The sequence below is a fragment of the Camelus dromedarius genome, chromosome 12 (genome assembly GCF_036321535.1).
Source record: "Camelus dromedarius isolate mCamDro1 chromosome 12, mCamDro1.pat, whole genome shotgun sequence".
NCBI lineage: Eukaryota > Metazoa > Chordata > Mammalia > Artiodactyla > Camelidae > Camelus > Camelus dromedarius.
In genome coordinates, this window is record NC_087447.1 from 7,163,323 (window position 1) to 7,443,660 (window position 280,338).

The 280,338-nt window shown below is 52.2% G+C and overlaps 6 protein-coding genes and 1 long non-coding RNA gene across 52 annotated transcripts; 5 read left to right on the forward strand and 2 right to left on the reverse strand.

The window, feature by feature from the left end:
* The first annotated feature begins 5,181 nt into the window (after positions 1–5,181).
* SF1 (splicing factor 1) lies at positions 5,182–19,087 on the forward strand. Of its 11 annotated transcripts, none has more exons than XM_064492160.1 (14): positions 5,182–5,969; positions 7,314–7,442; positions 10,165–10,240; positions 13,241–13,393; positions 13,599–13,688; positions 14,047–14,230; positions 14,326–14,441; positions 14,542–14,649; positions 15,378–15,558; positions 15,822–16,095; positions 16,428–16,487; positions 16,608–16,787; positions 17,535–17,739; positions 18,171–19,087. In XM_064492160.1, the coding sequence occupies exons 1-14, from the start codon at positions 5,567–5,569 to the stop codon at positions 18,298–18,300; spliced, it is 2,289 nt and encodes a 762-aa protein (XP_064348230.1). In that variant the 5' UTR covers positions 5,182–5,566; the 3' UTR covers positions 18,301–19,087. The 11 variants fall into 11 exon arrangements, with proteins under 11 accessions (XP_064348230.1, XP_064348231.1, XP_031304409.2 ...); XM_031448557.2 differs by having other exon boundaries at positions 5,184–5,597; XM_064492161.1 differs by lacking the exon at positions 17,535–17,739.
* A 4,597-nt stretch (positions 19,088–23,684) lies between these two features.
* Positions 23,685–34,867, forward strand: PYGM (glycogen phosphorylase, muscle associated). Its single transcript, XM_010994764.3, has 20 exons — positions 23,685–24,004; positions 25,017–25,118; positions 25,211–25,289; positions 25,402–25,505; positions 25,887–26,018; positions 27,290–27,401; positions 27,509–27,591; positions 27,999–28,142; positions 28,474–28,566; positions 28,803–28,949; positions 29,081–29,244; positions 29,540–29,654; positions 30,197–30,298; positions 30,642–30,789; positions 31,101–31,159; positions 31,289–31,430; positions 31,882–32,089; positions 33,917–34,051; positions 34,254–34,320; positions 34,434–34,867. Exons 1-20 carry the CDS (start codon positions 23,762–23,764, stop codon positions 34,581–34,583), a joined length of 2,529 nt encoding a protein of 842 aa, XP_010993066.2. The 5' UTR covers positions 23,685–23,761; the 3' UTR covers positions 34,584–34,867.
* Positions 34,868–35,263: 396 nt separating this feature from the next.
* On the forward strand, positions 35,264–50,379 carry RASGRP2 (RAS guanyl releasing protein 2). Of its 6 annotated transcripts, none has more exons than XM_031448200.2 (17): positions 35,264–35,340; positions 38,373–38,514; positions 39,151–39,253; positions 39,763–39,825; positions 40,152–40,283; positions 41,035–41,185; positions 41,385–41,558; positions 41,716–41,832; positions 43,056–43,337; positions 44,141–44,218; positions 44,418–44,540; positions 44,866–44,981; positions 48,114–48,255; positions 48,524–48,560; positions 48,931–49,107; positions 49,941–50,005; positions 50,166–50,379. In XM_031448200.2, exons 2-16 carry the CDS (start codon positions 38,442–38,444, stop codon positions 49,997–49,999), a joined length of 1,827 nt encoding a protein of 608 aa, XP_031304060.1. In that variant the 5' UTR covers positions 35,264–35,340; positions 38,373–38,441; the 3' UTR covers positions 50,000–50,005; positions 50,166–50,379. The 6 variants fall into 6 exon arrangements, with proteins under 6 accessions (XP_031304060.1, XP_064348234.1, XP_031304059.1 ...); XM_064492164.1 differs by lacking the exon at positions 35,264–35,340 and adding an exon at positions 36,173–36,310; XM_031448199.2 differs by lacking the exon at positions 35,264–35,340 and adding an exon at positions 36,390–36,506.
* Positions 50,380–54,028: 3,649 nt separating this feature from the next.
* On the forward strand, positions 54,029–160,515 carry NRXN2 (neurexin 2). 28 transcript variants are annotated; one of them, XM_064492165.1, is made up of 23 exons: positions 54,029–54,269; positions 63,675–64,637; positions 75,501–75,518; positions 80,313–80,342; positions 82,532–82,603; positions 86,889–87,190; positions 94,647–94,691; positions 102,267–102,428; positions 103,140–103,578; positions 106,729–107,115; positions 107,297–107,500; positions 113,517–113,543; positions 115,011–115,139; positions 115,517–115,898; positions 116,527–116,717; positions 118,399–118,572; positions 118,946–119,065; positions 132,118–132,299; positions 136,995–137,166; positions 141,469–141,558; positions 144,932–145,257; positions 147,529–147,607; positions 159,424–160,515. In XM_064492165.1, the coding sequence occupies exons 2-23, from the start codon at positions 63,911–63,913 to the stop codon at positions 160,308–160,310; spliced, it is 5,145 nt and encodes a 1,714-aa protein (XP_064348235.1). In that variant the 5' UTR covers positions 54,029–54,269; positions 63,675–63,910; the 3' UTR covers positions 160,311–160,515. The 28 variants fall into 28 exon arrangements, with proteins under 28 accessions (XP_064348235.1, XP_064348250.1, XP_064348237.1 ...); XM_064492180.1 differs by having other exon boundaries at positions 160,006–160,515; XM_064492167.1 differs by having other exon boundaries at positions 115,020–115,139.
* Positions 160,516–162,875: 2,360 nt separating this feature from the next.
* SLC22A12 (solute carrier family 22 member 12) lies at positions 162,876–173,550 on the reverse strand. Its single transcript, XM_064492195.1, is given in 12 exon segments — positions 162,876–165,561; positions 166,112–166,288; positions 166,525–166,633; positions 167,121–167,180; positions 167,183–167,334; positions 167,989–168,048; positions 168,050–168,147; positions 168,300–168,387; positions 171,972–172,032; positions 172,035–172,074; positions 172,781–172,978; positions 172,981–173,550. Coding segments are annotated over 12 exon segments (1,317 nt in total). The 5' UTR covers positions 173,191–173,550; the 3' UTR covers positions 162,876–165,497.
* Positions 173,551–191,126: 17,576 nt separating this feature from the next.
* SLC22A11 (solute carrier family 22 member 11) lies at positions 191,127–206,505 on the reverse strand. Of its 3 annotated transcripts, XM_010994757.3 has the most exons (10): positions 205,804–206,505; positions 204,327–204,430; positions 201,942–202,096; positions 201,675–201,843; positions 200,163–200,286; positions 198,906–199,021; positions 196,465–196,679; positions 195,228–195,336; positions 194,045–194,248; positions 191,127–192,856 (listed from the first exon to the last, which is right to left on the reverse strand). In XM_010994757.3, exons 1-10 carry the CDS (start codon positions 206,194–206,196, stop codon positions 192,793–192,795), a joined length of 1,653 nt encoding a protein of 550 aa, XP_010993059.1. In that variant the 5' UTR covers positions 206,197–206,505; the 3' UTR covers positions 191,127–192,792. The 3 variants fall into 3 exon arrangements, with proteins under 3 accessions (XP_010993059.1, XP_010993061.1, XP_010993060.1); XM_010994759.3 differs by lacking the exon at positions 204,327–204,430 and having other exon boundaries at positions 196,465–196,603; XM_010994758.3 differs by lacking the exon at positions 196,465–196,679.
* Positions 206,506–206,518: 13 nt separating this feature from the next.
* On the forward strand, positions 206,519–211,135 carry LOC105101552 (uncharacterized). 2 transcript variants are annotated; one of them, XR_010383312.1, is made up of 4 exons: positions 206,519–206,867; positions 207,016–207,096; positions 208,353–209,063; positions 209,225–211,135. It is a non-coding gene; the product is annotated as an uncharacterized LOC105101552 (long non-coding RNA). The 2 variants fall into 2 exon arrangements; XR_004135695.2 differs by lacking the exon at positions 207,016–207,096.
* The last annotated feature ends 69,203 nt before the right edge of the window (positions 211,136–280,338 follow it).

Here is a 280,338-nt window from a genome sequence, read left to right on the forward strand (position 1 = left end):
GAAAACCAGGATGTGCACTTTAGGATAGCAGGGGATTGGCTGTGCCCACTGTGGCATGTCCAGCACCTGGTCACTGCCTGGTGCACAGAAAGCCCTCAGTCATGGTTTCTAGGTGAAGGAATGAGCGTGTTATGATGGAGCAGAGGAGGCCCTAGAGTTGGGCCCCTGGACTGAGTGAGCTTGCTGAGCTGTGTTCTCCCCAGGTACACCATATCCTAAGTCTAACTGGAGGGTGTTAGGAGGACTGGAAATAGAATACACACGATGCAACAACAGAGATGAATCAGATGTAATGCTGAATGAAAACACCAAATTGCAAAAAATGACATGCAGTATGATCAAAACAAAGCAAAAACAAGCAAAACAAAGCCATCAATTGGTGATTTATGCACATGTGATAAAAATTCTATTAGGAGATCAGGGGAAGAAAAAGCACAAAATTCAAAATGATGGTTCCTGTGAGGGGAGTGGGAATGGGGTAAGGAAGGACTGCAGGAATTTGCAAAGGTATTGGTAATATCTTGGTTCTCATGGGTGTTCAATTTATAGCTCAGTTCCTAACTCACATGAAGTTCCACACATCCTTTTGTGTGTATCAAATACTAAATTTGTAGGTTTAGCTATGTTAAAATAATCACTCAAAAACCCCTATAATGGCTTAAAAACAAACAGAAAAGCCAAGATAATCCTTTCCTGGATGATGAAATCAGATGGAGATAAAGAAATCCATGTTTGGTGCCAAACTATGGGCAGAACCCTCTCCGTAGTTGCTTTCTTCTGTTGCTTTTAAAAATACAACTTTATTGAGGTGTACCAGCATCCAATAAACTGCATACATTAAAAATGTACTACTTGAAAACTTTCACACATATACATACCCATGAGACCATTATCACAATCAAGATAACGAAATCTCCATCACCCTAAAAGCTTCCTCTTTGTAACCACGCCCTCTTGCTCCTCCTTGCTGCCTTATCCCCAAGTAACCACTGATCTGCTTTCTGTCCTATAGATGAATTTGCATTTTTCAGAATTTATATAAATAGAATCCTACGGTATGTACTCCTTTTTTATCTGGCTTCTTTCACTAAGCATCATTACTTTGAGATTCAGCCATGTTGTTGCATGTATTAAGTCATTCCTTTTATTGCCAAGTAGTATTCCATCATATGGATGTACCACAGTTTGTTTAGCTGTCACCTGTTGGTACACATTTGGGCTACTTCCAGCTTTGGACTATTACAAATAAAGTTGCTATGAACATTCATGTACATGTTTTTTGTGGATGTATACTTTCACTTCTTTTGGGTAAACGCTCTGGAGTGGAAGGGCTGGGTCATATGGTAGGTGTATGGTTATTTGAAGTACTTGGTGCATCACTTTGCTCACTCCATGGTAGATATTATCATTCCTAATTCGGACAATGGAATCATGTGTGGGGCTCTCCAAAGGCTGGACATGTGGGCAAACAGCCATGGATTTGCTCCCTCCAGGCTCAGGCTCAGCTAACTCCATGATACTACCTCTCAATTCTGCCAGGAGCTTGGGGTTTCTGAACCACCAGACTAGAGCTAAGAGACAGAAAATGCCAAGGATTAGTAGTAAGGGACCAAAACTTCTTACTTTTTACAGTCCAATACCAATTCTCTGACACCAACTGGATGTTACACAATTCAATTCAATTTTGACATGAACTACCCTGAGTTGGCGAAGACCCCACAGGTTAAGGAATTCAACCGCAAGTCCTGGGTCTCCAGACTACCCATACCTCTGTTCAACTTGGCTACAAATTTGGGGGTCCCCACCGCCACCTTCAGGTTCAATAATTCACCTGAATGACACATGGAACTCAAGAAAGCACTATATTTATAATTACCGTTTTTATTTTAAAGGCTACAAATGAACAGTTAGATGAAGAGATGCACCGGGGAGCAAGGTCCGGAAGAGTCCTGAGCCCAGGAGCTGTGCCCTGACCCATGGAGTCAGGGTGCATCACCCTTCCAGTCACGTTAATATGTTTACCAACTGGAAGCTCTCCAAACCTCATTCAGAGTTCTTTATTGAGGCTCTATTACACAGGCATGGGTGAATCAGTCATTGGTCATGTGACTGAACGCACTCTCTAGCCCCTCACCCGTACCCAGAGGTGGGGGGGTGGGGCTGAAAATTGGTTGGTTTTTCTGGTGACCAGCCACCATTTTGCAGCCCTCTCAAGGCCCCAGAGCTGGCAACGAGTCACCCTATTAGCTTAGACAGGTATGGTCCAAAGGGGCTCATTATGAATAATGAAAGACACTCCTATCACTCAGGAAATCCCAAGAGTTTTTGAAGCTCTGCGAAAGGATCTGGGGACAAAGGCCAGATAACATACTTTTTATTATAGTGCACCCTGGTATAAATTCAGGAGGTATCTGTGTGAAATTTTTGACCCCACAGTTCAGGAGATAGCCCATTAAAACCAACTGTGCCCTCTGATCTGACTGAATCAGCACAGCACCCTGTAGGGTGGCAGTAATGTCTGCATGGCCACCCAGACAAAGAGGCTGAGGCCCAGAGAGATTAAATGACTTCTCCAATGGCTAGCTGGTGGGTGGCTGGCCTGGGTCTGGAGAATTCCCAAGTTGCCTCAAACCTGGGAAGAATTTGCTCAATGGTCCTCAGCCACAAAATGGCATTGCCTATATTTCAATCCTGTTCTGCCCAAGTTGGAGTCTTGGAACAGTAGACCATACTGGTAGATTGTGTGTCCTTGGAATAGTTACTTAATCTCTCTGTGCCTGGGTTTTCTCATCTATAAATTAGAGATAATATCCTCTCTGAAGTTGGTTGTGAAGATGAAATGAGCTACTACGTGTAAAAGAACTCAGAGCCTGGAGTAGCAAACATCCAAACTCTTAGCTATTCATTTGTCCTTGGAACACTTAACAAAAACTGATTATATAGTTGAGTACATGGGAAATTGTACTTTTTTTTTTAAGAGTAGAGATTTTTAAGGCCATATTCTGCAAAATCTAACAACAATGGAAATCAATAAAAGACAACCAAAATATTTTAACTTGGTAATTTAAAACTCTCATAGAAATCCTGGATAAAAGGAAAAGACTAGAAAGCAGTGAAAATGACTGTCCCATGAGACAGTCACAGCTGCAGCCTTTACCATTATTAGTATGATGGTATGATTAGCATTAATAGCACATTTTTATTTGTGCATTAGTCTGTGTCCTTTGCTAGACTATGATTTTCTGGAAAGCAGGAGCTGAATTTTATTTACTATGGTATCCACCAAGCTGTTTTGCACTCAGCTTCTCAGACATTGAATGCTGCTTTTCTCTCCTCCTCCATAGAATTTGTTGTACTTACTGAATAAATTAATTTTTCCTTCTTTTCCAGATGACTTTAACATTTTATATTTTTGTTTTCTTGTCCACAATATTAACTTTTTACTATATAATTATACTTTCTTAGTATAAAAAGTTAAAAATAATATATAGAAATGGGGGGGAAAGTAAAAACTACCTGAGGTCCCACCACCATTGGAAATTTGGTGATTGTCCTGTCAGTGCATTTCTTTGTATGTTATATAATGTTATATAAATGCGATCACCTCACACATTTTTATAAAATATGAAAAACATTTTAAAATATATTTTCTTAACATGTATTGGATAACTTCCAAGTACCTGTTTCCCTCTCCAGTGTCTTTACTGATGACTTGTTGTACATCCTCCAAAGCTTTCTCTATGTTCATATAATCACATGCAAACATGCACACACATATAGAGACTGTTCATTTTACAAAAACAAGATCGTGTAATGCATATTTCTCTACTTTGTTTCTTATTAACAGCAATACAGCACAGAGGTCCTTCTAGGTCGTAGGTATGGATTAACTGCTTTTCAAGGCTGCCTACTAATTCAGGTTATGGATAATGTAGTTTATTCACCCATTCACGTATTGATGGTAATTCACTTTGTTTCCAGGTTTTTGCCATTACAAACAATGCTGTGGTAAGTGCAGTAGGAGACTTTGAACATACATTACATAATCACGTGCCTTTCTTTGGGACAGATTCCCAGGAGTGGGGCTGCTACATTGAAAGGTTTTTTAAATTTTTCTTGAAAGGGATACCATAGATAACAATGCTTTTCCAAAAAAGAACTCACAGTAGGTGTTAGCACTATTTATTTATTGCAATTTGATGGTTACTTAAAGATTATCACCTTAATTTGCAGTTCCCTGTTTGGGATGTTGGTACCCTTTGATGTTTTCTGGCTATTTGGAATTGCTCTTCTTAGACTTGCCTATTCATAGTCTTTGCTCATTTTCTATTATTTTTGTGGTATTTCTACCTATATATGGGGAATCTATTTCCGGACGCTATTTTGTTGCACTGAGCTGTCTTTCCTACAACAATATCACATTGTTTCACTGTTGTGTCTTTTATACTGTGTGTATTATCTGTAAAGGCAAGCTCCTCCTCAACCTCGTTTACAAGTTTCCCCACTATTTCCTAGTTATTATTTTATATGACTTAAGGATGACTTAATCAAGCCCAACCTCATGGGATTCTAACCAAAATGCATCTGTATCTGTAAACTGACTTTGGAACTGACTTCATATTGCTTTCCATCTAAGATATGTGTACTTCAGTAGGCTCAGACACCGTTTTTAATCCTTCAATAAGACTCTATTTTATAGCTTTTTCCTCTTTTCATTTTTTTCAAAGAAAACAGGAAATCTCCTTTTACCTGAGTCGTCAACGGATCTGGTTTACAGCCGCGCGCCAGCCCCTCCCTTGTCCCTAGGTTCCGGGTTACCATGGGAATCGAGAATTAACGTCACCTAGGGCTTCTGCGCCGAACCGGAGGGTCGACCGTGAAGCCAGGGGCTGAGAGTGGGGTTTGCCCTACCTACGCATGCGCGCTCCTGCACCACTCCTCCCGGACCCTAAATCTCGTTCAGTTTGGGCTTTTCCGCCGAGACCTCTAGCTTAAACCCAGGGAAACTACTCCTCGGGGGAGTGGGAAAAAAATCTAATCAGTGACAGCCAATCTCATGACAGTACGACGCAACCGAGCTTGGTTGACTCCTTCAACTCCAGCCAATGAGAGAGCTCTTGGCCCCATATGTCATAGAGTTTGCCCCACCCTATCTCCTCCTCTCTGGACTCCGAGCTCAGTTCGCGCAGTAACAAATGAAGTGCGCGCTGCGACACCTCCCAGCTCTCCAAGCTCGGCCGCCATTTCCTCGCCGGGCCTAACGGTCCGGCCAATCCCAGCGCGCATCGAGAAGAGTTAAGGCTCCACCAATCGTAGGCCGCCGATTCCAACCCCTTGCCTCGGCCCGACCCAATCCAGGCCCCGGCCCCGTCGCCCCCGGCCCGCCCCCGCTGCGCCCTCTCTCCTCCCTCTTTGTGCGTCTCGCGCCGCCGCCGCCCGCCGCGTGAGAGGACGGGGTCCGCGCGTTCCGCGGCAGCGCAGTCAAGTCCCCCCCCCCCGGAAGATTCGCGAAGGAGAAGCCGCCGCTGCCGAAAAGGAACCGCTGGTGCCGGTCCCCTGGGGCGCCATGGCGACCGGAGCGAACGCCACGCCGCTGGGTAAGCTGGGCCCCCCCGGCCTCCCCCCTCTTCCTGGTCCTAAAGGGGACTTCGAGCCGGGGCCACCGCCTGCCCCCGGGCCTGGGGCGGGGCTGCTGGTGCCCGGGCCTCCGCCGCCCCCGCCCGTGGGCTCGGTGGGGGCCCTGACCGCGGCCTTCCCCTTCGCGGCACTGCCGCCGCCGCCGCCGCCGCCCCCGCCCCCCCCGCCTCCCCAGCAGCCGCCGCCGCCGCCCTCTCCGGGCTCCTCGTACGCGCCGCCGCAGCCGCCCCCTCCGCCGCCGCTCTACCAGCGGGTGTCGCCACCGCAGCCGCCGCCGCCACCCCAGCCGCCATGTCAGGACCAGCAGCCGGGCCCGGCCGGCGGCGGAGGAGGTGAGTCGGGCCGAGAGAGCGCGAGAAGCGCCGCGCGGACGGGCCCGGCCGGCTGAGGGGCGCGCAGCGGCGGCGACGGCGGCTGCACGCGGCAGGGGCGCGCGCGCGCGCGCACGGGGAGGCCCGGGCGGAGGCGCCACGGAGCGCGCGGCCTGGTTCTCGGGCCTCGAGTGCGCACGCGCGTTAGGGGAGGGAGCGGGCACGGCGGGAGGTTTGTTGCGCGCAGGCGCAGTGTGGAGCCCAGGCTTTGCGGTCCTACCAAAAGCGAGGCGGGGAGACGTTTCCCTGTTGCTCTCCGCCTGTAGTGTAGGGGAGACGTTGTGGAGGGGGTCTTCTAGGGGATGGCGTGCTGAGTTCATGTCTGGAGGGTATGAAAGGGTCAACGACGTGGAGCATTCTCTTCCTTGGTTGTAGAGCCGTAAAGGGAGAAAAGTACCAAGACTAGCTTCTCTACTTACGCAGTAAGGCAGGATTTTTACTACAGAGAACCAAAGAAGTTGAAAGTCTTAAGACGATGGTTGGGCCCGATTTTTTTGTGTGGCTCTTTGGGGGAGGGAATTCTGTTTCTTCCCTAATCTCCCTGTATCTACTTTGAAGAAGTCTGCTACACCTTCTCCTCTTTAGGCCTTCCCCCTGGGCCTGGCCCCTGAGAAGTAGAAGTCTTGTGTACCAAGTGTTAAGGTGTTTCTGTTTGTGTACTAGGGATGGGGTTTTGGCTACTATCCTATAGCTTTTTCTTTGTCGAACTTTTGATAAACCCTTAAGACACTAAGTATTCAACTGACCAGGAAAATTGAATGCTGATCTTGGCTAAACTTCAGAGAAAAAAGTGATCTTGTTGAAGAATTGAGATTTCTTGACTTAGAAGCCATGGGTTTAGTTGTATACTGGCCCCTTTAGAAAGATGATTGGTGGAGAGGTGGAGGTGGGAGGAGCCAGCAGGCCCCCATATTGTTTTATAGACTTGTCTAAATATTCACTCTGCTCTTCTGTTCCTTGGAGCTCTTAAGGCATTCATGAACCAGATGTAGTATGTATCTTCTAAACATTTTATTTCATTATTTGTAGCTTTACACATCGAAATTTATCTTGTTTACATCACAGAACTTTTGTGGACAAAAAAAGTGAAATCTTAACTTTTCAGACCCAGGTCCAGGTCCCCTTCTAGTGGCCATATGTCTCTTGACTCCTCAGGTTTGTCTTCCATCCTTTGCCATTTCCATTTTAGGTTTTCAGTTTCACAGTCTACTGAGGTTGTCTATAGTGTCATAAGCATCCTAAACGGCCTGTTCATGGTTTCTCTGCTGCTTTTCATTTGCATCTGATGAACTTTATCTCCTTTAGACTTCCCAAGTAAGAAGCGGAAGAGAAGCCGCTGGAACCAAGACACAATGGAACAGAAGACTGTGATTCCAGGAATGCCTACAGTTATTCCCCCTGGACTTACTCGGGAACAAGAAAGAGCTTATATAGGTAAATACACGTTCTGCACCCAAATGCATTTTCAGATTGTTAGAGTATGTTCTGAGCAACGTTTTATTTCTTGAAAATTTGAGATTTTAAAGTTTTCTCTTTTTTTCTGAGAGGTATGATCGGGTGTACTTGTGACTTTGATATAATCCATCAGTTTTTGCTCTTTGAGTCTTGCATTTGTAGCTCTTTGTTTTGGTCTGTTTGTAATAATGGTGTTCTCCATGAGTGCCAGAGGATAGAGGGGCCCAGTTAGGAGTGAGAATAGTCCCCAGTCCAGCACACAAACACACACACTACCCCCTTCAGTTGCTGTTCATTGCCAGTTGATGAGGTGAGTGTCTTAATGCCTCTCTGGACACTGCCCCAGTGGAGGACACTGCAGGTATTGTAAACTGAGTACCTTTTCACAGCATGACCTTTCACCGTAATTTCATATTTCTCCCTTCCCTAAAATGTGGTCTTTTATTTTTTTTTTTTTTAGGTACTTTCTGAAAGGGGGGAACTCAATCAAAAAGTGGTTCGGTTCTGAAAGTGTTTACAGTGCACCCCTTTTTACCATTTTGTTGAATTTAACCTTTCCTTCAGTGTCTTTTCTGGCTTGGTCTTTGGAGAGCTGTCTTAAAATGAGGGCTCTTGTATTTACTACTAAAGAATTCTGCTGGGAAAGGGATACTGCTTGGATATGGAATAATGAGGTATTTAGGATAATAGATCTTAACAGTTGGGAAACTTTGAGAATTAAGATTGACTGTTTACAGTAGTAATGAAGTTAATCTCAAAATTACCTTTTTTAAAAATACGTCTTTAATGCAAGTTTTACCTTTATGTACCTGTGGAGCTGTTTCAGAATTCACTTGGTAAACATTACCTACTAACCAAATAAACATCCCCTTTGGAGTACACTAGGGCAGATGCCTCCTAGACCTGTGAGGCTGTGGCCTTCATGAATAAAAATCTTCAAGGCTGGCACATTGTTGTTGTTGAGGATCTTAATCTCTCATGTTTTTAGACTGCTGAGAATTCTGAGGTGTTGGAATTGTCTATCACCTTTTTACAATACTAATCTTTTTTTCCCACTGTTTCAATCTCCTCCCACCCACCCCGTTACGTCTCATATTTGACTGGTCCAGGTCTTGACAACCTTATGAAAATGTCCCTAGTGGAGTGCTATTCCAAGGACACAAGCAGATGTAGAAAATGGGAAAAAACAATTTACATCTCCGATTCTTTTCCTGCGGAGGGAGTTATTGCTCTGGGCCCTCAAGGGCTTATTTATAGCTATAATCAAAGTAGTTAGAATCAAAGCTGAGGCTGGTGTAGGTCTCGGCTCTTAGGAAAATAGCCTCTTTTTGATTTAGGTGCTACTGTTTACTCAGGTCAGATCCCATACCGCTACAGTCCCAGTCAAGAGGACTGCCTACCTCCATGAAGGTTACTTTCACCTGAAGTACTTGACTTAGTACTTGAACACCAAGTCAGAACTTTTTCTGGCATAAAAGAACGTTCGGGCCCATGTGTGTCTTACTGCGTCTCTGTCTCTCATGCTGCCTTGTACAGAATGTCCTCAGTATCTTCTCTTGATATTAATGTGGATTTTCACTTCTTCAGATTTTGAATGGTTATGTTGTAGCCCTGTGGAATGTATTTAAAATTAGAAGGGTGTGTCTGGGGTTAGACATGAGTTAATTCTTGGAGCCAACTCAACTTTAACCCAAACCAGTAAGACTTTCCCTTATTAGAGATGCGTGCTTAGGACACTCAGATGCCACAAAGGTAAGAAACAGGCGGTTATTCAGCATGATAAAGAAAGCGATCTGGTTCTGCAGTTCCCAATATTTTGAGAAATCATCTGAGTAATATTTCCCTGCAGTCACTGAACTTTTGTGAAACCCTCATCTCTTTTTCACATACAGCCTCATCTGTCAAGGTCTGAGGGCCACATATATTCTCCTTGAGCCACATTTTCCATCTTCTGCACCCCTACCTACTTTTATTCCCCGCATAAGGAGCAAGTCTAAAAACAGACTTCTGGCATTTTATGGTTAACTGGTTTATTAAGGTATATGGATTGTCATAAAATTTGAATACAAGCAACAGGTATTGGGAGATCCTTACTAGTATGGATCTGATTATGCATAAGGACTGTGTACAAACTTCTATAAGGTTGTTGAAATGGTTATTAAATGTTTTACTGGTTTAAGGAATTTCAAGCCTGGTATCATTGAAAATGATCTTTGCTCAACTGATATTTTTCCTTGTCCCATGTTAATTGAGTTTCATTTTGGGCTGTGTTTAATATTTAATGAAGAAAAACTCAAGAGTCTTGCACTTGAGAAAGTAATTTGATGGAAACAGGGTGTTGGTGATAACATATGGTTTGGTTCTGGATACCAATTGTATAGCAAGCCTTGGTGGGGAGGGAGAGGTGAAATACCTCCAAATAATTGCTTTGATGTTAGTGAATAGTCTACTGCTAACCCCTCTTCCAACAAACTGTTTGCTTCCTTAAGTGATAACCATTTTGGAGTGAAAAATATTTATAGATGTAAATGGACTCCTGCCGATAAGTGGTTGGGGGTTTTTGCCTCAATGTGTTCACTGATCAGTCGTCCCTTTCAAAGTCTCCGAGTTCTTCATGCTTGTTGTTGAGATTTGAGATGTTTTTTGGTAACATTGTCTTTTTTCCATCCTTTTTTTTCTTTCCTAACCTGGTTTCTTCCAGTGCAACTGCAGATAGAAGACCTGACTCGTAAACTGCGCACAGGAGACCTGGGCATCCCCCCTAACCCTGAGGACAGGTTGGGAAACAGTTTTAACCAGCTGACAGTAACGCTTTTACCTTTTTCTCAATACATTTTACTGGTGGCAACATGTTGTGTCAGTTCAATAAAATCCTAGTAAGACAACTGGTATTCTGACCATTCTGGGGACTGGAGTGTAAATTAGCAGTATATATGGTCAGTCTTCAGTTAGAAATGATGAAATTTAATTACTAGCAGAATCAAAAATTACAGGAAAATGGACAACTGGTTTTCAATTGGTAAGCATGTAGATTTTAACCTGATTTACCCACTGGTAGGGACAGTGAGGTGGCCCATTAACCAACCTTTTTCAGTACCTGCTTTGGCTGAAAGCCCAGGCTATAGAATTTTCCTCACAGGTACTACACAATTCAGGGATTAAGAATATTTTTGAGCATCACTTGAGTTTGAGCAGGCTAGAAACTCAGTCTGGTCAACTCAGTGCTGCAATCTTCTGCTCATGGTTTTGACATGGTTTTAAAATAGATGAGATTCTAACCAACTTCCTTCACTGCCAGTTAATTTTCAGCCTTGGCCAATTGCCTGAGGTGTTGGGAGGGGCCAGAATATTCTCACCTGTTGGGAAGGCAAGCAACCAACCCTAAATTACCTTTTTTTTTTTTTTTTTTTTTTAAGGGGAGTGTTGTCCTCCAACAGCTGTTGTCATATTTCAGTTTACAGTTTCTCCCACCTCTGAAAAGTAAAAAGTCTGTTTGAGAGAAGTGAACGTTTTAAACAGGAATTTTTATTGGCAGGCTGATAATTGAACAGCTAAAATCTGGTCCATTTAACAGAAGGGCAGTATGCTTCCCTCTTAATTAAATTTCTTTTAGTGCATGCAGTGTAGTTGACACTTTCCTTTAAAAATTATTGGTTCTAGTTTTTGTTACTCAATAGTTCAATCAGGAAGATGATGTGATGTTTTTAGAAATCACTCACTTAAGCATCTTTCTGCTGCCCTTTGTCAGGAAACAAATCAACTTATTTCTGTATATTGATTCTAATTTTGCTTAATTAAATTTATTATTTTTTCACCTATAGATATTGATTGGAGGGTTGTGTTGTGTTTTATATTTTGATTTTTTTTTTTTTTTTAAAGATTTGCATTGTAGGTTGTAGACCACAACTGTTGAGTGCCTTTTTGGCCTTTTTCCTTTTAATATGTCTACAGGTTACCAGGCAGTTCCTCAAAAGGTTGAGTTTTTAACAAACCTTTGCTTCCTGGAGAATTGGGATTAGAATTTAGTTGATCAATATGATGCCTGTTTGAAGTGAAGAAGTTGGGCCAGTCTGACCTCTAGAATATTGACTTTTGCCTTTCACATCCACAATTTGGAAAGAGGTTACACTGTTGTGAGGCCTTTAAATGACCAATTTCATACTGGTAAAACTTACTTTGGTGATCAGCCAGAAATGCTTAACTCTAGACAGCTATGGGGTAGGAATTAGAAATGTCAAGCATGTTAGAAATAAAACCAGAGCAGAGGTTTTTTTCCTCCCTTGTATTCAGTTTGAAAGAGGCCCTAATGCCTGATGGTTTTGCTTTTGAGCCCAGGTTGGAGGGAAATGCATGAGTTTCTTAAGATTATTTAAGAAGGTGTATTCTCAATATTAAGCCACTTATGCTATACTGATGTTGCTTAAGTTAAAAATGTTTTAAAATCTTTTATAGATGTAAATGTATAAGATGATAGTCTAATGAGCTGGGGTATGTTTGCTTTTGTTCACTATTATTTGATTGTGCTAACAGTTTATACAGATGCTAGAAACGGAGGTATCATTTAGCCGTCATTAGCCATGAACAAACCTGACCTTTTATTCCATCGTGTGTGTAACGTGGTATGACATGGTTCCCTTTAGGCTGAAGACAGTGGGAGCAGCCGAGTTCAGTCCTTGCTCTCCAACTAGGCAAGGTTCTCTCAACTAAACCAAGGGTATAGGAGTCTTGACTATTTTCAGGATGTTTTTTTTTTTAATAACCTGATCCACATGGTCTCTTCCCTTCTTGCAGCTGCTACTAAATTTTCATTCAGAATATCAAGCTATGATCCTTTTTGTAATCTTAACTCAGAATTCTAGGAGTGTAACTTCTCTTTTTTTGTTACCGCAAAATCCAGCTGTGGTAAACTGACCATTTTATCATTACTATTTTTTACTTGTAGCAACAGCATTTTATTCCTTAAAAAAAGAGAGAGAGAGAAAATCTGCTTTCTGGACTTGTAAACTCTGGTGGAGAATCATAGGTTTTCCCCTTGCCGTTTGCAGGTTCAGACCCTAGACAAGTACTTGACCAAATCTGCACTTGCAGCCTCTCTCAGACGCTGCGTTAGCAATTTAACATTTTTCTCTACCCAGACTCCCTAACCTCGAACAGCCAGAAAACAGGTTGACTCCTGGGCCTTGGACGCAGCCAGCCAGGCCATTGAAGGAAAAGCAGAGACGAAGCCTTGAACCATCTCTCTCCATTGTGGGGGCCAAGTAGCTGCAGTAGCCTTGAGTCCCAGTTGCATTGGGTTAAAGAGCTCGTACTTACCATGTGACAGGGGTGCAGACATTCTTCCTGATAGGGCATGAGCTCTGCAGGAGTTAACATTTTACCTAAACTTGGGGTTTTCGTGGTTCATAAAGTTGTAATATTGTTAATTTTTTTCAAATGAAAGAAAACTCATTTGGCAAGAGGAACCCAGAAGGTGATACTGTCCTTGCCATTTATAGTCCTAAAGATTTTCCCCGAGGACAGACTTTTTTCCCCCCTCATCACTTAGAAGCAGAACAATTTTTTTCCTTTCTCACACACATCCCCGTCCCCCTTAATGCTAAGCCAGCTTCCACCTCCCCATTCCACACGATCTTGAATAGCACACGTTATGGTTGGTTCCTCCGAAGAATGTTGTGTTAGGGTCTGAGAGGCAGAGGGGCAGGGGAAGACTTATTTTAGCCCTATGGGGATGAGAGAAAAGTGAAGGCAGAGCGGTAACGGTCGTCTGTTTCCCACAGGTCCCCTTCCCCTGAGCCCATCTACAATAGTGAGGGGAAGCGGCTCAACACTCGCGAGTTCCGCACCCGCAAGAAGCTGGAAGAGGAGCGGCATAACCTCATCACTGAAATGGTTGCTCTGAACCCTGATTTCAAGCCACCTGCAGATTACAAGTAAGCTGAAGGCTTAGGTGATCTGGGACAAGGACACCTGCAGATGGGATGTGGTCCGTGGTAGAACAGTTTTAGTACTAACTATCCCTTAACCCCCACTCACCTGTTAATTAACACGTGGTGCCAAGGGTTATTTCTAGAAGAGTTGTCAGTTACCTGTGTCATCACAGAAATGTGCAGTGTCTATGAATCTTTTCTTTCTTAGACCTCCAGCAACACGTGTGAGTGATAAAGTTATGATTCCACAAGATGAGTATCCAGAAATCAACTTTGTGGGGCTGCTGATTGGGCCCAGGTGAGTAAGTACTATCCTGTGGGATGTAGAGTTCCTAAGAACCTGTGACATGCGTCTGTCTTGGGCCTAATCGGGTGCCGTTGGTGGCTCTCCTTCCTATTTTTGGTAGGATGTTCACTTTGGGTAAGTTCAAGCCTTTCCTTGAGGAAATTTCTTAACTTCCCCATTTTACCGCAGAGAAGTCACATCTTGAGGATTGCTGTGACTATGACCTTAAAACTTAGAGATCATGGAGCTCTTGGTGGGAAAATCCAGTTCTCTACACTCACAGTATCCTACCAGTGCCTAATGATCCCCTCTGGCACGTGAATTGGCGTCTCAGGTGTGTAATAGCAATGATCTTTTCTGCCTCTGGTAGAGGGAACACCTTGAAGAACATAGAGAAGGAGTGTAACGCCAAGATTATGATCCGGGGGAAAGGGTCTGTGAAAGAAGGGAAGGTCGGGCGCAAAGATGGCCAGATGCTGCCAGGAGAAGATGAACCACTTCATGCCCTGGTTACTGCCAATACTATGGAGAATGTGAAGAAAGCCGTGGAACAGGTGAGGGAGCCAGAAAGGAAGCCTTTTGCCAGAAATCTAGGTAGTAGTCGATAGTCCTGGGACTTAAATAACTGGGCCTGTGGCATCTTCACCAGATAAGGAACATCCTGAAGCAGGGTATTGAGACCCCTGAGGACCAGAACGATCTACGGAAGATGCAGCTTCGAGAGTTGGCTCGCTTGAATGGAACCCTTCGGGAAGACGATAACAGGTGTGTGGTTGGTTTAGAGAGGAGGGCACAGAAGCCTGAAAAACCTGTGGAAGGAGGGTGATTGACCATAGCCCTCAAGGTGACTTTTTTCTTTCAACAGGATCTTAAGACCCTGGCAGAGCTCGGAAACCCGCAGCATTACCAATACCACAGTGTGTACCAAGTGTGGAGGGGCTGGCCACATTGCTTCTGATTGCAAATTCCAGAGGTGAGGGAGTAGTTGTCTCTAGGTAGCCCGTGGTGTACAAGTCGGCTCTTGAGCACATGGGTTGGTTCCTGTTACCTATAGATCCAAGAGAAGCTTCCTTCTGTGAATGTGGTCTGTAATGGTGTGATTTAAAGCCCAGAAAGATTAGAAATGGCCAGTGCTGAATACCCGTGTTCTATTGTTCATCTTGAGCCCAGGAAAACTGGAAACTTCCCTCTGGGTGTTTGTTCACTGTGGCTCAGTATTAAATTAATTTCCATTTGCTACTTGAGATTGGTGTAAGAAGACTGAGCAACCTATGGTGTGTTGACCATTTGGGAACCAGCACTTGATGGCAACATTGTTTGACTTTGGGTGGCAGCTAGGAAAAGCTTTGTTAAGAATGGTCTGGTAGTTGCTTCAGCCTTGTATAGGTTTTTCTTCTCAAACCTGGAATGTAGAAATTGATGAAACTTGCTATTTGGAAAAACCTGTGCTTTCCTGGCTGGTGTGGTGCCTACTGTCTCCTCTCTTCTTGCCCCAGTGGTTTCTGCTGTGGCAGAAATACACATGGTAATCCCAGATGCAGAGCTGGGCATGGAACTGAAGAGCTCATGAGACTAATTTGAAAAAGGGGTTAGAAAGGGTGACTGGATTCCTCAAAACTTCCTCTGTGTAGATTCCTCACAGTAAAAGTTTCCTTTTTAATAAGTTTTTTTCCCTTCTTGTGTTCCACACCCCACCTTTAGGCCTGGTGACCCTCAGTCAGCTCAGGATAAAGCACGGATGGATAAGGAATACTTGTCCCTCATGGCTGAACTGGGGGAGGCACCCGTGCCCGCATCTGTAGGCTCCACCTCTGGACCTGCCACCACACCTCTGGCCAGTGCACCTCGGCCTGCTGCTCCCGCCAACAACCCACCTCCGCCGGTGAGCTTCAGGGGCTGGTTGTAACAGCCTCGGCCCCCTATTCTCTTCCTAAGAGACTGAGGGTTGTGGCCAGGGGCTTTGGGTAGAGCAGGCTGGTGGACATGGCTGGCAACATTGTTCTTTCGGGATGTCAGGAATGTTTGGGGACCTCTCAGTTAGGGAAGAGCTTGTCCTTCTGTTCTGGTCCTGTGGCGTAGCCGAAAGAACAGTGTTGCCACCAGGGGGAGCAGGCAGGGACATCGGCAGGAAGTGCTCTCACATAGTCTCTCATGTCCACCACGCAGAGCCGCCCACCCTGGATGAATTCTGGTCCTTCAGAGAGTCGGCCCTACCACGGCATGCATGGAGGTGGGCCCGGTGGGCCCGGAGGTGGCCCCCACAGTTTCCCACACCCACTACCCAGCCTGGCAGGTGGGCATGGTGGACATCCCATGCAGCACAACCCTAATGGACCCCCACCCCCGTGGATGCAGCCGCCGCCGCCACCGATGAACCAGGGCCCCCACCCACCTGGGCACCATGGCCCTCCTCCAATGGGTAAGTAAGTGTCAGACCAGAAACTTTGGGGCTTTGGGATAAGTAAGGGTTTATATCAGGTCGCTGCAGACTGGAAACTCTGAAAGTGTTCAGGTATTGGGCTGAGATTTGCTAAGGCTCGGGCCCCAGTAGGAGGAAGACCCCATCCTAATTCAGGAAGGAATTTCTGTGTGGGGTAGGCACAAGCCTACCTCTTAAGGTAGTGTTCCAGAACCACTTTTGTAAGGGTAGTGATTGCAAGTTGTGTGACTAAATAAGCTGTTGGTGGGGGCGTCGTCTTCCCTGGCCAGTTCCAGTGTCCTGCTAAGTCCCTGCTCTTTCCTTCCATCAAGATCAGTACCTGGGAAGTACGCCTGTGGGCTCTGGGGTCTATCGCCTGCATCAAGGAAAAGGTAATGGAGCCTGGCTGTCTGCTCACTAGAGGGTGTCACCTGCCTAGGCCTGGGAGTGAGTGGGGGCTCTGTTGCAAATCCCTCTCCTGAGGCCTCACCCTCATCTCCACCTACCTGTAGGTATGATGCCGCCGCCACCTATGGGCATGATGCCGCCGCCGCCGCCGCCTCCCAGTGGGCAGCCCCCGCCTCCTCCCTCTGGTCCTCTTCCCCCATGGCAACAGCAGCAGCAGCAGCCTCCGCCTCCCCCTCCGCCCAGCAGCAGTATGGCTTCCAGTACCCCCTTGCCATGGCAGCAAAGTGAGTAGAATATTTTGGGCTTGTGGGGGTGGGTGGGATTGGGGGGGTTGGGTCTGAGAGGAACGAAAGACCCTCACAGCTCAGGCAGGCAGGCACCTTGGGATGAGACTCTGGTCTCTGCTGGGGAGTAAACAGAAAGGGCCTTGTGGTCCCTCGGAGTCTTGGGGAGGAGAGCTGATGTTTGGCGTGGTGTCTATGGGGAAAGGTTTGTGGGATCTGGTGGGGGAGGCCGCCATCATAGGTAGGGTGCCAGAAGTCCAGGCTCTCAGGCTGTGTGAGCTGTTGGCTGGCCTGAGCCTATGCTTATGGCTAGGGTTGGGGGTAGGGTGCACGCATGCTCTGGAGAGGGATGTGACTGGGGCCTGAGAGACTGCAGGGGTGGGACCAGGCAGTGGGGAGGGTAGCTGTGGCCTTGAGGTTGAATGTGCGTTCGGTGGTGGCGGCGGATGGGCGGAGGGATGTCAGAGCCGGTTCTTGTGTCTGGTACCTTCCCCTCAGCCCTTCCAGGGGCATTGGTGACAAAGGGCTTACTCTGTTAAGCCTAGAGACCTCGAGGCTAACCCCAGGGTAGTCCTGCCCACCCCTCCACTCCCCATCACCAGGACAGCCCCGCCTGCCCGCCCCCCACCACCGTACCGCATGCCAAGCAAGGAGCAGGCGTCCCTCGCCCCCCATCCCAAGGCAGCAGCCGCAGTGAGCCGCGGTGTGCCCCCGCGCGTGTGACCTTGGGCTTCTTTACCACCCCAGATACGACGACTACCACCACGAGCGCTGGCACAGGGTCCATCCCGCCATGGCAACAGCAGCAGGCGGCTGCCGCAGCTTCTCCAGGAGCCCCTCAGATGCAAGGCAACCCCACTATGGTGCCCCTGCCCCCAGGGGTCCAGCCGCCTCTGCCGCCCGGGGCCCCTCCCCCTCCGCCGCCTCCGCCGCCTGGTTCCGCCGGCATGATGTATGCCCCGCCCCCCCCTCCTCCGCCTCCCATGGACCCTTCTAACTTTGTCACCATGATGGGCATGGGGGTGGCGGGCATGCCACCCTTCGGGATGCCTCCAGCTCCCCCACCGCCTCCACCACAGAACTAGACTCGGTTTTTTAAGAAAATATATATTATATATAGAGAGAATTGGTCTCGTTTAAACACGCCGAACCTCACCATATGGAGCCAGACATTGGGACGCACGCATGTGATTGTGTGCACGCATGTGTGTGTGTGCACGCACCGGGCTGGGCCAAGCGACTGAGGACTCGCTTGGGAACGGGCAGGTGGTAGTAGGGGCGCCAGCTTGGGCTCTCCTGGCGCCCCGTAGCATCGAGTGTCTTCTTTGTCTTCTTTCTCTCCTCACCCAAATCCCTTTGCCTCTCCCCAAACCGGGCCGCCAGGATCCCTCCCCGCAGCAGCGATGGCCCGAGCCATGAGAGTGAGGACTTTCCGCGCCCATTGGTGACCCTTCCAGGCAGACAGCCTCAGCAGCGCCCCTGGTGGACAGGATGGTTCGGCAAAGCAGCCTGAGTTATTTTTGTGGACGGAATCAGAACACGCTGGCTCCATATTGTGAAATTTTTATTAATTTTTTTCTTTTTCCTTTGTTATTTCCTTATCTTTTCTTTTCTTCAGACTCCGTCCAAGGAGATGCTCTCCCCGGTCTTCTGCTGCAATTAGATTCCTTTCCCTCTTCTCATTCCTTGTTCTTCTCTTTCTAAGGAGAGAGGAACAAATGGTTTTTAGGCAAAGGCTTTTGGCCATCAGTGTTGGGCTAGTTGAGGGAGGTGGGGGATGTTTCTTTGGATCTAAGATTTTCAAGGTGCCATAGTCACCCTGAGGTTTTTTACTTTTAAGTGTGAGGTTTTGTCTCTGCCACCCTTGTAGAGTAGTGGGTTTATCCCCAGGTCCAGAGCCCATATCCATCCTGGCACCCCTGCCAGCGGTAGGTGGGGTGCCTAAGCCACCTTGGGCTTGTCTGCCAGCCCAGAGAGTCTTTTTCACGCTCTCTGAGCACCTAAGCTGCCTCAGATTCCATTTGTTCCTCTCCTTCCTGGAAGGCTTCCTTTTAAAGTTTATTTTAGTCCCAAACGTCTGAATGTTTTGCAGTGTCTAGGGGTTTGAGCCCCTTGTTTTTGTTCTGCTTCCTTTTTTCTTCCTTCCCTCTTCATGGAGTGATTATGTTGACAATAATGTATAATGCGCGTTCTCTTCACTGGTTTATCTGCAGAAATTTCTCTGGGCTTTTTTTTTCGGTGTATGATTCAACACTGCGTTAAAGGGGGATGTTCCATTGAATAAAAGAGCAGTGTGGTTTTCTGGGTCTGTTTATTTTCTTTTCTCTTAAACCCCCTCTGCCATCAGCAGCAGCAGCACCAGTTACCTTCCCTGTGTTCAGCCCCTGGCCCCACTTATCCCCTTCTCCCAGGGAAGCCTCTGGGACCTTCATTAAGGAAGCTCCCTACCAGCCTCCCTGTGTAGTTCTGCTGGGGGAAGCTGGTGTGTGGGCGTCCCCACCTTTTCACTCTTGTTTACTAGTTAATGGCTGAGAACCAGGGTTCCCTCCCTCACTCATTGGTCCCTGTCCTTTTGAAGGCCTTTTCCTGGGGCTTGGACCCCTACATTTGGTGAGCTCCAGTTGTGATTTGTGCCTGGAAGCTGCCACCTGACTGAGGCTCTGGTCCTGGGGAGACATCAGCACTAAAGGTCAAGCCTACTAATCCTGCCTGTCAGGCTCAGAGCTGCTAAAATTAAAACCGCCAAGTGGCTTTTTCTTTCTCTGCTGGTGACTCGCTGCCTGCCAGCAGTGCAAGCTTCAAGGAGTGGTGGGGGCAGGAGAAAGGGCCCTGTCTTGTGCTTTGTAAGCACTTCTTTGCAGAGGGTCTCAGGCTATGCTGTTCGGTTCGTTCTTGTCGGGGAGCGGACAGGGCCTGTCACAGCACCAGGGAAGTCCATGTCTGTCCACGAGAGGTGAGGTCCTTGTTCAGCCACCGCTGTTGCTGTGCTGCAGTGCCCCTGGGGAGAGGTGTTGGGGCCTGCCCTTCCCCGGCTGCCTTTCCTTCGGGGAGGCTGAGGGACAGCAAGCTCCTGCTGCCCAGCCCCTGGCCAGTGGGGACAACTCTGGCCTGGGCTACTTTCCAGTTTTAGGCTGGGGCTGGCCACTGCTGTTTATCCAGAGCAGAGCCTGGGTGTCTGGGTCCTGTCAGGGATGCCTGTATTTTGCTTGTAGGCCTGCAGGAGTTAATGAATCCTCAGAAGCCAGGCGTGTTGACTGGGTCTCCCTCAGCAAGCCCTCAACTTCGGTGGACTGAAAGGGAGAGGGAGATGGTCTCTCTTTGTCCTTAACTGACAGAACGGGGGCAGGGCCTGGGGCCTGGCATCCCTCTTTGACCTTGGCTTCACCTCATTGCTTCCTCCACAAGCCCGGTTTCCCTGGTGGGCTCATTGGGCGGTTAATTAGCTCTTTGAAGCGCTGGAAGAGGCAAAGTGGCGCTATGTGGGTTTTAGAAATAAAATCAATAAATGACTTAACCACAGCCCAGCTATCTCCTCCCGTCTCTCTCCCCTGGGGCCAGCGCCATTCCTGTGCTCACACCCTCCCTGCCATCAGCCTTTGTTAAGGTTTTGGAGAGTAACAAAGTGACTGTGAGAGCGTCAGTCTCTGGCCTTTCTCTAAGCAGCTCAAGGCCCTGAAATGGAAGAGACAGCAGCAAGGCCTTGCCTGCAGAACCCGGCAGGCATCTTTCTTTGTGGCAGAACCGGAGAGATGGAGGAGTGCTTTCCTGCCTGCCTTGAGACCCCGCACCGTGGGTAGAGAAGAGCCCTTTGCTTGACCCTGTCATTCCTGTTTCTGCTGCTGCAGCAGTGTCTCCCCACCCCCTCAAAGCTTCGTTAGTGAGAAGAATGTCAGTTGGGAAAGGTCAGCGTTAGGGCTCTGTTACTGAGACCCAGCCAAGTGCTCTGGAGAAACCCAAGCTTGGTCCCAGGAAGGAAGCAGGATTTCTGTTTAGAAACCTAGTTGGACATAAATAACGTTTAGTTCAGGTATCTGATTAGAAATCCCGTCGGACATAAACAGCCTGGAGTTTGTTGGGGTTGGAAGAGTGTGCTTTTAGGGTTCTTTGAATCTGCACATGCAACACTCAAGGGGAGTGAGGGGGGAAGGACATGGGGAAACGAGATCTTTGAGTCTTCGAGTTTCCATCATGCTGGGCTGGGGGATGCAAAATAAAGCCTGGGCTCCTGGGGTGGCCTCACCCCTGGAAAAGCCTGGAAACAGTTTGGGTGGGGGCCACTGACACAAGGACCAAAAGAACCCACAAGAAAGGTAGTTGGAGAAAACAGTCCAAAGTACATTTCTTCCCCAACAGAAATGTCCAGTTTAGCAAGTGCCTTAAGAGCAGGAGGAGGGTGAATGCTGAGTGGATGAGCAGGGAGAAGAGTGTTGGGGACAGTCCTGGAAAAGATTGGATGGACTCGGGGAGCAGGCTAAGAAGATAGGAATGCTCTGTCAGGAGCAGGTCCTTACTGGCAGGAAAATAAAATCTTGCAGGCTCTTGGGAGTCAGTGCAAAGAAGGCTTGGGCCAAAGCTACCCGAGTTGGGGTGTGAGGCGACAACATGGTTAATGCATTGCCTCATCGAGGGAGGACCAGTGCCAAGGAGCCTCTGAGCTGAATTCATCTCTCCACAAGGAACCACAGGCCAGGCGGCCCGAGATGCTGGCCGGGAGACCAGGTGCTTGGTGGAGGGGGAGTGAACCTCGGCAGAGACACAGCCCATGGGTAAAGGCTGAGGGTGGGGACTGTGAGGAGACCAGAAGGACACCAGGCACTCTTTTTTGAAATACATCTTTTGTAAAGGACTTTAAAAAAGAGAAGTTGTAAAATGCAGGAAAGATTAAGAGAAAGTTTTCTGTGTTCTCATAACGGGTGCAGGTGTGTTTTGGTGTTTTCTTCCTCTTTTTCTCTACTTTGAAGCACACACTATGGAGGATCAGCACCAATGCAGTTTGGAGGCAGGGGTAGAGCAGGGCTTGGCCATCGGAAGACTTGGGGTTTGGCCCCCACACCAAGCTGTTGATTCCAGGGCTGGGTCTGTGGTGGCTCAGAATGTCCTTAAAAACAGCTTGGCCTTCCCTGAACCAGAATCTCAGTGGCATCCTGCACTTGTCCAGGCCTCTCACCTTCCTTGGCTCTCAGACTAGAGCTCCCTGTTCTCCCCTTCCACCGATCCGCCACACTGGGAGGCCCAGGCATCCTCTGAAATAGCACCAGGCCCTGGGCTCCATTTGCTCAAAGAACAAAGCAGGATCCAAAGTCTGCCTCCACAAGATTAGGAGGCAGTGGCTGGAGGAGGCAGGGATTGATATTCTCATTTGTGAGTATACGTTTCATGAAGGAATTCAAGGCTCAGAAAAGTAAAACAACCAGTCTAAGGTCACACAGCGAATTGGTGCTGCAGCCAGTATACCAGGAGTGAATTGGGCAGCCAAAGCCTCAAAAGGAAGGGTCTATAGCTGCCAGGCCATGAAGACAAATGGTGTAACGTTCCAAGGGTGCAGGGGCTCCTATTTTACAGGTGAGGTCACATTTGTGAACATGGCCCACTAAATCCCTGTCCAGTGCTTGGCCCCAGGTGGGAGAAATGAGTGGGAGAAGGCCTCCACTCACTCACCCAGCAGATGTGTCATGGGGAGACCTAATACCATGGCCAATAGTGTGTGTGTGTGTGAGGGCCTCTCTGGAGATGGCCTGCACTCTGTCTATGGAGTGCGTACCTACTTCTGCTTTAACCTGAGCACCCAAACCCCACACCTCATGGCCTTTCTCTTGCCTTCTGAAATAGCCCTACACTCTATGCAATATGTATCTCTCTAAATAAATCTGCCTTTACTCAAAAAAAAAAAAAAAGTGTGTGTGTGCGTATGTGTAGGGGATGCTCCAGTTCTACCCCTGTGGGCCACAGGACTACAGTTCCCAGGGGCCCCTGTTCCAGGCTTGTGGCCCCTAGCCAAAGCTGGCCTGTAATCTGACCCTCCCTCCTGAAAGGTCACTTCAGAGCTCTTTGAGAGACAGCAACAGTGGGGCGCTCAGAGTGGCTCGACTGATGCGGGAGGAGTGGGGGCAGTGGCCCTGCCTCAGGCGACCTCCCCCATACCGCCCCCTGGAACCCAGGCTCCTTGTTCCCCTTCTCTCAGATGCCCGGTGTCCTCTGTGAGCTGCACCTCTTCTGTTAAGAGCACACTGAACCTCAGCTCCTGGGCTTTCAGCCTATGGGGGGCCCTGGCCCCTCTTGCCACAATTTGTGGCCTCCCCGCCTGAGTGCAGGGCCACCATGGAAGCTTGACTAGACATCATCCCGCCTGTGGTTTGCAGTCTCTCGTGCAAAAGTCTAAAACAGAAGCCGAGTTGCTCTGATGGAGGCTGGATCTCCTGACACCTGTCCTCCTTGACAGCCCCTTGGCCTCTCAAAGAAGCCCTGATTGAGAGACCACAGTCCAGCCCCAACCTTCATCTATGACCCAGGAAAGGGGTCCAGATCAAGGAAACTTCTTACCCAAAGTCACAGCCCAGTGGCTCCAGTCAAGCCTCAGGCCTCTCAAGCCAGCACTCTACCCACTGCATCTTGTCTCTGACCCTGCAAAAGGCAGGGACAGGGACAGAAGACAAGACCCCAGTGTGTGAGGCCTGGAGAAGTGGGTCAGCACCGGGCTGTGAACCAGCCAGGCCAGCCCTGGCCCGGCCCCGTGCGGAGGTCGGCCCTGCTCTCGCTGTCCCTCTCTTCTCTCCTCCCCTCACCCTAAAATAGCTCCCAGAGCTGTCGGGGCCAAGACCCTCCCATAGAGGGAGGAGGCGGGGCAAGCTGCCCAGGGCTAGGCTTTAAATCACCAGCCAGCTGGGGATCTCCACTCCCTGGCTGGAGGCACTGCTCAGGCTCAGGCCGCCTGTCCGTCCACACGGTCCGTCTGGCCCGCCCTCCCTCCCGCAGCCATGTCCCGGCCCCTGACAGACCAGGAGAAGAGAAAGCAAATCAGTGTGCGTGGCCTGGCCGGCGTGGAGAATGTGACTGAGCTGAAAAAGAACTTCAACCGGCACCTACACTTCACACTTGTAAAAGACCGCAATGTGGCCACCCCACGAGACTACTACTTCGCGCTGGCCTACACCGTGCGCGACCACCTCGTGGGCCGCTGGATCCGCACGCAGCAGCACTACTACGAGAAGGACCCCAAGGTGCTGCTTGGGGCACCCTGGGTGGGGAACGGGCTGGGGCCCTGCCTGAGGCCAGGAGATCTGAACCGAGGGGCAGCCCATTCCTGGGGTCAGGGTTTCCTGCAGTAAAATAAAGGGTCATGCCAGGTTCCTGAGGTTGGAAGATCCAGGGGTGCCAAGTGCAGTGGGTGCTGGGGCCACCCAGGGGGAGAATCCTGGCGTGGGGCAGGTAGGCTGGTTGCAGAATCCTAGGGCTTGCTCAGAGGATAGAGGGGCTGCTGGGAGACAGGAGACCCCTGTGGCCTGGGTTGGACCCTCAGTGGAAGGACATGTCATTGAATGTGTGCGTGGTGTGCTGGTGTAGAAGGTGGGGCGCCGTTGGGGCAGCTGGAGTGGCCAGATCAAGTGTCTGTTGGGGTCATTGGTAAATGTCAGCAACCTGACACTCCTGAGCAGGGGTGGGGGTGGGGAAGATGGTTGGGGCAGGGAGGGGACCCAGGAAACCAGGAGACCAGGCACAATCAGCATCCTGGATCCTGGTGCCTCTCCTTCCCCTTCTTGGGAATGAGGCTTGAGGGCCAAGGGGAGCTGGGCACTGCAAGGACGGGAGGCAGCTGACTCTAGCCCTGAGTCATTGCATGACCTTGAGCCAATGACTTTTTCCTCTGGGCCTGGCCTCCCCTCTTTGGGAGCACTTGGAGGTGCTTCCCTATGTCCTGACTGCCTGATGGGCAGTTGGGAGGACTGCACGTGATGGAAGGGGTTCCCACCCCTCTGAAGCACCTCAGCCCCTGAGTATGAGATGGCCAGCTCCATTTTCCAGATGAGGAAACTGAGGCTCAGAGAAGAAAAGTGATTTGTCCAAAGTCAGAAGAAACGCTAGGACCAGAACCGTACCTGTTGGGTGATGGTTGGAACAAGCTGGGGCCTGGGAGTGGGGCAGGAAGTATAAGAGGTGAGGGCCCAGGTGGGCTGCCTGAATGTCAGTGGGCAGCCTTGACCCCCTCGCCTCCCCATCTGTCTCTCCCGGCAGAGGATCTACTACCTGTCTCTGGAATTCTACATTGGCCGGACGCTACAAAACACCATGGTGAACCTGGCCTTGGAGAATGCCTGTGATGAGGCCACCTACCAGGTGTGTGTGGGGTGGGGCAGGCCTTAGAATCTGGGGGATTGACCTGCTGCTGGTTCTTGGCCCTGACTACCGCCACACCCTACCCTCTCTAGCTGGGCCTAGACATGGAGGAACTGGAAGAAATCGAGGAGGATGCAGGACTGGGCAATGGGGGCCTGGGCCGGCTGGCGGGTAAGTGGGCAGGGTGGCAGGGAGGTGGGCAGAAGGGTTCCTTTGCCCCTTCTGCCTGGTCTCCTGGGTTCCTGGGTGGGTCTCTGACACCCACCTCCCTGTACACCCCTAGCCTGCTTTCTGGACTCCATGGCAACGCTGGGCCTGGCTGCCTATGGCTACGGAATCCGCTATGAGTTTGGGATTTTTAATCAGAAGATCTCTGGGGGTTGGCAGGTGAGCCACCTTGGGCCCTGACCTTGTAGGGACCCAGTTATGATGGGGAGGACTTCTATTTGGTCGTTCATCTGCACATAGATCCAGAACCAGCCCCAGCTTTGGTGGAAAGCATCCTTGCCCCTTCCCCCAGACCTCAAGCCACTTATCTCCAGGAATAGGAGGTCCACACCTGTGGACTCTCTCAGACTCTCATCCACATACTGTGTCCTGTTGGATATCCCACCAGACCAGGGGCCCACCCACCCTAGAGCCCTTCATTCACACCCTCCCTGTATAGGATGCACCAGGCCACTGCTCCTGCTCTAGCCACCACCTGCTGTGTTGTGGGCCTGGCCCTGACACTGCCTTCCTTTCTCCCATGACCTGCCTCGGGCTCAGATGGAGGAGGCTGACGACTGGCTTCGCTATGGCAACCCCTGGGAGAAGGCCCGACCAGAGTTTATGCTGCCTGTGCACTTCTATGGTCGAGTGGAGCACACCAGCCAGGGGGCCAAGTGGGTGGACACACAGGTGAGGGGGGTAGATCCAGTGATGGGGAGGGGAGGAGGTTCTAGAGGAAATGGGGAAATAGGGAAAGAGCTTGGAGTCTACTGGATCCCGTGCTATTTTATAGTGGAAGACACAGACTCAGAGAGGTTAAGTGACTTACTCTAGGTCACACAGCTGGAACCAGGAGAGGCTGGAGACAGGGTTACAGGGGAGCCAGGTCAAGTGCAGAGCCTGGGAGGAGAGAGGCTGCCCTGCTCTACCAAAGCTCCTCCCCTGATCTGGCTGCTCTCCACCCCACAAGCCTCATCAAAGAATAATCACGGAGACTTGGCTCCCTTGCTTGTCTGGGCTGGGGACTTGATGGGAAACAAAATAACAGCCCAGAAAGGGGGACAGGGGAGAAAATTAAAGTCCAGAGAGGGCAACTTACTTGTCCAAGGTCACAGAGCTCTTAGAGGGAGCCTAATGCTAAACCAGGTGTCCAAATCCCAGCTCAGCCAATTCTCTTGCTGTGGCTGCTGGTCATCAAGCCTCCGGATGGCTGCACAGGAACCTCTAGGCTTTCAGAATTGGGCATTTGTTCTGCTGTCATCCATGCTAAGGTCCAGCAGGGCTCTGGCTGCCCTCCTGGCTGTGTGCTCTTGGGCCAGCAGCTTCCCTCTCTGAGCTGCAGCTTTCACTCTGCTCCAAATAGGGCATACTTAACACTGGGGAGCTGGGGAGCTGGGGAGCAGGGGAGCAGATATGCCCCCGGCCCTGTGGGAGCAGGCAGTTTTGGCAGCAATTATTGATGTTTGCTAATTGTTGGAGGTGAGCCCACCTCCAGCATGTCACTGCTAATTAGCACTGTGATCAAGCAGGCGTAAGCCCTTTGGATGGACTTGACCTCTGTGACTACTTCAGCCAGGCCTCATGATCCCCCAGCCCTTCCACGAGTCCAGAGTGTGCTCTAGACTGTGCTCGGGCCAGTTGAGCCAGCTCATCCCCATCATGGCAGAGTGGCCTCCAAAAGAGTCCCACCTTGGGCTCTGGGCTCATCCCTGCCTCTTCTTGTAATCTTCACAACAGCCCAGCAAGGAGGGGCAGGGGATGTGGGGAGGCACTGGGATATCTTCTCTTTATGGATGGGGTCCAGAGAGGTTGAGGGGGTCACTTGTGGTTACCTAGAGTTGTGACTAGGGCTTGGGGTTGGGAGTTGGAAGAGTGCAGAGACAGAGCATGGAATTCCAGCTCTCGGGGCCTCTCAGACACGGCAGATGCCCGCCTCTTAACTCCACACGGGTGCCCTGCAGGTGGTGTTGGCCATGCCTTACGACACACCCGTGCCCGGCTATCGCAACAACTTCGTCAATACCATGCGCCTGTGGTCTGCCAAGGCCCCCAATGACTTCAATCTCAAAGACTGTGAGTTCAGCCAATGTCGGCAGCCCCCTACCCACAGCTCCACCTCAACCCCAACCCCGGCCCATGCTCGACCCCAGCCTGACGCTGTTACCACTTTCATTCCTCAGTCAATGTTGGTGGCTACATCCAGGCTGTGCTGGACCGCAACCTGGCTGAGAATATCTCTCGTGTCCTGTACCCCAATGACAATGTATGTTACCCCTGGGTTGGTGACAGGAAGTCTGAGTCCATGGGAGAGGGCAGGAGAAGGGCAGTGACACTCACTGGTGCCCTAGTCACATCCGGGACATACTACTGGCCCTTGTGTGTTCTGTTCTTCCCCTCAGTCTTTTAAGTGGGAGGATGCCTGAGTCCCAGGGGCAGCAGATTAGGGTAGGGCACTTTGGAGGAGCTGTTCCCTGGTGGCGCCTACAATACTCCTGGTCCTTTTATGCCTCCCTCCTGACACCCTCTGCGTCGCTACTTCTTGGTGGGAGAAAGACCCCTGGGTCCTGGAGGTGGGACAGTTCCGGGCTCAGGAATCTTAGAGTGGGTGGGAGTTTCTCCTGGCCACACCCACATTAACGTTAGTCCACGCCCACCACCTTGACTCTCCAGTTCTTTGAGGGGAAGGAGCTGCGGCTGAAGCAGGAGTACTTTGTAGTGGCCGCCACGCTCCAGGACATCATTCGCCGCTTCAAGTCCTCCAAGTTCGGCTGCCGCGACCCCGTGCGCACGAACTTCGATGCCTTCCCGGATAAGGTATCAGGCCCCAGGGTGGGCTGCCCTCTACACCTCCTGTGATGGGTGCCATCCCTCTCCCCTCCTGCCTCAGTCTACACCGCACGTTTTATGGATGAAGTGGAAGCTTGGGGTTGGGGGTGGAAGTGGGGTGTGACCTATTCAGGATCCTCAGTATAACCTGGCTCCCCTCCCCCTCCTGTCCCAAAGCCACCTCCATGAGGGCCTCCACCCCTAGCTCAGCCCTCGAATCAAGAGGGGCCCCTGAGAGGAGGCTCTAAAGGGGCAAAGGACGATGACCATAGCCTTGGTTTGGAGCCCAGACTGACTCCAAGTCTCCCTTCCCTACCAGGTGGCCATCCAGCTCAATGACACCCACCCCTCCTTGGCAATCCCAGAGCTGATGAGGATTCTGGTGGACGAGGAGTGGCTGGAATGGGACAAGGTGGGCTTCAGGACACCTCCCTCCACCTCTGCCTCACCCCCTTTGTCTCAGGGTTCCCTTCCCAGTCTGGGGAGTGGAAGATGTTTGTGGAGCCCCCACTGAACAGATGGCAGTGTGAGGCCCAGAGGTCCTAGAACCTGGCATGGCAGTGGCAGGGCTGGGGCTCCTGGCTACAGTGTGTGTGGAGAGCCATTGGGCTTAGGCCAGGGGGTCCTGCCTCCCCACCCCGTCTTCAGGCATGGGATGTGACCGTGAAGACCTGCGCCTACACCAACCATACCGTGCTGCCTGAGGCCCTGGAGCGCTGGCCCGTGCACCTCATGGAGACCCTGCTGCCCCGGCACCTCCAGATCATCTATGAGATCAACCAGCGCTTCCTTAATGTGAGAGGAGGCATGCGTTGGAGGGTGGGGCATGGACGATGTGTGAAGCATGGCTCCTGAGGCTCTGGCAGGGAGGGCTGGGGACCTGGGTTCCTGGGTCCCAGACCTAGCTCCTGGCTCTCCCGGCACAGCGAGTGGCGGCTGCGTACCCAGGGGATGTAGACCGGCTGCGGCGCATGTCGCTGGTGGAGGAGGGCGCAGTGAAGCGTATCAACATGGCACACCTGTGCATCGCTGGTTCGCACGCCGTCAATGGTGTGGCTCGCATCCACTCTGAGATCCTCAAGAAGACCATGTGAGACCTGCTCCCCAGGCCTTGCCCCTCCCGCTGGGTCCTGCCCACCCCCTTTCTGCCCCACACCGGCCACTCACAGTCACCCTCAGCTGGCCCCTTCCACAGGTGGCACCACTCTTGCAAGCATCATAGCCTTGCCGTCCAGTCCAGTCCGGTCCCCAGAGGACCCCTCTTACACACAGCACCCCCTCCTTCATCCCCAGGCCCCTGTCATCAAGAAATCAGGGTAGGGGCCCCAGAGAGGAGGCCTTCAATCCACAGGAGTGTTTGGTGATCCCCTAACCTCACCCTGTAGCTTCAAGGACTTCTACGAGCTGGAGCCTCATAAATTCCAGAACAAGACCAATGGTATCACCCCACGGCGCTGGCTGGTTATGTGTAACCCTGGGCTGGCAGAGGTCATTGCTGAGGTGAGAGGTCATGTATGGCTAGTAGGGGCCAAGACGGTCACTGCAAGGGGCAGCTGGATGAGGTCATGTATGTGGTTCACTGTAGGGCACCCTAGTGAGGGCTGAAATCCATCCTGCACTGTATTCCCCAAGCTTTGTCTGTGTCTGGAGGAAGAGAAGCCTTTTCTTATTTGCATCAGGGTGCCTATGGGCTAATGGAGGATCTGATTATGAAGGTCAACCTGGTAGAGTTCAAAGTCTAATGGAGGGGGTATCAACAGTTCACATATGAAGTGAGACTAGAAAGGGGCAGAGATTGGCAGCAGGGCCTCAAGGTCATTGCCTGTCAGAGGATAAGGCCAGGAGGAAGGCTTGCTGGGGTCAGATGGTATCAGCCATCAGAGCTCAAGGTTGAGAGAGGAGGAAACATGGACATGCAAACACTGGGAGGCTGCAGAGGCAGAAGCTGCCTGCAGTGGACGGGGCTTGGCTGACCTGGAAAGGGACCCCTCTGGGAGGGAGGACAGAAGAGGGACATGGGCCTGAGAGCCATCTTCCCACAGCGCATTGGGGAAGACTACATTGCAGACCTGGACCAGCTTCGCAAACTGCTCTCCTATGTGGACGATGAAGCCTTTATCCGGGATGTGGCCAAAGTGAAGCAGGTGAGGAGCGCTGCAACCTGGGACAAACACCTGTGTGGGGGCTGGAGTGGAGAGTGCTGGAGGGGCCAGGTGTCTGGGTCAGGGATGGCCAACAGAACTCATCTCTCCTGCAACTTCAGGCCATTGGTAGAAGTTGCCTGGAGTCAGTCCATGGTGGGCATGTATCATCTGACCTCACTGGAAGAGTTCTGACATTGATTAGCAATGTCTGCCCTGATGCAGGGGTGGACGAAGGTGGCAAGAGAGCCTTTTATCCTCTACCTTCCTGGGAAAGAAATGAGACTGTAGGATATCCTGAGGCCGAGGCCTGTTGGTGAGCTCTTCTCCCTTCCCCTGCCTTCAGGAAAACAAGTTAAAGTTCTCTGCATACCTAGAGAAGGAATACAAAGTCCATATCAACCCCAACTCGCTCTTCGACATCCAGGTGAAGAGGATTCATGAATATAAACGCCAGCTCCTTAACTGCCTCCATGTCATCACGCTGTACAACCGTGAGTGGCAGGGTTCCCCCCGGCTCCAGGTTCTCCCCTGTGTGCACCTCCCAGCACACTCCATACTTCCCGATCAGCATCGCATTTGGCCTCAGGACAAGTCTTGGAACATGGGATTATCCCCATTGCACAGATGGGCAAACTGAGGCTCAGAGAGGGAGGAAGTGACAGATCTGAGGTCACAAAGCAAGTGATTGCCCAAGTTAGGGCCACTGTCTCCCAGCCCTGCCCTTGCTAGACGGGTGCTGTCAGGAACTACTACCCAGACAAAAAACCTGGCCCACTCACTCAATCCCTCTATTTCTCCACAGGCATCAAGAAGGATCCCAATAAGTTTTTTGTGCCTCGAACTGTGATGATTGGAGGGAAGGTGAGAAGCTGGGCCACAGACTAGGGCTCTGGTCCTTTGATAACCAGGTTGAGGTCCTCTTGGTTGGGTGACAGGATGAGGGGTAGGAGGTCAGGCTGTGGATCTGACCCCACACTGTGCCTCCATCAGGCTGCACCTGGGTACCACATGGCCAAGATGATCATCAAACTCATTACAGCCATTGGGGATGTGGTCAACCACGACCCGGTGGTGGGAGACCGACTCCGCGTGATTTTCCTGGAGAACTATCGAGTCTCGCTGGCTGAGAAAGGTGGGGTACCACCAGTGGGGACCCTAGGGGAGCTCTGATTAGTTCAGTCCCAAGAAGAAATATTAATCTCCTCTTCCTGGGGTACTTGAATTTAAAGAAGGATCTGGAGAGCATAGTGCTCAAGTCTGGAGTCTGTACCCCTAAGGGTGGAATTTCACACACTACAGGGTGAAGTTACAGGGAATATGGGCCTCAGTGGTGTCCTTCAAATCACACAATGGAGCCAGAGGGCAGGGGGAGTCTGGGTTAGATCCCAGATGTTCAAGAATCAACAAGAGGAGGTGGGGGGAGGGGTGGCGCCAGTGAGAGGGAGACTCAGTCGGTGAAGACTGGAGGGTTGGGGTGGAGGGGAATCTGAATCTGGCTATGCCTAGGCCCAGGCTACCTCAAGTCTCCAGGTGATGCGGGGCTCTTCCTGGAGCTGAGCTTGTCCCCTGCTGCCACCCCACAGTGATCCCGGCTGCTGACCTCTCCGAGCAGATCTCTACAGCTGGCACTGAGGCCTCAGGCACTGGCAACATGAAGTTCATGCTTAATGGGGCTCTGACTATTGGCACCATGGACGGGGCCAACGTGGAGATGGCAGAAGAGGCAGGAGAGGAGAACTTCTTTATCTTCGGCATGCGGGTGGAGGACGTGGAAAGGCTTGACCAGAGAGGGTATGGATGTCAAGGGCTCCAGAGTTCACAGTCCACGGGCCGGAGGCACCAAGGTTTGGCTGCTGGAGGGTAGAGCTGGGAGCAAGAAGCATGACTGCAAAGACTGGCCCAGTCTGCACAAGGTCTTAGTTATGGCCATCAGGATTCTAGAAAACTTTAGAGATAACTTATAACAAATAAGGTTTATGAAATGGGAAAGAAAAAAGTAACATACAACTGAAGGGAAAGGAAGAGAAAATAATATCAGTTCTAAGAGACAACATTATTTCTGGAGTTGGAAGTAAAATTAGCTTCTTAGCTCCCTGGCAGCCATGACAAAAATGGAAATACGAGTACAGTACTTACCACTGTGCTTGTGGTCAGAAATGCAGATCTTCAGAGAATATATTTTTCTGGCATTAAATTTTTAAATTTTTATTTTAAAATAGGACTTTTTTCTTATCATAAAAGCAGTACATGCTCATTAACTAGAAGAATACAAAGCCACAAAAATTAAAACAACTGTCATCTATAATCTCATCACCCAGATTTAAAGCTACAGTTCTTTTTTTCTTTATGTATTTATATATGTGTATGTATATATATAGTTTTTAAAAGCTGGTAATAATGTATGTACAACATTGAATCCTGTAATCTCAATATTGGTGACGCATTTTCCATGTAGTTAAATAGTCTTCAAAATATTTTAAATGTTTGTATAGCATTCCACCACGTGGACATGCCATGACTTATCTAACCAGTTCCATATGGCTGGACATTAAGGTTGATTTCTCCTGTTAGTATGAATATCCCTGAGGTGACCAGCTTTTTAGGTTGATGTCCATATCTCTGATTATTCCCTGAAGATAATTTTTAGAAGGGGAGATTTCTGAGTCAAAAGTGTGGGTTCTCAAGGCTCCTGAGACGTATTGCCAAATTGTTTTTCAGAAGGTTGGTACCAGTTTACACTTCCACCAACAGCTTACAAGAGCTGGCACTAAATATTGGTAGAAATTTCTCCTATGGGGCTTGACTAGAGGGTGCAGACTTGGTCCTTTGGACAGGAGGGAGATGTGACATGTTTTGAACAAAGTCCAACATCATCAGAATTAGGCTCCAGGTGGACACTTTTGGCTGCAGGATGGAGACCGGACTGGAGGGGGCAAAGTCTAGGTGGAGGACCAGTGTGGGGCTGACACCATTCAGCAGGGAGAGGCTCTTGCCATAGGCCAGTGCTGGGGATGGGGATTAGGGACACCATTGAGGAGGCAGCCTTGGTTTCTGGTTGGAAGCGGGGAGGAAAGGAAAGAGAGGAGGCTGAACTTAGGAGGGTTTTGAACCTGGCTGGCTCAGGGATGGATTGTTCTGCCCGTGTAAGTAGAACATTGCAGGAAAGCTTGCGCCAGGGACAGTGATGAGCTGTGCTGGACAGTTTGAGTTTAAGGACGTTTCTCAGGATATACCTGTTGGCTCATTCTGGAGCCTGGCCAGGGATAGACTTGGGGTGGTGGGGGAGAAAAGCCAGTCATGGATGAAACAAACCTGCTGGGAGGCGGTGGCAGTGTGTGGGAGAAAGAGCGCTTGGTTTGGGGCCTTGGCTCTGACACTTTACCATTCTGCCCTCTCCAGGACTTAGTTTCCTCATCCACAAAATGGGGGATGAAAAACTGAGCTGAGAAGGGAGGGGGCTCCTGGAAGGATGTACAGAGGGAGTGTGGCAGCTGAAGGGAGGGCAGGAGCAGGCTGGGCCTGGGTTTTGACCCTGGGGCTTGGAACTTCCTGGATTTTTGCTGGAGGAGGACCCAGGAACCCCTTGCCAGGGTGCTGACTGCAGCTCTTCCCTCACAGGTACAACGCCCAGGAATATTATGACCGAATTCCTGAGCTTCGGCACGTCATTGACCAGCTGAGCAGTGGCTTCTTCTCTCCCAAACAGCCCGATCTGTTCAAGGACATTGTCAACATGCTCATGCACCATGACCGGTGAGCTGGCTGGCCAGGGAACTGTGCACGTGGGGCTGCTGGGCTGAATAGGGTTCAGGTGCAGTGGGGAGGCTGGATAGGGCTTCTGGGCAGTTGGGGCTTTGGAAGCAGTATCACTGTCCAGGTCTCCAGAGGCCCACCAGCACAGGATGGGCTTGGCCCTTGACCTCATGAAGCTTCCTGCCTCTCCATTCCCCTCCAGGTTTAAAGTCTTTGCAGATTATGAAGATTACATTAAATGTCAGGAGAAAGTCAGTGCACTGTACAAGGTGAGGGGTCTTGGGCCAGGGATTGGCAGGGCTTTGGTGGCCCTGGCTGGGATGAGGTGTAAGGTGGGGACCCCAGTGGCAGAATGAACTCAAAGCTCCCTTTCTGCTTGTAGAACCCCAGAGAGTGGACGCGGATGGTGATCCGGAACATAGCCACTTCTGGCAAGTTCTCCAGCGACCGCACCATTGCCCAGTACGCTAGGGAGATCTGGGGCGTGGAGCCTACCCGCCAGCGCCTGCCAGCCCCGGATGAGAAGATCTGAGCGTCTAGACCAGACCCAAACCTGTCCCTGAGTCTGTCTGCAATCCCTTGGGCCAGCTCCAATTCCTCACCCAGATCGGGGGGTACAGTAGGTTATATCTCTAAGCCTCTTCCTGGAACTCCCATTTCCCCCCAGCCTCGAGATCCCAGTGTTCAGCGTGACTAAGGACACTGTTCCCATCCTGGGCTCCGGCTCTCTGCCCCCTCCTGTTTATGGGTCTGACCAACTGCACCCACTCCCCAATAAACTGATTCTCCTTCGGAGCCTCCTTGCTCCTCTTTCTGTTGGGAAATATTTTTAGCTCAGGGCGGGCATAACAGCAGCTGCGCAGTCACCGTGCCTTACCCCCACCCGAGGCAGGTGCGTCCCCTCAGAAAGGGGGGCGGCCCGTGGGGGTGGGGCCCGGGACTCCGCGGGCCTCTTCCAGGCGTCACCCTCCGCGCCTTTCTTCTCAGTGCTGTGTCCATACTAGGTCAGCGGCCTGCTAGGCTGGCCGGGGGCGTGGCGTCCGCCTGGGTGGGGCCCACCGGGGCTGGGAACCGGGACTTGGGCAGAGGCCTCCCGGACTACTGAAGATCCACGCTGTCGGGGGCGGGACCCAGGAGGGGGAGGAGCCTCTGGGTGGTTGGCGCCTTCTTGACTCCGCCCTTAGCCCCGCCCCACTGCGGCGTTTAAGGGTCTCTAAGCAGGTGGCTATGCTAGGTCTAAAGCAGGGAGAGTGTTAGCTCGGGGGACACTCACAGACCTTCTAGCCCAGGTCAGTGTTGCCTCTCCTGACTTGGGGAAACTAAGGACTAGAAAGGGCCTGTTTCTAGGTCTCCTATTACCAAGATTGAATTGTGGGGGAGTCCTGCCTCTCCAGCCCAGGGGCAGGGAGGGGCAAGCCTCAGAAGGCTTATTTGAGGCCAGTGGTTTCACAGTGAGTGTGTTTGAACCTGAAAGGCCGGAAACGGGTTACCGGCTCCCCTAGGCCCGGCTTGTGGGACCCCAACCGCCTGCGGCTGCCCCTCCCAAGTTCCTCCCTGCCTGGGGCTCAGGCATCTAGGCTCGTCTCCTAGCTGCGGAGAACCCACCCGTCGCTTGCAGTGCCCCTTTCTATCTGGCCCAATGGGGAGCCAGGCTTGCGGGGCTCCAGTCCCTCCTGTGTGAACTGGAGCTTTCCCCAACATCCTCAGACATCGAGGTCCCCGCTCCAGGTAGCAGAGTTTTCATTCCTCTCTCCCCACAAGCCCCTCTCCCCCAAACGCTCCTGTTTTGTCCTAGCCCCTCCCCCAGGCTATCACAAGGACCCGCTGTCCCCACGCCCCCAATCTTCACCAGGCCTGTGCCCCACGCTGCCCGCAGGAAGACGCCCGGCCCCGGGCCGGGTTAGCCCCGTGGGAACGGTTTGTCTCAAAAACAGGAACCCGGGCCGGGGGCTGGGCGGGGCGCCCCTTCCCCACCGCAGTCCGCTTCCTGCCCCTCCCGGCTTCCTCTGCCCAACACCAGGCAGGGAGGGGGGCCTAGGGGTGTCTGGGGTGGGGGGAGAGGACCCTTGATTTAGTTCCCCACTCCACGTCCCGCGAGGCCTGACCTCCGCTCACCTACCCTCCACGCGGCCCATGGCGCAGCCCCCCGCCCGCGCCCCTGGGCTCCCGCGCGGCGCGGCAGGGGAGGGGTTAAGCTGCCGCAGGGACCGCCGCGTGCGGGGCTAGAGGGAGCCCCCAGTGGGGGAGGCGTAGTCGGCGGTGCGGAGACTGGCGCTGGGGCGGGAGGGGCGGGGAGGGGAGGGGGCGGCCGCGGCGCGGGGGCGGGGCGGCGGGGAGAGGGGCCGTGGCGCGGAGAGCGGGCGGGAGCCGCAGCCGCAGCGAGGTCGGCGGGCGGGAGCGCACGGAGGTGGCGCCAGCCGGGCCGGGTGCGGGTTCCTTGCCGCGGGTCCCAAGTGTGAGTGAGAGAGCGCGGGCGGGGAACCGGGCAGTGGAGGCTCGGCCCCTAGGGGCCCCCGAGGGAGGAGCAGGCGGGCTGGGGGCGGCGGATGGGTTGGTGGGTGGGGAGTCTGTGGCCAGGGTAGGGGGTGGGAGGGACCTGCCAAGAGAGCTGAAGCCCCCGGACAATCGCGGGAGGGGGCGGCATCCGCGGCACACCCGGGTCTTCCTAGTCACGTCTCAACAGGACCTCTCCCTGCAGACCCCCCCATTTGACAGATGAGAAAATTGAGGTTCTGAGAGGCCAAGTGACTCTCAAGGTCACACAGCGAGGAAGCGGCAGAGCCAGGCAGCGATGGGTCTGGGTGGCTCCTAGGAAAAGTCCGCCAGAGAACTCCATAGAGGAGCCCCCACTCCCCACCCCCAGCCCAAGGGAGTATGTGTAGGGGCAGGGTATCTTCCTTGGGGCAAGGCACTGCCAGCGTCTGGGGATGAGGACTGTGAGGGCGCTGGAGACGCAGGGTTGGCCCTAGACCGCAGATGAAGGGGGCGGGGGCGGAATGGGCGTGTGTGCGCACCCACGGGGTGTGTTAATGTGTGGGAGATTGTACATGCGTGTAGGTGCACTGTCTTGCGTGTGTGCACACGTGTGCGGATGTCAGCGCCTCTGTGGCCGCGGAACTCCAGGATGGCCTGGCTCTAGTGAACAGCAGGTCCGGAAGCCAGCCCCTTCAGCGGGTTTGCATTCTGGGGTAGAGAGCTGAGTATGTGTGCCTGAGGGTTCCTTGCTGCAGGTGTGCGAGGGGTGTGGGTGCCATTGTGTGTGTGTGTGAAAGGGAGGATGGGAGGTAATTGCCTGAGGCCCAGCTGTGGGTGAGCATCAGGCACTCTTGCACCCCAATATGGGTCCCTGGCCTCAGGGGTAGGATGAGTGTCTGTCCTTGAAGAGGTGCGTATGACCCCGCTGGTGACTGGAGTTACTGGTGGAGTCCTACAGGCACTCTCCACGCCACCCCCCGGGGCGCTAGCGCCCCCTTCTGGGCAACCTACTCTGTGCTCTAGCGTGGACCGCCTGCCTGTGTGTGCACTCGGTTCGACTGTGCAGTATGAGGGCCTAGGTTAGAAGCCGGGGCTGGGGATGAAGATGGCCTGCGGAAGGGCTGAGCCGGGACCCTTGGGGCCTTCACGGAGGAGGTGGCTTGGGAGCCCGCGATTCCCAGGCGCAGGCTTCCCGCTGACGCCCCGGTGGGGGGGGGGGGGCGCAGCGGACTACCGCCTCCTCCTTCCCAGGAATGTTCCTCTACACTCCAGCTTGCCTCCCCAAGGGCAGGCCCCTGGGGGCTGCCACAGCCCCGCCTCCTCTCCCCGGGAGCTCAGAAGGGGGCGACGCGGGCAGGACGCCTGGGTTCCTCCCCCATCTCATCCCAGGGAGAAATTCCTCCAAGGTCCCCTCAGGCTCTGGGTTCCCAAAATAACCCTGCGGGGGAAGGGAGGCTGTGGAGGAGGGGAAGCGGGAGGGATGCAGAAGCGAGCTGAGGGGTGCTGCAGGTGCCTCTGGGGAGAGGACGTGAGAAGAAACGGGCCTACTGGGAGACGGGGCTGGGACACTAACCGGCCCCCGGAGTCCTGGCTCGTCTCCATCCCCGAGGAGTCCCTCAGCCCTCCCGCGACTCCAAGGGTGGGCCGGAAGCTTTTCGGCCGGTTCATTTCACAACTGGTGGGTTGCACCATCCTGGGCCAGACCGTTTAACCCCGGGAGTGGCCGCAGTGGACGACTCCTCCCCTGCCCAGTAGGGGGCGTGCCCGCCCCGCCCAGTTTCTGCCCGTGGGGCAGCTCCCCCGGCGCGCGCCTCACCCGACTCTCGCTCTGCCTCTCCCGGGACAGAGGTCCGGTCTGAACCCCGTGGGAGGCTCCCGGAGCACAGCTTGGCCCAGCCTACCCACGCCGGCGGCCATGGCGGGCACCCTAGACCTGGACAAGGGCTGCACGGTAGAGGAGCTGCTGCGCGGTTGCATCGAAGCCTTCGGTGAGTGACACGGGAGGACACACCCAGCCTGAGCCTAGTCAGGAGCCTGAACCCGGGCTCTTGCCTCCCAGGGCAGATCTCTGCATGCTGCAGCCTGTTTAGCGAAAGTCTCTTCTTCATCGCAGGGTAGAGAGATCCACACCCTGCAGAAAGATAAAATGTTTCCCCTCCCCTTGCCTAGTATGCCAGTGTTGAAGGGAGGGAGGGGGTCCCCAGACTCTGACACAGGAGGAGCATTATCTGTCTCCCCGAGGATCCGGAGGAACTCGCTATCTCCGGCCTGGGAACTGTTTCCGGCTGATGGGGGGAGGCTTATCTGGTGAAGGGGTGCCCTTTTCCCCAAGCACTCAGGAAATGACCTCTGGATTCTTGACCCCCCCCCCCCGGGGAACCCAGGCTCCTTCCGCCCCAGCTGGTTCCCCTCCGGACTACGGCCCGACTCAGAAGCTCCGTTCCTCCAGCTCCTCGGATCCTGCCTTACCTCTCTCCCCATCTACTTTTTCTTTATAATCTGCCTCCTGGTTTAAGCAGGAGGTGGCCGGGGCCCAGATACCCGGCGGGCTTTGGAGTAGGGTTTAGGGACCACAGCTACAGGACCAAAGATCAACCCTCTTCTTCTTGACCCCGCGGAGTTAGATGACTCCGGGAAGGTGCGAGACCCGCAGCTGGTGCGCATGTTCCTCATGATGCACCCCTGGTACATCCCTTCCTCTCAGCTGGCGGCAAAACTGCTCCACATATATCCTTCGCGGACCTCGCCAAGGGCCCTGCAGTCCAGAGTCCAGGAGCGAGTCCCCTTGCCCAGCCCAGGCAGAGGATGGGCTTCGCTCCTAGAGCTCCTCCTACGTCCCAGAAGTCAGGATTGGCCCAGGCTCCGCCCCTTTCCTCCCCCTCGGGACTTAGGCTCCGCCCCCGGCTCGCTCCCCAAACTAGGCCTTGCCCTCCTCCTCCCTACAGTCTAGGACCTGTCCTTACTCCCAGCCTGGGTCTGGCCTCTTGCCTCTCTCCCAGAACCCAGATCCTGCTCTCAGCCTCTCCCAGAACCTAGTTCCCCTCCCACACATGCACCCTCCCCAAAGCTCGCGCCTCACCTTTGCGGTCAGCCCCTTTCCAGAGCTTCTGACTGTTGGTCCAGATCCCACCCCCAGCATGGCCCTACCCTCAGCCTCCCCCCAGAACTCGGATCCCATCCCCTGCCTCCATTTCAAGAGTAAGGTCCCATCCTTGATTTCCTTAACTCCCCTTCACCTACCAACAATCCCGGAAGGAAAACTCCAGTTCGCTGCAGGTGAAAACATGCCATCTGGTCAGGTGAGTCTTCCTCTTAGGGCTCTGTCCCATCCTCTGCTCCCTTCTCTCAGGCTTCCGACTGGCCTGAAGGAGTGGAAAGAGTACTTCTGGAAGTTGGTCATGTGGGTTTGAACCCTGGCTCTGTTCTTGGTGTGAGTGCGGCCACAGGCTTGCCCCTTCCTGGTCCTGGCCTGGTCCCTGTTTTCTGATCCACCCAATGTGGGTGGGGAAAGAAAGAGCTGGATGAAGGGAGGCAGGTATTGAGGGTCTTCCCTCTCTTTGGAGAACTACAATCCCAGGGGATGGTGGGAGAAGGGCAGCTTTGTGTGACTCTGAACCTCCACCAGGTACTGGATCTCAGCATTCCCAGCGGAGTTTGATTTGAATCCCGAGCTCGCTGAGCAGATCAAGGAGCTGAAGGCTCTGCTAGACCAAGAAGGGAACCGCCGGCACAGCAGCCTCATCGACATTGAGAGCGTGTGCGTAGGGGGAGCTCGGAGGGCTAGGAAGGGCACTCAGCATCTTACACCATCTGCACTTAATAAATGTTTGTTGAATTGAATGAGTGAGGGTCATGTCACTCTTGCTTAAAAACCTTCTATGGCTGCCTCCTTCCTTCAGACCACCTTGGCTGGGGATGAAGGCCTTTCACAGTCTTGTTCCTGCCTCATCTTCCACAGCCCACCACCCATACCAGTCTTCTCAGCCAGCAGCTACACAGTTCCACTCACCATTCTGCAGCCCCTGCATCCTTTCCCCTCATGGCGCTCTGCTCACATCCCCTTGCCTCCTCCTACGTGTTACCAAGACTCAGCTCAAGTGTAGAGTGTCTGTGGGCTCTTCCAGGGCAGAATTTGTCATTCGGCCTCTGTTCCTCCATGGTGCTTTGTGCAGACCCCTGTGCAAAGACCTCTGTACGCGTGCCACATGTTTTATGATTGTTTGTTTCTGTGTCTGTCTCCCTCAGTAGACTGTGAGCTCCTCGGGAGCAGGAACCGTGTCTTGCTCATCTCTGTACCCCCAGCGCCTAGCACAGTGCCTGGCACAGAGTACGTCTCCCATAAACGTGTGTTGAATGCATGATGAAGGGGAGATTGCAGGAGTTGCTGGGACTGGGGACATTTTGTGTTCTGCACAGTGTCTCGAAGTCAGCTTGAGTGGAGTGAGTGTGGGACCCCGAGGGGTAGGGCATCTCCAGCAAAGGACTTATTATCCCTGCCCCGCCCCCAGCCCCACCTACAAGTGGAAGCGGCAGGTGACCCAGCGGAACCCTGTGGAACAGAAAAAGCGCAAGATGTCCCTGTTGTTTGACCACCTGGAGCCCTTGGAGCTAGCGGAGCATCTCACCTACTTGGAGTATCGCTCCTTCTGCAAGATCTTGGTGCGGTTCAAGGGCCTTTGGTTAGGGCTTGCGTGTGGGCTGGGGAGGGGGTCCCAGGAGAAGCAGGGTCCCTGGGGCAGGCGAGGTCACAGGGTGGGTCTGGGGTTTTGGTGTAACCACCAAGGGGCAGCTGGAGGGTGAGGAGTGGCCATTGGTGAGAGGAGGGGCCACAGGATCCTGAGGCAGCTCCTGCCCCCAGTTCCAGGACTATCACAGTTTCGTGACTCATGGCTGCACTGTGGACAACCCCGTCCTGGAGCGATTCATCTCCCTCTTCAACAGTGTCTCGCAGTGGGTGCAGCTCATGATTCTCAGCAAGCCCACAGCCCCGCAGCGGGCCCTGGTCATCACACACTTCGTCCATGTGGCAGAGGTGCCTGCCCCTCCCCCGGCCCCAAGATTCCCAATTGCCTCCTGCCAGAGTCCCTCCTTTCCACTAACCCACTGCCAGAACTCCAGGAAAGCTGGGCCAAATTCTGGGGCCACTTAGTAACTCACTGCCTCTTCTCTCCCTGTTTACACCCTGCCAGAAACTCCTGAAACTGCAGAATTTCAACACGCTGATGGCGGTAGTCGGGGGTCTGAGCCACAGCTCCATCTCTCGCCTCAAGGAGACGCACAGCCACGTTAGTCCAGAGACCATCAAGGTGCCTGAGACTAGGGGGTCTGAGGGAGAGCCTGGTCAAGCCCTGGGGCCAGCCTTCCCAGGTCTGGCCTGACTGGGAACTCCCAGCAGTGCTGAGGGCTGGGCACCCCGTCTTCATTTGGCTGATAGGGAAACTGAGGCTCAGAGGGGTTAAATCCTTCCCCAGGTTGCACAGTGCAAGTGGCAGTGTGGGGCCTCACAGATCAGCCTTCAAAGCTCGTGCTTTCCTCGTTTCCTGCTCCTTGTATTTTATTTTTTAAAAACATGTCAGGTGACGTACATATAGAAAAGTATATAAAACATACATAGAGTTAAAAAAAATGATCAAGAAAACACCTGTGTAACCACTACTCGGGTCAAGAAGTAGAGCATTGCCAGCCCCCAGAGCTCCCAGCACCTTAGAGCATAACTCCTCCCCAGCAGAGGTGACAATGTCATGACTTTCATAACGATGCTGAACTTGCTATTCTTGATAGCTTTACCACCTAGGTATGCATCCCAAAACGATTTGGGCTTTTGGTTGCCTATTTTTGAATTTTCTCTGAATGAAATCATGTTGTACATGTTATTCTATATCCTGCTTCTTTTGTTCTTTCATTCTGTTATGTGGAGCAATTGTTCATTCGTTTCCATTGCTATATAATATTTTATTGTAAATCCACCCCAATTTATGTATCTCCTTTACTGCGGAACACTTGGGGGTTTTCCAGTTTGGGTTGTTACGAATGACACAGCTAAGAACATTCTTATAAATCATTGTCCTCTGCTGCTTTGCCTCCCTGAGCCTCAATTTCTTGTCCTGTAAAATTTATTTATTAATTTGTTTTGGAGGGGAGGTATTTAAATTTACTTATTTATTTTTAGAGGTGTTGCTGGGGATTGAACCCAGGACCTTGTGTATGCTAAGCATGCTCTCTACCACTTAAGCTATACCCTCCTCCCCTTTGTCCTGTTAAACGTTGATGAGAATCTGTGCCCAGGACTGGTGTAGGGGTGTGGGATTTGACAGGGGTATTCCTTTAAACTCATGAGCTATGAATTAGGATTCCCTGGGGGCTGAGGGCACCAGCATTGGGGGACAGTGAGGGAGGCTTTTGACCCTTCACCCATCCCTGACTCTTCACCCATCTCATCTTCTCCCACTTTCCAGGGCTGAGGAGGGGAGGGTAGTTGAGCCGATGATACACGATGTGTGGGGCTGACCCTATGCCCTTTGCCCCCTAGCTCTGGGAAGGTCTGACAGAACTAGTGACGGCCACTGGCAACTATGGTAACTACCGGCGCCGGCTTGCAGCCTGTGTCGGTTTCCGCTTCCCCATCCTGGGTGTGCACCTCAAGGACCTGGTGGCTCTGCAGCTGGCACTGCCTGACTGGCTAGACCCCGCCCGGACCAGACTTAACGGGGCCAAGATGAAGCAACTCTTCAGCATCCTGGAGGAGCTGGCCATGGTGACCAGCTTTCAGCCTCCAGTGAAGGCCAACCCCGATCTGCTGAGCCTGCTCACGGTGAGGAGCCGGGCCCCGGGGTTGATAGCCACACCTGGTCCTAAGTTTACATGAGGCTGTGGGCTTGGCCTTGGGTTCTCAGTTCTGGTCAAGGAATTGAGACCCAGCCTGGGCCCCCGGGTTTGGGTGAACTCTGAGATGGGTTCCAGGCTTCAGATGGGGCTGTCGGCCCAAGGCTGGCATGTGGGCTGGAGGCTGAGCCGGAGCCCTGAGTTAAGTTCCAAGTAACGTGTTGTATTCAAGGTTTGGGGGTTAAACTCTGGATTCTGGGTACAGGAATGGTTTCTAAACGTGACCCTGAACTCTGAGGTTCTGAGCTTGGCCTTGGACTTAGTTTTGAGCTCTAGAGTAAGGAGTTGGGTTCTAGTCCAGATCTGGACTAGGTTCTAGTCATTGGACCAAGCCTTAGATTTTAAGGTTTGATGTGAAGTCTTACCTGTTTCTAGGCTCTGGACTGGGATCAGGATTACAATCTGAGCTGGGGTCTGGATGCTGGGTTGGGGTCTATGTTGGGGGTGAACTTCAGAGCTCTCAGCTGGGATGTGACCCCGATTCTTGGCTGAGATCTTGGCAGTTCATTGTGCTCAAGGTTTGGGGCCAAGTTATGGATTCTGGTCTGTGTGCAAGGCTGGCGTATGGTTGCTGGTGTGTATTCTAAGCTGGCCTTTGTCCTGAGTTTAGCTTCTGGACCAGACTCAGGGCTGGGCTATGACCTTGAAGTGGACCTGTGGCTCGGGGTTCTGGGCAGTGGGTTCCTGAGAGCAGCAGGGGTCAGTGCATGTGATCAGACCCCTGTGTCCCAGGTGTCTTTGGATCAGTATCAGACGGAGGATGAGCTCTACCAGCTGTCCCTGCAGCGGGAACCGCGCTCCAAGTCCTCGGTGAGGGAGAGAATCCCTGCTTACCCACTGTGCGTCCTCTTCCTCCCCCACCCCTGCCCTCTTGAGAATCCCAGGAGTAGAGGCTACCATATCCATCCTGCTTGTTGAGCAGGCTTCCTTCTCCCCAGGGCTTCCCCTCTTACCTCCCCTGGTCCCTGGGTTCTCTCTGGCCCTCACTCAGGCTTGACCATCCCCACAGCCAACCAGCCCCACAAGCTGCACCCCGCCTCCCCGGCCCCCAGTGCTGGAGGAGTGGACCTCAGCTGCCAAACCCAAGCTGGATCAGGCGATCATGTTGGAGCACATCGAGAAGATGGTGGAGGTGAGACTCCATGCAGCCAGCTCTGGAATCTGAGGGATGAGGGGACAGGTCTATAGTGGTCGGTCAAGGCTGGTTTTGCCAGGACACTGCCCTGGGAGCCACCACTAGTGCCATGTTCAAGGGCTAACACTCAGTCTCCAGAAGACATGGGGCTTAGCTGATGGCGGGGTTTAGGATGGGGGTATGGAGGAGGGAGGTGGTGGGGGAGACAGATAGCTGCCCACATATAAACTCCCCTCCAGAACTTGGACTGGGAATGTGGGCAGGATGAGGCGCACGTGCCTTGTCTTCTCCCTGCCCCCATCTGTCCCTCTGTGTACTCCAGTCTGTGTTTCGGAACTTCGACGTTGATGGGGACGGCCACATCTCACAGGAAGAGTTCCAGATCATCCGTGGGAACTTTCCTTATCTCAGCGCCTTTGGGGACCTCGACCAGAACCAGTGAGGAGGACTAGGGGCAGGGGGAGAGGGAAGGCAGGCTCACTTCCCCTTGGGTTTTGGTTTCCTCCCATGCAAGATGAGGCCATTGAACCAGATGATCTTGGCTGAGGAAGCCACCAATGTGAGGAGGGGCTCTTATTTTCGGGGAGGCTGCCAGCTGCGGAGGCACAGGGTTACCCCACTTATTCAGACCAATGAGGCCAGGGGAGGGGGTTCCACCTGAATCTTGCAAAGAGTGTGGCCTGAGGACTGCTGCTACATAAATGCCATTTTGTTTGTGGAACTCACGGCTGGCAAAAAGTGCGGGCAAGTCGACCTCCTGGGTAGCCTGTTTTAATGAATAGATAAGAAAGGCCTGCAATTAGCAGCACCCATTTGCTTATCAACAATTCACATGCTGCCAATTTGGACAAACAGCTGGTTCTCTGAAGTAGGTTAAACCTGCCCCCTGCAGCCATGTTCATCCCCCTGTTTTGCTGAGCAGACAAAATTCCAATCAAAATTTATAGTCCATTCCAGGTCGATTCACTGTTTAATGTTATCCAGATTTCAAAAATCTGGGTATTTTTTCCATATAAAAATCCGTAGTAAAAAAAATCCGGATAGTAAAATAGATTTATATGAACAAAGTATGTAAGGTAAGAAGTGAAAGTTCCCTCCCTCCTTTCCTGATTAGAGGTTGTCATTAGTAACACTGTTAGCTGTTAGCCGTTACTGGCTTGGCAATGCCTGCATCCTTCCAGTCTTTTTTTCATGCATGTTGCAAATTGATAGAGAATTGGTCTCTGTCTGTTTCATGGACAAATAGGATTATAGTATAAATCTAGTTCTGCCCCTGGCGTTCATTGTAGTTGCTTTGTTTCTCCTCCCAGAGTTGACAACAAAGCATTGAAAACTGGGTTTTCTCTGAGTTGGAAACAGAGTTCCATGTCACCTCCCTAAGTGGGGCGGATTTTTTTCCGGGTCACCTTTTAGTGAGAGTGCAGCCCTTGCAGGCCTTCAATGACCCAGCTTCACACAGACATCTCAGCTGCAACTCCCCACTTCCTGCAGGCCCCAGGCCTCGTGCTCAGCCCCTGGTTGGGTATCAAAACCCAGCACCTGGCTCCGGGGTAGCCGTAGCCATCAGGCTCCAACTCACTGCCTCAGTCTGAAGATCTCATTTTGTTTCTGCAACTTGGGGGTTTCCATTTCTTGCAAACTCACCTATGCACTTGAAATAATTTTTGACATCTTTTAACCAGCATCTAGGTATTTGTGGCAGTAGGGTTTTTAGGGTTTTGTTTGTTTTTATTTTGAGATCATTGTCTTGACAGACCTGCACATCTTGTGTTTTGTTTTTTTGTTTTGTTTTGTTTTTTGCTTTTGTTTTCCACTTAAACCTTTATCATGGACATCTTTCCGGGCCACTTCATTCTTTAGAACAGCTGCAGAGTATTACACTGTATGGCTGGGCCATCATTTCCCTCACCATTCTCCTGCTGGTGGACGTGTAAACTGTTCCCAGTTTTTCGCTATTAATATACACCATGCTGCTGTGAACATCGTTGTACCAATGCACTCAGGCCACTATTTCTGTAGGAGAAATTCCTAGAAGTGGGATAATTGGATCAAAAGATATGCGCATTCTAAATTAGGAGAGAGACTGCCAAAGTGACCTCAGGCAAGGTTGTGCCAGCTTGCACCCCCATCAGCAGGGAACGAGTGCCCATTTCCCAGCTTCCTTGCCAACAGTGGATGCTATAATAAGCTTAACAATTTTGCCAGTCTCATTGGCAAGTGGTATCTTGGTGAAATCTGCTCTTCCTTAGTATTTGTGGGGGTAGGATATCTTTTCATATGTCTTTCAGCCACTTATATGTCTTCTGTTAGTTGCCTATTTGTGTTCTTTGTCCACGATTCCACTGGGTTTGTCTTTTTCTCATTGATTTCTAGAATCTCTGTTAAGGGATATTAACCCTTGATGTTGAATATGTTTGCAAATATTTTCTCCCAGTCTGTCATTTATGTTGTCCTTTTCCATATAAAGTTTTTAAAAAATGTGTGCTCAGTATGTCCGTCTTTTCCTTTATGGCTTCTCGGATTTGTGTTCTGTATAGAAAGGTCTTCATCCCCTCAAGATTACAAAATTATTCTCTTATATCTTTTCAGATACGATGAGAATTTTATTTTTTTACATTCGTGTTCTCAGTTCAGTGGGAATTTAGTTTTCATGCACAGTATGAAGGAGGAGTCTAGGTTTATATTTTTTTTAATGGTCAGTTGTTTCAATCTGCCATTGATTTGACAGGTCACCCAAATACAATGGGCAGGAGTTTCTGACAAGGGCTAACCCTGATGGAAATACCTCCCAGGTGGTCCAGGACCTATTAAATACACAGACACTGTTGTCAGTGCTTCACGTGCACTGTTTCATTTAGTCCCTACAAAACCCCTTGGAGCTACAGGAACTACCGTTGTCCCCATTTATAGAAGAGGAAACTGAGGCACAGGGAGACTGACTAGCCTGATGCCACACAGCCAGGAAGTCGTGGAGCGCAAATTTGAACTGAATTCTATCTGTCTCCAGAGCACATGTCCACTTGTTCCCTAAAATATGTTAGTAGGTGAAAATGGGGCTCTGTGGGAAGCCCCCGATTACGTGGGAAACCTGATTACGAGTGTCTTTACGGCAGGATTTTGAAGGAGTGAGATGGGTGTGTTTTTTTCAAAACTTAACTGGTCCCCCAAATCCTCCGAGGTCTCTTAGTTCTCAGGGCTCCCAACTAGCGTCCTGCAGAGCTCACTTTGGGAATCAAAGGCTGATAATCCCATGGGAAAGTGCAGAGCAATTTTAGTTTACACACCAGGTCTGTGAAGTGGGCAGGGCAGGAATTATGATCCCCATTTTTCCAGGGAGGAAACCCAGGGAAAGTGGCTTGCCCCAGACCACACAACTAGTTAGTAGCTGCTACTGTATCTGCCTGACTCCAAGGCTAGTGCTCTTTCTTCTCTCGGCACCAGGGATCCAAAATCAGGAGTCAGTGAGGATCTGTTATTGGGTAGGGGGTTTTCCCAGTAGGATGGATTAGGCAGGTGGTGGGTGGTCCCAGGGAGGCCCCCAGAGCTGAGGCGCTCCCCTTCCCTGGACAGGGATGGCTGCATCAGCAGGGAGGAGATGGTCTCCTACTTCCTGCGCTCCAGCTCTGTGCTGGGCGGCCGCATGGGCTTCGTACACAACTTTCAGGAGAGCAACTCCTTGCGCCCGGTCGCCTGCCGCCACTGCAAGGCCCTGGTGAGCCCCCGCCCAAGCCACACTCCTTTAGCACCTGCCCCAACCAACCATGCCCCGCCCACCCGTCTGGCCCCGCCCCCGCCGGAGCCGCCTCAGCCCAGGCAAGCCTAATTCCACCTGCCTCTTTTTTGTTGTTCTGAGCCAATCTCTGAGGGGCCCTAAGGCCCCAGAAAGGGTCAGTTCCAGTCCCTGCCCTGGTGAAGGAAGAAGTGGAGTCATCACCTCTAAATCCCTACCCCTACTACTACGGCCCCCTCCTCTATTTCAGATCCTGGGCATCTACAAGCAGGGCCTCAAATGCCGAGGTGAGATGGAGTGGCAGGGCTGCTTGGCTGAGTTTTTGGGGGAGGAGTTACTGTCTGGGTGGAGATTCTTATTTTGGTGGGGCAGTTGCCAAGGAGTACCTTAGAGCTAGAGAGGCATGCTGATTGATGTGAAGGGAGTAGCCTTTAACAGGGATTTTATTTTGGTAGGGCAGCTGCCCAGGATCAGGGAACTTTGAAGAGGGCACATACTGGCAAGTAGGATGAAGAGAGCACTTTGAAAGGAGGCTCTTGTTTTGGTGGGGCAGCTACCCAGGAGCAAAGGGACCCTGGGAGAGGTGCAGGCCTACAGGATGGGATGGAGGGTGTTCTGACCAATGGTCCTGGCTGGGCTTCCCATCTGCCTCCCCAGCCTGTGGTGTGAACTGCCATAAGCAGTGCAAGGATCACCTGTCAGTCGAGTGCCGACGCCGGGCACAGAGTGTGAGTCTGGAGGGGTCTGCACCCTCACCCTCACCCACACACACCCACCATCGCGCCTTCAGTTTTTCCCTGCCCCGCCCTGGCAGGCGAGGCTCCCGGCCTCCAGGTAAGAGGGGGTCTTGTTCTGTACTGGCATGTGGAGGGCGGGAGGTGGGGCCGTTGTGGCAAAGTATTAACTTCTCCAGGATGGAAACCATTCCAGGCTTTGTAATTCTCTTATTTTGGTGGGGTGATGAAGAAGGGTTGGATAAGTAGGGGTGCCAGAGGATGACCAGGGAGCCCTCAACCCTCGAGGCTGCGAAAGAGAAAGACTAATATATAAAGAGTAAAAGTGAAAGAGGCTGCAGGATTCAGTTTGCACTCTTATTTTGTTAGGAGGATTGAAAATGGATTGATGGGGGAGTTTTGTGAGTCATTTGCTCATGTTTTCCTTTTTGGTTGCTTTTGAGACTGTTCTGAGAAAAGTCCCTTTCCCATCAAATCTCCCAGTGGCTCTCTTGGGGTCAGTGGTGATTTTAGGTCAGTTTTCTGAATGACAATTCCTGAAATGATTATTTTGCTAAGAACACTCTGAGCAACCATGGTAAACTGGGGTCTAAGGCAGTTGATCACAACCATTCAGATGGGCATAAGTCCTCAAAAGTAGAAAAGATAAAACCATTTGCATCGAGCCTTCCAGAAGTGCTAGGGTCTAAAATGTGAAACACATACAAAATTGACATTTAAGCAAACTGCACTGACAAATCTGTGGCTGCAGAAAAGCTGTGGCAAAATGAAAACTTAGAGCCTCAAAAATTGGGCTGTTTGGTCATTCAGTGAATTGATTTTTGGTGGATGCATCTGCTTCTGGGACGGGGCAGGGTGCCTCCAGTGAGTGGGAGAAGGGCTGTTGAGGGCACAGGGACCCAGGAGTTGGCCCTGCAACCTCCCTCCCTGCAGGGATCCGAGAGGAGGAGGTTCAGACGGTGGAGGACGGTGTGTTTGACATCCACTTGTAATTGATGGTGAGTCCTCCCACAGCCTGTGCCAGAGCCTCCTCACGCAGGACTGGGGCCCCTGGGGGAATCTGGGAAATGGGTGCTCTGTCCAAATGGCCCAGGCCAGGCGGACTCCTACATTTGGGAGAGCGGGTCTTCCTCACAACATCTGTTTTTCTCTTCCCAGCTGTGACTGGATCAAGCACTTCTGCCTGCCTTGGAGAAGAGACTTGGACCAGAGCAGGGAGCCCGGGGTGCTGAGGCAGCAGGCTGGGGCTGGGGGGTGGGTGTGAGGGTGGCATGCAGCTGAGGGCGGGGCCAGGGCTGGTGTCCCTAAGGTTGTACAGATTCTTGTGAATATTTGTATTTTCCAGATGGAATAAAGAGGCCCGTGTAATTAACCTGGACCATCAGCGCCTAGAATCCTCGTGGTGGGCAGAGGGCCATAATCACAGGGATTAGAGTCATCGAGTCTAAAACTTGATGGTCAGAGAGTCTTGGGAGATCTGGAATCTCATGTGTCTGGAATCTTGAGGGGAATTGAATCCTGGGGGACAGAGCATTAGAACCAGGAAACCTTGGAACAGAGAATTTGGGGGAGGGTCTAGAATTTCCAGAAGTCCAGTATCTTGCGGGGGGTCTAAAACTTGAAACTAGAATTGCTGAACCCAGTGGTCATGTGTAACCATAGCCTTCAGCCCACAGCCGAAATTCCCTTGCTTGACAGGTGGCCTTTCAGCCTCTGCTTGAATACTTCCAGCTATGGGGAGCTCACTACAGAGAATCATGGGAGGGAGAGGACAGCCCAGAGTGCTGGCTGGCTGTGGGGGAAGGAGGGAGGTGGGGGCCACACTCCTTGGGCTTGCAGCCTCCTGGCCTGGTGCTGCTGCCAGCCAGAAGGACAGTGACTTCCAGAGGAAATGCATATTGATCCTGCTCTCAGCCTCCGGCAGCCTCTCCCAACACAGCTTTTCCCTCCCGAGTTTGCAGCATGGAGGTTTTGGGGGTCACCAGTACCTGAAGAAAGCTAAGGCCACTTCTAAAGCTGGTCTGGGTGAGGAGGGTGGACTGGTGGTGGGGTCCTTGAAAGTTTCTGAAGCCGGGCCAGGCTGCCCTTGGGGTCAGGAAACTCTCGACAGCAATCTGAGAGTGGGAGCTACCTCCCTGCCCTCCCACCCCTGCCCTAAGCTAGGGCGTGTCCTATAGCAACTGAGGGTTGTTCTGAGGGTGGAGGCCTGAGCACTCCAGCTATCACCTGCAAGGCACAATATCTGAGGACTTGGCAGTGGCCTCAGCCCCTCAAGGTTCCTTGGCCCCATGCCCATATTTCCCTTGGAGAACCTCCCTCTACTCCTCATTTGGGGTACCTCCTCCTCCCACCCTGTTACTTCTCAGCTATAGCTCTGCTCCCTTTGGGCCCCCCAGCCCTGTCCCCCATTGGGTACCCTGCACTGCCCCTCCTTTTGTCCTGGCCCCCTCCTGCCCTTCCCCCTCTCCAGGCTGTAATATCCGTTTCACGATTTGGGGGCTGAGTTGCTATAACAACAGACGGCGATTGTGTTGTGAAGAGCAGCTCGCTCCCTGTGCTGCCTCCCGCGCTGCCTCCATCCCTGCAGCCTGGCCGGCTCCTCTCCCTGCCGCCCCCCAGCCCCAGCCCCAGCCTGGCCTCTTCCCAGTGTGTCTCTGCATATGCGTGCCCAGGTCCGCTCCACCCAGGAGGGTGACGTGTGACTGCCTTTTCATGGTTGCCTGTGTGAATATGGTGGATGAGTTTCACATTGGGTGCATGTGTGCATGTGTGTGCATGGGCACGCACGCTGTATTTGCTGCATTTCCCCTCCAGTGTGTTTCCTCACTGGACTGCGTATGGGAGAAGGGCCACATTGGGTGGGTTCCTGTTGGGGGTGGGTGTCTTGAAATGGTGGGCCCCAACTCCATCGGGCAGTCTGAACCTTGGACCTGGGAGGGGGAGACATCCCTGTAGCTGGGGAAGGGGCAGGGAGGTGAAGCAGCTGCCAGGTGACCTTTCCTGCCCTTGATAGGCAAAGGTGGCCCAGGGGGCTGGGGATGGGAACCTGAGACAAGGGCTCACCTCTTACATCTCCCTGCCCCTGCCCTCCCCCCACCCCCTTCCCACACCCATTCATAAGGGTCTGAGAGACAGCCTCTGTGAGTCACTGTACCTGTTTTGTCTGCCCATCTATGCCCTGTGCCTGGCTAGGCAAGTCTGTGTGTGTGTGTGTGTGTGTGTGTGTGTGTGTGTGTGTGTGAGAGTGTGTGTGACTGTGTGTGAGTGTAGGCATAGGGAGAGCAGCAGTAGGGGTTGGGCCAGGCAGTGGGCTCTGGGGTCAGAGGGGCAGTTTCCCATCCACAGGCCCTGACTCAGCAGTTCCCATTCTCTGGCTCCTCTCGTGGCCTTGGTGGGGCCATCCTGAGGGTCTCTCCAAGGTCAGAGTAGGTCTCCCTAGTCTGGAACCTGGCTCAGGGGTCTCTCTTTCCAACCCCCAAGGTTCTACAGCCTGGGTCCCCCTCTCACCCCCTCACAGGCTGGGGAGAGAGACCCCTGGTGGAGAGGTGCCCCCACTCATCTACTCAGTAATGGATCACTCTGTGCAAAGTGCCTCAAGGGGACAGGATGACCTGGTGGGCAGCTCCTCTGTGTGCACTTGTTCTCCTGGACATGCATTTGCCTCCAAGTGTGTAGGCACCTGTGTGTGTACCTTCTTGAGCAATCATGTGCCTCCTGTGGGTGTTGTACCATAGAGGGGCATTTCTGCAGGTGTTCCTGTATGTCCCTTTGGGAGTGCCTGTGTGCACATGGATAGGTGTGCATGGCTCTGAGTACACCCCCGAGTGCCCATGCATGCATTAGTGGTCAAATGTGAGTGTTCTTGCATGTTGCCTCTGGCTAAGGAAGCTCCAACTACTACCTGCTGTGCAGATCACAGACCATGCAACAGAAATCAGGGTCCTGGAGTGAGCTGGCAGAATGGTATCTCTCTCTCTTTCTCTCTCTCTCACACACACACACACATACACATTGCCTCATTCAGAAACCCAGTGTCCAACTCTGTGGTACACATGCTAGGTTCCAGGTACACCTTGGGTTGGCTGAGTGAGTGAGGGGGTCACCTTCCTTCCACACTCATACCCACACACAGTGATGCAGATGCCCTCATAGGGAAGACCTTCACCCCAGCACCACATTCACTCAGAAACTCTTTGTTAGGTGTTGGAGAACAGAGAAGGAGCTGCTGCCAGCCTCCCTTCAGTGGTCTGGGCAGTGTGTAGCCACGCCCTTGCCTCGAAACCTACTCCTATCCCAGTCCAGAGTTCCAGGCTGGACTGGGAATCAGGCTTCAAACTCTGGGATTCCCTTGAAGCAGGGCTGGGAAACCCCAAGCCCCTAGGTCTACCTCTCCCCATCTCTGCCTTTTCCTCCCCCACTGCCTCCGTCCTTTTCCCAGCAAAGACCCTCCTTCCTCAGTTCTAGGGGCAGCCAGTGGGCCCTTGGGAGGTGGGAGGCGGAAGCCGGGCAAGGGCTGGAAAAGGCCCCCAGCAGCTGCGGGAGGAGTCCCCCTTCCCTAGGCTCCGAGTAGCCCGGGCTAGCCCCTGGGCGTAGCCAGCAGAGGGCGCTGCGGCCCGGGTCCCCGCACCGGTCCTGCTCCCTCGGTGCCCAAAGTCTGGGCCCACAGTCTTCTCTTCGGCTCACACTAGCCCTGGGCACTGCCACATGGGCCCGCCGGCTGGGGGATGCAGGACCTGAGGACGAGGGACTAGAATGCCTGGGTTTCCGGAAAAGGCACTGGGGTTGGGTTGGGGGTCTGCCTGGTTGAGGGCCTGGGTGCAAGGGTTAAGGACCGCGAGAAGCTGGGAAGAGGCTCGGATGCCCTGAGGCTGGGACGCCTGGGTCCTTCGCGGGGGAGGCGGGGGGCCTGTGGAGCAGCGGGACTGGCGGCTCCTGCGCCTTCTCATTGGCTGCGCAGCTCGTCCGTTAGCGCAGCGTGGTCCAATGCACGGGCCTGGGGGGCGGGCACTGGTGCTGATGCTGCCGTCAGTCGGTGTTGCAGGGATGCGGCGGCGGGAGCAGCCGCCCTGACTCGCGGAGCATCCTCCTCCGAGCGGCACCGCGGCGGGGCGGGCGGACCGGCAGGCGGGCGAGGACACAACGGGGAGCGAGAGAGGCGCGAGGCGGCCGGCACCGCTGGCCTTGGCTCTACCACCCGCCGGAGACGGGGCAGCCTAGGGGATCTGATCCCCACCCTTCAGTTCCTGGCGCCCCCAGAACCAGGTACGCGGTTGGGGGGGTGGCTGCGGCGGAGACGGGCGGGGGGCGGGAGCCTGTCGGGGGAGGGGAGCGACTGGAGGGGCAAGGGAGGCAGGAAAGATAGATTGGGGGGCGGGGGCGCTGCCTCGCTGAGAGGGCTGGCTGGGTGACAGCAAGGCGGCTAAGGGATTGGAAGGGTTGGGGGTCGGAGGCTCCCTGTGGAAGGGGCACTGGCCCTGAGCTGGGGTGAGTGGAGAGGGGTGGGAGGGAGGGTTGTTGAGGGGAAGGAATGGGGCAAGAAGGAGGGTCATCTGGAGAGCTGTGAGGGAGGCTCTGAAGGAGGGTCCCCAGCCTATGCTAGCCCCAAGGGCTGGAAGCAGTGCTCAGCCAGAGGGGCTGGGAAGCTGCTGTGCTCTGAAGGGTCTGCAGGGGAGAAACCAGCGAGAAACTGGGCTTCGTGGGAGAAGGAGAGGGGGCTGTAGAGGGGAAAGGAGTGGCAAGGCAGGGAGCAGGGGCCAGGCCAAGGGCTCTATAATGGGGGGCACCACAGAGGACCAGGCTTTACTGGGGGATGGGAGCCAAGAGGAGAGGAGGTTATTGGGAGGGAGCAGAGGGGAAGGTGCCAAGGTGCTGGAGGCAGAGATGGGTCTGTGCTGGTGGAGAGCCGGGAAAGATAGGGGGGCCTGAGGGAGAGGAACGGAAGCTTGCGGGGGAAGGTTGGGGGTGATGAGAGAGGGAGACTGGGAAATCCGTAGGAGGGGGCTGTGCTGGGGTGGGAATGCGCCGGGGGCGGCGACAGGGTTATGGTCAGAGAGTGCTGCAGGGAGAGGAAGCCGCAGGGCCCTGGACTTGCTCTCCCACCCCAGACAAGAAGGGGCCACTCCTCACGTCCCAGCCTCCTCCCCAGCTGAAGGAGCCACCTGCCCTGGGTTCTCTGGGCTGGGGTATGAGCCCTTGAAGCCTTGATGGGCCCTTGGAGGCAAAATTGGCTTTGGGGGGCTGTTGTATTCTTTACTCTCAACTCACACCTGATTCCTAGGTGACGGTAGTTGGTGCCTCATTGAACCAGCAAAGGCTGGGAGGGGGCTGTGTCTTGGTGCTGGAGGTGAAGGGGGAAGCTGTCCAGACCTGGGGTGATGAAATTAATCTTAGGGTGTGGGTCTTGTGTCTCTGGTCCTCTTGACTGGCTTGGGGCTTCCATACACCTCTGTTTTTTATGTTAGGGGGTGGGGTCTGGTGGGTGAGGACTTCCCATTCATTCCTGACCCTCCCTCTGTCCACTTTCCCAGCTTCTGTGTATTCCTTTGTGGGGAGGGTAGACTTGAGGGCTTTGGATTCTCTGTGTTCTGCCAGAGAAGTAGAAAGAGAGAAGGAAGACAGAGGAAGAAAGAAAGGAGGGAGATTGGCTGATCTGTTAACTGTAAGGCCTTCTCTTTTGTGGATGCTTCAGCCACTCAGGTCTCTAACTCCTACCTACGGGAGACTGGCATTCGAGGCTGGGCTGGATCTTTCTGGGGGCAGGGGAGGAGTCTGACTGGGGGTTCCTTCATTCCTGCTAGAGGAGTTGTTATCAGACTGGTCCTGTTCTCAGATCCACAGGGGTGGGCGGGACTGACCGACAGGCAGAGGCCGGAGGTCACAGGGTGGCTGGGGAGTTCTCTCCAGCAGCCCGGGCCTCTCCTGCCTTTTTCTGGCTTCTCTGCCTGGGCTGACTCCACACTCTGGGTTCCTGAGGGGAGGGGGCTGGGCTCCGGAGGGGCTGTTGGAGACCTCTTTTCCCTCCAGGCCCTCAGTCTCTATCCAGGTCTAGTTGCTCCCTTCTGCCTGCCCTTGCCAGTGACACAGACAACCTGACACTGATACATACACTCGGTGGCACCCACCCAGACACACACCTACACAGGCACACGCACCTGCGTACACAATACACCTCCCGGCAGCACACCGCCTACACTCCCCGCCCAGAGAGACAGCCACCTCACTGCCTGCCTCAGAGACCTCCCCCAGGCACCCTGATCTCCTGTACATGACACACACAGGGCTCCTACATGCCCCCAGAGCCACAACACTGCGTGCTCAGCCCTCACCCTCAGATAGACACAGCACCCCCATCCAGCCAGTCACCTCCACAGATCCACATGGCTGTCTCAGGCACACCTGTACTCTTCCAATGTACCTGCGCTCCCTGGGACACATCCTCCCTTCCCAGACAGACCAACCCCCACCCACCTCCCCAACTCATCATTCACCACCACCGTCTCATCTCAGCCGTAAGCACTTTGTCCCCGGCCTTTGTGTGCACGACCACAGTCCCTCCCAGTCTGGTCCAGCACTCAGCCACACCTGGCCTTCCTCAGAAACTGCCCATGTCCAGGCACCCCAATCCCAGCACTGATCCTCACACACAGGACCCTACCCCTGCCTGGTGTCAGAGCCATGCTGTTCACTCATTCCCAGTCCTCATGGGGACACCCTGACTGACAGTGTGAGCACATGCCACCCATTCTGCTGCTCCATCTGCTGGGGCGGCTCCCGGCCTGGACCCGTCCACACAGGTGGGGCTACAGCTCTCAGAGACTCATTCAACAAATAATCTGACATGTGCATGGCACCTTGCCTTCCCTCCCAAAGCCATCTCTGATGGTTAACAAGGTGGAGTGGAGTGAGAGTGAGGCCACCTGGGCTCAGCTCTGCCAATCCGTGAGCCTCAGTTTCCTCATCTGTAAAACGGGGGCCCTCATACCCACCTCATGGAGTTCTTTTGGGGACTAGGAGAGATAATTAGGGTGACAATAATAATAGTAACAACTGTATTGACAGGCATACTTTGTTTTATTGTGCTTCACACTGTTTTTTTTTCAAATTGAAGGTTTGTGGCAACCCCGCATTGTCCAATGATGGTTAGCATTTTTTTAGCAATAAAGTATTTTAAAATTAAAGTATGTGCCTTTTTTAGACATGATGCTGTTGCACACTTAATAGCCTACAGTATAGTGTAATGGGGAAACAAAAAACCCATGTGACTTACTCTATTGCAATATTCACTTTGCTGAGGTGATCTGGAATTGAACCCACAGTATCTCCAAGGTCTGCCTGTGCTGTGTACCTACTGTGAGCCTGGCTCTGTGCTGAGCATTCTGTGAACTTTACTCTCTCTGATGTATTTGTCATGAGCCCAGTAAACGGCCACAATTTCATTCATCATCATGACCTTCCACGCACGTGTGCACATGCCTGTCATGTATACCTTTGGGAATATTCCCAAGCCCCTCCTGTTTACACACAAGGCTGCCCCTGGAAACCATCTGTCCCCTCTGCATCACTGGGGTCTACCCACCTGGGTCGTCATGCCTGAGCTGTGCTCAGCACAGAGGTGGGCATAGGCGTGAGCTCACCCTTTCCACCACCTACCCCCAAGTTCCCAGGCACCTGCACTCCGGCCCCCACTCCGCCGAGTCATTCATTTGCAGCTCGGTCTCCAGCCCACCCATCTCCTCAGCCCCACACACCTGGCAACAGCCTCATCACGCACATCTTAAGCTTCCACTCTTGTGCCCAGCTCCCTTCATGCTTATCTCCATGTCCATGGACACCTGCTCAGGGGGACCGGCACACCCCCCCCACCCACTTCCAGCTGTGCTGCTATGGAATCTCCACTAGTCTCCAGACCCAGTCGTCCCTCTCCCACCTTCCAGGGTGGGAGGAGGGCTCAAGGGGCAAAATCTGAGTCCCAGCTCTGCCACTTACAAGCTGTGTGACCTTGGGGATTCTGCACCCAGTCAGCTCCCTAGCACCCTCTTCCCGCAGGTGGACTCTGCAGCCTCCAGCCAGTGGTGATGGGAGCTGGAAGGGGTAAGGGTTAGGGTGACTCAACTGCCCTCAGGACCTCAGCCCACTCTCTTCTCCCACAGAATCCTGTCCCATAGGAATGGGCACTCAGAGACCCCTTCTCTTGTCTGAGTGTCCATTTCTCCATCTGCAAAAGGGGGCAGTTATTAAGCATGACTGGCTTACTTTCCTTACCCGGCTCTGGTGAGAATCAAAGGAAACAGAAGACACATGGAATTTTGCAAACTATAAAATGCTGAGCTGAGGAGTTTTAAAAGTGAAGATTAATATAACACATGCTTTTCCACTTTAGTCTCTGCTAGGCACTGTTTTAAGTGCTTTGCATGTATTAACTCTTAATTTCAATGATGCTACTACTGTCTCTATTTTACACATAAGGAAACTGAGGTCCAGAGAAGCTAAGTAACTTGTCTGAGGTCACGCAGCTAGAAGTGGGTAGAGCTGGCATGACCCCAGGCTCCTGAGTCAGTGCCTCTCATCCCTGCACTGTCTCAGTTTTGGTTTTGCCTCCTGCTGAGACATGGCTGGATGTCGATTTGCCTGAGGTCTTCCTTTGTCACTTCTAGGTCATCAGAACTGGAAGGAGGGAGTAGGAAGGGGAGGTGGGACCTGTTGGCAGCCCGCCGATCCCACCTGAGGTCTTAGGGAGGAGGGAGAACTTCCCAAAAAACACCTTCTGCAATTGAAAGTGACCTCAGAGCTTAAGTAGTTTGATGCCCCCTCCCCTATGAGCATCTCTATGAACTCCCTCTTGAGCATCTCTGAGCAGCAGTCATCCGGCCTCAGCTCACACACCTCCACAGACGGGGAACTCACCACCCCCACGGAGGTAGCCTACTCCACTGTTGGATGCTTGGATTGCCAGCAAGTTTCTCTTTAGCTAGAGCCAAAATCTCCTTCCTCATAACACGTACTTCTCCCACCTGTCCACAGGCTGCCTTCTGGGGCCGCCAGAATGTGTGTAAACCCGGCTCTTCCTCCCTGGTGCCTGGGGGAGGCCCCTGCTGTCACACTCCCAGCTGGCGTGAGAGGGAACTGGCATGAGGAGAGGCAAGCCAGAGGGATGCTGGCGTTCCCCTGGCTGGAGGTGTGGGAGTGTGTGTGTGTGTGTGTGTGTGTGTGTGTGTGTGTGTGTGTGTGTGTGTGTGTGTGTGTGTGTGTGTGTAGTTTGTAGATGTGGCCAGAAAAGGGGATGTGTGGATGCTGGGAGAAGACCCCTGGCTAGGGGCTCTGCCAGGGTGGGGATGGACCATTTCAGCCTGTAATTCACATCCATTCACTCAGTTTGTGGTATGGGGGCTGGGGACTTTGGTCAGACTAAAAGGCCCAGGAGTGGAATTGTGGATACAATGGGAAGCATCTAGAATGACAGTGAAGTTGATTTTGGTCTTGCTCTTCTCTGTGGCCCTTGGGTCAGTCACTGCCCCTCTCTGGGACTCAGTTTCCATCTCAGAAAAAACAAAAGGCATCAACTCCATGAGCTCTGAAGTCTGTCTTTCAGTGCCTAGGATAGACTCAGTCTGTGTTGTCTGAAGAGGGTAGTGGTCCCTGTGAAGGGTGGGCCAGAGAAGGGTGAGCTCTGGGCCTGACATTGCCCTGTGGCCTGTGGGCAGTGCAGGGTAGAAGAAAGGCCTGAAGTGCTGGAGCCAGCTGACCCCTTACCTGTACTTGCACCTGGGCAAATGAATCCATCGTTTGGAGCCCAGTTTCCCCATTTGTAAGCCAGGGGTGACAAAACTACCTTCTAGAACTGGAGGATTAAATAAGACTGCACGTGGTGGTCTAGCCTGGCACCCGATGCCCAGTGGGGAGCCCAAAAGTTGCAGCCCAGATGCCACACTGGCACTGGCCTGGCCGTGGGAAGATGAGGAGGCTGTCAGCCTAGGAAGACCCAGAAAGACTCTATGAGACCAGATTCTGTGGGGGAAGAGAGTAGGCTGAGGTCCTGAGGGCAGCTGAGTCACCCTGACCCCCACCGCCTCCAGCTCCCATCACCACTGGCTCGAGGCTGCAGAGTCCACCTGTGGGTAGGGGGTGCTAGGGAGCTGACTGGGTGCAAAATCCCAGATTACAGGGGAGAAGTCAGATCCCCAGGGGTGCAGTGGCCCTGGGCCAGCAGTGGCTGGCAATGTGCACTGCACTGACGTCAGTCAGCAGGCAGGATATCCCAAGGCTGCTCTGGCCAACATCCCAGCTCTGGCACTGGAGAAGAGTTGGTCTTGGGGAGCAGAGCGTGGACACTGTGGGTGTAGGGGGGCTTCCTCTGCACAGCATGAGCCTGGGGGGCCATCAAATTGCACAACTCCGGGGGACACCATTTACTTGATGGAGTTGTGCAAGGCAATGGCTCTGGCCCACAGGGAAGAGATCTGTGGCCGGAGAGCTGTGCACCAGGAGTTGAGGAAGGATGGAGCATGCTAGGTTAGCAGGAACCCCCTGCATCCTGGGAGAAAGAGTGGGTGGGAGGCTGGCTCAGCAGAAGCTTGGTCCTGAGGTGGGGAAGGCTGAGGGCTAGAAGAAAGGAGTGGTGAAGAATAGCGGGCTTTCTGGGAACTGTAGGATGGGGCGGGGTGGAAAGGACCCAGGTGTCCGCTGCACTGACACTCCTCTTGGGGCTGTCTCTGCCTCACAAGCCTGAACCAGCCCCGAGGGTCCCTGAGTCCCTGGAGAGAGGACACAGGGAGGATTGGGGCTTCCTCCTGGCCAGCCCTGCAGCCCCTGTGCCCCCAGCACTAAGCCAGGCTGGCCTGTGCTGCAGAGCTGCGGGCTGTGGGGAGAATGAGTAATGAGCCTTGAGGGGCCTCAGGCCCAGACCATGCCCCCGCTCCTCCCAGAGGCACCGCAGAAGCCCAGCCTCTGCCCCCACCGCTGCTTACAGGCACGTGCCTGCACACAGCGCCCACTCCTTTCCCACACTCTCCCTCCACCTCTGGGCACACAGAGACCAGTGGAATTATGCCCCTCCTGGACTCTTATCCATTTTACTACTGCTGCTCCCATCCCCCAACCAGGTAACATTCCTTTGGCTCTTAGGACCCAGACATCTGCCTCCCAGCCTCTGGAGGCCTCCTCACCATCCTTCACTCTATCTGTCCTCTGCCAACTTCCTGAATAAGGGAGACTCTGCCCCTAGGCTTTGTCAGCAGGAACCCCTCTGCCACTCTCTGGAGGGCGGGTGGGATGTGAGTAGGCAGAGGGACTTGGGGGTGGGGCAGGGAAAATATTCCCCTCCCTTTCCTGAGCTGAAGGGTGAGTGGACAGCAGCACGAATCCTATTCCATCTGCCAGCAGAAATCGATAGCTAATTAATTCCCTCCCCAAAATAGTGTCCAGAGGTAGGGGTTGGGACTGGGAGAGAGGCACAGCTAGACTGAGACTGAGATCCTGGGGGGAGAGGGAGGGAGGGAGGATGCCTCTCTTCTGTCCACCAGGGCTGTGCCTCTGCTGGGGGTCTCTGGCTGCCCCTTCTGAAGAAGAGGGGATTTTGGCCTTTCCCTCCCCCAATACTGAGAGTCCCCCTCCCCTGCCCTGGGCTGGGGTGGGGGTGCATGTGTGTGGGGGTAAGGGCGTCAATCAGGCTGGGAGCAGGTGCTGCATTTAATTTGATTGGCTAATTAGCCTGTGCATGTTAATTATCTCTATTACCCAATGAGAAGAGGCAGTGGCAAAGCTATATATATCCTCCAGTGTTTGGAGGGAGAGGAGACTGCCTGCCTGGATTGGCTTCCCTCCCTGCCTCAGAAGGGGCAGCCCTTGGAGGGGTGCTGGGGCAGGACACTTGAGTCCCTCTTGGATCCTATAGAATTGAGGGAGCAGAAAGCAGTCAGAAGGAGCCAGATAGGAGGACCTGAGAAGTGCATTTTGAGGGTCTCTTGGAGATGGCTCCCCAAACTCTACCACTGGCATCCTGAGGTCTTCTCTGCCCCATATTCTTTCTGCATAACTATCATTCCAACCATCCCTTCCCTCCCATGAGCAGAGGCTCAACCCCTCACTATGGCTTTTTAGGGGACCTTTACCTTCTCCCTCTTTCTTCATACCCCAGCTTCCTCCCATGTAGGGAAGAACCACACCCATCCAACCTTCTCTCACTCCAAGTTACCTTTCTCCTCTTCCTGTGGTTCACATCTCTCTGAACTACACCTGTGGCTGCCCTGCTCTTTGTCTCCTTCCTGGAGATGCTGGAGTTAGATACTCGTGGGTCTAAGTCCCAGTTCCCCACTGCCTGGCTGTGTGACCTTAGGCAAGTTCCTCCACTTCTCTACGGGGGTTCCCCAATGGTTAATGGGAATCGTTTCAGAGTGAGTAAGTAAAATAACATTTGTAAAAATGCTCAGCATCCAGGGCTTTAACAAATGGTGTTTGAATTTGGAATTTAATTTTCTCTATCTTCTCTTTCCTTTTCTCCCCATCAGGCCACCTTTCTCCTCCACAACTCTTCTGTCTCTGTCACTTTTCAGGTGATTTCTCTTCTTCCTCTTCCCCGCCAGATTCAGTCTTTTCCTATCTCTTCCTAAACTCCAGCTCTTCCCTGCTTCTCTCCCAGGCTTCTCCCCACCTCCTTCCCTTCCTCCCTCCCCAAAATAAAATCAATGTAATATTCAGGAGGGTTGTTGGATATAAATAATTACGACTCGGAGTTTAACGAGATGCAAATTCCCCTCCCTGGCGTGGGGTATAAATTGCTCTCTGACAGCCCGTTACAAGGGTAATCATTTCAGAAAGGCAATTTTATGCAAATGATCCTGCCTGCCTCCTAGTGGCTCCCCCAGCCCTGGATGGGGAGGAGGGTGGAACTGAAGGGTGAAGAGAACCCAGGTACCAGCCCAGGTCCAAGGCGGAAGACTGGGAACTGGAGGTTGAGAGTGACAATCATTTAGGTTCAGGAAGGATCTGGACTGGTGAGCAGGGGGTTGGGGCCCAGGAATGGATGAGTGTGATTTGGGGAGAATTGGAGACAGGAATCAGATGCTTGTGTCCCTGCATAGATGGACTTGGGGCCTGGATGCTTGGGTCCTGGCTGACTTCTCTCCCTTGCCCCCTTCCCAGCCAGGTTAACCAGTGATACCATTGACAAATTGGCGTTTAATTAATCCCAATGAATTATGTAGCAACTTCATTATTCAGCATTATCCAGGAACTGATGAGAGAGAGCCGTGGCTGGTGGTGGGAGCCAGTCACAGAGGTTGGGTGGCTCAGAGAGGAAGGGGCTGTGGTCACCAGCTGGAGGAGAGTCTCTAGGCTTCACCCATAGGAGCTGGCCCTGGTCCTGATGGGAGGCAAGAGTTAGGGCATTTGGTTGGGCTGCTACTGGATTCTAAGGTGTTACCTCCCTACCTATCCACATCTCAAACCAATAATGCCCCCAAGCGAGTGCCATCTCCTCCCCTCCAAGTGTTGGACCGCCAGTTCTCTCGTCATGGTGGTGTCTCTCGCTTTGAGACCCTCTCCAGGTCTGGCGGCTCCTCGAGTCCTAAACGGAAATAATTGAGCGCTTGGTGGTGGGAGGGGGGAGCTCGACACTGACGGCTCCCCTCCCCTAAGCCCCCCATTAACCCTTTCCTCTCTGTTTCCCCGCAGGCATCCCTCACCCATACTCCGTCGGAGCGGGGGAGGGGCGCCTCCCTCGCCGCCCGGGGAAGCCAGCACCTGGGCCTCTGCACGCCTCACCCCGCGGCTGGGCCCATGGCACCGTGAGCCAGCGAGGGAGCCCCGCTCGGCGCAGGGGGCGCCCGGCCCCCTCCCTGCCCCATGCGCCCACGGCTCTGAAGCCTGAGCGGGGCCGGGGGCCGGGCGGGGCCGGGGCTGCCGGAGGCATGGCGCCCGGGAGCCCGTGGCGGCCGCCGTCGCTGCCGCTGCTGCTTCTGCTGCTTACGTTGGCGGCGGGTGCGGGCAGCCTGGAGTTTGGCGGCGGCCCTGGGCAGTGGGCTCGCTATGCGCGCTGGGCCGGTGCGGCGAGCAGCGGCGAGCTCAGCTTCAGCCTGCGCACCAACGCCACGCGCGCGCTTCTGCTCTACCTGGACGACGGCGGCGACTGCGACTTCCTCGAGCTGCTGCTGGTGGACGGGCGCCTGCGGCTGCGCTTCACGCTCTCGTGCGCCGAGCCAGCCACGCTGCAGCTGGACACGCCGGTGGCCGACGACCGCTGGCACATGGTGCTGCTGACCCGCGACGCACGCCGCACGGCCCTGGCGGTGGACGGCGAGGCCCGCGCCGCCGAGGTGCGCTCCAAGCGCCGCGAGATGCAGGTGGCCAGCGACCTGTTCGTGGGCGGCATCCCGCCCGACGTGCGACTCTCTGCGCTCACGCTCAGCACCGTCAAGTACGAGCCGCCCTTCCGCGGCCTCCTGGCCAACCTGAAGCTGGGCGAGCGGCCCCCCGCGCTGCTGGGCAGCCAGGGCCTGCGCGGCGCCGCCGCTGACCCGCTGTGCGCACCCGCGCGCAACCCCTGTGCCAACGGCGGCCTCTGCACCGTGCTGGCCCCCGGCGAGGTGGGCTGCGACTGCAGCCACACAGGTTTCGGCGGCAAGTTCTGCAGCGAAGGTGAGCCTGGGGAGCCGCCGCTGGGCTCCTGGGCGCGGGAGTGAGGAGCGGGGGGTTGTCCCAGGATCTGGGCCTGTGAGGGCGCCTGCATCACGCGGACTCTGGCTGGAGGGCGAGTGAGAGTGTGTACCAGCACGCGAGAGTTGTGAGGGGCGTGTGAGGACGCCTGTCCCAAAGAGAGGGCGCGCATGGTCCGCCGGTGAGCAGCAGGAACGGCGTAGTGCGGCGGATTGCCGTGGGTGTGGCCAGCTTGCTGACCCTGTGTGGGCGTAGTCAGTGCGGGAGCAGCCTTGTGAGCCCATCCAGTGAGCCTCCCCCTGTTCCCCAGTGAGGGTCCTGTCTTGACTTGTGGGTAGGACTGTGTAGTCAGGCCCTGCTGTCGAGAAGATGAGGGTCCGGCGCTTGAGGGGGTGTAGGTCGGATGGGTGACAGACTGTGAGGTGCTGGTGAGGGCTGGTGGAGGTGCTCTGAGGGCGGGGCCTATGAGAGGCACTGGGTGGGGCCTTGTGGGCGGGGACCACTTGGGAAGTACAGTCAGGGACCTGTGAGGGAGTCCTGAAGACAGTGTGTGAGGCTTCTACGGTGTGTAGAGCGTTAGGCGGTGTGTAGGGCTGTGAGGGTGAGGGTCAGCACGGGGGGCCGGGGCCTGTGGGGAACGTGGGTGGGGCCTTGCGGGCGGGGCCTAGGAGGCGGGGGGTGGTCCGTTCAGGAGGGCGGGGCCGCAGTCGGTGAGGGTCCGCGGGTGGGCGGGAAGTACTGCCTGAGAGGCGGCGACAGGACTGGTGGGTGAGAGCCCGGGCGTGATGGCGGTGGGCTTGGGGCGAAGGGCGGGACGGCGCGTGCGAGGACAGGTGAGGGCGAGTGGGGACTTCGAGGCTGTGACTGCACGCGCCAGGAGGGCGGGAACCCGGAGTGAAGGAAGCAGGAGGGTGAGGGTGGCTGAGGCCTTTCAGGCTCGGGACTAGAGTTGATTTGGGTGAGAGGCAAAAACATGGCTGGTCGTCTCTCCCGGGTGAGAGACTGGAAGTGGAGGCTTCTGTATTAAACGTCGGAGCCCTTGTGAGCGTAGGGTTTGCGAGGGAGACTAGAGGGCTGGAGGGCGGTTGTGAGAACTCTGGAGTATGGAATTGAGTGTGGGATAAGAACTTGAAAGGGAGGTTAAGGGAGGGAGCGTTTCTGCCAGCTCCCTCCCCCTCCCCCAAGAGGCAGTGTTGGACGAAGTGAGGGGACAAGGTCGAGGGTGGAGCCAAGCCTAGGGTGGGCTGTGGTTTTACTGGGAATGGGGAAAGGAGGGACTTTAAGACACCTGTACTTGCGTCTGGCTGGGGAGTGGGGGAGAGGTTCCCCATCAATTTGGGGGCAGGGCATGTGCATCTCCTTCCTCCCTGGTCTGCGGCAGCTGTTTTCCAGGAGGTGTGTGCAGACAGACAGGCTCTCCTCTCCCTGGCACTCCTGAGGCTGTGGGCCACTTAACAGTTGTGTGTCTGCCCTCTGGGCTATGGGGTCTTTGGGAGTGTGTGCATGTGCAGTGTGTGCCCACAAACCCCAGGGACTGCTTTGGGGACTGCCAGCCCCTGGACAGCCACCAGAGGAGCTGAGTCAGCAGGTGTGGCTCTGGGCTTGGGAAATCTGTACTTTGCATAGTATTTTGATGATGTATCTGTGGTTGTGGTAGAGGAATAAATAAGGAAGGTTTTTGGATTGCTCTTGGGGGTTATTTGTACAAGGTTGTGGGATGTATCTTCAGGAACTGTGTGTATTAAGTTAATCTGACGCCTTCTTGCCTTTTCTCCAAGGAGTGCAGGTGCTCCCTAAACTGTGAAATTGTGTGTCTGGGTGTGTTTGCTTGCATGCAGAGGCCCGTGAGTCTGGCAGTGTGTACAGTATGTGCGCATGGTCTGTTTGAAAGTAGTGTTTACAAACAGAAGTCCAGTGCCTAGTAAGGAGTGTAAGGGCATGGGCTCTGTGTAGGCACCATGTGCATATGTTTCAGTGTAAGACCTCAGTGAGACACCTGGACTCTGTGAGGAATATTTCATGACCTTTAACTTGAGTCTCTGGTCCTATGATCCCCTCCTCTCCAAGCCTTCCTAATAGGATGAACCACCCTTCTGATGGAAGGGAAATTTGAGCTGCAGAGGGGCTACAGTAACTAATCCATGGTCTGACTGGCAGAATGGGGCCTGGCTGTATGAAAAAATGTAGCCAGAGGCCCCCTGGTCAACCAGAGCGCTTGTGTTCATTCCCTGAAAGGATTCATTGGCCAGAGGACCCCAGTGAGCCACAGAAGATGTATGCTTCTGAATGCAGGTTGTATGGTTGTGTGTCATAGATGTGTCTGAGTACCTGTGTGTGACAGGGATAGTTGTGTGTCTCATATGTATAGGTGCTGCATGTGTATGAGATGAGTTTGTGGTAGCTGTGTTGGGGCTGTGAGGGGTGGCTGTGTATCTGACCCATTGTGTGTGTGTGTGTGTGTGCATGTGTGTGTGAGATAGCTGTTGAGGGAGTTGTGCTTTATCTGTGATAAAAGGGTAGGGATATTCATCTCTGAATGTGTGTTTGATAAAGATCTGTGGAATGAATGAAGTTATATTAACAAGTATTTGATAGGATAAAGGCTTGGGGTAAGGCTGTATGCGTCTGTGAAAAATGTGTATGTGTATATTTTCAGATATATGTTGTGGGTGGGCATGGGGGTTGTGAACACTATTAAACATCTGGAGGTGACAGGCACAGTGGCAGCTCTGCTGATTCCCCTCCTTACCCATGACCACATTCCCTCCCTCTTATATTTGTTCCTTATTTCCTGGGCAGCTTTTGTAATATCCTGTGCTCATTACACTTCTTCTAGTACATTCTCATCCAGCCAAGCAGGAAAGGAGTGAGCTCCCATCCTTGGGTATTGGGGTTGGGGTAGGAAGACTTTAAAGGGAACTGGTCTGACTCCTGATAACTGAGACAGATCTCAGGGCCAGAGTCCTCAAGCTTCCCTGGAAGTTACATTTACTTCATTATTAACTTTTTTCTGAGATTGAGGACATTTTTAAAAACCAGTAATTCACAGTACCCCTTATAATACCAAATAGTAGTTATTTTTATATCATTTATTGTGAAAATAGATGACTCAAAGCTACTATGAATTCAGGAAAGCTTTTAGATGGCTTTGATGTTATATTTGCCATTGTGGTTAATCAAATATACATTAGAAAAAAAAAGCTTCAGCTTTATATGCAAGACATACCAATCTGCCCTCAGATATTTGATGTGCATATGGATTTGTGGATCCTTTAAAATCCTCCCTGCCTTCCTGGGTCTGGGCCTACCCATTGACTGGGAACCTCCATGCTAGGACATTTTTCTGCTTTTCTCTGGGGGGTCTGGCCCCAGGTAATTGAAGAAAGAGCTAAGTATGAGTGACTGAGTATGTGTACCGCTGCTGATTGTTTGCCAAAGCTGGGATCAGGTAGACTGGGATTTTGCACTGGTTTACATGTGAACTCCCCCTTGTGTCTCTCATGTGTGGGGAGAAAAGGCTGAAAAGTGATGAAGTAAGAAGGATGTGCAGGTGTGAGTGGGAGACCCAGAGAGGAGTGGGGGTGCAGAGGTACTTGGGAGAGAAATGAAACCAGTGGTAATGCATGTGCTGGCAGGGAGATAGATGCATGGGTCTCGTGAGTTTTTTGTAACTTTGTTGGTAGTTTAACTCAACAGGTTGTTATCAAGGCTTCCTTTTTGATGCGCCTTGTGTTGGGGAGTGGAAGGTCAGTCAGAGGTGAAGACGCTGCTCTGGGAGCTGACTGCTTAATTGGGGAAGCAGATAAAAAACAGTCCAGTGTGTGGTTAAGAGACCAGGTTCTGCAGTCAGACTGTCTGTGTACTGACCTTGGACTTAAACTCTCTCTGCCCTGGTGTCCTTATCTGTAAAATGGAGATAATACTAGTACCTAGCTTACAGAGTTGTTATGGGAATTAAATGAGCTAATTGAGATAAAGTACTTAGAATAGCGCCCAGCACATAGAAAGTGCTCAATAAATAATAGCAAAAGAACAGCGTGGTTTATGCAGTGAGATGGAAAGAGATGCAGTGAGGCAGTGTAGCTTAGTGATTAAAACATAGACTTCTGAGGCTCAGATCTGGGTTTAAATCTGACTTCTCTACTTACTAGTCCTGTGAGTCAGATGAATACCTAACCTGCAGACTAATTTTTTCTCACTTGTAAAATGGAGATAAGCATGCTTATCTCACAGATTAGTTGCGGGAATTAAATGAGTGTCTGGTACATAATTAGTGGTGAGTAAAGTAGTTACTATTACAAACAGAGGGCTCTTGGGGTTTTGAAGAAGGGGAGAGTTTACAAGTTGGGGGATTGGTAATAAAAGGCATACTACTTAAGACTGGCCTTTAACATTGATTAGTGAGCTTGGGTTTGGGGAGGCCACGCCCAGCAAAGGAATTAGTAAGAACAAAGGTGGGGAAGGGGGAAATGTACCTCATGTCCATAGAGGGGCACCAAGGTGTATAGGGAGAACCGTGGAATCTAAAGGAGGAGAAGCAGGCTGAGGCCAGGTCTTGAAATTTTAAACTAAAATAAATAAAACTAACATTTATTGGATGCTGTGTACAGAGTATTGGTAAATGGAGCCACAAAAGAATTTTGAGCAGGCAAAGGACTAATAAGAGCTGTGTTTTGGAAGTTGGGAGTGAAGTGTGGAATAGAATTTGGAGAGTGGAGTTATTCTGTGGAAAAATCAATTGGGAGATGATAACTTAGGAAAGAGATATGGAGGCCCTGACCCTCGGCGATCTTGGGGAGTGGCGAGGAAGGACGGGGGCAGCTGTGGGGCAGGGATAGCAACAGTGGTTGAGAACTGTTGTTGAGACTGAAGCTGTAGGACTCTGCCTTTTCCAGGTGGGGGAGGGCTCAGAGATGTTGAGGTTTTAGGTTTGCATGGTTGGAAGGATGGTGGAGGGGTGAGAGGGGAGGGAGAAGTTGGGAGGGGGAGCAGGTTTGGGTCACAGATCATGCACCTGTCTTGGTGTTCCTAGATGGAGGTGTCCAGGCAGGTGGAAACAGGAGACCAGAGCTTTGAGTTGAAGGTGGGGCTGCAGATGGAGACCTGGGAGTCATGTGTGTGGAGAGAGAGTATTTGAAGCTTTAGGATCGGATGAAGTGGCCAAGGAGAAGGGGAAGAGACTTCAGGGGGGCATACAGTTGGAAGGAGGGAGAGGAGTGACTGCAGACACACGAAGGAGCGGTTAGGATAAAAAGAGAATCTGATCACTGTCAAGGGAGGAGAGAGCAGGACCTCACAGCTAGTGAGCATTTGCTAGGTGCCTTGAAGGCATGACTGCCCCGTGAGATGTAAGAGCTGGAATCTGAACCTGAGCTGACTCCAGGGCCTGTTGCCCCCCACCTTCTCTATGCTGTCTCTGAAAGGAGAGGCGGTCAGTCAGCTGTGTCCATGGGTGCCCTGCGTTTGATTTATTGAGGGTACTTAGGACCAATGTTTCATCAAGAACCAGTAACCTCCCTGGATTCTTTGGACCACAGCTTTTCCTTTAGGCCAGTATCTGATGAGGGTGTTCCTGTATTTGTTGGCCAGCACTGAGAGAGGGCAGTGGGAATCAATCAGCAAAATCTCAGTCTCCCTGAGGGAGCCCTGGGGGAGGAACTCACCCTAAAAAGTGGGGCATTGTTCCCTAAAAGCTCTCCAACATTTACCATGTTTCAGATGGAAATCTTTCTAAAATACGTTGTGCACCTCTCTGTCTCCCCGAGCATATTTGGAATGCGATTTAATCTTTTCCGGATGACTCAGTATGTCATGATTCCCCTCAGGTGTTGCACCAGACTGTCACACAGTGGTTCCGTTGTTGTAGTTTGTCCCTGCCTGAAATGAAGCCTGGTTGCTGTACTTTCGAGTTCTTCGTTCTTCGATTAGCTTTTTCTAGTTTTTTCCACGTCTGTCCTTAGGAGGTGTTGTCAGGTAGCAATGGATATCCTTCTCTCTCTCTGTGAACTCAGAAATCAGCATTCCCACCATGTTAGAATTATGTGTCACCAACAGGGAGTGGATTCTGAGTTGGGTCTGAGAGGCTCTCCTATGAGAAAATCACAGTTTTTAATGCGTAACTGTTATGATGTTGGTTTTGGCTGCTCAGAAATTTTTCTTTTCTTTTGTTCTGGCCTTCAACACTGTCCTTGATAATGAATCTGCGGGAATCCCGAGTTCGTGTTAGCCAAGACGATACCATTTATGCCCTCTGGTGAGGCAGTCAAGACCTGTGTGTATGAAAGTTGAGTAAATGAGGTCACATACGTGGAATCATTCTGTCAGCTCCAACATCTAATACCTGTGGTCCTGACAGTTTCTGCTCTTGGAAAGGGCTCCAGGCAGAACAGGATGGACAGCTCAAGAGAGCTGTGCAGGGAGAAACTGTTTTAAGAACCAAGAGACCAGTTAGATGCTCCCAAGGAGAGCCTCATATGGCAGAATGGTTAAGAGCGTGGGCTGCCAGGTTTAATCCCCGCTTTGCTCCTTCTAGCTGTGTGAACTTGGACAATTTGCTGAATCGCATTGTTCCTCAATGTCCTACCCTGTAACATGGAGGTCATATATTGTTGTAAGGACTAAGTGAGTTAATATACGGAAATCCTTTACAATGTGCCAGGCACTATTCTAAGCGATCAATGAATGCTACTATGATTATTAAGCCTTGTGGTCAGAGAAGGCGTCAAGGAAGAGGTGGGACTTGGCTGGATCTTGAAGGATGACTGAATGAGATTTGTGGAGGTGGGAAGGAAAGGCCAGGACTTCCCCACCAGGAAAACACCCTAAATGAAGAGTCTAGGGATGTGAGTCGAGTGTATCAGGGGCTGGTGAGGAGACCAAGATAGTTGTTCTCTGTGGGAGATAAAATCAGAACTGTGGATTAAAGCCAGCTTCTAGAAGTCTTAACTTTCAGGCCAAGAATGTAGCCCACCGGAACTTTTAAAGCCAGTCAGATTTGGGTTCAGATTTTGACTCTGACCCTCGCTAGCAGTATGACCTTGGATAAATTTCTTGCACTTTTGAGCTATGATTTCCCCATCTGTACAAGGAAGTGATAGCAGTATCTACTGATGAGATAGCAGTGGGGAGGAACTGGAACCATGTTCAGAAAGAGCTGGGCACACTTGTAGTGCTCGGTAAGTGAGACGTGTTCATTTTTTATTTTGTATTCATTTAACAAACACAGGCATGCCTTTTTCTCAGCCAGAAACTGTGCAAGCAGCTGGGTATACAGAGATGAATGAGACATTGTCTTTGCTCTTGGAGATCTCACAGTCCAGTCAGGAAGCAGGCATGGAAACAACTGTGATAGAGATCTGATAATAACATGAGGTACATATCAAGAGAGGGATGGCTGACTCTGCCTGGGAGGTCAGGTCAGAACACAGGGCAAGGTATATAGACCTGGTCTTAAGGCAAGAGTCTACTTTCTCAGGCAGGGTAGGGAAGGATGTTTCAAGCTGAGGGAATAGTATGTGCAGAAATGTGGCATATTAGGGAAATGGAAAGAAACTGGGTATGGATAGAGCCCCGATTGTTGCAGGAAAGGAGGTTGAGGGAGGCGTGGTCAACTTGGAATGGACTTTCCTGAGAATATTGGACTTGATCCTGTGGGCCCTGGAAAGCCTTGAAGAGTTCTAGGCAGGGCCATGACTTGGTTGGATGGCACTGGCAGTGCTTGGAGTATGAATTGCAGGGTGACAAGACTGACTGTAGGGGGAGATCATTTAAGAGCCTTATTAATGTTCCGAGGAGAGGATCTGGTGTGGGTCTGACCTTGGGGCTGTGCTGATGGTGATCGAGGGATGAAAAAGGTTTCTAGGAGTTGAGTTTTTAGAGTTTTAGAAGATGGAACTGGTAGGACCTGGTGATTGGTGTGAAAAAAGAAAAAAAGAGCAAGGCTGATTTCTGGGTTCCTAACCTGATCAGGCAATGCAGGCAACAGGAGCAGGCTTGTGGGGGAAGGGTTCTGAGGTCCATCTTGGACATGAGGACACAGCCCGTGAGACACTCAGATTGAGCTTCTCTGAAGGCGGGTGCATATATCAAGCATAAAAGAGAGATTTGTCCCGGAGCCACTGAAAAGTTCTGAGCATGTGTGCACGTGCATGTGTGCATATGTATGTGTGCCTGTGTGTTGCTTACAGCAGTGCTTAGTCAGGTGTATCTGGTACCTGTGCCAAGAGAGCCAGGCTGGGCGTGGGTAGGGGACCAACCAGCAGGAGGCTAATGAAGGAAACCTGGGGTCGGGGGTGAGCGTGGGGGCTCTAATGACCCAGAAGCGCAGCGGAGAAAGGCATAGGAGATTTTGTTCTCCTGGGCAAGTATCCCTTTCTGTGCGGAGGAAGTAGATAACACACTGAGCTCATGAGGGTTGCCGGGAAGCTGCTGGTCCATGACACACATTGAGGGTCTGTACAGTGCCTGGCTCGTGGCTAACTAATGGCTTCTCTGGAGCCTGGCAGAGTGTGGGGCACATGGTGAGTGTTCAGGAAGTGTTGGTTGGAAGCAGTGCCTTTGTTGAACTCAGGGAAACAGGCACTTTGTTGCCAGGGGTGGAGATGTCAAGTGTGGCTCGAGCAGAGGAGTGCACTGGCTGTCAGGAGCTGTCTGAGTAATTGCTGAGTGCACAGGTCGGGATGTAGGACCGGCAACCATGGAAGAGGCTAGGGCGGCAAATACAGGTTTGGGAGTCCCTCAGCCACGAAAGTGTGCTCTCACGAAGAGGTGTGGGAGAAGAGAGAGGAGTGTGGAGGGTGCGGGACTGAGCTGAGGGGCCCATGATGGCAGGTGAGGGGCACAGGTGAATCCGCAGAAAGCGAAGGGCAGCAGAGGAGAGGCCAGTGAATCTCCAGGTGCCTCTCTGGGAAGCCAGCAGAGGGGAGACTCTTGCAGGCAGCAAACTACACTTAGTTGTTTCACCTTCCTGAGCGTAGCATGACCCACATTTGTGGCAGGCGGGAATACTCTTGGAAATACCTGCCATGTTGGATTATCCACAACTGCCAAGCCTCCTTGTTTGTGCAGGTGCTGGAGAGATGAGTGTGCTGACTGACCAGGGCCTTAGCACACTGGGGCCAAAGAGAGCTGGACGTTGGGCTCATGGGAGCCCAAGGGTTTTCCCCAGGGCTCCTTCCTAGCCAGGTCCCCTCCCTCACCACAAATGTATGTGGTTCAGTTTATTTAAGGAAATCATTGTATACATGGCTTTTGGGGGGATGCAGCTATCGGGAAAAGAAGCTCTGTTGCACAGAAGTGTTTTTGTAACATATGTAGAGATGTAAAGGCTTGTGTGTGTAGGTTTAGAAAATGGGAGGCTGATAGATAGATCGATAGATTAAAAAAAGGAAGCTGTGTTCATCATGGAGGGTGTGTCTTTAGCCACCGGAGGGAGTGTGGAGTGGGGTGGTGTGCACATCTCATATTATGTATTAGATCACAGTGCGAGTATTGATTCTGCATTCTGTGTGTGTATTGTGGGGGTGGTATAAGGTATGACAGATGACAGTGTGTATTTCTGGAGTTTAGCCAACTCCCTCAGAGCAAATGAGCAAATAACACAAAGAGAGGTTGGAGGTAGGAGACTGTGTGCATGTGGGTGTGAGTGTGTACCGAATAGCTGTTTGCGTGTATAAGTGCATATCCCAGGGTCCATGTGTGCGTGTGTGTATGTATGTGTGTGTGTTTGCCCACTGGGTCCATATGTTTGTAAGTCGTGCTGTTTCTTTTTTCATCCTATTGCTTCCGCTAAAGGCTCCCAGTAGGTGGGCATGTAGAAATGTTTGGAGAGGGGCTTTGGCCCCATTACAGAGCTGACCAGAGCCCCGGGGACTTGAAGCTTAGTTGAAGGAACTGCCTCTCTCCTCCCTTCCTTCCATCTTCTCTCTTGACCTATTTGGTGAGCCCCTGGGACAGGCCCAGGCAGGCCCCAAATAGGTGACGGCTAGCTGCCCAAGGGCTGTGGCGCAACATAGGGATCAGCCCAGTATGGCCCCCTGAGGTTTGACCCTCTTCCACCACTGAAGTGTCCCATCCAGCCTGGGGGCCCTTTGCCTAACCCAGCTGTTGAGAAGGCATTTATCCCAGAGTCACACAACCAGGGCCTTAGATGAAATCTAGTCCGCCCCTTTCATTTTTGCAGAAGAGGTACTGGTTGCTCAGAGAGACTAAGAGCCTGGGATGAGAGTCACATGGCACTTGGAGGCAGAACTGTGTTTTCTGACTGTGTACAGCAGACTCCACCCCCACCAGGGGAAAGGATGTCTGGGTAGGGGTGGGGAGGGGGGTGTCCGCGGGTGCAAAGGCTTCAGGTTTAAGTTGTGTGAGAGATTATACATGTCTGCATCACTAAGTGCCTATGTGTGTCAGTGTGTCACTGGGGGTGAGCCATGCGTGAGTGTGTCCCCATCTGTTTCTGAGATGCAATAGAGTGCAGAGGAGGAAGGTGCTGGGGGAGTCAGGACACCTGAATGCTGCTCCCGGCTCTGCCTCAGATTCCCTGTGTGACCCTGAGTGGTCACTAACATGTCCTGAGCCTCAGTTTCCTGAAATATAATGTGAGGCTTGGGTCCCCTGGGACTGTGTGACCCTGTGTGTGAAGTGCTGACTTGGGGAACAGCTCAGTCTCTGTCTCGTCCCTCTCAGGGCATTCCAGGTTGGGTGACTTGTGTCTGGGCCTGGGTGGGCTAGGGGACCTTGAACCCACCACCCATCGCTCCCCTTGGAGCCCCATCCTTGCTACCTTGCTAACAGCCTTCCTTTTTTCTCTCTCTCTGCCCCTCCTTCCCGAACCTCGCTGGCCTGTAGAAGAGCACCCCATGGAAGGTGAGTGATGCCTCTTGGTCTTTGGGGTTGGCTTATCAATCGCCGTGGGGTTTGATTGGCTCCCTCCCCTACCCATGTTTGGGGCCCCCAGGAGAAGGATGTATGGGTGTCCTCTTGGCTGCCTCGGCCCCACGTCTCACCCGTTCCCTCTTCATGGTTTGCTGGGAGAACTGCCTGGCAGAGGCAGCCCCTCCACGGCCTGTCTTCAGCACGTCTGCCCACTGGCCTTTCTTCTTTTCTGGGGAGGAGACCAGGCTGGGAGCAAGGCTGGAGGGATGGGGCTGAAGGATTCAGAAGTGCCCAAAAATGACTGAGGAAACTTAGAAAGGCCAAGCTGCCAGGGGCTGGGCTGGGGCTGGGGTGATGCTTGGGTGGAATCCGCTTGGGGTCTGAAGAGTGCAGGCAGGGTGTGAATCGGGTCCCCAGGTCAGCGGATGTGGGCCGGCTGGCAGCTTCTCTGCTACTCAGACACACGTGCGGTCCCCTAGCCCTGACCCCACGGGCTGGTAGGTAGGGGTGGTTGGCTTCTTCCTTCAGCACAGGCCCAGGCAGGGCGGAGGGCGTGCCTCTCTTTGGGGGCTCTCTGTCCAAATCCACACTTTCCTGTCCTCTCTTTCACTTGTCTTTTCTCTCTCTCTGGTTTTTGTCTTTGCCTCTCTTTTTCTCCAGGGCTCTGTCCCTGGACCTCTTTCTTTGTTTCTGTCCTTCCCCAGGCTCTCTCTGGGTTCTGTGCTTTTCTCTGTTTCTTTTCCTTCTTTGAGGTGGACCAGGTCAGGAAGGGAAGACTGGTTGGATGGTCAAGGCTTAAAGGCTGAGCAGCAGGGGAGCACACGTGTACCCCAGGGAGAGGTCAGGCAGCTTGCTGGGCAGGAGATAGGATCCCAGTCACTAAACCTGCCCCACACTTTTTTCCTGGACCATCGGGAGAGGGAGGCACACGGGCAGCCCCAGGCTGGGAGCTCCCTAGGCCGGGCCCTGCCCTGGATGCTGGCATCTGGGCAAGGAAAGAAGACAAGGGGCACTTGGCCTGAGTGTGGGGCTGGAATCCATTTCTCTCCTGGTGTCTCCAGCTTGTCTCTCTCACTGATGCCCCTTTTCCTTGGGTGTCCTTAGGGGTCCCCTGGTCCCTGTGCACAGGCAACCGTGTGTGTGTGTGTGTGTGTGTGTGCACGCGCGTATCTGTGTGCAAGTGTTCATGCAGCTCCGCTGCTCTGTTGTGTTTGTGTGCCTTTGTGCACATCTGCACATGTATGTCTGTGTACATGTGTCTGAGTGTGTCTGGAGGTGTGTACACCTCTATCGTCATGTCTTCTGTGGCGTGGCCTCGTCTCTGTGTGCCTCTGAAGCAGCATCTGCATCTGGGTCTTCATCTGTCCTGTCTGTGTGTCAGTGTTTACCTCTTGTGAGTGAGTCTGCGTGTCTGGGTGGACGCAGCCTTCTGAGGGCTGGAGATAAGATTTAGTGCTGATATGACTTTTACTTGCTCTTGATGTCATGTCTCCTCCGGAACAAAGGGAGGAATAGAGGAGGAAGAGAGAGGGAAAGAGGCTGGAGAGGAGGGGCTAGGGGCAGAGGCAGGCAGAAGGAGGGGGGTAAATAGAGGCGGGGAGAGGAAGGACCTGTGGAGGGAGGGGCAGAAAGGGGAGAACCACTGGGGGGGGTAGAAGGCCAGGCGGCCTGTGGGGGGTGCTGAGGAGGTTGGGGAGAAAGCCAGAGGGCTGCTGCAGGGAGGAGCAGTGGCCTGGAGCTGGAGGAGAGGAAGAAGGAAACAGTTCTTCTCCAAGCAAGTGGAATAAAGGGACAAGATGAGAAGTGTGGCTTTGGGGACAAGTGGGGAATGAGATCTGTGGATGTCACTTTGCCATCTGTTGGGGGCAGCATGGTGGTCTGCTGGTCTGGGTGTGGCCCTGCGCGTGCCTGTGTGTCAGTGGCTGTGCAGGTGTGTGTGTCTGGAGCTCTGTGTGTGTGTGTGTGTGTACACCCAGGGGTGTGATGCATCTGTGTCTGTGGCGTGGCTGCTTGTGTGTCTCGCTATCTTGTCCCCTGTAACCCTCTTCCTTCTTTCCATGCTGGTCCTCCCTGGGGTTTTGGTAGGAGATTATGGGGGTGAGACTGAGAGTAGGGAGGTGAGTTGGCAGGTGGTGGCTTCACAGGGGTGGGCTGGGGTCTCCTCAGTGGCACTACACTCTGGACTCTGCAGTTCCCACTTCAGACCTCTGAGTCCTCTGTGACTTCACGCTTTTTTCCCGTCCTTCATCCATCGACACTGTGCCGCAGGCCTAGTTTTCTCCCAGGAACCCAGCCATCCTGCTCCCCAGGCCCCTGCTGAGCATCTCCTTTTGAGGATCCAGGTAACCCCACCTCCCTTCTCCTTAGCTTTTGGTATCAGGGAGAGAAGACCCAGAAGCAGCCAGATAAAGTGCCCTAGGAAAGGACCCTTGGTAATGCCATCCATCACTGCCAGCCTCTTCTCCAGTGGCGCCTGAGGAGGGGCTGATGCCACAGGTGGAAGTGGGGAGGGGCGTCAGAAGGGGGCTGGAGCATACAGGGAGCAAAGGTTTCAGGTCAGGTAGGGAGGCAGGATTTAGGGAGAGCACCCTCAGACCAGGCTGGGCTGAGTTGCGGGGAGATGGGGCATGGAAGCGGCCTCCCCTTCCCCAAGATGGCTGGTGCTGTCACGCCTGAGGGAGCTGAGCAGCTGGTTGCCTTGGTGACAGAGGAAGAGTGCCGCATGCTAATGAGGCTGGCTGGGAGCTGGGCAGTGGAAGGGTCTGTGAGAGGAGAGATGCCGCTCCCCCCTCCCCCCAGCAGAAGTGGTGCAGGCCTGTGGGGACAGGAGACGAGTTCACAGGGCACTTAGTTCCTGGGCCTAGAAGACTTGGATGAGGGGTTAGGGCCCTGGGTCTGGGTCCTGGATTTCGGGGGTTTGGAAGAAGATGCTGGTAGTTCTAGGGGAAAGAGTTGGTGGGGGGCATTCAGAGCGAGGAATGACTCAGTCCAAATGCCTGGGTCCTGCCTTGTTTTGTGGATCAAGCCGGTGTCTTCCCAAGAGCACTTTTGTCCTGAGGCAGCCCTAAGCAGCTGTGGCCCCCCAACAATTGCCTCAGACTCAGAAGTGGGGAGAGACCAGTGCTACCCGAGAGACGAGAGGTGGGCAACATGAACCATCTGCCCACATCTTCTACAGGATCCAGGTCCTTTCCTGGCCTCCTCACAGCCTCTCCTCTTGGAACCCAGGCATCTTGGCCCTCAGCCTTGTCCCAGAGACACCTAGAGCCCTTTACCCATCTTCTGTCCTGGTTTTCTAGCTCCAGGGCCCACATCTCACAACCACAGCAGCTGGGATGGTTTCCAAGGGCGATGTGGTACTGCAGGGCTGTTCCTTCCCCACCCTTTTGGCCAGACACCACGGGTGCAGTGATGGGGAGGGGGACTGAGGTTTGGTGGGGCTGGCTGGTCATCTCAGGGAGTCCTGGGGTCTCAGCCCAGCTGTGGGGCCTGGTGTTACCAGTCTCTCTGGATGAGAGCTTTCCTTGGCTGGTGCCCTTTGGGCAGTGAGGTACTGGTCCAAAGGGCCAAAGTCTGTCCCCATCAGGCTGAGAGGGGCCCCAAATCAGGGCTGACCAGGTTCTCTCAAGGGGCCAAGGCAACCCTGAAAAAAATCCCAGCGAGTCTTACTCTCAGTCTTAGATGTAGGGCTTCTGTATTCCATTTTCAAAATTCAGCTTTTGGGTCATCAGAGAGGGCCTGGCCAGAGAAACAGGGTCCATAGAATAATTTCAAATGAGATGTGTTAACCCCTCAGAGAGCTGGGGCTCCCCACCGCGGGTCTTGGCTGCCTTCTCTGGTTCTTGCTGTCCAAGAGCGCTAGCCTCGTCTCCCAGTCCTCTCCATGGAAGGATCCAAGCCCCATCCTTGTTCCGGTGTTCTAGATTCCGCTTCTTCCTACCTGCTGCCACTCTAACTTTGTCCTCCCGAACCCCAGTTTCCTCGTAGAACCAGGTGTGCTAGGTGCCTGCTACCCATACGGAGGCTGTTGGCGGGGGACAGCTGGGGGGGCTGGACCCAGACACGTGTCTTCCCAAAGTCTCCTTTGGTGGGAGATTCCTTCTAAGCCCAGGCTCCTCACACCCTTGCCTTCCCCTTCCCTGCCAGGCTCATGGGGTCACAGGATGGGGTGTGGGGGAGGATTGGAGCTCTCCCTTGCCCGCTCAATTCCATGCTAACAGGACACTCTCTCTCTCTCCAGGTGGCTTTGATTTTTGTGTCGTGTTTTATTTTCTCCTCCATCCGACTCGTTTTTTCTCGTTGACCGTTTTTTTTTCTCTCCGCCTCCCGGAAGAAAAAAAAAAAGAAAAAAAGAAAAAGGAAAAAGCAGCCCTCCCAGCCTCATGCTTCTCCTCCTTTTCCTTTTTTTTTCCCGGCAAGAAGAAAAAAAAAGAAACCAAAATCTCCTCTCCCCTTGCAGTGACTCCCTGCCCCAAACCTTCCTCTGGTTCTGCCTGTGTTCCCCTCACCCTCTCCGGCGTCCCCCCCCCCTCTTTCTCTCTCCCCCTCTTGTGCCCTCACCCTCTGTTTCGGCATCGGGCCCCTTTCCTCAGCTCTGGGCTGGGGGCTTTCCCCCGATGTCTGTCACAAGTTAAAAAGGGTTTTTAAATTGTGGCAGCAAAAGCTTTTTTCTCCCCTCTCTCTGGCTGATTTTGATGACTCGTGTTTTCTTTGTTTCTTTCCCCTTTTCTTTCTTTTTTCTTCTCCCCCCCCCCTTTCTTTCTTTCTCTCCTTCCCCTTTCCAAGGTCCGGCTCACCTGACGTTAAACAGCGAAGGTATGGTTTGAAGTTCTGGTTTGATTTGGATTGGATTGGATGGCCCCTGACCTGCGCCTGGATTTTCTGTCCCTCTCCCCACCCCCCTTTCCCCTCCTCCACCTGTCTTGCCTCCTTCCTGCCCTTCCTGCCCACTTCCTCTGCCATGTCTTTATTTTATTCGGGTGCTGGGGCGGGGGTGGGGGGCTGGTCCCAGGGTGCGCTCTCCCCTCTCCTCACCTCCCCCCAACCCCAACACATTCCATCCGCCCTCATCCCACCTTGGTTTCTGACATCAAAAGATGTTTGAACTCCTGCCGTGGTCTCCAGTCACCTTTTTTGCGTTTTCCTGATAGTGTATCTTGCTTTATTTTTCCCCCTTCCTCATGGTGGTGTTTTATTTCCTTCCACTCATTCTGATCATTCTTTCTTTTCTGTGAAAACAAATAAAAAGAGAAAAGCGTGGGCTGGAGGAAGAGGATATTAGGCAGCCTCATTCCCCTTACCCTGCTGCTGTAGGATGCCCCTTTCCACAGCTGTCCCACTGTACACCCTCACCCTTGTGTCTTGTGGATGTTTCTTGACCCTATTTGACAGAGGAGGACATTTAGGCTCAGAAAGACAGTGTGACTTGCTAGTGATTACACCGCCTTTAATTGGTGGTACCTTTGAGACTGCTCATCTATTTTTAGCCTCCCTTCCACCAAGTCCCTACCATCTTTAAAAACCCTGGTGTTCAGCAGGCCTGGAGACAGAGGCCAGGAGTCCTGACTGTGATTCCCCAGCTCTGACCTCCCTGTCACCGTCTCCCTCCCAGACCCTCAGGCACTGCTCCCCCAACCCAGGGCCATCCTCTGTTGGGGCTCATCTTCCATAGGGACGGGGTGGGGTCTTAAGCCTGTAGGTAGGCAAGACTGGGCAGTGGGGAGAGACTCAGACCTGGAATTTGGGATGGATTTAAGTCTGGGGATGTAGAGACCTGGAATTCTTGCAAGGATGGAAAATGATGGCAAGAAATATGGGGAAAGAGGAAGTCCCAAGTGGGGAGTCAGGGCCTGGTTGGTTCACTCACATCCTTCTTGCCTCTCAATGCCTGGTTCTGGGGGTGCTGGCTGTGGCTCACCTTTGTCATAGATGAAGGCCTGAAGGATCCAGAAATCCCCCCTCCCCCCTCCTAAAAGGCCGCAGCTCAGGTGTTACTCTAGCTCTAGTTCTGGGGACTTGGGATTGGGGTTAGAGTAAGGGCCCAGGCAGGGACTTTTAAATTCCATTCTTGAGTTTCCCTTAAGAACCATCTTGTGGGGTCTGGCAGTAGGTACGGTGTCTGGGAGCTGCTGTTCACTGGTAGGGTTGGGTGGAGAGTGCAAGTCAGCCTTGGACCCAAATATGGTAACACGTGCCTGCAGGGGCCTCTGGAGAGGAGGCCTGGGGTTGGGGGGCTGAGTGGTGGGGAGTGGGGGGTCCTCCCTGAGCAAGGCCTTCCCATCCACAATGAGCTCAGCCAGGCAGGACTTCCCTGGTGTGAACAGCCCTGCTGAAGGCACAATGGAGCAACAAAGAACAAATAGAAAGCATGGCCCTGTCCCTGGGAAGCCCCAGGGTCTAACTGGCCAAGAAGTAGACGAAGGTGATGTTGGGAGCACTCCCTGTAATAAATGAACAGGTGTAGAGGGAGAACCAGGTTTGCCTCAAGGATGGGCAAAGAACTGAAGAGAGATTTGATGTGGGAATCAGGAGGTTTCGGAAGACGGGTGCTGTGTCAGGCTATTGGATGAGTTGAAGCGCAGGAACCAGACCTAACAGAGCGGGGTGAGCAAAGATGCAGAGCAGGGCAGAGAGTGGGTGAGACACTGGACAGCAGCTCAGGGCCCCCAAGGCCTGAGGGCTGGCCTGTTTGCATGTGGTCAGGCAGAAGGGGCTCCTGAACTAGCAGTGAAGCCTCTGCTCTCCACCCCAGTCTCCCCACCCCTGGGCAAAGGGCAGAAGTCGGTGGTCATGAGTCTGATGCGGTTTGTGCAGCTAAGGGTTCTTGGTTTGTCAACTTGCTCCCTCCCCAGAGGCCGAAGCAAGTGAGTCCCCAGAGCAGCACCCCCGACCCTGTACCTTCAAGCAGACCCTCCGCCCTGGAGAGGGCCCTCCATCGCCTCAAGGCTGGGGTGGGACTGCCTGGGTAGCCCCCTGTGCCTGACTCCCCAATTCTGCTTCTCCAGTAGGGTCCTTACTGTTCTCCGAGGGGGGGGCCGGGAGAGGAGGAGCCAGCGATGTGCACCAGCCGACAAAAGGTCAGTGACCCCATGGTCCCCAGAGAGCCCAGCCCTCACTCCCTGCAGGCCAGCTTCACTTCCTGGAGGGCAGCTGAGTCAATGGAGACATATCCCCTCTAGCCCTCTGAGGTCCACCCCAGCACTTACCTCAGTGTGAAGGGCCACAGGCTTCCATTTCTTTCCCAAAGCCCAGTTGTCCCGATGACCTCTTTCCAGAACACAGGCCACAAAATAGGGATGCCTAGAAAGTATCTATTTCTCTGGTAGAGTGGCTAGGCAGCAGGGTAATATCCCCCCACCCCCCCACCCCAGTTTAACCATCAAATTCTGGAAGCCTGCTAGGTGTCAGCCCAGGGGGATTCTGGTTGGGAGATGTGGCATTTATAATATGTATGTATCACACGCATTGCCTAAATGAGCCTTCACGACCCCTTGCGGAAGGGCTTATTACCCATGGTTTACAGATGAGGAAACTGATGCTTGCCCGGGGACCAGCCCGGGGTCCTTTATCCTGCATCGGGGCTGCAGGTTTCAAGCTCTTTTTTCCCTTGCCCTGAGGCTGGCTCTCTTAAGAGAATCTCTTCCCCAAGAAGTTTACAGGGCAGTGTAGCAACCCCTCAAGGAGCTCCTGTGGGTGCCAAGACTTGGGGCTATCAAATCTCATTCTTTAGTACGGGCTGTTCTGTCAGCCTGGATTTCTGCCATCCCTGCCCTCTTCCCCAACCATTTGGTATCTCTTTCAGCTGACTCTTGAAAAAGCAGCTAGTCCTTCCACACTAGAAGTCTCCCCTGAACTCCCCTGGCAAACCCAGATGCTGCTTGGTGTCCCTTTGTCTACTCACCCATTATATCACTTGCCTCATGGCATCGTAACTGTCACTTTGCCTGTTTGCTTCCCCCACTCAACTGACCTTCCTGCCGACAGCGACTTGGTATTTTCATTCATATACCCCAGGTGCTTTACATAGCTCCTGGCACATATGTAGGCGTGTGCTCCGCAAATTTATTTTAAATGGGTGAATGGGCTTTGTTCTCAAGGGGCTCATTGATGTTCTAACAAATAACCACAATAAAGGGTGGTACATGCAAAGTGTAGGGAAAGTGCAGACTTTGTGCAGAGGAGTTAATTTATGCATTGATCTAGAGAGAGAGGCAGCACACACACACAGAAAGTTAAATCCCAGTGCAAGAGTCATTTATTTCTGGAATGGTTTGCAATTTATGAAGCCTCTAGATGCCCTAAGCCTTTCTAGATGCTCACAGCAACCTATGAGGTAGGCTGATGATTAGTGCCTTTGTCCGGAGAGGAAGCTGGGCTTTAGAGATGTTTGTTGCCTATTGGCCAAGGTCACAAATCTGGTGCAAGAGCCGGTATTAGTGCCCAGGTCTTCTTTCTCACATCACACTTCCTCTCAAGGGGGCAGCACAAGATGTTACTAGGCAGTAAGTGCCAAAAGAGCAGAACAGACAGCTGTAGCGCTTGAGGGTAGGGAGGGGCAAAGGGGGCTGGAGACCTTCCCAGAGGAGGGCTTTGAGCTGGGCCTGGAAGGAGGCAGCTGCTCTGTCCTTCATGGCCTTTAGAGATCCAGGACCACAACAACTGGTTTCTAGCCACATTCAGCTTGACTGGGGACATTTGAGGGGGGTTCACACTCCCCCACCGTGGGAGACAGACGAATGATTACCCCCTCTTCCTGTACCAGGAACTGTTAGGAGCTATTCAAGCACTGCTGGGAATTGTAGTTCTGGGGTTGTACGCAGTGAGATGGGGGAGAGCGCCCCCTGCTGCTTCAGATCTCACTCCTCCCAGATCAGGTTTGTGCTCTTCTGAGCACCCTCAGCAGGGCAGCCCCCACACCCTTACCCTACAGAGTCCCCCCACCAATCCCTGGAGGTCCTGCTGCTCTTCTCCCTACTCAGGGGCTGTCTCTGTCCTTCCCAACATCCGGGGCTTTCTTGTTGACATTTACTCATCTCTTTTCTGCCACTCTCCTCCAATTCTTTCAGGCTCCCTCTGGCTGCTCCAAGCCTCTTTCTGTCTTTCGGCCTACCTGGGTCTCCGTCGGTGATGGGCATTGCAGCATGTGTGGACTCTGGCTCTAGAGTGGCTGGCTCTGCCTCCTGTCCTAGGAGACTGGAGCCAGAGCCTGGAGGAGTCGAGGAATGGCCTCATTTCTCCACTTTTCCTCGGCAGCCATGGTCCAGCCCCAAGCCTGCCTTTCTCCTTTTTACTGGCTTCTTTTGTTCTGTTCCAATCACTTTTTCACATGGTTGCCTTATTCTTTCCTTGCTTTCTGTTTGACTCTCTCTTTAATGATATTTTCTTTGACTGCAGTGAAGGTGAGGGAGTGGGAGGGGAGGCCTGGCTTCTGGGAAGGACTAGGACACATAGCAAACCCAAGGTCAAACACATTCCCTTTTCTGGTCCTTGAGCCCCCTGGCTCTTCCAGTGCCTGGGCAGCAGGCCTGGTTGCTATGGAAACTAGCAAGGCCCCGAGAAACCCTTGGCTTCCATTCCCTAGAGGTCTCTGTCCCCTCTTTCCTTGCTGGCCCTCTTCCCACCACCCATACCTGTCCCCTCCCAGCTTGCTCCTTGTCTTTATACAGATTATTTCCCCCTGTCATCTCGTGCTCCCTCACAGCTCTGAGCTTCATTTCCCTCCTGTCCCTGATGGTCTGTCTTTCTCCTTCTCCACATGGCCTCCCTCAGCATTGCCATTCTTCCCTACCTCCCCCTTCTTGTCTCTGCTTGACTCCTCTTTATTTTCTGACCCTTCACATGAAGCTCTAAGGTAGGCAGTGTAGGGTTCTGGCTGTCCCAAAGTTACCCATGCCCCACCAGCCTCACTGCCCTGTGGCCTCAGGAAACCAGGCCTCACCAGCTGCAGTGAGTGCGGTGCCAGGCTCTGGGGCAGCAGCTGGTGCCTTGGCATCCGGAGGCAGTGAGAACTGAGCCTGTGGGCAGCCTGCCCGGAGGGAGAGAGTGGGGCTGTTGTACAGGGGAGAGACATCTGCAGGAGATGCACCCAGAGAGCCACCGCTTCCACATGTGGCACCTGTGCCGTGGCCCGGCCCTCAGGAGGGGAGGCACTGCTTCCTCCTGGGCCTGGGGGCCCATGCTGAGAACCTCTCCTCTCCATCAAGGCCTTTTGCCGGCCGTCTTGTTCATCCCGCCATCTACCCTGCGAGGTGGGCGAGCCGAGCCATTGTGTGTTTTACTTGGGAGGAGAAGCGATTCGCTGTCAGAGTCCAGGTCCTCTGCGCTCCCTTGATTCCACGTCCCACTTTCTCCCCTCTGTGTGGGTTTTGCTTCTGAAAGTATAGGGCTGGGACCCTTAACTTCCCTCCACCGAGCAGTTATCACCCACTTACAGAACGCTAACAATCCCTAAGGCACTCCCAGTTGTTTTTGCTTCCTTAAAAAGTGCCAGTGGGAGGAGCCCTGTGCCAAGTGCTTACACGTGTGTGCGTGCACACACACATACCCTCGAGAGCCAAGCCTGCCCTTGCACTCTTGCTCCCTGCTGCCTCCTGGCACACAGGGGTCCCACAGCTGCCCTCAGGGGGCCCTCGGTTTTCTGCTAAAGGCCTGCCTGCGCTGTCCTCTCAGGCTGGACTAGGAAGTTGGGGGTTAGGGTGAGAGTGTGACAGCTGGCACAATGGCCACCTGTGGAAGCCCTGCCCAGTGCCACTGCTCCCTTGCCCACATCCTTGTCACCTGCATCTCCCTCCCATGTGTCTTCCTCCTGCTTCCCCTACCCCATTCTCCTCATCTGCTCATTGCTACAAAGCAGGCCTGCTAGTCCCATTCCACGTGGTGAGGCCTGCAACTGTTTCTGGGCACTGAGGATGGCCATCACCGGAGAAGAGGCAGGAGAGGGAGGTGGGCTGCATTCAGGAGACCCTTGGTGCCCCTGCCATGGGGAACACTCCAGGAAGAAGTCAGGTGCAGCTTCTTGTTCCTCTTCCACATCCTTTTGTTAAGGGGAGTGACCGATGGAGGGCTGGTTGGGGAGGAGACAGTGAGAATGTGGCCCTGTGGCAGCTTAATTGTCAGCTGTCAGTGTGAGAGCCACTTAGCAGCCTCCAGCATTGGAAAGAGACGTGGGGGAAGTTGACTTCTGACAGCAAAGACGGCAGGATCCAGAGAGAAGGGTGGGGCGGGGAGAGAGCCTAAAATTTGCAGTTGGGATGGAGGGGTCTGGATGCCCAGCACCTGTGCCTGGGCTGCTGTGGGGGAGGTGGAGGCTCTGCAGTGCCTACCCCACTCAGCTATCTCCCGTTTCCCCACTGTGGCGTCCAGGCAAAGAGGAATTTGTGGCAACCTTCAAAGGAAATGAATTCTTCTGCTACGACCTGTCACACAACCCGATCCAGAGCAGCACGGATGAGATCACGCTAGCCTTCCGCACCCTGCAGCGAAATGGGCTGATGCTGCACACGGGCAAGTCGGCTGACTACGTCAACCTGTCCCTCAAGTCGGGGGCTGTCTGGCTTGTCATCAACCTGGGCTCAGGAGCCTTTGAGGCCCTTGTGGAACCCGTCAACGGCAAGTTCAACGACAACGCCTGGCACGACGTCCGGGTCACCCGAAACCTGCGCCAGGTAGGGGGAGCGAGAAGAAGGCCGGGGCCAGCGGAGTCTGGGGCAGAGTGGGAGTGGGAGTGGGGAGGGAGGGCTGCCTGAGGTGGGGATGTGAGGCGTCAGGGCTGGGCAGCAAGGCGAGCTTCTGAAGAAGACTGAGGCTTTGGGTGGGCTGTGAGGGTCCAGGGCTACAGCTGCAGCTGGCAGGCTTCGAGGACCAGGATGATGCGCTAGGGAGGAGGCTGCAGAGCTGGCTGGGAAAGGACCCTGAGGGAAGATGAAGGGCTGGGCTCAGACTGGTGGAAGTTGCTAGGGTTTCCAGGGCTGGGACTAAGAAATCAGGTGACCTGGCAGGACAGTGGTTTGGGAGATGGGAGGAATGAGATGAAGCCTGAACAGGTGGGCCCTGGGGTGCCGCGGGATGGCGAGCCTCTGGCCTGCTGGAGCAGGTATCCTGACAGTGCGGCAGAAAGGCACAGACGAAAGCCTGGGGCATGTGGGGTGGGATGTGGTCGGTCCTCAGGTGGGGCCTTTCTGGGGCAGAGGCAGGGCTGAGGTCCAAGAAAGGTCGGGGCAGCAGATGCGAGAGGATGCTTGGCCCTGCCTCTCCCCTGGGAAGCACGCTCCCTTTCCTCTCCCTCCTTGTCCCTCCAAAGGGGGGCAGGCTCTCTCAGCAGTCCCTGGCTATCTCTCCGGGACTTCCAGGCTAGTCCATGTAGGAGCTGGAGGAGACTCTTGGGTTGGCCCCTGCAGACAGGACAGGTCTCTGCTCCTCAGTGTCCGCTCAGCTCCTGCTCCCAGACTCACCCCTGCCCCTACCCCTGAGAGAGGATTATGTTTTTGGGCATCACAAGTCCCAGGGTGGCTATGGCAGGTGAGACTCTCTCTGTCTCTGGCCCAGCTTCTGCTGGACAGCAGCCCCCACAGCTTGTTTCCAGCCCTGAGAAGTTCCTGCCTCAAGCAGAGTCCAAGTCAGACCCTTCTTCAAAAGCAGGAGAGGACACTGTGCATCCACATTTGCTCCTGTCTCCGCCTCCTGACTCCTTTCCCTGCTTGCTCGGCACCCAGGACCCTGGTGCCCCAGCTCTTGTGGTTCTTCTCTCCCTGGTCCATCACTTTCTCTTGTAGCTGGTGGCAGCGATGCTTTTCCAGCTGCATCCCCAGCAAGCTAAGTGTGACCAGGAACACGGAACATCCATGCCCTGGGAGGTGCTAAGTGGTTTGCAGCCCTTCTCTTACTGGGTGTTGTCTCTGTACTTCTGGTTCTAACTGTGGGGTGGCTGGGCTTCCATTGTTCTCCTCTTCACCATCACCACCACTCTCCTTTTCCCCATCCTCCCACTGAAAGGCTCTCAGGGCGGGGGCGGGGCGGGGGATGCCAGCTGACCTCACATTCTTCTTACTGGCTCTTCTTCAACCCATTGAGTGTTGCTCTCACAGGGAGTCCTCCTCATTTAGTGCCTTCCCCATGCTGGGAGGACACCGTGACTAATCTGCCTGCTCTTTCCAAGCCTACTGCTCCCTGTCATAGTCGGGTTCCTACCCAGGCACCTATTCTTAGTGCACCCCGTGCTCTGAAGAGTGACACACCTCCTCAGGAAAGTGCCCCCTTCATGTCTCATCATCCCCTGACAGCCGGAGGGCTGTCCTGTGTTGTCTGTCACACTGTCTGAGCAAACCTGAGTGTGTGTGCTTTTGTCACAGTTTTAGGTGCCACATACATTTTGCTGTGGAGGGTGCAGAGTTGCCTTCCTGCGGGCGTTCCCTCCCCAGGACCAGTGCTGTCACCTGGTACTGCCTTTGGCAACATGCTGCAAGCCGAGATCCCTATCCATGTGTCCTTTGGCCAATATGTCCATCTACATAGAGTACCGAGGGAAAAGAGACATGGTCCCCGCCCTCCCAGCCCTTCGGCTCTTGAGGAGACAAGATGAGCCTGTTAAAAGGGAATAGAGCAAAGCCATACAAGTGACAAGTGAGCAGCAGGAATCTTAAATGTTCTAGGAACTTGAGAGACACAGAGAGGAGGGAGAGATCTGTGACCAGGGGAGGTTGGAAAGCCACACAGAGGGGCTGAGGCCTGGTCTCGGCAGCACCGAGTGTGGACAGTGACATAGTAGCCTCTTCCTGGGGCTCACAGAGTCCTGGGTCCAAGCTGGTAACTGATGGAGACCACTTCCCCCTGGCCTGATGGGTCAGAGCAGAGGCAGGTCATGCTGACCCGAACATAGGCCTTTAGGGCCAAAGAGGGTATCTGCCTCAAGACTTTGACTGAGAATTGTCTGTTTAGAAAGGGTTTCTGGAGGGATTTATTTGCTTCCAGTCCACATCCATAGATGTGAGGTGCAGTCCTTTTCTGGTCATCGTGACCATTAGGGGGATGGAAGGGCAGCCCCAGGACTGTGCCCTGGATTCACTGCCCTTACTCAGGGCCTCGCCTGTGGCCAAGTCCCCCTCACCAGGTCCTTTGAGTCTGTCTTTCAGAGCTTCTAATAATTTGTTGGATCCTGTTGTCCCTAGAGCAGTGGTTCTCAACCAAGGGCAGTGTGGCCCCCAGGAGACAAATGACTGGAAACAATTTGGGTTGTCACAACTTGGGGAGGGTGCTACTCGGTGTAGGTAGAGGCCAAGATGTTACTAAACATCCCACAATGCACAGGACAGTCCCACAGCAAAGAATTATCCAGTTCCAAATATCAGTAGTGCCACAAACATGGCCTCATGGCATCCTTTTGTGATCTGAAGGGTGATGTTGAGAGTGGCCAGGAACAAGGACAGGGGTTAATGTAAGAAATGACATCTGCCTCTGCCTTTAGGGTCAATGACTGGGATTGGAGGACACTGGGTTCCATATTGTTCCCCCAAGTGATTAGAATGACCCGGAGACTGCCTCCTGGGGACAGCCTCTTGATTCGACAGTTGTGAGGGCGGGACAAGAGGCCAGCTCCCAAGACCGGAAGGAGGCAGAATTTTGCCCCCTCCCCTGAACCAGATAATTATCCCTGGAATCATCAAGAGGCTCCTAGAACGCTGCAGTCAAAATCTGAGACCACCTGCCCACCACTCCCGCCCTCACCCTTCTCTCCCTCTGAGCCCGGTCTTGAGGCCCCTGTGCCTGGTGGTGTCTCTTGGGGGATCTTTGCAGAAATGATTCACTCTGAGGATTCCCGAGGCCTATTTTCAATCCTGGGCCCACTCTTCCCACACCCAGTGTGCCTCCCATCACCATATAAGCCGAGTGCCCACCCATTTTGTCACCAACCAGCACCAACTTTGGGAGACAAGTTGGCTTCTAAAACATCACGTGGAGCTTCCTCCTGCTCAGCTCCCATGAGGCCGCTCCTAGTGTGGAGATTTTCAGGAGCCCCCTTGGGCCCCAGGAAGGGAGTCCCCCAAGCGGTTCCCTCTCCCATATCTGGCCCAGCCGTCCTGACTCTCTCTGTCTTGTCACGTGCCCTGTCTTAGGGCCTAACTGTGCAGCTTGGCATGCCCCGTCTACACTGGCTTCCCACAGTGTTCCTGCCGACACCACCATTCACCCCACTTCTGCCGGGTGAAACGTTAGAGCTGGTGTTTGAGTCAGACAGACTGAGTTCAAATCCCAGCTCTGCCACTAGTTCGAGTGACCTGAGGCAAGTTATGGAACCTCTCCGTGCAAAGTGAGAGGGGCCTTCGAGAACTAACTGAGGTGATGCCCGGTGCCTGGCATCAGGTGAACAACGGAGGGCTTGCTGCTGCCATCATGGTTAGTTGTGGGTTTTTTCCCAATCCTTCAAGGCCAGCTTAACTGCCACCTTCTTTGTAAGGCCCTCCTGGGTCCTCCCAGCCCCTGGCCAGTCTCCCTCTTTGCTGTGTTCAGGCCCTATCCCCCCTTTCCATCTGTGTGTTCGATATTTGTGTTCACCTCTTTTCTCTACTTCTAGATGGTAAGCTCCTTGAGGGCTTAATACCAGCAACTATTGAGTGTTTTTATTTGTTTTGCTAGTGGTTTGGCTGGTTCATTTGGGCTCTTTTTTGAAGCCAGTTGGTGAGACTTTGGACACGAGGACCCAGCAGGTCTAATAATGGAACTACCTCTTGTCTTTTGGGAAAAAGTCCTACTCACTTTACTTTCCCACTCCCTCCTCTGAATGTCCTCAGGACCTGTTCCTTTTTTCCAGCATGGCTCGGATTATACCATCACATCTCCCCTCCACTGGCCCCTGAGACCAGGGGTCTCCTTTCTATTTTGTATTTCACCGAACTTTTCTAACAGTCCTGTGAAGTGTGAGATAACTCCGGTTTCACCAACGAGGAATTGGAGACTTGGCAGGTGAAGGAGCTTGCCCACGCTGTACAGTTAGGACGTGGGAGGGTGGGAGTCTGACTTCAAAGCTACTCCATTTCCCTGCTTCCAGGGAGGGCCTGGCTCTCGTCCTTGGTGCACAAGGCTAAGGTGCCTGTCATTTGCCTCGTGGTGCCGCCATCCTTGGATGCTCCCAAATCTTGAACCATTGAATGTTCTGCTTGTCTCTTAGAAAAATGGGCCCCTCTTATCTCTGAGTGGAGCAGCCTCCTCTTTTCTTTATCCTGCGCTTCTCTCACTCAAGCTCTACAGAGATTGCCTTCTTCCAGATTTTTGTGATTTCTGTATCTAATCCCCCTCTTGGTGTTCTTGAGGGGCTGGAGCCACACTGAGAGTTCAAGGTGGAAATGGAGTATAGTTTTGTCCAAAGGCCCTTGGCCATGGTAGGTTAAGGTTACTTGCTGTAATGACTGGCAGCTCCCCTCTGTGACTTGACGCCCTCCTCGCTGTCATTCTTGGGCTCCTGGACTCCAGGGGCCCTCCAGCTGTTTCAGTGGCGGGGAAAAGCCTTCCTTGCTTACTTGTTAGTCTGAAGCCTCCGATCTCCAGATACCGGCTTTCGGGAAGGAGTGGGTTGCTGTGTCACAGGTGCCAGGATGGCTTCCAGTGGAGGCTCCACTCTAGTACTTGGCTGCAGTTGCCCCCTCGGGCATGATCACCGTGGTCTGGTCTCTAGGTCTAGAGGGTCCCCATCTCACCCGCACCAACCTCGCTGTTTATTAGAAGAGGCCTGGATCTCTTCACACGTTAGTGGAAGGCCCAGGCTTTGAACTTAAATCTCTTCCCTCTCCATGTTGTTTCTTAATTTGTTTTTCTACTTACTAAACATTGAAGTTGTCTATGAAAGCTGAATACTCTTTTTTCCTTATTTTAGTCTCTGTGTCCAGTTCTAATTTAAAAAGAGTAGTAATTGGGTTTTTACCTCTAATGCCTTTTATTCCCTCCTACCTTGTTTGACTAGTGCAGTGATATCAGACAACTCTTACCTTTTTTGGTGCCATGGGTTTAGCTGCCCTGGTGCTAATTGTTCCTTGTCCTGACTAGTTGACCTCTTCATTTCCTGTCAGTCCTACTAACCAATAGGACTAATCCTTGTACCACCCGTTATCCCCTGCTCCGGCCCCTGCACCTGCAGTTAGACTCTTGTCTTTCTCCTTTATAAATGGCTTCTGTATCACTAATAATTAATATTGGTTATTCAGCACTTCTAGCGTCTATATACTGAATTCTGTTGTTTTTAATTATACAAGGTCCTTATTAATTGTCTTACTGAATTAGTCCTGTGCCCACTGGTTATAATAACTCTCTAACTAATGGGTCTGTCCCTAGAATACCTCTCCTCACAATCACAATCTCGGGTGCACAGTTTAGCATTTAATGGACAGCAAGCTGTAGTGTCCCTGCATCTCTGATACTCTAAGTGAAGCTGCCTCAGCCTTTTGACATCTCCTCCCCAAAGACCAGGGTAATTTTGAAGGTGGTTGTTGCTGCCGTTTTTGACCCTGAGGGAAGAAAATGAACTTAGAGCCACAGGTGGGTGGGGCCTGAGTCTGGGGTAGAAGAAGCTGGCTTATAGTTCAGGGAGGAGTAAGAAACTTTAGAAATAGGTGGGCCTCTGTGTTCATTTTTAGGGTGTGATATGTGGTGGAGGGTGCATTTCTGGTGCTGGCTGTGGGGAGTGGAGGCTCGGGGGTCTATGGGTGTACATGGGAGGAGGCCGGGCTGCTGGGAAAACCTGACCAGTTCCTGGGACTTGCAGGGGTGATGGTGGGGGTAGCTCATTCTGGGAGGAACAGCTGCCCAGAGGAGCATAAGAGAATGTGGGTGGGGTGATTGAGGGGGGAAATTGGGGGGAAATGTGGGCTCTGAAGAGTCAAGTTAGGCAGGACAGAGGAGTCAGCTATGGGTGGGAGAAGGGGAGGGGAGGGGAAGGGAGAGTGTTTGGGATGATTAGATATGATATGAAAATAAACCCTCTGCCAGCCCATGGAGGGCAAAGTTTCTCTTTCACTGTTCTGGTGGTGACTTGCTCTCTCTTCCTTTCTCAAGGAAGGGAAACAAGGAAGAAAAAAAAAAAAAGAGCTGCCCCTCCCCTCACCATGGCTCCCTGGATCTATTTGCTATCCATCCCCAGGAAAAGCAGACACCTATATCCCTTCCTGTGCTCCTTGGGAACCCCTTCCCTTGCCTCCAAATGAAATTGCCTCTCATTCTAGCCAGTCCTGTGATTCTCTAGGGGCCTTGGCCACTCTTCTCCTAGTCTGACAGCTGGCCCATCACCAACCAGTTAACCCATTAACTTGACATGGTCACTGGTCAGCCAGTTGGCCAGCACCAACTCACTCTTTAGCTGGTTCTCTGGAAAGCCATCTGGTTGACCAGGTAGCCAACAAACCCATCCATTCATTACCCAAGTCAAGAGCCCATGCCTTTCTCACACCCCTGTTCTCCTCCCTCCCTTCCCCTCAACTCCCTAACATTTCAGCCAGTAGGACTTACTAATACTGCATAATTGGGTCTGCTTCTTAACCCCCTGCCTTCCCTCTCTCACCCTCTGTTGGAAAACCCCGTTGCCAACTCTGTGTGTGTTACTAACACGCTTATAACCCAAGGGACCAAGGGATGGGCAGGGACAGGTTGGGCAAGGTATGAGTGAAAACCGAACTAACCTTTCTGTCTCATCTGCGGAATGTCGCCATCTTTAAGTCTTTGCTTTCTTGGTCCAGTTCTTTTGTTGTTTTCTTCTCTACTAACCAAGGTCTTTAACTGTTCCCCTTCTCTGCAGCCGGCTCTTCTGGGAGGGGATGGGGGGTGGTGAGGAATCCAGAGGAGGGGTGGAGAGTGGGGATCGGAAGAAGAAGGGATTTAATTTGTGTGTGTGTTTTATTTCTCCCTCCCATTATAATTTTAATTTTCTTTAAACAAAGTACTTCAGCTGAACCTAAGGTGGGAGGGTCTGAACAGACAACCAAATATAAATGGATATATATTTTTCCTCCTTCCTTGAGTTTCACAGTTGGTCATTTTCTTTTTCTTTTCTTTTCGTTCTGTTCTTTTGTTGTTGTCTTCGTTGTTTGTTTGTTTTTTTTTGACCCTCCCCTCCCCACCCCTCCCCCCATATCTCCGGTGAAGCACGCAGGCATTGGACACGCTATGGTAAACAAACTGCATTATCTGGTAGATATCACTCTAATTGTCTTACCGTTTGGTTTGCCGTGGGTTTTTTTAACTGTTCGATTCTCCCTCTTTTGTTTCCCTTCCCTGTTTGGTTTTGGTTGTTTTGCTCTTCCAATTGTTTTTTGCGTCCTGAACAATCTTTAGATTTTGCTTCTTTCTCTTTTAGTTTTCTCTTTCCCTTTCTTTCTTTTTTGGTCCAAACTCAAATCCAAAAGACAAATGGAAATCGAGGAATTTGGCCTATCCCTGCCCTAACCCCGGACTCCTGAATTCAGATTCCTTGCCAGAGCGACCTGGGGCAGGCCCCAAGTTCATCGGCTCTGGTTAGACCAGCCCCGATGCTAGGCTGCTTATTTTGATTGCTTTATTTTGTTCCTTTTCTGCCCCTGCCCCTCGTTTTTATTCTTTAATTTAGTTTCTTTCTTGGTCTCCTGAAAATCCATGGAAAACACCATCTCATGACATGCTACGCTATGCTCAATGTCAGCTCCCCCACAGGCCCCTCGAGTTGAGGGAGGGGGCTGGGAGTCAGGCCTCCAGTGGCAGCCAGCTTGACAGGTTGCAGGAGTGGGTGGCCGTGGGGGGATACAGAGCTGTCTGGAACTAGTCCAGAGCTCCTTCAAATCACCGTTGATACCAGTTTGGGGGCTGCCCCAGGCTGGCTGCCAGGGAAGAGGTGGCATCTCCTCCCTCACTTCTCAGCCGTGAGGGTTCCTGGTTCTGTCTCCCCCCACATCTTGCATGGCATGAATGGTCTTCTCCCCCGACCAGGGACAGCGTCCAGTTTCCCCCGCCGCTCTGCTGCTCTGACTAACACTGTGTCTCACACTGTCTTCCTTCCCCTCCATCTTCTGTCCCCTTTCTGCCTCCTGCCTGTCCCGCACGGCCTATGATGGGGGGTTGGTTTCCTTCCTTGTTGAGGGGGTGAGAGGAGGAGGCCCAGCCAGGGTGAAGTTGGGGTAGTTGTCGCCAAGCTCCCCTGTTTGGGTTGGGCTCAGTTCCGGTGAATGTTGGTGTGGGTGTCTGTATAAATGCAGCTGGTGTGTGTTGGTGTGTGGGTGCGACTGTGTGTAAATGTTGGTGTGCCATTTAGGGGGTGTTAGTGGGAGACTGTACTGTGTGTTTGTGAGGCTCTGCTGGTGATTCTACAAGGGTAAAAGCTGGTGTGAGCTGGGAGCAGTGTGACTGTCTTTGAGCTGGTGAGGGCTCTTGGGAGGTGGACTGTGAAGAGGTGGCGGGCAGGAGCAGGGGAGGAGCTGAGGCTGGCCCTTTGCTCCTCGCCTTGCCCTGAAGTGTGTGCCTGCAGGCCCTGCCGTGTGCTATCCCCTGGGATTCCCTCCTGCCTGCTTGGTCCTGGCTCTGCGGCAGCCGGCGGTTAGTCATCGCCTATTAATAATGCAGCGTGATTGAGCACCAGGCTGGGGACCCTGCAGATGGACGTGTCTGCTCCCACAGGGCCCACGCTGCCTGGGGCAGGTGCCTGGCCTTCCCAGCCTCCCAGGACTGCGTAGCTGCCTGGCTGTAGAGGAGTGAAGCCTGGCAGCTGGGGCTCCCAATCTGAGTGGCTCCCCCACCTCCCCAAGAGACTCCATCTCTGAGGCCATGTCTGGCCTGTCCCGATGCTTTCCCAGGTCTGTGTTTCCCTGAACCCACAGGCTTGTGGTAGCCCTGTCCTTTGCCCTGTCTCCAAGATAATGCCCATGGGCATGGGCATGGCCATCCTAGCCCTCCCCCATCCAAGATCTAATCTGGCCACTCCATCATCCTGGTGTTCAAATGCAGCCAGGTGGCAGCCCCAACACCACCCCTCCACAGGCTTTGTTCTCCTCTGTGGCTTCTAGGAGTCTGCTGCCGCTCACCCCTCAGGCCAGGCCACTCAGAGCCTGTCAGGAGCTGGGCCTTTAGAACTCGTCCTTTACAGAGCTTCGCTGGACAGGCAACCTGTGATTCTGGGGACAGAAGGGAGGCAAGATAAACCCAACCACCAAGCATGCCTTCTGAGAATAGGGCCCTGCAGATCTTTCTTCTAGTTTCAGTTTGTTAAGAACTGTGTGAACTGGAGCTAAAGTTGTCTCCTTATCTACCAAACAGGCTGCTGATATACCTGCGTTGACATTTCATGGGGTTAGCGTAAAGATCAAGGAGGGGAACGGAAGTGAAAGCGTCTGTACTCTGTAAAGGGAATTATAATTGTATTAAGCTTTATCATATGTTAACTGATTATCTCAGGGTTTCCAGGGCAGGGATGTTTTGTAGAGAAGTGATCCCCTTTCCATAGCAAGCCCTGGAGAATACAGCATCTCTGGCCCCACTAGAGATTCTATTACTGTCCTTTCTTGGAAATCAGTCCCAAAATAACTACAAGGAACCCCAGACTGCCTCAGGAATTGGGCCTGGGGAGGAGGAGGAAAGATGGAATGACCTGGTTAAGTTGGTCAAGAAACAAACAACCCTGTCTGCTTTCAACACTGGCAAAGAAAGTCCCTATTAAAGTCTCTGAGGTCCACACTTTCTGGTGCGAGCATCACTGCTTGATGATCAGAGCTGGTGCCCCTTGGTGGCCTGAGTCGCATCATAAGCTCTTAGAAACCTGTCCCAGGAATCAGCTCTTTCAGGCCAAGACTGGAGTCAGAGAACCCGGCACCAAAAGAGACGGGATTCAACGGCTCTGATTCCCAGGCATCCTTGGGAGTTCTTTTTACTAACTCATTTATATAAACTCTTGTTATTGGAGTAGTTCTCCTTAGAGGGGAGGGTGGATACAGACCAAAAAGGCCAACCAGTGGAGCAGTTTGGGCTAAGTGTGGTCAAGCTGATGGGAGTGTTCTCTGCACATAACACTGGGGGCTTTGGTTTTCTAAATAGCTGTCACCTTTTGAATATCATTTAAACTCGATGAATGTCTAGATTGCAGTCAGAGATTATTCCCAGTTAACAGATGGGGAAACTGAGGCCTGAGAAGGCCTGGGGTCACATAGGAAGTAATGGAAGAGTTCAGTGCTTTCACTTCAGTTATCTCATTTGATCCTCATAGTAAGCCTGGGAGAAGTGGGAGTGATGGAAGTTGTTAAACCTCTTTTATAGACAAGAGTCAGAGAGGTAAAATGAGATTGTTCTGGAAGATGATAAAGGCCAAAGGAGATCCTAGGAGTTCTGACCTGAAGTTTCTATTCCTAAACTATCAAATCCAGTTGTCAGGTACAGCTCAGTGGTAGAGTGCATGTTTAGCAGGTACAATTTCTGGGTTCAATCCCCAGTACATCCACTAAAAAAGAAAAAATTCACCAAGGAGCTGTTACTGCTGGCTAGGTCATCTTTCTGGATGTCTTTCCAACCTGTTTCCTTCTTTAGCTTCTCCCCACCCCAAACAATGGCTAAACTCACACGTAACAGGGCTGAACATCCTCCTTCTGCCGTCCTCCCTATTTTCATGCCCTACTCCCACCCCCTCACTTTTAAGGGCAGGCCAGCACCTTCTTCCTAAACTAGTTGTTCTTAACCATCTTTGGCTCATGGAGCCCTTTGAGAATTTGGTGACAGCAGTGGACTCTCACAAGAAAAAGAATGTCCACTGAAGCAGTTTGCATATAATGTTAAGGGTTTTGTGACTCTCCAAAGCCTGTCTAGCCTACTTACAAGTTAAAAACACCTGCCCACAATCTTACTTTCCCCCAATCATCCCCCTCCTGGGGAAGTCAGTGACCCTGTGATCATAGCAGGGAGCTGGGATAGGCTCCGGACAAGGCCAGAGGGGTATTCCCCTCTTCCCCAGGCTTTCCCCTTGGGGGGTGGTGGGCATGGAGTGCCCATGTGGGGATATTTGTGGCCAGGACCTGGTTTCACATCCTACCAGCCTGCCTAACGGGGAGATGAGCAGAGCAGAAGAGAGGTGGGGCCAGCAGGGAGGGTTGAGAGCCCACCCAGCTCATAGGCTGCCCCTTTCAGCCACCTGCAGCCACCCGCCCCTCTCCTGGGGAGTGGAGCTGAGGCTGAGCGCTGGGCTCCTGTGTCTTCTGTGCTCCTTCCCCTCTCTGCTGGCTGGGCATGGCTCTTCTGGGGCAGAGCTGTGGCTCATTCCTCTTGTCCTACTCAGCCCCACTCAGGGCCTGGTCTGATTGTGTTGAGTGGATTGGCGTGGGTTGGGTGCAGAGTTTCTGCTGAGTCCTGGGGTGCTAGCTGTGGTACTGATGACAAAAAGGATGCTGCTTGGAGATGAGCCCCAAACTCCCTCCCACTGCCTTCACTAGGATGTGGTGTGTGAGTGGGTGTGTCTGGGGTCAGTGATCAGTGGTGAATGGGTGGTGGGAGTGAGCGTCTGGGTCACCCTCTGGTAAGGAAGGTCTAAGTCTAATGTCCCTTCCCTTTCCTTCTCAACCCGTACATGTCTCTGTCTTAGTGATGGCTCCTCTTCCCTCCTCCGTTGAAAGGAAGCTTCTCCTTCCTGCACCCTTATGGCTCTTTCGCCTCCATCTCTGCTCTTCCCTACGTCCCCTGTCCCTGCATGCCTTCCCACCTGTGGCTGCCTTTTTCTCACCTCTCCTGCTGGGCTGGGCCCCCGACCCTGGCCCTCTAACCCGCACATGTCCTAGCTGCAGTGGCTGTTCTGTGTCGCATGACCCCCTCTGCCCTCTTCCCCTGCTGGCCCCGCCCCTTCCAGAAGCTGCGCGGGGGGGTAGGGGGGCAGGGGCATCACAAACCCCTGGGGTGGAGGGGGACCGGGGGAATTATTCCCCTGTTTCCTGCTTTTACTAACGAACCTGCCATTTTTGTGTCTGGATTTTGATTTGTCTGAGGGAACAGTCGGGTTTTACTAATCTCAATCATCTCCCTCCTTGCCTTCCCCAGAGACTTTCCTCCATTCCCCCTACCCTTGGCTTCCTTTCCACCCAGTGCCCATCTCCCCCTTTCTCTCTCTCCTTCCTCTACCCCAAGGATGAGCCCCCCTTCCTCTGTGCACTTCCTTATGATACCCTGCCTCCTGCTACCCTCTCCTTACTCTCTAGGCCAGGGTGGCTCTAAAAAATAGAGACAGATACAAAAGGTATTAAGGCACCATGTAGTGGTGATTTGCATAAAGCGGAGGTGGGCAAGGTCAGATTTGTGCCCAGTCTGGAGAGGAGTTGAGGACGGCCCCCCCAAGTCAGGTCCTTCTAACTTTGAGGGCAGAGGTAGGAGTGGGCTGAACAGATTGGCCAGAGAGCCCATAGGGTGAGGAAGATGCCAGTAGCTGGTGCCCTGGCCTCTGGGACCCAGGTTGAGAGGACAGCTGAGTGGCTCAGGCAAGCTGGAAGGCTGAGCACATGTATGGAGGTGAGGAGGAGCCTCTTCCTGGGGAGCTGTGGGGCCGGGAGGGCCCTGCCCATGCACAGGAGCACGGAAATCCCATCAGCAGTCTTGGAGGACTGAGATTCTGTCCACCCAACTGCATTCATAGATTGGACACAGGCAGAGGGAGCCAAGTGTGGCCCTGGGTCACCAGGTGACATTCACTTTAATGACTGTGATGTGTCCCCTAGACTGTGCCGGTATTAGTAGGGTTATAGGCTGGGGGCCCGCCCTTCAGGAGCTGACTCTCTAGTTGGGGTGACCAGACAGGCTCAGGAGCTAGTCAGTGGCCCTGCTTCTGGTCTCTCAGTGAAGCACCAGGAATGAGGTGGAGGGCAGGATGGAGGCGCCTTCTCCCTGCTGCCCCTCCCTGTCTGACCCCGACTCCTGTGTCCCAGCCCCCCTCTGCCCTTTCTCCAGCCCCCTTCTGCAGCCCTCTTCTGCCCATTCTAATCTTGTCTGCATGTTTTTGTGACTAATACTTTGACCCTTTCCTTTTCCACCCAGATCTCCACTTCCTAGCCTCGGGTTAGGTGGAGGGAAGAAGAAATAAACAATAATGACCAATCCTCCCCTCAAAACAAGACTCAAAGGCTTCAAACTGCCCATTTCCACAGACACCCCTTTACTGCTGTCCTTGAACCTAGTCGCCCCAGCACAAGGTTTGATGGTTCCCAGGAGGGGGCCCCTCGAGCCCTCGCTTTGCTCAGCCCCGCTGCGTGCGTTGTGAGGCTCCAGCCCAGCACGAGGGAGACTCGAGGGTCCTATGGGGGAAGTTCCTTGCCTCTGTTCTGCCCATATCCCTTCGGAGTTCCTAACTCCCTGTCTCCGCCCCCACAACAGTGAAACCCTGGAGACCAGTCACCAGAAAATGGCTGGTGGCGTGTGCACATGGACTGGTGTGGTGGGGACATCAAAAGCTGTGATTGGAAGGCCCCAATCTCCAGACTTTGCCTGAAGAAGGGGTGCTGAGGCATATTTGGTGACTGGGAAGTGGGGTGAGCTGTGGCCTGTGGAAGCACAGTGTTGGGTTCACCATGAGCCAGCTTCCTGAGGCCCCTGCAGGAGCCTGATTGTCCTAATCCACGGCCTTCCCAGAGTGGGGGCTTGTGGTTCCCCAGCCCTTGGCTCTTCCCCTACAACCAGGCTGGGTGTCTGGAGCCCTTGTGGGATGCTCCAATGGCTAGACTTTTCAGGGGCAAGGTGGACATTTTCCTGGGGAGCAGGGAATCAGGGAGTTCCCTGTGTCACTGTCCCCCAAGGTCATGTCTGCTTTCCCTCAGCCACTACTGAGTCAAACTTTCACCTCCTTGGAACTCCAGGTATGGCCCCAACCCTACCCATCTTGCTCTCTCACCTGCCTTTTCAGCCCAGGGTCAAGGCAACATGAGGTTAGCCCTGTTCCCCTCTCTTCCCTAACCTTGCCCTGACTTCCTGGCGTAGTGATGGTGTTGTCCATGGGGAAGACAATGAAGAAAGGAAGGCAGGCTGATGAGTAGGCCAATGGCTACCATCTCCTTGGGAGACAAGAGAGTGACCCAAATACAGAGGGACATGGAGAGTAAAGAGACAGACTCAGCCAGGGAGCTAGGACAAGCGGGAACCTCCAGTTAAGGTGGTAGTGGTGGGAATCAGCCCTGAAGGGCGTTATGCATCCCCCAAGAAGTTCCAAGACTCCCTAAATCCTGTTCCTCATGCCTCTGCTATCCTCCACCTCCCCACTGGCTAAGATTGAAAGGACTCCTTGGCGCCCTGAAAGGAGAGCTGCAGGGGAGTGGAAGCCACCAAGATCCCAGGAGAATTGGTGTTCTCTGTCTCGTTTAGGACAGACACTTTGAAATCACATGTGGGTCCAGAGACCCTACTTCAAGAAGAGGGAAATGAGGGTGCCATTTTCATCCCCCCCATAAAGAGGCCCTCCCTGGGGCCCCCACTCCCATGCAGAGCCACTTCCAGAAACTGCTTCGTGGTTGTGAGCACTTCGAGTGCCCTTCAGGCCTCTGCCTGCCGAGCTGGGCTGTGGGGCAGGCCTCAGCCCACCCTGAAACCATCAAATCTTGTGCTACCTCCTTCCCCCCATATCCTCTCTCCCCCCACTGTTCCTCCTCCAAGACAAGCAGACATAAAAATGGGGGGGGTCCCCCTCCCCTGCTGCCCCCTGGCCCCTCCTTTGCCCAGCCCGTGGCTCTTCCCAGGGAGTTGATGCCGGTTGTCTCCTTGTCTCTCCCTCTCCCTCCCTGGGCTGGGCAGGTGACCATCTCGGTGGACGGGATCCTGACCACCACAGGCTACACGCAGGAGGATTACACCATGCTGGGCTCTGACGACTTCTTCTACATTGGGGGCAGCCCCAACACGGCGGACCTGCCGGGCTCGCCCGTCAGCAACAACTTCATGGGCTGCCTCAAGGACGTGAGTAGGGCCAGGGGTGCTGGGGGCAGCCCGGGAATGCTGCGTCGGTGTGATTCGCTCTGACCTGGCCAGCTGCCTGCAGCCTCTGTTCCTTCCAGTCCATGGTGGGAGACCCCTCTCTTCAAAACCTAAGGCCCACTGACTCCAGCAAGAGGCTTCTCCTCTCTTGTTTCCTTGAGCCCCAAAGGGTCCCATCCTCTCAGAGAACCCTTGAGGCAGCTGGGGTCCAGAGGAAAGAGTGGTGGACATGAAAACTAAAGACCGGTGTTTGCATCCCAGCTCTTCCGCTCACTAGCTCTGTGACCGTGGCCGGGACCCTTAAGCTGTCTGACTTAGTTTCCTTGTTTGTAAAATGAGTGATCAGTACCTGCTTCTCAAGGTGGCCGTGAGGAGCAGATGAGAATGCAAATGGGAACCAAATGTTAGTGGTGATCGTCTTGCTGTTCTTATGAACTGCAATTCAGTGGCACGAGGGCCGTCGTGCTCTTGCTGGGCAGGGAGACAGGGCAGGGAGGTAAGTGGGGCAAGGGGGGTGCTGTTCACAGCCTCTGTGTGTGCAGTTCTAGAACAGTGGTCTGGTGTGCTGAGCAGGGGCCCCAGGGCTGGGTGGCAAGGTCCTGCGGTGCTGGCTACTGTGGGGCAGGAGTGGCCGGGCCCTAAGCTGCCCTCTTTTCTTCATCCTGGACCCCCACCACCCGCCCCTCCCTGCAGGTGGTCTATAAGAATAATGACTTCAAGCTGGAACTATCCCGCCTGGCAAAGGAAGGCGACCCCAAGATGAAGCTGCAGGGGGACCTGTCATTCCGCTGTGAGGATGTGGCTGCCCTGGACCCCGTGACCTTTGAGAGTCCCGAGGCCTTTGTGGCACTGCCCCGTTGGAGCGCCAAGCGCACTGGCTCCATCTCCCTGGACTTCCGCACCACCGAGCCCAATGGGCTGCTGCTCTTCAGCCAGGGCCGGCGGGCTGGGGCCGGGGCCGGCAGCCACAGCACTGCCCAGCGGGCTGACTACTTTGCAATGGAACTATTGGACGGCTACCTCTACCTTCTGCTGGACATGGGCTCTGGGGGCATCAAGCTGCGGGCATCCAGCCGCAAGGTCAATGATGGCGAGTGGTGCCACGTGGACTTCCAGAGGGATGGGCGCAAAGGTCAGGAGGCCTCTGGACCCTTCCCCTTTCCCCTGGCCACCCCTCTCCACCCACCCTGACAGTCTCTTCGTCTGTTCTCCTTACCCTCCTTCTGGCCCTCTGTGGTCCCTGCTGCCACAGTGCCTTGGTGGAAAGAACGTAGCCTTTGGAGTCAGTCAGACCTGGGCTTACATCTCAGTGCTCTCACTTCCTGCGTGTGTGACCTTAGGCCATCTCTCAGCCCCTTGTAGCCTCAGTTTTCTTCTCTATAAAAGGGATCATTAAACTGTGGTCATCAAGAGTGAAAAATAAGAGAACCTTTGCAGAAGCATTAGCACTGTGCCTAACAGTGGATATCCCGTTCTTCTTTAAAAAAAAAATCTTCCCAACCTTTCCTCCCTTCTGTCTAGAGCCATTCAATTTTATTAACTCACTCATTAGTCAGTGAGCACCTACTGTGTGCCAGGCGCTGTCCAAGGGGCGGCGGTGAGCCAGAGTCTGCTGTCAAGGAGCTTGGTGGGGAGACACGGACAGTAAACACCAATGCTCTGCCTGGGGAGGTTTCTTGCACAACAGAGCAGCAGGACAGAGGGTGCTGGGGTCGGGCAAGTGCTATTCTTGAACCTTCCACTGCTTTAGTCACCCCTCCTCCACTCTTCCTTTTCAGTCTTCCTTTCCCATCCTCTTCTTGTTTTCCTCCTAATTCTTTTTTTCACTCTTCTCCATCTTGTTGGACACGAGAGAAAGAATTGATATAAATGAGAACTGACACATTATCCAATTTAAGCACTCATCAACGTCAGCTAAATTTCCATGCTCCTCCAGCTGTCACTGCATGGGGCCTTGATGTCTGGGTAGAGTGACCGTTCCCCATGCACACAGGGAGGATGGGGGCTTCCAGGGCTTCCGGAAGCGTTGGCCTCTCATGGACTTGCTGTTTCTTCCTCTCCCTTCCTTAGAAGTGTCGCCTTCCCCAGGCTTTGTGGCAAATGGGTTTGTCCTCTAGTTTTGTCTCAATGGTACCAGGCGAGCACTCATCGCCTCCCAGGATTTCCACCCAGGGGATCTGTAACTCTCCAGGTTGGAAATCTGCTCAGGCCTTGCAGAGAACCCCAGGCTCTTCTGCTCCTCTCTGCCTTCAGAAAGTGATCTCCTTAGCCTCGCTTGATCTCCAGAGCCCGCATACCAGGCCCACAATCACTTGTGTACACCAGCACAGACTTAGAGCAGTCATTCTAACAAAGTTCCCTTTGACCTTTCCCATATTTTAAAATTTTATTGTGGTCATTTATACATAGCATAAAATTCACCATTTTAATCATGTTTAAGTGCACAGTTCAGTGGTGTTAAGGATATTCACAGTGTTGTACAACCATCACCATTATCCATCCCCAGAACATTGTCATCTTCCCAAACTGAAACTCTGTCCCCATTAAACACTGCCCTCCCATTCCCCCTCCCCACTAGCCCCTGAGAACCACCCTCCCACTTTCTGTCTCTAAATTTCCTACTCTGGGTACCTCCTATAAGTAGAATGATACAATATTTGTCCTTTTGTATGTAGCTTATTTCACTTAACATAATGTCCTCAAGGTTCATCCACATTATAGCATGTGCCAGCATTTATTTCCTTTTTCATGGCTGAATAATATTCTGCTGTATGGCCAGATCACATTTTGTTTATCCATTCTTCTGTCACTGGACACTTGAGTTGTTTCCTTTCCACGTTTTAGAGTGACCTTGAAACAAGACCTGTATTCACTTTAATTTCCTCTTGCTGACTCTCATTATACACTCTTTTCCTGCCGTGTTCTTCCTCCACCTCCCTCCTCCCACATTCTGTTCATTTGTGGAGAGTCTGATTGGGTGGTATCCATGTCCAGAAGGCCCCCAAACAGTGGGTGGAGCAGTCATCTAGGGAATCTGCTGCAAATAGAGGTGTGGTTGATCAGGGCCATGTTTAGGGACCTGGAGTGGGGGTCTGACACCTTGTCAGGGGAGGACAAGCCAGGGACCATAGTGTTGAAATGGGGCACAGGAGAAGGGCCTCTTTGGCTCAGGGAAGGTTTTGCGCAGAGGAGAACATGTTCCAGATAAGGAGCTGCATCAGTGGAGGAGGCCCTGGTCCCGCCCCTGCAGTTCCACACTTAGTGCCCACGCTCTGATCTCCTGCCCTCTCCACCCCCCATCTCTGCCCAGTCAGGCCTCTAGAGACCAGACCATCGTTACCTCTCTTTAGCTGCCCTGAGATAGGTGGACTTTTTATTTTTTAAAGAATATTTGCAAACTTAGGAGAGAGAAAGGAGAAAGGCAGAATAAAAATTACAAACACAATAACACTTCTAACGTATAGGTTTTGGCTTCTTAAGATCTCAGGAAAGGCTTTGAAGCTCCCATCTGATCCCCAATTTTTTTCTTAAGATAACCAGCCTTTCCTTCCAAAGAACTCTCGCAACTCAGATACTCTGTGCCTGGCTTCCCTTTCCTGTCTGCTGTCCTGTCTCACAGGCTTCAGGAGCTGCCCACCTTGTCCACCAGCCACAGAGGGGCTCCAGGCCTGGGGGTGGAAGATGCAGGCTCTGGGGTCCTGCCACCTGGATGGCACTTTGGCTCTGCTCCTACTCACTGTGGCACTTTGAGCAGCTTCCCCAGTCTCTCCAAGCATTGTCTGCCATTTCAAAACGGGATCGTAAAAGACCAATTTCATACGGTTACTGTGAGACTTAAGTGATAGAATATATGCAAAGTGCTAAGTGCCTGGAGTACAGTCATAAAAGCTCCATAAATGTCAGTGTGGGAAACCTTTTGGGTTGAAGCCTTGCAGCCTCCTTAGGGGTCTCTGCCTCTGGCTCCTGGTCTGAGGGACTGGCTGGGGGAAGGACACAGAATGATCTGGCCTTTTTGGGGCATGTCCACTTCCTGTACATCCTCCAAGGACTTGCTCACGTGGGAAGGAGGAGTCTGGATGAAGGCCCACCGCACACTGCAGCTGGGCTGGGGCTGGCTCGCTCCGGTCCCTGAACTTGGGACTTTTGTCAAGCAGCCGGTGAGTGAGACTGAGCTTCTGGCCCAGGGCCACCGCAGGGTATGAGGGCAGGACATTCTTTTCTGGCCTGTGACGTCTCTTGGTCCTGCCTTCCCCACTGAGGACCACTCTCTCTTCATCTCCAGGCTCCATCTCAGTGAACAGCCGCAGCACGCCATTCTTGGCTACGGGAGAGAGCGAGATTCTGGACCTGGAGAGTGAGCTCTACCTTGGCGGTCTCCCCGAAGGCGGGCGGGTGGACCTGCCCCTGCCCCCGGAGGTGTGGACGGCAGCACTCAGGGCTGGTTACGTGGGCTGCGTGCGGGACCTTTTCATAGACGGGCGGAGCCGAGACCTCCGGAGCCTGGCTGAGGCACAGGGGGCTGTGGGCGTTGCTCCGTTCTGCTCCCGGGAGACGCTGAAGCAGTGTGCCTCGGCTCCCTGCCGCAACGGGGGAATCTGTCGAGAGGGCTGGAACCGCTTCGTCTGTGACTGCATCGGGACCGGCTTTCTGGGGCGGGTCTGCGAGAGAGGTGAGGCTGGTCTTCATGCCCCACGTCCCCACTGTCCATCCCTGTGCCCCCTTCCTCCTCGGCGTCCCCTCCTAGACCAGCCCTGGGCCTGTCGTCCTTGTAATGATTCTCTCGGTCTTCTTTCTCCCTCTATTGGCCTCTGCCTGTCCCCCACTGCTTCCTTCCCCAACTCCTGGGGCAGAGGCTACGGTCCTGAGCTATGATGGCTCCATGTACATGAAGATCATGCTGCCAAACGCCATGCACACGGAGGCGGAGGATGTGTCTCTGCGCTTCATGTCCCAGCGGGCCTATGGGCTCATGATGGCCACCACCTCCAGGGAGTCAGCTGACACTCTGCGCCTGGAGCTGGACGGGGGCCAGATGAAGCTCACTGTCAACCTCGGTAACCACCCTGCCGTGCCCCGGCCCCTTCCCTGACCCGCCTCTGACCCACACCCCTCTCTGTCTGGAGAAGTTGGTGGTGGTGCCAGTGAGAGTTTGGAGGTGATGGGGGTGCCAGCCCGGGTCAGAGCCCCTGAGAACTCTGTCCTGGCGAGGACACATGGTATATAGGGTGATGCCTCGAGCTCAGCAGCACGGTGGGGAGGGGAACCCCGAGTGTGTCTGGAGTGTGACAACCACCCCCTGGGGCTTTCCGGGGTTTTGGAGGCATCTGTTCTGCACACACGTAAGGACATAGTTCATTCCTAGCTGTTGGCGCATCCACTTGCTCATACGTTGTTTCATTCATTCGAGAAGCACTCACAGACGCCTACTGGTGCTCAGTGCAGCGGCAGATCCCGAGACGAGGAGGATCTGGCCCCGCACACAGCTGCCTTTGTCTGCTCTGCATTCAAAGAGCTGAGTCTGTGTGTGTGCACTTGCACGTAGGTGCATAAGAGGACGCATTGGGACATGCCATTTTCCCCTTGTCTGCTCTTACGTGTGTCCCCAGAGCTGCCCCTTTTTTATAGATTATGAAATCCATATCCTGACCTATCCAACATCACAAAGATAGTGATGGTTGGGAAGGGGCCTGGACTCAAACCCAGGCCATTTGCCCTAAAGTTCAGTGATTTCCTTATTGCCTCTAACAGAGCCAGGGGGTGCAGGGGCCTCGGAGGCCCTTGCCATCAGATGGCTGGATGCCTCTGCCCTGGCCCAGAGCAGGTGTAGCTCCACCTCCCCTGGCAGTCCCTGGGGCATCAGTGACTGTGGGGCCGTGAGAACTGTTGGACCCTGTGTGCTTCAGCTCTCATGGGCAAGGCCAACAGGAAAACAGCAGAGGCACTCACTCAGCTAATGTTTATGGGACACCTTGTAAGTGCCAGTGTGTTCTGAGCCTGGGGCTACGGTAGTGAATAAGACGAGGGCCCCACCATTCCGCACAGGAAACACTGGATTTCAGGTTCCTGAGCTGTCCAGCCTGGGGTCACATCTGTCCATTTCAGACTAGTCTGAGCCTACAGAAGTGTGGCACTCCCGGGCCATCCTGTAGGAAGAAGGCCACTGGGGTTGCTTGTTTTGTCCTGGGCTTAGAGGGGAAGTCGGGCACTTCTGAGCAGATTAGAATCCTCACCCGGAGAGAACGCAGAGCTTTGGGCTTTAACTATTTATCTGGAGTCTCATCTTCACATCGGTCTCCAGTGCATTTGTGGGATAGACTGCAGCTTTTGGGGATCCCCTTACCTCGCTAATAAATTTATACCCCATCCTTTCTCCTTTTGGCCACCTGGCCTTTATACCTTTAGCACAAGGATTTGCCGAGGGAGGCAGGGGCTAGAGGTGGGGAGGTGTGCAGGCGGCCAGGGCCTCAGAGGTGGAGAACTTTAGGGTTCCCTGGAGCTCTGCTTCTGACCACGATCACAGCCTACAGAGTGGGAGGTGGGCGGCAGTGCTGCAGGGTGAAGTGGGATGGGAGACACCCTTTGGCCGGTGCTCTATGGGTCTGTACAACATCCCCTGGCACCCCTGAAGTCGCAGGAAGAAGGCAGCAGCCCAGGACCCCATAAATAGCCCGCTGCTTCTCAGACTGCTCAGGTCTGTGTACCCAGTGTGAGATACCCCCTTCACCCTGGGACGTGTGTTCTCTGCCTGGTAAGCATGGGGTTCTGTACTTGTACAGGGGAAATCTGGGGCCTTTTATTTGCAAGGAAAATACAAATGCTCCTTCCTCATTTGGGCTGTCTTAGGTTCCCTGCGAAGAAGTTTGGGTTCCTTTAGATTAGACAGGAAGCAGCAGTCTCCACCAGAACGGTGCAACCTGGTGGGCCCTTGGGCCCTTTCACCCTCAGGATCTACCCTTTCCTTCCCATACGTGCTTTTCTGTCCGTGCCACATCAGTATATAGAAGTTAGGGAGCAAGGTGGCCAGCAGGACAGTCCTCCCACCCACCTCTCATGCCCGCCCCCATCCACAGAAACACCGTGTCTAACAGCTCATCACAAGCTGTGACCCAGTGTTTGGTACTGATGCAAATGTCCATAAATACCAAATGACGTGTACAGGGATGTATGTGGCCGCTGTGTGATCCACACAGACGCCCAACAGGTGGCCCACACCCAGTCACCAAACCTCAGGCTACAGGGAACACTATTGGGTCTGGGGCCAGAAAATCTGGGTCCTAGCCTTGGTCTCCTTGATGGCTGGGAAAATCATTTCCCCCCTCTGAGCCTCTGTTTTTTCAATCTGTAAAATGGGGTTAAGAATCCTCACTCTGTCTGCTTTCTGTGGTGGTTTTGAGGCTCAGATGGAATCACAGGAGTGAAGACGTTACATAGATGCAAGACACCTGTGTGGAGACGGACCCAGCCGACCAGAGGGAAAGTTGTACCAGGAGAGGGACCTCAGCGTAGAGCCAGTCCCGGGGCTTGCTTCCACATGGCATGACCCCATCTGGCCCCACCTTAGGGGCCCCATTTGGCCCCACCTTAGGGGCCCCATTCTGATCCCCATCCTGCTTGCTACCCAGGGCCTACTTCACCAAGGCCCTGGTTCCAGTCTGGACTTGCTGCTGCAGGATGGAGAGGAACCTGGTGGGCTTGGTCTTTGGGCTTGTGGTCTCATCTTGTAGGGAGGGAAGTCAGGACTCCACAGGCAGCTGTGTAGCTCATCAGGTGCTCACTGGAATGACACAGACTCGGTGCTGGGTTCTGAAGAGAATGGAGCTGCCTGTGACCACGTGGTGGGACTCCTGGCAGGAGGCACTCCGTGCCAGTCTCTGGTGACCGAGTGTTTGCTTGCCGGAGAGGGCTGAGAAGGCCTGAGGCTGCTGCCTCCTTCCAGGCAGAGGATGCCGGACATACTGGATTTGCCTCCTTCCTCAGGCCCGGCCTCCACTGTGTCTCAGACCCTGAGCCATTTCCTGGAGCTCTGCTGTCTACAGTCCCTGAGCAGGGTGGTTGGTCTCTGTCCCTAGAGGACCATAGAGTCACTGGATTCATCACTCTGTTCCAGTGTGACCTGAGTTCCTGGGTTCCTTCTACCTTGGGTGTAGCCTCTGGGACCAATGCCCAACCTGGCCTGCCCCTTGTCACTCCCCTACCCTTGCCCTGCCTGCCTGGAGTTACCTTCCTCCAGGTGTGCCCGTCGGCTGTCCCAGCTGTCAGTGAAATATTGTAATGGAAGAATCTCCAAGCTGGAGGGGCCCTTAGAGGTCACCTCCCCATATGTGCATCCCCTGTGCCTTTCCCCACTGATGCGAGGCTCTCCGCCTCTGTCCAGACACCTTCCATGTCAGGAGCTTCCCACCTCTGAAATGACAATTCTAATCACTGGGTCTTTCTTTCCTGGTGGCAGCCTCCTCTTCTGAAATAGTTCTGCCCTCTTGAGCTGTACGGAGCAAGTCTGACTCTCGTTTATGTTGTAAGCCAGGCTAAATGCACATTACACTCCAAAGCCCTTTAATCTCTGGGCACCGGATAGTGCCTTGTACCCACCTGGGGCTGTTCAGCAGTTCTCAAGCTCCTTCTGAGGCTGGGCGGCTGGGGAGACAGCTCTGAACGAGGGCTGTGCTGGAGTGCACGCTGCACTCTGTGATGTCACCTGCGAGACTCCAGCCAGTGGGCTCCTGAGGCTCCTTGCATAGGAGCCTTGGTCCCCTCTCCCACGCCTCCAATCTGCAGGGCCCGGGGGGTGGCGCAGAAAATGAAGTCTGGCTTCTTTCCTTGAGTTCCTTTCCATACAGATGACTTTTCTCCATCTGTCTTATCATACATTCATACCATCACCCTGGTCTCCATGTCCAGCCTGGGCCCTCATGGGTCTTTGAAGACCGATCACTTCTGTCCATTTGTGGAACCTGAGGCCCAGGTTACTAGTTAACAGGTTAGTAGTTAAAGCTCCCTGAGCTGTGCTCTGGCTGCGTGTGTGCACCAGAGGGCTGTTTCTCCCACTTCCTCGGCAGTTCTTGGCTTTCCTCTGCGATGGTGCTGGCTCCCTCCTGGGGCGCCCATCTTCAAGGAGAGTTTGCTCTCCTCAAACCCCACTGGAGTGGGGGCTCTTAAGGGTGGAGTCACTGCAGGGTGTGGGCCTGGAGCTGACACCTCTTCTCTGGACAGATGGGCCCCCCTTCCCGGCGATGCCCTGCTGGGGAGGGGAAGCACCGTGCTCCTCCCTAGGCCGTTTCTCCAACAGGGGATCAGCCTGCCCTTCCAGCCCCCTTTTTTCTTTTTTGGACCCTTCATTGGTGAAGACTCTGCTGGCCCTGAGAGAGCCCCCGTGACCTGACTCCAGGCCTGGCACCCCTACTCTCACCCCAACATCCTTCCCTTCCCCCGCTGTCCCACTTCACTTTCTCTCTGCTCCCTCTTACTTCCTCTTTTCTCTCTACACCCTTTCTACCTCCTTCTGCTCCTCATGACTCCTGACTTCCCCTGTATCTGCCCCTTGACCTCCTTCCGCCCTCCCTTGGTGCCAGGCAGTGGCTCAGTGTCCCGGCAGCTCCCCCCACTCTTCTGCTGCGGTTGACAACGCGTGCGGAGCTCAGCCGTACTGCCCGGGGGACCGGTGCCTCCAGAGCCACAGGGGAATCTTTGACCTCCGCTGCAGGAACCTTCAGGGGCCCAGGGGATGCCAGGTGCCCCACCCCACTTTGCCTCCTGGGCCTTGGGGTTATGGGCAGACCCTGTTCTGGGAGGAGCCACAGGATGAATGGCAGGGTATTGCTGTTAACAGAGGGCTGGAAACTGCCCCTCTCTGAAAGGCAAGGCGCCAGCTTAGTGAACACCTGTTTCTTGCTCCCAGCTCAGGATCCTCCTGTTCAAGTCCCTCAGCTCACAGGGAGGTAAGCTGAGGCTCAGAGAGAAGAGATTTGCCCACAGTCACATAATGAGGTTAGGACTCAGCTTTTCTGCCTCATCGTGCTGGACTTTCTGCAGCCTCAGGCTGTCTGGGTCTGATGGAGCAGCAGAGGTGTCCAAAGGGCCCTAAGCCCCAACTTCATAGGACTCTGGTGCTCTATCCTCTGCAAGGCTGGCTGACTCACATGTGGGTAACGTGTCCCACCAGGCAGATGGCCAGAGGCACTGGGGCTCTGGGCTGCAGCTCTGTGTAGACAGTGTACTTTCTGACCACATGGGGCCTGCTGAGCCTGGAATTGGAGGATAGCAATGCTCAGGCTGGGGAGGAAGCAGAAGATTTTGCTGTGGTGACTATTCATTCCTGAAGTCCATAGAAGTTGTACTTTGGGGGCCTCAGGGCCCTCATCTATGAGCCGCTGGCCCTCCCTAGGAAAATGGATTAATACTAGTTCCTTTTCAGGGTGGAGGACCACCCTGGCCCCCAGGGACAGCCTGGCATCCTCCAGGTTAGGAAGGGTAGAAAGAAGGTTCCTGTAGGGATGGTGCCAGCCCCCTGGGACTTTGGGAGGTGTATGGCCACGGGGAGGGGGCCCTGGGGCAGACCCCTCTATTTAGCTCAGAGCCCAGAGGGCACGGGGAGTAATGTGTCACAGCTGGGCTCTGAGCAGGGAGTTGTCCCAGAGCAGGGGATGCAGGGACTCTGGCCCTCCCCACCCATCTCCTTTTTGGAGATAGGGAGATGTGGGGTTGGTCAAGCCCTCAGCCCCCACAGTGATCCCCTGTACGACTGGGATTCCCAAGGTGCCCATCTCCCTGAGACATGAGAGGCGTGAGCCCCTCTAAGAAAGGAGACATAAGCCTTCTTCCCACCATGTGGCTGCCCTGCCTCCCAGCTCTGGGGAGGGTTGGAGCCCTCTTGGGGGAAGGAGGGACAGGGATCCAACTGAGGAAGGGGAGAAGGCACCTGAGCACGCGTGGTCCCCAGAAAGTGGCCCTAGGGGGAATCCCCGCCCGCAGACACCCCTCCCTGTGAAGGATGTAAAAAAAAAAAAAAAAACCAAAAACTTGTTCTACCTTTTTGTCTCCCCTCACCCTCTGCCCGCCCCATGGCCCCCCCAGACTGCCTGCGCGTCGGCTGCGCACCCAGTAAGTGGTTTCCCTCTTCTTCTGCAGAGCCCCAAGGGGCCTGGGATTCTGGACACTGGGATTTGGGGAGGGATGATGGGAGAGGAGAAGGCTTCATCACTGGCTTGTGTGAGGCATGAGCAGTGGGTGTGGAGAGGGGAGCTGGAGTGGTGGGGATGGTGGTGATGTGGTTGTGGAGAGCAGAATGAGCCAAATGAAGCTGAACCAGGTAAAGTTAGTGGAGGGTCTGGGGTCAGCATGTTCACCAGGACCGGGGAAAGAAACGCCTGGAAACCTCATCATCTCAAGTCCTCAGGAGGGTGGGGCAAAGGCTTGGTGGCACCTACAGCAGGATGGCAGAAAGGAGCCGGATTGGGGCTGGGCTATCCCACTGCATCTCCAGAGGTGGCCACAAGGGGGAGAGCGAGGCACACGGGAAAGAAGATGAGAGCAGGTGGCAAGTGGGAGGTGAGCGTGGTCAGGGCCTCAAAGTTCAGCCCTCCACAGTCCCTGTTTGGGATAGGGGGTGAGTTTCTGCCAAACGGGGGCATTTTCAGAGGTGACAGTGAGGCTCTCAGCAGGGGTGAGATGGAGAGTGGAGGTGGACATTTCTGAGCATCCCAGTATGCCTGGAGTCAATGCTCTGTCTCTATGAGTGTCTGCATGCTGTGCCCTGAGGTCATGTAAGAGAGCACAGGGACACAGCAGCCACAGGCAGAGAGTGTGTACTTAGCATATCTCTGTGTGTCTGGCACCTGTGCACACATGCGTGGTGAACCCTGTCCCTGCTGGTGAGAGAACTGAGGGGCCGGGGGAAACCTGGGAGTGCTGCAAATGGAGTGTAGCCCCATTCTAAAGCTGAATATGTTTTGTTTTAGTCTCAGAAGTGGTTAATCCAGGTCTTGAATAAATAGTCAATTCCTAAGAAACATTCCCCTCTCTGGTCGTGCTGGATGTGCCACGTATGAGAGTGCATGTCCGGGTGTGTGGAGTTAACCAGGCGTGTGCAGCAAGGTCACATTGGATCCCTCTGTAGATGGGGGACGTGTGTGTCTGTGTGGAGTTTTCACTGCCAGCAAAGAAGCTGTGGGTTCATAATCACATCTGGGTGTGTGGTAAGGCTCTTTAATTTTAAGTTTTAGGCCTATGAATATATGCTGGGAATTTAGCTGCTGGCTACACATATTGACACTGAAGGTCCTTAGGAGACTTAGGGAAGAGTATGTTGGTGGTAGGTGTGGGTGTCGGGGCACCGGATCTTAGGGCACAACTCCAGAGGCACCACTCACAGGGTATTCTTTTCTCATGGCGCCCTGGGAAGTTGCACAAAGTGTGGCAGTACTGAGTGTGTCTGGGGTTATGGCTGGGTTTGTGTGGATGTGTGTACCTGTGTACAGGTGTGTGTGCGGTGGTGAGGCTCTGTGTGCCTGGGGTGGTACATGAAGCCATATGTGGGCGTGTGGAGGTGTCATGCTCACTCCCCCCTTGGTGCCACAGGTAAAGGCCCCGAGACGCTCTTTGCGGGGCACAAGCTCAATGACAATGAGTGGCACACGGTGAGGGTGGTGCGGCGTGGCAAGAGCCTGCAGCTATCTGTGGACAACGTGACCGTGGAGGGTAGGTGGTCTGGGACCAGGGAGGTGGTGGCCCTATTCTTGGTGACCACTGCCTGGGGCAGCATTCTGGCAAGCTGCTGCTGCTATTTCTCCCCTCGGAGTGGTATTTCATGGGGTCCTGGGCCCCAGGGACCATTTCAACTCCCCACAGGCAGCACCCCCTGCAAGCCTGCCAGCCCTAGCCTAGGGTCCCACAGCTCCTCCTGGACCCAGGAGCTGGGCTTGCTAGTACCCACCTGTGGGTGTTTGCTGATGTCTCTCCCGTGTGGCCCTTGAGGGGAGGGGAGGCTCTTGGGGACCCAAGACCCAGCCCCAGAAATGACCCTATAGTCTAGGCCCAAAAGCCACGCGCCCATCTCCGTCTCCTGTCCCGAGCAGGACAGATGGCAGGAGCCCACACGCGGCTGGAGTTCCACAACATTGAGACGGGCATCATGACAGAGCGGCGTTTCATCTCCGTGGTGCCCTCCAACTTCATCGGGCACCTGAGCGGGCTGGTGTTCAATGGCCAGCCCTACATGGACCAGTGCAAGGACGGCGACATCACCTACTGTGAGCTCAATGCTCGCTTTGGACTGCGTGCCATTGTGGCTGATCCTGTCACCTTCAAGAGTCGCAGCAGCTACCTGGCGCTCGCCACACTCCAAGCCTACGCCTCCATGCACCTCTTCTTCCAGTTCAAGACCACGGCCCCCGACGGGCTCCTCCTGTTCAACTCAGGCAACGGCAACGACTTCATTGTCATCGAGCTGGTCAAGGGGTGAGGTGCTGGGCACTGCACCACTGTCAAGGACGTGGTCCCCCTCCCCTGATGACCAGGATACATCTCCCCCAGCCACTGGCTGAGATGTCCATTCCCCCTAGACCACAAGTCAAGATTCAGGTCCCCAGCCACCAGGCACGATGGAGAAGCAGCTCCCTCTCTTCCACCCTGGTGACTCCCCAGTTTCTTCCTTGCCAGGGCTTTCCCAGGTACCTCTGTTCTCCAGTCACTGTCCTGTCTCAGGCCCTCTGGCTCTTTTACAGGCAGAAGACAGGGCTGTGTCCCTATGGCCTCTCTTGCCTGAGAGGCCCCCAGCCTACAACAGGTCTTTCCCTGCCCCCAGAGGACCCCGCTCCCTCCACAAGTCTTCCCCTCAACCAGCTTCTCTTCTGAGCCTTCACAGGAGTCAGGTCCTCTGCAGCCCTCCCTCCCCACATTCCCCCATGATCGGACCTCACATCTGAGTCCTCGTGTAGTTGGTTTGGGTCCCTCCACTATGAGGTCTCCCTCTCCACCCCTTTCTCCCGCGGGACCCAGGCCCCCTGACAGACATAGCTCCTCCTTACCCTGTCTTCCCAGCACCGTCCCAACCTTGACCCAGTGTCTCCTCCGTACTGTGGGGCAGGTACATCCACTACGTGTTTGACCTGGGGAATGGCCCGTCCTTGATGAAGGGGAACTCAGACAAACCAGTCAATGACAACCAGTGGCACAACGTGGTGGTGTCCAGGGACCCAGGCAACGTGCACACGCTCAAGATTGACTCCCGCACTGTCACGCAGCACTCCAATGGCGCCCGAAACCTCGATCTCAAAGGTGGGGCCTGGGGCCTCTGGAGAAGGCCTGGCCCTAGTCCAGATACCCACCTCGGCCCCTTCAAGAGTACCCCTGACCTGGGATGCTCTTTCACTCACGTGATTCTCCCTCTCCCCCCGCCCATGGTTTTCCTTGCTCTTTTCCATTCTCCACTGTGCCCAGCCTGAAATTTTCCTGTCAAAGTTCTGCTCAGCAATCCTGCGAGGCTGCCCTCTCAACACTGAAAGCCGGGCGGCAGGATGTGTCTGTCTTGTGAGGAGATTGGTGGCTTCACTCTAGAGCTGAGAGTAGGCAGCCTGGGGGCTTCCGAAGCCCTCTTGGCCCTCCAAGGCTGAGAAGTCTGCCTTGCTTGAGGGCTGGAGAGAGAACGGGGAGCTTAGTGTCCTGGCAGAGGCCTTCCTCACTGGGTGAGAGGGGGCAGTGACGAGAGGAGGAAGGAGTAGCGGTTGCTGGGTCCTTGCGTGCTGCCCTGGTCATGTTCCTTGGGCATCGGCTGGGCTCGGGCCCCCCTGGAGGGCTCAGTGTCATATCATGGTCCCCCATTCACCTGGGGCCTTTTCATAGCTGCTGAAGCGGTCATTGCCTGCCCCTACAAGGGGCGGGTGGGAGAAGAGGGAAGAGGAGGGTGAACCTGGAGACTGGGTGTTGGAACAGATGTGTTGGACAAGGCCTGCAGCTTCTCCAGGGCTCACTGGGGCAACATGAGCGACCTTCACATGCCCAAAGCAGCCCTCAGTCCCACAGGGGCCCCTGGTGTCAGTGTGACTTAGACTGTCCCAGCTTGGGGAGGGTCCTTAAAGACTATTGAATTCAGTCCCTCTTGAAGAGGCAGAAACAGAAGCTTCAAGAGGCTACATGGTTTGCCTGAGGTCACAAAGTGAGCAGGCCACGGAGTTGGAACTAGAAGATTGGTCAGATCCTGGGCCACGTCGGATGGCATAGTGCTGCCAATTCTCCTTCCTCCCGGAAGGTGGCGGTGTGCCTCAGATAATCCACAGTGGCAGCAAACCCAGGGGTGGTCTGGGCTGGTCTTCTGTTGCATTGAGCCCACAGCAAGGGCAGCAGGGTTGGCCCGTGTCTTGGTGCAGTTCTGCTGTGGGCTGGCCGAGATTTCTAAGGAGTTGGGCTCTTTGCGGCCAGCTAATGATGTGGGGAATCAGTGTCCCTGAGGAGAACTTCTTTCTGGTGTCACCCACAGTGCCCAGGTCAAGCCCGAGTGGTTGTTGGGGGGTTGGTGCTGGGCTTAGAACCCCCAGGAGAGAACTCAGAGTGGGGAGAGGCTGGCAGAGGCTTGAAGGAGTTCTGGGAATGGGAGACGTCGGGAGGGAGGGAGTGGGGGCGGAGGGGATTGGGCGGCACAGCTATGAAAAGCCCTGATTACAGGCCGGAACTGGAATCAGATGTGTGGGAGAGAGCACGGAGCAGGTTCCTCCAGCTGCTCCCCCCTCCCCGGGCATCTGGGCTTCTCTAGAAGGGGAGCAGACAGATGGCAAAGTGAAGAAGGAAGAGGGAAGAGTAGGGGGTGGGCATCTGCAGGCCACTGGATCTCTGTGAGGAAGCTGGGGTCCAGGATGGGACACCATGGGGCTGGAGGACCTGACAGTTGGCTGCCGATGTCCAGGGTGGGGAATGGGGACACGAGGACCAGGATGCCAAGGTTTTGACCCTGCTCCCTTTGCAGGGGAGTTGTACATTGGCGGTCTGAGCAAGAACATGTTCAACAACCTGCCCAAGCTGGTGGCCTCCCGGGATGGCTTTCAGGGCTGCCTGGCCTCAGTGGACCTCAACGGGCGCCTCCCAGACCTCATCGCCGATGCCCTGCACCGCATCGGGCAGGTGGAGAGGGGCTGTGACGGTGAGTGTGGGGTTTGGGAGTTAGGTGTGACCCTGCAGGCTGCAGGGGGCCAGCTGTAGAGGCACACCAGGCCTCTGGAGTGGCCGCCTCTCAGGCTTTGCAGGAGCCTGGCACCACAGCTCTGGGGCAGGGTATGGGCGTAGGTCAAGGGTCACTTGCCCTCCCTATTGCCTCCCACTCTGGCCCCTTTTCACAGTTCCAGGCCAAGACTAGCAGTCCTTGAGCCGCCCCCCATCCCCACTCCCACCCCCGCACTGTACTTGGCCCTCTCAGCCCGGCAGAACTCAGGCCTGTCCCCGCAGCCTCTGCACCTCCTGGGGAGGGAGGGGGCTTAACTGAGCGGGGGGGTGTTCCTTCCTCCTGCCTCTTTCAGGCCCCAGCACCACCTGCACCGAAGAGTCTTGTGCCAACCAGGGCGTCTGCTTGCAGCAGTGGGATGGCTTCACCTGTGACTGCACCATGACTTCCTATGGAGGCCCCATCTGCAATGACCGTGAGTGCCGGGAGGGTTGGGGGTGCTCAGGGTAGATTCTGGTCCATTCCCAGCCCCAGGGATGCTCCAGAGGAGGGAGGGTCTCTGAGAGCCTGCTGCTTGCATCCTTCTCATCCCTTCTGGTCACGAGAGACCAAGGAGAGCGGCTGGCTGCCGTCCTCTCTCGAAGTCTCCTCTCTTCTGCTGCTGCCTGAATGTCTGGGGTGATCATTGAGAGATGGCCTCTCCTCTTCCTTCTGAGCTGGTGGGACACTGCTCCCCTCACCCCCAGGCAAAAGCGTCAGCCTCGTTGCTCTCCCCACACTATCCTGGCGATGGCCTCACATGTTGTAGCTCACACAGACACACGACTGCACAGGGCAGGGGTGTGTGTTGACCCATACCCCCTTTCCTCGGCACCCTCAGAAGTGTGCAGAAGCCCAGAGGAGGCCCACACCCCAGAGGATGGGCTCAGGAGACTCTCAGGAGGCCAGGCCTCTGGACAGCTGGCTTCCCTGGATGCCGGCCATTCAGTTCCCTGCTTTTCTCCCAAGAATCCCAGCTGCAGGGTGTCCCTTGGAGCCACAAGGACACTCCCTTATGTCCTCGTCTGATTCTTCTCCTCCCTGGCTGGGCATCTGCTGCCAACTTGCATATCATTTGAGGCCCCTCCCCAGAGAGGGCAGCTTCAGCAGCAGTTTCCAGTCCCTAGTGGTTGGTGGCCAGCAGCTGGTTAGAGCTTGGCAGAGGGAGGGCAGCCAGGGAAGCAATGGGGGAGAGGCAGCCTCCTGCTTGAGGGCGGTGGGCTGGGGACAGCGGCTGGGGAGAGTGCAGCCTCCTTAGGCGTCACTTGAATGGTCTCCCTCAGGGTAACCCTGCTGAGACACCAGGGACGTGACGAGTCAGCTGTCTGGGAAAAGACACACACACAAGCACACATGCAAGCACATACACGCACATGCGCGCAGGAGGATGGGGCTTCTCCATTTTACAAAGGTGCACACTGAGGCCTGGAGGGGTCAGCGGATTTCCGGAGCAGTGAATAGTAGATCTGGGCTGAGAACGGGGGTCAGTGCCTTTGCCTCTGTGCCACACTGCAGAGCCTTAGTCATTTGGGCAGGGTCCTGAGCTTCTTCCGGGATAGATGACCTACTGCTCTTGGGCAGGTCTTGGTTTTTCCTTCTCCTTTGTAAGAATGACCAGCCCAGCTCCCTCAGCACTTTCCTGGTGCTCTCAGGCAGGGCCCATCCTTGGGTACCTCCACATCCTGCCCTGTCCCCCGGGATTTTTCTTGTCCCATCTGCCACTCTTTGTACCTTCCAAAGCCCCCAGTGGCCATCCCAGGGGCACTCCAGCCCTGGCTGCCAGGGAGAACAGCCGGGGCTGGGGCTGGGCCTCTTGCTCTCCAGCTTACTCAGCTTTGCACTAGAGATCTGGAGATGGTGGTAACTTTGCTGCTTTAGAGTAACAAGCCCCACTGATTGTTTAGTGTTTTGCAGCTTACGGAGCCCTTTTAACTTGTTCCTCAGAGACGGCAGTAGGATGGAGACCAACTGTCTGATTTAACTGCTAAGGAGACTAAAGCCTCAGTAAGAGGCAGTTCCTTGCCCAGTATCACAGGGCCCTGGTGGCAGAGCACAGCCAGAACCTAGGCGCTCCTAACCCAGTTTGTTGTCCCTGCTGCTCATTTAGTCGTGGGGTGGTGGGGGTGGAGGTGATGCCAATGATAGGCATTTCTTGCCTTGGGTGCAGGGGATCAGGATCAAGTGCCCATTGTTACTATGACATTCCCACCCGATGGAGTCTTCTGGAAGGGAGCATAGTGAGGGATGGGGGTTTAGGGAGTCAAGTCATCTTTCAGTAGGGGTGGGAAGAGAGCTAGGAGCAAATTCTCTGGGTTCCAGGCAGGTGGGAGGCAGGGAGAGTTGGGGCTGGGTTTGGGCACATCTTGGGAAGTCTCACTGTTCGTGAGAACTGGTCTGTGTGTCTGGTGGCAGAGCCTGAGCAGAGCCATGAAGGTAAAGACAAGGTGGGTGCAATCTGGGAGCCTCTGAATGCTAGCCCTGGGGTACCTCTGAGATCTCTGCCCCACAAAGGGCAAGGCAGGAATCTGGGGATCAAGCCATAACCCCCTTATCTCTTGAAGTTGTTCCTCCTCCCGATTCTCCAGGCTTGGCTCTTTTGAGTTCGAGTTCGTGCTGTCTCTCTGTGGTGGGTCTTCTTCAGACCGTTTATGCACATGGTCAGGCAGGAACCTGGCTGAGAGGCTTGTTTGCTAGCCACCGCCCCCCAGTGTGAAGGCCCCAGAGGCAGCACTGGGTACCCCTGGCCCCTGCACCTGAAGAGAAGGAGGAGGGTGGGAATGGCCCAGGCATCCTTAGAGGGTGGGGCCTGGGGTGTGGAGCTGTCTGGTGGTAAAGAGACTGGGATGAGGAGGGGTCTGACCTTCAGGACAGCTTTTCCCCATGTGCGGCTTTAGTTTCCCCAACTGGGACATGGGGATTACCCCTGGGGGTGAAGGGGTCTCTGCGAGGCTCAGGAGTCTGCCCTGGGAGGGCAGGAGAGAGATCAGAGGGACAGAAGTCATCTCTAGAATGAGAGAGAGGAAAGCAGAGACAGAACAAAAAAGAATATGAAATGAGAGAAGAAGGAAGCTAGGAGGAGGCACACTTCCTGGCACGGACTGAAGGCCCAGGGCTGAGGTTGGGACGGGCGCTCCTCGCAGCCTTCCTGACACTGTGTCTCCCACAGCCCTTCTCAGTCTCTCCCGCAGGCAGCTCTTTCCCTTCTCTGCCTCCTATTTCTCATCTTTCCACTTGCTCTGCTTGTCTCCGCAGCCTCTATTGATCTCTTGCACACCTCTTTCTCTCCCTTCTTTTTTACCCTCTGTCTCCCCCTAGGTCCCCAGTGTCACCCCCTCCAGCTCTCTCCACTTCCCACTCACTGGTATTGATTGGCCTCTAGGCGGTTTCCCTTCCTCTCCTCTTGCCACCGGCTCCTCCCTCCCTCCCTCGGGGACCATACATTTTCTGCCTGCTCCGAGCTGTGTCAGTCTCTAGCCCAGAGCCAGGGCCAAGAGTGTGCATGGAATGAGAGGGCTGATGGACAAGGCTTTGGGGGCACCAGTCCTGCTCCCCAGCCTGCAATCTCCCCTCCCTTGTGGAGCTTCCTCTTGGGTGCCTCTGAGGACCCTTTCTTCAATTCTGAAGGGCTGGGGGCCAAATGGGTCCCTGGCATCTTGCAAAGTTGGGGAGGTGGCAGCTGCCACAGAGGAGCTGTCCGGGGTACTGACTACATCCAGAAGCTGGGCTCAGTGCCTGTGGGGCTCATGGTGATACTTTTTGCTCCAAAACAGAATTCAGAGTCAATAAGCAGGAGCCAGCCCCCTCCCCACCCCTCCTTCCCCTTACTTTTGCCCTTTCTTCCCACCTCTCTTCCTCACTCTACTACACTCTTTCTTCAGCTCCTTCCTGGTCTCATCTCTACCTCCCTCCCTCTCTTCCTCCTTCTCTACGCTCTGCCCCACCCCATCCCACCCCCAACCCCCAACCCCTGTCATAGCAGAGCATCATCTGAGCAGAACTCAGGTTGATGTGGGTGCAGAGATGGCCTCCAGATGAAGGCTAGAGAGCCTCCCTGGACCTACCTCTTGGCCTATGACAAGTGCTTACCAGAGGTGCCCCAAAGTCTGGGGGGCAGATCCCAGTGGAGGGGCACCTAGAAGGAGAAGGGACTTCCTCAGCTGGACATAAAGTGGCCCAGAAAGGGTTTTGTCCCAAGTGGAACACTGTGGATCCTGGAAACCCTCTGTAGAGGGAGAGGTTGAGGTTGAGGTTGAGGTTGGGGGAGGGGCAAGGAGATTGGAGAGGAAGGATTGGAGGAGTCCAGGAGGGTGTGCAGAGGGGAGGGAAGCACCCTTTTGGGCAGGTGGTGAGGGACTGTGTGTGTGGCATGTCTTACCCTTGAGTACCTTTGAGGCTCTGGGTGCATTGTTTGTATGCATATGGGTAACCCTGTTTTTGGATGGTGAGCTGGGAGGAGGTGTCTGTGTACACTGGCTCTTTATTGCCTGTGACCAAACATGTATGTGTGTGTGCACGCGTGCCTCTGTGAGCATGTGTACATGCTCGGCTGAGTGTGAGTTCGTGTGCCAGAGTCTGAGCACATGTATACATGTATGTGTCTCAGCCTATGTGTGCGTGCGCGCGCACTGGTGCCTGTGTGGGCACGTGGGTGTCTCCATACCCAAGCCCGTCCACATCATAGCGTGCACGTGTGTTCCGAGGGTTGCATGCAGAGGTGCCGGTGGCCACATCTCTGCGCACTGGACCAGCAAGCACTACTGGGGTTCATCCAGGTTGGGGGGAGGGGAGGAGGAGGAAGAGAGCGGCCTCTCTTGCTAGCCTGAGATCTGTTCAGTTATTCAGCAGAGCCCCTTCTCCGGAGGGGGAGGGAGAGGAGCGCGCGCCCGGGCGCGGGGGTGGGGCAGGGCGCGCGCAGAGGAGAGACGAGCGCCGAGCGGGCTAGCCAGGTGCTGCGCGGCGGAGCTGCCCAGCGCCGCCCGCAGATCGGGAGCCGCTCGGGTCCCTCCGCCCTGCCCCCTCCTCCCGCGCTCCCCTTCCCCTCCCCTCTCCACTCCCCTCCTTTCCTCCCTCCTCTCTCCCTCCCTCTCCGTTCCAGCCCTCTCAGCCTCTGCAGCAACACTCCGCTGCCTCCGTCTCTCCGCCGGAATCTCGCAGGCTCGCGCCTTTCCTCTGCTCAGCCCCGCTCCCCTCCTCTCCTCTCCCCTCCTCTCCCCTCCATTCCCCCCTCACCCGGATTTGCTTCCCTTCCCCCTTCTCCCGCACCCTCCCCCCACACCCCGGCCGCTCCCTCCTTTCCCTTGGCCTCCGTCGGGCGGCAGCGGCAGCAGCGGAGCGGCCGACCTTAGTCCCCGTCGGTCTCCCGTTTTCTCTCCTTCAGTCCCCTCCTCCCCGGCTCGGTTTTTCCGCAGGATTTCCCCTGCTCTCCCCTCCCTGCTTGGCCCCCGCGCCTCCCCTACCTCTCCACCCGGCACGATGCCCCCTCCCCCGGGCGCTCCCCCGGGTTTCTGACGGCCCTCTGCGCCGCTCCGACCCCGCCAGGATGCGGGGAGACCCTTAGCTCCTCGCGATGGACCCAGGCGTCCTGGACCTTGGCGTTGCCACTCCGCGGACCCCGGATTCCCCGGCGGGATCCAGTTGATTTCGTTGGCTCCGGACGGAGGCTTGGGCTCTGGTTTTCCTTCTCTTCACCCCTACCCCCCTCCCGGGGCTTGGAGCCGGAGGGGGGCTTCGCGGGGCTGCGGAGCCCCGCGTCCCCGCCCGCGGCCATGGGGCTGTGAGGCGGCCGCCCCCGGGCCGAAATGCCCCCCGGGGGGAGCGGGCCGGGGGGGTGCCCGCGCCGCCCCCCCGCCCTGGCCGGGCCCCTGCGGCCGCCGCCGCCGCCACCTCTGCTGCCGTCACTGCTGCTGCTGCTGCTGCTGCTGTTAGGGGTGGCCCAGGGGGCCCGGGTCTCCTCCAGCCTCAGCACCACCCACCACGTCCACCACTTCCACAGCAAGCACGGCACCGTGCCCATCGCCATCAACCGCATGCCCTTCCTCACCCGCGGCGGGCACGGTAAGTGGCGCTGCCGATACCAGCCGGCCGGCTGGCCCTCGGGGCCTCCCGTGTGCTCGGCCCTGGCCCCGCGGGGCCGCACCCCAGCCTGTGAGCGCCGAGGCCCAGCCCCTGTGCTATGCGGGCCGGAGCCCCCTCACCTACCATCCTTGGCTCCCAGCATCTCAGCCCCACCCTCGTCTCTCCACCCCACGCCCCCCCCCAACCAACCCTGTCCCTTTATCACCCTCATCTCTGTTTTCATCACTTTCATTCCTCACCTAACCTTCACCTCTGTATCCCTATCTTTGGTTTGTTATCAACCTTCCTGTTTCGGGCCCCCTCACCACCTCCCTCTCTCTGTCCTTTCATCCTCTCTGCCTAGCTCTCCCTTCCTGTTTTCTCTTCTTTTCTGCCTCCTGCATCTCTGCTTCTTATCATTTCTCCATCTGCCTTACCTCCACCTCTGCCTCACCATCACATTCCTGTTTCTGGTCCAACACCTCTGTACCCATTATCTTCTTCTCTTTCTCCCTCTACAACCAACCTCCCACCTCTGTCCCATCTATCATCTCTGCCTCAGGCATGTCCCATCTCTTTCTCTTTTACCTCTTCATATCTGTCTCTATTTCACCTCTGCTTTTCTAGCAACTGTCCCATCTTTTCCCCATTACTGTCCTTCCACTACCTCCCAAGCAATCACCTAGCTCCACTGTCCTATCATCCTCCCACCCTCATTCCCTTCATCTCCAGTTTCTCCTTTCCACACCTCTCCATTTCTGCCTCCACTGCTGATCCCCAGCATCTCCCACCTCTGTAGCCCCACTGCTTCAAATGTCAGGTCCCCTTTCCCAGTCTCCCCATCATGTCAGTCCTCTATCACTTTACACTTACTATCACCTCTTATCTCAGCCCCTGTAACCTTCCACCTCGAAACTGACTTCACCTTCCCTCTCAGACTCCATCACCTTCATTTCTATGAAGACATAGACCTTTATCACTTCTAGTTTCTGCCCTTCATCACCTCCCAGCCCAGTCTTTTCATCGTTTCATATCTTAGACCTCAAAGAGTCTCTGTATGCCATCTCTTCCATTTCTGTACCTGCCACCTTCCATCTCTGTCTTCTGTAGTCTGTGTGCCCCCATTACTTCCCATTACTGCATCCCCAGAACTTCTAATCTCTGCATTCTCCATTATCTTCCATGTCTGTTCCTCGTCACATGTTATTTCATTTCCATGTCAGACCCCACCATTTCCCACCTCATTCTCTCCTTCACATTCCATCTCAAAGCTCCTGGTACCTACCATCCCACAGACTCCATCACCTCTCATTTTAGTCTACTCATTGCTACTCGATATCACTCCCATCTTTTTACCTTGCCATCACTTTCCGTAGGGTACCCCCATCACCTCCACTTCTGTACCTCTCTTACCTCCCACGTGGTACAGCTCATCACCTCCCATCTCTACACCTCCATCACTTCCTATCCATATACCTCATCACATTTCATCTTTGATCCCCCATCTCAGCCCTCCAACATTTGCTGTTTCTGTACCTCCATTACTTCTCATCCTTATACTTTCATCACCTCCTATACCTGTCCTCCCATCACGTCCCATCTCTGTACCCCCATCGCCTCCCATCTTGGTACTCTGATATCCCCATGCTTGCATCACCTTTTATCTTGACTCCAAATCACTGTGCCTTCAGCAGATCTCACTCTGTACCTCTGTTGCCTCCAATTTCTGCATTTCCATCATTTCCACTTCTGTCCATCCATTGCCTCTCATTTTGTACTCCATTTTTATTCCTCCTTCATCTTTCATGCTTGTATCTTCATCACTTCCCAACTATGCCCTCCCCGCCTCCCATTTCTGTACTCATCTCTGCCTCCCCATCATTATTCTACATCTGTCCATTCTTGCTTCCCAATCTCTGTTCCCCTACATCACTTTCAGTCTTTCCACCCCTTATCTATTCTCCTTCCCTTTTCTCCCACTTCATCTTTATCTCCTTTTTCATGCCTCTACTTTCTCTTCATCCAGTTCCCAGGAGTGGCCCCTTCTTTTGTCCTGGCATGGTGTCCCCGGCTAACCTCTGTCCCAGCTGGGGTCCTCTCCATGCAGTGCTCTCTGGGCCCTTTTCCTTCCTCCACTTCCCCCCTCCACACACCTTGCTCCTGATCTTCATTCTCCTTTTCTTCCCACAAGCAATCCAGCCCTCTTTGCATTCCTCCCTCCTCTTCGTTGTCCCCTCTGGCTCCCTTGAAGCTCATTCCCCAGAGAGACTCAGATAGGACATGCTTTTTCTGGGAAATGAGGGGAGGAGTGAAGGGATGAGAGAAGAAAGGCTATCGGTAGGGATGGTTGTGAGGTGAAGAGGAGAAGACGTGAAAGAGAAAGGGAAAGGAGAGAGGAGCTGGTTCAGGGAAGATGAGCAGATTGGAAGGAGGGGCCTGGGAGCTGAAGTGCCAGAGGTAGGCTTGGTGAAGGAGCTGGAGTCAGGATGCAGAGCTGGGGAGGAAGAGAGAAAAATGGAGGAAAGAGCTTGTGTAGGGGAGTGTTGGGGGTTGGGAACCTATGGAGTGTTGGCATTGGGATGGCCTCAGAGATGGTCATCCCCTTGCTGTGCAGAAGAGAACAGCAGTCCCAAGAGGGCCAATGGCTGCCCTGTCCCACATGGAAGCAGAGGAGCTGGAGGGCACTGCAGGACAGTGATGGAAGGTGGTGGGGAGACTGAGTGGAGGAGTCCAGGAAGGGTCAGGCAGGTGAGAGGAAGGAAGAGGGTCAAAAGACAGATGGAAGAGTAGCAGTCTTGCCTGAACCCACCTCTGCGCTCCTTAGCTGCCGGGGAAGGCAAAAGAATGGACTTCTGTTGTGACCTCATGCTTGGCTAGCAGAAGAGGGTGGCCTGGGAGACCTTTCCAGGCCAGGGAAGACCTTTCCTTTTTGTCCCAATGTCTCCCTGGCATCCCCCAGTGCGAGGGAGCCTGTCTTTCTGCACCTGCATCTCCACTTTTTTCTCTTGGGCTCTTCCTGCATTTTTCCTCACCTTCCTTCCCTCCTTCTCTTCACTCTTTCCTCCATTTCCCCTTCCACCCCCAACCCCTTCTGTTACATAATATCCCGACCTACCTGCCATATACTCATCAGCACTCCTGCACCTGATGTCAGCCTGGGCATGGGGGGACCAGCACACCTGACTCCTAAAAATGCCCCTTGACCCTGATTCTGGTTTCAGAGCCCTTGAGGAGCCTTTTAACCCATGACCTTCATTTCTTATACCCTCTGAAGCCAGAAATAGAGGGGTCAATCCCAGTTAGTTCTGTGTCAGTAGCTCCCAGGGGTTCTGGATTCATTACCCCAGCTTATAAAGGGGGGCACATTTATTTTGATTCTGGATATGGGTGTGTTCACTTGGATTTCTGACTAGATGGTTTATGGCAAAGAATGGGCTTAAGAATTGAGGCGATATTGTTCTGGGATCGAGAGAGAGCTGAGCCCAGGGGTCTGGATGTGGAGAGACCTTCTCTCCTGGGTTGTAAGGGTCTATACACAAAGAGCTGGGGTAGGCTGTGGGCACTTGGGACCATTGCTTTTATGGATTGTGCAGGATGATTTATGCTCTCATGAGTCTAGATCTACCAGAGGACTTTTGTCATGGCTTCTGATGCTGCAGGGAGGCAGGAAGACAGAGGGTCTGTACACGTAGTTTTAACCACAGGGGCATCACTGCATGGGTAGCTTTTAACATGGGATGATTATGTTGTTTGGGTCTGGGTTAGCTAACCATTATTAATTGTTGGTTGGTTGTGTTTTTTTTTTTTTCTTCTAGAATGCAGGTGTGTGGGAATTACAGAAGATTCTTGATCATTTAGTGTTTTACTGGATCAGTGAATTTCTGGGTCTAGGAGGCATTGAGCTGACTGTGTTGGGTGTGGGCAGAAGGTGCCAGGTGTGGGCTGTTGGGTGGTGGCCACTTGAGCCTGTGGCATTTGTGTCTGATAAGCTCTCCTGCCTTGGGCTTCAGGGGTATCCCCCTCTCCCCATGTCATGTACAACGTAGCTCACTTGCGTCTTCCTGGGGAAGTCAAAAACAATGGGTCTGGACCACCCTAGAGCAACATAATGGGCCCTGACTTAGGCCCCTCTCTTCTTCGGAGCCCTTTCCGGAACCTTTTAGAGGTTCTAGCTGTGGTTCAGTGCCCTGGGCTCCACGTATCTGTGCCTTACCTCTCCCTCCCCCGGAGGTCCGGTGGCCTGGGCCGAGGACGGCTTGCGGGGGGAGAGGCGGGAGGCGCCTCCTGAGCGCGGCGGGGCGGGACCCGGGAGGGACCAGACGGAGCCCCGCCCCCCGCTCGCATCCTCCCACACCCCGGCCCTCCGCGCCCTCGGGCGAGCGCGGTGCTGGGGAGAGAAATGTCTCCCTGGGGTAATTACTGCCGCCCCAGTCCAGTAAACTATTCATCCTTCACCTCTTTGGCCCAAGAGGTGCTTCTCCACCCGATCCCCCCACAGTGTAATAAACGCCCTTAGGCTTTAACAGGCCCGCCCCGCGTAATAAACTGGCCGCATTGTGAGAGCAGCTGGGTAGTAAATCCCGGGGGAGGCCGGGCCGAGCAGAACTGGGCTGGGGACTGGGGGCGGCCGGAGGGCGGCGGGCGGCCTGTGCGCCGTGGGTCTCGGGGGCGGGGACGCGTGCGCGCGGCCTGTCCCGTGCGGACCCAGCCGCTGCCCTCGCCGCCTGCCTGGGCCAGTCTTTGTGCGCTTACCGCCATGTTTCCCGGCTGCCTCGCGGCTCCTGTCGGGGGTCTGCCTCTCCACACCGGGTCTTTGTGTGCATCTGGGTGCGTCGTCGTCTATGTGTGGGTGTGGGGTCTGCGGGTGCGTCACTGGGGACGTGTCTGCTGTGGGGCCTGGGGTTTGGGGCACCCACCCCACCTCTGATCCCACCAGCCTTACTGCCCTGTGGGGCATGGGGCCAGGCTTGCTCCTCACACCCTCTCCCGGCTCAGGGTGATGTGCTGTCTGGGGTGGGAAGGTGAGGAGAGAGGGCCTCCTTTCCCCTAGACCTGGGAAATTTGGGAGCAGGCTCCAGGTAGATGGAGTTTCCTTTGCTGGTCTGAGGGACTAAGAAACCCAATAAGGCCCTCTTGCCTCTGACTGGGAAGCCCTGGAGCCCTGGGGCTGAAGAGGAAGCAGCCTCTGGTCCAGGAGGCAGGGGGATGTGTGTGTGGAGGAAGGTCAGCATTTCAGTTCTCTTGGCCCTCCCCACTCCCTAAATTTGGACGTGCAGTTTGTGAGTGAGTGGAGGGGGAAGGGAGGACCTTGGGTATTATGGTTACCATGGAAACAGCCAATTTTCCAGAGTGCTGCAATGTTGGGAGTGGAAAAACTGTTACCAACTGAGGCCTATCCTGCTCCTAGCTTTTAGGCCCTGCCCTGTCCAGGCAGGTGACCTGCCAAAGGGCGGTGGTGTGGCTCACTGTGTACCCTGGCCCAAGCCAACACTACACCCTGATCTTGAGGCCCTATCCTGAGGGTCTGACCCTCACCACTGGGCCTCCAGGCCCCCAGATAGGGAGGATACCTGAGTTTGGAGGGGGCAGAGCTGAGCTCCCTCTGTCTGCCAGCAGTGGGGCAGGGGGGTGGGGGGCTCTCCTGGCAACATGCTGTGGTGAGATGTCAGCTATTAGACATCACGGTGGTTCCTTCCTAGCTGCGTTGCCCCTGGGGCATTGTCTCTCCACTCTGGCCCTGCCTGGGAAGATGGGGGCACTGATGACAATTGCTCTGGGTGACAGCTCCTGCTCCCCCAAACCCAGCCCCCTGCTGGCCTCACTGCCTCTCTGAGACCCAAGCAACAGCCTTCCCTTCTCTCCTCAGCTCCTCCCTGGGCCTGCAGATGGTGCCTCCCTCCAAGGCACTCAGGAGTTCCCCCTCCTTTGGGGGCCTAGGATCTTCCTGAGATAGAGACCCCTGAACCCTGATTGTCCAAACTCCAACAGGGCTCCTAGTCCCTGAGGTGAGACCCAAAGGTGCCTGAGGGCCTGAACTTAGTGTTGTTACCAGCTGGGCTGCCATCTTGGTAGAGCAGGTTTGCTCCTTGGAAGTACCTCAGGCCTCCCTGACCCAGCGCTTTCCATCCCACCCAGAGCTCTCCCACCCCCAAGGCCATACTTTTCTCCCAACCCACCCCAGGCTTTTGCCCTCAGGCCCCATCTACCTCTCTTTCTCTCTGGACAAGTCCTCCCCTGAACCCCTCTCCCCTCAAGAAGTGCTTTGAGAGGAGTCGTTAGTGGCTAATTATTTAATTAAGCATTTTATGAATCTCATCTGCTCTATTTATGTTCTAAAGAATGCAAGATTGTTCTCTCCCTTTCTTCGAAGGCCCCAGAGTACTAGTCTTCTAGGCCTTCCAGACAAAGCTCCTTTCCCGGAAACTGGGTGACCAGCCCCCAACCCTGGCCATCAGTCTGCCCCCACCCCCCACCCCCAGGGAGCCCAAGCAGCCGCAGGAGAGAACTTGGCGACTAATGGGGTTTATTTTGGGGCTGAGATCGTTAGGGACCTCACACCCACCCCCGGCTGCGGATGGCAAAGAGGAGACAGAGAAGGGGAGAGAGGGTGGGGTGGGGGAGGGTGGGAGAGGGATCCCTTCATCAGCTCTGGCTCCCACTCTCCCGCATTCTCTCACCTACACCCTTCTCTGTCCCTCTCTGTCCATCTGTCTCTCTGCCTCCTTCCTCCTCTGGTTGTCAATCTCCCCCCCTCTCCCCGCCATCATGTCTGTCTCTCCTTTTCTGGGCAGGGCTCCAGGACCCCCTGTTTTGGCACCCAGGCAGCCCCCTAGTAGGGAGTGGAAGCAGGCAGTCTTGGGCAATCTGGGACCAGGATTTGCAGGGGCTTGGGAGGGGTTGCGGGGCAGGTGTTGGAGGGGCGCCAGCCTGCAGGCTATGAGTCATAGCTGAATGAAGCCCCTGCTCCTCCTCCTGCCATCGCCTGGGGCTCCTTTTGCCTAGGTACCTGCTGGGCTACTGCTCCACAGAAGCAGACACCTTGAATCTGTCACCTCTTCCAACCCTGGGAGCAGCTGGGCTGGTCAGGCCCAGGCCCTCTGGGTCTTGCCTGTCCCTGGTGCTTTTCTCCGTCCCCTTGCAGCCTCCCTGTGGGCTCTCTCTTTGTGTCACTCTCTCTATTACCTCTCTGTTTTACTGTAATTAAAGCTAGAATTCTTGATGAGGCAGCTACATCTGTCTGTGCGTGTGCACTGGCTCCCACCCCGGCACCCGCCTGCCAACTGTTCCCTAGGACGGCAGGGCCTGGTAGCCGCTGTGGGTGTCACAGCTGAAGCCCTGTACCCTAAACCTGGTGTCCCAGTGCTCTGATCACTGGGCCTCCTAATCTCGAACTCCTGATCTCATATCTCCCTCTCCCTTTCCTTCTCTATGCAGCCGGGACCACATACATCTTTGGGAAAGGGGGAGCGCTGATCACCTACACGTGGCCCCCCAATGACCGGCCGAGCACGAGGATGGACCGCCTGGCCGTGGGCTTCAGCACGCACCAGCGGAGCGCCGTGCTGGTGCGGGTGGACAGCGCCTCCGGCCTCGGGGACTACCTGCAGCTGCACATCGTAAGGACCTGGGGCCCCCAGCCTTCCTGCCCCAGATCCACTCAGTCTCCTCTTGCCATGGGATCCGCACCTCACATCTTCCTCTGGTTGCTGGGCTTTCCTCTCTGTGGTTCTGCCCCGGAGACCCACTCCCCTCCCGGTTATTCACTGAGGCTCCCAGAGTCACCGCGGCTGACCTGAATCTCCCCAGCTCCCCACAGAGACCATCTGTGTCTCTGACCTTCCTGAACATAGTCCCTGCGCCTTCCAGGCTGTTGTCCTGCAGCCTGTGGAAACCTCCCCACCTGGTGACTGCCCTGAGCTGCTGCCTGCTCACTCCTGCACCACCTAGGCTGCCCACTGTGTCCTGCGCCTGTCCCTGCCCGCTCCTTCGGGCCTCCCTACCCCAGTGCAGCCCACCCTGCTTCTTCACCTTGTCCTTAGACCCTGTCTCTGTCTCAACCCTGCTCTTGATTACTGGTGGCAAGTCCTTTGCCCTCCCAGCAGCCCTCTTACCCGGCTTCCCCTACAGCCTCTCTGGCCATAGCCCTGTTCATTCTCCTCTGACCTCCGGTCCCACCCAGCTCTGCTTTCCTCTGCCCAGCTCCCCTCCTCACCCTCTGCTCCCTCCCACTGCCTCCCTCTAGGCCTCCGCCATACCTGCCGCTCCTCTCACAGCTCCTCTCCTATCTCTAGTCTTCAGGCTGCTCCTTTTCTTCCGTGGCCCTTTCCCCATCTCTGGCCTTGCCCCACATCCTGCTCCGTGGCTTCAGACCTGGTTCTGTCTCATTCCTGCTCTTAGCCTCTCCCCTGTCCCCTCCCCACTGTCTTAACCCCTGGGCCTCAGACCTCAATCTCCATTTCCAACTATACAGCCCCTTACAGCCACCTCCCTTCTCTGCCCACATCCCACTTGCTGACCCTGGCCAGGACCCCTCAGCTGGGAGGGTTGAGCAGCCTGGCTGGGCTCTGTGTACTGGAAAGTTCTAGGTGGGGGGTTGGGGGGGTCCTGAGTTTTCAGGGAAGCAAGGGAGCCAGGACAGAAGGTTTGTTTGGGCTCTGGCCCTCCCCATCTGATAGGGACCATGGTTACTGACCCCTCCTTACATGACAGCTTTTCAGGGTCCCCTCCCTGACACGAGGGAGTGAAGGAAGGCCTTACGGGGAGCAGTGTCCTGTGGGCAGAGCAGAGCTGGAGTAGAAGTGGCAGCTGACGGGCGCTGGGTGGGGGAGGCCAGGCAAGGAAGTGTGCGGGGAAGGGGTGCAGAGTGAAGAATAGCCTGGGGAGAAGGCCTGGAAGTTCCGTGCTGTGTTAGCGACACAGTGTCGCTGCCTGTGTGAAAGGCAGTATGGCTGCGGACGGTGCATATGGTTGTGTGTGACTGTGTGGGGCCGGGTGCCTGTCGATCATGTCAGGAGTGATGGGGGTCTGTGGGGGACAATCTTGTGGCCTCTGGTTGGATGTGCCGCTCTATATCTGCATTTCTTGGCAGAGTGGTGTTTGCTGCTGTTTCAGTCTCCTGACCCTTCGTGGCAGGTGGGACTGTGTTTCTGGGTCCTTCTCTGTGAGCGAGGGCTGCTGCTTTCTGGCCAGGTGGTCATGAGAGGCTTTGTGTGTCTTTGGAGAAGATGCCTAGGTTTGAGCTCCAGCTCTGCCACTTCCTTGCTCTGTCCTAGCGCAGTCACCCCATCTCTCTGAGCCTCAGTGTCCTCATCTGTTTAGTGGCCTGACAGAAGGACAGAGGGATGCTGGGAGGTTTAAAGGAGATCATGTATATAAAGCACTTGGGACACTGCCCAGCCCGTAGGAAGCACTGTGTCAGCTAATATCCAGATCGTCTGTGAGCGTCCGCCTGGGTGGGTCCATCTGCGGGGCTGCTGTGTCTGCCTCTTTGACAGCTTCTGTCTCCGTGCCTGTAGGGTTAGGGGACAGGATTCCCTAGTGCTGAGGTGAAAGGGCAGGGGTGTTGGGGTGCAGGGAGAAGGAATATCCTCCTTTCCCCTCCCAGCAGTTGCCCAGAGCCCTCACCCAGGTGAGGAACAAGGGTTATGGAGGAACAAGGCCTGGTGCCTGGTGCCTGGTACTGTAGAAGGTGGGGTGGGGGCAGGGGCTGGCTCTGGGATGGGGAGCCTGGAGAGGGTGGGGGGCCCCAGAGGAAGTGTGGGAGCCACGAGAGAGGTCAGATCTGAGTTGAGAGATGGGTACCTGAAGGGCTTAAGCCCCTGGGGGCAGCCCCCAAGCCCCCTTCCCCTCTAGTGACACATCAGCTCCCACCGCAGCGTCATTAGCAGCTCTCAGAGAGTGGGGAGGCGGCAGCAAAATAAGAGAAAAGCAATTTGACGTTTCTAATAAAGCGTCGCTCCACTTTGCCAAATTAATTTTGACTCCCATAATTATTTGCTGTAGGAGCGGCCTCGTTCTCCCCACTGCCGCCTAATGAGGTAATTGGGGAATTAGGAATTAATGACTTTAACAGAAGTGACAACTGACTTCAAGTCAGGAGCAGCTCTGGGAGCTGCCTCTCCCCCGGAGTGCACGGCTCCGCTGCCTCCTCAGAAACCCAGGTGTCCTGCCTTTCAGCTGCCAGTCCGGCTCCCAGACCCGTTTGGCTCCTTGACCACCATCACCACCAGGCTGAGCCTTGAAGGGAGAGACCCTCAGAGGCACCCAAGGGGCTGATGCTATTCTTTGCCTAACAATAATACTGAGGGCGGTTCCCCTCACGTGGGTGGGGAGCAGATGATCACCCCTTCTCCCTGGGGTGTTGCCGGTCTGTGGGTGGCGGATGGGTGGGGCTTGCTAGAACTCTTTGTTAGGCAAGCTCAGCCTCAGTTTCCTTGCTTTGCTGCGTCTAAGGAGAGGTGCTGCATGTGTGTATGACTCTGTGTGTGTGTGTGTGTGTGTGTGTGTGTGGCTTTCCCAGGTTCTAGGAGGGGGAGAACTGGACCCACAGTGGGGAAGGGATAGGGCATGGGTCTTTAAATGGACTATAGCTGCACACCCTGCCCCCCAACTCTTTCTGCAAAACCCCAGTCCCTGCCCCATCTGTGAGCCACCCTGTCCCCACTGCCAGTGCCACCAAGCCTCTCAGCTCTCTTGGATGCAGGAGGTGGCAGCTGAATGTTTCCTCGTGCTCAGGCTAGACTGGGACAGTCTTTCAGGAGGACTCTAGGAGTGGACTATGTTCTGTGATGATCTGGGTCTCTGGGACTGTGTGATCCAGGGGGCCTGAGTGAGCCTGTGCAGGTGTCTGTCCTGTGTGGAAGCAGGGGTGCAGGAACTCAGGAGGCCAAGTTCAGGAGTGCTGCTGAGAAGTGCAGGGGAATGTAATAGGGGCTCGGGTTTAGGGCCTTGTGGGCCTTCCGCTGTCTCCTTTAGCTGTCTTTGGTTTTGAAGGTAGGTTGGCCTCAGTAGCCCCTCAGATCATCCCTACCTTCAGCACTTTGAGTCGGTGTCTCCCAGATTAATGGGCAAATGGAGAAAGAGCACTGGCTTTGGAGACAGACCAACTGGGATTCAAATCTTGGCTTCCTTTCTTATGAGCTGTGAGATTTGGGGATGTTAACCTCCCTGAGCCTCAGTTTCCTCCTCAGTAGAAGGGGGATGCTGTATACTCCTCAGGGGGTTGCTGTGGAGATGAAGAGAGCACGTGCGTATGGTGCCCACAGAGGGCCTGGCATGATTTAGGGGCTCAGTGAAGCTCTCCCTCTCACTCTGGCACCAGTGACAGAACTCTTCCTGGGCTGGATCCAGGGGGCCTCTGCAGGGTTCCTCATGCAGGCCCTCTCCAGAGCCTGGGCTGTGGAGGTTCCTAGGCTGACCCCTTGCTCTCCTTCTCCAGGCCTCAGATTGTCTTTCCTCTTCCAGTCCCTCCCCCGCTGCCAGCCCCATCCTCTACCCTTACACTCCAGCGCTTACCTTTCCTTAGGAAGTTTGACATGGTTTGTCCCCTGGATCTCTTTCAATACCTGCCACCTCCAAAACACATAGTCCAGACTCCCCACCTCTGCCCCCTTGACTGCAGAGGGGCTGCCCCCACACTCAGGCCTGACCTACACGGGCCGACGCCTGCTGCCGCCCTGATGCCGGAGCCCCGGGACTTGCCTGGTGCTGAGTGAGCAGGGGAGAGGAGGCTTGAGCTTGGAGGTGTGAGGAGTGGGGAGGGCAGACCTTCCTCAGGCACTGGGCTGGCTTCCTCAGGCTCCTCTGTTGGTAGAGCTTTAGGGAAGCCTCTGCCCTCTGTGCTCCCACTGGTCCTGGCTTGGTTTTGGTGGTCCCTGTCTGGGGCCTGGAGGCTCAGCAGCTCTTGCGTGGAGTAGGTGCCCTGTAAACATTTGTGAACATTCTGATTGAACCAAAAAGCAAGAGGCAGATGTGGTCGGTGGAAGTGCTCTGGGTCCATGCTCTGCAACCCACGGTGGCTTCCTCAACCTCTCTGAGCCTCAGATTACTCCTTTGCTTGCATATGGGGGAAATATGCAAGCCTGCCGACCTCCTTGGGCAGGTGAAAGGGTCCAGTAAAAGAGGGACAGGCAGAAATGGGGAGGCAGATGCAGAAACTGAAGAGAAGACTCGGAGAGGTGTGTTGTAAAGCTGTTGAATGCAGTGGAGCTGGGCCAGTGGTGGTCACAGGTGGATTTCCAAAAGGAATGAACTGTTGCTCCTTCTGGATCCCTGACCTCTGCATCGCTGACCTCTTGCCTCCCTGTCCCTAGGACCAGGGCACCGTGGGGGTGATCTTTAATGTGGGCACGGACGACATTACTATCGATGAGCCCAACGCCATCGTGAGCGACGGCAAATACCACGTGGTGCGCTTCACTCGAAGCGGCGGCAATGCCACCTTGCAGGTGGACAGCTGGCCAGTCAACGAGCGGTACCCGGCAGGTAGGCGGCGCTGGCGCGCAGAAGAGGTGCTGTGGGAGGGGTGGGGCAGGGAGGACAGGGCGGCCTCTGATAGGAGCACGGGGATGGGGACTGGGATAAGCAGAGAGGCTTCCGGCTGTGAATAGGGCGGAGCTGCGGGAAAGGCATGGCATATAGGGATGGGACCATGTTGGGGCGGGGCCAAAGGGAAAAGTTGGGATTTGTTGGGTGGGGGTGAGACCATGGGAGTAGGTCAGCCAGTGGGGCATGGCTGAGCAGGGCAGGATGCAAGGCCAGGGTCCAGTTTGGGGATGAGGAAGAAGAGAAGAGAAAGAAGGTAGAGGTAGGGAGAGTCTGACACAGCTGAGGGAAGGGTGAGTTGAGAAAAGAGGGACAGGTGGAAATGGAGAGGCAGCTGCAGAAACCAAAGAGAAGATCCAGAAGTTACCCCAAACGGATCTTGGCAAGGAGGCAGGGCTGTTCCCAAGGACAGAACCATGGCAAGAACCAAGGTCTTTACAAAGAGCAAGTCAAAGATCCATATTAGGTGATCTAGATAAAGGAAGAGAAGTACCTATGGGGACCCAGAGAAAAGGAACCCCGATGTCTCAAGGAGTAAGGGACATGGTAAAAGTGAGAGAGTGACAAGTGACAAGTGACAACAAGAGTGAAAAATAGGGTCAAGTGCCTTCAACAAACCTTCATCAACAACCTACTAGGTCTCAGGTCCTGTGCTGGCCCGGAGGACACAGCACACAGCCTCTGCTCACAGGGAGCTCACAGTCTTGGGGGCAGGGGAGCACAGGGTTACAAACAGACCCAGGTCAATAGTGTGACAGCTGTGGTGGCCGAGGACAAACCAAGGTCTGAAGAGCACAGGGGAGGGATAGGGATGAGGACCTGAAAGAAATGAGGAGGCAGAGACTCTGCAAGAATCTGAAGGAGGCAGAGAAAGAGCCTCAGAGTGAGAAGAAAGCAGGAGGAGCGGCGATGGGGAGATATGGAAATAGTCACTGAGACAGAAGCAGAGACGGAGGCAGCTCCAGGAGTGATGCAAGGAGATATATGGAGCCGCTGTCACGCAGCCCCAGCCAGCGAGAGAAGAGGTGGCCAGTGCCTTGGGAGGGAGAGGAAGAGAGCCCAGTGCGGAAGATAAAGAGGGAGGCGAAGTGGAGACACTGCAGGAGAACCGCAGAAACACAGAGATGCGGAGATAGAGGCTGAGCGACACTGCAGAGTCACATGCACGCACCGGGGCGACTGAGAAGCAGAGAGAGCATCTGCGGGCGCAGTCCCACTCCTGGGCAAAGGCAGAGCTGCTGCCTCACGCTGGCTGAGAGGGGTGAGAGGGGCATAGGCAGAAGGACAGTGAGAGGTTCAGGTGTGCAAACCCTCACGGGCCCACTTGTGCTGGGATAAAAACACCAGTGTGGGCTCACGACTCACAGTCATGCGGGCTTGTACCCGGACATTCTCGGGTAGCCCCTGGAGATAAAGAGAACTACACGGCCCCTAATAAACACGGCGGCTGGTGCACATGCAGGTCAACTTTAGACACACAGACAACTGCATATATTCAATGGTCAGACAAACACAAGGAAAAAAAGCCCGGCAGAGGGGCACCAGCTTACACCACGGCCCGGGCATGTGTGGGCTCACTAAGGCACGTAAATTAAGGCACGTCAACACTCCCGTGCTGAGTCGCACAGATGCGCAGATGCTGACAGGCCAGGCTGTGTGGGTGTGATGGCCCTGTGGACATCAGACTCCTCTCTTTCTCAGACACACACACACACACACACACATACACCCCAGGGCAACCTTTGTAGCAGTGGAGATACCAGCCGATCCTGGACAGGGCTGGCCTTGGGGGCAGGGCATGAAGGCCTTATCATGTCAAGCCAGAGCGCCTCTCCTTGGAGCCCAGCAGGCCAGAGGCCAGGTTGTCCAGGTTGGGGGAGACACACCTGCCCTCCTCTGTTCGGGGACCCCTGGCTGGGGCTGGGGAAAACTGCCCCCTTGCCTGCCAAGCAGAGTAACCTGAGGGCCTGGTGGCTGCCTGTGTGTGCTGTGAGGACAGATACTCTACAAAAGCCGAGTGTCCCCCCGAGCAACACCAGGAGGTCAGGTTAGCAGCATGTGTGGCCCAGAGCCTGGGCCCCAGACTCTTGGAAAGCACAGAGACACAGCCCAGATACTTCGAGTCAGCAGGACCTAGCTTTTAATTGTGAATCTCCTACTGACAAGCTGTGTGATCTTGGACAAGTCATCTAGTGTCTCTGAATCAGTTTCCATCTCTGAAAGTTGGGGATAGTACCTCATAGCCATACTGTGAGAATTCCATGAGATTACCTAAAGAAAGTGCTAGAACGGCATGGTGTAAGAGAGGCGCTCAGTAAATGGAACTTCTGCAACATGTGAGTGAGGCAGACATGCATTCTTCCCTCCCTTTCAGGACACACACGCGGACAAATATATGGACACACAGAGACACTCACACACACACAACTGTCCCAGTGCAGGTCGGTCCCTGAATGCCTCCTGCCCTCCTGCCTCCCTGCCGCTGCCTGTGTGCTCCCTCTCCCTCCCTCCCCAGCATGGCTCCCATCTGGCTACTACACTTCTCCTCCAGTGTCTTCTGGGGCTCCTCCCAGCCCTGTCCCCAGGGTAGGATGCCCTGTGCTACCTCTCACAGAACACAGAACACTGCTGGTCACTTGCCCGTCTCCCCTGCTTGGCTGGGGTTCCCCATGGACAAGGACCAGACCTTTACCTTTGCATCTCCAGTACCCAGCACCAGGAACAGAGCAGACTCTCCAGAAATGTTCATTGAGTGACAAAATGAATGAACGATCCACTCTGATCTGAAACACAAGTGATCTGAATCCATGGTATCTGTGGGAAGGCAGAGTCTCATTGCCTCACAAGCACCTAGGGAAGCCCTGCTATGCTCATGTGAACACACGGTGTGCTTTTACACAGGAGGTGTACCAGTCAGGCCCAGGTCCAGGTCTCGCTGGCAGGTGAGCACAGCTGTGCAGTGGGCGATGAGAGGGAAAGCGCCCCTGGCATGTATGTTATTGAACAGTGAGTAAGTGGTTTCAGTGGGTAGAGTGCCAGATTCCCAAAGGAAACCATTTTCAGGTCCACGTTTGGGATCACTCACAGCCCACGGATTTGGGGAGGAGCTCTCATGGAACACACAGACACTGACAGACAGACACATACACACACATTGTCCCCCGCCCTGTTTCCAGGGCCTGGAGAGTGGTGAGGGGAGAGAAGAGCAGGTGTGTGTCCAGGTGGGCCCTGGGATTGAAAAGAGGGTGGAGGTTAGAAATGGTGGGGGAGGAGCCTAAGGGAGAAAGACTTGTGAGTGAGGCGTCAGGAGCTGGGCTGGGTCCCCAGGGCAGGAAGGAGGGAGGACCTCAGCGGAGAGGTGACTGAGGGTCTTGGAATTGAGCTGAGAGTAGGGAAGAGAGCAAGGTGCCCCCAGGCAGAGGAGGGGAGGGCGTGCCTGGAGGAGGGTGGATAAGGGGTGGAAGAGGAGGTGAGATGCAGGGGGTGGGTGGGGCAGCTGGGCAAGATCCAGGCGCAGGTGACCAGGGTGAGAAGGCTGGAAGTGCCTACAGTGACAGCAGTGGGGGGCTTGGTGTGGGCGGGGTCGGGGGACGGAGTCAGGTGGAAGCTGGTGGTGGGGTGTGGTGTGGAGTGGGAGGTGAGGGGAAGCTGGGAGTTGAGCACGGATGGTAAAGGGAGCCTAGGTGGCTTCGAGAAGTGGTTTAAATCTCACTGTTAAATACGTGTGTCGGGCCACCCCCTAAATGCCGCATAAACCCCCGCTTAACCCGCCCCTCCCACTTCTAAACCGCCCTCTAAACGCAGTAACCAGCTGGGCCACTGAGGCCTCCCACCCCCTAACTTAAACCTGCTAAATACCCCTCCCCACCCCTCTGCCCCACTCTGGGATGGGGAAGGAAGGGGGCAGACAGTTGAGCACAGATAAACCTGTTTAACCTCTGACCTTTGACCTTCCAGCTGCCTTTTCTTTCATTCCCTTTTCCTTTTCTTCTTTGTCCCTCTCTTTTCCTTTGGGTCACTCCTGCCCCCCGGGTGGGGCTGGCTCTGGATGGGAGCCTAGGGAGGGGGACCGGAGGGAGGACGAGGGACCAGCGTTTCTTCTCCCGCCTTGGGTGGACCTGCCCCCCTCTCCGTTGGATGTTGCTGCTTACTCTGAGTGTCCTGAGAAATGCATAATTACTTTTCTAACTCCTTTGGACTTCGCCGCCTGAGAAACCTACTGTCTTTCTAAACTTTTCCAAGGAAACTTTGATAACGAGCGCCTGGCGATTGCTAGACAGAGAATCCCCTACCGGCTTGGTCGAGTAGTAGATGAGTGGCTGCTCGACAAAGGTAATTAACCAGAATTAATTAATTAATTAATTAATTAACTTTAAAAACACTATCTTAAAGGTGCAGAGCTCTCTCTTTCCCCATCCGTGCCTTCCCCATCGCCCACCCCCTAGTGAAAGGACAATTGTCTGGCCGGGATGCTCCCTTCCTGCCTGTAGTCAGGGTCTGTGTCTTGTGGAGCAATGGTTTGGGGCAGGGGCGGGGCTTTTCCTAGAAGAGGGAGAGTCCTGGGTCTCTTTCTAAACCTGGATGATAGGTGAGAGTCCCAAACCCTTCCGCTAAAGGAGGCTGGAGTGCAGGTTGGGAGGGAGCCGCCCTGTTAGCTCAGAGGTTTTGTCAAGGGCCAGCTGTGGGCCAGAGCACTGAGAAGCCAGAAGCCAGAAAGCTTTGGAAAGGAGCTAGTGCTGATCCTCAGATCCAAAGGAGGGGTAGGAAAGCTTCCCCCAGGTCATCTAAGGAGAAAGGAAAGAGTGGGGGCCTCAGATCCTACTGGAAAAACCCGCCCCCCAAGAGAGTGGCTGTGGGGCCGCCATCTCTGGAGTGGGCCCACCTTGGTCCAGAAGGCCTCTTAGAATTAGTGGAAGTTGAAGAGAGACTAGGAGATGGGGGAGAGATGGCCATCCCACAGGGATTTCTGTGCCTGTTGAGCTGATGAGGAAGACAAGACAGGCTTGCTAAGAGGCTACATATGGTGAGGTGCTGCTGGGTGTGAGGGAGAAGGCCACTTGTCACCAAGGGAAGTTGGGGCCAAGGACAAAGCCATCCCATTCCCTTTGGAGAGGGGGCGAGCTCTGTACCTCTAAGGCTAAACTCTAGGGGGGAAGTAGAACTGTTAAACCTCCACTTAACCAGCTGATAACTGTGCTTTTAAATGTCCACTGGGGCCTGCCCCAACTAAAACCCCCAATGCCACTTCCAGCTGCCCACACAGCCAGCGGGGACTAAACATGCTGATAACCAGATGTGATAAATCCATAACAGGACAAAAAGTTAAAGGGACTGTAACAGATATCGCTAAAACCTACAGCCCCCAGCCACAGTGGGCTGCTCTCTCCAGCGGGGCGAACTTTAACCCTTTGAGGAGTTCATGGTGGGTGGGGCCCCAGGGGCCAAATTTGCTCACCTATGTAGCTTCCTCTCCATTACCCACCTCCCTCTCCCGGAATCAGTGAGGCCAAGGGAGCAGCTTGGGCTGAGGCCAGGACAACTTGTGACCCCAAGGGTAGGGAAAACTAGACAGACCCTGGATGGAGGGCGGGACTTGCGCCCAGATGAGGGAGGGGCTCGGGCTGGTGATTTGGAGCCCCAGCTGTCCTTTATGAGCTGCGTGGTCACACCTTCTCTTTAGGCCTCTAGTTCCTCTTCTAGAAAGTGAAGACTTGGGCCACACACTCTAGTATTTCCCTGAGTGAACAGAGGAGCTCACTTGTCATGTGGCCTTGGTCAAGGCTTCCCCTTCCTGAGCCTCAGTTCCCTCCTTGGGAAGACAGGAATGGTGATCCCTGCTCAGCCTGCCTCACACGGGGTTCTGGGGGCACGAGGTGTAGTAAGGAGCAGGGAAGTATTTGAGAACAAAAGCTGAGCATTCTTGGAGGGACTACCGTATGTCAGCACCTGGCATATAGTAGGTTCTCAGTAAATATTTTTTGAATGAATTCAAAACATGTCCTGGGAAGCATAAGTCCCACGAGATGTTTCACGGTAAAGAGATCTGTGGTACAATGAGCTAGGGCAATGCTGAATCCTGTTTCTTCCTCTTGGAGATGCATATGGACATTGGTATAATACAAGCTCTGAGAAGTCTTGCGAGGAAGAAACCTCTTGTTTAATTGTGAAATGTTTGTTTTTGAAAGTCATTTGACCTCTGTGAACCTTCTCCCCTGTGCTTTTCTTGTAATTCTCATACATGGGAATAAACTGCAAACAGCGGTCCTCACGGGCCTCTCTGGGTCTGGTGTCCAGCTGCCACTCACTAGTTTCCTGTAAGATGGTGACCCTGCTCTAGGGGTGAGTGAGGTGCTGGGCAGTGGGGAGGTGCCGGAGAGGCTGAGCAGAGGGTCCAAGCAAACACACCCATGGCTGGTCATTAGCCAGAAGCCAGATGTATGGTTGGGTGTCCCAGAGGCCTAAACGTCCCAGGGAACCCATGTTTCCAAAGAGGGTGTGGGTTTCACAAGTTGGACTGTCCTCAGCCCAGGTTTTGGGGGCAGGGCTTGCAGACACCTAACTCTAAACCAGATCTTTAACGAGGCACTAACCAGAGGCTAACGAGGGCTAAGCCAGGTCTTAAAACCCCCAGCGCCAGCAGCTGAAGGTCCAGGGGAGCAGGGTGCAACTTAGTAGATCCTCTGCCCGACTCCCCCACAAAAAATAAGCAACATCAAAATCAAAGTTAAATCTAAACTTAAACATAATAAATATCTTTTCTAAAAACCAAACCAAAGCAACAAACTCAGAGGGTTAAACCGAACCCCAGATCCACTAAAACCAAACAGAATAGCCAAACCCCACCCAGGTGGGCATTCTGAGGTGTAACTGTTGAGTGAAGAGCGAGGTTGGAGCTGGAGTGGTTTTTTTGGCTGTCAGTGAACGAAGCAATGTCCCTTTAACATTTTCCATCTCTGTACTTGCACATCCTGGCGGGGAGGAAGGACTCTGCTCTCCAGGGCCTGATCCCCAGGCAGTGGCTGGGCCTTGGAGGGGAGGAGGCGGGGTGGGGGTTGTTCTGGCCAGAAATCAGAGGGCCTGGTGGTGGCTGGGAGGGCAGAGTGAGGTCGGCGTGGCTGCTCCCAGCCTCAAGCACGCTGGTCCACCTCCCACACACTATCCACCCCTCGGTCTCACCTCCATCCCTGCCCTGACATGCGCTGACCACACGGCCTGGCAGTCACCTCCTCTGTGTCTGCCTCTTTGTCGCCTCTGTCCACTGCTTCCGAGGGCTCCATGGCTCGGGGCTGGACACTGGGTGTGGGAAGTTTGGGGGAACAGAGAGGGAAGATGGGGATCAAATTGAGGGAAGGGAAAGAAGGGGGTGATGCCTCTGGAGCAGGAGAGGAGGGGGGATGGGAAGGCCAGAGGCATGAGCATGGTGGGGAGAGGGGGGAGCTGGGCCCCCTTTCCCAGCCCATGTATGCCCTGGGGACCCTCCCTCTCCAGGGTCCCCACCTGGCTTGGCTGGGCTAGTGGCTGACAAGGACTTTCCCTTTGGTGTCTGCCCCTTCCTCGTTTCTTCCTCTCCCCCCCACCCCGCACTTACTGGTATCCACCTCAACCCCTCTTTCCTCCTCTTGGCTCCACTCTATTCTCCCCATCCCTTTGTGGTCTCCCTCTGTTGTCTTTCCCCCTCTGCCCGCCCCTTCCCCTCCCCTACCAGGCCGCCAGCTGACCATCTTCAACAGCCAGGCTGCCATCAAGATCGGAGGCCGGGATCAGGGCCGCCCCTTCCAGGGCCAGGTGTCCGGCCTCTACTACAATGGGCTCAAGGTGCTGGCGCTGGCCGCCGAGAGCGACCCCAATGTGCGGACTGAGGGTCACCTGCGCTTGGTGGGGGAGGGGCCATCCGTGCTGCTCAGTGCGGAGACCACAGCCACCACCCTGCTGGCCGACATGGCCACCACCATCATGGAGACCACCACCACCATGGCCACTACCACCACGCGCCGGGGCCGCTCCCCCACACTGAGGGACAGCACCACCCAGGTGAGGGCCCCTCCAGTGAACAGACAAGGGATGGGGCTTCGGGTGAGGGGTAGGGCTGATGTCTGCATAGCAACTGTGGTGCCCAGGGAAGGCCTGAGGGGACGATGGTTCAGGTGGGGCCAGCAAGATCTCCTGTTGTGATGCGGTTTCCACCCTGGTGACCAGGGATGTTGTAGATGTGGAGGTGACCACTATTTCTAGGAGGACCAATCCCAGAGTTGAGGGGGAGTTTGGTACCCTAGCTAGACCAGGGAAGACCTATGAAGGAGGAACTCTGGGTTAGAGGTGAGTGTGGAATGACCCCTTCTGCCTGCCCCATAATGAAGGCCACGCCCAGTGTTGTGTGGGCATCGAGTGGGAGATGGAGGGACCCAGGATGGCATCGCTCCAGGCAGGGAACAGAGGTGACAGTGATGGAGGGGCTAGAGGCTCATCTGGCAGTGGCAGGCCCTCTCTGGACGCAGGTGGAAGTCAGGAGCAGCCTCTCCCCGATTGCTGGAGTCCTTGCAGTGGGACTGCCAGCCCGTTGCCTTCACAAATCCTCTCTGTGTGACCTTGAGAGGCACCACCATGTAGCAGGCCTCAGTATCCTCTGTGCCCATGGGTCAGAGTCAGCGTTGGTGCAGACAGTTCCCTGGTGTGATACCCTCGCTCCCCACCCTCTGCCCTACCTGCTCAGATGCTCTCCCTGGGTCAGGTTTGAGTTTATCTTCTCTTGTATCAAGGGGAGCACCCAAGGGGGCCGTACCTGAGAATGAGGCTCTGCTGGGGCAGGACAGGCCTGGCTTTCCTGGTGGCCAAAGCTGACTGAGCATATGTGACTTACAGAGGCAGCCTGGGGGCCCAGCTGATTTCTAGTTGTTGCTGCCAGTCACTGTTGGCCTGGGGGCTCACACCTGGCACATTGGACCTTACTTAGTCACCTTGTTTCCTCTGCCCCAGCTACTTCTTTCCCCTGTCAATGGCTGTGGGCCTCTAGGCCTGGAGGGACCTCTGTCCTCCCAGAGTGAGAGGGGTCTGGGGGCGTCCATGGGGACATGCCCTTCCTCTACCACCGGCTTGCCTTCAGCCCCTGTGTGTGAGCTCCAAGTCCTCTCATCCCTGCCAGTCTGGGCTGTGGGGGGCCTGGGACCAGCCGACAGACTCATCCAGGCAAGAGAGACAAGCCTGAAGCCCCTTCCATCTGCCTTCACTGCCAAGAAAACCAAGGGAACCTGAATGCCAGGCCTTGCCCCGGGGAGCGGGGAGCCCTAGGAGAAAGGCCTGGCTCTACCCAAGGTTGGGCACCGGCCATGCCCAGTGCCTGATGGCAGGAAGGGCCATCCAGTCTCAGTGGGAGGTGATAGGCAGACCATCCAGGTGGAAGAGAGAGGTGGGGCTGTAGGGGTCACAGCTGTGCTGGAGGAGCCTCTGCAGGGGAGGCTGGCATGGAGAGGGCAGAGATGCAGAAGGCAAATCAGTCTTCCAGGTCCTGCCTCGCCCTTGGGTAAGGGCTGCAGTGTCTGAGGGTCAGGGGGTGGGGAAGAGGCAGGATGTGACCCTTTCACCCCTTATCCACCCCAGATTCCTCCCATCCTTAGCCTTCAGCCTGGCCCTCTCGCCCGACCCTGAAGTCTCTCAGACTCCCTTCCTGCCTGGATTCTGGGTTTCCCTCCTTGAGTTTCTTCCCTACCACCTCCTGAGCAGTCCCCCCCCACAACCGCCACCCCTTACATTCACTCATCTTGGGGATTCTCTTTCTTTGCAATCAGGAGGAGAGAAAATGCTGACAAAGTCGACTCCCGTTGTCATGGCAACCATAGCCTTAATTATTGTGTGCAGCCCAGTTCCCGGGCTCTAGGAAGGGGGTTGGGAGAGAGATGAGGGAGGTGGTGGGGGGTTGGTGAGGCTGGAGCCAAGAATCCCTGGCCACACCCCCGGTCTTGTTCCCCTTCTCTGTCCAGAAGCCCTTGTGCCTTATCTCCTGGACACCCCTGGGCCCCCCTTGCTCCAGCTCTAAAGCCCCAGTTCTGGCGTCCAGTCTCCCTGGCTTCCCAGAAATAAAAAGCACAGCGTGTGCTGTTCCACTGATCCCCAGGAGCAAGGGAGCTGCTGCAGGGGAGGCATGTTGAGTCTCCCTGTGCACAGGGGAGATGGAGGCCCACGGCCATCCAGCAAGCGGTGAGAGAACTCATCCCCTGTGCTGTCCCACACCTCAAGAAGTGGCTGTGGGGACTGCTGACCCACCCTGGGACCCTCTTCTTCCCCCTGCCACCCTCCTCTCACCCCCAGAACACAGATGACCTCCTGGTGGCCTCGGCCGAGTGTCCGAGCGATGACGAGGACCTGGAGGAGTGTGAGCCTAGTACTGGTGAGTGCCTTTCCCCCCTCCCCTGCCCCGGGCCCACTGCGACGCTGATGGGAGGGGGGCGACTGTCCTTACCACCTGGCTCAAGCCCGAGGGGCCAGGCCCTAACTTTCCCTGATAGCTTCCTCTCCCATCCTACCATTGCCCTCAGGTCCCACAAATGCCCTCTGGAGAGGCAGTTTCTAGCCTCTTGATGCCCTGGCCCTGGGAGGTAGTGAGGTGTCCTTAGCTTGGGGTCCTGGGGTTGAGGGACAAGGGATGCCTGGAGGGAAAGAGGGAGACTTTCCCTAGAAAGATGAGTAGCTGCAGCTCCCATGAGTCCTTATGGGGTTGGGTGGGAATGGGTTATGCAGGCCTAGGAACTACAATTCCCATCAGCTCTTGGGTCCAGAACTGCAACTCTCATCAGTCCCTGAGGCCTGGTGTTCTCTTGGTCACAATTAGAGGAGATCTCTGCTGGATCCTGAACCTTCCTCATTCCCAGTCTCAGGGAGGTGACCAGACATGCTGCTGGGGCTGCCAGGCCAAGCTGGGGCAGTTACTTTTACTCTCTGCCGGGCAGCGTGCTGGGTGGGAGGTGCCCCAGCCAGACATGAGTTCCCCTAGGGAGACTGGGACCTGGGGTCTGGCCCAGATTTCTGGTGGGGGAGCTGCTGTAGAAGGAGAGCAGAGCTGGGAAGGAAGGCTTCCCAGGGGTGGCATCCCAAGCCTCTGTTTGATCCTTGCAGCTCAGAGAAGGATGCAGCCCCAGATAGCGAGAGGGCAACTGGCAAAGCAGGGGCGGGCCTTGGGTGCCGACTGACAAGTGTGGGGTGTGGAGCGGCACAGTGGGTGCATCTGAGCAGGTTGAGGGTGGCAGGGAGGGGCTGAGGGGAAAGGGCCTAAGGAGCAAGATCCTGGTGCTTGATACTGGCAGCGGGAATGGAGGAAGACTGAATGCAGCCCGATTTCCCAGCGGGAGTGCGTGGGCCTTGGTGGTGGCCTGGATGAGCTCATGGGAGCCTCAACCCTTGCTTGGGTTTCCAGAGACTTCTCCCCATTACTTTGCAATGTGTGGCACCTGGGCTGTTGGTCCTGGAAGGTAAGAGGCTGGGACAGGTGCCTGCTAGGACAGGTACCTGCAGGGTCAGGGGAGGTGATGGGGTCAGCTGAGGGGTGACCTTAGCATATCCTGTGAATCCGGCCTGGGGGGACCCTGGGGGCCTGCCAGTCCCAGAAGAGACACTCATGAGGGTGGGCTGCACCCATGGAAGGAGTGTTGGTGGAGGAAGAAGACCATGGAACCGAGGCTCAGGTTCCAGAGACAAAGGACAGAGGGATTTCTAGGGTGGAGACTCTAAAGGCCCTCGTGTCCCCCGACTAGGCCAGAGCTGAGGGGTTTGTTCTGGTGGTCTCGGGCCCTGAGGTTCTTGGAGGAGCCTTAGGCTGCTGGGCTGGAAAGTCCTCCTCATCCAAAGCGAAAGACCAGTGCTCTCTGGACAGATGCCCTCCACTGTGGGGAGGCCCCTCTGCTGAAGGCTGTCCCCTCCATCTCACTGGGTGATCTCAGCTCAAGGATGTGCCTTCACACCCCGCCTTGCTTTGGGAGAGTCTGGGCTTCTGGCAGCTTCGATGCAGCACTCCCATTCAACCCTGCTTTATTCACCCCTCTTACAAGTCCCTTACGGGGATTTCTGTAGGTGGACACTACCTCAGGGCTAGGCCTGCAGGGAGTGGCTGTGTTGAATGGCCCCAGGAGAGCCCTGGGATGGGACCCTGGGGACAAAAAGGTGTGTAGTTGTGAGAAAAGGGCGCCCCTTGGCCCCACCAGCTGTGTTTGCACACTTAGGCATGGGAACTGCCACGGTGAGAGGAGGAATCTCTGCTCTCCCTGGACCCTGCCAAGAGGAGTGTGGGGCCAGATGGCCATTCCTCAGGGACATGCCACACACACTGGGCCACCCCAGGGCCACACATTGTCCACCAGGTTCTAGCCTCCCAGCACCAGCCCGGAGTCTTGCCAGGGGCCTGGGTGTGATGCTGAGTGTGTGCCCAGGTGGGCTGAGCTCTTTTAGACTGTGTTGGGACCAGGGAGTGAAGGGGAGCTGAAGTAGGTGGGTCAGCTGCCCTCCCCCCATCAAAGGGCCAAGTATGTGAGGGGAGGGTGGAGGGCAGAGGAATAGAAGCAGGGGGATCGGGAGAGGCTGGTGGGCCAGCCCAGCACTCAGCTTTAAAACTAAGAGGGAGGGAGGGCAGAATGCGTGCTTGAGTCCCCAGAGGAAACCGTCAGACCCGCAGGCCCTCCCCCTGATGTGCTTCGCTCACGTTTGCACTTTCACACCCATGCTGCTCTGACATGCCTAAATGGGATTTTTATCTTGATGGGAGCCCAGACAAGGACCAAGATGACTCTATAGTCCCTCAGACTGATCTAGACCCTGACCCTCCTCCCACCTGGAGTGGAAGGAGACTCAGGCCAGAGTCCCTCTTGTGCCCCCAGCGCAGAAAGACTTTTTGTCTAGCAGAAGACCAGGCCTCCTTTGGCTCCAAGGTCAGAGTTAGAGGTGGAGGCAGCTTGGCTGGAGACAGTGGCTACCCAGGGCCTGACCCCAGGGCGTTTGTACCCTCCCCCTTGCCAGTCCTCCACCCTGGGTCCAGGTGTGAAGCCTTGGATCATCCCTGAAACATTTCACGCCTTCCCTTGACTTGGCCCCTTGGCAGACCTCAGGCCTCTCCTTCCTCCCCCAGCTTGGTGAGGCTACCATCGAATACAGTTATTTAACCTGAGGTTGGCAACCCAGTCAAAGAAGGGTACTGTGTTGTTGGACACAGGGTTTAAATTCTTTTGAATGGGAGTGTCTTTAGGGGGACGTGTCCTGCAGGTCGCAGTGTGGCCCACCACCCCTCACTGTCTTGGCTGGCCTGACCCACACCGTGTGTTACAGGCCTGGCCCTGCAGGGATCTGAGTTTGTACCCCTGAGACACATAGGAAGTACACACACAGACTCAGACCCACAGAGGGACGCAGCTCCACAGCACACGTGCTAGACCAGAGGCACACACACAATAATGGACCTACCAGCAAGCTCACGCATGTCCACTTTCACAGGTGCACATATGTTCAAATCTAGAAAGTCACGCGCCGTTTGTCCCCAGATCAAAAGAGGCACACGCGTGCTTAGATCTAAAGAGCCACGCACGTATTGGGAACCCCAGAAGTTCGACTCACACAGACAAACTACACATGAACACAGTCTCACAGAGGCACACGTGTGCTCAGAGCCACGGTCCTGCGTGTGTGTGCTTTGAGCTCCACATCTAGACTTGGACTCACAGGTGCCCGTATGCTCAGACCCACAGCCGTTCACACCTACACACGTGCTCAGCTGCACACGCAGCAAGTCTTAAACCTTCCAAGGCACTCGCGTGTGCTCAGAGCTGCACCTCCATGCCCATGCAAACCCACTGAAGCACGCTTGCACACGCGCACACATCTATCGAGGTTTAGACCAGATGTTCAAAATCGCACGCCCATGCTCAGAATCACTCACATATTTCAGACACGCAAGGAACATGTATGTTCAGGCCTGAGCACCTACACACACGTGCTCAGACCCATCAAGGCCCCTGCGTGTGTGTGTGTCCTCAGACGCAGAATTCCACAGCCATGCTCAGCTCAGAGTCACACACGTGCACAAATCCACCTGCATCACACACACTCACACGTGTGCTCAGGCCACAGATTCCTACACATGTGCTCAGACTTACAGACGCTCATGGATGTTTCAGAATCACAGGTGCGTTTGTGCATGTTCAGAACAGGCACATACACGGTATGTGCAGATTACACACATGCGCTCACGAGTTGAGGGACGTGCACATCTGTGCCCAGGCTCACAGAGGTGCACGTGTGTCACAGCTCTGCTTCAGACTTACGGCCATCTGCACATCTGTTCACATTCACTAAGCCCCTCGGAGGCCCACCTCAGCTCAGACTTTCCAAGGCTCATTGCAACGTGCATGCCCTTGAGCTCAGACACATGCACATATGCTCAGACCCCTCAAGGCCTGCACACTTATATGCAGTGCCACGGTGGTATACATTTACACACACACCACAGTCAGGTCAACACTGGCCCGCACGAATGCTCACAGCCGCTAGCGTACTTACACACTCAGAGGTATACATGCAGCTACACACAGAAGGACACCCACACGTCAGTGGACCCTCAGGCCAGTCACATGTTTTGACATGGTAAAATGCATGCCTCCATGATCACCAGGTGAGCACACAGAACCACCAGGATCCACATACACGTGTACTTGGATTCACATAAGCACGAATGTTCTCAGACCCGGAGAAGTGGCCTCGTGCCCATTGCACACATGTGGGTCCCCCTTCATCAGTGCCCCGGCACGCACACACACAGGGCCCTCAGAGGCCTACACATGCTTAATTCCACAGACACAGGCACATTTACTCAGACCCACACATCTAGCTCAGAATTACAGCGGCACAAGTGTGTTCAGATTTTAGCATATCTTAAGGTAACGCTAGTAACCTGTGGTGGTAAATCTCAACACCTGCGGTTTAACACACAGAAATTGTTTTCTCCATATAAAGTTATAAACAGCGTTCCTGATTGGTAAGCAGCTCTTCTCTGAGCGCTGATTCGGGGCTGGTCTCTGTCCACGTTCTCGGTGACTTCCCGAGTTGTGGGGGAAGGGAATGAGCCAGGAGGGGCTCACAGGGGAGGGTTTATGGGCCAGGCCTGGGAAGGAGAGGTGCACACGGCCCCTGCTGACTCTGCCCTCCGGAGCGCAGTCAGTTGGCACGACCTAGCTTCCAGGCAAGCTGGGAGGCGTGGCCTTGCCCTGCCCTGCCCACAGGAGGAAGCAAAAATGGATTTGGTGACCAGCAAGCCATTTATTTGCCACAGTCTGGCCTTTGGGTCACCAACAATCCATTCCACTCTTCCTCCCAGCCACAGAGCACACCCACCCTTCCCCAAGGAAGACACCCCAAAGCCCTGCCCAGTATGGATAGTCTTCTCAAAGGTGAGGATGTCTGGGACATGGCCCCAATCCACTGGGTCCAGACCTGGCCCCTGGGTACGCATATGTGGCCTGGATGCCCATAACTAAGAGGAAAATTGATCTCACTGCCCACACAGTCCAGCATAACCCAGAATGCAGTGGTGGCCAGAGATGCCCACCAGGATAAAACCCCCATCCAAGGATGGACGGCACACAGAAGCTTCTGGTTCCTAGTGTTGGGGAGATCCAGCTAGTAGGCAGCTGGAGGCTCTGCCCCCAGTAGTGGGGAAGCTTCTCTCTCAAACCCCGCCTCTGCTGTCTGGGAGACGCTCCCCTCTCCTCTGTCTGGGGCCCTCTGGTAGGTCACCCCCAGTTCTTATCCTCCTTGGCCATCTCTGAATGGCCAAGTGTTGGGAAAATGTCCTCCTTGGAGGCCCTTAAGTCTTGACAGCCCACTTCCTGCTCATGCATATTGTGGGGCCCAAAGGTCTTTTTCAGGCTCAGTCAACATAACCACACTCAGAGTTCTCTCCTAGCCATAATTCTCAAGCCCATTTATTTCCTTGTTTCTCAGCCCTGTCTCTTAATTTAGTGGTGACTATCTTGAGGAAATTTGAAACAATAGGGGAGGAGGCCACATCCTTAGTCTGATCTTTGAGGCAAGACTGATTCCCCTTATTCAGGTGGAAGTTTTCCTGGGCCACTGTCCCTGAAAACAATTTCCAAGCTTCTCTTTTAAGATTTGGGGTTTGGAATCAGCAGCTCTCCCGACACTTGCAGGCGCCATATTTCCGGGCTCTCTCTAGTTTCTTCATCTCTATTGCAAACCCACCAATTCTTGCCTAACTTTGTCTCTTTCTTGTAATATGTTACCAAATGCTGAAAGTAAAAGCCAGCATTGTCATCTCAACTTTCCTGGCACTTCCCCTTAATGCCTCAGCCTCAGCAGGCACGTGGCCGGCCCTCTAGGTCATCACAAGCCAGACCAGATGTCCTGCTACTGCATTCTGTGGTTCTGCATATTTCCAGCCTCCAAATCCATTTCCTTGGATTGTTACCTGAGTGCCACAGGTTTTTGTTCATGTGACACTCATTTCTGGTTCAGTGTCTGTATTAGTTAAGGTAACATTTACTTCAGTAACAGATAACCCCCGAATCTCAGTGGGTCCTTTAAGAGAAGTTTCTCACTCAGATGCTCCTGAGCAGCAGGTGGCTCTGCCACAAGGAGTTTTTTGGGAATCCAGACTCCTTCCCTCTTCTGTCTCCTCCATTTTCAACATGTGGTTTGCAGGGTCACTGGAAGGAGAAACAATGTGGAGGATCACACACAGGAGCTCTTATTGGCTAGGCCTGCCACTGCCCACAGTTCTCATACGACCATACCTGATTGCAAAGGGATGCTGGGAAATGTAGTCTCGAGGGAAGGAGGCGTTCAGAGGCGCGCTGCCAGTGCTCAGACCCATAGTGAGTGGCACGCTTACATGTTCTCAGCGGCACATTCATGCATTCACACGTGCACACACGAGCTCAGACCCAGGCTCAGAGGCAGGCAGACACACGCACAGAACCACAGGCTAACTCACAGGCACACATATCTGCTAAGACTCACTGACACACATGCTCAAGTGCCCAGATCCATCAAGGTTCTCCCACACATGCTTAAAGACACACACCCAGGTGCACAGAAACAGACCCCCAGAAGGATGGGTGCATACGCGTGCACACACGATGTGCCTCACAGTCTGACCTTGACTCCACCTTGGTGTTTGCTCTTGCTGTGCTGGGGTTTCCGAGTGGGGAGGGGTGGCACCCTTCAGGCCACTGCACACAGTCACACAGATGGTGCTCTGCTGGAACAGGTGAGTAAGGGCTGAAATCTAGCCAGTTCTCTGCTTGCCAAGCCGCACGTCCTGGGCCCTGGAACGGGGCTGTGTCCACCAGGAGGACAGAATGCCTTTTTCCAGTTTTGCGCAGAGATGCTGTTTGCCAAATTGTGTACCTACAGGAATGTGGCCATGTCGGGGGCTGCTGTATTTCTAATCCACATGGAATGCCCTGTGGACTAGAGGCCTTGCCTTCACAGCCTGGGCAGAGCACCTCGTGCTGGCAGCTGAGGCCTCAGGCAGCTGACTGCTTAGTCTCTGACTCTCAGCCTCAGTTCTGAATGCCCCTTTGGGGGTGGGCACATCTTGCTTGGGTGGGAATGGGAATCTTGGGTAGATTTCCAGTCAGGGGTCTTCTGTGCCCTAAAGGCAGAGAAGGCCCAGCTTGCTGGGTCAGCAGCCCCCAGAGGCAGGGGAGCCGGGGAGGTGGGTGCTCAGGAATGGCTGGTGATCTCCTTGGCCAGAATGGAGTTCCCTTTAGTAAGTGGGGCTGACATGCACTGAAATTCAATTTAGGAGCAGAGGGTGGGTGGCATCTATGACAAGTGCCCCTGTGAATATTTCCCAAATGCTGCAACTGCTTGAAGTAGGGAGGGGAGGGAGGCTGCCTAGGGTCTTTCTCAGACCACCAAAGGCACCCCATCCCAATGTGCACCCCTGTTGCCGAGCTGGACCCAGGGTCCCAGGCACCATGATTCCTTGTGAGTCTGCACCCCCAAATGCCCAAGGGGAGGGGCGGCCTGGGGAGCCCCCAGTTGGTCTTTTGCAGTGAGGAGTCTCAGAGGGTTCCTCCCCTCCTCCAGGCACCGCTAACTCCTCACTGGGGCAAGCTTGGCTGACCCTTCCTGGACCAGTGTATGACTTGAGGAAAACCTGGTACCCTGCTTTGTGTGTGACTTGACCGCCACAGAGCCCAGGCTGGCTTGAATGAATGTTGGGGAAAGAAGGCAGTGTGGGACCTCAGTAATGTGTTATCCCGTGGAGAGGGTGAGGGGTGTGGGAGGAAGTGGTGTGGGAGTGGAGGCTGATGTTCAGGACCATAAGAAGGGGGCACCAGGGGCAGTTGTGGCAGTGTGGGGATGGGCTTAGTGTGGGTGAGGGCAGGACACCCTCAGGAGAGGCTGTCTAAGCCTTGAGCTCATGCGAAAGCCCCCAGTGGAGCTGAGGGTGCAGGGATACGGCAGAGACCCAGGTATGGAGGCCAGGAAGTGGCTGGGGTTGAAGGGCAGGGACAAGAGGTCAATATGACCAGGCCTGAGAGGTGGAGAAAGGGTAGCAGGGGTGCTGTATGGGGATCCCTGGGAGTCTATGTGTCCCAAGAGCCTAAAGAACCAGGGAGTTGGGGCAAATGGTTGTGGAGGTGCTCAGGCTGGGCAAGTTTTATCTGTGGTCCGAGGCCTAAAGCCCCCATACACCCTCATCTAGTGAAGGTTAAGCAAGAGGGTAGAGAGCCAAAGTCTGTGCCCTGATTGGCCTGACCAGCCTCTCTTGGGCATGATGTGTCCCGAGGAAGGGCCTCCTGGTCCTACGCCCTGGGCCTGGCATTCCGCAGGAGCCCTAGCTGTAGTCCGCCTGGGACAAGCCTTGATCCAGGAGTAACTGGTGGCCCAGTCTAAGATCGAAAGTAGAGATGGCTTGGGTGAGAGCTGGGCCCACAGAGCAAGGCTCCTGCCAGGCTGAACTCTCAGCAGTGCCTTCTGCCTGGGGGACAGGGAGGAAGGGTATCCAGAAGTCAGGTGCTCTGGCCCATGAGAGGGGCTCCCAGCCCTTTCCCCCAGATACTTAGCCTGGCCTGGGCCAGAGGAAATTCTTGGTGAATATTCCTTCCCTTCCCCTGGTCAAAACACAATGAGCCCCTGCTCCGTGCCAGGCCCAGTCCTGGGTGCTAGGGAGACAGACAGATGGGCCCCTAGCAGTGAGTCCAAACCTGTACCTCCAGGACAGAATAGGGACATGGTGTCAGAGGCACCCAAGGCAGGGACGAGCCTCTGGAAGTCTGCCTGGCAGAGGAGGTGTTTGGCTGGATTCAAAGGATGAGTGCGATATCAACAGGGTGAAGGCGTTCTGAACAGAAGGCAAAGGTCAGGAAGAGGGCAGGTGGTAGAGGCCAGCAGTGAGGACCCCAGATGTGTTCATGATCCACACAGGAAGGGAGCCCTGCCATGACTGGGCCCAGATGCCACCTCTCGAAGGGCTGCCAGCCTCCTCCCAAGACCTGACAGTGGAGTATGCCACTTACCCAGGGACCAGGTTGCTGGGCCATCCTTGGTGGGTATAGGGCTCAGGTGGGGATGGTAGGACAAAGTATGTTCATCCGTGGTCTGGAGGTCCATGGAAGCTGGGCCTTGGCCTCACCCTGAGCCTGGAGCCCAATACCTCAATTTTATATATGAGGAAACTGAGGCCCAGAAGGTGAAAGAAACTTGCCCACAGTCACACAGGAATTAATGACAGAACTGGTCTTGGCCTCCCAGGTTAAAATCAAACCAAGAGTCAAGCAGCCTGGCAGATTCCTGCAGTGGAGAGGAGGAGTCAGGCCTTCTGGGGCTCCTTGTGAGACTCCGCCCTTCCCTGGCCTCCAAGAGCCACAGAAGGGGAGAGCCACAGAAGGGACAGGAGAGTCAGTTCATTCATGTAACCTAACACTGACAACTGGTAGACCCTGGAAGTCCTGCCCACCCCAGACCTCAGCATCCTCTTCCATAAAAAGCCGGGGTGGGACTGTGCCAGCTCCACAAAACATGCTTCTCTGCTCTTGGCTCGGTTTTCCAGTGTGGCTGAGCCCCTGGGGGGCCAGGTGTCCTGGGGCTTTACAGCCTGAGGTGCAGGTGAGCCCCTACCCAAGAGGAGACTGGAGGCTAGTGGGAAGAGCAGCCTCAGGAGTTTGGCAAGGCTGTGAGTTCAATAGCAAGGTCTTGGCTGTAGCTGGCTGGTGTGGTTGAGGACAGCTCTGCCAAATTGCTGGAGCTTGTGATCTGAAGGATCAACAGAGGTGTCTGAACAGCAGTGCAGAGATTGGAGCGCTCTGGATAGGGGGAGGAGGAGAAGAGTTGCCAAGGTGTGGTGGTGGCACATGGCTGGCCTGGCTGCACTGGGGCAGAAGGGTCCTGGCAGTGGAGCCCTGGGATGCTTCCCATGGAGGGAGTCAGGGGCTTGTGGTGTGATCTGTGAAGATCATGCTCTGCAGAGAGACCAGGGAGATGGGAGCAGGGCTTGGGCTGTGCTGGAGGGAGAGCTAGAGAGGAAACCTACAGCCCCCACCAGGCCCAGAGCCTCTCCTCCAAGAGGAGAGTCCTTCTGCCAGCCACCTAGACCGGGGCTGCAGCTCCCTTCTACTCCAGATGGGCGAATTGCAGTACTTCCGTTTGAGAGGGGGCCCAGGGGGCTGATGGGAGTTGTAGTTGTTGACCCAGGGGCTGATGAGAATTGTGATCCACACCCCTGTGAAGGCTAATGGGAGTTGTAGTTTTCAGTCTTTGGGGCTGATGGGAATTGCAGTTTCTTCCCAGGAGACCCCAGTTATCAGACCTAGGGAGCAAGGAGACCTACCCCACTCCCATCCCAAAGGCTCGCCCCACTAGTTCTCCTGGGCCCTATATTAGCAAGTGCATCCTTCCCAGATGGCTGTGTATGTATTTTCTTTTCTTTTTTTTGCTTTCTTCTTCTTTCTGTTGTTTTATTATTGTTTTAACAATAATAAGAGGGCCAGAGGCAGTCAAGCCCTGGCCAGGTCCTGGCGGCCCATGGGGGTTCTGGGGAGGGGGAGGGGGGGAAGTCAGTGGGGGTCAGAGGTGGAGGGTGAAGAAAGAGAAAGTTGGGGATTTAGGGTTAGCTGAAGAATCATGTGTCCTTTCCCACTTCTCTCACTCACTCCCTGCCCCTCCCCACTTTCCTGCCTCCACAAGGCTTCTCACCACCATTCCCAAAGCCCTACCGGACAGGACCCTCCTCCATTGTGTCTGTGTCTCCCTACCAACTCTTCCTTGTGGACCTCATCACCTCCCACCTTCAGTTTCTCCTCTCCCCACAGCCAACCTGCAATTAGCCTTCAAAGCCCCTTCCCATGACCATCCCCTCCCAAGTCCTCTCACCCATGTAGCAGTCCTACACAGCTGCCTGTCACATACCTCCTCCCCAGGGCCCCCCGCCCCCTCCCTCCCCTAGACACTGACACCAAGTGATGGTAACCCTCCTCAATGCCAGCCTTCACTGCAGATTTCAGCTTCGTGTTTAATGAGGGGGAGAGGGCACAAGTGAGGGAGGAGAGAGAGTATTTTGGAGGAAGCAAGTTGTTCAGGGAGAGAAGAGTAAGGGAGGGAGATACCAAACAGATAGACAGAAAACGTTGTACGGAAAAGTTGTTTTTTCTTATTTTTTCCGGGAGAACCCGCTTACACAGCTCTGTTTGTAATTTTTTTCTTCATGCTAAAATCACACGGCCTATTTGTTGATGTAAGTTGCCTGAATTCCGTGGTATGCTATCTTCTTTTTTAAAAACCAAAGAAAAAAAAGCAAAAGAAAAATCTAGAAAAAAACCCTAAAAGATATTGTTGTTAGGTTTGTTTAAATGCTGCTCTTGTATCTGTTTTTAAAGCCTTAAACCAGTAGAGCTTTTTTTTCCATTTCTTTTCTATTTCCTTTCCTTTCTGTTCCTTTTGTTTTCTTAAGACAAACAAAAGACCAAAACCCAGAGAGCCACAGAGCCCGTGCGTGGGGTGCCCAGGGCATCCCAGCCGCTGCCCGCTTAAAGCGCAGTGCTCCGGCTGGCTGGCGGGCGGGCACAGCCCGCTCTAGTCTCCGCCAAAGCCAATTGGAACCGATTTGGGTGTGTGAGGCTGTTGTTTCTCTCTCTGTGCCGGCCGCCTGCGCCCCGAACCCTCGCTGACGCCCTCTCTTTTCTCTTCTCTCTCTTGTTCTAGGAGGAGAGTTAATATTGCCCATTATCACGGAGGACTCCTTAGACCCCCCTCCCGTGGCCACCCGATCCCCCTTCGTGCCCCCACCCCCCACCTTCTACCCCTTCCTCACGGGCCTGGGTGCCACCCAAGACACCCCGCCCCCGCCCGCGGCCCGCCGCCCGCCCGCTGGGGGCCCGTGCCAGGCCGAGCAGGACGACAGCGACTGCGAGGAGCCTATCGAGGCCTCGGGCTTTGCCTCCGGGGAGGTTTTTGACTCCAGCCTCCCCCCCACGGACGACGAGGACTTTTACACCACCTTTCCCCTGGTCACGGACCGCACCACCCTCCTCTCCCCCCGCAAACCTGCTCCCCGGCCCAACCTCAGGACAGATGGGGCCACGGGTGCCCCTGGGGTGCTGCTCGCTCCCTCCGCCCCGGCCCCCAATCTGCCAGCGGGCAAAATGAACCACCGAGACCCACTGCAGCCCCTGCTGGAAAACCCACCCCTGGGACCGGGGGCCCCCACATCCTTTGAGCCGCGGAGGCCCCCTCCACTGCGCCCCGGCGTGACCTCTGCCCCTGGCTTCCCCCATCTGCCCACAGCCAACCCCACAGGGCCTGGAGAGCGGGGTCCGCCGGGTGCAGTGGAAGTGATCCGGGAGTCCAGCAGCACCACGGGCATGGTGGTGGGCATCGTGGCGGCCGCGGCGCTGTGCATCCTCATCCTCCTCTATGCCATGTATAAGTACCGCAACCGCGACGAGGGCTCCTACCAGGTGGACCAGAGCCGGAACTACATCAGTAACTCGGCCCAGAGCAACGGGGCGGTGGTGAAAGAGAAGGCCCCGGCTGCCCCCAAGACGCCCAGCAAGGCCAAGAAGAACAAAGACAAGGAGTATTACGTCTGAGCCCCCGGCACCGCTCCCCACTGCCAGCTGCCCCTCCCGGGAGGGCCCGGGAGGAGGGTGCGGCCCTCTCTCTGCCGGGGCTCTGGGGACCTGCTCCCTGGCTGCCTCAGACTTCTCTCATGAAGCGGAAACGCAAAAAAAAAAAAAAAAAAAAAAAAAGAAAGAAAGAAAGAAAAAAAAAGAAAAAGAAAAAAGGAAAGGAAAACCCCGTGCTCGTCCCCTTCCTCCTGCCGTCCGTCCGGCGCGGAGTCGTCGTCAGTCCTGGGGCTGTCTGTCCCTGTCAGCTCTGCGCCCGCTGGGCAGGGCACGTGCTCATAGCCCTGGGTTGATTTATTTTTTTAAGGGGGGTAGTTTTATTTTGGTGGGGTTGGGCGGGAAGGAAGGCTGGGGGTTTTTGTACAGTGTCCACTACCCGTCCTGTTCATTTTTCCCTCTATTTTTCTTCTTCCTCCCTCTGTCTCTCCTGCCTTCCTTCTCTTCCCAAGCCCTCAAGTCCCCACCCAGGCTTGCTGTGTCTTTCTGTCCCCACCCTCCTCCCTCACTTCTCCTTTTTGTGTGTGTCTGGTTTCTCCCTTCCTTTCCTCTTTCCAGAGTCGGTGGAAGAAGGGCGGGAGGGTGGGCGGAGAGGCCCAGCGAGGAGCGGGGGCGGGGCGGGGGCGGGGCAGGCGTGGCCCCGAAAGCCCTGGCTCCGCCCACCAGGAGGAGCCGCCTGCCTGGTGCCGCCCAGGGAAGGGGACTCCGGCCTGGGAAGGCCTGTTCTGTTGTGTGCCGCCGGGCGACGTGCATTGATGGGGAAGCTGCTGGAGGAGCAGGGTGGGGGGGCGGGTGGGAGGGGAAAGGCAAATGCAGATATATATTGAAGACAAATAATCTAGATACCGCGAGCAGCAGCCTGTGGCAGCTACTGGGCGCGGGCAGCAGGGAAGAGAGGAAGCCAGGCATTGCCCGCGGACTGCTGGGGTCACTCCTCTGCCCACAGGCTCCCTGCTCCCCCAGTTTTTTTTTCTCTCTTTGTTAACAAATGTGTCTGAGTCTTGGAAAACACCCCAACCCCGGAAATGTGTGGGAAAAGAAAACAAAAACTTTCCAAATCCAACGGTCCTGTGCAGTTTGTTTGGGGCGAGTGCTGTTGGGACACTGGTCCTCGCTTTGGCCTGGGCTCTGGGCCCAAATGGGAGCCCAGGAGAGCTGGTAAGCAGCCGCCAAAGTTTGGGGCTGAGTAGGCTTTGGGCTTCTTGGGGCAGCTTGTCTTTGTCTCACCCTGTGTCCCAGAGCTGGGGGTGGATGCAGGAAACAGCCCCCAGGTTTGTGATTGGTAATGGGTCTCTGGCCCTGTTGGCCATGGGCCTTAAGCTTCTCAGGTGATGGATAAATCCCCAGGAGCAGGAACATCGTTTTGCCCCCTAATGGCCAAAGAGGGCCTGCACCTCTGGTGGCTGTGCCTGCAGGTTACTGGCCTTGACACAGCCCTTAGGGGAGGCGATGTTATCCCTGGGTGGAAAGAGCTTCAGTGGCAAATCAGTGCCTGAGTCCAAATCTGCCCCCGGTTCTGCCTGACTCCAGTGTTTTGCCCCTTCTGCATCTGTAGGGTTTGGACCTTGCCCCTCACTGGCTGACTGTGGGCAGCACCTGGGGCAGCAGGTGGAAGGAGAGCCAGCGCACCCCATCCCCAGGTGTTTGCTCTTTTATGGGGACACTAAACAGTCCCACAGCCCCAGACATGCCGGGAGATGAGTCTGTGTTAAGCCTCTCAGTCACAAGGAGCAGAGACCCTGCGCGTGTAGGCATCCTCAGGAGAGCAGAGTGGAGGTGGGTCTGCGTCTCCCTGGGGGCCATGGTGGATCACCAGGCCACCAGACACAGGACTCAGCCAGGCTTCTGTCACTCAGGTTTCCTCTGCCTCCTGCTAGGGAGTCTAGCCTCGGGCTCTAGGCTCACCCTCCCTCTTCACCGCCCTAATCTGCTTCCTGAGCTTCCGCCCTCAGGCAGCTCTGCTGCCGACCAGCTTGTTCTTGTAGCATTTTCCAGTTCACAGGCCTGGTCTGTGTTTAGGCCTGGTCACCTCCTGGGGCCCTTGGCTCAATGCCCGCAGGAGCCCCACTCAAGTCGGCCTCATCTCCTGTCCTTTCCTCCATCCTGGGGCAAAGCTTTTGTCATGGGACCCTTCCCACCAAGGGGTGTGCTCCAGTGGCCCTTGAGAGTTCCCCCCACCCCCAGAGTCCTAACGGGTGGGACAGTGAATCCTCTCCCAGCCAACCCAGGTGTGGGTTTCCATGGACTTGGCCTCTCCTTGTCCTCCTGAACCAGCCACCCTTTGTTTCCTGTTGCTGAGTCTTGGAGGTCAGCATCACTGAGGTCAACTCTAACCTCCTGTGGAAGCCTGGGGAGGCCTGACTTGGGGCAGGCTTGTTAGGATGTCCTGTGCTGTGCGGGTGATGGCCTGGTCCCCGGAGCTTCTGCTACTGCTGCTCTGTGTCTGAGGGCTGGAGATGTATCTCGGGTTCCCCTGCCCCCATCACCACTAGCCAAAGGAAAAAAAGACCGGCAGGCAGGAGTTCCTCAGTGTCGAGAAGGGAACATCTTTACTCCAGAAATTAATTCTAGAGTAGCCTTGAATAGTCTGTCAGAGTAGGGGCCAGAAAGAGGGACAGTGCAAGAGCTGGAAGGATGGGCCCCAGTCAGGCTCATTGTCGTGGCGGGGGGACTGGGTGTTTTCCCCTCTGCATAAGGAAGCTAAGAGCCCTGCCCTCAAGGACTTGTAAGAGGAAAGATGCCTGGATTCTGTCGCTGACTCTGGATACCCATCTGTGAGATGATCACCTTGGTCTTAGCTCCTTCGTCTTGTGCATCTGATGTTGATCTTAACACCTGGGCCTGACCTGGGCTCCTTGGGGTCCGGCTGGCCTGGCAGTGACCCACTTGCTCTGCCATTGCAGGGCGCCCAGCAGCTCCAGGGGCCAGGAGGTCTCTGTGATGAGCATCAGATAGAGGGTGTGTCCTAAGTGAAGTCCTGCCATTAGGGTGGCAGCACCCAGCTGGAGTGCAGGCCTGTGTCTGCCCCCCAGGGAGACCCCTATTCCCTTGGCAGGGCACCTGCTCCACCACGGAGTTGACACTTACTCCCTTGCTGCCTCAGAGGGGCAGAGCCCTGGGCCTTCCAGCTTCTAGGTCCTGTTGAGTTGAGTGAGGGGTGACATATTGGAAGTGGGAAGGCCTTGGGTTCTGGAAGGCTGTGACCATCTGGAAGGGCCTGGAGCAAGCAAGACTACTCTGAATTTGGGCAGAGGGACAACTCTGACCACTTGGTGACCTGGAGGACATCCCAGGGGATAGGAGGATTCATCTTCCACCAGCCTTGGGTTCTGCCTTCTGGAAGCTTCTGGATATGATTCCCAGGGGCCCAAGAATGCTAAGCAAGAGTAGGAGAGGCAGCTGAGGCTCAGCTGGGCAGAGGCAGACAAGACAGAAAGTCCACAGCAGGCTGGCACAACCTCACATTTGGGCATCTTTACAAACATAATCCCCACCCCCACCCTCTTTGTCCTGGGGGGTCTTCACTGGGGGGTGGCCACAGGCAGAGAGCTAAGGGACACAACCCCCCAGAGGCCCAGGGGCCACAGCTGATAAGACCAAGCCAGGGAGCGATCCCGTCTCCTGGGGGCAAGGAGCTGCTTCCTGATTTCCCATTGGCTTTCTCATGAGCGTGCCCACAAGCGTACGCATCACTAATGTCTGGTGTGTATCTATGTCGAGGTGTGTAGCCCATTGCTATGGTGCCCGGAAGTAGAGACGCAGACACAGGTGGACCAGAGACCACCTGAGCACGGGTCTGGGGTGGCTCAGCAGATGGGGCGGCTGGCGGGGACCCTGCTGGGCAGAAAAAGCCTCCCGCTGCCGTGTGTGTGTGTGTGTGTGTGTGTGTGTGTGTGTGTGTGTTAGCCAGGGTCCCTTTCTGTCTAAGTCCTCGCACCAGGTTCCCCCATAAGCAGTGCTGGGGGGCGGGGTCCAAGATGTTTCCCCCTTTTTTTTTTAACTTTTGGGGGTAGATAATTAAGTTTATTTATTTTTAGAGGAGGTACTGGGGATTGAACACAGGACCTCATGCATGCTAAGCATGCACTCTACCACTAGAGCTGTACCCTCCCCTCTTGAGGTGGTTCTGAGAGGGAGCTCCTGCCTTGAGAAGCATCACTGGATGGATGCCCCAGTTGTGAGGACTGAGGGCGGGCTGGATGTGTTGTGGCTGGAGCTGGGCTCTGGAGACCTTCCTGGGCGTGACTCCTGATTCTGCCCCCTCCTAGCTGGGTGTCATGTAATCAGTTTCTCCGAGCCTTAGTTTTCCCCTAAGTAAAATGGGGCAAATCTCCCTCAAAGGGTTCAGGAAAAGAGGTGAGATGATGCCTTGAGGCGTCCAGCACGGCACCTGGCCTACAGCAGGGGCTGGAAAGAGAAGCCACACGGCTGGCACTTGGGGCAGGAAAGCTGGCCTGGGACAGGGCTGCCCAACAAGAGCCCCCAACCTGGGCAGACCCTGGGACTCATCACTGGAGTCAGTGAGGGGCAGTCATTTGTTCCTTTGTTCACTCTCTCATCTCCTTCACACCAGTGCCCCTGGGAGCTGGGGATATTGGGAAGCAGACCACCTCAACCCTCTGGGAATTCATAGGCTGGTGGGGTGGGGTACAAGCGTGTGGCTGTGGCCATGATAAGAATTTCACTAGTGCCTTGGGCTGGGCCTCAGAAAGAGGCCATTGCCCTGGGTCTGGGAGGCTGAGTGGGGGTGTACGTCAGGTGGAGAAGGTGGCAGAGGCATTGCAAGCAGAAGATGTGGCCAGGGGCACTGGCCATATGGCTGGAGTGTGGGGAGGTTTTGAGCACAGGGGATGCTCAGACTCTAAGCTCAGAGGCAGTGAGGGGAGCACAGGGTTGAGTCCTGCCCCTTCTATGACCCGGCCTCCCATCCTCTTTGCAGCCTTGAGGGAGGGTCGGGTGCTGGTGGCCTAGGCAGCTTCCTGCCAGTCACACTACCCTTTGCCCCCTTCTGTGTTGAAGGCAGCTCCTTAAGCAGGGAGAGGTTGGGCTTGGCTGGTGGGGCAGCCCCCAGGCCCTCCAGAAATCGATGCCTTTGCTCTCCTTCTGCAGAGAAGAGGCTCTTCCCACCATCCCATCGCAGGCTTCCCAGGAGGCCTAAAACCGTATGGATTTTAGGACAGGATGCCCCTGGGCGCTGTGTGTTGCCTTCTTTACCGCCCTGTTCAGGAAAGATATGGTTGGGTTATGTCTCATGGGTGCAAGTCACCCCTCACTCCTGACCTGTGTCCAACCCAAGCACTCAGGAGACATTGCTGCCCTGCTCTTGGGGGCCCAGGACTGAGCTCCTGAGCATGTGATGGGGGATGGGTAGGAAGTGATAGCCTTCATAGACATTTAGGGGCTCTAGCAGTAGAGTCTGGGACCTTTGAGGACCTCCAACACGGCCACCACACCCTCAGCTCTCCCCTTTGCAAAGCGCAACACGCTCTCTTCCCCTTGACCTCTTTCGAGGTGGAGCTGGGGGTAGCTGGGCCATTTGGGTCTCAAATGGTAGAATGGAGGGCAGGGGATGGGGTCCACACTGTCAGCCAGGACACCCAGTCCTTGGCCTCCACTCTCCCAAAGATGTGCTGTGTGACTCCAATCCTATCCCTCTCAGGGCCTTTGCTTCACCCTCTGCCCAGCAGCAGGGGCAGGTGGCCAGACCCGCCCTGTTCCAGGGTTCTCTGGAGGGTGGTGGGGATGGTTCTCGGGCTGGGTCTACTCACTGGCTCCGCACATCTTGGATGGTGTCAGGCAGCGGCAGGCTCTGGGTGATCAGCACTGCCTCTGCCCCATACACCAGCAGGGGCAGCGAGGCGTGATGTACACCTAGCAGCCAGGCCAGGGGCCCCAGGATGGCTCCCCCTTGGGCCACCATCTGGCCCAGGCCTGCCATGGTCATCCTGCCGGCATAGGTGCACTTGTGAGGGGCCATACTGCTTGACTATGGCTTTGACTTCTCATTCTGGCCCAGCCCTACTCGGCCCAGGGAGGGACAGTGGGTCAGGCCGGGCTGGGACACACCTGGGCAGCCCTGAGACCATATGAAAGAGAAATTCGGGGCACGAACATCTGGTCCAGGTGAAGGCCTCCCCTCTGCACCCTCCCAGCCCAGGATGTCCCCCTCTTTGGGCCTCACCTGAGCATGGTGGGGAAGAGCTCGCTAGTATAGATGGTGATGCAGTGGAAGGTGGCCCCCACCCCACCGAGCCCCAGTATGGTAAGGGCTGAAGGCAGGGCCCCCATATCTGTGGATAGAGACGGGATTAGCAGGTTGTTGTTGGGGGCCCCAGGGTCAAATGCGGGCTCTCCCTGACCTTCCCAATGTCTGCAAGTCACCTCCACTTGGGTGTCCCCAGATCCCTCACATGCACTGTGTCCTAAGTGACCTTATGGCCATATTCCTTCCCCCAACTCTGCCCCGCACCCAGACACCCAGATCCAGACCCTGGGACTCCTCCTCGACCCCGTCCATGTCTCTGCCCTCCTACCCTCCCTGCAACCCATCACTGAGTTCTTATTTTGTCTCCACAATTTTTCACGATGCTCCTCCTGCTGCCTGGTGTGGGCCACCACCATCTCTTAGACACCCTGGCAGCCTCCTTCCTAACTGGGCCCTGCTCTAGCTCAGTGCCCTCTGACAAGGAGGACAAGGGGTCCATGTTTGTGGCTTAAGCTCCCCCCAGGTAGAAAGGCTTTGGCCACAGCCATGCACACCCAGGCCCACCCGCTCACCGTGGGGCACCAGTGTCTTGGCCAGGATGCAGGGCCCGGCCAGCACCAGGGGTGCCGCCGTGTGGGCCGGCAGCCCAGGCTGCTCAGCAGCCGCACGGCGCCGGTCTTGGCCGGAATATCAACGACCCCGATGAGAACCTGGAGCAGGAAGATGTTGTTGCCTGGGGCCTGCAGGGCCAGGGCCAGGCCGAAGAAGGCAAACCCAAAGGCAAACCTGGGGGTCGGGGGCGGCAGGTGGAGTCAGGCTGAGGAGTGGGCGGCTGGTTTGCTCTCAGACCTGTTTTCATTCTCCTCCTGCTGGATCTCCTCGGTGGAGGGTGGTCTCTGAGGACTGCATTTCCCAGGTCCCCTTCCCAATGGCACTCCTTATTAGGTTTGGCCAATGGGAAGCACTGGTGACAGGCTAGAGGTGGGACCAAGGGAGAAGCTGGGGTATATCTCCCTCCTTCTCTCTGGGTGCCATGTTGGGCGGTGGCTGTGTTGCCTCCACGGCTCTAGCTTCCACTGAGCAGGCCCTTCATTTGTGGCCCCGGTGGCCCTGGTTTCTGGGCTCTGACAGTACCTCTCCCTCCTCCCTGGGCCTTCCAAACTGGGGTGGGTGTGCCTTTCTATCACTGAATTCTTTGACTGTCTCCTCTGTCTACTGGGCTCGGCAGCTCTCTCAGCACCTTGGTCATGAGTCCTCCTTATTCATCTCTTCTGTTGATTCTCCCCGACCTGAGTCCACCTGAGCCTGACTGAGAGAGGGGAGGTGCCTGTGCCCCCTGGCTGGCTGCCAGCCTGAGCCCTGATTCCAGGTTCCCTGGCTGCTGGTGGCCAGAGGTGGAGGCTGGGGCCCGGGTGGGGTGGGCGTTGAAGGGGCATCTACCAGCACTGGGCAGAGACGCAGGTCCGGAGGCCCAGTCCAGGTGTGCGGAGCAGAGCGCCCCCTGGCAGAAGCCTGGCCCACACTCAGCTCCTGCATGGCTGAGAGCAAGACCTGGTGGGTGGGGGGCACCGTTAGCACTGGGGGCACCGGCCCGGCCCCCCTCCCGACGACCCTTATCCTGGGGGGCCAGGGCTCTCTGTCTCCCAGGGGTCCTGTGCAGGGGCAGGGAGAGGGACTGACAGTCGAGCCCTGGGGGAAGGCCCAGCCCCACCTCACCTCGAGGGTCAGTGAGGCCCTGCTGCCCTCTTCCTGTTGATGACAGCCACCCTCCGTAGCTCCTGCAGGCCCGGTTCCAGCCTGCCCATTATGATAAGCCATCGTGCTGACTCCGCCAGCCACCTGCGACGGGGGAGAGGAGGGAATGGGGAAGGGTCATTGCCTGTGGCCCCAGGGCCTGGCCTGCATGAGCCTCACTGCCCTTCTGTCCCCTTCTGCCCAAAGGGAGGGGTGGCCTCCCCGGCACCCACAGGCTCAGGGTGGCTTCAGGTCAGTGGGTGGGCAGCAGAGGGCACTGTGGGTGTGGGGCCAGGCCTTCTCAGTCACCCTCCTTCCCCAGCAGGCCACCCTTTCTGTCTCCTTCCTCTACCCTCTCTTGAGCTGGGGCTGGGGGTCCCTGTCCTTCCCTTCCTGCCTCCTGACCCCGTGGCCCTTCCCCTGCCTCATGTGGGAACCGAGCCTGGGCGGGCCTGTGTGCAGTGCGGACGCCCTGGGATGGCTATAGGATCGCAGCTCTGCAAGCTCATCTGCCCTCCCTGTCCAGCAGGATGGGTGACAGTTACCGCCTCCTGGATGCCCATCGGCCCTACGTATCCCAGCGCCCCTTCTCCATGGCAGGACTCAGCCCCTGGCACTAACCTGGCTCCCACGGCCCCCAACATGAAGCCCAGACCCCCTGCACCATCCAGCCCAGGCCACCAAGCCCCTTCAGCGCCCACCTCTCGACACTGGCTCTTGTCCCCAGCGAGATATGCTTTCCCTTGTGAGCAGTGGCCAGGGTGGGGCCACCTGCTCCACACCCACTGGGGCCCTGAGGTCCTTCCGAGTTTGCAGAGCAGGTGGGGGGGACTCAAGCGTACATTAGAGATAAAGTCGACCAGCCATGTGACCAGTTGGACTTGGGGTACAGGGACCGTGAGGGAGAGGGAGGTGTCAGGGTGACTCTGACTCCACTGCGTGCTGGGTGAAGGGGGGCTACTGGCAATGCTGGGGAGGCCCTGGAGAGGAGCAGGGGATGTGATGTTTGTAAGGAGACATTATGTTTGTGATGCTGAGACACCAGTAATGGAGATTTCACACTGGTCGTTGGAGACCAGGGAGAGGAAGGACTGAGGAGGGGCTTTGAGGGTCTCCAGCTTGTGGAGGGAGAGCCATGGACACAGGTGAGGTCACTGGGTAGGGAGCATTGGTGCCCATCTCTGCGCTGCAGGGACTGAGCAAAGTGGGCGCAGAGCGACGGTGACAGGGCCATTGGAGTGCGTTGGAAGAGAATGGGAGGGAGGAACTGGGGACGGCTCATGCAGATACTTCTCACGAAGAGAAATTATTTCGGAAGAGAAGCAGAAAAGACGGCAGGAGCTGAAGGGTCCCATCTCAGATGCCCCGCCCCTGCCACTGATTCATCGAATCCTAAGCATGGTTTGTGATGCTGTGATGTGTGGGATTTCCTGTGAGTGCCATGTGGGCAGCGGCCCTGTCTGTTCTGCTCCCTGCTGTCACCCCTGGCCAGTGCCCTGCCCACGGTAGAGCTCAGTAACAATTTGTTGAAGTAATGGAGTAGTGAAGTAATGAATGCACGTGGGCACATGGCACCTGTGTGGGCACATCTGCCAAGGAAAGTGAGTTCAGCCCCACGGACCAGCGTCAGCATCAGAGAGCCAGGAGGGTTGCCCTGAAATCTGCGTCACTGACCTTTGCCCTCCACCCTCTTGGGATAGGGGTCAGTCTGCCATCTGTCAGGCATGAGTGCCTTCTCTCGGAGCCACTGTGTGTGACGTGATTGACTCTTGTTCTGGAGAGTGACTGCAAATTAGTTGCTAAAGGTTCCATTTTAAGAGCTTTTCTGCTCCAAGCTGTTGGGCTGGGAGAGATTTGTGGAGTCAGCCTTCCTCGTAGTGTGGGTGTAGGTGCCCCGTTCCCCACTGGGCCTCTGCTGTGGTCCTTTCTATGGTGGCTGCAATGGCCACGTGACTACCAAGCGCCGGGCTTATATGTGAATGAGCCAGGCTCAGTTCTGCCCTCAAGGGCTGTCCATCCATCCATCCACCCACCCACTCATTCATTTACCTACCTACCTATTCATTCATCCATCCATCTGTCCATTTACCCACCCATCCATTCACTCATCTGTCTGTCTGTCTGTCTGTCTATATATTTACCCATCCATCCAACAAATATTTATTGTGCATCTGCTACATACCACGAGCTTGGCAAGGGCCACGCCTGGTTTATTTCAGGACAGCACAGACATTTCCTAACCTCCCGTATGCGTCAGCCCTGTGTGGGGGACCAGAGGACCTATCGGATGGTTGGGTCGTGGTCCCTGTCCTCTAGCAATAATGTCAGTGTGTAAGGCCGACTGCAGCTGTGTTCTGGGAGTGGGGTGTGTGTGTGTGTGTGTGTGTGGTATCTTTGCATCCCATCTTCCACCTGGTCTAGTGCTTCCGTGCCTGGCACAGAGGAGGGGCCTGGAGGCACACTGGCTGAGGCAGGCAAGGACAGGAGAGGGGAAGGAGGGGCCGAGAGGTGATGGGAAGGAAGAGGGAGGGAGCAGCATGAGTAAGGGAGGAGGAGGCTCTTGGGAGGAGCAGGCGAAGAAGCATCCCGGGCACTTGAGCCCTGGGTTGGAGTGGGTGAGCTGGGGCTGGGCCAGGCTCCTGTGGCTCCCCTCTGGCACGCTCCCCTGGCCTCCTGCACCCCAGCTCTCTGCACCCAGGGTGGAGGGTGGGCAGGGTCTCCTCGGAGGAGGAGGGAGGTGGGGCAGCACCCACCAGGAATACACAAAGCAGAGGAAGAAGGGGGCGGAGACAGCCAGCTACAGCAGTGCCAGTCACGCACACCACACCATAGGCCACTGCAGCCATCAGGACCTGGCCGCAGCTGAAGCCCAGGGCGTTCAAAGTCATCACCAAGGATCGGGCTTGCACTGACGTCCACTCCATCACTGCAAGGAGACCCTGTGGATCAGTCTGGGAGCCTGCATGAGCCTCCCCTGCATGGCCTGGGGTCAGGGCACCTACAGAGAGTGCCGGTGTTCATCATGACACCCAACACGACAAAGGCCACCAGGAAGCGAAACAGACAGTACATGGGGAAGGTGGGGGCAAAGGCAGCTGCCGTGCCCGACACGGCCACCTGAAGGTAGCTCCAGGTCAGCACCAGCCTGCGCCCAAACCTGCAACACATGCACACAGGGAAGGCGGCCAGGCCTGTGGTGTGCCACAGCGCCGGCCACAGGGGTCTGGACCGCCGGAGCCCACCCTATGCTTGCCTGCTGCACAGAGGGATGCAAAAGCGACATCCGGGACCAGACCCACATTCTCCATCCGCGGAGGGCTCATGAGCACAGGCAGTGCCCCTGTGGCCCAGGCAGATGTGAAGGCCCTTGACAGGGAGCTCACTCCCTGTCAGCAGGGACATTCAAGCAGCAGCTGAAGGCAGGCATGTGGCTGAGCATGTGCATTGAATGTGTGGTAAGAGCAATGCCTTCACAGCCCCAGAGGAGCCTGGAGAAACTGACCCCCAGAGAGGGGCTGAGCCTGGCTCAGCGGCACAGCCAGAGGGTGTCAGGAGCGAGACCCACAAGCAGGTATTTCCACTGCAAGTGGAGTTTTCTCCCCAGACCCGGCTCTGAGAGGCCAGTTCAGGGCCAGTCAGGGAGCAAAGGGGCAGCGAAGGAAAAGGGAGCCTGCCTGGACCTGCCTTACCTGTCAGAGGCTTGGCCACACGTGGCAGCTCCCACCAGGATCCCAGCCAGGTAGATGGATGTGCCATGGGCTTCAGGGCCTGAGAGTCACACACCAGGTCCCACTGGTGGGAGAGGAGGAGGATCTGAGCTTGGAAGGCAGGGAGAGCCCAGGTGGGAGGGGGCAGAAGAGCCAGATGGGAAGGCCCTAGGGAGTTGAGGGTAGGGGGCAGCCTGGTGACCTCTAGGGTTATCACTTCTTGCCTAAGCCCCTCTATGGCTCCCTGTTGCCCACATGTCCAAGGGCAAGTCTCCTTGGGCCTCATCTGTCTCTTTTGTTTCAGTTCCTCTGTGGCAGCCACCCCACGCTGGCACCTCCTCCCCACTTTCCCGAGCTCACTTCCCTCCTGGTCCATAAACAAGCCCCTTCCCGCTTGCTGGGGTGGGCCATGTCTCCTGCTCACCCGCATTTGCCGGATGCTGCCTCTGGGAACCCAGTGAATCTCCCCAGAGTCCCCGTGAGCCCAGCGGGGGACCTAGGCTCCCAGTGCGGGGAGAGAGCTAAGTGAGTCACAGCAGACGGGCACTCGCTTTCAGTGCCTCCCACTCTTCCACAAGCGGCGGGCCAGTGTCTGTCTGCAGGCTCATTCCTGCCACCAAATCCTGCAGGGCCATGTGGCTGGGGAGGAGCTGGAAGCCGCAGTGAGTGTAGAGGCCAGTGGCGTCAGGTCCCTCCCAGGACTGGGCTGTTTTGAGTCCAGCTGATTGTGAGCTGTGACTTTGGCCTCTAAGGTGCCAGGATTTGGGGAGGGTGTCCAGGGAGGCCCTTACCTTGGCCATGATGGTGGATGTGAAGGTGCTGCGGTTGTAGACCCAGCTGTCCACGCACGGCTCGGTGGCAGCCTCGCTCCAGTTGGTGGCCATGACATTGGGGTCCAGGAGCTGCCACTGTGGGTGGCAGAATTGGTGACACTGGTGGAGCCCATGGTTGGGGCCTGGTGGGGTGGAGACGGCCAGGAGGGCTTCGGGGCACAGGGCCCCAGGGCCCCAGGGACGCTGGCCTGGGCAGTGTTGTTGTCCACAAGGGGCACCCAGCAACGGTGGTTGGGCACGGCGGCCGAGAAGTTCTCCCGCATGTTCTGAGTGGTCAGCCTCATGATGGGGACCACCAGGGCCACAGTCTGCAGAACCCAGACTCTGCCCAGGCCGCCCACACAGTCCAGGAGTTCAGAAAAGGCCATGGAACCTGCCCGGGGGGGTAGTGGAGGTGGCCATGTCACAAAAGACAGCCCAGGGCAAAAGGGTCAACACGAAGGGCTTGCCTCCCCCCCGGGAGCACCGGCTCCCCCAGCCCAGCTGCCTGGAGCATGGCAGCGGCTGCCTGCTCTGCATACCCGGCCCATGGATCATGGGCGCCTGCTCAGCCACTGTCGCTCAGGGTGGCTCTGACTGGGACCTTAGTCTGTGAGGTGTGACCCTGAAGCCACCAGCATCTCCTCAGAGACGCAGCTGCTCCTGGACCTGTGGGAGAAGCTGAATTGAGGAAGTGGGGAAAGAGGAGGCTGAAGTCACACAGGCTGGAATTGCTGTGACCAGGTGATACTGGCATGGGGTTAGTGAGCATTTCCTCAGTCAAAGTTTAACCCGGCCCTGGGGGAGGCACACACTCAAAGGAACAGCAGCTCCTGCCCTGCGTGGGCTGGGAGGCCACAGCTTTGGTGGCTGTAGGGGGTCCTTGGCTCTGCCCAGGACACAGGAGTTGGGGCTGCTGTGCCCCTCGGGACCCCTGCCCCCTCTGGTGCCCAGGGCTGCCCCAGGAGAAGCCTGGCCAGGGGTCCTCCTAATCGGGGCTGCTGTGAGCCTGAGCAACACCCTGTGTGCTGTGGGGACTTCTGTGTGTGTGGCCCGAGTCGCCAGTAAGCTACCCCTGCCTCCCAGCCCACGTCGTCCAGCCCCGGGCCTTGGGCCCTCTCCCATCTGCTGTCATTGCTGCCATCCACCCTTCCCTGTCACCCTCTCCTGAGCCCTTCATGGGGCATTCAAGAGTCACCAGACACCCCACGAACTCCTCAAGCTCAGTGTCACCCCAAGTCACCCCCTCCCCAAATCCACCCCCAAACCCCATGTCTTGTTTCACACCTCCCACCCCTCACTTCCCAGTCCAACCAGTGGCCAGTCCCACTAACATCTCCTCCTCCACCTCTCTATCTCCACAGCCCTCCCCTCCCTGCTCTCCCTGCCTCTGCTCTTGCCCCTTCAACCCATCTCCCACCCAGCAAACCTTTCTGGCAAATCCTGCTTAAAAGCCAGGGAGCGCCCTCTCAGTAGCAGCTAGCCACCTGGCCTTACAGCCGGGGTAGGGATGGGGTGGCAGGGCTGGGGAAGCAGCGCATGCTGGGGCTGGGTGGGTCAAGAAAGATGGGACCTGGGCCAAGAGATCCCCCCTGGGTGGCAATAGTTAATTCTCCAGGCTAAAGGGCCAGAGACCCTAAAAGAGCAAAAACATGTGTGTACATATGTACATGAGTGCATGCATATGTGTGCACATATGTGTGCATGAAAATGTGTTTGTGTGTGCATATAAGTGCACGGATGTGTGTGCACATGTGTGTACACGAGTGAGCTCACCTGTGTGTGTGATGTGTGGCAGGTAGAGGGTGGGCAATGGACAATGAAGGTGACCCAGCCCTTTGTTCTCATGTGCTCTGGGGAATGAGGCTGCGCATTTTAGGAATATCTCCCCTCCCACTGCTTCTTTTTGTCTTGCCCACTCTTCCCTCTGCCCGTCCATGTAGCTCACCAGGTACAACCTCTTGGCCTCCCTGGTCTCTGTGCCCCGACTCACCCACTGCTTCCCTCATGCACCCTGGGCTGGCTCAGTGGGATGCTGCCCTTGCTCAGGCAGTGCCCCCAGCCTGGAATGCTGTCTCCAGGCTCACCCTTGGGCCACATTCTGCATGCATAACAAGAGCCTCCTCCTCCAGGGAGCTCTCTTTGTTTATTCCTGCCTCCCCCGGGGGCTTGGAGTCATCACTGGAGCCCCGTCTTCACACTGTCCTGCACTCTTCTGTTATAGTCCAGCTGGTCTTGTTTCCAGCCAATTCACGGAGGGCAGCGGCCCTTCTTTACAGCATCCTTGGAACCCAGCACTGTTTTGGATGGCATACGAAGGTTCCATGATCACTTGCTCAGCTGGTTTTAAAAACAGCTTCTTTTTTTTTCCCCTTGATTATAAAATTAATGTTTGCACCTTTCAAAAAATTCAAAAAATGTTGAAAGGAAGAAAGGAAACAAAAATCACTCCTAAACTCACCAACCAGTGATGCCCACTGGTAACACTTCGGTGTAAGTATTTCCAGACTCTATTTTGGTCACTGTGTTCTGCTTCATCAGCCTGGACTGCAAACTAAGCTTAACATCTCCTTCTGTAACATCCAAACAAAAGGCCCCTGACTTTTACCTTGTGATTCTAGCCTGTTCACATTTATTGTGATTACTGTCATGTTTGGACTTTTGATGCATTTTCCCCTTTAAATCTTTGCTTCTTCATTCCCATTTTCTATGGAATCCATTGCATTTTGTTGCTCTGTTTTTATTCTGTCTTGGTTTGGCAGTGGTACATTTTATTCCTCTTGGCCTTATATTTGAACCCACAAACTAGGAGCTATTTTATACCATCTCTTCAGGCCTCCCTCTCCTCTTCTGTCCTCTCAAATAGATGTCTTTTCTCCTTATTTCATTAAGGAAATAGAAACCAACAGTCTGATTCTCTCACCAGCTCACCTGCCTTGGGGCCCCCCACATTCTCCCTTCCCTCCTGCCACTGTAAACACCCTATGCACCCCTCCTTACCCTGGCCAACCCCTCCCTGTGTGCCCTGCAGCCCACCTCTCTACCTGCTCAAGTCTCCCCTCTCTGGCATCTTTCCCTCCGCACTGGACCGTTCCCTTCCATGTACAAATATGTGTTTTTTCCCCTCAGTCATAAGAAAAGACCCCTTCTCCCTTTCAACTTCTCTCTTCAGCTGCCCTCCTCCTTTTCTGCTTTTATTTACGATACCATTCCACGAAAAGATTGTTGATGCTCATCTGCAATTTCTCTTCTCATACTTTTTTGGATCCATTCCCATTAAGTTTTTACCCCGTCACTCATGGTTGCCAGTGATGTCCCTGCTATGAGTTCAGTGGCATTTTCAGCCTTCATCTTACTTGAGCCATTGCAGCCTCTGAGCCTCCTCCCTCCGTAAGACCCGCTGGGCCGGGTCTCCTCCCCTCCATTGCTTCTCAGTCTTTTTGGCTGGTTCCTTCCCTTCTCCCCACACTCTCATCCTTGGGGCCCCAGGGCTCAGTCCCTGGTCCTCTTTTCTGTCTCTCTCCTCTATCACTGGGACAAGTCACGCCTTTAGGGACCTCTTCTTGGAATGATAGACTTTAATCCAACCCCCTAAACATAGTGGCCCATTGAAACAGTCTAGGCCCAGATGGAGCTGTTCCTGCCCAGGGCGCCAGCCCAGCAAACGGAAACTTCGATGATGTTCGTGTCCCCATAAATGCCCCACATTGACCAGAAATGCAGTATATCGGTCATCCTACCCCCACATGCCAAGCCAGCCCTGGGGTCTCTACTTACTACCTTGTTGCTTCTCATCCCAAACAAGGTTGACTCTGTGGCCCCAGCCAATCCAATATTGTCTATTTTTCTCATCTTTGTTCTGCATTCTTCATCCTATCAAAGCCTCCCACCTCCCACCCCAATTCTGCCATTCTCAGAATGGTTTCGGTCCACGTCACAAAGTGTTAAATAAAATTTGTTTGAAATGTTGCAGAAAAACGTGTTACAGCTCAGTGTTACAGCTTGGTGTTACAGCTCAGTTGTGACAGCAACCTGGATCCAGGAAAGAGATCCGGCCCAGAGGACTTAACACTCCAAACTCTGGACCCCTTCTGTAGGTTTACGCAGACTATTATAGGCTGCCAGTTTACACTTTGCAACATCATATGCAAATAAAGTATAACAAAAGTTGACTAATTAGGAACAAGCTTTGTAGAAATAGACCAATCAGGAGGGAGAGAAATAACCAATCAGGAGTGAGGGAAATGGACCAATCAGGAGTGAGCTCAGGGAACCAATAGAATTTTGGGGGTAAGTTCCACTTTCCTAGAAGTAAGCCATTTCAGAGGCAGAAAGTGAGATAGAGCCTCTGGGCCAGGGAACTGGATGGTGCTGGCAGGAGAGTAGCGGCCCTGCCTGGGGGTCCTGCCGGTCTTTTTATGGGGCTTCCCACCTCAGTAGCACCTCAGTTGTCTTCTTTAATCATTTTCTAACAGGCCTAACAAACGTCTCACACCTACTGAGGCCAAAGCTGAGCTCCCTCTAAACGTGCTCCCCCGAGCCTTTCCCGGTCTCAGCTTTCGGGGACTCCATCTTTCCAGTTGCTCTGGACAAAACCCTGGAGTCATCCCTGTTACACCTCACATACTGTTTGCCAGGAGGTCCCACTGGCTCTGCCTTTAAAACGTGGCCAGGACGTGCTCGCTTCTCACCTCTTCCACTGCTGCCTCCTTGGTTTAAGTCATGGTCACATCTCCCTGGATCACAGCAGTGGCCTCCTTACTGGTCTCCTTACTGGCCTCCTTGCCTCCACCTTTAAGACTTTGCCATCTACTCTCCACACAGAGATAGAGGGATTCTGTTTTACTTTGTCGACAGAGAAAATTAATCAATTTAAGAAAGAAATGGAAACCTTTATTCAAGCCAAAATGAGGCTTATAAGCTGAGATACAGTCTCTCAGAAAGCTGGATAAAGGGGAGGCCAGTACGTATGTGATTTTGGTGAAGGGGGTACGTGCAATCAATCACACATCTCGGTGGAAGGTGGCTGCTAGTCGTGAGGAACAGACATCTTAGGGTTTTTGTGCTTTTCTAAGTATGGAAATGCGAGAATCCAGGTTCATAAAAATTTTCTCCCAATAATATCTAATTATCCGAGGGCCTGTTCTGCCCGTTTTCCCAGAGCACGGAGCACCCCGTCCCGATCTTTGCCCCGAATTCCTATCAGGGTGGGTCGGCAACTGCAGTGGCTGGTGCCTTGATTCTTGTAGAACCAAATGATGGGCCACATATTTTACTCTAAAATCCCTTCCCTTTTGGTCTTAAATTTGACCCAGGTTTGGGAGGCATTTTGATCAACTTGTCCCACAGCTAGGAAGGCTCATTTCCAGGTCAGGTGAGGTTGTCATGATGGGCCACTCAGTGTGCTCTTACTGGACTAGGCCCTGTTAACAGTAACCAAGAGCTCTGCGCTGCCCGTCCCACTGTCTGTCGTGGTCCAGGAAATGGCTGCTTCTTTCCACATCTAGAATTACACTATGACAATCATTGCTCTTACATATTTGCTCTGTATATTTGATCAATTGTTTCCAGTCACCTAATCATCATTAATTTTATCAGAAGCTCAGTCACACATTTGGTAATGTCAGAAACAATAATCTTTTAAAATAGGCCGAATACAGGTAACATAGCTGGTAACATTAATAAGGTTGTAAGTAAGTATTTAAGCTAAGAACTTCCATTAGGTGCAGCCCAGCACCTCCCCAGGTCTACTGACCAGTCTGCTCTGGGCCGATCGCTATCTTAAAGAGAAATGATGATTGGCCTTGTGCACAAAGTTCACCAGAGATGTCTGCGGGTACAAGGCGGGTGAGTCATTGCAACCCCTTACAGGTTTGCGAAAGGAATGTTATGCTAAGGAATTACGCAACTGGCGCCAGAAGGAAAATTTATCTCTTTGGTCGAGCAGGAGTCTCTGCCGTTGGGAGGTCTGGTTAACGCATGATGTAGACCACGGTGCACTCTGGAGGGGAGGGAGGAGGCCAAAGGGCAGAGGAAAAGTTTTCTGTTTAAATTTTATTTTGTCTTGCCTTAAGATGTGAATTTTTATTTGGTCAACTTCCATCAGACCGTGTCGCTGTTGTGCTCAAAACCCAGTGGTGCCTCCTCATGTTATGCCGGGTAAAAGCCAAAGTCCTTACGACCAGCAGCCTCTGCCACCTCCGCAGGCTCATCTCCTGTCCTTGCTGCCACCACGTTAGCCCCACTGGCCTCTCCTGGTGCTCTGTGTCTCTGCCTCAGGACCTTTGAACTCCCTGTGCCTTCTGCCAGGGACCCTCTTCTCTCAGAGAGCCTCAGTGTTCACTTCCTTCAAGTCTTTGTGAAGATGTCTCGTTCTCAGCGAGGCCTTCCCTGACCCCCACCCCAATTTCCATGTTAACTGTCCCCACCCTTGCATCCCCCAGCCCCCTTTCCCACTCCTCTTCCCTTGATCACACTCAGTCCCCATCCAGCACCTTCTACCTTTTACTCATAGATTTCCTTGATGTCTGGCTTCCCACCACTAGGATGTAAGCTCTTTCAAAGGGGGAACCTGGTCAGTTTTGCTCACGGCTGTATCCCCGTTGCCCAAAGCACCACTTGGCACATAGTAGGCACTCAGTAGGTGTGGGTCGAATGATTGAGTGAATGAGCAAACATGAAAGCACACAGACACACTCCAGAACTCAACAGGCTCAGCCTCCTCCTGGTGGGAGGCATTCTGCCCCAGCATCCAGCTCACTAATTTGCTCTTCAGTTGAATTCATTTGGCTCGTCGGCCTTTCTGTTGAGACTCTTATTTCCCAAATCATGGGAGTTTTCATTTCAAAATTTATCATTTTCATTTCAGAATGACTACTGAGTCCTTCATACAACATTCTGTTCTTGTTTCCTAACTTCCACTTCTTGTTTCATTGGTGGAATTATTTATTTGCTTTATTAGAAGATATTAAGTGTGCTTCTCTCTTACTATTGTGGCACTTCATTCATTCACTAGGTAGATTTTACTGAGTGTTGATGATGCACCAACCACTGCTCTCGGCACTGGGACTCAACCACTTGTCACTGCCCTTGGGTTCCGTGGCCGCCATGCCAGTGGGGGGAGAAAGAGTAAACCAAGAATAGATGAATATAATCTAATGATGAACAGTGGTCATGCCACAAAGGTGGCAAGGGGTGTAAGGGGTGAGAGTAGGGGGGCTCCCTTAGACACGGCAGTCAGGGAAGACCTCTCCATGGAGGTGACGTTGGAAGGGACTCAAATAAGGGAGGGGACAAGGCACACAGATGCCTGGGGAGAGAACATCCCCTGCAGAGGAAAGAGCACATGCAAAGGCCCTGGGGTGGGCGTGTGCCTGGGGGGATCAAGGCATGGGGAGGAGGCCAGGGGGCTGGAGTGGAGGGAGCAAGGGAGAGTAGGATGCGGTGAGAGCAGAGTGGTTACTGGGGCAGAGCATACAGATCCTTTTGAGGAAGGAGGTGACATGCTCTGACAGGCTTTATTTATTTATTATTTAGTTAGTTAGTTATTAACAAATGTATTTTAAAAAAAAATTTTGGAGGGGGGAGGTAATTAAGTTTATTTATTTATTTATTTTTAGAGAAGGTTCTGGGGCTTGAACCCAGGAACTCATGCATGCTAAGCATGCACTCTACCACTTGAGCTATATATACCCTCACCCCTCTCTGACAGGTTTTAAAAAGATCCCCCTGCTGAGGGGAGAATGCACTGGAAAGAGAGCAGGGAAGGACGGGGTCCCCAAGACTGGTGTCCCTATGAGGGATGACAAGGGTCAGATCTTGGATGTTAAAGCAGGTGGGAGAATGGCTTAGACTCAGGATAATTGGTTTGCTTGGGGTTGGATGTGAGTGCTGAGTGGGGTGGGAAGGATGACCCCGTGGGCAGGTGGACGGGGGTTGTCTGCTGAGATGGAGAATGCTGGGATGAAGCGAGTTTGAAGGGGCAGTGAATCTGAGGGTGCTTTGGATGTTATAAGATTGACCTGTCTCTTTGCAGTAACATGTGGAGTGAGCTGGTATCTGGGAATCACTGGGGCTGAGAGGCATTTCAAGTCCAGGACTGGGTGAGCTCGCCCAGGAAGCAACCTTCCACAGCCAAGAGATGGGTCTGAGGCTGGGCCCTCAGTGTCCAGTTTTCAGAGGCCAGGAAGACGAGGCTCCTGTAAAGGAGCATGGTCTAGATCATGACCGTAGGGGTGGGTGGTGGATGGACAGAAGGTCAAGGAGCAGAGAGGTCAGGCAACTGGGGCCAAGAGACAGGGGACTCCACGCTGCAGAAAGGCTCGGCGCCCCCTCTCTGGAGCCAGCCCTGGTGACTATCAGGTGTTATGACTAGTGAGATTGTACACTTCCTGAAAATGGGCCCAGGCAAACTACTTGTCAACATGGGTTTTTTTTTTTCCCTGTTTTATTTTTGTTTTTGGACTTGGAGATGCACTGTGGACCTTTCTGGCCAGATCGTGCAGCAGATTTTTTCTGATTCTTCCCAGACCCCGGTGTCCTATGGTGACAGCAGCTGCCTCTGGTCCCAGGCCAGGCAAGAGAAAGGCCTGTAGGAATGCTTACTGTCAGTGACTCAGCGAAGTCCCCGGCGGCCAGCAGGGCTGGCTAAATCCAGGTGGGCGGCTGGAGGAGGTGCAGCCACAGCTAACTGGGTTTGGTCATGCCTCCGGGGTCCCCAGAACTCGGGACATAGTATTACTGTAGCACCTGAGTGCCACTCTCCTCCTGTCTCTCATCTCTGTTGAGATGGCTCAGGTGGCCATTCTGGGAGGACACTCTGGGTTGGTCCCTTGGAAAGGGTCTGCCGGCCCCCAGCTCATCCCCCTTACTCAAAGCCTTCAATGACTCTCTTCAGAGACATGGCCAAGCCCACCAGAGCCCCCTTCCCCAGCCCATCTTCAGAGCCTTCACTTTGCTGCCGCCTTCACGTGGCTTGAGCCCGGCCCCCATGCAGCACAGACTCGTTCTCAAAATGCCCTGCTCCCTGTCTTCCCTTGTGTCCTGTTTCTTCTCTCTAAGGGCCAATTGCCACCATCCACCAGTCCAAACACACCCCTCCCTCCATGCTTCTTCCTCACAATCCCTGAGCATCCCCATGGCAGCCCTCCTGCCACTGGAGGAGCCTCAAACTCTTCCCTCTGTCAGGTAATGAGCTGCCTGCTTCCTCAGCACCAGGCGTGAGTCATCGTGTACCACACAGTCCCCGGAGGAGGGCCCAGGCAGGCAGCGGGGAGGCCGTGTGGTCTTGCTGGTCTCGGCGCGGGTCCGGGCTCTCTGGGCCTTTTCCCCTCATCTGTATAAAGAGTGTCATAGCCCCCGCTCTGCAAGGCTGTTTTCAGGAGAAGTCATGGTTCTTGGAGGGTCCCCACCTCTTCCGGCCACCCACGGGCCCAAGTCAGGGTAATTAGAGCCCCCAGAACACGTGGTGCCTGGAGTTCCAGCTCCTCCAGAACCTCTGAAGATCTGGTCTCCTGAGTGTTGTTTGTTCCAAACTGCTGTTCTGGGCAGTTCTGAAAGTCTGGGCCACTGCCTTCCTAGAAACATGCGCTGGCCCCTCTCCTCGTCCAAATGTGCCCCAAATGTAGCCACGGGCTTAACTCAAAATTCCCCACAGAATAGCTGAGAGATGTCTCAAGGCTTAATGAGGATGATGGCATTGATGGTATTGGTGGGGTGGTGATAATGGTGATGCTGGTGGTGACTAATGGTCACTGACACCCCCCCCAGCAGCTTTATTGCAATCTAATTGACAAATAAACTGTACAAGTTTAAGGGGTACAATGTTTTGATCCAATCCACTTATAAATTGCAAAATGATTACCACCATCTGTAAGCTTCCACCTCTCTCTTGTCACATAGTTACCGTTTCCTTTTTGTGATGAGAACATTTAAGATCTGTTCTCGTAGTCAGACAGAGACAAATACTGTAAGATATCACTTACATGTGGAATCTAAAAAAAGACAGCAAACTAGTGAATATAACAGAAAGGAAACAGACTCACAGATGTAGAGAAGGAGCTAGTGGTTCCCAGTGGGCAGAGGGAAAGGGGCGGGGCAAGATGGAGGTGGAGGATTAAGGTACAAATTATCAGCTATAAAATAAGCTACAAGGATGTATTGTACAACATGGGGCATATAGCCAATATTTTATAATAACTATAAGTGGAGTATAAGCTTTAAAAACTGTGAATTACTATATTGTATACCTGTAACATGTAATATTGTACATTAACTATACTTCATTTTTTTAAAATGTAGTATTATAAAATAAATACATAAATAAATTTAAAAAAGAAAAAGTATGTGACAGAATGTGTGTGGGTTGTACGTAAATACTTTGCCATTTTATATAAGGGACTCGGCATCCTCAAAATTTGGTATGTGTAGGGGTACTGGAACCAGTCCCCTGTGGAAATGGAGGAACAGCTGTATTAGCACCTCCAGCAAACAAAGGACTCTGAACAGCCTCTGCTTTAAACATCTCAGAGCCCCTGCAGCACTGCGATGCCTCCATCCACACCGCTGTGTGGCACTGTGCCAGACAACTTACATTAAAGATCGCATTTATAACTTACATCAGATAGTCACTACTCCCTCCGCTGTTGAGGCTGGTGGTTTTGGGGTCGTGGTGGAAATGGGAAGGTAAGTTTTCAACTCAGTGTCATTGTCCATTGCTGACCCTAGGACAATAAAGAGTTCTAAAAATCACAAGCAATTTTCCTCTCTGAACATCTCAGACACCTTGGATCACTACAGTTCCTTTGATTTACATTAATGCCACCACACCAGAAAGACAATATTATATTCATTTTATAGATGGGGAGCCTGGAGCTCCTAGAATAAGAAATAGTGCCAGGGTGATATAACTCATGACTTACATAGTAGAGACTTGACTCCAGGCTTGTCTGGTTCCAAATTCCATGTTATTAGTATCTTTTTGTCTTCATTCTATGAGGTCCTAAAAGGCAAAAGACATGTTCTTTTGAAATGTGTCTGATAGCTTGCTAGAACCTATGTACAAACATAGTTGTGGGAGTAGTCTAAATACTTTTAATTTTTTCAGATGATAGAGTAGTCTCTTGACATTGAGGAGAAATTAGAACGAAAATGTAATGTACCATGAGTTGTAACCGAAATGTCCTAATAATAGCTATGTAGGTGGAAAGTAGTGCAAAGAAAGATTAGCCAAATAACAAAAGAAAAAAATCAAAGAACAAATTTTATGAAAGCTGTTTAAATCAGGTATTTACTCTAAAATTTTGGTTTTCATTTTTGAAGTGCTGATACAGATATAGAAAGACTGAATTTTAGAAGTACTTAGGCAATTTAGTATTTTTCATGTTATAAGCAATATCAGTTCTGCAAATGTCTTCAAACAGGAAGGAAAGTGATTACAAATAGTCAACAAATATATGTTCATTGAAAAAAAGATTCCTATTCTTATAGCAACAAAGTATACAACACAGCATTATTAGCTATAATCACCATGCTGTACGTTAGATCCCCGAACTTGTTAATCTTATAACTGGAAGTTTGCACCTTTAACCAACAGCTTCCATTTCCCCCACTCACCCAGCCCCTGGTAACCCCCACTCTACTCTGTTTCTCTAAGTTTGTCTTTTTTAGACTCTTCATATAAGTGATATATTGACTCTTTATATGTGTTGGGCACCATTCTAAGTCCTCTTTCTGGATTAACGCATTTAATCCTTCTGACAACCCTTGTCATTCGATGTATCATTTTTATACCCATTTTACAGACATGGAAACTGAGGCTCAGAGAGGTGAATCTGGGTCACACAGCTACTCTCTGGCAGAATCAGGACTCCAACCCAGGTCTGACCAGCTCTGGTGTTTATGTTTTTAACTTCTAAGATTGGCTGAAGACTTTTGTGTAGCAAAGAAAGACGCCAGGAGACATTTGTGCCTCAAGACCCTTGCCCTTCTCCTTGGGATCCTGTCCCTCAGATCAGCAGCCCCTTCTCTCATATCCTCTCTTCCTTGAGCCCAGGGCCCCCTTTCCTTAGCTTGGAACCTCCCTAAAGGGAGCCCCGAATCAGCCCCTCTTGTAGTCGTTCAGGGCCCAAGGAAGAGATCCTCTACTTCCTGATGCTGTCAGCTTGGCCTCCTTTCCATCCAGAATTTTCTAGCCCTACCTTTGGGTAACCCAATAAAAGGTTTTGCCAGACAGAAAAGCAGCCTTCCCTACAAGCTAACTTCTGGAGTCACCCGTTCCCACCTTTGTGCACCACGTGGGCACCTGCCTGGAACCCAGTGGGCACTCATCAACAGAGCCCTGCTTCCTGCCTCTGGCATCACTCCAGAGCAGTCACAGGCATTGGCTGTGTTTAAACGCATTTTCCTCTGGCTTCAAGGCTGTTGACCAGGAGAACAGGCACGGCCAGGCCACCTGCACAGACCCACCACCCACGTGGAGGCGGCATGGTGACGAGGGGGGTGGCTGTGGGTGGCTGGCGTGGCACCATCTTGGGCAGCTGGCCAAGGCTTGGGGGTGAGTAGATCGTGGCTTTAATTGGCCCCCTCGTGCGAGCTGCCGTGGCCCGGGCCACAGCCCCGTTTGTTTCAGCCTCCCAGGAGCCCCAGGCCCGGCTCCTCCAGCCCCTTGAACACATCGGCTCTAAGTAGGTCAAGGAGAGTGCTGGGCGGCCGCAGCTCCGCGCTCCTTCCCTTTCATGTGCCTGGCGGCTCCTGCCAGCCTGGCCTGCCTTTACCAAAGGGACTTCGCTCTCCTTGCCGTGTCAAAAAGATATTTCATGTTAAAATTCAACGGAGAGATGTTAACCAGCCGTTGGAATAAGGCTCGTCAGACCGTGCGCAGCTCAAACCAGCTGAACTTTGCCCTGCTCTGCGGAGGGTCTTGCCCACAGCTGGCAGTGACCAGCTGGCACATTCTCACAAGGCTGGATGCCAGCTCTGCCCCCGCAGCCCCTGCGCCATTTCCCGGGAGCCAGTGCCATGGGGCCCCTGTTCCAGGGGTCGGGGCCCAGCTGCCGCCCCCCTTGCCCCGGGTCTCGGCCTTTAAGTTTCCAGCAGCTTTCCTGAACAAGTCATATGCTGGTTTAGCTGCAGTCTTAGGGACTCCTGATCCTCTAGCAGAGAGCTGTCCCTTTGTGATTTTGTGAGTTGCAGCCTATTGTTAAGAGGAGCAATTTGAGGTGGATGCAGGGGAAAGCTGGGGGGAGTGTAAGGGAAGGCACGACATGGATTTTGGCAAAATCCATCTCATTTCACCGGAAAACACAGTGGCAGGATTTGGCCGGCAGTGGGCAAGCATACTGTGCGACCAGAAGTTTTCTTTTCCGCTTCTGTGCATGAGACGTGCACAGCCTGAGATCAGAGCAGCCAGGGCTGGCTGTGGTTTGAACAAACCCATGAATTCTCTCAAAACAAGAGGCAGTATAGCTCCACTGTTACTCACACAGTCTGAGTGGTCACTGCCCCGAACCTGCCTTGGGTTCTCCACCTCCCTGTTCTCTGCAGATGTTTGAGTTCACAACCCTCATTCTCCCCGTGGGGAAAAGGTGTCACATGTCTTGATGACTCCACCCCTACCCGGGACAGTCATTCAGATAAACCATACAAAGTCTCCTCCCTCCTAAACTTTCAGCAAATCCAAGGGACTCTTTGTCCAAATCATGCCCTCCCTCTGATCACTTCTTCTCACGGGTACCGCTGGCACCTCGGCCAAGCCAATCACCTCCTGCCCAGACGCAGTAGCCTCCAAATGGGTCCCCCTGCCCCAGTCCCGCTGCGCAGTGCCCATTCCCCGCTCCCAGCCAGAGCCAACCTTCAGAATCAGGTCAGACCCCATCAGCCTTCCACTCAAAACCTTGCATGGCCCCTTCTCACCCAGTTAGAGTCAACATGCCGCCTCACAGACATGTCCCTGGGGGCCCAGCTGTGCCATCTGCGTGACCCCAGAGCCCATCCTGTCCCCCGCACTCAGCCTTGGGCCAGAGCTGGGAGCTGTCCCGCTGCGGGTTCATGGCTTTTAAGCTGAATAAGCCTATAAAGGAGAGAAAAGGAGCAAACCACAGCCACAATCATCGACAAGGCTGTGTCTCAAACACGCAATGCTGAGTTGAAAGAAGTGGCTGAAAACCTCAGAATTCCACGCTGGCGTCACCAAACAGCGTATTGTTGAGGGATGTGTGAGTCGGTGGCACATTTAGGAGGAAAACATGAGAACATAGGATCACAGTTACCTTGGGTGGAAGGAGGGGGCTGCACAGGGGGATGCCGAGTACTTGCAAGACCCTATTTCTTAATTACATGGGTGTTAGATTATAACTTTAAGTTTTGATTAGTTTTTGTGAGGATAATTGACTGCACATATTTAAGTGTACCAAAAGTGGGTTTTTGACATACCTATGTATGCGTGAAACCATCTCCATAATCAAGATAATGAACATATCCATCACCCCCAAGATTCCCTGTTGCACCTTTGAAATCCCTCTTTTTCTCCCTTCCCCTGCCTTGGGCAACCATTGATCTGCTTCCTATTGCCAAAGATTTGTTCGCATTTTCTAGCATTTTCTAAAAATACGTAAATGTTATATAATGTGTATTTCATTGCACAGATATACCAAAATTTGTTACCTATTCATCTGTGAATGGACATTGGGTTGCTTCCGGCTTTTGGCAGTTGCAAATCAAGCTGCTGTGAACATTCAGATGAACATCTTTGCACGGGGAGTCTTTCATTTCTGTTGGCACATTTAAAAAGTGGAATGGCCGGGTCTTACAGTCAGCATACGTGTAACTTTTGGAGAAATGGCCACGCATTTCTCCTAAGTGGTGGATTTTATCTTCCCACAGTCGCCTCACAGTCCCACCAACGTGTGGACTTTGGGTTTTTGCCCTTCTCATGGGTGAGTGGTGGCATTCCGCCGTGGTTTTAATTGGCATCTTCCTAGCGATGCTGATCATCTTTTCACCTGCTTATTCGTCATCTGTACATCCTCTTTTGTGAAGCATCTATTCAAACCTTTTGCCTGTTTTAAAACTCTATGATCTTTTTAAATTGTTGAGTTGTAAGTGTTCTCTGTGTTTTCTAGGTAGAAGTCCTTTGTCAGATATGTATTTTTCAAATATTTTCTCCAGAGTCTGTGGCTTGCCTTTTTGTTTTTGTAACAATCTCTTTTGGAAAGCAAATGTTTGTTTTATGAAGTCCAATAAATCATTTTTTCTTCTATAGCTCTTTTTTTTTTTTGGTGTTCTATCTGAGATATCGTTGCCAAACCTAAGGTGGCTAAGATTTCCTCCTGTTTCTAAACTTTTAAAAATTTTAGCTCTTATGTTTAGGTCTATAATACCTTTTTTTTTAAGGCTTCAAAAAGATCATCTTTATTTTATTGTTAGTGTTGGTTTTTATTGTCATAGAAGTGGGACAAACATAACAAGTGGGACAAACAAACATAACAGCCCACATAACAAGGCTGCGGGGTCTCCTTGATGGCTTCTTTCTTTTTTAAAAAAATTTTTTATGAAGTATAGTCTGTTTACGATGTTGTGTCCATTTCTGGTGCACAGCATAATGTTTCAGTACATATACGTACATACATTCCTTTTCATTTTCTTTTTCGTTATAGGTTACTATAAGATATTGAATATAGTTCCCTGTGCTAGACAGTAGAAACTTACTGTTTATCAATTTTATATACAGTAGTTAGGATCTGCAAATCTCGAACTCCCAGTTTATGCCTTCCCACCCTCTTCCCCACCGTAACCATAAGTTTGTTTGCTATGTCTGTGAGTCTGTCTCTGTTTTGTAAATAAGTTCATTTGTGTCTCTCATTTTTAGATGTAATACATTTAAAGTTAATTTTTGCATATGGTGTGAGTTTGGGTTAAATTTCTTTTCCATCACCCTCCCTCCGTTCTCTCTTTCTTTCTCTCTTTCTTTTCTTTTCTTTTTTCTTTTCTTTTCTTTTCCTTTCCTTTCTTTCTCTCTTTCTCTCTTTCTTTTCTTTTCTTTTTTCTTTTCTTTTCTTTCTTCCCTTCTTTCTTTCCTTCTTTCTTTCTTCCTTCCTTCTTTCCTTCCTTCCTTCCTTCCTTCCTTCCTTCCTTCCTTCCTTCCTTCCTTTCTTTCTTTCTTTCTTTCTTTCTTTCTTTCTTTCTTTCTTTCTTTCTTTCTTTCTTTCTTTCTTTCTTTCTTTCTTTCTTTCTTTCTTTCTTTCTCTCTCTCTTTCTCTTTCTTTCCTTCTTTCTTTCTTTCTCTTTTACATGGCTATCTAATTGTTCCAGCATCATTTGCTAAAAAGATTATCCTTTCCCCATTTAATTAATTTGGCACCTTGGCTGAGAACCAATTAACTGTACATGTTTGGCTCTGTCTGAACTTTTGATTCTATTATATCAAACAAAATTATCCAGCTTTGTTCTCTTTTTCAATATTGATTTGGCTGATTCAGATCCTTTGCATTTTTATATAAACTTTAGAATGGGCTTGTCAGTTTATATCCCCAAATCTGCTCGCGTTTGACTGGGGCGGCATTGAATCTATGGATTAATTTGTGGAGAACTGACATCTTGATACTCATGAGCCTCCGAATCCATGAATGTGTTATATCCCTCCCTTGATGTATTCTTCTTTATTCCTCTCAGCAATGTTTTGTAGTTTTCAATTTATAGCACCTCACCTCCCTTTATTTGAATTTATCCTCAGGTATCACATTTCTTCCATGCTGTTGTTAAATGGTATTGGGTTGAAATGCTCAATTTCTGATTGCTACTAGCACACCAAAATACAACAGAGTTTTGTGTATTGACCTTGTATCCTGCAACCTGGCTAAACTGATTTATTACTTCTAGTATCATCTTGGGGAATTTCTTAGGATTTTCTACAATTATATCATCTGCAAATTAAAGGCAGTTGTATATCTTCCTTTCTAATCTGTATGCTTTTTATTTTTTCTTGCCTTATTGCACTGACAAGGAACAATGTTGATTAAAAGTGGAGAGAGTAGACATCCCTGTCTCATTCCTAATTTTAACAGGAAAGCTTTCAGTCTTTCACAATTAAGTATGATGTTACCTCTAGGTTTTTCATAAACGCCCTTATCAGGTTGAGGAATTTCTTTGTATTCCTACCTTGCTGAATGTTGTTTACCAGGAATGGACGTTGAATTTTGTCAAATGCAGTTTCTTTATCAATTGAGATGATCATGTGGTTTTTCTTCTATAGTTTGTTAACAATTTAGCTTGTTCACTTTGATTTTTGAGTGTTAAACCAACTTTGCATTGCTGGGAGAAACACAACTTGCTCATGATATAGTAACATGTTAACATTAACATATTAATATTCTGTTGGGTTCAATTTTCTTAATGTTTGTTAAGAATTTTTGTGTCTATGTTTGTAAGAGATATTGACTTATAATTTTCTATTCTTGTAATGTCTTTTTCTGATTTTGGTATCAGGATAATGCTGGGCTCATAGAATGAGTTGAAAAGTGTTCTCTTTTTCAGTTTTACAGAATATTTTGTGTAGAATTGCTATTATTTCTTGCTTAAATCTTTGGCAGACTTAACCAGTGAAGCCATCTAGGCCTGGAGTTTTCTCTATGGGAAAGTTTTAAACCATATAATTCAATTTCTTTAATAGATTACAGGGCTAATAATGTTATCTATTTCTTCTTGAGTCAGTTTTGGTAATTTATATTCTTCAAGAAATTTGTTAGTTTCATCTAAGTTGTCAGATTTATTGGTAAAATATTCCTCATAATATTCCCTTATCATTTTACTGTCTGTAGGATTTGTAGTGATGCTTCCTTTTTCATTCCTGATGTTGGTAATGTGTGCCTCTTCTCTTCTTTTTCCTGATCAGTATGGCCAGAGGTTTACACATTTTATTGACCTTCTCAAAGAACCAGCTTCAGGTTCCTTTGATTGTCTTGATCATTTTCTAGTTCTCTAATTTCTGCTGTTTATCATTTCCTTTCTTCTACTTACTTTAGGTTTAATTAGTTCTTCTTTTTCTAGTTTCTTAAGCTGAGGCATTTGATTTGAGACTTTGTTCCTTTCTAATGTAAACATTTAATGATATAAATTTCCCTGCAATCACTACTTTGGCTTCATCCCACCAATTCTGATATGTCATTTAACATTTTTTTTCTGCCCAGTTCAAAATATTTTCTAATTTCCTTTGTGATTTCTTCTTTGACTCATGGGTTATTTAGAAGTATGCTATTTAGTTTGAAAACATTTTCTAGCTATCTCTCTGGTACTGATTTCTAATTTAATTCCATGATGATTCAAGAACTACTTTGTGTGATTTGAATCCTTTTAAATTTATTACATGTGAAGTAAGGCTGGGGCCCCACAGGGCCTGTTGGCAGGGGAAGTATGATCTTTATCATGAGTCACCATTAAGCAGACTGGGAATTTAACTGGAATTGTGCTTGATTGGTCTGGTGTGCATCAGATGTGAGAGAGGGAAATTGGTATGCCTGGGATGGAGAACCTGGGGCTTGAGGTATCTCTGAGTCATCCAAGGAGAGTGGGCTGTTGTCTAAAGGGTTTAGATCTCTGGGGAAAGGTACAGCTTTGTGACGGAGCTGCAGATATCAGAGCATGGAGGGGTGCAGGTAAGCACAAGGAGCCTGGTGTGCTGGAAAGAGCCCCGGACTGGGAGTCAGGCCAGCGTTCAACTATGTGACTGATCATGTCACTCCACCCACTGGGCTTTAGTTTCCTCACCTCTAAATTAGGTGATCCACCTCAGTGATGTCATCGTTTTAACGCCCTGGGCTGCTGCTCAAAAAGGGAGGGTCTGCATGAATTGGGAAAAGGTGACCCCAGGAGACAGACAAACAAAAAGGATGCCTTGCAGCATAAGGCCTAAAACTAAGGCCCAATATTCTGTGTTGCCTTGACATCTGGTGAAACCAAGAGGGTGTCTAGTGGCCTAACCATAGGTCCCCCTCTCCACTCTGCTCCTGAGGGTAAGGCCCCCCAGGCAAGAACACTTCTCATCAAGGGACAGCACAGGTCCTGTCATCCCTGAGCAGTAGGAGTCAGTTCCCTGCCAACCTGTGGAGTGACTCAAGCCAATCACATGCTCCTGTGGAACCAGGGGTCCCCACCTCACTCTCCTAATTCTACAAAGCACACCTCCTGCTGCCTTTACTGGTTCTCTCTGTTCCTGAGAGCAACTCATGTGACCCTGCTTGGTATGCAGTGTCCACCTCCCTGGGCTGTGAGTATATGAGATTAATAAACTGCAGTCCACCTCCCCTGTACAGTGTTAGGTGTTACGTGTTAGGCCTTTCCCGTAACCACATAATCACAGGGCAGGAGGCCTCCATCACCAACAGTGTAAACAGGAGGAGATTAAAATAGCTCTTTACTTTGTGTGAACACAACCCTGTTGGGGTGGAGCCTTGGCTGGGTTTCAGCTCCACATGCCTCCTGGGCTGTGCCCGAGGACGGGACACCACCCAGATGTCGCCCCCTGCAGCTCTGGTAGCAGCTCCTATTGGTTGGACTCTGATCTGTGCTACAATCTGCTAACCCGTCACCCACTCGGGGAGGTAGATTGCATGGTGAGTCCCATTTCACAGAGTACTGAGGAGGACTCTGTGAAAGTCAGGGGAGAGACTGGAACCAGGTCTGTCTGGGACCCGCCATTTCTGTCCCACAATTCACTCTGGAAACTGGGAGGTGAGACACCCGAAGTGCCAGGTTCTGAGAAGTGAGGAGAGGGTGGCTGAGTACAAAGACCGCGTCTGGCAGGGAAGGGAGAGGCCTTGGGGGCAGCCCGGCGGGGCATGGCTGTCTGTGGGGGGTGGAGGCAGGTGGAGGGTCTCACGGAGCAGGGAGAGCAGAAGTGAGTGGTGGAGCAGCCACAGTGGCCGCTGGGCCCAGATTGCTTCCACCTTCTGATCACAGAAGACACCAGTTGGCCAAAAGGACTCCCGCAGGCAGAATTTCTAGAACCTGGTGCTTTCTGCAACGACTTCCTCTTGCTGGCTGCCCGGGGCTGCCACCGATCTCCTAGAATAATCAAAAGAGAGAGCGATGATGTGTGATCACTACACAACTGGGGCTTGGAAGGCAGAAACAGGGGTCAAGACTTAAAGGAATGCAAGCTCTAGGAGATCAGGATTTTACTTACCGCTGTTACCCAAAGCAGAGGACAGTGCCCCCATCATAGCAGATACACAACAAAAATGAATTAAGTGAAAGAGTAAATTACGTCCTTGCTTTCCTGATTCTTAGCTAAGTTGCATAACCTCTCTGTGTCTCCATTTCCTTGATAGTGAAATTGGACCCCAACCTTGTGGGGTTGTCGTGTGGATCAAATCACAAGCACTATTAAAACCATTGGGGCTCACTAAGCACCCGCTGTTATTGCTACTATTATCCCGATCTTGGCTCCCGTTCAGCTGGAGGGCCCCCGTGAACACCGTCACCTGAGACACAGCAGCCACCCTTGGGGAGCAGGAGCTGTGGGCCAGCCGCCGTCCTTGGTGCTTTCATATAATTACTCACTTAAACCCGAAAACAACTCTTTGAGCAAGACTTTTTTTTAACACCCATTTTACCAATGAAGAAGTGGAAATGTAGAGGCAATTCTGGCTATAAAGGAAAGCCGAGGAATGTTCCTTCATTCTTATTCTCTCCAAGAACGTATGTGAGAATAGCAGGATCTCCCCCTAGAGGAACGAGGGAACGCACCTGAGAATTGTCTGGGTGGCTCTGCGGGAAGATCTAAGGTGGACGGTTGAGGCTCTCTTTCTCATGTCTGGTAAGAGGCAGGTAACTTGCCTGAGCAGGCAGGGATTCAGTCCCTGGCTGTCTGGCTGCAGAGCCGGGCCCTCGACGAGTACCATTTCCTGCCTAAGGTACAATCACCTTCTACCTGTGAGGCCTCAAATGTCACTTCATCTCTGAGCTTCTTGTAAATGGAGATGGCAACAGTGTCTTCCTGGCAGGGTTGTTGTGAAGATGAAGTGGTTTCAGAAGCATACTGCCCTGAGCATGGTGTCTGGAACTTGTGAGCACTGAACAGTCTCAAGCTTTGAGCATACTGCGTTGACCTGCCCGGCCCTGTTTCCACCCTCCTTGACCCTTGGGCTTCCTGCCTTGGGGCTATGGGTGGATCTGCCACCACATCGGCAGCCCTGCCTAGCTACGTTGCTCCCAGGGTGGCAGGGGGAGGGGGGAAGGTTTGTCACTCACTGTCTCTCCAGGTCCTGGATGGTGTCCGGGAGTGGAAGTCCCCGGGTCTCCGGGAGGAAGAGGACAATGAGGCTGGAAGCAGTGGGGAGGACACCGTAGGAAATCGCGGGCAGCAGGGGCAGGACCTGGCGGGTCATCCTGATCAGGGGGCCCATCACAGACCCCAGCCAAGTTGCTGAATGCAGGAAGCCTTCTGCTGTCATCCTGTGGTTGGAGAGGAGGCCTTGTCACAGATGCCACTTTTGGGCGGGTACTTTACGAGGAGGGGCTATGTGTCTGGGCCAGGGAATGCCAGGGGAGGGAAAGCTGGGCGGAAGGAGTCGTCTCAAGGTCTCTTCTAACACCACCTCCTCCATGGAGGCCACTTAGATTTTCCCACCCACGGCTGCCTCTGCTTCCTGGGAACCTCCAGAGTCCTTCCTGGGAACCATCTAGTGCCCACCCCATTCCCCCTGGTCCCAGGTCATTTGGAGCCTCTCCTCAGGGCTCTTGCTAGGCCTCTGAGCTCCCTGTTCAGGTTTTCTACAGCATATCAGCAAAATCAATAAACATTTGTCCAAAAATAAATAAATAAAAGAATGGACAAGTGAGTGAGTGAGGCCGGGCCAGGCCCCTGGGGGCTGGGGTCCGGCCCTACGCTCCTCCTGAGTCAGTCCTTGGCCGCTTTGAGCCACCGTCTCCCCATGTGTCCAGTGGGGTGGGGTTGAACTCTACACCACTGGTTTCCCATATGTGTCCCATGGAGCCCTTGAGTTCTGAGGGGACCTGGGGGTCTCTGGGGGCAGGGAGGGGACAATGGAAAGCAAGTGGAGTCTCTACTCCCCCAGGACAGCTCTTGGCTGCCTCACCAGGGCTCTTAGATGTCACCTGAACAGAAGGCCTGTGTCTCAAAGCAGTTTCCAGCCCAGAGGCCTGTCGAGGGCCCTCCTGTGCGGCTGCCTCTGAGCCTGGACCCTTGGGGAGGGACTGTCTGGGGAGGCCGGCTGAGCATTTACCTTTGGGGGAGGGACTCTGGGGCATCTCCTCAGTTCCGTGTCGGCGCTGGGTCCCCATCGCCCTCTGCTATGTATTCCTGGGTGCCCAGCCCCTCCCTGCCCTCCCACTGCCCCCAACCCTGATGCTCCTTTCTCGCCCACCCCCGGGGCTGGCAGCCCCTCCTGGCGCAGCCTGTGGCCCAGCCTACCGCAGTGAAGTTGGGAAGAGTTCCGGCTTGTAGACCATGAGGCAGGTTAAGCTTATGCCAAAACATCCTTTTCCCAGCACAGCGAAGACCACACGCAGGGTCTGCAAATCTAGGCAGAGGAAAGGGTGAGGGTGAGGCCTGCCCGGAAAGGTGTTCGGCAGCCTGGAGCGGAGTGGCTGGGTTCTCCCACAGCCTCCTTGGGCTGAGAGCAGGTCCCCGGCAGTGTGACTCGATGCCAGGCTGCCTGGGCCAAGTGGGATGCAGCACAAGGTGACATCGTGGTAGGTGGGCCAGGGGTGGGGTACAGAGCAAGAAGCCAGCCAGGTCTGGGCTGGGTGAGCATGGGCGCAGCTGAAGGTGGCACTCAAGGTGTGGCAGTGCCAAGGCTCCTTGGGGCCCTGGGGGTGGTTCTTCCCATGAAAGAGAGGGTCGTGCCAAGCCCAGGTCCATAGCAAGGGCCCCTGGGGCACCCAGCTCCCCGGAAGCCCTCCCACCGCCCTGGGGAGCCTCAGGGTCACACTCCAGTGGTGGGCATCGGCCTCAGCCTCCCCTTCCCACAGGTCATCAGAAGCATCTTATAAACTGTCAGGTGCTGTCTTTGGAGTTTTTCTCAGAGCCCTGTGTCTTGCTCAGAATTTGGGCTCGCAACCGGCCTGCCTTCGTCACTCAGCCCCTCCTGGCTACTGGTTGCCCCTCACCTTCCTCCAGGTTTTCCCGCCGCAGCAGGACACCTGCTCTGCCCCTCCCCCAGGTACCCACCTTGAGCAATAAAATGAGACATGGGGAGGGTATCTGGGGCATCACAGCCTCAGTCAGAAAGGAGAGTGAGACCAGGGCCCTCCCCAGCCTCCCCAGGGCTCTGCATGCCTCTGTAACAAGCGAGAAGAAAACACCACAGCAGCTTGCCTCACCGTGGGGCCTTTCCTGCCTCACTCGGACCCCCTCCCAGCCTCCCAGACCCTTCCTCCCACTGCAGAGTTCAGCCTCTGGCTTGAAGTCTGGTCCAGGCTCAAATCTATTCCTTGTGGCTGAGGGAACTTGGGCAGCTGGCTTCCCCTCGCTGAACCTGTTTCCTCAGGAAGATGGGGGAAGGGCTGGTTGGGTTGTGGCTGTCACAGACTTGGGCAGAGCTGCGGCACAGTGGCCCATGCCCATCCTCAGGGCCAGGGGAGGAGAGGTGGCCAGTGGTGAGGGAAGTGGGGTGGACAGGGAAGCTCTCCGGCTGCCCCATTCCCACCTTGTGGGACAAGCATGTTGGTCAGGATGGCGAGGCCAGCCATGGCCAGGAAGCCGGCCAGGGTTGTGCGGCGGCCGAAGAACCTGAGCAGGAAGGTGGTGGTGGTCCGGGCCAGGAAGTCCACGGCTCCGAAGAGGACCTGGAGGAGGAAGATGTCACTCCCCAGGTTCTGCAGGTCGAGGAACAGCCCGTAGTAGGAGAAGGAGAGGGAGAAGCTGCGGGGCAAACCCAGACATCAGTGCCTCCCCGCGGAGGGGAGGCCACCCCGGCAGCATCACCCACCTCGGGGCAGCCCCGGGAGAGCTCTGCCAGACCGATTGCATCTCCCCAGGGTCAGGCTGGCCCAAGAAAGGGTGCTGAAGGCAGTAGTCCCAACCATTCTCCGTGTGGGCCTTTGGTATGGGCCGTGGCCGGCTGGGCATCACCTCTCAGGCTACTTGTCCACCAACCAGCGGGAAGACTTGACACTCTCTGGGCAGATGGGGCAGTGGGTCCAGCTGAGCCGCCCCTTCGTCAGGCTTTAGCGCCCTCTGGCTTTGTTTCCTGGTCCCATTCCCGTCCAGGAACCGCCATCTGGGCTCTGTTCTACCAGCCGTGAACCTGGGCGAGTCTCTGCCTGCCCCTCTTTGGACACCAGTTTCTTTGTCTTGAAACATGGGATTATAACAGAATGGGGCTGGAGGGGAGGGCATAGCTCAAGTGGTAGAGCGCATGCTTAGCATGCATGAGGTCCTGGATTCAGTCACCAGTACCTCCACTAAAAAAAAACTAATAATAAATAAATAAACAGACCTAATGACCTCCCGCCCCCAGAAAAAAAAACAAAAATAAAATTTTTAGTAAATTAAAAAAAATAACAGAATGGAAGAAGGATGGGGTATAGCTCAGTGACTGAGGGCATGAGTGCATGCTTAGCATGCACAAAGTCCTGAGTTCAATCCTCCATTAAAAAAAATAGACCTCCATTTAAAATAATAATAATAATAATAACAACAACAACAACAACAACAATAATAATAATAGTAATAAATGTAATCTTAGCGGAGGATGCTGGGCTGTTCCCCTCAGGATGAAGAGTCTTATTTCCCAGCCCCTGGAAGTGTTGCCCCCACAGCTGGGGAGAGCATCTCTTGGCTGGTGTACTCGGGCCAGAAGGAAGACTCAGAAAGGCCACCCCCGCTCCCAGGTCCCCGTGGGTTGGCTGGGACCTTGCTATGGTGGTGGATATCGCGGTGCCTTCTCCCCTGTCCCTGCTGCTTCCCGCCCTTCCCTCCCCTTCCACAAAAGTGATCCCGAGAGTCCTCTCCATGACCTCCCGGAAGAGCTGCCATTCCTGCAGAAGCGCTGTGTTTCCTGAAGTTTGTGAAAGTGACATGGGAGAGGGCCAGGCTGGCACTGAAAGCGGCTGACACATGAGCACCCAGGGCCTCCACTGTAGCAACTGGATAGCAACTGGGTTAACAGCAGAAGACAGGGAAAGCCCAAGAGGGTGGCAGCCTCACAGCCCATGATTTGAATAACAAAGGATGCAGAGTAGCCCTTGGGAGAACTGAGGAAGCCTGGATGGTTTTTGAAAGAATGACCCTGGGCATTCATGGCACAGGGCACTCCTTCTAATTTATCAGAAAAAAAAGAACTTAAGCCAAAGTAAATAAATAAAAAGAGAGAGAGAAGCATTTGCTGCAGTCCTTGTTCTAAGATGTAACATGTATTTGCTGTTATCACCCACACGTGATTCAATATAGCATAAAATAAACCTTGTCCTGATCTTGAGTTTTATTTCAAGACTAAGTCCTAGTCAAACCTGACCCTCAATTTCAATCTGCTTTTCTGGAAGTCACTTAAATTGAATTTGTTTTAACGAGTCTTTTCCTGGTCCCAGGAACCCTTGGGTCACACGAGACAGGGCCTCCTGGGACAGACAGAGTCCACAATCAGTGTGGGGCTGGAGGGTCACAGAGCAGGGCGAGGAGACAGTGTGGCCTGGGTTCAAATGCCTGCTCCATTATTACTTGCCTCTCTCTGGGCCCCTCTTTCCTCGTCTGTAAAATGGGGTGTAGATGAACTTATCTCATGGGGGCGGCCGGCCCATGGTTCTTTCTACACTCTAGGAGTCTGGCTGTCAGAGTGAGTCCAATGCTAACCAGCACATGGTCCTTTCCAGCTGTTGCTGGTCTCTTGGCTCTGCCTCCTCTGCCCTGGGCTTCAGCTTGACCCTGGCACCCTGCCCAAGACCACATCCCAGCCATGCCAGCTTAAGCCGATTTCCTGACCACATCTGTACAAACCCCGTCTCCGCTGCCCGCCAGGACTCCCGCTTCCTGGGGGAGCTGCCTGTTGCAGCCAGAAATGTACCCCATTAGCCTGCAGGGGCTGTTTCCCCCCAGGCTCCCCCTCCCTCCTCGGCCCAGTCACCAGGAGGAAAGATCGGGAAGGCATACTTCACCACCAGCAGGCTGCAGCTTCTCCAGCGGAGCGCGGGCACTCGGAACAGGTCCAGCACTGACTGGCGGGCCTTGGTGGAGGCCAGCTCCTCCTCCATTCTGGACATCAGCACCTCCAGGGAGAACGGGGGCAGTGAATGTTGGGGCAATAGCTCTTCTCCAATCCCATGCCACAAATTGTGTCCAGATGGGCAGAGTGATGGGGAGAGCCTGGCCTTGGCTTCTGGAGACTGGAGAACCCTGGGGATGGGGTTGGGGCTGAGGGCAGGAAGGGTTCTCTCTGGCCCCTGGCTGAGCTCTCTTCTCCAGACCCCACCCCTCTACTCAGAGCCAAGGAGCAGGTCTTGTGCCCCAGGCTGCAGGAAGCTCTTGGCAGTTACCACACAAAGCCTTACCATCCCTCCTCATTCCTTTTGGCTGGCATCGGCCCACCTGCTCCAGCCACATTGGCTCCTCACTGCATCCCAAGTGCTCATCCAGTCTCTGCCTACACCCGGGGCCCTGCATGCCCAGTGCTCAGCTCAGTCTTGATCATGGCTAGCTCACCTCTTCCTGGATGCCTTCCCTGATCCTCCCGCCTCCAGGGAGCTCTGTGTGCTCCAGTCTCTGTCTGCACATCCTCCCATACCTACTTCCTTGAAAGATCTACTTTCAAATAAACACATCCTGTTTACCCAAATACACTGAGAAGCCCCGTGAGGTAAGTGTGCAATATATGTGGATTAAAGTGGTGAATAATAGAAGTGGTGAGGTGGGTGTGTGACTGTTGTCAATAATGGTTGTATTGTTGTTACTGACGGTGTTGATGGTGACTGTGGTGGAGTTGGGGGTGGTGGTGATGATGGCAATGACGGTGGTAAACGCGAGGGTGACGGTGGGGTTGATGATGTTTTGTGGAGATGTTGATGTGGATGTCAATTATGGTATTGGTGGTGCTGGTGGTAATAGGATGAAGTTGATTGTGGTGGTACTGCTGGCAGAGGTGATGGTGGTGATGGTGGTAGTGATGATGGAGATGTGACGGTGGTAATGGTGTGATGATGGTGGTGGTGGTGGTGATGATAGAGACGGTGGTGATGTTGATAGAGATGGTGAAGATGATAGCAGTGGTGGCGATGCTGATGTTTGTTGAGATGTTGATGTTGATGGAGACGGTGGTGGAACAGAGACTGGTGATGTTGGTGATACTGTATCAGTGGACGGCCCTTCCCGGGTCTTGTCCCACACTCTGGGTCACAAACAGCAGCATCTCACCTCTATGGTCAGTGTCTTTTGGGCTTCCTTGTGGCCATTTATTCTGGCCACCTTTTTGAGTTCCTGAAGGGCTTGATCTGGTTTGCCCATGATAATCAGCCATCGGGCAGATTCTGGCAGCCACCTGTTAAAGAAGCAGGTGCTTGGCTGGGTCTTTGCTTTCTTTGTGCAGACTGGGCATCCCCCCAGGTTAGGTGGGGAGGAGGTGGTGGGCAGCAGACCCTCCAGCTGCCACAGGAGTGGAGAGAAGGCGGCCGCTTCCCCCTCTGCACTGATAATCCCAGACTGGGAGACTGGAAGCCCCGATGGTCTCGGAATACAGATGAGTCCCAACACCCAGCCGCCCTCTTCACCATCTCTCACTCTATGCCACCCCATCTGGCGTCCCTGCTGCCAGGAGCCTGTCCACCCAAGCCTAATATTCAGCCAACGCACAGGCTGCCTGGACATGGGCTGATTCTGGGGCTATTTCTCTGGCAGAAAGCTTGCATCATGCTGATTAAAAAAAAATGTTTAAAAAAATCCCCAGTCAGAGTCCAGTGGTTTTATAAAAGTCATCTGCTTCCCAGCCCCAGGGGCGGATGGGCAGGCAGAAGCACCTCCCTGGTGAAAGGGACCGAGTACTCCTGGCTCGCGGGAGCGCAGCCTTGTTTGCAGGGAAGGCTCTTTCACATGGTGGTTGGAAGAGCTGCCCCCCGGGAGTCAGCGCCTGCCTCTGGCACACAACGACTTGTGGCCTTGGGCAAGTCACTGAACCTCTCCGAGCCTCGGTCCCTCATCTGAAGGTGGCAGCAATAACATCACCTTGCTCATCAGAAGCAGTGTTAATACTTCTGACGTTACTAACAGCACCTGAGATGCTCCCAGTCCGTGTAACTACGGGAGGGTCTTCCTCTTTGCTTATTGATCCTGTTGACACAATAAAACTCCATGTAGCCGGTGACTTCTGGTCTATTCTGTTTGCTAATGTGTCCCCAGTGCCTAAAGCCATGTCTTGCATGGGGCAGGAGCGTAATAAATATTTGAGAATGAATAAATGAGTCCTTATTCTTTTCTATACCCAACGGCACAGCCACGTGCGCCCGGGGCTGCTCAACTGGGCACACAGGCACGAGGAAGCTTATGGAGGTAAGAATTTGTGTTTGTTTCCTGTATCTCTTCCTCTGGTCCCCACACAAGCAGGTATTTGCAGACCTCAGGGATTTTCGTAGCACAGAAATAACAGTGACACTGATAACTTCCCATGCCCACTGCCTACCTTGGATGCCCACAGGCCAGGCAGGTGATGTGAAGGAGGAAGGCTGGTGGGTGTCGGGGAGCTGGTGCCAATGCGAAGAAGGGGCGAACCCCACAGCCTCAGGCCTAGAGGCCAGTGGGCCAGAAGGAACCTTAGACCCCTGGCTGAAAGGCCCACCCTGGAACTCTGAATCCCCAAGACACAGCTCCCCAGGGGGGCCTGCCCGCTCACCCCGGGTCCCCTCCCCAAGGAAAAAGGCCCCACACTGTACCGACCAGGACATCAGGAAGATGACAAAGAAGGGCACAGACACGGCCAGCTGGAGGGCTCGCCAGTCCCGCAGGGCAAAGGCCATGCCGCCCAGGGCCGTCTGGCCTATGCTGTAGCTGCATCCCAGCATTGTCATGGTGATGGCCCTCTTGCAGGTCGTGGTCCACTCCACCACTGAAAAGCAGTGCAGATGTGTGGGTGAGGGCCACATGCGGTGGCCTTGAGCCCACCCCCTACCTTGCCATGGCTGGGGCAGACAACTGGGGACTCACTGAGCGTCATTGAGGTCAAGATGATGCCAGCCAAACCCAAAGCATTCAAAAATCGGAGACCACAGTAGACAAGGAAACTGGGGGCAGCGATGGTGCTGATGTTGGCCACGGCCACCTGAAGGCAGCACCAGCTCAGTATTGGCTTCCGCCCAAGCCTGTTTTGGGAAGCAAGAACAGTGAGGGCCTGGAGAGGGGCCCTGGTGACTTGGGCATAGAGGCAGGTGCTTGCTGTTGGAGGGCCGAAGAAAGTTGGGGCATCTGCTGGAGTCTCCCAGTGCAGGCAGTACCTCCTCAGAACTCCTAGGACCACGTTCAGAGTGCATTTGTTATGAAAATGGCAGATGCCTCGCTCTCAGGGGGCAGCAGCTTAGCCTCGTGGTCAAGGATAGGCTTTGGCATCCGATGTCTGGGTTTGAGTCCAGCTCTGCCCATCCCAGGTGACCTTGGGCACGTGACTCAGTGTCTCTGGGATGTGGTTTCCCCAGCTATAAAATGCGGGTGTTCAAGATGACATGCTTCACAGATGTGAAAATCACGATTCTGAGCAAGGGGGAAGCGTAGCAGGAGGCTTGAGTGCACGTGGTCTCGGGCGAGCCAGACAGCTCCTCACCTGCCTGCACGTCAACAGGAGGGCCCTCGGCCCTGTGCCTGCCACTGCCCCCAGGTCAGCCTAGCCCCATCCTCTGCCTGCATTTACCTAAAGTGTATGTCAGTTGGACTGGAGAGATGTGGGCCAACCTTGGTCTTGCCTGTCTGAACGATGTCCAGGAGCAGGGTCATGCACCCCAGAAGCCGGGGTGAGGTCTGGAGGCTGACACCTGGCCCTGATCCCAGGCTAACCAGACCAATTGCAATTTGGCTCTCGGTGGGAGGCCACGAAGAACCAGTGATGGCCACATGGTGGCCAGTCCTCTGAAAGTGCAGACTGGACCACATCCTTCCCTGCTACTCCAGCCCTCCGCCATGCTCAGGATGATATAAGGCCCACGAAGTGTGACCACTGTGCCAGGCTGGCCCAAGCCCTGCACGGGATTGACTCACTTAATCATCACAACAACCCTGTGGGGAGGTGGCAGGGTCCCCACTCACAGGAGGAAGCCGAGGCACAGAGAAGCAGCAAACCCGCCTTCTAAGAAGCTGGGACACACCAGACCCCAGAGCCTGCATTGCCTGGAGAACTTGGGGAAGCCATTCATGAATTCACGGTGTGATGATTCAGGCCACTTGCTGGGCACCGAGGGCATGGTACCACTGTCCCTGCCTTCTTGGAGCTACACACACAGTAAACTAGACAACAACGAAAGCCAGGCACCAGCAGAGCAAGGAGCTGTGATGGGGAAAGTGGGCAGGGCCCTGGGACCTTTGTGCCCGAAGATGGAAAGGCCTCTTTGAGAAGCAACCTGGTGCTGAGGCCTGTGTGCTGGGCACCAAGCAGCCGTGGGCAGAGGCTTTTAGGCTGAGTCGGGGTGGTACGTGGGCAGGGACTGTCCTCAGTGTGGGTGCCCAGAGGATTTCAGGCTGGGCGGTGACCAGATCCATAAAGTTTTCGCAGAGTCACTCTGAGCTCTGGCTGCAGCAGAACGGGCGGCCGAGTGTAGTCAGGAGACTGGAGAGGAGGCTGTGGCCTATCCAGGCCAGAGAGGGCGATGGCTCAGGCAAGGGGAAAGGAGTAGAAGAGTGGGCTTTGGGCTGGGGGCTGCGCTTTGGAGGATGAGCCGTGTGCGCGTAGGGGGTGAGGGAAGGAGCACAGGGTTGGTTCCTAGGAGGGCTGTTTTCCAGGATGGAGTCTGGTGGGGAGTGGGCTGGGCTGGGCTTGGGAGTCAGCAGTTCAGCTTCGGCCATGGTAATTGTGAGGTGCCTCCAAGTGGAGACACCAAGCCTGCAGTTGGGTTTACAAGCTGAGGGGGTGCGACGTGGGCGTTTTCAGCACTGGACAGTGGAGGGCGCACAGACAGAGAAGTGCTGGACGGATCCTGGGGGCTGCACCTCAGGAGGGGTGGGGGGAGGGGAGGAGGAGGAAAAGTGTTTCTACATCCTAGCACGTCATGTACTTGGAGCTGAAAGAGAGAAGGGTCTGTCTCTCCCTGGAAGACCCTCAGCTCCCCAAGGGCAGGGCTGTGCAGCACTTGGTGTACAGCAGGTGCTCCGCGAAGTTTGGTGCAATAGCTGAAGAAGACAGCGTTGCGGACACAGCAAGTGCTCAGGGTGACTTTTCACCGCACAGCTTGACCCGGCATCGAGGTTCCCTGGGAACCTGAGACGCAGCCCCCAGACTAAGGGAGGCCCTCTCTCAGGGAACATGGATGTTCCCTGGACTTTTCCTTACCTTTGTCCCCAGGATGCTCATTCTGTTTTGAAGGAGCCAGGAGACAAGGGGATACTCACCGGTGGGAGAGGAGGCCCCAGGCGATGGACCCCAACATGGTCCCGGCCATGTAGATGGACTGGCCTAGGGGCTTCAGGCTCTGGTGGTCACACACCAGGTCCCACTGGTAAAGAAGGAGGGCATGTCAGCCTGGCTCAAGGGACATGGAGTAGCTGGGCCAGAGTGGCAGAGGAAGGTCCAGACCACCAGAGGGGATCCAGCCACCCCCACTGGGGTCCCCAGATTCCTAGAGCCAGGTGACCCAGGTGGACAGGGTATGTGGGCAGCTAGCCTCATCCTTCCACTGGTGGCCAGCAGCACAACACACATGTGACACGGCTGTGTGTCTGACGGCGTGATGGCCACTCTGAGTGGACAGCGGTGGGCGGTAGTTAAACCACAAGGTTCAAATTCCAACTCTGCTGATGGCTGGCTGTGTGGACCTGGGCGCGTTCCTGCACCAGCCAAAAATGGGGCTGTATGCTGCTTCCCTCACAGGGCCGTGGAGATGAGCAGAGAGGGCTGAGCACCTGTCACTGTGACTTTCTCAGTGCCTTCTGCCCTGATCGGCAGCCATCGCCTGAACACCACTCCTGGCCCCTCACTTCCCCAGTCCCCCACCTCGAATTCTCTACCTTGCAAAGTCACCTCCTGAGAATGCAAATCAGATCACAACACCTCCTTGCCCCAAAGCCTGCAATGACGTTCCTTTTTACTTCCCCACATGGCCCGGCCGCCGGCCCTGACCCCTCACCCTCTGTGTGGGGACATACGGGGCCTGGTTCTGCATCCTAAACACCCAGACATGCTCCTACTCAGACCTCTGTCTGGACTGGGATCCCTCCCAACCTTCATGTGACTGATTCCTTCTCTCATAATCCAAGATTCATCTCAAAGTTAACCCCTTCAGAGAGGCCTTCCCTGCCTGCCTCTCCCTTCCCCTTGCAGGAACTGCTTTCTCCTTCACGCTGACTTATGATGCAGGGGCCTCGAGCCTCGAGTCCTCAAGGCAGGGCAGGAGAGTGACGGAGAAGTTCTGGCTCCTGGTTGTCTGGGTTGAATCAGACTGACATACACTTTAGCTGTGTGTCCTGGGGTGAGTTACCTAACCTTTCTGTGCTTCTGTCACTTATTAAATGGATCAATAATAAGACCCACTCATGAGATTGTTGTGCAGTTGTGACTACAGGGAAAGCATGTGAACAGCGGCCTTCACTTAAAGGGTGCGAGGTGAGGATTTACTCTGCTGTTACTACAGTTACTACTGGTTTAAATATTGACTGATTCTGAATTCGCCCACAGAATGTAAGTTCCTCCAAGTCTGCCTGTCCATCCTGTAACCCTAGCCCCAGATCAGAATCCGGGCCTTCCTGAGCAATCAGAAAATGTGTTGAGGGAATAGCATATATTTGAAGTAGTGGAAGCGACCTAACCCTCCCGGTCACTGGGAGGCTGGGAAGGGAGGAAGCGATGGGGTTGGCCCGGGGAGGCCCTTACCTCCGTCACGATGGTGGATGTGAAGGTGCTGCGGTTGTAGACCCAACCGTCCACACACGGCTCTGTGGCAGCCTCACTCCAGTTGGTGGCCGTGGCGTTGGGGTCCAGGAGCTGCCACTGCGGTTGGCGGAAGCGCAGGCACTGGTGGGGCTCACGGTTGGAGCCCAGTGGGATGGAGACGGCCAAGAGGGCCTCGGGGGTGAGGTTTGCAGGGGCCCCAGAGCCATTGTCCAGCACGTGAGCCCAGCAGCGGTGGCCTGGGACTGCAGCCGAAAAGTTCTCCACAAGAAATTGGAAGGGGACCCAGACAGAAAGGAGGAGGAGGGTGAGGGCCTGTAGGGCCTGGAAGAGGCCCACGCCCCCAGCTTGCTCCAAGAGCTCGGTGAATGCCATGGACAGGGCTGCCGGCACCCAGAGCGGGCTTCCTGGGGGTCAGGGAGCTGGTGAGTGCCCGGCCTGCTGCCCAGAACGACTAGCAGGAGCACCGGACCGTCCGCCCTCGCCCCCAGGCCCCCTCGCCGCCTGGCCTGGTGCAGGTGGGATAGCCGCCCAGCAGCCAGTTGAGTCTGTCCTAAGGTGCCCGAGAGGCTCTGAAGAAGCTCCAAACTCCTCCTTCCCCTGCTTCCAGGAGTGACCACTAGGGCGGCCTGCTGCTCTGGAGGAGGGCCATCCAAGGACAGAGCCAACTGTGCTCAGGCTGCCTGGAGCGTCTGGGGAGCTCTGGTTCTTTAACACCAAGAGTGAAAGATCAAGAAGATTGGAAAAAAAAAAAAAAAAAAAAAGACCCAATGCTGTGATGTTACTGAATGACAGCTGTAGAAGAAACATCAACCAGGCCATGGCCTCGTCGCCTCGGTTAAAGTTCACTCCAGCTCGGGCTCCTGTGGGAGAGAGGTAGGGCCAGCTACCAGGAAAGGCCTCAGCAGCCCCCCGCCGGCCCGTGGATGGCATCCTTCAGTCTTAACTGTCAGAACCCTCTACACGAGACCCTTTAAATCATGAAACTGTAGGTCTAATCGCCACCCAGCCTGGCCCATCTTGGTCCATTTTGCTGAAGCACAGAGGTGAGGATTGGGCAGGGTCCGGAGCTGGGCTCCACTGCGAGGCTGCAGGGAGGCTGGGGGAGGCTGGGGATGGGTACCAGGGCACGTGCAGAGCTGGCAGGAGGGCCCAGGCCTGTTCGGTACCCCCTTCCCGTGCACTTCCTCCTAGGCAGCGTGGGAAAGACCAGCTCGCAGACACACTATTTCGGGAAGTTTCTATTTCGAGGTTCCTGGTTGCCTTTATTAGATGGTAAGCTCCCCCAGGGTGGAAACCATGGCTACAATTTCCTGGCATTCCTTAGAAGGCCCTCGTGGGCCTTGGAGCTGAGCAGGTGTGCAGATGGGGGAAGTGAGTAAAGTCACACCTCCCTGACTCAGTGTCTGATGCCAGCCCAGCTTGGTGTGAGGAGGCAGGAAGCCCCAGCCTCAACGCGTCACCCTGCGCTGGGCCTCTTACAACAGCTGCTCCTGGCACCAAAAGCTTGTTGTGTGTTCAGCTCCACGCTGACCATGCCACCTGCACTTTCTCATTCATTCCTCATAACAGCCCTGGGAGAGAAGCCATGCTGATTCCCCCATACAAGGAAACAGAGGCCCAGAGAGGGCAGGCAGCTTGCCCAAAGCCACACAGCATAGTAAAGATTCGAACCAGACACCGAAGCCTGAATTCTCTCCGATGCACCTTGCTAGCTGCTGTTTGGCCTCTAGCCTGTCATGGACCAAATCCCAGCTAAAGGCTGGAATTCAGGATCTGGGTCAGAGTTAGGGCTGGGCATCTCCCAGGATGCAAGAACTGGCTGAGTCAGTTCCGGAGAAAAGTCTGAAGAATGCTGGAAGTGCGGGTGTGGTGTGGGTGGGTGTCTGGACCCTGAACTTCCCAGAACCTCGCCAGAGGCTTGGGGAGCTCAGCCAAGATGGCGCCCAGCCAGGAAGCTCGGAGCCAGGGTTCTGGGCCTGGATTTCAAAGCCAGGACCGCTGTCTCTAGGGTAGGCACTCACTATGAATTTCAAAATAGCAAATAGAGAGAGATGGGGAGACAACCAGCCCAAACTAAAGCCCAGGAGGCCACGAGAGAGGCCAAATTTTACATGGAAAAAATTGTGTTTCATGCCTGTGTTTGTGCAAACACCATCCTTAGAGAGGAAGGCTTGGACCCGGGAACTGCAACCTCGAGCACTGACCTCCCCTCTCCAACCCTGGGCTCCTGACCTGTGAAAGGAAGTGTCACCATTGTCGGTGTTTCAGACTTTAGCTCAGACACTACAGGAGTGCTGGTGAAAATGCAGTTCCCTTCTGGGCCCAGGAATTTGCATTTAAAAATAAGCCCCCAGGTGATTCTGCTGCACTGGGACCCAGGCCTCGCTTGAATAATGGCTGGGCTAGAGGTGGCTGCTGAAATCCCATCATCTGTGAGACAATTCTTTTCTCTTTCTATCTCCTTCTTTCATATGCTTTAAAAAATGTTCTCTTCTTCCCTGCCCTTTGTTTGTCATGGATGCCCCTAGGTTTTGCTTACAGCAGAAGGTCAAACCTGGATTTGCCAGAAGGCTCCCGGAATCTCCAACTGACTCCGCTTCCAGGCCAAGGAATTTTTAATTTGTATTTTCTGTTTTTCTGGGGCTGCTGGGGGGCAGGGCTGGGTGCAGATGCTCCGCCACCTGGTGGTCACACCCAGGACTGCAGTATTTTCAGCATGACGCTCATCCTTGCCTGGGTGCCCATCCCCCAAGAGTTCCCAAGCAGAGGTGGGAAGACAGGGGCATTGGGGTGGGATGCAGGCAGCCTCAGATTATAGCCACCAAGCCCTCCAGAGCATCTCATTAAATTAATTCCTGTAAAGTGAACCTCTGGTTCTTATGGAATCAGAATGGCCATTGGGGTTGACTTTTCTAGCCAAGGGCTCCACTGATTAAAGCCAAGGCCAAATTTGGCTGCCAAATGACCTTAGGCAGTTCACGTCCCTTCTCTGAACTCCAAGGTCCCTTCTCTGAATCTCTAAGGTGGAGGCCTTCCACTTAAAGTAGTGACATTAAATGAGATGACGAGTGGCCCTGATGAAGGATCTTAGCCACCGTCAACATCACCGGCACCATGCTTGAACCCTTTTCCTTCCTTTTTTTTCTTTTCCAGTTGAAGTCACAGCATTTCAGATCCAGCTGGGCTCACTAGATTTGGCCCCTCCCTGCACAGCTGGAAGAACCTGAGGTCAGGAGAAGGTGAGGGTCTTTCCTGGGCTCAGGGCAGGACAGGGCAGGGCCTTAGGTCCTCAGTCCAGTTTCAATGCTTTTGCAACCCACCCATTCAAAGAGGTTGATGATAAAACAGAAAGTCAGACAGTAAAATGTTCTCATAAATGTCCAATTATCTTCCTGTCTAGAGAACAAGCCTCACCACCCGGGGGACGAGGGACAATAGGAAGAAAACCAGCTCTCACCTCCGGAGTTCCTTACTTCCTCCTTGAGGGCAGCACTTGGGAGATTTTTCCCCAAATAACACTGCAAGCTTGAGTCACTTCTTTGTTACCATTGGAATTCCTCTTCAAGCCACTGCCCAGCAGCAGCTGAGATCTCCCAGGTCTTACACGCTATAAAAGAGCATCTTTGTAAAGGCTCCTCAGTTCACCCATGTGCCTCTTTGGGAGGAGGGCAGGTGACAGGAACTCTTAACTCCACCTTGTCCTTCCCTACAGCATGACTCCCACAGTTCCACACCCCCAAGGAACCCACAAAAATGCTTTTTTTCTATGTATTTCAGAAACACATCAACATAAATAACTAGTTGTCTTTAATTGAGACGTTGTATGCACACGTGGCAAACAACTCAATGGCCCAGAAGTACACAAATTGACATGCAAAGGTCCTCTGCCCCCCCCCACTTGCCTGGAGGCACCTGCCACCAACCATGTGTATTCTTCCAGAAAAATCTTAGAGCATCTTCAAATATGTGCATTAAGGTTTAAATTTTTTTTTAGATTCTTTCTTTCTTCTTCTTTTTTTTTTTTTTTTTTTTTGGTGGGGGAGGCAATTAGGTTTATTTCTTTACTTTTAGAGGAGGTACTGGGGATTGAACCCAGGACCTCATACATGCTAAGCATGCGCTCTACCACTTGTTCTGTAGCCTCCCCCCTTAATTTGTTGAATAGGTGGTGAATTCACATGGTTCAAAACAGAAAATGTGAAAAAGGTTTACAACGAAAAGCTTCCTTCTCCTATCCCCTCTTCCCGCCGCCTCCACTGAGCTCTCACTTGTCACCTCCATTCCCAGGTGACCGCTTTTAATTTCTCATGCATCCTTTCAGATTTTCTTCCTAAAAACATAAACAAGCAAATGTGCATTCTTATTTTGCTCCCTTTTATGCAGAAGGTAATTTTGCTCTCTGGGTTTATTTCCCCCTAATATTATACCTTGTGCATCCATTAGCATGGTCCTTCATTTTTACAGTTGCATAGTATTCTATTCCACTGTGTGGATTTCATAATTTACCTAACTGGCTTCCTATTGATGGACAGTTAGATGGCAATGAATATTTTCATGTTTCAAAAAATGTTGAAATGAATAACATTGCACATATATGCTTTTGAATGTGTGCTACTGTATCTGTAGGATAAAATTCCTGAAGTGGGATGGTGGAATTGAAGTGTCAATGAGCTGGTGGCCTTGAGAAGCAGCCCCGTTGCGCTCCCCAGGGACATACTCATTCACATTGCCCCCTGCTCCTTAATACACTGCGCTATGACTACACTTGTAGGGTTTTGCCAACATCATAGGTGACGAATAGCATCTCAATGTAGCTTTATTTTGTGTTTCTTTTCTTATGAGTGAGTTTGAGCATCTTTTAATATATTTAAGATGTATTAGTATTTCTTTCCTATGAACTGTTTCCTCATAGCCTTAGTCTATTTTTTGGCTGCGGTCTGTGGCTCCCTGACCAATTTGTACAAGCTCCTTCTATGTTAGGGAGTTGGCTCTTTGCCTGTGATAAAAGCTGTGAATATTTTTTCCGGTGACTTTCACCATGCTGTTGTTATTGATCTTGTAGCATGTAGAGTTTTGGGGGGGGTTTTTTTGATAATCTTTTCTTCTTTGACTTTTGGATTTTTGCACCATAATCAGAAAGGCCTCCTCCACTGCATGGCGACACAGGAAGCCTTTCACGGTTTGCCTCTGTAAATCAACAAGGGCGGCTAGTTTGTCACATGCCTTAGCAGCATCTGTGGGGCTGACGTCTGACTTTTCTTGTTAAATTGATGAATAGGATGAATTATATTAATAAATTTCCTGAATTATATGAAGGAGTTTTCCAAAGAGTGCTGAACTACCCTTTCATTCTAGGAGTGGACCTGCTTAGACAAGGTGTATTATTCCTTCAATGCGCTGCTACATTCTGCTCATTCATGTTTTAGTTAGTTTTCCATGAATTTGCATATGTGGGACTTGGCTGTGGTCTCCTCCCTCCCTCCCTTCCTACAATCCTTGTCAGATTTTGGTATCGACGCGCTAGTCACTTCACTGAAAATGCTCTGGCCGCCCTGTCCCACGCCCTGCCTCAGTTTACACATTGGAGGGCTTTTCTTCCACCCTCTGCAGGTCTGAACCTGTGATGGTTTAGCCCGCCTGGTCCTTGATTGACAGGAAGGCTAGGAAAGAAGAGGCTCTGGGACCAGGGAGGAGAGACGGAGGAGGAGGGTGTGGGCTGAGCCGGCAGTTCCCAGGAGGGAGGATTTGTCCTGACGGCCCCACGTTTGAGCCTCATTTCCTCAGCTGGGCCCGGGCTGCCAAGTGCCCGTGGTCAGAGGTTGTTTCCTCTCCAGCGGACGCTCGTCACTGCGTCCCCACTTGTCCTTCGACCGGATGCAAGGACCATCGTGTCTGGAAACTGCTGCAATTGTCCTGTAACCCTCAGCCTTGTCAAAGCAGGTGGCCCAGGGCTGAATTTTCCCTCAGCCCCTTGCTCTTTGCCTTCTGTTGATTTCCTTGGGTTTTGTGGGGAAGGGGTCCACAGCCTTCTTTTCTGATAGCTTCTGATGGCATCTGCTGCAGGTACCAGAGGGCATTCTCTGGCCGTGTGGAGAAATTCAGAAGCTTCAGAGGCATAACATCCCCCAGAGCAGCCTCCAGCCCATGGCTGCCCTGCTGAAGCCAGTGGGTCCACCCCCAGCCCCCGGGGCCCCAGTGCCACAATAGTGGCCAGCTTGATACCCTCCTCCTTTTCTTTCCTGTCTCACTTCCCCTCCTGAGATCACCTCCAGATAAACGTCTACACATAGACCTTTGGAGGAACCCAACCTCAAGCAGGGGGTCCCAACCCTCTTTTGTGAGGTGTGACAGTGGTTAACAGGGCCCCTGGGACAGTGTGTGGGCACCGGGCTGATCCCTTGGTCACGCTCCAGATAACTGCGGAGGTGGGGGACCAATGAACAGAGACGGCTCAATTCCCTCAGGCCTCACAGGAATGTCACGGGGTGGTGAGCAAAACCCAGGCATCCGACCCAGAGCCCCACTCCCAATTCCTGCTGCTGTGGGTCCCCCTCTGTGCATTTGCCAATATATATAGATAGAAGGGACCCCAGGACGGAGACAGAGACAGAAGGAGCCTGAGATGTCTCTCTTGCCACAGAGGAGAAAAGGTTCAGAGACGTGCAGAGCTGGCCCTGGGTGGAGGGGTGATGGAGCGGGGTCCAGAATCCAGGTGTCCCCACCCTGTTCCCTCCACACTGCTGGGGGCCACTGGAGAATGACCGTGCAGTTATGGGTCACCTGAGCGCTTCCTGCCTGGACTGACCCACTCCCGGCTGTTACCAGACTCACTCCTGCATTTGTTCCAGCGGGGCTGAGATTCGTCTCACTGTGCATCATAATGGGCTGGATGGTGGCCCTAAATGATGTGCCCATCCTACGCTCCAGACCTGTGAATGTGACCTTATTTGGCAAAAGGGTCTTTGCAGATGTGATGAAGTTAAGGATCTAAAGATGAGAACATCCAACATCCTGGGTTACCCAGGGTCCTAAATCCAATGACAAGTGACCTTCTAAGAGATGCACAGGGAGAAGAGAGGCAGGTCTCGGGAAGACAGAGGCAGAGATCGGAATGATGCAGCCATAAGCCCAGGAGGGCCTGGAGCCCCAGAAAGGAAGACACACGGAGAGACGGTCCCCTAGAGCCTGTGGAGGGCGTGGCTCTGCAGACCCCCTGATTTTGGGCTTCTGGCCTCCAGAGCTATGAGAGAATACATGTCTACTGCTGTTAACCACCTGGTTTGTGGTACTTGGTTCCTGAAGCCCCAGGAAATACACACACATTTATTTATTCCACTTTGTTCTTCAAGTTGTTTTCAAGCACTTTCCCTCCACCTACCAAGACTCAGATCCCAAAGGCTGTGAGAGAATCCATCATTGCTTTAGCTCCACAAATACATATTAAACACCTACCAGATGTCAGGCTCCACACTGGGCTCTGGGCCCCAAGGTGAGTCAGCAAGGAGGTACATCCAGTGGGGAGACAGAAGTAAAGTCATCATGACACAGTCTGGTCACGCAGTGTCAGTGGGACCTGACACCACACACAGCGGGACAAAGCAGAAGACATTAACTGTGTGTGTGTGTGTGTGTGTGTGTGTGTGTGTGTGTGTGTGTGTGTATGTGTGGAGAATGGGGGCTCAGGAGGAACTGAGAGAGGGCAAAGATCTGAGATAGGGAGGGGAGGCAGGGTGGGTATTTAAGGAAGGAGAATGGCACGTGCAAAGGTCCTGAGGCTGGGGGAGGAGAGGTAGGAAGAGAGAGTCTGGGCCCCAGGAGAACATGTAGGGGTAGAAGGTAACAGGACTGGAGTAGGTGGGGGCCCTGAGCACAGAGCCTATCTGCTGGCCCCACCCCCAAGGGTGATGAGAAGCTTTGAGCAAGGGAGCATCAATTACGTTCACAGTTTTAAGAGATCTTCTTAGACAGTGTGGAGATGGATTTAGACAAAAAGGGGCTAAAAAGAGGGAAAGCAGCAAGAGGCTTTTGCCAGGCCCCATACCAGGCCTGGGCTGAGGATGGTGAGTGTAGTTTCCATAAACATCAAAGAGGTAACAACACAAACCACCCACAGGATGACTTACAACTTCTGCCCAGATAAGTATGATCAGGCACAACCCTTCTGAAGGTCTTGATGGCAGGCACAGGGCGTCAGGATTGTGAAGCGTCTCTTTTCGGGAATGGGGCAGCATCCTGCCCTCCAACCCCCGCAGACTGAGTCTGTCTTGGTCACATGCTGGATTAACATTTAAACCTATTAACTGAGAATCTGCAGCCCTCCCCACATGCACATCTTCTGCCTTGAAAGGGGCCCCCGAAGCCCCGATGGGTCCAACCCTTCCACCACCTTGAAGGGAATCTCTAAGAGAGGCTTTGTTATTTACACCATTGCCTCCTCATCAAAGCATTATCTCCTTGGGAATGAGAATCTTGCCTCATCCTTAAACTCCCCAGCCTGCTTGTGCACTGGAGGTGCCTGCTGGGTGTTTGCTGCATGAAGGAAAAAGTGTTGTCAGGAAGTACGCTTGCAGAGTGCCGCCCCGTCAACTTTTATTCTCTGCCTCATCGGGCAATGGCGCAGGAGACTGGGCGGCATGTGAAGACGATGCAACGTGCTGCCCCTGCCAGCGCCGGGCTAGAATGTGCCAAAGAGACAGACACCTGGGGACTTGCATTCCCCACCCCTTCTCCCATTCTGCCCTTGGCAGCAGGCAGAGCTCAAACTTTCCTTTGCGCTGGTTTCAACCCAGCTACAGAGGGACCTCACTCAGTCACAACCTCCCCGGCCACGGAGCCTGCCATTAAGGAACTTGCCGGGTGACATCACCCAGGGGATGCAAGGGTCACACGGGTCTCCTGATCCTTGTATCTGGTTCCCCGGGGATGAAGGTGGGTGTAGGGTTCAAGGTGACTGGCAGAGTACTCCTTTATCTTCCCTCCCCAAGTCCAAGTGGATTCAGAGAGCTGAGAATAGGCAAAGGAGGATAGGAACACACTGAAAATATAAAGATCATGGGGCAGACAGACAAGGAAACCCCCCAGAAAGAAAGACCCACCACCCCAAAAGACCCAGCACCCCACACAGGAGGAAAAGGAGGGGCTTTTGCAGGAGTGGAATAGCGCCAGGTGGGAGGCTGTGGGGGAGGGAAGGAGCAGACCAAGAGCATGTGGGTAATTAACAGATGGGGCATCAGTCATGTCAGCCCCCATCCCCTTAGCCACCGACTCCAGTGTTCCCCCAGGGCCAAAGGCTCAAGTACAGGTAAAGGGGGCTTTGAAACGGGGTGCTAGACCCAGAAAGCAAGGGCAGTACCCCAGCACAGTGAGGGCCCCACATCAGAACGGAGCCCTTTGCTAAGAAATTCACATCTGCTGACTCCACTTGGCCACAGGCCTGGACTGCTGGCCCCCACCTCACAGCGACCATGGCCAGGGCTCTTGCAATTGGAGATTTCACTCACGGCTAGCTGGCAGGGAGTCCTGCTTGGCTTGAGGAAGGATTTCCAGCAACCAATGATTTTGTCCAGACCCCCTTCATCTACAAATATGAATAGACAACCAAGATACACCAATGCTAAGGAATTCAAGTGCACTGAAAGAGAGGCACCAGGTCAGCAAACAGAAGAACCCACTCAGGAGGTGAGTGAGGGAATAAAGTAAGCAGAAGAAAAAAATTAAAGTAACTATAGTTGATATTTTTGGAGTGAGAGGACATCTGTTTTTTAAAAACAGGCTGCTCTGAAAAGGAAACATACTCAGCATCTTGGAAATTGCAAATATGACTGACTAATTCTGAATTCATCAATGAACAAGTTGAACAGGGAAGTGGATGCAGTGACCTGGAGGTTTGAGCTAAGGGAATTTCCCAGAATATAGTGCAGAAGGGCAAAAAGATGAAAAATATGAACAAACAGTTACAAGATGTGGAAGTTAGGGTTTTCAACATCTAACAGATGTTGGAGGAAACGCTGAATGTAGGAGTTGAAATAATAGGAAAAAATTAGAGGAGAAAATATCTCTGAGCTGAATGCTTTGGACTGCTGAGTAAGAATAATGAAAAAATGACACACACTTGGTGAAATGTCTAAACTCCAAGAACAGAGGTGGGTGTACACATTAAGTTCCCACCCTGACTCTTGCAATATATAGGTGACTTGGCCTTCATTTATCATTTCAGTGGCAAACCTTTGTCGAAGATCTGAGCATGATGCCAATTACAGGTATCCCTGCTTTTCAAAAGTTAGCTTTACACCACGTGACTTTTATAAAGCCCTACGTTAGCCCCTGCTTTCATTAACTGAAAGAAATCCGAAGAGGATTTTTCGCTTTTAGGGAAAAAAGTGAAAATGGTGATGAGCTGTTTTTGTTTGTTTGTTTGTTTTGCAGCAAGCCCGGACAGAGGCAGCACCGCACCCCCGGCAGCAAGCGTGGCACCGCCAAGTTCCTTCCCCGGAACCACACCCAGAATCTCACAGATTTGTAGGAACGCTCTACTTTCGCATAGCGGGGGAAACCTGTACTATGGATGTAAAGGTGAAAACTCGGGCACAACTCAATCTCAAAAAGCTTCCAGTCCAGGGGGAACAGACAAGAATAGAGATAGCATACCACAGCGGTTAAGAACAGGGAGGCTCTGCAATCTGAATCCAGCCCTGCCAGCTCAGAGACGCTGGCAAGTGACTTAATCTCTCTGTGCCTCAGTTTCCTTCCCTGCAAATTGGGAATTACATTAACAGTTTCTGTCTCACAGGTTGTGTTGAGGCCACAGGTAAAGCACTTAGAACAGCAACTTGCATGCAGTAAAAGTGAACACCATACACGTATTTGACAAAGACATAAAGGCAGTGATAAATGCTAAAGATCAGAGGTATGGAATCATAAAGGAGGTGGCTGACCCTCCTTGTGGGATCCAGGGGCCCTGAAGGTGAGTGGGAGTTGCCAGGCCAGGCCTGGGCACAGTCTTGCTCGAAGGAGGTTTCAGGCCCAGGTTCACTTAAGCAAGCGCTGGGACCTCCTCCTGGAGACCAGGCCCTCGCTGTCCACCTCACTCATGTAAAGACATCAGGCTGCTTCCCGGGGCCCTGGGCTTGTCACATCCTGTCTGGGTGATGCTGACGAGGATGGCAGTGGCACCAGTGCCCGGAGGAAGCAGCCCTGGCTCTCTGCTTCACATCTCATTAGCTATTTCTGCTCATCCACAGCCTGATTTCTTTTCAGCGCATCACAGCTCAGCCCCAAGGCCAAGGGCCAGGGCCAATCTATGGGTAAGGAGGGTCCAGACAGACGAAGCGAGTGGGAGAGGTGGGCTGTTAGATTCATCTGGAATCGTGGCAAGGGAGGTGGCCGTGAGATGGCCTGCCTCTCAGACTCTCAGCAGAAACATAAAGGGAGGCAGAGTATCCAGGCACAGGCATCCAGGAGAAGGGGCCCTAGGCCAAGTTCTCCCAGCAGGGCCTGTCCTCAGGGCCACAGGATCAGGGGTGGTGGGGAAGTGCCATCTCTGGGCAAGATCTCGGGGAGGTGGCGAGGCTTAAATCTGGATCTCTGTGAGGTCCCAGGAGAAGGATAAACACTGGCTGACTTGACAATTCTCTTCTTTTCTGGAAGGGTTCCGCTTCCTGCTTCTGGAACAATGGATACAGGCCAATGTGATTCCTGAGGGGCCAGACTTGTGGTCAGGGGCCTGCAGCCCAGGCTCTGAGGTTAACCCAGGGACAGGTGAGTCTCATGATGGATGTATGATCCCAGGCCCCCTGTTAGCAATCCCACAGTGCCCTGGGTCATGACTGTAGCCCCTCAAGGCTTAAAATGCCAGGCAGACCATGACCTGAGCCTAGGGAAAGAGCTAGACCCCCCAGGGGCTGTACAGAGACTGAGGGCAGGATTTCCCAATCCACAGGGACTCCAGAGGGCTCTCTCTGTGGCCCCCAGGGAGCTCCCCCACTCTGTGATTTTGTCACAAGGACCTCCTCCTTTTCTCCCCCCTAGGGTCTCACTCACTGTCCTCCAGGTCCTGGGTGTTGTCTGGCAGTGGAAGCAATTTCAAGAAGGAGAAAAGGCCCTTGGCGGGGGCCATACCAGGAAGGACGTGGGAGATGATGTGCGCGACGGAGGTAAAGTGTCTCCTGGGAACTTCAGGACTCAGGCCAGACTGCTCCCCAGGCCAGGGGACATCTGGTCCAGTCCCCACAGTGGGAAAGAGGAACATTCTCCAACACCGCCTCCCAGAGGGGAGCCTGCCAGTGCCCGTTTCATGCTGCAGTGACCGGCACTCCCCTAAGTCTGCCCTGGAAGGAAAAGGACTGCCACTCTCAGTGCTGTCAGCTTTCCCTGACCAGGGGACACCAATCAAGAAGTGACTGTAGTCTAAAGAGAGAACTTCCACCCCAAAGACTTCATGTCTCCCTCAGTCCCCAAAACGCAGGTCCCCTTGATGCTGCGGCCCCAGTGCCCCTCTGCGGTAAGCAAAGACACAGCTCTGCAGGGCCCCGAGGCAGCTAGCCACAGCAAGGCCTGGCTAAAGGCCTGAGATTCTGCAGAGCACCTTCTGCCCAGAAATGCCTTTGAAAAAGCTACCTGGGAACCAAACTGCTGTGTAGACACTGAGCTGCTGAGTATGAGGGCTAGGAAGCCAGGACCCCATGAGAGTTCACAGCACAGACTCTGGAGCCAACCAACCTGGGTTCAAACCCCAGCTCTGACCTGTGGGCAGTTAGTGAACCTCCCTGTGCCTCAGTTTCCTCATCTGTAAAATGGGGACAATAGTACTGATCTTCTAGTGTGTAAGGATGAAATGAGATCATATTAGCAAAGCACTTAGAACAATAAAGTAAATATTAAATATAAATATAAAGTAAATATATAAACATAAATATATAGAGTAAATATAAGTATTAACAAAGCACTTAGAACCTAGCCACACAGAAAAGCCATGTACATATTTAATAAAGAAATACTTGTTTCAGGTTTCCGAATCCCCCAGGGCAAGGCTCAAGGCATCAGAAAAGCCCAAGAAGAAGACACGGAAAGAAAATGATGAGCTTCTGACCCAGCAGGCCACCATCATCTTGCCTCGGAGCGCTGCTTTTTCAAACCTCCATTATTTATGTCTTCCTGACTTCTGTCGCATCCTCAGTTCACTTGTACTATTATTTATTCATGCTTTTCTTTCACTCAGCTGACCTCTAAATAATTTATCTTCTGCGGGGTGTTTGTCAACGGCCATAACTGGAAAACCAATGTCACTTGTCATAAAATAGAAGGAAACTGTAAAAACACATCCTGTGGAAACAAAACAAATAGTAGGATGTTTTTGCTGGATACCTTTGCCTGCCAAGGGCTCTGAGCTTTCTCTTGGTTTTTAGGGATAAAAACATCAGCAAGAATCAGTTAAGAAGATTCTCCCGTGCGCCCATCAAGGGGCTGAAAGAGAAATGACCTGGGAACCAACTACTTAACTCGCGAAGGCAGGGATTTAAGCCCTTGGGACGCCTCCTAGAATGAGCCTGCCCCGCGGGACGTGGCCCGCCTCGTGGGGCGCTCAGCCGGGCGCAGAGGAGAGGGGGCTTTAGGGGCGGGGCTTTCACAGGCGCCGCAGCCAGATGCGCCCGGGCGGTGGCCCAGACGAGGGGAGCCGGGAGGAGGTGGGGAGGCCTCAGCTCAGGGCTGGGTTTGTCTAACTTGGGGCCCTTTGGCGACTGCAGACCCAGCCTCCTGCTGCCTTTGGGCAAGAGGAACACAGGCGCTCAGGGTCTCTGTGGAGGACTTGATAAAACAGCTGGGCTCCCGCTTGGGACCTGCTTAACACTCCAGGATAAGAAGTCATTGAGCGCCGAAGACCACTCCAATCGCTTCGTGGCCACGGCCAGCACGGAGCAGACCCGCGACGCCCAGACTCCTCTCTGCTCCCAACACACGTCAACCTGGCTCTACCCCTGGGCATCACAAGCCATCCTTCTCCATCAAGCAGGACAACCAGACGTGAACTGCTACTCGTTAGCCACCTCGGAGAGGAGGGAGGGGCTGAGACCCTGAAACAGCAGTTGATGCTCGGGGCGAAGGCGGCCCCAACTGCCCTGCGCACTCACCTGGGCGCTCAGGCAGTGACGAGCGCGCTGGCTCCGCCCAGGAGCAGGTCCAGCGCCCTGGCGACACCTCGGCTGCTTTGCTGGCTTGTGCGCTGTGCGGAGCAGCGCTGAGAGCCCGCACGTCAATTCCCACTGCCTGCAGGGTCCTGGAGGCGGCCAAACCTGCGGGCCGGTGCAGAGAATCTGCCTGGGGTGAGACGGCCTCCGGGCGCCCCAGCACCACAAACCACACAGAAAGGGAGGAGCACGCACCAGGCCAGCCCGGGGCACGGTGGATCGTGAGAGGCTGAATGTACAAACCGACCAAGGCCAGACCGCATATAAATACAGAGCTCTGTGAGAGCTGCAGCAAACTAGCCCCGGCAGCCTCTGCAGCATCAGCAACAAATGGCCAGGACTGATCAGTAACTACCAGCAGCCCTAATTTTTCTCCACTCCAATTTAGGACCAACCAGAGAAAGCCAAATCTGCTCCCCTGACCAATCACATAGGATGCCCCCCTTTCTGATTAGCCCACCTCCAGCTTCCCCATGCTGACAAACTCCAATCCAGGCATACCTGACACCTCCTGATTTTCTACTGCAAAGCACCTGTGGAGGGAAGCAGCTGGTGTGAGACTCAGGGAGCCACAAGGGCTCACAAGCCCCCAGATCTGTGCCCTGGGTAGGGCCCTGAGGTCCCCCCATGGTCCTCACCCCTTGGGAGCAGGCAGAATGTTTGGAATGAACTCTATACCCATTCATTCATTCAATGAACATTTCCTGGGCACCTGTTGTGTAACAGCCTGAGAATATGCTCCTAAACCCCTGCCTCACAGAACCTCCACTCCAACAGAGGAAGAGAGACAGCCAACATGAAAATACAGAATGGGGGGCAGAGGATGATACAGCAGAAGAGGATTGAGGTGGGCGGGGAGTTCCTCTAACTCAAGTGGTGAGGGAAAGCCTCTCTGAGGGGTAGCTATGGCTTTCTTCCTCTTGGTTTAGGGTAACTCGGGAGAACTAGGGGGCTTTACCCCTCTGTGGCTGTGCGGCAGCCCCTCTCCCCTCCCCTAGAGCTGGCAGCCATTCCTTGCCACTGTCCAGCACAGCACCGGCGCCCATGTTGCCCCAGAGCCCCCATCAGCCATGCACTTGGTTCCTGAGACACAGGAAAGATAGACGGTCAGCTGGCATCAACCCATGGGGACAAGGAGAGTGCGTGAGGCTGCAGCCCTCTCAGGAACCAGATGCTTTGGGGGACCCCATGGTTGGTTCAAGACTGTGAGCTGGGGTGATACGGGACACTCAAAATATCAGCTCGGATGTGTGTTTGCTGTCTTACTGTCCACAAGAAAAGGAATGTGGCTCAGCTTTGGAAAGAGAACTAGGTGGAATCTCGCTTAGTCACCATGTGACATGAGGCGAATGATTTAACCTTTTTACTAAGCCTCACATTTAGCCTCTGGAAACTGGGATGCAAAAACCTCTCACGGGGCTGTTGAGAAGTTTTCACGGGGTAATCTATATGAAGCCCGGAGCACAGAACCTGGTGCCGGAAAACCCCCAGTAACTGACAGTGAACACTACTGGCATCCAGCAAGTCCAGGGGTTTAAGAGGTGGGCAGAGTTTGTTCCCAATGAGGAAACTGAGGCTGGAGCGCTTAATGTGGCCCCATGGAGACCTGGAGCAGGGCTCTGTGAGTCCTTTTCCAGCTCACCTCCCAACCTGTCCAGGGGTCTGTCCTGTTCTGGGTAGCAGCCCCCCAGGAAAGGCTCTGCTTCTGCCTCTTCTGCATGCACTCAGCCTTCCACGGATTTGTCTATGTGTGTATGTATTATATATTTTTTCTTCCTTTTTATACAAATCGTAGCCCCTGTCCCATTCCACTACCAATAATTCTTGGAACTCATTCTACATCAGTACATATAGAGCTTCCTGATTCTTCTTTAAGCTCAAACACTATCCCACTGTATGGATGTATGCAATTTATTTCCCGTAAGCGAGTATATTGGTAGGAGACTCCCAGAAGATGAGTGGCCAACTTGGAGGGCGTGTGTGTATGTAATTCTGAAGCTGTTGCTATTGGAATAGATTATCTGCCTCCCTCACGATCAGTGTGGCAGGTTTTCACACTTGTGGTCTTGGCCAACACGACAGGGGAAATACGGTATTTCAGTGTTCTTTTAACACGCGCCCCGCTTATGATGAGTGAGTATCTTTCACGTGTTCAACAGTCATTTGCAATTCATTTCTGTGAATCTCCTCTGCCCACCCCCTCCCTTCCTCTCCCCTCCTCTCCCCCAATTAGGCTGTTAGTCATTTTCTCATTGATTTGTAAATGCTCTTTATATTCTAGGGAAATTAGCCCTTGTCTGTGATGTGAGTTACAGATATTCTCCCCAGTCTGTCATTCAGAGCAGCACTTCTAACCTCTCTGCTAAAGACCATACCTTATGTTCTCTCTCTCTTTTTTTTTCTAACTTTTTTTTTTAATGGAGGTACTAGGGATTGAACCCAGGACCCCGTGCATGCTAAGCAGGCACTCTACCACTGAGGTATACCCACTCCTTCTTTTAAAAAAATTCCCACAGCATCTCACACAGTTCTTTGCCCATGGTAGGTAATCAATAAATTCTTGTCGATTACATTAGTGGTGTAAAACCTTTCTTTACTCATCATCTTCATGAAATAAAAATTGTAAAGCATGATTCCCACCATTTCATGTTTATTTAGTTGTAAATATGTACTTAGACTCCTAGTCCAAGATAGTAAAGCTAATACAAAGATAAATTTTAAAGAAATAAGCTACAAATAAATACAAGTGGGGGAGTTCTGACATTTCTTCCCTTACCTCAACAGGTTACCTTGCACCTCCCGCAGAAGCAGACAACTCCCCTCTGGAGACCTCTGGATTACTGCATTTCCGGTGAACTTCAGCTTAACTGTGACATGAATTGGTGTGGCCTCTGCAGTTGGCTGTGAAATGTCTGGCTTGTCACCCCTAGTCTAACACCAAGCATCTCTGAGCTGTCACAGGAACCAGACCACAGCTGCCAAGAGTACAGGAAGGGGAGTGGAAGTGGTGAGGTGTGGGAGGTGCCAGTCTGGGGTACAGTGGCCCAGGGGACCCCATAGTATGATGCCCACCGGTAGTGACAGGTGGTGACGGCCACCACTATGGTTCATGCCCAGTTTGCAATCCACTCCGCCGCCACAAGGAAGCCGGCAGGGGAGGGCTGCTTTAGGGACAAGTGGGCAAGAAAGAGGCCCACAGCCAGGCCCCCCGGTTGTGCTGCCTGCAGACTTACAGAGAGGCTGGGAGTTCGTTATCACACTAGCCACACCCACTGACAATGGTGCCATTGTCAAGTTTGGGAACCCTGCACTGATGCCTGGAGCAGATGCTGAGATGTTCTCCACTAAATGGTGAGATATCAGCAGCTTACTAGGGAAGATGATGGACTGAAATCTCCCCAGGGCCCCCTACTCGGTTCAAAGGGTCAGCAGGGCCATGGGGCCCCAGAGCAGAGTTGTAGCAACCGGGGAGCCAAGAGCAAGGACATACCCCTCGCAGTTGTACCAGCTTCCTCTTGCTGCTGTGACAGTGACCACCAAGGTGGTGGCTTAAAATCACACACTTCTTCTCTGACAGTCTGGAGTCCAAAGGTCCACGCTTAGTGTCTCCCTGGGTGGAAAGCAAGGTGACAGCAGGGACTTGCTCCCTCCAGGGGCTCATGGGGAGAATCTGTCTCCTCACTTCTCCCAGTTTCCAGAGCTGTATTCCTCGCGCTTGGGAGCATAGCCTCCTGCTTCAGTGCTCGTGCTGCCACCTCCTTGCATCCAATCTCCCTCTGCTTCTCTCTTACAGCGACCCTTGAGGTGGCATCCAGGGCCCACCTGGATAATCCGGAATAAACTTCCTTAATCACAAAACCCTGAATTTAATCACATCTGCAAAGTCTCTTTTGCCCTAACACTCGCAGGTTCCAGAGATTAGGAACAGGGTCTCTGGGGGGCATTGTGCTGTGCACCACAGAGGGCAACGCCAAGCAGACAAAGGGCTCCAAAGACCAGGGGGTGTCAGGGGACGTCCAGGCTCATTTCTCCCAGAGGCTGAGAGGCACAGGGGCTGAGACCTCCAATGACCCCCAGGTCCCTGCAGTAGCCCAGTGGCTGCTTTGGGGGAGTGCCTCCCAGCTGGGGATGGGAAGAGGAAGACAGACAGGTGCCTGGGTCCAGGGCTCACATCACCCCCGCCATGGGCACCACCTGCCAGGTCTCTTGTCCCATTTGTCCAGGGCATTGGCTGGACAGGTGGCTGCTGAGTCATTCTCCCTCCAGCCTCCTCCTGGTCCCAATCCAAGGATTTTTTTTTTCTGGCATTTCTGAGGGCAGCTTTGGGGCAGAGAAAAGACTTTTCAGAAATACTTTGGTTTTTAAGGCCTAATTCTTTGCTGAGCTTTTAAATGCAATTTACAAGTCTTATTCTATGAATAGATCCAGCCAATTTTAACAATCATTTTAAAGATGAACTTTGATTAATGTTTGTATCATCTACCTACTTAGTTAATTAAACTCCTTTAAACATTTTAAGCTGCAATCAAAGTGTATTATATTCCATTTTCTAAGTTTTTCAATTATCTGACTAATGAATCTTCCCAAGTCCTTAAGTGATCCTTATCAATCAAATATATTAAACTTATAATTACAGTGATTTTTAAATATTCAAAAACTGTTTACCAACTGAGTGAGATTTCAACTTATAGTCACAGGTCAAAACCAGCGCCTCAAGAACACGTTTAAAATTAGAATCAGCGGCTAGGGGGCAGAGCTCAGTGGTGGAGCTCACACACATAAGGTCCTGGGTTTAATCTTCAGTACCTCCATTGACAAAAACAGGGAACATTTTTTAAAAAATTAGAACCACAAGTCGGAGGTTAACACTCAAATACTCCCAATTTGCTTAAACTTTCTAAGTTCTTAAAATGCCAATGCTACAAAGTAGATTTCTGAGCTTAACACAAAAATATCAATGCTATAGTTTTGATTTATTTCATCGTCACTATACTCAATTCTAAATTTCCTTGGGTTAAAAGCATTCCCAAGCAGATTTGGGATTTCCTTCTCAAGTGCATCGTTCTCAGCTAGATGAGGGTTCAACACCCAACTGGTGCAGGACGAGTCAATTCTGACATGAACTTTCTTTCCATATTGTGACTAGTCCACACTACCTGTCTAGTCTGCCGAGGAGGACATTCAGGTTGTTTCCAGTTTGGGGCTCTCTGTTTTCTTTCCTTTTTTTTTTTTTTCAGTGGAGGTATTGGGGCTTGAACTTGGGACCTCGGGCATACTAAGCAAGTGCTCTACCACTGAGCTATACCTACCTGCCCCCGCACCCCTGGGGCTCACGTGATGTCTTGGTAGGATGCACACTCATTTTTGTTGGGTCTGCACCAAGGGTCGACCTGCTGGGCAGAGTGTGAGCATCTGTTGGGCTTTCCTGGACACTGCCAAAAGCTTTTCCAAGGTGTGCGCCACCAATCTCCCCATTCTTGAGAAGGAAAGCCCTGAGCAGAAAGGACTCAGCTTCCCAGCCTGTTTACCCCCTATCTGCCTTGCGTCCGTGCCCTCCCACAGCTCCCAGATTCTGAGTTCCAAGTTTGTGACTGCCCCTCATACTCCTGTCACATCCACAACCTCCAAGTGGCTGTGTGCTGGGCACCATGCTGACCCAGAGGCCCCACTGAGCCAGGTAAGGTCCTCATCAAGAGCTCACAGGCGCAGAGGCAAGCAAGCAATCAGCCACAAAGGACGTACTGTGGTCAATGCCAGGTCTGACATACACGCCCCCAGGGTCACCAGGCCCACATCTGTGTGTCAGAGACAGCAGCATCGATTTGGGCAGTGTCCCGAAGCATCCAGTGCCCTTTCCCCTTGTGCTAACGTCAGCTTCTTGGAGACCACTCCTCCCCTATTCATGTGGACCGGCCTGAATCCATTTCTATTGCATCCACAGGATCCTGGCTGATCCTGAAGTCTCTTCAGGAGGTGACAGCCAAACTGGGTCCTGAGGGATGAAGAAGAGTTGGCAAGTGAGGGATGGGAGGAAAAGTGTCAGGCAGAAGGAACCACACCTGCAAAGGCGAAGAGGCGAGAATCAACCTAGAACAACGGGGGAAATGCAATTCTCTCCACATCCTGGGAGATGAAGTGAGAGTAAGCGGGTGGGGCTGTGGGGCTTCCTCCTAAATGGTAGCCCAGAGTTGTTGCAGGATTTAAGATGAACGATTGCTCAGATTTCCTCCTTGGAAAGCTTACTCTGGCCACAATGCTTGGGCCAGATTGGAGGCCTGAGACCCGCCAAGAGGCAGTTGGGAGGGAGGGGAGCCAGGTGGAGTAGCATGGAGGGGAGAGGCCTAACAACAGGAACCAGGCTGAGGAAGGACCCTCCAGACCCAGTTCACAGCAGAGCTGAGCTGACAGCCATGCCTCGGGCTCAGTGAGCTGTGGCCTTTCTGGAAAGTTTCCAGCTCTGCCCTGCCCCCAGATCCCTTTCAACCTCCCTCCCCAACAAGGAGAATCAGCTGCTGCCCGTCCCCTGGGACAACAAAGAGTAGCACTTGGTCCTAATCTCCAGAACCTGTAAATGATACCTTATGGGCCAGAGACTTTGCAGATATGACTAAATTAAGGACCTTGAGATGGGGAGATTATCCTGGTGGGCCTGATGTAATCAACTGACATGAAGACAGAAGCAGAGACATTTGAAGATGCTACACTGCTGACTTTGAAGATGGGGTGGGGAGTGGGGCAGCTTCTAGAAGCTAGAAGAGGTTAGGAACAGATTCTCCCTGGGAGCCTCCAGGAGGAACCAGCCCTATCGGCACCTTGATTTTAACCTAATGAGACCCATTTTAGACTTCTGACCTCCAGAAATGTGAGACAATACATTTGTGCTGCTTTTAAGCTACTAAATTTGGGGCAATTTGTTCCAGCAGAACTAAGAAACTCATCCATACACCAGGGTAACAGAAGCAGAGGGTCTGCTTCAATGGGTGAGGACTGTCCTTCTCTCCCCGACCCCAGTACTCTGCCCTGCCCATCTGGCCTCTCCTAGGCAACCGCAGCGCCCTCTACCTTCTCTCAGTGGGGGCGTGGCTTAAACAGATCACCCAATCCCGCTGGGGAAGGTTGGACACACCCCCACCCCACCCCACCCGGCTGCGTAAAAACACTTACCTTCATCCGGGAGTTTGACCATCTGTCTGTCTGTATTTTCTCTGCACGAGTGCTCCTGATAGTATTCTCCTAAATAAACGCAGAAGCTGGTCTGTATGGCAACTCAAGCTCCCACTTTCATACTCAGCCCAAGGCAATCGTGGTTACTCTAAGTCATTTAGGACAGTTACTGCTTTCTCAGCATCCCTTGCAATCCCTTGTCCATCCCTTGAGAAAGGAGGACATGGCTCAGCACTGACCAGTGAGACACAGCAGACCTCTGTTAGGGGTTCTGGGGACCCTTGTGCTTCCTGATGCTGCTGGCATCCCCCTTCCCCTATGGATTCTTTCTGTTCAGAAAGAAGAAATGAGAGCTGGTGCTATGGTGACTGCCTTGTAACTGGAAGGTGACAGACATGGTTAAGATGGTGGATGCAAGAACTTGGTCCCTGATGGCCTTGTTAGGTAACCAACCAATGCCAGAAACTGTCCATTCTGAATTTAGTTACACACGAAAGAGAAACCCTCATCTGTCTAAGGCATAGCTGTTGGGGTTTTCCACTTGCCACCAAAGACAGTCATACCAATTCTTTACATGAATGAACCACAGGTCAATGAACAGAATAGCCTACCAGAAATAATGGGTGCATCACATTCAATGGACATGAATAGGAGTGTCTTTAGCAATAGTTCCAGGACAAGTGGTTGCAATACGGGGAGGAAAGTTGGCTCATACCTCACACCACACATGAAAATATATTGCACGTGTATTAAAGAAGAGGAAAGAACAAACCCCAGAAATCTAGAAGAAAACAAAACGAAATGTTTATAAGTGGGAAACAATAAATAAAGATAAAACACAAATCCAGTAGACTATATTTGGTGGCTGGAAGGGCACAGTAGACATGCGCCCCATCACAGTGGTTTTTCATCCCATGCTAATATGATCCCAACCCCTACAAGAATGAATTCTCACACACCTAATACCAGACCAACAAATGTGTGAACATAAATTAATAGAATTGAAGGCTGAATTCTATGATAATAGTTCTATGATAATAGTTGAAGACTTCAATATCTCACTCTCGATAATGGATAGAACAACCAGATAGAAGAGAAGTGAGGAAATAGAGGACTTAACACAATGAGCCAACTAGACCTAATGTTCATATACAGAGCATTCCCCCTGCCAACAACAGCATACACATTCTTCTCAAGAACACGTGGGACATTTTCCAGAATAGACCATGTGTAATGGGGTTCTGAACCCAATTCAAGTGTGTGTGTGTTTTGTGTGGGGTTCCCTCCACATCACCAAGTAATTCTCCAGACACTAGCTGGGTGTCACCACTCAACTCAGTCCCAACACTATCTACCCAGAGTAGCAGGTGGTAACAGGGTCAGATCCCACAGGTTAAGGGCTCAGTCCCATGAGACTCTCCCCCTTCCCCACCTCAGTTGTCACCTGTGCTCCTGACCAACTGGCTATGATTGTAGGTTCCAATGACCCCTTCTTTGGACTTCGGACAGTCCAAGTTGTCACCTCTTGGATTCAACCTATTCCCTTTCCAGGGCCTGAACGGACGGGAAAAGTGGACACTTGAGTACAGGTGACAGAGACAGAGCAGAACTGACGTCTGAGACCTGGAGCAATACAGTCTTTTATTTCCTTATCTTTTTAAAGAAAAAAAAATATGTTCAGAGTGGCCCAGAGAGTGTGCTGAGAGCAAGGCTGACTTAGAGCCAAAGTCTGTGTCACAGGTCAGATAAAGGTCAGGGGTTAGGAGGTAAATACCAGAGAGATTCTCTGAAGAAGTTGAGTGAAGGAATTTTTTAAAAATACAATGACCAACTTGAGGTTGAGATGAGAATAGTCAAAGATGTCCAGTTAGTTGAATCAAGCCATTTTAGACACGCCAGCATTAAAAATATTTCTGTACCTAGAGATTCCTTTGAGTTTATAAGTTTCTCTTGAAAAATGTAAAGGGTCTTTAAGGGTCAATCCTTTGGGCTGTTTCATACTTAAATTCTTCCCCACAGCCTGTCTGAATACAGAGACCACTAGGATGGGACTTGATTGGGGTTGAGGAAAAATCTTTGATCAGGGACAGTTGATACAGTAGGAACATTAAGGAATGAGACAGGGAGACATGAGTTGCCTCAGGGTGACTGGGGTTCTCAGGACACAGGGCAGGAAATGGAGCACAGAACCCCAGAAGGTGGGAGGGAAGGATTTGGAAGAGTTGGTGGGATAATGGCCCCAACCCAAGCTACCCGCTTTGCAGTGTCGGCCCCTGTGGTGCAGACCCTCGGGTTAGAGACAGACACGCAAAACATTGTGATCTATATTGTCCCACTGGATTTCTCTTTCTTTCTCCAGCTACCTATCCAGATATAGCCAGAGCGATTTTCAATCTTAATCATCACAAACTCAGAAAATGTACCTGGAGGTCCTAGAGCACACATGATTTGAATGTCCACTAGTTTATCATAAAACAATCTTTTAGGTCATTCCTACTCCAGTGATCCAACCACTGTCTAAGTAACTCAGTGGAAGGTTGAGCCCCATATACCCCTGGAGCGGGCAGTTTGACATCCTCCACAAAGATTGTCTGAGAACAGAAAGAGAAGAGGACTCAGAAAAAATTACCATCTGCATATAGTGTCCTATTGTACCAACAAGGTTCAGGCAAAGAAATAAATTGTCTCCTTGTTGAGTAACTAGGTGGGAAGTGATGGTTTCTTTTCCAATCAAGAACACTGTCCCTTAGCATCCAAGCTCGTAAGGGACAGGGAGACATTCTGCTTACTAACCTTCATAGGTTAATAGCTTAGGACTCCTTAGTCCTCTCACACAATTTATTTCTCAGTGTATTCTTGTCTTTTGTCCTTGCACAACTTCAATCCATTAAAATAGAAGAGAAAGGTGTGATTTTGAAATAAGCACAACTTTTGAGTGGCGGGGGTGAGGGTGAGAAGGGTGTTCTTGGCAGAGGAGCACAGATGAGTCAGTGGATAGCTGGGCTGTTAAAAGGCCCAGATGAGCAAACAGCAGACTCTGCTGAAGGTAAATAATTTCCCAAATGAATATTCTACTTTTAATTCAAAGGGAAGCTGCCTGATTTAAATGTCAAGATGTCCAATGTACATACAAATATGATCACAATTTTAGGAAAACTTCTCAATCCAAATTTGTGATTTACAAAAATGGTACAAAAAGCTGTCAGGCCCAAGAATCATTGGTTTCCTTGTTCTGACCACAGCTGTGTACAGGAACAGGATCAGCTCAGTACCCTGTGGATAGAAACAGGGCAATAGCCAGTCTCTTGCCCAAAGGACGACCTAAAACTCCCTTTCTTCTTCTGTCCCATTTTGACATAATAATTTTCTGAGTTTGAGCTCCTGTAGTTTGTGCTGAGAAGTTAATTAGCAGAGGCTTGTAGTTTTCCTTATTAAGTTAATTGAAAAGAAAAGTCTATATAACAGGAAATAATAAATGAGCCATAGTCAGAATTATGTTTTGACATTTTGAAATGAACACTAAGCATCGTTGTTGACAGACTCATATTTAACCTTTAAGTGTCATAAAAATGTGAAAAGAGTTGGGATTCATGGGAATAACCATTCCCATGTCAGTGGAGTGTCCAGGCAAGGCGTGTGGCTTCTCTGATCTCCACAACCATCATGCAGAGAACACATTCCTTCCTCACACGAAGTTGAGGGACTCAGAGGTTAAGAAATTTGCCTAAGGTCTCACAGATGGGACAAGAGTTTGACTGCCATGTGTTTCTTTCCAAATCAATTCCTTTTTCATATACCTTATTGTCTTTCCACTTATATACCAAGTTGTCTGAAAAGATAGATTATCAGGAAAAGAATGACAACTAGGCTGAAAACAGAATTATCACCAGCAATCATGGAAGCCAGAAGGTGGTGTAATAATGTTTTCAAAGTGCCATTTTTGTGAACTAAAGATATTACCAACAAATAAAAACAGAGAGTTTGCCATCAATAGATGCCAACCAAAGGAGGTTCGAAAGGATGTGATTCAGGAAGAAAAACAATCCCATGAGAAAAAGTCTGAGATGGAAGGAGAAACAGTGGCCAAATGAATTGGTAAACATGTAATGCGGGCAAGCCCACACCAATACAGACTGGTTAAAATAGTAATGATACTGTTTATTTTGAAAGATTAAAAAACAAATTAAAGCTACGGCAATTTTATGTAGACACTGTAATTTGCTGACCCAGCATAAGATGGAAGAAAATGGACTGAAGTGTGCAAAAGTTACTGAAGCCAAACAGGTCAGGTATTAAATTGTTGTCTCTGCTCCATACCACCCTCCTCTATTTGGCTTTGTGTTCCCAGGGCTGGAATTCTGCAAATACTTCTGCTTTGTCAATAGGGTCCCTGTTTCGTTCTGCCAATAGAGGGCACTAGAGAGAGAGACTGCAAAGCTAGCAGAAGAAGAGGGGACTAACCGCTTCCTATCTGCTTCCTGTTCTGGTGAGCTTTATCCCAGCAAAGCTTTTTCAGTCCAGCAACAGCAGTTCCTGCTCACAGCAGTGGTGGGATCCCATTTGCAGTTGTGAAAATTAATAAACAGTAACCTCATTTACAATAGACAGGAGGCCAGAAGCGGGAGCTCTCCTGCCCTACTACCAGACCTCAAATATAGACCCAACAGAAAGAGAGGAACCTTGCATCTCTAACGGGAAGAAAGCTACTACTTACTACCCAGCAGGAGAAAGGAAGAATTTCTCCCTGCCGGGCAACAGCCCAACCAATGAGACACTGTCACAACTCAGCCAATGAGAAGTCACTACACTTTGAGCTTGCAGTTTCCTCCAATGGACTCTTTATTTATAACAGCTTCTCCCAGCTTCCCCTTCTCCTCTATAAAAGAATACTCCTGCCCTTTGTTCTTGGCCTTGCCTATGATTGGCCATAGATTGCATGTCCTGAGTTGCAATTCTTTGCTGTTCCTGAATAAACCCATTTTGCTGGTAAAGTAACTGGCTGTTTGATCAGTGTTAGGTCAACACAGTTTTTCCAACACTTGCAAACCAACTTCATCACGCCCTTGGTCTGCCCCTCAGAGACACTGGTGTCTCTTACAGAGGTGCCCCTCAGAGGGGTGGTCCCAGGCCTAGAGGAAGACTTCCTCTGAGTTTCAAAGCTTCAATAATTTCAGCCTCTTCTCTTTGTTCCTTCAGCCCTGGGGGTGGTAGCTGCTTCTTGTAGTTGCCAGCCCCCAATACCTTAGCGTTCTCTCTTTAGGTTTTCTGTTATCAAGTTAACAACTGTATCCCTAGTTAAGAATCCCTTAGAGTAAATCCTCTCTGTTCAAATAACTGGAGTGGTTTCTGTCTCCTGACTGCTCTAACTGATGTGGTTTCAGAAATTAAAAGATTGTATCTTATAATGTTGGAAATGTAAAAAACACATTGCTTAAGTAAAAGCACTTGGGTAAACTATGAGAGAATGACTTTATAATGTTGGAGAGGGGAAGAACTTCCAACTAGAACACAAACTTAAAATCCATGAAATACACCCACGCCGGGGGGGGGGGGGGTTGACTATATAAATTCAAACATTTCTGAGTGGGGAAAAAATGACTAAGTAAAATTAAAAGACAACATCAAAGTGGGGAGAATATATATATTTCACATCATAGTCAAATTCTAATATATAAGGCAGTTCTACAAATAAATAAGAAAAATTAGCAAGCAACGAAAGAAAAAATTGGCAAGGGGAGATAACTGAACTATTCATAAAAAAAGAAATACAATAACTTTTTTAAAATAAACTTTTTATCTGGGAATGATTTCAGATGTACAGAAAAGTTGCAAAGATAGTCTAATACTGCATTCATTTTGCTGCCAAATTGTTCCAGATTTGGCCACTGGGAGCTTTTTTAACTGGCTCCAGTGACCATTTATTGTAGGTTGTTTTGGTTTGTGGGGTTTTTTTTCAGCACTTCTTTAATTCTGACACTACAAGATGCTTCAGGCTTATCTTGCATTTTCCCTGTCCCCGGGAATCAGCCATTTCTCCAAAGAGTCCTAATTCCTTTTATTGGAGAATAGCATTGAGAAACCAAGATCTGTATAAATGACGTTAGAACATATAAAAGATGCTCTATTTCACTCATAATGAGATATTTAAATTAAAGCTAAAATATACCATTATTCACTAATAGATCAACAGAGAACCAAAATTTGATAGGATATAGTTGGGAAAGCTGAGGGGTGAACAGAGCCTCATGCTATGCTGCCGGATGTATAAATTGGAACAGCCTCAATGAAAGACATTCGACGAAATTCAAACACACACACATTTGACCAAGCAATTCCATTTCTAGTGATATGCCTGCCCACTATGAACTGGCCAAAAAAACCTTTTTATGGTAACATTGTTTATAAATTTGAAAAACTGTAGACAACATAAATGGACATCAATAGAGAACTAAATTGGGTATTTAGAAAATGGTATGTTTAACTGATGGAATATAACACAGCTGTAAAAACAATGAAGAAGCTCTTTACATATTGACTTAGAATAATCTCAGAAATAAATTGTTAAGGACAAACGAAAACACATTTCAGAACTGAAGGTATAGGATTTGTCTAAGAAGAGGGAAAGGAATATATGCATATTTACATATACACATAATATATGCTCATCTATACACATTTTGAACTATATCTTTTTTTAACATTTTTATTGAGTTATAGTCATTTTACAATATTGTGTCAAATTCCAGTGTAGAGCACAATTTTTCAGTTATACATGAACATGCATATCTTCACTGTCACATTTTTTTTCCCTGTGAGCTACCACAAGATCTTGCATATATTTCCCTGTGCTATTCAGTATAATCTTGTCTATCTATTCTACATTTTGAAATCCCAGTCTGTCCCTTCCCACCCCCCACCCCCTTGGCAACCACAAGTTTGTATTCTGTGTCTATGAGTCTGTTTCTGTTTTGTATTTCTGTTTGTTTATTTGTTTGTTTTTAAGATTCCACATATGAGTGATCTCATGTGGTATTTTTCTTTCTCTTTCTGGCTTACTTCACTTAGAATGACATTCTCCAGGAACATCCATGTTGCTGCAAACGGCGTTATGTTGTCGGTTTTTATGGCTGAACAGCATTCCATTGTATAAATATACCACCTCTTCTTTATCCAGTCATCTGTTGATGGACATTTAGGCTGTTTCCATGTCTTGGCTATTGGAAATAGTGCTGCTATGAACATTGGGGTGCAAGTGTCATTCTGAAGTAGGATTCTTTCTGGATATATGCCCAGGAGCAGGATTCCTGGGTCTTATGGTAAGTTTATTCCTAGTCTTTTGAGGAATCTTCATACTGTTTTCCACAGTGGCTGCACCAAACGGCATTCCCACCAGCAGTGTAGGAGGGTTCCATTTTCTCCACAGCCTCTCCAGCATTTGTCATTTGTGGACTTTTGAATGATGGCCATTCTGACTGGTGTGAGATGATACCTCATTGTAATTTTGATTTGCATTTCTCTGATAATTAGTGATATTGAGCATTTTTTCATGTGCCTATTGATCATTTGTATGTCTTCCTTGTAGAATTCCTAGTTTAGTTCTTTTGCCCATTTTTGGATTGGGTTGTTTGTTTTTTTCTTATTAAGTCATATGAGCTGCTTATATATTCTGGAGATCAAGCCTTCGTCGGTTTCATTTGCAAAATTTTTCTCCCATTCCGTAGGTTGTCGTTTTGTTTTACTTATGGTTTCCTTTGCTGTGCAGAAGCTTGTAAGTTTCATTAGGTCCCATTTGTTTATTCTTGCTTTTATTTCTATTGCTTGGGTAGACTGTCCTAGGAGAACATTTTTGAGATGTATGTCAGACAATGTTTTGCCTATATTTTCTTCTAGGAGGTTTATTGTATCTTGTCTTATGTTTAAGTCTTTGATCCATTTTGAGTTGATTTTTGTGTATGGTGTAAGAGAGTGTTCTATCTTCATTGCTTTACATGCTGCTGTCCAGGTTTCCCAACACCACTTGCTGAAGAGACTGTCTTTATTCCATTGTATATTCTTGCCTCCTTTGTCAAAGATTAGTTGACCAAAAGTTTGTGGGTTCATTTCTGGGCTCTCTATTCTGTTCCATTGGTCCATATGTCTGTTTTTGTACCAATACCATGCTGTTTTGATTACTGTAGCTCTATAGTATCATCTGAAGTCTAGGAGAGTTATTCCTCCAGCCTCTTTCTTTTTCTTCAGCAATGTTGTGGCAATTCTAGGTCTTCTGTGGTTCCATATAAATTTTATTATGATTTGTTCTAGTTCTGTGAAATATGTCCTGGGTAATTTGATAGGGATTGCATTAAATCTGTAGATTGCAATGGGCAGTATGATCATTTTAACAATATTGATTCTTCCAATCCAGGAGCATGGGATATCTTTCCATTTTTTTAAGTCTTCTTTAATTTCCTTCATCAGTGTTTTATAGTTTTCAGTGAATAAGTCTTTCACCGCCTTGGTTAGATTTATTCCTAGGTATTTTATTACTCTGGGTGCTATTTTAAAGGGGATTGTTTCTTTACTTTCTTTTTCTGTTGATTCATCATTAGTGTAAAGAAACGTGGCTGATGTTTCAGCGTTAATCTTGTAACCTGCTACCTTGCTGAATTCTTTGATTATTTCTAGTAGTTTTTGTGTGGACCTTTTAGGGTTTTCTATATATAGTATCATGTCATCTGCACAGAGTGACACTTTTACCTCTTCTTTTCCAATTTGGAAGCCTTTTATTTCTCTCTCTTGCCTGATTGCTGTGGCTAGGACTTCCAAGACTATGTTGAATAGGAGTGGTGATAGTGAGCAGCCTTGTCTTGTCCCAGATTTTAGTGGGAAGCTTTTGAGTTTTTCACCATTGAGTACTATCCTGGCTGTAGGTTTGTCATATATAGCTTTTATTATGTTGAGATATGTTCCCTCTATACCCACTTTGGTGAGAGTTTTTATCATAAATGGGTGTTGAATTTTATCAAATGCTTTTTCTGCATCTATTGAGATGATCATGTGGTTTTTGTCCTTTCTCTTGTTGATGTGATGTGATGTATTACATTGATTGATTTTTGTATGTTGAACCACCCTTGTGTCCCTGGGATGAAACCCACTTGGTCATGATGTATAATCTTTTTTATGTGCTGATGGATTCTATTTGCTAATATTTTGCTAAGGATTTTTGCATCTATGTTCAACAGTGATATTGGTCTGTAATTCTCTTTTTTGGTGGTGTCTTTGCCTGGTTTTGGTATCAGGGTGATGGTGGCTTCATAGAATGAGTTTGGGAGTATTCCCTCCTTTTCAATCTTCTGGAAGAGTTTGAGAAGAACTGGTATGAGTTCTTCTTTGTATGTTTGACAGAATTCCCCAGTGAAGTTGTCAGTCCTGGACTTTTATTTGTAGGGAAGTTTTTCATTGCTAATTTGATTTCATTTCTAGTTATTGGTTTGTTCAAGTGATCAGTCTCTTCTTGATTCAGTCTTGGTGGACTGTATGTTTCCAGAAACTTGTCCATCTCCTCTAGGTTATCCATTTTGGTTCCATATAGTTTTTCATAATATTCTCGTATGATATTCTGTATTTCTGTTATTTGTTGTAATGAACTATATCTGAGACATAAACTCAGTTAATAACTAATATTAGTTGCCTATGGGCGTCTGGCTGGGGGACCGGGGTAGAAGGTGTAATTTTCCATGCAGACCTTTTAGGCTTTTTGCATTTTGAAACTTTTGAATGCATTGTCTATCTCCCAACCAAAAGAAGTAAAAAAAATTTAACTCTATGCCTCTACATCATTCTTGAGTCAACTGAGAAATCATAATGGAAATCTAAAAATAAATAGAACTGAATAGTAATGAATACTATTAAAATGTGTGGGATGCAACTAAAGTAGTTCTTGGAGGAAACTTCAGAACCGTAAATGCATTTATTAACAAAAAACAAAGGCAGAAAATGAATGAACATGTCAAATGAGGTCACGGAAGAGAGAGGAATCTCAGTTGTCTGTCAAATCTGCACATTAACCACTGTTTTAAAAATAATAATAAAGAAAGAAACTTTTGATTCTATTCCCAAGTAGTTTTTAAAGATCTTTAAGAGTCCTTAAAGGTCAACTAAGAGGTCACTCCCAGTTGATGAAGTAAGGCCTGAGGAAGTTTGGGGGTGGTCAGTGCTGATGTCCCCAACTTCTCCTACGTTCATCGTGGGCCCTCTGAAGGTGTCCCCACAGCACAGCCTGTGCTCACCTGCACCCAGCGGGAAACAGCATCAGAATGATGCTCTGAGATACGCAACATTCAGGATCATAGTTAACCAGGCCGTAGGCATTGCCAGCCTTGAGGAGACTTTGTATTCCAAGTACAGTGAATTCAGGCTGGGATGGAGATGTTCCTGGCAAATGGAGACACGGCCTCAGAGGCCTGTTTCCTTGAGGAACAGAGAGTAGAAGCAGAAAGGAGGGGCTGACCCTTTAACCAGTGGAGTGCCCCACAGGATGGAGCCCAAGGTCAGGGCCGGGTGTCTACTGCTCAGCCTGGTCCCCTGCCCAGCCTGGCACAACTGGGTCCTAGAGGGAAAACTTGAAACAACTGTTCTTGAAATCTTCTGGGCACAGAACGCTGGAGGACACGGCCTAGTCCTTTCTGCAGACCGGGAAGAGGGGCCTTTTCCCCCACCTGCTGCCTGGAGCGCTGGGAGGGCAAAAGCTTGGCCCAGCGGAGGCACGCGCTGGTGTGTTAAGTGGTGTTGTGGCCCAGCAGAAGCCAGTGGTAGCTGCCTGGGCGAGACCCCCGTGGGCAGCCGAGGAATACTGAGGGTGCACATAGAGAGACTCTGCAGTGGGCTGAGACCCCGAAGAAGGGTGAGCCAGAGCCCATCACAGGTTTTAGAAGGCCTGTGACACCAGCCACTCCCAAGCACCCTTCGTGCCCACAGCTGGGGAGGCCGGGGGGAGGACCAGCTCTGCAAGCAGATGCTTCCAGCACAGACAGCACAGAGAACAGCTTTCAAGTCCATCAAACCAGCAATTCCAGTCTCATGAAAACACAAGGCAACCGAGACCTGCTCAAAGAATAGCGAATAAAACACTTCGTGATTTACAGTACAGACGAGATTGCACATAAAAGGTTACTTTAGTCCTGAATTTAAAATTTACACTACTTCTAAAAAGTAGACATTTGCAAGTATTTTCACTTTAGAACATTACAAAAACAATTTTCCCAAGGACGTAAAGATTCTGATTTTGAATTACAGAAGGTAAAGCGGAAGAGGCTGCTCTTAGAAAATTGGAATACATGTCAACAGAACAGCGCAAACAGCAGAGCCATGATTTTATGGGCAAAATAGAGTTCTTAAAGCAATATCGAAAGGCCTGAGTTGAGTCATTACTCTGAATATCCTAATTTCAAAGAAATTTGCCTCCTCTTTGTAAAACACTTGGCATTGTCAGACCACACAAGCAGACTCTTCACATCAAGCATGTTCTTAAACAAGTCGTTTTTTGTTTGATGCCTGTAAAGCTGCTATGCTGCCCGCCAGCAAACTGACAGCCATTCTCACCCGGGATGGGCAGGGCACAAACCCCAGGTTGCAGCCCAGCTGGGGCGCAGCTGATCCAAGCCTGGCTCCCAGGGGCAGGTAGGGGCCGGCGTGCACACCCACAGACAGGACAGCCTGGGCACTGCACGGGCCTTGGGGATGCTCTCACAGGCAGGCAAATTTGCTGTCAGCCAGGCTCCTTCTGCTGCCTTTATACAGAACAGGGGGTTCCTGCAGCAGAAACAAGGGGTTCCCTCCAGAAACATCCTGGCCAAGAGACGCCTCCCTGGCTGACAGGAGCTTTCGGAAACCGCTCTCCCACTGACACCAAAACCAGCCTCAGAGGATGCCCATTTCTGAGAGGTCAGCTGTGGCCAACAGGGTGTCTGGTGCAGGCCCAAATTTGAGGGCTGGGGGTCTGCTTCTCTGTCGCAACAAGAATGCTTATATTTGCTGCTCAGGGTGCAAACTGGTATCTCAGTCTGGAGAAGAGCTTGGCCATACCTGATAAAATGAAGATGCACATAGCCCTGTCCCCCAGGTCCCATCTGGGTCTGTCCCCTAGAGAAGGACACACACACAGACAAGGATGTTCAAGTTTTAGTAAAACACTTGGAAACATCTGGAATGGCCATCAATTGGACAGTAATATGGAAGTTAAGGTAAATTCAAACAGGATACCGAATGGCCAGGTAAGATGAATGAACCACAGCAGTGTCCCTCAGCATGGGTAAACCTCAAACGCATCATGCTGAGCGGAAAAGGCTCGATGCTGAATATACTGTGTAATGTTATTTCTAGAAAATTCAAAAAACATACAAGACTATACCATATACCATTTATGAGGACGTGCCTGTGAAGAAACTGCAGCGCTGCTGGGATGGAAAATACTAACGGAGGAGAGAGAAACACCCAGTAGGACAGCAGGTCGGGACACATGTCATAACGCATGGTGTCTCAGGTCGGGTGGCTGTACATGGATGTTCTTTATATGATTCTTGCTACTTCCTTTCGCATGCTTGAAATATTTTATTAGAAAAACAACAACACAGCCAGAAGGTAGAAACAGCCCAAATGTCCATTGACAGATTCATGGAGAAATAAAAATGTGATTTTATGAAACCGTACCCAAGATTTGTTTTAATCAGATATGGTAAGACACAGACTCAGAAATGATTGTCATTGGAAGCAACCTAAATGTCCATGGACAGAGGGCTGGATAAAGAAGCTGTGTGTATTTACACAATGGAATACTACTCAGCCACAAAAAAGAATAAAGTAATGCCATTTTGCAGCAACACGGATGGAACTGGAGATCATCATTCTAAGTGAAGTAAGTCAGAAAGAGAAACAAAACTACCATATGATATCATTCTTATGTGGAATCTAAAAAAAAAAAAGAAAAAAGAGGACATTAATGAACTCATCTACAAAACAGACTCACAGACATAGTAAGTAATCTTATGGCTACCAGGGGAAAGGGGGTGAGAAGGGATAAATTTGGGAGTTTGAGATTTGCAAATGTTAACCACTATATATAAAAATAGATTTTAAAAATGCAATTTTTTTCTGTATAGCACAGACAACTATATTCAATATCTTGTAATAACATTTAATGAAAAAGAATATGAAAATGAACATATGTATATATATGCATGACTGGGACACTGTGCTGTATACCAGAAATTGACACATCATAACTGACTGTACTTCCATTAAAAAAAGAGAGTTTTTTGTTTTTAAAAAAAAAGAAAGAAATGATTGTCATAAGGGAAGTTTATACACACAGGTGCTTAGAAACAGGAGGCATGAAACTCCAGACAGGACCATGCAGGGAAGCACCAGCATTGGTCAGAAGGCAGAAGACAGAAGAAAGGGGAAAGTGTGGCCCCGAGCCTTGACTGGGGTTTTGCGAGAGGGAGAGAATGGAGGGTAGGTGCTTGAATACGTTTAGGATTGGATAGTCTGAATAATCTAAGCAGGCTCTGGGCTATAGGGTGGTCCTTAGTCAACCTGCACCTGGCCCTGGGGTGATTTAAGGCAGGGAGAGTTTTGGCTTGGTGCGAGAGTTTGAAGAAGAGGATGGTTGGGGTGGGGGTCCCAGCTTGGTGGTTTGTACATCAAGGTGCGCTCACAGCAGTGTCATTTGCTCTCTCTAGGAATTAGCAGACTCTGGGAGAAGCAGGCTCTCCAGGATCAAGGCCCCCAATGCCAGAGGATCAAGGATACAGAAAATATGAAAAACAAGTCAATGCAGTAATACAAACACACAATGGACCATCACTCAGCCTTTAAAAAAAAAAAAACAAGGGAAATGCTAATACATGCTACTCATTGATGGACCTTGAAGACATCATGCCAAGTGATTAGGCAGTTACAAAAGGACAAATATTAAGAGTCCACCCATATGAGGTCCCTGGAGTCTAATGCATAGAGACAGAAAGTAGAATGGTGGTTATGGGGGTGGGGGCGGGGAGAAGGGGCAGCTACTGTTTAATGGGGACAGAGTTCCTGTTGGGGAAGATGAGGAAGCTCTGGGCGTGGATGGTGATGATGGCTATACAATAATATGTCTGTATTTAATGCCTTTAATAAGAAAAAACAATATGAAAAGACCTCTTCACATCCATAAATGAATCTGATTCTTCTCGCTTACTCTCAGCTGACTCTTTCACACACAACTGGGGTATTTTCTGAGATTACTAAAGGTTTCAGAATATACTCCATAAAACAAAACACCACCACAGTGGGTCACAGGGCTTGTTCCTGAAGGGCAGGATGACCCATCTAATCCCGGATCCTGGCTGAGATTTTATATCTTTTGCTTAACAAGGGGATCTTCTGGACACCAGAGAAGGCTCTGCTGTTACATTTTCCGCTCCGGGGAGCGCACACGCACAGCAGCATCAGCTTGAGTCCGTTCTGTGCACCCCAGCCAACTGGGTTCTGTTGCAGGGAAGAGTGAGGTAGATCAGGCCTGGCTGCTGCCCTCGGAGAACAAAGGACACAAGGTAGATCTGTGGGAGAAGTATTCCAGGAGGGCCGGTTGTGCTAAGCGCCCGAGGGGCACAGACACAGAGCACAGAGGGAATACAGAGGAGAAATACAGTACTTCCAGGCCGGAAGGCTGGGGAGACCAGGGAGGGGAAGGCACTTGGAAGGACTCCCGAGAGATAGGGATGTTGGTGCCAGCACTCCGCAAGGGGGACAGGGAGGTCCGCTAACTGGGTCACACAGCATCTAGGCAGAGAGGCAGGCAGTCTGCTCAGGGAGGGCGAGCAGTTAGATCTGCACAGGGCAGAGAATATCTCAGTGAAGGATGAAGCTGGACAAATGGCAGGCTCCAGGCAGGACGACCCAATCCCTGGGCTTCATTGGGGTCCTTGGGAATCTACACACTAGTCTCTGTGGCAGGAACAGCATGGTCAGAGTGGGGCCGGGGAGCTCATTTCCCCACCAGGTATGGAGGAAGGGGGCAGAGGGGCTAATGGTGGACAAAACCCCCACCAAATCACACAGACAGATGAAACTGACAACTGTGGCTGCTGTTCCCAAAAGGGTACACGTTCACAGGACAGGGTATACAGGGGGCTTTGGTGTGGACACGGAGGTCAGAGACAGCCCTCGGGGAAGCCATGCACAAGTCAAGGGTTTCAATGTGAGTAGAAATCAACTAAGCAAGGAGGAGAGGCAATACGCTCCCAGCAGAAGGTGCAGCATATACCAAGGCCCTGTGGCAGGACAGAGAGGGGGGCATTATGGGAGGAGTGTGGCCGGAGCAGAATGAGGGGAAGGGCAGAGAGGTAAGCAGGCTCCTTCAATAAAAGATGCACCGTCATTTATCTGACCAGTCACCTTGGGATGGTCCCGTGACTTCAGACACCAGCTACACCCTGTGGGTCCTAAATATTTACCTCCAACCCAGGCACCAAACTGACACCAACTGTCTACTTGACATTGGCACTGGCTGTCTAACAGGCCTCTCAAACATAACGGTTCCCATCCTTGGTCCTTCCCTGGTGATGATGGCAGCATCACCCATCTGGATGCAGGTAGCCTGGGGGCCATCCTGAGTCCTCCTCTTCCTCTCCACACTTGCAGCGAACGCTGTCCACTCTCACCCAAGCCCCTAGGACCCCTTTCCTGGGTGTGTGCCCCTCCCCCTGCCACTGCAGGCTTCCTTCCAGGGCTGGCACCTGCAGTCTTGTCCCGTTCCTGGAGCCTCTTTAACTGAATACTCTTGCGATTGCACTTTCATCTTCCTTCTCCTGCCTCCCCCACTCTCCTTCCAGCCTCTCCTGGTGGTGATGCCTTAATCGGTCCTTTGCACATCAGCCCCATCTCACAATCTGCATCTGTGAGAACCTGATCTAAACACCTCTCATCAAATCTATTACCAAATCCTATGGTCCACCTCCATCAGGTATCCCCCTCTCCCACGCCATCCCCTAATGCAGAGAACCATCTACTCTCAACTAAGCAAGTACAGTGGCCCCCCATCCATCTCCCTGAGTTCTCTCTTGCCTCCCTCTCCCCTCCACATTCTCCACCCAAATCATGTCACTACCTGAGGAAAGCTATCAGTCTCCTCTCAGATCAGCCAGGATGGTCTGCTAGGGCTCCTCTGGTACCACTCCACCCCCACCCCCTGCCAGGGCAGGGATGAATTGCCCTGGCACTGGCATTTAGTAGCTGTGATCTCAGGCAAGTTACTTAGCTTCTCTTTGCCTCATTTGTAAAATGGGTTTATTAAAACTTTCTCCAAGAGTTGTTGGAACTATTGAGGACCATATGGAGATTCCTTTAAAAACTAAAAACAGGGTTACCATATGATCTAGCAATCCTACTCCTGGGCATATATCCAGAGAAAACTATAATTTGAAAAGATACATGCACCCCAGTGTTCATAGCAGCATTATTTACAATAGCCAAGACATGGAAGCAACCTAAATGTCCATCAACAGATGACTGGATAAAGAAGATGTGGTATATGTATACAATGGAATACTACTCAATCAGAAAAAAGAATGAAATAATGCCATTTGCAGCAACATGTATGGACCTAGAAATTATCATATTAAATGAAGTAAGTCAAACAGAGAAAGATAAATATCGTATGATATCACTTATATATAGAATCTTAAAAAAAGATACAAATTTTATTTACAAGCCAGAAATAGACTCATGAATATAGAAAACAAACTTATGGTTATCAAAGGGGAAGGAGGGTGGTAAGGGATAAATTAGGAGTATGAGATTAAAAGATACTACTATATATAAAATAGATAAACAACAAGGACCTACTGTATAGATAACACAGGGAACTATATTCACTTTCTTGTAATAAGCTATAATGGAAAAGAATCTGAAGAAAAAGAAGTATGTATATGTGTTACTGAATCACTGCTGTACACCTGAAACTAACATTGTAAATCAGCTACACTTCAAAAAAAATTTTTTTAAAGAATTGTTGTTAGAATGTAAGGTACTTGGCACAGAGCCTGGCACAGAGGAAGTACTCAATAAATATTAGCCAGTTTTCATTCATTTAATTCATCCAGAAAAAAACTGTATTGAGCACCTGCTATGTGACAGGCACTGTTTTAGATACTTGGGATGCACCCATGAAGGAAACAGTAAAAATCCCTGCCCTCCCAAAGCTGACAGTCCAGCAGGGAGAGACAAGCAATAAACAATAAATACAGTAAATAAAGGAGTGACCTAGAACCCTGAGGGTGAGGGGCGCTACAGAAGACAAACAGAGCAGGGCCGGAGGACTGGGATGGTCAGAACGCAGTTTTAAGTATGGTGGGCAGGGCCAGCATCAGGAAAAAGTGGTGTATGAGCAAAGACTCAGAGGTGAGGGAGTAAAGCACGCAGAGGTTTGGGAAATGCATTCGAGGCAGAGGGGAGAGCAGCGCTGAGATCCTGGAGTAGGAGACGCGGTTGATGGAGCACAGGGAGACGGGGAGGAGGTAATGAAGCCGCCAGGATGGGTAGGAGATGCGATGACAGTCTATACTCCAGGGCGAGCCACAGAAGATACTACGGAAACAAATGCATAATTAAATTTTTTCCCTTTTGTATATTTTCCAAATTTCTTAAATGGGCATTTTAAATCATGCATTTCAAAAGTTGAGAAAGCTGGGAAAAGAAATCCTTTTACAATAAGGGAAAGCTCTACAGTCAAGGCGAAGGAAGGAGCAAAATTTACACTATCCTCAGACATTTTCCCTCTAGCCCTTTCCAGAATCTACCATCTGGGACACTGGGGCGTTAGGATGACGTGGCGCAGCTTCCCAGATTCCGCGGCTCCTGCTCTCCCTTCCCCCGCCTGCGGGATCCGGCATCGGGGGCCACGTGACCCGAATCCACCAATCAGAGAGCTGGGCCCTGGCGCCATTTTGTGATTCACGCCTTAACGGCTGGGGTGGGGGAGGGGCGGGACGTCAGGATTGGGTGGAATTGGGTGTTTATTTGAATAAACAAATAACCTGCCTCTGGGTCTGTCTTAAAAGTCGGCAAGCTCTTTAAATTGTTCATATATTCTCTGGTGCATCTCCATGGTGGTATGTCACCAAAGGGGAGGCCCTGAGGGGGTGGGGGATGATTCCCTCCAAAAATGCTGTATTTTGCTGGAGTTTCAAAATACTTCTGATAATTAACCAACCTGTACTTCCCTTGCTCTGCATTCTGAGCCTCCCCAGCCCAGATCTCCACCCATTCCTGTTACAGTCCCAACCCTTTCCTCTTTGTGCAGACTTCGCAGCACTGGCTCCCAGTGAGTATTCCATCAGTGCCAGCGTTGGCAGGAGACCCGCAGCCTCAGGGACAGGGCGGCTTGGGCCCCACAACGCCCTTGGCTCTGCCCACCCCTGAGAAGTAACCCTGCGGAGACAAGGAGACCTTCCTGCTGCCGCCTCCCCAGCCTTCCCTCCTCAGCTCTAAATGGCCCCTGAATCCTTCTCTTATTCTCTCAGGACCTGGCACCTGTTCTTTCCCATAACCACCAATATGCTTGTGTTTTATTTGTTTTCTTGTCTACTGTCTCCTTCCCCACCCCCTACACACCCAGGCTGCCCACCCTGGGGGCAGGACACCCCACCCTCCAGGCCATGGCAGGCACTGCTCCAGACGGGTGTGTTTTATGAACGAGTGTTCGCGGGCATCTTCTCTCCCTGGGAAAGGTGAGGAAGCACCTCTTCTGCCTTCAGCCAGGCCCTTCCCAGCCCTTCCTGCTCCACAGGCTTCTCTAGTGGTCTAGGGAGAGCTCTGGCCCTACGCATGTAATAGGAAAGAACTTCTGTATTCTATTCCAAGTTAATCGCTGAAGGAATGTTGCCTATAAGCTTAAATTATACATAATAGCCCATCTCTGGGAACCCTGCCTCCCAGGTAATGAGCATTAAGCTAAAATATCTTTTTTCAGTTCACAGGAGACCTCCTGACCAGGCCCATCTGTGAGTGGCTGCAGGAAGGAAGAAATGAGCACATCCCCTCTGGGGTCTGGCCGGAACCAGGACTTTACTCCCTCCCCTCTTAGTATAAAAGGAGCCTGAATTCTAACTCGGGGGAGATGGTTCTTTGGGACACTAGTCCACCGTCTTCTCAGTCTGCTGGCTTTCCAAATAAAGTTGCCGCTCCTTGCCCCCAAAACTTGTCTCTCAGTTTATTGGCCTGTCGTGTGATGAGCAGTAGGAGCTTGGACTCAGTAACACTCAGGCTGAGATTCCCTGTCGCCAGGGCTGCCAAAGCCATCCCAGGGGTCCTGTTTGCAGAGAAAGCCAACGAGGACTGTTCTTTCCAAGGCCGTGACCCACTTTGCCATGCAACATAAGCCACGGCTTTATAAAAAGCCCATAGAGGCACAAGGCCCACAGGCAGTCAGGAGAGCTAGCCCTGCTCTCAGGGCCAGCCTGGCTCATGCACTGAACCCAGTTCTACGTGCACAGAACCGGAAGGGCGGACAGCTGGGGGCTCACAGAGGCACTCTGTGGGTGTCACAGTGACAGGAGGGGGCCTGCGATGGGCAGGAGTCACTCCCCCTCCTGCAAGACTTTCAAATGTCCCTGGATTGGACTGTCAGTCATTTTAAATAATTGTAAATGTACCGTGGTTTTAAAATGTTACAGAATTATAATAATTTCAAAATTATTATCATAAGACCCTGCTTATAATCAATCATTCAGCACCTAAAACCTAACATCATTTTAAATGGATTTTTTTAACCAAACACTCAATTTTTCAGGACTGCAACTATTATGTGAAATGTGGGGAAATTGCCTGTTGGCCTGTTCTGATTTTTACTGAGAGGTGGTCACTGGTTTGGGAGCCCATGTCAGCAGAAGCAGTGACACCACTATTGATATTTGCGTCACCAATACAGCACACCTGGGTCAGTCAGCATGTGTCACAGAGCCACAGTGCTGGCCTCTGAGGCGCAGGTGGCAACACAGTGGCAGATAATTTACCTGGAAGAGATTGATCAAATAAGTAAAATATGGAATAATGGAAGCCCCATTTCCCACTGTCAGAGGAAGAGTTCCAGATATTGAAAGAGAGAAAACTGGCATGAACCTGGTGTGTTAGATTATAATTGGAGAGGTGAACTCCTGGTTTGCAATACTTACAGACAGGCATAGAAACAGAGATACAAATATGTGTAAACACGCACATAGTCCCCAGCTTTATCCACTGACAAGGTCCAGGAGAAATAGCCATCAGCCCGCCCAGCACTCAGAGCTTGGTTTCTTCCCAAACAAGAACCAGGGTTTCTTGGGGAAATGGTCAATTTCAGGAGAGAGGCAGGAAAAGTACAAGATGAGCCTATAGCATCTTTTGTGCTGGAGCATAAGGATGTGCCCAGAAATTGATGGAGACAAATCAAAGGGACAGAGAAGCCAGCTCTTGGGGGCTTCCACTGGCACTGAGATAATTTGAACACCAAAATAAATAATGAAAATAACAAGCGGGGAGGACATAGCTCAAGTGGTAAAGCACTTGCTCAGCATGTGCAAGGTCCTTGGTTCAATCCCCAGTATCTCCTCTAAAGATAAAAAATAAATCTAATTATCTCCCACCAGAAAGAAAAAGGGGGTGGGGGGAATAACAGATTAGAACCCATGGAATGCAATGGAAAAATATACAGATAAAAAAATGAATGAATACATAAATGAGAAGAAAAAACTTTTTACACTAAAATGCCAATTAATAATTGTAGCAGGAATGATGGAATTAGAAAAACTCATTTGACAACCATCATACTTATTGATCATTTAGCCAAAAAGTGTCAACAGATGCTAAAATCGTGGATGAAAGTTTGCAGAGGCAGGGATACTTACATAGCATCTGAGTACTTCCCCACGAAACACTTACAATTACAAAGAGAAAAAGAGTACTCTACAGTGGAGAAGCCTGGCGGATAACACCTTAACCAAGTGATCAAAGTCCCAGCATCGCATTACCAGTCACGGGACAAACTCACGTTGTGTTCTCTCTGGTCAGAGGCAAAGAGGACAACATAACACAAGCTCAGTGATATGCCCGCCAAAAAATGCATACCCTGAATCTAATCAAAAGGAAACATTAAACAGCCCACCCTGGAGGGACATTCTACAAAATAGCTGACCTCTACTCTTCAGAAGTATCATGACGTCAAGGACTTCAAGGAAGGACTGAGAAACTATCACAGACTGAAGACTAAAGAGATAAAACAACTAAATGCAACTCGTGATCCTGGATTGGATTCTATAACTGTAAAGGACTTATTGAGAAACTGCTGAAACTTGATTGGGGGGATTCCACTGATTACATGGCGATATCATGTAAGCTGTAACGTCCTGATTCTGATGGTGCCTTGCGGTTACGCAGGAGACTATCCTTGTTTGTAGGAAATACACTATAAACTATTTGAGATAATGGGGCATCCGATTGGCAATGTCTTCTCAAATGGTTCAGAGTGGGGAAGAAAGCTATTTGGTCTCTTCTTATAATTCTCTATAAGTATGAAATCATTTCAAAATTAAAATTATCATTAGCATGAACAAATCAGAAGGAATGATAAGCGAAGAAATTGGTAATTATGTGGGCAAATCCAAATATTGACTATGAAACAGTTATAATAATGTCTGATTTTAGGGGTTAAAACAATAGGTTAAAAGGCCAGACAGCAATAGTATATAATTGGATGGGTTATGATAGGAATTAAATCATTCTGAGGCCCTTTATTATTAAGAAATTGGATATTTGTTAGATTTTATGAATTTAAGAACACATATGAAAAAAAAGCTATGGCTACCACAAAAAAGAATAAATGAATAATGAAAAAAAGGGGGGGGAAGCAAAAATTAATGCAAAAGGAGGCAAGAAAGAGGAGGAAGAGGGAAGTAAGACCATAGAAAACCCGAAATAAGCTGCACACAATGAATCCAGGCAGATGGAGACCAAAAGGAAACACAAGTCGAGCTATTATATGAGAGGCGGGATTTAGGTTAGAAAACACTAACTAGAAAAAAAAAAGCTATACTATGTAATGATAAAGTTACCATTTATGAAGAAAATAAAATAGTTGTAAACCTATGTCCAGAAAAGAGCATAGCAGCTAAATATAAATGAAAACTGTTAGAAATGGTAGGGGACCTTGAGAGAGAGAGAGAGAGATGTATGTCTCTGTATACGCACACCCACATATTAATATATCTACAGGTATAGTGGGCAACTTTAATATATACAATAAATACAATAAAAGTCTTCATTTAACAGAAATATATATAGAACTTTATATTACCTAAATGGAGAAATTCATTTTTTCACATCCATGGAACATGTTCCTGGTGTTGTCCACCAAGAAAACCTTGAGACTGTTTTAAATACTTTAATACTTTAATAAAGGCTTTAATACTCCTCAGCCATAAAAAAAGGATAAAGTAATGACATTTGCAGCAACATGGATGGACCTAGAGATTGTCATTCTATATGAAATAAGCCAAAAAGAGAAAGAAAAATACCATATGATATCACTCACATGTGGAATCTAAAAAAAAAGAAAAAAGAAAAAAAAGGACACTATGAACTCATCTACAAAACAGGAAGACTCGCAGACATAGTAAACAATCTTGTGGTTACCAGGGAAAGGGGGTCGGAAGGGATAAATCTGGGTGTTTGAGATTTACAAATGTTAGCCACTATATATAAAAACAGATTTTTTTAAAGTTTCTTCTGTATAGCACAGGGAATATGTTCAATATCTTATAATAACCTTTAATGAAAAAGTATATGAAAAAGAATATATGTATGTATATGCATAACTGGGACATCGTGCTGTACACCAGAAACTGACATATTGTAACGGACTGTACTTCAATTATAAATAAATAAATAAATAAACTAAAAACAAAAGTAGAGGCTTTAAGACTACGTTCTGTAAACACGATCCAAAATCATTAAGAAATTTAAATAGAGAGATGACCCCAAGATGTTGATGACTTTGAAACTGAGACATGTTTCCTAGCTTACACTTAGCTCAAAGTAATATAAAAAAAAATCAATGACATACTATCTTGAAAACAAAGCAAAAGAGGACATTTCATCCCCAAATCTATATGAACCCTCAAAAAAAAAAAAAAGACACAGGAAAATTAATTACTGTAAATACTTTTGCTATTAGAGTAGAAAGAGAAAGAGTAAGAGAGTCAATATCTTGTATTCAAATATTCAGTATAATGAATTAGGACAGGAGAACATAACTACTGAAAAGAGAGGAAATTTAAAAAGATGAAAAATGTCACTGATGGAGGGAGGAGCGGGGAGACCATTCGGTGCAGGACTGGAGAATATTCCAGATATTTGCCTCGATCCTTGGGGCACAGAGAGGCCATTGAACAAGGTGATGTGGTCAGAAGTTATTTCCTTAAAAAATGGCTCCGGCTGCAGGGTGGAGGGTGGATGCAAGGGGCGAGGCGTGGGGGTGGATAGGGACACCTAAAGGTGCTGAGTGGTCCAAGCAAGTCAGATCACACGGTGGTGGTGGGGAGGGGATGCCAGGAGGACGCCCAGAGGACTGGTTTCAGGAGGACTCAGGTGGAAACTTGAACTTGTATTCTTCAACAAGATCTCCCACATGATTCTCTCGGAGCCACAAAGGTTGCGCAGCTGTTACTGATCAGAATACAGATGGTTGTAGAACACAGAGCAGACCCGCCAGAGGAATCACAGGAACTGAGGCCGGGGGATCGATCTGAGAAATATGAGTGTGTGAGAGCGTGCGTGAGTGCATGTGTGTTCATGCATGTCGGTGACAGTGTGTGTGTGTGTGTATAGTTTCCAGAAGATGATCCAAGAATGCAACTCCCATTATGGGCCTTGAATATTAAGCAGAAAATAACCACCATTTATGAAAAAAAGCACGGTTCTCTGGATGTGTATATCAGATCTCCACAGAGTCCAGTGCTGGTCAGTGTGAGGGCAAAGGAGGTCTCCAGCATCCAAGGCCAAGGTGCAATGACAGGAAAGGATGAGGGATAGAAGAGATTTCTCTGTGACTCTAAAACTTGCAGGGCCACAGGCTCGCTCTGAGTCACTGCGGATAGGGCTTTGGCCCCTCCTGCTTGGGAGAAGCCCTGGGGTGGGGAGTAAGGGTGACTAACCCAGGGAACCCCAAGAGGTTGTCCGGCCATCTCACTGAGGTCGTGTCGGGAAAGAGCTCCATCCATCCCTCCCCCTCAACATCTGGTGGTTCCTTCCCGGGTTGTGCTCATGAATGGAAGTCTCCTAAACGGCTGAAGCTGAACTGAAGGCCTAAAACCAGCAAAGCCCTTCAGCCATGAGCCCCTGCTCTGGCTGATGGCCACGAGTCTCCATGGCAACCATGGTGGACCACAGAGGAGGATGCAGACTTCCCAACGGGAATGTGGATCCCGCTTGTGTCGGGGCGCCCCCAAGTGGTCAATTGCGGCAGAGGCACATGAGTGTCCAGGAGGCCAAGACTGAGGGATTGCAGAAAAGTGGCCAAAGCTGGGCTTTTCCGGAGCACCCGCCGCCGTGGGGAAGTGAGTTTGCCACACTGCAGGGCGCCTGCCTCCCTGCCCCACCCTGGCATCTGGTAATGAGTCATTCTCTGTCTTTGTTCGTTCAGCCTCTACTCGCTGGGCCCAGAGGACCCCTGGGGGGTGGGGAGGAAGATGGGGGCGGGGTGGGGGGCGGGGAAGCAAGACTCATCCAGCCTCTGCCCTCGGGGAAAGTATGACACCCGCGTCTAGTTCCTTGGGAGGAAACATTCAAGTAGTCATCTCACATTTTCATAGTAAAACAAAAGCAGGGAGTTTGTGGCACGTTGTAGCACGATCAATGCACAAGAATTTTTCAGGTAAAACAGGAGACTTTCAAGTAATTTTATGCTTGGTCGTGTCATTTCCAGCTCCTTCTCCGTGTTCCCAGGGATGCGCATTACTCTTCCAAGTTGAAGATGCTTCTGTGGGAACGTTTGAAAAGTGAGGCACAGGCTTTAGAATCAGGAAGATCTGAGTTCTGGTCTCTGCTCAGCCTATAACCAGCCATGTGGCCCTAGGTGAGCTGCTCAATCTCTCTGAGCCTGTGGGCTTATCTATAAAATGGAGATTGTATCTGTTTTCCGCAAGGCAAAGAAATCTTAAACACATGCCTGAACCGCTTAGGAATTTCAGGTCATAGTTGAAACTCATCTATAAAGTCACCACAGACACCTGGAGGGGAAATACAAGGTTAGGAAATCCCGCCTGCCTCTGGTCACAACATTTATCCACACATCACTATCTAACCTTGTTTTATGTGTGTTTCTGTTCAAAAACACCTTATTTAATATACATCGTTGACTCATTAGTATTGAACTCACAGCCCACAGCTTATGCTTGAAGCTTCCCTAACACAAATGTTTTCTCCCTAAGTCACATTCCAGCCTTTTTCATGCTTGGGAACAGCAGACAGCATTTCAGCACTACCCTTGGGGGCCATGTTAAACAATAAAATCACTGAGAAAAAGCACAAAATTGCAACCAAAAAAGAAGTGGCAGTAAATAGACTTTGAAAAGGACACCTGTTTGCAGCATGCAGACTGAAGCGAGGAAGGCAGAAGTCATCTTGTTCAGCCTCAGCTGGGAATGTGCATTTGAGGCAGCTCCAACCTTGTAGCTACTCTGAGCATGGCCACAAATGACTGTGAAAGAGCTGTGAGTATTGATCTGTCAATCTTAGCAAGAAGCTGGATTTGCAAATACAGAATCCACGAATAATGAGGGTCAACTGTATCTGCAACTTGGGTTCCCTGTGCCTCCATCAGCTGTCACCTGTTTGGAGCACTGAGCGTTTTAGAGCTTTGCATATGAGGTGGGGGTGTTGCCTGGGCTGGGGCCCTTGGAGACAGCTTCTCTTGGGGCTCACTCAGGAGCTGGCCTGCCCCAGGCTCACATCAACCTTTGCAAAGCCATAATGGATCAGCAAGAGCTTGATTTTCCTTTTGTCTTATTGGGGCTCAGAACAGGCTGCCCCAAGATATGCCACAATGGCGTATTGATTATTTTGAATTAAAGTTACTTGAGAAACAGCTGGTGAGGGAAAATGGTATTTTAAAAAACCACTCTGACCCTCCTCTTTTCCCCTTAAAGTAGGAAATAACTCTCCCATGTGAAGTTACCATCCCTGTACTTGGAGGGCTGAAGGCATCCTTATGACCAGACTTAGGGAATTCAAGGCTAAGAAAGCTGTACAGACAAACTTTGTTACTTCATTAGCCTGCTACCCCAAGTACAAGGCCCCTCCTGTTTTTAATCTTCACAAATATTGTTTCTTCATCTAAAAATGATATATAAATAGCCTGTTTTGGTCACTTCAGTGGTCCCATTTCTATGAGACCTTTGTAAATAAGAATTAACATTTTTTTTTTCTCCTGCTGATCTGTCTTTTGTCAAATTAATTATCAGAACAGCCGAGAGAACTCAGGAGGGTTGGGGGGAGCTTCCCCACCCCCTGACAGCCTGAGGAATGTTTCTACATCTGGGTGATCTTCAATCCTACGTCTTCACTCTTCGATTTTCTATCTAATGAGAAAAGCAATAAAAAGAGATCAGAGTTCACCTCTGAGGCCTGTGCTCATCCATGTTCAAGAAAGAGACCAGGGACATAGGCCCCCAATCACGTGGGGGCCTTTGCTCCCTGATCCTGAGCAGAGGACAGACCAGCCAAGCCTCTGTCCCCATGTGCCCGCTCCTCCCCTCCCAGAGCTTCTTCTAAACAGCACCCAACGCCCTCCTCAGTTAACTCCTCCAAGCCGGACAGGCTACATAATTTGTGGAATCCACCGCAAAATGACAACACAGGGCCCCAGTTCTAAATTAGTAAGAACTTCAAGAGCATTAAACCACACCTGGGCCCTTCTATGTGTGGAATGACTCTCTGGATGAGTCTGGAGCTTACCCTTATGCATACATCCAAACCTATGGACCTGCAAACTTCAAACAGGTGCATTTTGGCAGGGGAGGGTATAGCTCAGTGATAGAGCATGTGCTTAGCATGCACAAGGTCCTGGGTTCAATCCCCAGTACCTCCATTAAAAAATAAATAAGTAAACTTAATTACCTATCCCTCCCATAAAAAAAAATACATGAAAAATAATTTTTTTAAAGGTACATTTTATCATGTGCAGCTGGCATCTCATAAAGTTGATTTTATAAAATCCAATATCTAGAATGTTCTTTGAAAATAAGCTGAGACACGGGGCCTATCTGATGCTCACATTCATCAACTCTAACATAAGAATTAAGAAAAACTCACTTAATGGTAAAATGAGGTCAAGATATGAAACGTCAAAGGGCCTTAGAAATGGTAACATAAAGACGCAAATGTTAGTGACAATTGGTTTTTATAAATGGGAAATAATGAACAAGGGAATGACATGTCATCAGGAACCATGTTCTCTAGAAGTGACCATGAATAACTGGTCCAAGACTTGTTAAGGGAAGAGCTGGTGTTAGTGAACAAACCTTGTGGAAAAGGTTGGCTTGGAGCATCATTGACTCAAGAGATGCGTGAGCTGAGTAAAGAGAGGAGAGATCTGATGGTGAGACCCTGCGCCCCTCACTGGCAGGGCAAGAAGAGCCGGGGAGCCAGGAGGTGGAGAAGCAAGCCGTGCCCCACCCAGATCCTCCTGCCTGGAGAGACCGGCACTCAGCCGAGGGGAGCCACCTCTCCAGGACACGCCTGGAAGTTTATGCCACTCCTCCTCCTGGGGCAGCCTGCACCCAGTGATGCTCTGACCTCCCTGCTTAATGTGGGACAGCCCTGTGGCGCCCCTCACCCCCCAGAGTGCCCCCACAGGATCCGGCTGAGGCTAGGAGACTGCTGCGGAAACCACCTTCCCCCTTGCTTCCTTCACCTCCTTCCCTCAGTGACCCACTTACTCAGGAAGCCTCATCTTGGGCTCCACTCCTGGGAATCTGACCTCAGGAAAGGCACTCAGAGGAGCAGGGGAAAGAACCAAGAGGAAGCAGAGGTCTAAGGAATAACATTTTTAAAGAAAGTAGAGTGTGGCTCTTAATCTCTGGGGCTCCTCTCCCTCAAAGCCCTGAATCCCCCGTGTCCGTCCTTGGCTCTCACACCTTCCCATGCCCCTAATTCCCCGCAGGATAAAGCCTGACATCCTTGGTTCTGCCTTCAGGGCCACTGGGCGCTCCGCCCTACCCAGGCTGCCTGGTCCTACTTGCCCCAGTGTCACAGTCACCTCCCCTGCTCAAACCCCAGGGAACCCTCAGGCCGTTCAGTCTCTGAGTCCTCTCTGCAGCTCCCCTCGGTGACCCCACAAGGTCTCCCATCACCTCATGCAGCCTCCACCAACAGAGCCCTTGGGGGTCGGCCTCTCCCATCCCGTCAGGCCGTACGCCCCACGAGGGCAGGGTGCCCATGACGTTCCACAGCTCACCAACCCTAGAACTTAAAAGGATCCAGATGGGCAAGGTATTTGCGAAAGGATTTCTTCAGCAAGAGCTGGAATCCCAGGTGGAGTGAGGGAGGTCTGCCTCCCACCTCAAGCCTGGAGAGACTGGGCCCCCCAAAGGGCTTGATGGGAGACTCCATGGTTAGGGGCACAGTGATGGGGTGAGAGACCCGGGTGTCCCCACGGCCCATCTTACAAGCAGGGACCAGCCACATCCCAGAGTTCGTCCAGGCAGAGGAGGACGAGGGCCACGCACGTGAGGGAGCTGCGGACGCTAACAGGTCACCCAGCAGGGCACGCAGGCCTCGGTGGAGGTGAGCTGCTTAGTTCCTAGGATCTGAGAAGGTAGTCAGTGAGCATGGGACTAAAGGACGTCCTCCGGGAGCGAGGGGACTGCCAGGGAGGGACCCCTGCCCTGGAGTGTCTCCGCCTCGCCCCCTCAGCCCCTAGGAGAAGAAATGTCAGTGTTAAATCTCACAGACCTCAGACCGCAGAGCTGTCTTCGGATGTGTCTGGGCCAGACCTTTCCTGCCCCCACCGCCCACCCCCCACCCCTACAGAGCTCCTTCCTGCGCAGGAGGGGAGAGCAGGCCAGAGACGAGGAAGACACTGTCCAGGCCTCCTCCCCTGCGGCTGGCCGGCAGCCAGAGGCCAGCTCAACATGCCTTGACTCAGAAAGCACATGTGGACTAGTATACTGGACCGGAAACCCTGAATTTCCGAAATGAGACCTTCTTTTGGACTTGAAGTGACTATAGGACATTTCTCCCCTGAGGGTGATCAGAAAACTCATAAGACCACACACATTTTCATCTCCCACTGTACGGGCTGAACAGTGTCTCCCCAAAGTTCACGTCCACCCAGAACCTCAGAATATGAGCTTATTTGGAAATAGATCTTGGCAGAGGAAAAACTGAGATACAGTCACACTGGATTAGTGCTGTCCCTATACGAGAAGAGAATGTGGACACAGACACACACAGAGGGAAGGCATATGAAGACACAGAGACATGGGGAAGAAGGCCACAGATATTGGAGTGATGTGCCTACAAGCCAAGGAACCCCAAGATCACCATAGCCACCAGGAGCTGGAAGAGGTGAGGAAGGACTCCCCCAGAGCCTTTGGGGAGAGCATGGCCTTGTCGACACTTTAATTTCAGACTTCCAGCCTCCAGAACTGTGACAGCATTGTTTTAAGCCACCCTGTTGGTGGCTTTTTGTTACAGCAGCCCTCGGAAACTGATACGCCCACGAAGTAAATTTCAGCGAGGCAGTTGGGGACAAAGAGAGATGCTCTCTGATGCCTATTGGCTGACTAGGTCAGCCAAATAGCCAACTACAGGCTTGTTTTTCATCTTTGAAACCTCCGAGGCCTTGCTGGGCCCACTCAACATAGGAGGACTTCGAGTTTAGTTCCCGAACTCTGAAGTCCAAATCAGGCCTGCCAAGTGCAAAACCAAAAGGTGCAGTGTTGTTTTCCTGCACAACCCAGGGCCTCCCAGTGGCTCCTTATCAGCCTGCCAGCCTCTGTTCCTCTCCTAAGGGCCAGTCCCAAGTGTCCTGTGGTACTCTCCACATTTGGATTCAGTTCATAGATTGGTATAAATTTAGATGCCAAAGCTTAAACAAGAGCCCTTGAATCTAATTAAAATCTCGCCAGCCACAAAGCTACCAGGACTCCCAGGAAATGCTTGCCTAAGACCGCGTTCTTTCTCATCTCAGTGGTCAATGTGTCTCCAGCTTCTTTTCCCCCAATTTGTTTGTGCTGCTTTTCCATGTGTTTTGAACTCCAGATTCAGTTTGCCAGAGGTAGTCAGCCCCCGGGAGACTCTTCCAAATACCCATTTGGACTCAGATTTCCCCCAAAAAACATTGACCGCAGCTCACCAAAGCCAGCGAAGGCCGGATCACTAATGCCCACCGCGAGGATGCGCCGCCAGCAGCCTAGCCCATTAGGGTCTGCAGCGTGGCTGCTGGTCGGCATTATGCACAGTCTTCCCAAGTCAGAGTCTGTCTTTTCAATCAAGTGATTAGTGCCCAGAGCAAATGAAAATGGAATTGACTTTCACAGCTAAGTTAGGAGGTCATACTTTTTCTAATTCAGTCTGTCCTAATTCTATTCCCTTTACAGATCTCAATGATTCAGATTCCATGTCTATTTCTTTCTCTTTTTATTTTATTTTTATTATTAACGTTAATAATGCCTTCTGTTTAAGGTTCACAAACAGCTTTCCCAGAGAGCGGGGCCATCCTTATTTTGCAGATGAGGCTAGAGGAGCTACTGATTAGGAAGACAAACTTTTAAAAACCTCTAGGCTCTCCTCTTCAATTCAATGCTTTGCCCCCTGTGTTGCTTTCTCCTAAAGCGAATGAATGAAAATTTGCAGTAAAAGGACCTCGAGAGCCTACTTGTTGGAAATACTCTGGGAAACTGGTCAGAATCTATGAATCGGAAGGCTCCTTGCATCAAAGGCTGATAAAACGATCCAAGGAGAATTCCTCCATCCTCCCGAAGGAGTGGGACGCTGGCAGGAGAATCCCCGGGTGATGTCTGTCACTTCTCCCAAACCAAATTGACAGAAGCACAGCCTGTATTTGTGACTTGCCAGCTCCTGGAGGCTTCCCAGTGTGGACTGCACGGAACACTGCATTTACACTCAGTTCCTCAGTCCCTGCAGGAGTCCTGGCTCTCAGGAGAGATAGAGAATCTTCACTTGCTTTCATGGGCTGCACTGTGCACCCCACCAAATTCATATGTCAAAGCCCTAACCCCCAGCACCTCAAAATGTGACTGTATTTGGAGACAGGACTTTTAAAGAGGTGATTAAGGTAAAATGAGGCCATTAGAGTTGGTCCTGGTTTAATCTATCTGATGTCCTTATAAGAAGAAAAAATTGGGGCACCAGGGGTGCCCATGTACAGAGAAAGACCATGTGGGGACACAGCACAAAGGTGGCCATCTGCAAGTCAAGGGGAGGGGACAGGAGAAATCCAACCGGCCAACACCTTGATCTTGCACTTCTAGCCTCCAGAACTGTGAGAAAATAAAGATCTGCTGTTTAAGCCACCCAGTCTATGGTATTTCGTTACTATGGCCCTGGCTGATACACTCACTTTCCAAGTCATTTGACCTCCATGGCCCAGGTTTCCGATCTGCTGTAGGGATGGGTTCCTGCCTGCTCCACTTCGCAAGGTCAATGTTGAGGCCGTGGACACAAAAGCACTTTGTAAGATACAAAGTACCAAATGCCCAGGAGACTGGAGGGTATGTGCCCACAGGCACCATGTCCAAGGCCGGGGCCAGGGGAAAGCAGGGGTCAGACATTCACAAAACATCTGCCTCTGGCTTGAAATGAGCTCCCAAAGCCAGTGCTGGGCTTTCAGAGACTAATTTGTACAAAAGCCCTGCAAATGTGCATTGCCTTGGTCTCAAAAATTCCACCTCTAGGAGAGAAGCAGACAAGAGGACTGACATAAAAGAAGAAAGATATTCTTCCCAAAAATCCTGCGTGGAATCAGTTAAGGAAAAATCACAGGACAGAATAATTTGCATCCGTTAAAAACCATGCAGTAGGGGAAAAATTGTCAGCATTGAAAGATGTTGATAATAAATTGCTATCAGAAAAAGAAGGAGGGTGAGTATAGCTCAGTGGTAGAGCACATGCTTAGCACGAGCAAGTCCTGAGTTCAATCCTCAGTACCTCCATTTAAAAAAAGAAAAAAGAAAGCACCTGACCACAGAACCAACTACTTTTGTAAAACTCCACCTGTATCTTTGTGAATATATACATAAAGAAAAAATAGAAAATACATCAAAATGCTAACAGTGGACAGGTGATTATGGATTTGGGGATAGACTTTTCTTAAGTTTGTCTGTGTTCCTCAATTTTTCTGCATCGAACAAGTATTACTTTGTTGTTTTAAAAATGGTAATAACCAGCACTTTGAAATTAATAAATGGCACTTAAGAGTCCAGAAAATAAGTCTCATGGTTAAATGAAAGTGTTTTAGATGTAATAACAGGATGGTTTTGGCAGAAATTAAAAAGACTGATTGCATGGAAGGCTGGGGAAGGTGTGGGACAAAGGATCCTGTCACAAATTGCTGGTAGGGGTATAATGTGATATAATCTTTTGGGGAAGTAATTCAGCAGGATGTGTTAAAACTCACTATGCACACCCGTTTTGCAATAGTGTCCTTGGAAATATATCCCATGGAAACAAAGGCAGCACTGCATAGGGATAAGTGGATGTGAGTGTGGACAGTGAGACTGCCTGGGACAGGGGGAAAGGCCATCACACAGGATGAGTGAAGGGCAGTACAGCCACATCATGGACTTCTGAGCAACTGTGAAAGAGCAAGCAGTTTATACTGATGGCCTGGAGGATTCCTGTGATGTATGAAGTGAGGAAAACAAGATGCAGAGAAGGACATATGATTTGGTCCCAGTGTCAAAATGTTAAGCACTGATTCTGTTGAAAGCCCCTCTAGGGTCTATACATAAGGACTTTGTGCATGATTAAATGAGTATGGAGCAAACGTGTTACTGCTGAGTACCTGGGGAAGGGGGAGGAGGGATATAGGGGGAAAAGTGTCAAAAAATTTAAATGTAAAAGGGGGCAACAATTTTTTAAAAATATGTTTACTATGATCCACCATATGCAAAATAATGTTTTCGGGGTAAATAGATGCATAGAAAAATGTATGAAAGGATGTACTCCAAAACATCAATGGTGGTAATACCAGGGTGGTAAGATTTCATGATTGTTTTAGTTTCTTCTTTATATTTTTCTTTAATGTTTGGTATCTTTACAGGAAGCATGTGTTTTTAGTAATATCATGGAAATGTAATAAAAATCATTTATTTGGAAGAGGGGGAAGCAACCTGCCCACTCCCACCTCTCTATCCCGGCAAATCTTATTTTGAACTAAGTTTGAGAATGATGCTGGGGGGTGTATTTCAGAATTTGGAATTCTCTTTCCATTTCCTGTTGGTCCTATTAATTCAGGAAAAACAGGACTTATTATTCAAATCAGCCATGTTTTATCTGATGTATTAAATACAGCCTTTATATTTTCTCAAAAATGCATGTTATTTTCCTATGGCCTACATGAATTTGTGATCTAAGGAAACTTTTAGACCTTGATTAAAAGAAAAATACTATTCCTTGAGAACTGGTAAGTCTATGCTCCCTAATCTGAACAAGATCCAGCACCTTTGGTGACACATGCCTGAATTTGGAGCAACCTGGTTCTGAGATCGAACACTTAGAACAGGACAGAATAAAAGTGTTCAGTGTCAGGTCCCCCACCTTTTGCCCTCGACCATTAGTCAAGATGCTCCAATCATTTAGGAAATTTCAAGTGATTTAGGAGCTCTGTGTCAGGAACTTGGAATAAAGATCAAATATATATATTTTTTGTTATGCCACAGTTGGGGGACAGGAAGGAATAAGAATAGGGCATTGGTGTTAAGGACATCTGGGGAAAGAGTACATGGGGTGGGAGGGGAATCTCTTGGAATGGACACAGACTGAGGCTGCTGTGATTCATGCAAACGTTCACCAAAGGGCATTCAGTGCCGTGCAGGCTGTCAGGAATGAGGTGGGAAAGCACTCCAAACCAAAGTCTGCAGCCAAGAAAATTTGCAGCCAAGTAAGTTGTTTCTCACATGGGTGAATTTTATAGCACACTCCAAGGGTTGCTGAGCAGGGAATTTATCTGCATAAATATGGCTACCGATTCTTCCAAGCAACTCCAGCTGGTTTAGCCAGCTGGTCTAATTTATAATAAAATCCTAATTCACTGGTAACAGGATGTATTATTCAATGAAAACTTTGATGTAACCTATTTGGAAAGAAACAAAGTTGGATGTCTACCTCATACCACACACACAAAAATTCCTAATCAATTCAATATTTATATATATGTATATCCATATGTATATATATATATATATACACACACATATATATTATATAAAACAGTGATATGAAACATAGGCGGGTGTATTTATAAGTTTGGGGTGAGCAGGGCCTCTCTCTAAACATAACACACAAACCCAGATGCCAAAAAAGCAAAGTCTTGCATATTTGATTACATAAAAATTTTAATTTCAATGCAGCAAAAGATATTATAATCACAATTAAAAGATAAGTGGCAGATGGGAGAAAATATTTGTAGCATATTTGTTCATTTATCATTCAACAAATATTTAGTGAGCATCTATTATGTCCCAGACACACTGCTAGTTGCTCATAAAATTATTTAGAAAATATTCACAAAACTGCATTTTTAATTCAAATTTTAATATATGTGTGACTAATAAAGGGTTTAATATCCAAAATATGTAAACTGATACACCCAAAATAAAGCAACATTGAAAATAAACAGCAAAGTAAAAATAAATAAATAAAAATAAAACAACATACATTGAAAATGAAGGCACATACACAAAAGAGATATATCTGAGTTTTGGCTACATATAAAAAGTTAAAAAAGCAATGGCTTAAACACAGTAAATGTATATTTCTCTCTCACATAAAAAGATGCAGAGGAAAGTCATCCAGAAATGGTACAATAGTTCCACTGTCAACAGGGACCTAGCATTCCTCCTTCCTTCTGTTCCACTATTGGTGCCATCCTCAAACCAACCTCATGTTCCAAGATGGTTACCAGAGTTCCAGCCATCCAATCAGCATTCCAGGTAACAGAAAGGGGAAAGAGAGACAGAACAAAAGAGTGTCCTCCTAACCAGATTGTCTCCCTTCAAGCCTCTCTGTTCTGCCAGCACCTCATAGGCCACACCCTGATGCAACAAAGGCTATTTAATATAGTCTTTTAGCAAGGTGCATTTTCACCACAAATACAATTGGGTCTGATACTTAAAAACAGTGGGAAAATTAATACTGGATGGCAACTAGAAATCTCTGCCAAGTTAGATAAATAGTAACCAACAAAAGCTGGTCTGGCAATATTAAAATAAGAATTATGGCAGAAAGCATTATTAGCCATACAAAAATATCAGCATAATGACAAAGTGTAGTATCATCCAAGTCATGAATTTGCATGCACGTAACAATATAACTTCAATACACACAAAGCAAAAACTGACTCATTTATGAGAAACTGTAAAGCCACAGGCATGGAGGAAGACTTTGATACTCATCCGTCAAAAACTAATAGATTAGCCAGATTGAAAAATATAATAACTTATATTGTGTAAACAGCACAATCCACAAACTTAATCTACATTATATATTTGGCCCCAACAAATAGATAATATTTATTATTTTCAAGCACACACTGACCTTATATAAAAATTGACCATTTATGAGGTCACAGAGGAAATCTTAAGAAATGCCAAAGAATCTATAACTTACAGACAATAATCTTTGGGTACAAGGAAGTTAAACTGGAGAGCCACTATTTTTTTCAATCTTTGAATCCCACTCATTTAGAAACAAGAAATTAACCTTGGATTACTACAGACTATAAAGGAGCCTACAGATAAATGACAAAACTTTGAGAACTGCGTGTCAACAGAAGTGATCCTCTTCAAAGCTTGTGGGACGCAGTTAAAGCGCATGGGTGCTTTAACTGCTTAAATTTATGCCCTTGAAGATTGAAAACAATGACTAAAAGCATTCAACTCAAGAAGCTAGAAAAATATTAAAGGAAAAAAACCAAAGAAGTTAGAAAGACTGCAATAAAAATGGTAAAAGAAAAACATAATGAACAGGAACTTTTAAATATCGGAGATAATTAGTCAGGGAGACTGTTTATTCCCTGCTTCGGAGCTTCCCTCCACATGGAGGGAGGAATATGACAGCCCTCTCTCCTCTCACTTCTGCCTCATACTCCCTGGGGGATCAGAGTGGGTCCCCTGGCTGGACACAGACACTCAGCATATGCGAGCCTGCCTCTCCTCTTCCCTCTTCTCTCTCCATCTCTGTCTCTCGCTCTCTTTCTCTTTCTCCCCACTCCAGCCAAGAATGTGTTCACTACTGTTCTTGGCCACAGAGTAGGCTGAGCATAAGAGCACTGAGTCTGCCTCACTCCGCGGTTCAGTCCTGGAAGTGCCTTTGCCTCCATGTGTAAGTTTCCTTCTACATCAACCTCATCAATAATAAAGATGCTAATTTGGTGCTTTCCTTTTTGTCTTACTTCTCAAGTGAGCCATAAATTCTGTAAGAAGGACGGATGCTATTTGTTGGTTCCCTAAAACCCTCTCAATCAACAGCGCCAAGAGCTGATACTTGAAAAGACCAGTAAAATAAACAAACTTCTAGCAAGTCCAATCAGCTCAAAGGGTGAAGTCATGAAGATGTGGAACAAAAAAGAGACCATAACTATTAATACAGTAGGGATTTTTAAAACCATTCGAGAAGATGATGAACAACTTTATAGCAATAAATATTGAACCTGAGATGAAACTGTACACAAAGTTTTGAAATAATATAAAAGCCAGACCTCACTTATCCTAGGAAGATAGCATAACTGATAGACTAGTTGAACAAAGACTGCACAAGAAAAGAAAATTATAAATCAATTTCATTTTTAAACATATATGTAAAAATCCTAAATAAAATACAAGCAAAACAAATCCATGGTGTATTTTTAAAATATATACATCACGAACAAATTGGGATTATCCTAGGTATGAAATAGTCAATTTTAGAAAAATATTTAAATAGAATTTGCCACATTAACACATTAAAGAAAATATCACCATTTCAGTAGATGTAGAAAAACATTTAATAAAATCCAACACATTCATGATATAAACTAAAAGTAGAAAGGAATTCTCTTAGTTCAATTAAAGATATCTACCAAGAACTCATAGCAAATTATCATACTTAATGTAAAAACATGAAAAACATTACCATTAAAATTCAGGAATAAAATAAGGATGCCAGGAATCACTCCTCTATTCAACATTGTACTAGAGATCCTAGCCAATTCAGTAAGACAAGGAAAAAAAATAGTAGAATAATAGGAAACAAAGAGCCAAAACACTGTAGTTCTTTGCTGTTAATATAATTGTCTATGTAGAAAATCCAAGAGCTTCAACAAACTTTGAAAAGTAGTAAGGGTCCAGCAGGGTTGCTGGATACCAGAGCAACATAAAAGATCAGTAATACCTTAGGCCCAGCAATAACCAATTAGAAAATGTAATGTAAGAAAGCATCACTCACAATAGCAAACCCATTAGGAACTGAGATTAAAGAGAGTGATGTATTAAAAAAAAAAGAGTGATGTATAAAACCCTTATGGAGGAAATTACAAACTACTACTGCAGAATACAAGAGACATGAACAAATAAAGAGATGTAGCATGTTCATGGATAGAAAGACGTCATAAACATAAAAATTCCTCCCAAATTAGTCTTTAAAGTGAATGCAATTCCAACCAAATCCTGAAGGGACATTTTTGGGAAACCTGACAATACAATCCTAAAATGCAAGTGTAATAATGAAGGATCAAGAACAGCCAAAACAATTTTGAAGGAGAAGTAGGTAAAGGAAGGATTTTCCCTACCGGGTAATAAGACTTATAAAGATGTGATAACCAAAACAATGTGACAGTCCTACTGTAGCACACAGCCAACTGCATTCATTATCTTGTAATAACCTATAATGGAAAAGATTCTGAAAACCAGTAGAATATATCTGTACTTGTATAACTAAATCACTTTGCTGTACACCTGAAACTAACACAACATTATAAATCACCTATACTTCAATTAAAAAAAAATTTTTAGACAATGTGATAGTAACCCAGGGATAGACAAATATAGTCAGAATGTGAACCCAGAAATTTGATATAATAAAAGCAATAAGAAAATAGATGAACTATGTAATAAATTGTACTTGGGTCAGCTGATTGTCCGCTTGGAACAAAATAAACATAGGTTCCAACCTCACACTGCAATGGCCACAGGGTGCGCTGCCCACTGTCTCTTCATACTCTCAATGCAGACACACAAACAGGTCCACCTAGAAACACCTCTGAGACCCACAGACTTCCATGCACCCTGCAGGAACAGCAGTCTGTGAGTGCAAGCTGAGTAGTGCCGCAGGAATGGTGCAGAGCTGAAGGATAAATACCCCCACTTCCTCGCCCCCTCAAGCAAAACACTTGTGAGGCAGGTTCTACACCATCTCCCCGAGGTCCCCAGGGGGTGCCTGTTCCTCAGCACGCCCTCCCTTAGCTTCCTCCCTTCCCCTTCTCATCACTTGCATTCAAATCTTTGTCTCAGATCAGCTTCTGGAGGAACCAAACCTAAGATAACAGCAAACCAAAAAAATAAACCAGGGACCTCAGCACCCCAAACATAAAAAAATGAAAGCAAAGCTTTAAAGAATTTACAAGGAAACTATATAGGAGAATCTGTTTATGACCTCTACGTAAGTGAAGGATTTCTTAAACAAGATGCAAAAAAGCACATCATAAAGAAAAAGACTGATAATATGACAACATTCTAACACAGTATTTCTGTTTCAACAAAAGACACTGTAAACAAAGTGAGAAAACAAACTACCAATTAGGAAAAGATATTTGAATCTCACTAAAGGATCATGACCAGGATACATATGAACATCCTAGAAAGAATAAAAATAAGACTAAAATGGGAAAAGGAACTAAAGATAGAAATAGGAAAACCACAAAATAAAAAATATAAGTGACCAAGAGACATTAAAATATGTTCTATCTCAATAATGCGTAAGGAGATGCAAATTAAAGCAGTGAGATAATCATATTTTATCTATCAGATTGGCAAAGTTTTAGAAGATGGAAAAGTAGTGCTGGGGGAAGGACATGCTTCAACACTTGCTGCAAACAGGCCTCGGCATTACCTTTCAGGAGAACAATTTGGTGAAATCTCCTAAAATTTGAATGGCTTACACCCTGTGACCCAGCCAACCCACTCTGAGAAATGTATCCCCCAGAAATAATAGAATGAGTATATAAAAATAGATTAAAGGCCATGTTTTCCTGCATTGTTAGTAAATAGAAAAATTAAAAAGGAAACCTAAATGTCTCCCAGTACAGAATGTTTAAATAAATGAAAACTATTCGGGGGGCGGGGGGGTATAGCCTAGTGATAGAGCACGTGCTTAGCATGCACAAGGTCCTGGGTTCAATCCCCAGCACCTCCGTTAAATAAATAAACCTAGTTATCTACCCCACCCCCAGTAAAAAAAAAAAAAAAAGGTTAAAATGGTAGATTTTATGCCACATATATTTTACTACCATTTTTTAAGGCAAAGGACAGATAACACGGATTGAGCTGCAAAGAGTTGCTCGTTTGCTCAGTAAATACTGGGCAGACTTCCAGTGGAAGAAACAGAGAATAAATAAGTAGACACGCACAGACATAATTTCCAGTTCTAAGTGTTACAGGGAAAATGCGTCAGGGGCACGTGCTGGAAAGGGGGCATGAGATGGAGAGGCGGCTGGGGGCTCATTGAGAAGGTGGCATCTGACCGAGGCCTGAGCAGCGATGACATTTACAGAAACCTCCCCCTCTCTTCTCACCTTCCTACACGCTCAGACTCAGCCCCCCATCCTCCAGGAGCCGAGAGAAAGCCCTAGATTTGTATCCTGGGAGGTGAATCCTCTCTGGATGGCCTACTTGACCGTTAATGAGGGAAAGCTTTACAAAAAGGAACTCAAGGGGTTAAAAAGAGGTGACTCACTTAGCCGGGGTTAGTGTTCACCGGGAAGAAAGTAAATGCTATGTTGATAAAGGGGGGAGGCTGTCAAGGACTCTGCACGGAGGATTTCAGGAGGGAAGAGCAGGACCCAGGAATGCAGCTCTGCCCCTTAGATAACACATCATCTCCCCACTTCTAGAACAGTCTTGGTGCAGTAATCATCATGCCCAGATCAGGTAGTAATCCCACTCTCCACCTCGTTTACGGCTGAGGTTGGCCCTCAGGAAGCTCACAGGAGCCGGGGGTCGGGGGGGGGGGCGGTATCTGTCTGTGTTTGCTTGTATCTGTATATGTGTGTCTATGAGTGTGTCCATTTATGTGTCTCCACGTGTGTGTGTTTATGACAGGGGAGAGGAGGTTCTTATTTTTCCTATAACATTTTTTAAAATTAAGGTAAAATTCACAGCTCTAAAGCCTAGCTTTCCATGGCACTTAATGCATTCACAATGGCATGCAACCACCACCTCTATCTAGCTCCAAAACTTTTCCATTACTCAAAAGAAAGCTTTGGACCCATTAAGACTGAGGCAGAGATTGGCGGACACTGAGAGCTGTCCCAGCCCGCTCCTGCGGGCTTTCACAGGCAATGCTCCCCGAACATCTCTTGCACTTCTAACTCTAGCTGCCCGCTCCCAGAGGACACACACTGAACTGACACACACTCTTTCCCCAAGTCTGGTTACTATAATGAATGGCTGAAGTTTCCTGTTACCAGTTCAGTTGGGTCCCACCCTGCAAAACATGCTGAATTCCTAACCCCCAGTACCTAAGAACCCTTGTAGCCTTCAGAAGGAAACAGCCCTGCCAGACTTTTGATTTCTGACTTCTGGCCTCCAGAGCTGTAAGAAAATTAATTTCTATTGTTTAAGCCACCCAGTCTGTGCTGTTCTGTTACAGCATGCCTAGTGGACTAATATGGCCGCTCTGGGGAAAGATTGGAGAAATCACTACTCTATATGCTTGTCGTGGTATCTCGAGGTCCTTCCCTCTTCCAGCTGATGGATTCTCCACTGGCTCAAGCTTGGGTGAGGGATCACTGCTTTCCATTGGGCATCTGATCTCAGCCCTGCTAATACGTTCTTGATCACTTTCAAATATATACATTAAACAACATCCATGCTGGCTGCCAAATATCTTGCCCCTGGAAATGTCAGGTCCAATTAGTCATCTTCTGACCTCCCCTCCTGCAGGTCAGGGCCCTTGGCTGCCATCCCAACCATGCTGTCCTTTTTGGTAATTGCACCCAGCTTGTTTGCCTACAGTAAAGTGCTGGCCTCTGGTCTCTGTTCTTCCATCCCTGTTGCTGCTGGGGAGCTCAGTTCTGGAGCAACATCGCCCACTGTCAGGCCCAGTCCACTGCTGCCCCTGGGCTTCTCAGCCATGCTGGTGCCTCTTCCCCAGTCCATTCCTTGTCACCTGGGTAGAGGTGGGCCCACCCAGGAACTTAGTCAGCCAGCGGGTTTTCCAATCTACAGAAGACCCACTCTAGCTTTTCCGGGCCTTTGCATGCTTTGGCACCTGGTCTGCCCCACTGTTCCAGCATCCACCTCATTGGATGTGCTTTATTATTTCTTCAAAGGGTGGGAGAACCATCTCCCAAGGGCCTTTCCAAGAGTCAGACCTTAGAGAGTCTTTCAATACTGCTAAACTCTTCAATATCCAGCTTACCTTCAGCCTCCCTTGATCGGGAACCTTCAGAGTCCACTCCTAGAAATATCCCCCAGGCCCTGCCCGGCCTGGCTGGCTTGCTCCTGCAGCTCCTTTGGTGATTAATTCCTCCTGTCCCTGAGCAGGCAGAACACTCCCCTGGTCAGGCCATGCTGAGGTGTTACTGCACTTTGGGGTCTGGTGGTCAAGAGGGGAGGTTGGAGCAGACCCTGAAGAAGGGCAGCCTTGTCTTGTAGGACAGTGCCCCTTAATTAAGATTTCTGCATCACTTTTAAGCATCTCTGGGCCACTTCTACAGGCCAGAGAGTACAGGAGGGCCTAGGGATTCAAGGTTCTCAAAAGCATCTCCCAGTAGGTCCATTTCGGACCTCAGGGGCCCCACCCCTCCCCGCGGGGTCCTGGCTTTGGAGGGAAGTCTTCCTCAGGCTGGGAATTCAGCCTTCTCTGAAGTTCTGTTTCAGCTGAGTCCTGAGCAAGCCTCTAGCCGTCTGCCCTCTGGCTGTAGAAGAGGTTTCTTTAAGTGTGGCCAAGGAATCCTGATTTTGCTTTAAACAGGTGATCCATGGCCAGTTGAACTGTTGGGTTTTTTCTTCAAAGCATCAAGGGTACCAGCAACAGCCTCCCCAGCCCACAGGCCTCAGGACTGCTATTTTTCCCTGCTGTCTCTCAAACACCAGGGATACTGCACAAGCCCGTGCATCCCTGTCCACCTGGGTCCTGTCCCAGGTGTGACCAAGCTGAGCAGCTGGGACCATCAGCTCTCCACCCCCCACCAGTGACAGATGGCACCCAAGGCAGAATCCCATCCTTGGAGTCGGACTCTTAGGACCACTCCAGTACTACTTGCCTGCAGTTGGCTGGAAGCAGAGACTGAGACAGGGTTTCAGGAGCAGGGGTTTACTGGGGGAGCTCGTCAGCACAGCCGCTCAGGGAGTGAGGGAAGGAGGATAGGGAAGAGGAAAGGCTGAGCCCAGCCCTGGCCTGACACACACACTGTACCACAGTCTCATCCCCGTCTGGAGGCAAGGGGACAGCTTCTCACATCCTGTTAGCCACTGGCTGTGGGCCATCCCCGGAACCTCCCAGGCATTGTGGCACTGTCAGCTGAGGGCACTTCTCCAGGGGAGGGAGCAGGGTACACTGGCCTGGGGGAAAAAGGATCTGGTCAGGACACCACCAGCATCTGCAGAACCACAGCCCTCTCCTCTGCTGCCTCAGGCTGAATCACTAGTCAGTCATTTCATGGTCTGTGGTGGGAGTCAGTCACCCACTCAGCATGTCTCCCAAGCTGCAGGGGACACGCATCACCCACCTCCAAGCAGCTCTGTGGGTGCCTCTCTGTATCAGCCCGAGGTTAAGGCGGGTGGGAGCACCACAGGCCACCCCCACTCTCTCTGAAGAAAAATCCCAATTCCCACGCCACTTATGGCCTCTCCAGCCTCTGATAAGCTGGATGGAGTGGTCATCTAGGAGCTTCCAAGCCAGTTTTCCATGACCACCTTGCAGGGACGGGAGATTTACTGGCCTGTTTTCCTACAGCCTGCGCCAAAGGGAGCTAGAAAATCTGACATTAACACCCTGTAATCTTAGCGTGTGAGACGCATCTGACTCCAGCTTTCCACTCCCCACCCCTTATCCTCCGCTCCAGGTCTCACCCCCACCCCCCAAATCAGCAGAAACAGAGGCCAAAGCTCTGTCCCCGCCTCCACCACCCTCCAGAGGGAAGCCAGGAGGAACGCAGAGGAGGAGAGCGCCACCTAGTGGACGTCTGGGGAGGTGGAATCTGCAAGCGGCTGAGGGACTTGTTAGACGGCAGGGCGGTGTCCCAGGGGAGGGGGGGGGGGTGAGGCCGAGGGCTGGACGGTAAAGGACGCAAAGGGAAAGAACTGGATGTGGAGGAACCAAGGCGCTTCCACGGGACGCCGCGAGCCTTGCCGCAGCCTCCCTCTGCTCATAGAACAGAGCAAATTGGCCCACCCGGGGCCATCCCTTGACTCCTGGGAAAACTTCCTGAACATTCCAAGAAAGAGAAATTTACAATCCATCTGGGTCTGGTGTTTGCTTTATTCCAAGAAAAGGGACAAGGAAAAATTCAGGAGATAAGGAGAGAGGGTGTTCCCCCTCCATAGTGGCCTGGGGGGCACTGGCCCACCTCCTCAGCAGCAGGAGGATGAGTGAGCCAAGGGCCACCCAGTGGTGGAGATGGAAGGTCAGTCCTCCAACCTTCCCCTCCAGACAGCGCTGTGGGGCAGGAAGGAGGCAGCCTCCAACACGACTGGAAGATGTATGTTCTTCCAAGTACATGAAAAGGTCTGGAAGAAAGCACCCAGCTCTTGGTAGGAGCCCTGGGGTGGAGGGGTGGAGGAGTGGGGAGGGGAGGGAGATGATGGGGCAGAAGACAGCTTTCACTTCTCAGTTTACACACTTCCTCCAAAATGTGGCGGGATCATGGGTGTGCTCCACTTTCAGTTTTGACCTCATTTTGTACTTTTCAAGTTAAAAAGCAATTGGATCATAAAGACAGAAAGTATCATGGTAGTTGCCAGGGGCTGGGGGGAGGGGGGAATGGGGAGTCAGTCTCTGATGGGGACGGTTTCCATTTTATAAGATGAAAAGAATTATGGAGATGGATGGTGGTAACGGTTGCACAACAGGGTGGATGTATTTAATAACCGCTGAACTGGACACTTAAAAATGGTTAAGAGGGTACATTTTATGTTTATATCTATTTTACCACCAGAAGAAAAAAGAGAGAAAGAAAAGGCAGTTGAAAACAACAGGATATGAAGTGTCTCCTTAACACAGCAGAACCAAAGAGGTACCAAATGAAACTGACCCTGACCAAGCCTTAGATCAGGGGTCTGCAAACCAGTGCTTCAAATTCAGTTTGACTGGAACACACCTCTGCTTGCCGTTTACATATTGTCTACACTGCTTTCATGCTATAACGCAGACTTGAGGAGCCCACCTGACCCACAGAGCAGAAAATATTTACCATCTTGCAATAACAACAAAAATGGAGGGGAGGGGATCCATAGATTTAAAAAAGGCTTAGCAGGGACAGATAATAGAGGTGTGGAAGATAAGAAAGTAAGACATCATTTTCCATGGTAGCAAGTAAAGAGATGTATCTAAAACTGAAAACTAGGAATTAAAGCTAAACCACTTCATTGAGACGTCATGATTTTTAAAAAAAGAGGAAACATCTATTAAAAAGCTGAACGTGGTTGCCTCTGGAGAGGGGTTTCGGGAATCAGAGAAATGAAGCAGAGAACTAATTTTCTTTTAAAGTCTAGTGCTAGTATTTGACTTGAAGTATACACATGTTTAAACATAATATATTTAAATATAAATATTTGAATGAAATAATAATTTGGAAATTTAAAGAATTTAACATGCAGATGAATGTTTCTATAATCTTGGATTATAGAAGGCCTTTCTAAACATGACTTGAAAATCAAAAACAACTATGGAAATGGTTGATCTGTTTGCATCAAAATCTAAAATTGCTTTATGGGAAAAGCTAGTGTATGTATAAGGTTGCAAGACAAATGACAACTGGAAAAAAGATTTGCAACCGATAATATAAAGGGTTGATATCACAGTTGGATTTTGTTGTTACTGTTTTTCTGAGCAACAGAAATGGACCTTAGCTGATTTAAGCAGAAAAGGGATGGATATTGAGTCTGGCACAGGCGGTCTGGGATGGCCGTCCTCCCAGACAGGAATGGCAGTTGTGCTATAGTCTGTCAGGTAAAGACCCCACTGCTGTCCCTGTGCTGGGCGTTGGCATGGCCACAGGTCGGCTGCATTGCTTCCACCCTCTCCAGAGTGAAGTCTGCACAGTTCCTGCTCCCTCCTATCATCAGCTTCCAGTTGCATTTCTGAGACTACAGCGTCTGAGTTGCAGTCTCAATCACAGGCTGTGCCCTTTGCTACGAGGGAGGCTGGAAAACAAGCCCCAACTCTCCAGCTCCCCCTGCAGAACTCGGGCACTCCCCAGGGAGGAAGAGGGGTCAGATGCGGGTGGGACAAGAATAGTAACAGGTGTGCACTGCAACCCCCAGTACTTCAGCAGGCCTTACAGTCCTTTATGTAACAGATGAAAACTTGATGGACAACTAGGCAAAGCAGCACAAAGAGGCAACTGGCAAAAAGTGAAATTAGGCAGTAAGTATATAAAAAGCTGTTTAGCCTCACTAATGCAGCAGCCATTGGTGGCTGCCTACGCCAGATCAATTCCCACCTTCTTCCTTGCTGACAAAACCCGGGCGTTGTTTGGATACCAACCCCACCTGTAAACAACTCCAGGGAGTGCGTGCGATGCAGTTCTGGTCAACGAGCTGTGCAGGGAGGTCTGCCAGAGACTTCCGGGGAAGGTCTCTGAGTTAGTCAGCACAGGCTCGCTGCTGTAACAAGCAAGCGCCACGTCTCTACAGCTGACACAACCGAAGTTTATCTCTCACTCATGCAAAGTCCAACATGGGCCTTCTTGGTTGGTTGCTCTGCCTGTGCAGGTCTCAGGGAGTGACTGAGAAACCTAAGGTCCTTCCACCGTGTGGTTCTGCCATCCTCGAGTTACACTCCCAGGTTACTGCACTTGTGCCTTCTGTTCACATTCTATTGGCCAGAGCAGATCACATGGTCACATGGACTAGCCTAGCTGCAGGGGATGCTGGGAATTGTAGTTTACTCTGTGCCAGGACAAAAGGAGCCAGCTTTAGTGAACCCCGAGCACTGTTCTTGCCACAGTCCCCTCTCTGGTCACCATGTATCCCTCTGGCCCTTCCTCCCACATAAAAGGACACTCCTGGGTTGTGCCTAAACCCTCTTACCTCAGCAAAGCTCCCTTTCCATTACTCCCCATGGCCCCAGGATCCTTCGGCATTAACCTCCTTGCCCAGGACTGAAGTGGAGTTGGAGGTCATGCCCGCCTTGGGTTCTGTACAGCTTTGCCCCTGGCTCTTTGCGTCCTCTGTCAAAACCTGAGAGTACATAGTGCCCTCCCACAGTACAGCTCGGTGAGGGGTCCCAGTCTGGCTGGGCGGGTGGCCCCCAGCCCTGGTTATACCTGCAAGACTCCCGCCGCTGCTCTGGGCGGGCAGAGAAAAGCACCAGCCCCAGCTGGACCTGGGCTTCCTCTGCTCTCAGCACCATGAGGAGACGCCTTAATGACACGGATGAGAACCGCCAGGGGGGTGCACACAGCACACAGAAAGGAGACTTTTGAGAACTCAAGACAGACACACACATGATTTCCTGAATTAAAATTTAATAGAGGAAGTGAAAAAAGGAAACTTTCCCTGAGAACAGAAGCTGCATTCCGGAAGACACGATAGAAGGTCTAGTACCCAGCACAGAACCAAGACACAAAGAAAAGAAAGCATGAAGGGGAAAGAGGCAGGAGGGGTAAATTAGGAGTTTGGGATTAACATATATATATAAAATAGATAACCAGCAAGGGCCTACTGTATAGCACAGGGAAATACATTCAATATCTTGTAATAACCTATGGAAAAGGATTTGACTAAAGAATAGATTTATATATTTATGTGTAACCGAATCACTTTGCTGTACACCCAAAACATTGTAAATCAACTATACTTTAATTTAAAAATGAAAAAAAATACAGAAAAAAAAAGAAACAAAAGTGCAAATAAGATAATCAGACCTAAGACCCCAAATTGTGGGTAATGGGGCTTCTAGAAGGAAAAAATACAAAGGGAGATATGGTAATTTAAGAAGTAGTCAAATAGAATAGAGACAGAAATCTTGAGATTTGAAAGGGCTGCAGGCAGGAGTGATAAATAAAAAACATACACCTAGACGCAGCCCGGCGAGACATCTGAACTCTGCAGAGAAAGACAAAGTCACTGGAGCTTCCAGACAGAAAGGCTCCTGGAAGATGGAGGGGCGGGCTTCCCTTGTGCATCCCAGGAAGCGTGCGGGGAGGATCATCCACAAACTGGTGAGAGAAGGCAGCAGACCAGGAAAAGAAAGGCTCCTTCACCCCGAACAAGGAAAACAGACCAGGGCGCGCTCTGACAAGCTGAAAATCAAATTGGAACAAAAGTCTTCAAAGAGTAGAAGACAGACAAGGAACAAGACAAGGAAGAGCGGTGAGCGACGCTTGCTTCAAGTGACATTTCAGTGGACAATGATGTGCCTGAGAAATAGAGTGCAATTGTTAAAGGCAGAACTATTGAAAGCCAGGAAACAAAGTCTAAGAGAAAACTTACTAACAAATAGCCTGAGATTGGAACTAAAATCTCTAAATGACATCAGCAAAATGCAGGAGTTGGGGTGAGGGCAGCAGCAAGCGAGTGAGAGAGGGGAAGGGAAGGGTTCCAGAGTCCTCTTGGGGGTCGGGGTGGGGTGCAGAGTGAGCAAGTGGAACGAGAGGGGGTAGGGCATTTTTACTGCTGAGCCTGGATACGGTCGGAGGGAATTTGAGGTTTAAATAAGGTTATTTAGGATGGAAGGTTAACCACTAGTAGAATCCAGGAGCCCAGTGGAACTTCTAAATTGGGAGCAGAGAGCGTAGGGGTGGAGCAGAAATAAAAATGATGTTGTTCAAGTCAGTAAAAGGGAAGAAAGGAAACAAAGAAAACAAGTCAAATAATAGGAAAAGCCGCAGCATTCCGACCCCTTGCAGAGCACCTTGTTGTTTGCTGGAAGGTACAATAAAATGCGTTTCCCAGCCTCCTTCGCAGCTCGATTCTGCCCTGGACCTTGCTTTCACCAAGCAGCTGCACGTGGTTTGAAATCTGAGGGCCAAAGTGAAGCCAGGCTCCGCTTCTGCTTCAGGGGATGGTGGTTGGAGGAAGACGAGGTCCCCCAGGGTAGAGGCAGTGTAGAGCCTGATTTACTGGGGTGAGTTGTGGCCAGTTGGCGCCAACTCGGACCCCACAGTTGTGGCGGCGCATCGTGATCCCTGTGTCCAGTGGCGATAGTGTGGTCCTGGGCCAGCCTCTGGGGTGGTAGTGGGCTGAGTCCCCGGCTTCCTGGTCACACAGAAACTAGCTACTCTCTCTCAGCCGGGTTCTGTGGCGCCACTCAATCACTCCCAAACTCACTCTTACAGCTATTCCAACAATTTGGTAAGCACCTGGGTCCTTGTATAAATCTCTCTCTGCTTAAGCTGGGTGATTTCTGTTACTTGCAACTGAACTGTGACTAATACAAATGTAAATATAAAATAAGACGGAAACGATAAAAAACAAATATGTCAATTGTCACAATAAATGTGAATGGGCTAAGTTCCCCTATGAACTTTGAAGTTCGAATTGCAGAAGAAAGAAGGAAAGAGAGAGAGAGAGAAGAAGGGGAGTTGAGGAGGAGGGAGAGAAGAAAAGAGAAATAGAGAAAATCCCCAATCCCATTATATGCAACCACCTTGGAAAATCACTTAGCCCTGTCTGTCTACTAAAGCTAAACGCGCCTGCCCACACATGGTCCAACAGCTTCACTCCTGCATAAATACCCAAGAGAAATGCACACGTCTTTCCACCAAAAGGGGAGTTCACAGCAGCATTACTCAACTGTATAAACTAGCAACAACCCAAATGTCCATCAACAACAGAATGGATAAATAACAGTATATTCATGCAGTGGACTACTGCAGAGCAAAGGAGAAAGGGCAAACTACTGCTACACTCCACAGTATGGACAAACATCTCAAGCATAATATTAGGAGAAAAAAGCCAGACACAGAAGAGCATGTATTGTGGGATTCAATTTATACGAAGTTCAAGAAGAGACTATAGAACATACAAGAGAAACAGAAGCCAGAACAGCGGTTACCCCTGGGAGGGTCACGAGGGAGCCTCCAGGGTGGGGGTGGGGGTGGGGAAATGTTCTGTGTCTCCATCTGGGAGCTAGTTGCTTGGGTATAGATCTGCATTAAATGTGGGTGGGTCGCTATTTAAGATTAGGGCGCTTGGCACTTGATTCTAGATGTTTTTTATACCTCAATAAATGGCTAGAATCAGTCATACTATTTAGAAAGAAAATATATCTAAAACAAAATGAAAAGAAGCTACCTTGCTTGAGGAAAAAAAGAAAACCCTAAGAAATACATTTTGAGGCCAGACCTGGACTCCCTTTGTGCTGCTCTGTTGCACAGTGGTTCCTCTTGGGGGAGGAATCGGCAAGCCCCTAAGTAGGGACGTCAAAGCCCCCCAGGCCTCCGTTCTGGGCTGCTTCTCACCTCTACCCAAGAGAAAACCTACTCCCTCCACTCCTGGACAGAAGACAGGACTTCTGAACTTAGACTTAAGTTCTTTGATTGAATACCGAGTAGGCGCCTACTTTATACAGCACACCACCCAGGTGTCTCATTCCCTGCCCTCCCCACCCCTCGGCACAGAAAAGCTGGATCTAAGCACTTGCTAATGCACTTCGCCTGGGCTGCTTGAACCCCTGTCTCGGTGATGGCTCCCAGTGGGGTCCCAGGGACACGCAGGAAGGATCGTGCCCCAAGGAATCAGCCACTGCAATCAGCCACTGCAATGAGGCACTGACCCAAACCAGACCGCCTGTTCCATCCCGTAGACCAAAGTGTCGGCACCAACCCCATCTCTTGTGCGTTGTCTCACCCTTGCTGGGGCCTCGTCGTGGGTGGGTGCACTTTCCTGCTCCTTGACTTTGAGGCTGTCCATGTGATGTGTTTTGGCCAATGGCAGAAGTGACAGTCGGCCGGGTCCCAAGAGGCCTCCCATGTTCCACCCACCCTCGGATGCCTCCGTTGTGGAGACCCGTGCCTTGGCCAGCCCACCAGCCCAAAGAGGATGAGAGACACGTGGGGCTGAGCAGCAAGAGGCGGCCACAGCCCGGCCAATCCATGAAGTCAAGAGAATAAGTCATTGTTCTAAGCGACTGAGTTTGGGGATGATTTGTTACATGACCCTTTGGTGGCCATAGCTGACCAATACATCCTGTCCCTCAAGGACTCTGTGATCAGGACCATGGGAGGGCATAGCAGCTGCTGCAGCCACAGAGGAGGGTGAGATCAACATGGAAGAAAACTCGGGAAGCTTCCCAGAGATGGTGGCCCCGTTCACCAGTGGCCTGCTGTGTGTCTGGTCCTGTGTGCTGTCTCTCCCTGACCCTCACGCTGTCCCTGCAGGGTCAGTGCCGTTATTCTGGCGACGCTGAGCTTTTTCACTCCCACAGGACAGCAGGCCACTGGAGCTCAGCTGCCGCGGGCAGTCTGTCTTTTGGGGGCGGGGACTGTTCGCGTGCTGAGAACTCACAACTTTCGGGGGCCACCTCTCTGCGGAGAGAGGCAACAGCTGAGACCTTGGAGGAGGTGCAAAGGCTGAGAGCCACCTGTGGACGACAAGACCGCCAGTGGTGGATGGAGGGGACTCCAAGGGAAGGAAGTGAAGCTCCCTGCCCCTGGGAGAGAGACAGAAAGGTCCAGAGGCCAAGAGAAGCCTGGTCTCCAGAGGGAGGGCTTCCGGCAGACACTGCTGGGGGGCGAGGGGAGGAAAGCCGGGCAAAGACCCCACATCGGGCCGCAGGAGGGGGACCGTGACCTCTGAGAAAACAACTTCCACTGCAGCACAATCGGTGAGGAGCCAAGCCGCTAAGGGGGTTTTTGTTTTGTTTTGTTTTGTTTTGTTTAAGACCGGAAACAGCTCCTGAGGACTGCAAACCAGCTGCATGAAGGCTGCCCAGACGAGCTCCTGGCTTTGTCCGTGCGCTGACTCGTGTGCACCAGGAGATACGGTGTCGAAAACAGGTTTTCTGTTCCTTCCAGGAATGTTCCTAAAACTGGGTTGTTTCACCCGCTTTTGCCCAGGCCACCACGTTCTGCTATGCTCCACAGTCTTTGGTACAAAAGAAACTAATATACATGGTGAGGGCTGGGAGATTTCCCAGAAAAATAAATAAACACTTTGGTTTCCATAGCGGTGGAATCGCTGCTGCCTAAATACCTGGGTCCATCATTTCTTTTCTAGACAGATCCCAGGAGAACCAGCCAAAATGCTACCCAGACTCGTCCAACCCCACCTCTGCCCCAGATGTCTGAGCCCCTCTCAGGCAGGGGCATATGTGGAGCCAAAGGTCAGACAAGACACACAGTCCAGCCCAGCCTCTGCGCAGAGCCAGGCTCGTATTCCAGAAGTCGTCAAACTGACAGTTCTCAGAAAATGACACTGCATTAAATCTTTGCTGTTCTGTTATGGGCTGTCGGTGTCCCAGACGCCTCTCTCTCTTCCTCTCTTTCTCTCTCCTCCCCCTTCCTCCCCACTAAAAATCCCCCAAACCCACCAAAGCAGCTCCCACTCTCTCAGCATTCTCTCCCATCCTCCCAATTTTGCATTGAGAAGTCCAGGACCTGAGCTGACAGGGACCAGTTTCATCTCGAAGGCCAGGAACAGAGAAGGTGCCCCAGCCACGAGGTCCTCGGGAGGCAGGAAGGGGTGGGGAACAACCATTTAGCAACACTCATAGGTTGGAAAATTTCACTCTTTAAGAAAAATGAGGTCTCATTGCTTCAAAGCGAGTGGCCTGGGGGCTGGAGATCCTGCCCTGGTAATACCCCACCCCAGCTGCCAAGCTGTATCATTTGGGATTTTCTGAAAAAAATGGAGAAATATTAACTCCCATTGTGTAAAATCCAGAGGTGAGTCGTGCTCACACAGTATCATCCAAAACCATGTTCTATTTCTCTGCTCTGTCTTCAAGGCATCACCTTCGACCCACCATCAGCCCCTCTGCTGATCCAAGCATGGCCACCAGCAGCAGCAGGGGCTTCCGGGCTCCCTGCTCACCATTAGCGGGAGGGGGTCAGTGGTGTGCTGGTTAGCGGACAGGGTTTGGCAGAGCTCTGACTTGAAGCATTGACAGAGTTTGGCAGAGCTCTGACTTGTGGTGTAAATACTCTTACCACAGTTGATTGTAAGCTACCAATGTGACAACCAGTTGGAAAGAGTTGCCTACAATAGATTCTCAAAAACCAGCCCTTACCTGCTCCAGCACACAGCTGGGGGCAGAGATGCATCCTTCCCTAGATTAAAGAAAATCCCCATAGAACAGAGGATGGGATAACACGGATTGGTTTAGACCAATCAGGGCCCACCCCTGGCTGGGAGCATGTCCCCTCCACCCAGATAGTTTGGCAGCTGCACGGTGGTGGGGGCAGGAGGTGGGGCCGTGAAGAACACCTCTCACCTTCTTCCCAGGAGGCCCTTCCCAACATTCCCGCCCAGCCAGCATCTTGCAGCTTCCAGCAGACCCCGGAGCAGGCCCT

What these genes read in the sequence shown, in the direction of transcription:
- SLC22A11 (XM_010994757.3), bottom strand. Translation starts at nt 206,196, where the DNA reads ATGGCATTCACCGAGCTCTTGGAGCAAGCTGGGGGCGTGGGCCTCTTC. An exon ending in CTTGACCTCAATGACGCTCA is followed by an intron (nt 201,844 to 201,941) that starts GTGAGTCCCCAG and finishes ACTGCTTTTCAG; the next exon opens with TGGTGGAGTGGACCACGACC. An exon ending in GTCATCTTCCTGATGTCCTG is followed by an intron (nt 200,287 to 201,674) that starts GTCGGTACAGTG and finishes CTTCTTTAACAG; the next exon opens with GTGGCTGCCAGAATCTGCCC.
- NRXN2 (XM_064492165.1), top strand. Translation starts at nt 63,911, where the DNA reads ATGGCGCCCGGGAGCCCGTGGCGGCCGCCGTCGCTGCCGCTGCTGCTT. An exon ending in GAAGCTCACTGTCAACCTCG is followed by an intron (nt 107,501 to 113,516) that starts GTAACCACCCTG and finishes TGGCCCCCCCAG; the next exon opens with ACTGCCTGCGCGTCGGCTGC. An exon ending in GTCATCGAGCTGGTCAAGGG is followed by an intron (nt 115,899 to 116,526) that starts GTGAGGTGCTGG and finishes ACTGTGGGGCAG; the next exon opens with GTACATCCACTACGTGTTTG.
- PYGM (XM_010994764.3), top strand. Translation starts at nt 23,762, where the DNA reads ATGTCCCGGCCCCTGACAGACCAGGAGAAGAGAAAGCAAATCAGTGTG. An exon ending in TGGCAGAGGTCATTGCTGAG is followed by an intron (nt 29,655 to 30,196) that starts GTGAGAGGTCAT and finishes ATCTTCCCACAG; the next exon opens with CGCATTGGGGAAGACTACAT. An exon ending in GAAAGGCTTGACCAGAGAGG is followed by an intron (nt 32,090 to 33,916) that starts GTATGGATGTCA and finishes CTTCCCTCACAG; the next exon opens with GTACAACGCCCAGGAATATT.
- SF1 (XM_031448549.2), top strand. Translation starts at nt 5,567, where the DNA reads ATGGCGACCGGAGCGAACGCCACGCCGCTGGGTAAGCTGGGCCCCCCC. An exon ending in CCCGGCCGGCGGCGGAGGAG is followed by an intron (nt 5,970 to 7,313) that starts GTGAGTCGGGCC and finishes TATCTCCTTTAG; the next exon opens with ACTTCCCAAGTAAGAAGCGG. An exon ending in CCCCTTGCCATGGCAGCAAA is followed by an intron (nt 16,788 to 17,534) that starts GTGAGTAGAATA and finishes TTACCACCCCAG; the next exon opens with ATACGACGACTACCACCACG.
- RASGRP2 (XM_031448197.2), top strand. Translation starts at nt 37,048, where the DNA reads ATGGGCGTGTGTGCGCACCCACGGGGTGTGTTAATGTGTGGGAGATTG. An exon ending in CGGTTGCATCGAAGCCTTCG is followed by an intron (nt 38,515 to 39,150) that starts GTGAGTGACACG and finishes CCGCGGAGTTAG; the next exon opens with ATGACTCCGGGAAGGTGCGA. An exon ending in AACCGCGCTCCAAGTCCTCG is followed by an intron (nt 44,219 to 44,417) that starts GTGAGGGAGAGA and finishes CCATCCCCACAG; the next exon opens with CCAACCAGCCCCACAAGCTG.